General features: G+C 45.4%; 3 protein-coding genes and 1 long non-coding RNA gene across 4 annotated transcripts; 3 read left to right on the forward strand and 1 right to left on the reverse strand.

The window, feature by feature from the left end:
• The first annotated feature begins 19054 nt into the window (after positions 1-19054).
• Positions 19055-139137, forward strand: SCAF4 (SR-related CTD associated factor 4). The gene is given in 21 exon segments (XM_044284401.1): positions 19055-19360; positions 50503-50586; positions 57289-57333; positions 62248-62409; positions 62724-62859; positions 64755-64900; positions 67463-67609; positions 67688-67785; positions 68014-68146; positions 68235-68402; positions 70543-70622; positions 73311-73501; positions 80079-80179; positions 80318-80431; positions 88801-88957; positions 89039-89184; positions 90056-90374; positions 97188-97274; positions 101358-101528; positions 137308-137481; positions 137484-139137. Coding segments are annotated over 21 exon segments (4014 nt in total). The 5' UTR covers positions 19055-19330; the 3' UTR covers positions 138809-139137.
• Positions 139138-155419: 16282 nt separating this feature from the next.
• SOD1 (superoxide dismutase 1) lies at positions 155420-169915 on the reverse strand. The gene is made up of 5 exons (XM_044284402.1): positions 169765-169915; positions 162222-162315; positions 160371-160440; positions 158003-158117; positions 155420-155695 (listed from the first exon to the last, which is right to left on the reverse strand). The coding sequence occupies exons 1-5, from the start codon at positions 169828-169830 to the stop codon at positions 155588-155590; spliced, it is 453 nt and encodes a 150-aa protein (XP_044140337.1). The 5' UTR covers positions 169831-169915; the 3' UTR covers positions 155420-155587.
• A 4372-nt stretch (positions 169916-174287) lies between these two features.
• On the forward strand, positions 174288-176837 carry LOC122931861. The gene is made up of 7 exons (XM_044285916.1): positions 174288-174294; positions 174374-174435; positions 174511-174588; positions 174675-174755; positions 175254-175473; positions 175684-175843; positions 175988-176837. The coding sequence occupies exons 1-7, from the start codon at positions 174288-174290 to the stop codon at positions 176703-176705; spliced, it is 1326 nt and encodes a 441-aa protein (XP_044141851.1). The 3' UTR covers positions 176706-176837.
• Positions 176838-233430: 56593 nt separating this feature from the next.
• Positions 233431-254439, forward strand: LOC122932999. Its single transcript, XR_006388366.1, has 3 exons — positions 233431-233468; positions 248148-248214; positions 253538-254439. It is a non-coding gene; the product is annotated as an uncharacterized LOC122932999 (long non-coding RNA).
• The last annotated feature ends 33919 nt before the right edge of the window (positions 254440-288358 follow it).

Here is a 288358-nt window from a genome sequence, read left to right on the forward strand (position 1 = left end):
GAGAGAGGGCCCTGCCCGTGAGGACTTACAATCTACATGGTATGGGAGAAGGACACAGTAGGTGAGGGTGAAGCTGATCATGGCGGTATAGAGGCAGCAGGGTCACTGGTTGTAGGCTTGTCTGAAGAGGTGGGTTCATAGGTTTCTTTTGAAGGATTCCACTGTAGGTTAGAGCGTGATATGTTAGGGTAGAGAGTTCCAGAGGGTGGGGGATGCACGGGAGAAATCTTGAAGGCGATTGTGGGAAGAGGTGATAAGAGGAGAGGAGAGAAGGAGGTCTTGTTAAGATCAGAGACTGCGTGTGGTGATGTATCGGGAAAGTAGCTCAGAGATGTAGGGAGGGGAAAGGTTGTGGACGGTCTTGTATGTATTTGTTAGTATTTTTAACTGAATTCGCTGGGCAATAGGGAGCCAGTGAAGGTATTGGCAGAGGAGTAACAGGGTGAGAGGTGGATTAGTCGGGCAGCAGAGTTGAGGATAGATTAGAGGGGTGCGAGAGTGCTAGATGGAAGGCCACAGAGGAGAATGTTGCAGTAGTCTAGGCGGGAGATGATGAGGGCAAGTACAAGCATTTTTGCAGATTCAAAATTAAGGAAAGCGCGGATGCGGGAGATGTTTTTAAGTTGGAGGCGGCAGGTGGTGGAAAGGGCTTGGATGTGCGGTCGGAAGGAGAGGGCAGAATCCAAGGTCACTCCAAGGCAGCGGACTTGGTTGACCGGGGAGAGTGTGCATCCATTGATCGTGGGGGGTTGAGCAAGATGGGGGAAAGATGATGAATTCTGTTTTATCCATGTTAAGTTTTAGAAAGCAAGAGGAGAAGAAGGATGATATAAAAGATAGACATTGTGGGATTCTGGATAATAAGGTGGTGATGTCTGGACCAGAGAGGTAGATTTGTGTGTCGTCAGCATAAGAGTGATACTGAAAGCCATAGGACTCTATGAGATGTTCCAGGCCAAAAGTGTAAATAGAGAAGAGCAGGGGTCCTAGGACAGATCCTTGCGGGACACCAACAGAGAGGTAATGAGACAAGGAGGTGGTGTGAGAGTGGGAGACGGTAAACGTCCGGTCTGTGAGGTATGATGTCATCCAGGAGAGGGCCAGGTCAGTGATGTCAAGAGATGAGAGAGTTTGCAACAGAAGGGAGTGGTTGACAGTGTAAAAGGCAGAGGACAGGTCAAAGAGAAGGAGGACAGAGTAATGTTTTTTGGTTTTGGCTGTTAGTAGATCATTGGTGACTTTGGTAAGGGCAGTCTCAGTCGAGTGGTGGGGTCGGAAGCCAGATTGTAGCCTGTCAAAGAGGGAGCAGGAGGAGAGGTGAGAGGACAGTTCAGAATGGACATGCTGTTCAAGTAGCTTTGAGGCATATGGAAGAAGTGATATGGGGCAATAACTGCACAAAGAAGATGGGTCAAGTGAAGGCTTTTTGAGGATGGGTGTAATGGTAGCATGTTTAAAAGCAGAGGGGAAGATACCAGAGGTTAGTGATAGGTTGAAAATATGAGTTAGGGCTGGGATAAACACTGTGGTGAGGTTAGCGATGAGGTGGGATGGGATTGGGTCAAGTGCACAGGTGGTGAGATGTGATCTGGAGAGTAGAGTGGAGAGTTTTTTTTTCTGTAATGGTGGAGAAGTGGGATTTGGGAGAAGAGGACCGAGCAGTTGTGTAGAGGGTCTGTGGAGACTGTGTACTGAAGCTTTCTTTGATGTTGACTATCTTTTGTTTGAAGTATGTGGCAAAGTCCTCAGCTGAGATGAGAGGGTGGGGGCGCTGGGGGACAGAGAAGGGAGTTAAAAGTGTTAAAAAGTTGTTTAGGGCTGTGCGCCAGGGAAGATATGAGAGATGAGAAGTAGGCCTGTTTTGCATCAGCGAGTGAGGATTTGAATAAGAGGAGGGATTGCTTGTATGCGGTAAAGTGATCTTTACAATGGGATTTCTTCCATCGGTGCTCAGCAGCCCTGGAAGCTTGTCTGAGTTTATTTGGTCAGGTTGGTGTGCCAGGGATGTCTGTTGATTTTTTGGGTTTTGTTGTGTGTGAGGGGTGCAACAGTGTCCAGAGCTGTACTTGTTGTGGTGTTGTACAGGGTGGTGGCAGCATCTGGGTCTTGGAGGGAACAGATGGTAGAGAGTGGCAGAAGAGAGTCAGAAAGCAAGAGAAAGTAGAGATGTTTAAGGTTCCTGTGGGGGTATGCTAGTGTCTGGACCGGGGGAGCAGCAGAAGAGACTAATGAAGAGAAGGTGGTTGTGGTCGGATCGGGGGAGAGGCGAATTAGAAAGGTTAGATAGGGAGCAGAGGCGGGTAAAGATAAGATCCAGAGTGTGACCATCTCTGTGGGTGGGAGCTGAAGACCACTGTGAGAGGCCGAAGGAGGAAGAGAGTGATAGGAGTTTAGAGGCGGCTGAGTGGCAGCTGTCAATAGGGATGTTGAAGTCACCCATGATGATAATGGGGATGTCGGCAGAAAAAAAAAGTGCAGTAGCCAGGTGTTAAAGTGGTCAAGAAAGATGGTGGCTGGGCCTGGGGGGCGGTTAATGACAGCTACTAGAAGGATGGAGGGAGAGTAGATGCGAACAGAGTGTACTTCAAATGAAGTGAGCGTAATGGAGGGTGGCAGTGGAGATGGTCTGTAGGAGCAGGGGTCTGATAGGAGAAGGCCAACTCCTCCACCATGTTTGCACCCGAGGCGGGGGTGTGTGAGTGAAATGAAAACCACTATATGAGAGGGTAGCAGGGGAGGAAGTGTCAGCCATGTTTCTGTGAGACCCAGAAAGGAAAGTTTTTGAGAGATGAAAAGATCATGAATGTAGGACAGTTTGTTACAGACAGAGCGTGCATTCCATAATGCTCCTTCAAGAGGAATCAAAGGAGCAGGGTTCAGAGGAATGGTTATTAGGTTTAAGGGGTTGCAGAAATTTGTAGAAGACTTGTACTAGGATGTGGAGGTGATAGTGGGGATTTGCTGAGGGGGACCTGGATTTGGAGAGATATCACCATTAGTAAGGAGAAGCAGAGAAAGTGTTAATAGATGAGAATAAGAGAGGGCATGAGGTATCTGTGTGTGTGTTTGGGAAGGAAGTGTTTTAGGATGCCAAACAGGTTTGTGCAAGCGGTCATATGAGATGCTAAGATGGCGGGAGAGATGAATAGGTCCTTGCTGGGTGAATGGATGTGGGGGTGTTTCAGGAGGTCTTAGAAAAGTAGGAAGAGTAAGAGTACAGACAAATAACTATGTCTGTAATTACATGTGGTTCACTTCTGGTAGAATTCAGTATGTGCACTTAAAGAGTTGCACTTGAAAGATGTTGCATTTGGAAAAACCAAGTTCTGGAAGACCTAGGAACTTAGATTTATATCACTCAGTGTTCAGTCAGGTGTGACCAGGAGGGGAGGGGGCTACATATGGCCTAATTAAGGGAGGACCAGATACAGGGGTGAAATTGTCAATGTAAACAAATACTCAATAAATCCAGCAGGGAAAGAAACATTAAAGTTCAGTGGAGACATACCAGGGAATGAGAAGGAAAGATGAGGGGTGTGGAAAATATCAGACTGTGGAAAAGCTGGGTGCAGCAGTTAGCTTCAGTGGAGACATACCTGGAGAGGAGAGAATCGGGTGATGGTTAGTAGGCAGTGATGACAAAGTGGATTCCATATCCATAATATTACATTCTGGTATAATTCAGTATGTGCACTTAAAGAGTTGAACTTGAAAGATGTTGCATTTGGAATTATTATAGTCCGATAGGACCCATTCAGTTTGGTGACTAAAAAGAACGTGGAATAAAAACACTTTCCTATCTCTTCTGTTGGAACTGGGACTAGTACTGATTTGTCCATGAGGTTTCTTATTTCGCCTAATAACTCCGTTTGTTTTGGAGAGTGCTGACTTAATGTCATAAGTAGGGATGAGCGAACCCGAACTGTATAGTTCGGGTTCGTACCGAATTTTGGGGTGTCCGTGACACGGACCCGAACCCGGACATTTTCGTAAAAGTCCGGGTTCGGGTTCGGTGTTCGTCGCTTTCTTCGCGCTTTTGTGACGCTTTCTTGGCGCTTTTTGAAAGGCTGCAAAGCAGCCAATCAACAAGCGTCATACTACTTGCCCCAAGAGGCCATCACAGCCATGCCTACTATTGGCATGGCTGTGATTGGCCAGAGCACCATGTGACCCAGCCTCTATTTAAGCTGGAGTCACATAGCGCCGCCCGTCACTCTGCTCTGATTAGCGTAGGGAGAGGTTGCGGCTGCGACAGTAGGGCGAGATTAGGCAGATTAACTCCTCCAAAGGACTTGATTAACTGATCGATCTGCAGCTGTGGATCATTGAGCTGCTGATCCTCAATTGCTCACTGTTTTTAGGCTGCACAGACCGTTTGTCAGTCTCATTTTTCTGGGGTGATCGGCGGCCATTTTGTGTCTTGTGGTGCGCCAGCACAAGCTGCGACCAAGTGCATTTAACCCTCAATGGTGTGGTTGTTTTTTGGCTAAAGCCTACATCAGGGTGAAGCTGTGACACCAAGTGCATTTAACCAGCAATAGTCTGTTCATTTTTTGGCCATATACAAAATCAGGGGCAAGCTGCGCCTGTCACCAAGTGCATTTAACCCTCAATGGTGTGGTTGTTTTTTGGCTAAAGCCTACATCAGGGTGAAGCTGTCACACCAAGTGCATTTAACCAGCAATAGTCTGTTCATTTTTTGGCCATATACAAAATCAGGGGCAAGCTGCGCCTGTCACCAAGTGCATTTAACCCTCAATGGTGTGGTTGTTTTTTGGCTAAAGCCTACATCAGGGTGAAGCTGTCACACCAAGTGCATTTAACCAGCAATAGTCTGTTCATTTTTTGGCCATATACAAAATCAGGGGCAAGCTGCGCCTGTCACCAAGTGCATTTAACCCTCAATGGTGTGGTTGTTTTTTGGCTAAAGCCTACATCAGGGTGAAGCTGTCACACCAAGTGCATTTAACCAGCAATAGTCTGTTCATTTTTTGGCCATATCCCAGTCTAATTCTGTCACTAAATCCATACCGGTCACCCAGCGCCTAAATACTAGGCCTCAAATTTATATCCAGCTAAATCTGTCCCTAGTGCTGTAGCTGGGCGAGTTATTTAGTGTCCGTTCAAGCACATTTCTTGTTCTGGGTTGAAATACAATTCCCAATTTAGCAATTTCATAATTTAGTGGTTCCTGCTATATCAGAGCTCTTTGAAATCTATCCCAAAAAGGGTATATAATATTGAAGGTGCACATAGGGTCATTCAGAGTAACTTCACACACACCCGCTACTGTGTATTTCCAAGTCTAATTCTGTCACTAAATCCATACCGGTGACCCAGCGCCTAAATACTAGGCCTCAAATTTAATTCCCTCTAAATCTCTCGTTACCCACCGCTGTACTGTTGTTGCTGGGCAAGATATTTAGTGTCCGTCAAAGCACATTTTTTGTTCTGGGTTGAAGTACAATTCCCAATTTAGCAATTTCATAATTTAGTGGTTTCTGCTATATCAGAGCTATTTGAAATCTATCCCAAAAAGGGTATATAATATTGAAGGTGCACATAGGGTCATTCAGAATAACTTCACACACACCCGCTACTGTGTATTTCCAAGTCTAATTCTGTCACTAAACCCATACCTGTCACCCAGCGCCTAAATACTAGGCCTCAAATTTAAATCCCTCTAAATCTCTCGTTACCGTTGTCCTGTTGTAGCTGGGAAAGTTATTTAGTGCCCGTCAAAGCACATTTTTTGTTCTGGGTTGAAGTACAATTCCCAATTTAGCAATTTCATAATTTAGTGGTTCCTGCTATATCAGAGCTATTTGAAATCTATCCCAAAAAGGGTATATAATATTGAAGGTGCACATAGGGTCATTCAGAATAACTTCACACACACCCGCTACTGTGTATTTCCAAGTCTAATTCTGTCACTAAATCCATACCGGTGACCCAGCGCCTAAATACTAGGCCTCAAATTTAATTCCCTCTAAATCTCTCGTTACCCACCGCTGTACTGTTGTTGCTGGGCAAGATATTTAGTGTCCGTCAAAGCACATTTTTTGTTCTGGGTTGAAGTACAATTCCCAATTTAGCAATTTCATAATTTAGTGGTTTCTGCTATATCAGAGCTATTTGAAATCTATCCCTAAAAGGGTATATAATATTGAAGGTGCACATAGGGTCATTCAGAATAACTTCACACACACCCGCTACTGTGTATTTCCAAGTCTAATTCTGTCACTAAACCCATACCTGTCACCCAGCGCCTAAATACTAGGCCTCAAATTTATATCCAGCTAAATCTGTCCCTAGTGCTGTAGCTGGGCGAGTTATTTAGTGTCCGTTCAAGCACATTTCTTGTTCTGGGTTGAAATACAATTCCCAATTTAGCAATTTCATAATTTAGTGGTTCCTGCTATATCAGAGCTCTTTGAAATCTATCCCAAAAAGGGTATATAATATTGAAGGTGCACATAGGGTCATTCAGAGTAACTTCACACACACCCGCTACTGTGTATTTCCAAGTCTAATTCTGTCACTAAATCCATACCGGTGACCCAGCGCCTAAATACTAGGCCTCAAATTTAATTCCCTCTAAATCTCTCGTTACCCACCGCTGTACTGTTGTTGCTGGGCAAGATATTTAGTGTCCGTCAAAGCACATTTTTTGTTCTGGGTTGAAGTACAATTCCCAATTTAGCAATTTCATAATTTAGTGGTTTCTGCTATATCAGAGCTATTTGAAATCTATCCCTAAAAGGGTATATAATATTGAAGGTGCACATAGGGTCATTCAGAATAACTTCACACACACCCGCTACTGTGTATTTCCAAGTCTAATTCTGTCACTAAACCCATACCTGTCACCCAGCGCCTAAATACTAGGCCTCAAATTTAAATCCCTCTAAATCTCTCGTTACCGTTGTCCTGTTGTAGCTGGGAAAGTTATTTAGTGCCCGTCAAAGCACATTTTTTGTTCTGGGTTGAAGTACAATTCCCAATTTAGCAATTTCATAATTTAGTGGTTCCTGCTATATCAGAGCTATTTGAAATCTATCCCAAAAAGGGTATATAATATTGAAGGTGCACATTGGGTCATTCAGAATAACTTCACACACACGCTTCTGTGCATTTCCAAGTCTAATTCTGTCACTAAATCCATACCGGTGACCCAGCGCCTAAATACTAGGCCTCAAATTTAATTCCCTCTAAATCTCTCGTTACCCACCGCTGTACTGTTGTTGCTGGGCAAGATATTTAGTGTCCGTCAAAGCACATTTTTTGTTCTGGGTTGAAGTACAATTCCCAATTTAGCAATTTCATAATTTAGTGGTTTCTGCTATATCAGAGCTATTTGAAATCTATCCCTAAAAGGGTATATAATATTGAAGGTGCACATAGGGTCATTCAGAATAACTTCACACACACCCGCTACTGTGTATTTCCAAGTCTAATTCTGTCACTAAATCCATACCGGTGACCCAGCGCCTAAATACTAGGCCTCAAATTTAATTCCCTCTAAATCTCTCGTTACCCACCGTTGTACTGTTGTTGCTGGGCAAGATATTTAGTGTCCGTCAAAGCACATTTTTTGTTCTGGGTTGAAGTACAATTCCCAATTTAGCAATTTCATAATTTAGTGGTTTCTGCTATATCAGAGCTATTTGAAATCTATCCCTAAAAGGGTATATAATATTGAAGGTGCACATAGGGTCATTCAGAATAACTTCACACACACCCGCTACTGTGTATTTCCAAGTCTAATTCTGTCACTAAATCCATACCGGTGACCCAGCGCCTAAATACTAGGCCTCAAATTTAATTCCCTTTAAATCTCTCGTTACCCACCGCTGTACTGTTGTTGCTGGGCAAGATATTTAGTGTCCGTCAAAGCACATTTTTTGTTCTGGGTTGAAGTACAATTCCCAATTTAGCAATTTCATAATTTAGTGGTTTCTGCTATATCAGAGCTATTTGAAATCTATCCCTAAAAGGGTATATAATATTGAAGGTGCACATAGGGTCATTCAGAATAACTTCACACACACCCGCTACTGTGTATTTCCAAGTCTAATTCTGTCACTAAATCCATACCGGTGACCCAGCGCCTAAATACTAGGCCTCAAATTTAATTCCCTCTAAATCTCTCGTTACCCACCGTTGTACTGTTGTTGCTGGGCAAGATATTTAGTGTCCGTCAAAGCACATTTTTTGTTCTGGGTTGAAGTACAATTCCCAATTTAGCAATTTCATAATTTAGTGGTTTCTGCTATATCAGAGCTATTTGAAATCTATCCCTAAAAGGGTATATAATATTCAAGGTGCACATTGGGTCATTCAGAATAACTTCACACACACACGCTTCTGTGCATTTCCAAGTCTAATTCTGTCACTAAATCCATACCGGTCACCCAGCGCCTAAATACTAGGCCTCAAATTTATATCCCGCTGAATTTGAATACAATACATTGGGCCAAATAATATATTTGTTGTTGTGGTGAACCATAACAATGAGAAAAACATCTAGTAAGGGACGCGGACGTGGACATGGTCGTGGTGGTGTTAGTGGACCCTCTGGTGCTGGGAGAGGACGTGGCCGTTCTGCCACATCCACACGTCCTAGTGTACCAACTACCTCAGGTCCCAGTAGCCGCCAGAATTTACAGCGATATATGGTGGGGCCCAATGCCGTTCTAAGGATGGTAAGGCCTGAGCAGGTACAGGCATTAGTCAATTGGGTGGCCGACAGTGGATCCAGCACGTTCACATTATCTCCCACCCAGTCTTCTGCAGAAAGCGCACAGATGGCGCCTGAAAACCAACCCCATCAGTCTGTCACATCACCCCCATGCATACCAGGGAAACTGTCTCAGCCTCAAGTTATGCAGCAGTCTCTTATGCTGTTTGAAGACTCCGCTGGCAGGGTTTCCCAAGGGCATCCACCTAGCCCTTCCCCAGCGGTGAAAGACATAGAATGCACTGACGCACAACCACTTATGTTTCCTGATGATGAGGACATGGGAATACCACCTCAGCATGTCTCTGATGATGACGAAACACAGGTGCCAACTGCTGCGTCTTTCTGCAGTGTGCAGACTGAACAGGAGGTCAGGGATCAAGACTGGGTGGAAGACGATGCAGGGGACGATGAGGTCCTAGACCCCACATGGAATGAAGGTCGTGCCACTGACTTTCACAGTTCGGAGGAAGAGGCAGTGGTGAGACCGAGCCAACAGCGTAGCAAAAGAGGGAGCAGTGGGCAAAAGCAGAACACCCGCCGCCAAGAGACTCCGCCTGCTACTGACCGCCGCCATCTGGGACCGAGCACCCCAAAGGCAGCTTCAAGGAGTTCCCTGGCATGGCACTTCTTCAAACAATGTGCTGACGACAAGACCCGAGTGGTTTGCACGCTGTGCCATCAGAGCCTGAAGCGAGGCATTAACGTTCTGAACCTGAGCACAACCTGCATGACCAGGCACCTGCATGCAAAGCATGAACTGCAGTGGAGTAAACACCTTAAAACCAAGGAAGTCACTCAGGCTCCCCCTGCTACCTCTTCTGCTGCTGCCGCCTCGGCCTATTCTGCTGCTGCCGCCTCGGCCTCTTCCTCCGCCTCTGGAGGAACGTTGGCACCTGCCGCCCAGCAAACAGGGGATGTACCACCAACACCACCACCACCACCTCCGTCACCAAGCGTCTCAACCATGTCACACGCCAGCGTTCAGCTCTCCATCTCACAAACATTTGATAGAAAGCGTAAATTCCCACCTAGCCACCCTCGATCCCTGGCCCTGAATGCCAGCATTTCTAAACTACTGGCCTATGAAATGCTGTCATTTAGGCTGGTGGACACAGACAGCTTCAAACAGCTCATGTCGCTTGCTGTCCCACAGTATGTTGTTCCCAGCCGGCACTACTTCTCCAAGAGAGCCGTGCCTTCCCTGCACAACCAAGTATCCGATAAAATCAAGTGTGCACTGCGCAACGCCATCTGTAGCAAGGTCCACCTAACCACAGATACGTGGACCAGTAAGCACGGCCAGGGACGCTATATCTCCCTAACTGCACACTGGGTAAATGTAGTGGCAGCTGGGCCCCAGGCGGAGAGCTGTTTGGCGCACGTCCTTCCGCCGCCAAGGATCGCAGGGCAACATTCTTTGCCTCCTGTTGCCACCTCCTCCTTCTCGGCTTCCTCCTCCTCTTCTTCCACCTGCTCATCCAGTCAGCCACACACCTTCACCACCAACTTCAGCACAGCCCGGGGTAAACGTCAGCAGGCCATTCTGAAACTCATATGTTTGGGGGACAGGCCCCACACCGCACAGGAGTTGTGGCGGGGTATAGAACAACAGACCGACGAGTGGTTGCTGCCGGTGAGCCTCAAGCCCGGCCTGGTGGTGTGTGATAATGGGCGAAATCTCGTTGCAGCTCTGGGACTAGCCAATTTGACGCACATCCCTTGCTTGGCGCATGTGCTGAATTTGGTGGTGCAGAAGTTCATTCACAACTACCCCGACATGTCAGAGCTGCTGCATAAAGTGCGGGCCGTCTGTTCGCGCTTCCGGCGTTCACATCCTGCTGCTGCTCGCCTGTCTGCGCTACAGCGTAACTTCGGCCTTCCCGCTCACCGCCTCATATGCGACGTGCCCACCAGGTGGAACTCCACCTTGCACATGCTGGACAGACTGTGCGAGCAGCAGCAGGCCATAGTGGAGTTTCAGCTGCAGCACGCACGGGTCAGTCGCACTACAGAACAGCACCACTTCACCACCAATGACTGGGCCTCCATGCGAGACCTGTGTGCCCTGTTGCGCTGTTTCGAGTACTCCACCAACATGGCCAGTGGCGATGACACCGTTATCAGCGTTACAATACCACTTCTATGTCTCCTTGAGAAAACACTTAGGGCGATGATGGAAGAGGAGGTGGCCCAGGAGGAGGAGGAGGAGGAGGAGGAAGAGGGGTCATTTTTAGCACTTTCAGGCCAGTCTCTTCGAAGTGACTCAGAGGGAGGTTTTTGGCAACAGCAGAGGCCAGGTACAAATGTGGCCAGCCAGGGCCCACTACTGGAGGACGAGGAGGACGAGGATGAGGAGGAGGTGGAGGAGGATGAGGATGAAGCATGGTCACAGCGGGGTGGCACCCAACGCAGCTCGGGTCCATCACTGGTGCGTGGCTGGGGGGAAAGGCAGGACGATGACGATACGCCTCCCACAGAGGACAGCTTGTCCTTATCCCTGGGCAGCCTGGCACACATGAGCGACTACATGCTGCAGTGCCTGCGCAACGACAGCAGAGTTGCCCACATTTTAACCTGTGCGGACTACTGGGTTGCCACCCTGCTGGATCCACGCTACAAAGACAATGTGCCCACCTTACTTCCTGCACTGGAGCGTGATAGGAAGATGCGCGAGTACAAGCGCACGTTGGTAGACACGCTACTGAGAGCATTCCCAAATGTCACAGGGGAACAAGTGGAAGCCCAAGGCCAAGGCAGAGGAGGAGCAAGAGGTCGCCAAGGCAGCTGTGTCACGGCCAGCTCCTCTGAGGGCAGGGTTAGCATGGCAGAGATGTGGAAAACTTTTGTCAACACGCCACAGCTAACTGCACCACCACCTGATACGCAACGTGTTAGCAGGAGGCAACATTTCACTAACATGGTGGAACAGTACGTGTGCACACCCCTCCACGTACTGACTGATGGTTCGGCCCCATTCAACTTCTGGGTCTCTAAATTGTCCACGTGGCCAGAGCTAGCCTTTTATGCCTTGGAGGTGCTGGCCTGCCCGGCAGCCAGCGTTTTGTCTGAACGTGTATTCAGCACGGCAGGGGGCGTCATTACAGACAAACGCAGCCGCCTGTCTACAGCCAATGTGGACAAGCTGACGTTCATAAAAATGAACCAGGCATGGATCCCACAGGACCTGTCCGTCCCTTGTCCAGATTAGACATTAACTACCTCCCCATAACCATATATTATTGGACTCCAGGGCACTTCCTCATTCAATCCTATTTTTATTTTCATTTTACCATTATATTGCGAGGCTACCCAAAGTTGAATGAACCTCTCCTCTGCCTGTGTGCTAGGCCTAAATATATGCCAATGGACTGTTGCAGTGGTGGGTGACGTGAAGCCTCATTCTCTGCTATGACATGCAGACTGATTCTCTGCTGACATGAAGCCAGATCCTCTGTTACGGGAGCTCTCTCCTCTGCCTGGGTGCTGGGCCTAAATTTATGACAATTGACTGTTGCAGTGGTGGGTGACGTGAAGCCTGATTCTCTGCTATGATATGAAGACTGATTCTCTGCTGACATGAAGCCAGATTCTCTGTTACGGGACCTCTCTCCTCTGCCTGGGTGCTGGGCCTAAATTTATGACAATGGACTGTTGCAGTGGTGGCTGACGTGAAGCCTGATTCTCTGCTATGACATGCAGACTGATTCTCTGCTGTCATGAAGCCAGATTGTCTGTTACGGGACCTCTCTGCTCTGCCTGTGTGCTAGGCCTAAATATATGCCAATGGACTGTTGCAGTGGTGGCTGACGTGAAGCCTCATTCTCTGCTATGACATGCAGACTGATTCTCTGCTGTCATGAAGCCAGATTGTCTGTTACGGGACCTCTCTGCTCTGCCTGTGTGCTAGGCCTAAATATATGCCAATGGACTGTTGCAGTGGTGGGTGACGTGAAGCCTCATTCTCTGCTATGACATGCAGACTGATTCTCTGCTGACATGAAGCCAGATTGTCTGTTACGGGACCTCTCTGCTCTGCCTGTGTGCTAGGCCTAAATATATGCCAATGGACTGTTGCAGTGGTGGGTGACGTGAAGCCTCATTCTCTGCTATGACATGCAGACTGATTCTCTGCTGACATGAAGCCAGATTGTCTGTTACGGGACCTCTCTGCTCTGCCTGTGTGCTAGGCCTAAATATATGCCAATGGACTGTTGCAGTGGTGGGTGACGTGAAGCCTCATTCTCTGCTATGACATGCAGACTGATTCTCTGCTGACATGAAGCCAGATTGTCTGTTACGGGACCTCTCTGCTCTGCCTGTGTGCTAGGCCTAAATATATGCCAATGGACTGTTGCAGTGGTGGGTGACGTGAAGCCTCATTCTCTGCTATGACATGCAGACTGATTCTCTGCTGACATGAAGCCAGATTGTCTGTTACGGGACCTCTCTGCTCTGCCTGTGTGCTAGGCCTAAATATATGCCAATGGACTGTTGCAGTGGTGGGTGACGTGAAGCCTCATTCTCTGCTATGACATGCAGACTGATTCTCTGCTGACATGAAGCCAGATCCTCTGTTACGGGAGCTCTCTCCTCTGCCTGGGTGCTGGGCCTAAATTTATGACAATTGACTGTTGCAGTGGTGGGTGACGTGAAGCCTGATTCTCTGCTATGATATGAAGACTGATTCTCTGCTGACATGAAGCCAGATTGTCTGTTACGGGACCTTTCTCCTCTGCCTGGGTTCTGGGCCTAAATTTATGAAAATTGACTCTTACAGTGGTGGGTGACGTGAAGCCTGATTCTCTGCTATGATATGAAGACTGATTCTCTGCTGACATGAAGCCAGATTCTCTGTTACGGGACCTCTCTCCTCTGCCTGGGTGCTGGGTAGTGTTGAGCGCGAATATTCGAAAAGCAAATTTTTTTCGCGAATATCGCAACTTCGCGATTTCGCGAATATTTCGAATATAGTGCTATATATTCGTAAAAACGAATATTCGTTTTTTGTTTCCCCCCCCCCCCACAAAATTACAGTACACATATAATTGATTGTTTCCCAAAGGTCCAACAGCTCAGATCTTACTCACATTGCCTAGAAAGTGATTGAGGCGCGAATCTTCGTAAGGCGATTTTATTAGCGCACATGCGAATATCGGCACGTCCCAGAACAGAGGCAAAGGGCTTTGCATTCATACATTAGTGAATTGAGTTGCGAATCTTCGTAAGGCGATTTTATTAGCGCACATGCGAATATCTACACTTGTCCCAGAACAGAGGCAAAGGGCTTTGCATTCATACATTAGTGATTGAATTGAGCTGCGAATCTTCGTAAGGCGATTTTATTAACGCAAATGCAAATATCTACACTTGTCCCCAGAACAGAGAGGCAAAGGCCTGTGCATTCATATAGTATAGCACCATATTCGCGAATACGTAGAACTTCGTAAAATTCGATTTACGAATATTCGTATTTTTTATTTTACTTTCCACCTTACAGATTACATTGATCTGTACTCTGTCAACTACTGTCATCACCCCCCACTGTATCTCGATTGATTCCCAAAAGTCTCACATTCCCTAGAAAGTGATTGAGGTGCGAATCTTCGTAAGGCGATTTTATTAGCGCACATGCGAATATCTACACTTGTCCCAGAACAGAGGCAAAGGGCATTGCATTCATACATTAGTGATTGAATTGAGTTGCGAATCTTCGTAAGGCGATTTCATTAGCGCACATGTGAATTTTGCATAGCATATGTATTATGCGATAATTCGAATTATCGCATATGCGAAATAATAACGAATTTGAATAATCGCGAATATTTTACGAATATTCTTTCGAATATTCACAAAATTTCGCGAATTCGAATATGGGACATGCCGCTCAACACTAGTGCTGGGCCTAAATTTATGACAATGGACTGTTGCAGTGGTGGGTGACGTGAAGCCTGATTCTCTGCTATGACATGCAGACTGATTCTCTGCTGACATGAAGCCAGATTGTCTGTTACGGGACCTCTCTCCTCTGCCTGGGTGCTGGGCCTAAATATATGCCAATGGACTGTTGCAGTGGTGGCTGACGTGAAGCCTCATTCTCTGCTATGACATGCAGACTAATTCTCTGCTGACATGAAGACAGATTCTCTGTTACGGGACCTCTCTCCTCTGCCTGGGTGCCGGGGCCTAAATATCTGAGAATGGACTGTTCCAGTGGTGGCTGACGTGAAGCCTCATTCTCTGCTATGACATGCAGACTAATTCTCTGCTGACATGAAGACAGATTCTCTGTTACGGGACCTCCCTCCTCTGCCTGGGTGCTGGGCCTAAATATATGCCAATGGACTGTTGCAGTGGTGGCTGACGTGAAGCCTCATTCTCTGCTATGACATGCAGACTAATTCTCTGCTGACATGAAGACAGATTCTCTGTTACGGGACCTCCCTCCTCTGCCTGGGTGCTGGGCCTAAATATATGCCAATGGACTGTTGCAGTGGTGGCTGACGTGAAGCCTCATTCTCTGCTATGACATGCAGACTGATTCTCTGCTGACATGAAGCCAGATTCTCTGTTACGGGACCTCTCTCCTCTGCCTGTGTGTGTGCTGGGCCTAAATATATGCCAATGGACTGTTGCAGTGGTGGCTGACGTGAAGCCTCATTCTCTGCTATGACATGCAGACTGATTCTCTGCTGACATGAAGCCAGATTCTCTGTTACGGGACCTCTCTCCTCTGCCTGTGTGTGTGCTGGGCCTAAATATATGCCAATGGACTGTTGCAGTGGTGGCTGACGTGAAGCCTCATTCTCTGCTATGACATGCAGACTAATTCTCTGCTGACATGAAGACAGATTCTCTGTTACGGGACCTCCCTCCTCTGCCTGGGTGCTGGGCCTAAATATATGCCAATGGACTGTTGCAGTGGTGGCTGACGTGAAGCCTCATTCTCTGCTATGACATGCAGACTGATTCTCTGCTGACATGAAGCCAGATTCTCTGTTACGGGACCTCTCTCCTCTGCCTGTGTGTGTGCTGGGCCTAAATATATGCCAATGGACTGTTGCAGTGGTGGCTGACGTGAAGCCTCATTCTCTGCTATGACATGCAGACTGATTCTCTGCTGACATGAAGCCAGATTCTCTGTTACGGGACCTCTCTCCTCTGCCTGTGTGTGTGCTGGGCCTAAATATATGCCAATGGACTGTTGCAGTGGTGGCTGACGTGAAGCCTCATTCTCTGCTATGACATGCAGACTAATTCTCTGCTGACATGAAGACAGATTCTCTGTTACGGGACCTCCCTCCTCTGCCTGGGTGCTGGGCCTAAATATATGCCAATGGACTGTTGCAGTGGTGGCTGACGTGAAGCCTCATTCTCTGCTATGACATGCAGACTAATTCTCTGCTGACATGAAGACAGATTCTCTGTTACGGGACCTCTCTCCTCTGCCTGGGTGCCGGGGCCTAAATATCTGAGAATGGACTGTTCCAGTGGTGGGTGACGGGAAGCCAGATTCTCTGCTATGGAACCTCTCTCCAATTGATTTTGGTTAATTTTTATTTATTTAATTTTTATTTTAATTCATTTCCCTATCCACATTTGTTTGCAGGGGATTTACCTACATGTTGCTGCCTTTTGCAGCCCTCTAGCTCTTTCCTGGGCTGTTTTACAGCCTTTTTAGTGCCGAAAAGTTCGGGTCCCCATTGACTTCAATGGGGTTCGGGTTCGGGACGAAGTTCGGATCGGGTTCGGATCCCGAACCCGAACATTTCCGGGATGTTCGGCCGAACTTCTCGAACCCGAACATCCAGGTGTTCGCTCAACTCTAGTCATAAGTGTTAGCCTTTTTGGTGGGAGTCTTTTGAATTCCAGCCGGTAGCCATCCTTTACCCATGTACTTGATGTTATACTTTGCCAGGCTTGAAAATAAGAAGACAGCTGACCCCCACCTAAGCCCTGGCATCATTGTTGGGGGAACGTTGGAGGACTGGGGTTTGGACCTGAATAAAAGGCCCTTTGATTTATCTCTCCTCCAGTCACTGCCTTTCTTTTGAAACCTATCCTCATTCTTCATCCTCATACATAGCCCACACAATTACTGCAGAATATTATAAAGAGATAATCTCCCCAAAGGGAGACTGTGGGGTACAACCCCTCTTACCCCTCCCAGGAGTGCCATGCTGGTTTCTGTGTGATGCTCCTGCTTCTCCATGCTGAGTATCCCCTTCCTCCTGCATGATGGTGATACACTGGAGGTGGACTAGAAGGAAAGTCTTGCTGTCCGCTACATCCACCTCTCCTTCCAATTTGGCTGGCTGGCGTCCTCTTTTTATGGGTCGCACATTGCCGGTCATGTTTTTGGCCCCTCCCCTGCTACGTGTGGAATGCACACGTCACTACTGGTGCACCTGTGGATGCGCGCCGGAACCAGGACCTGCATGAGCCCGCCAAGCCAGGGAGAGGACACCCTCCTCCTCCCTCCGGAACTTTGCCCGGACCTGCATGAGCCCGCCAAGCCAGGGAGAGGACACCCTCCTCCTCCCTCCGGAACTTTGCCCGGCCGCAAGTATGAAGGTACGAGGTGGCTGCCAGGCATCACCCCATGGCATAAAGGAAAAGAGGACCGTGCGTACCGGACTTTAACAGCGGCTCCTAGTGGAGACTTACGCCGTCAGGAACTTCTAAGAGGTATGGCATAAAAAAAAAAATAGAAGCCCTGCAGCCTCCTAAGTGATCCGGGAAAGATTCAACCCCTGTCCTAAGGGCAGGAAACAGGAAGAAACTGAGGATGGAATGGGATAAACACCGTAAAAAATAAACTGTGCTAAATAAACCATTTTTGTCACCTTACATCAGAAAAAGTACAACAGCAAGCGATCAAAAAGGCATTTGCCCACCAAAATAGTACCAATCTAACCGGCACCTCATACCGCAAAAAATGAGCCCCTACCTGAGACAATCGCCCAAAAAATAAAAAAAACTATGGCTCAGAATATGGAGACACTAAAACATCATTTTTTTTTAGTTTTAAAAAAGCTGTTATTGTGCAAAACCTACATAAATAAATAAAAAATATACATATTAGGTATTGGTGCGTCCATATCAACCGGCTCTATAAAAATATCACATGACCTAACCCCTCAGATGAACACCGTAAAAAATAAAAACTGTGCTAAATAAACCATTTTTTGTCACCTTACATCACAAAAAGTGTAATAGCAAGCGATCAACAAGTCAGACGCACCCCAAAATAGTGCCTATAAAACCGTCAACTCATCCCGCAAAAATCATACCCTACCCAAGGTATTCACCCAAAAACTGAAAAGATTATGGCTCTGCGACTATGGAAACACTAAAACATGATTTTTTTTTTTTCCATATAAATGGCCCACCCTGTAGAGAAATTAAAACTTGGAAATTAGCATTTTTTTATTTTTTGGTAAATTTGGTATTTTTTTATAAATAAAAATTATTTTTTTTTACTTCATTTTACCAGTGTCATGAAGTACAATATGTGACGAAAAAACTATCTCAGAATGGCCTGGATAACCCAAAGCGTTTTAAAGTTATCACCACTTAAAGTGACACTGGTCAGATTTGCAAAAAATGGCCTGGTCCTTAAGGTGAAATAAGGCTGTGTCCCAAAGGGGTTAAAATAATATTTACACTATTTAGGCAAAAAAAAAATATACATATGTGGTATTGTTATAATCTTACTAACAGCAAAAAACACACCCGGATAAGGCTACATAGCCAGGAAAATAAAGTTATAGCTGTTGGAAGACGACGAAAGAAGTTGCTTTGCCATAAATGCCCAAAACAGGCTGGCCTCTAAGAGGGTTAAACCAGGGATCCAAAACTGATGATGGACATCAAACAGGGATTATAAAGTAATAATTCGCCTGAAGAAAACATTTCTACTTCTAATATAAACGAGTAAAAGTGCTGATAACAGAAACAATAGCTCTTCCTAGGGGCTGCCACATTCTGTCCTGTCAAGCAACCACAAACACTTTTTGACCATCAATATGGTCGAATGTATAAAATAAATTGGTAGAGCTTCCCAAAGACCGGCCATTAATAAAGCTTTATGCCACCAGGGAAGCTCTGGACACAAAGGTGACCGCACAACACGCCATTAACGCGACCTGAGGACAAATGTCGCCTCAGAAAACAGACAAAAAAAAAGAGGCGGGAAGCGGCTTGGAGATCACGTGACCTCTCCAGTTCGCTCTCCCAAACTCTGGAAGGCGGGAAGTCAGTCAAGTCAGTTACGTCACGAGGAGGAGGCGGCGACCTCGCGGTCTGACTGTGCGTTCCCGGCGTGCCTTGGGCGGCCTGAGGTCGGCCATCTTGTTCCGGCGGTGAGGCGGCGAGCTAGTCTCCGCGGTCTCCTTTTATCCTTTCCCTCAAACCTTGGCTGTCTGGTTGTCCCACCCCTTCCTCCGTCGCTTCCCTCAGTGCACGGGACATGTCGGAACAACGGTAGTGGGTTCTGCCGGAGCAGGAGAGACCGAGGCGAAGAAGAAGACGTCGCCTGACCCCACCTCTTCTGCGGCCTGTTCCCCCTCACACGGTCGCGCAGACAGCATGGACGCCGTGAACGCATTCAACCAGGAGGTGAGGGTGCGCTGCAGTGTTGGCTGGGGTGGTGTCCTCTGTGAGGAGGAAGGACGGCGCCACAAGGCTCCGGCCTGTTGTGCTGGGGAGGGGGTGTAGTCCAATGCGAAATGGACAGGTCAATGACATGCACTCTGGTGCTGAGCACATCCTGGAACGTGGACGCAGACTTGTGATATTCCCTGTGCTCGGCCCCAGCTGGTGGCTGCTTTTAGCAGGCCTATTGAAGGGCATCTGTCAGCAGTTTTGTGCCTATGAAACCGGCTGACCTGTTACATGTGCTCTTGGCAGCTGAAGGCATCTGTGTTGGTCTCATGTTCATATGCGCCTGCATTGTTAAGAAAAATTGTTTTAATAAATGCACGTAACTCTCTACACCAGAAGCCTCTGCTCTCTCTGCAGGTGCTGTGTCCTCTGCACTTTGACAGGGCCGGGCACAATGTTTTCACTGCCTGGCCCTTGTCAAAGTGCAGAGGGTGCAGCAGTTGCGGAGAGAGCAGAGTCTCTGGGTGTAATGGCCACGCCCCCTTTGCACCTAGAGGCTCGTGTGCATGTATTAAAACATTTTTTTCGCCAATGTGGGCACATATGAACATGGGGCCAACACACATGCCTTCTACATAGGGGATAATGTAAAAATAAAACTGCTTGAATTTATTTTATTTTTTTTCAGCTCCACAATAATAGTAAATGGAGCTATTAAGTAGTATAACTTGTCCTGCAAAAAACAAGCCCTAATATAGCTATGAGAACAAGAAAATAAAAAAACTGTCTCTGGGAAGGTAGGGAGGTAAAACTCAAGATATTTTTAAGAGTTAAATACGCAAAAGAGCGTGCTATGGTGGATTTACACCTTGCAGTGATCGGGAACGAGCGTTCCTGGGCAGCAGATTGTGCCGTCTAAACAGTGATCTGCTGCCCAGAAACAATGCAGCTGTCCTCCTACTGTGGAGGTGATCTCTGCATGTAAATGCGGCGGTCTCCTCCAATGAACGAGCAGCCAACTTTCAGGAAGGAACGCTTCCGTCCTGGAAATCTGCTGCTCATCTGCACTAAGCAGACTTGGACATCAGGAGAAGAGGCGTGGATGCTTCTGTGGTGGCCGGAGTCATGTGAGAACGCATACGTTCCTGTCTCTGCCACCTTGGTTCTCAAGTATCTGAAACAGCTCTGTCACAGCCAGCTGGCAGCAAAGCATGTAGCAGTGCGATGATGTCATCAAAGTGCTTCTTGCTGTACACAGGTAACCGCCGCCAGAAGAAACAGTAAGTTCAGGGCTGTGGATCAGCAGCAACCCCGGTGGGACAACCCCTTAAAGGCAGAGTTCACACTTAACCCCGGTGGGACAACCCCTTAAAGGCAGAGTTCACACTTCAGTTATTTGTTCAGTTATTTCTATCAGTTATTGTCAGCTAAAAACAAACTGCAGTTTTCAATTCGTCATATAACAACCACCGGTGACCCCTGTTTGTTTCCATTAGTCTGTTTTTGTGTATGAAAAAAATATGACTGTGTGCTAAGCCCTCAATACATATGTAAACATAGCCTTAAAGGGGTTGTGCAGGCTCTTAAATGTAATTTTAGTTGTGTAAACCTAATCTAGTCTCCTACACCGTATGTTACTGTACTACTTTTACTGGGTCTTCACTTCAATCTTTATGCTCCTACTGCGCTTTTTTTGTTTACAACCTGAACTTCTGGATTGTGGGTGAGCAGCAGCCACAACGCTTCCCATAGTGCCATGTGCTGCAGGATCTCACAGAAATGTAAACGCCCACTACACCTTTCCCCGAGCTGAGAACGCCACCCACTGCACTCTCCATCACGTGGACTCCAGGATCACATGGGGCTGATGAAGGGCTTCATGGCAGGCCTGGTCGTGATGTCGGAATAAATCCAGTCTCTGCAGAGGGTGCAGTTATGTGACCACTCTCCTGATCTCTGGAGTGGGACAGAAAAAGTAGCCAGAGTACATTAGTAAGTTGCAGGGCCTGGCAGTAGAAGCACATAGAAAATAGGGCAGACACACATGAGCGAGTTCAGGGTGAGAAACTCACTGCGTGTGTCAGTCAGTTCCCATTCAGAACTCTACTCCTCTGACAGAATTGCGCAGCCTAAAGTCTGTCCCTTTGAGACCTGGAATCTATATCTATTGAATTACACTGACTGCTTTACCATTTGCTAAAGTCGGTAGATAACCATTTACACACCTGTCAATATGGTAATGTTATCTTTTGTAATAGCACGCAGCAATCGAAAAACAAGCGATGATTTGTAAATTTTCCAGCTTGGATCTTTGAATCTGATTGAAAGATTATTGTTGCCACTACATCCCCTTGTCTAATCCGAAATCTTCCAGTCGTTAGCAGTGTATTAGCTCTCGAGATGACAGCAGTGATTGCAATAATGGGCAAGCCAAAAAATATTCAGTGAATCTCATCTAGCTGCACATCTTTCAAACGCATACATTTTGAAAATATCTGCCCGTCTAATAGGACTCTAATTTGCATATGTATCAAACCGTTTTTTTTTACACAATAAAAGCACACAGAGCTATGGGGACTGGGTATTGCGAATGTGCTAGCGTCCATCTAGTAACCCATGTCCTCAGCAATATACACAAAATCCCGGTGACAGGTTCCCTTTAATGAGACCAGTAAATGCAAGCGGCCTGCAAAGGGAAGCTTACTTAGGCTTGTAGCATACTTGCCACTACGCCGCAACAGCCTGCTGGCAGTGTGAAACAGGTCTTACCTGGCTCCCAGCGCTGGCTCCACGCTCTCTCTTCTGTCACCACAAATTGCAATACAATATGAAGGCAGTGCATTATAGAACAGGATAAGTTGAGCAGATTGATATACATTTATGTGGGAAAAGATTCACTAAAACTTGTAATTTTATATATCAAGTCAGCAATAGCAGATTGGCGTGGGTCCTCGGAAGTTGAACCCCCACCAATCAGCTGTTTGAAGAGCTTCTGTGGCCTATTCCGTGTACGAAGCACAGCGATGTACATTGTATAGCAGCTGTGCTTGGTATTGCAGCTCAGCACTATTCACTCGAATGGGAATGATCTACGCCTAGGCCGCCTGACTGATGTGACATCACTGGCCTAGGAATAGCCCGAGCGTTCAGAGCGCTGCAGCCTCTTCAAACAGCTGATCAGCAGGGTTCCTGGGAGGTGGACCCATGCAGATCTTAGGCTACTTTTACACTAGCGTTAATATTTTCCGCTATTAAGATCAGTCATAGGGTCTCAATACCGGAAAAAAGCTTGTTTTGTCCCCATTCATTGTCAATGGGGACAAAACGTAACTGAAAACGTTCTCATACCAGAGAGCATGCTGTGGTTTGCTTTCCATCCTGGGATGCAGAGCAAGACTGATCCGTTTTCTCTGACCCAATAGAAAACAGATCCGTTCCCTATTGACTTTCATGACGGATGCGTCTTGGCTATGTTAAAGATAATACAACCGGATCCATGCATAACGGATGCAGATAGTAGTATTATCAGTAACGGGAGCGTTTTTGCTGAACCCTGCCGGATCCAGCAAAAACGCTAGTGTGAAAGTAGCCTTAAGGTCCATTCACACGTCCGTTGTGTATTGCGAATCCGCAATACACCGGGCCGACACCCTTATAGAAATGCCTATTCTTGTCCACTATTGTGGACAAGAATAGGACATGTTGTATTTTTTTTGGGAGCAGCGGATTGGAACATCGGGGCCGTGCACCGGAAATGCGGATGCGGACAGCACACTGTGTGCTGTCCGCATCTCTTCCGGACCCAATCTACGGCCGTGTGAATGGACCCTTATATTGATGACGTATCCTGAGGATACATCCTCAATATATAATTCCCATATAGCCCCTTTCTTCTTTCCAACTTCATTGTTCGTGTGGGAGGTGTTTTCAGTGATTGATGGCTTTCTTTGTGTAAAGGCTCATTTACACTGTGCCGATGAGCAATTTTTGAAAAGGAAGCGTTCCTTCCCAATAACTGCCTGCTCGTCAGTGGAAGTGTAGCACTGAATTTACCTGCAGAGATCACCTCCACTGTATGAGGACGAGCAATGGCAACTGTCACGGTTTCTGGCAGCAGAGTGCTGTTTAGACAGCACAATCTGCTGTGTAGAGACGATGACTGTGGTGTCTGCAAGATCATTTCACCTGATAAATGAGCGTTTGGCTTGTTCATCAACTTCTTAGGCACCTTTAGGCCCCTTGCAGACAAGCGTTTGTCATGGTGCAAGTTGGCAGCTCAGCTCCTGGCCTGACCTCCCAGCACTGACTGGGTCACATAGCATTATGTTAATTTGTGCTGCTATGTAACCCTTACAGTTCTGGAATGTATTGGATAACACTGGAAGCATTACGTCAGTGTTATCCAATACATTTCAGAACTGTAAGGGTTACATAGCAGCATAAATCAATATAATGTGAAACTGCAAGGGGCCTTATACAGGCAAATTATTGGAAACAAATGTTCATTCTGACAATTGGGAAGCCTAAATGGGCCTTAAGTGTGTATAGCGAGAGCTGATAATACCTCCCCCCGTGATCAATGAAATCAGAAATAGCAGAGATTTTAAATGTATAAATTACAGAATATTTTCCCACAAAACTTTGGCAATTATAACATGCTGCCTGCAAATTGCATTCTGTTTTGGAGTGATGGGTACTCTTAGAGTTTAGAGGGGGGTGACTAAGCCAGTTCTAGGTGGCTGGGCTTATGGATACAATTAGTGATGCTACATCTTTAAAGGGGTTCTGCAGTTTCTTTAAACTGATGATCTATTCTCTGGATAGATCATCAGCATCTGATTGGCGTGGGCTTGACACCCATGACCCCTGGCGATCAGCTTTGAGAAGGCACTGGCAGTAGCGCCGCAGCCTGCTCGCTGTTTACCGCCGGCCCAGTGACGTCACGACTAGTATCAGTGGCCTAGGTGGGGCTAAGCTCCATTCAGCTGATCGGCAGGGGTCCCGGGTGTCGCACCCCCGCCAATCAGATGCTGATGATCTATCCAGAGGATAGATCATCAGTTTAAAATAACTGCAGAACCCCTTTAATTTTATTGACCTTTAACATATATGTATGTGTATACAGTTGCAAGAAAAAGTATGATGTGAACCCTTTGGAATGATATCGATTTCTGCACAAATTGGTAATAAAATGTGATCTGATTTTCATCTAAGTCACAACAATAGACAATCACAGTCTGCTTAAACTAATAACACACACAGAATTAAATGTTACCATGTTTTTATTGAACACACCAGGTGGAAAAAGTATGTGAACCCTTGGATTTAATAACCGGTTGAACCTCCTTTTGGCAGCAATAACTTCAACCAAACGTTTCCTGTAGTTGCAGATCAGACGTGCACAACGGTCAGGAGTAATTCTTAACCATTCCTCTTTACAGAACTGTTTCAGTTCAGCAATATTCTTGGGATGTCTGCTGTGAATCACTTTCTTGAGGTCATGCCACAGCATCTCAATCGGGTTGAGGTCAGGACTCTGACTGGGCCAATCCAGAAGGTGTATTTTCTTCTGTTTAAGCCATTCTATTGTTGATTTACTTCTATGCTTTGGGTCGTTGTCCTGTTGCAATCAGCCGTCTTCTGTTGAGCTTCAGCTGGTGGACAGATGACCTTAAAGGGGTTTTCCCATCATATTGATCACTGTTAAATCTGTTAATGATTTGACGGTGATCATTTTTGTAAATATACTTGATAGGGATCGACCGATATTGTGTTTTTTTTTTTTTTTTTTTAATAGGGCCGATAATTTAGCCCTAAAATAGCCGATAATTTATACCGATATTCTGTGAATTTTCATTTTTGAAAAAAATAAATCCTACACAAATCTGCTGAAAATGAATGTTTATTGTTAACATGGTGTTTTTTTTTTTTTTTTTAATCTTTTTCATTAAGGGTACTTTCACACTTGCGGCAGGACGAGTCCGACAGGCTGTTCACAATGTCGGATCCGTCCTGCGGCTATTTCGCCGGACCGCTGCTCCGTCCCCATTGACTATAATGGGGACGGGGGCGTAGCTCCGGCGCAGCACGGCAAAAGCCGCTGGACTAAAAAGCCTGACATGCAGTAATTTTAGTAAGGCGGCCTTTCGCCATGCACCGCCGTGCTGCGAAGGTGCTCCGCCCCCGTCCCCATTATAGTCAATAGGGACGGAGCGGCGGCACGGCGAAATAGCCGCAGGACGGATCCGACATGGTGAACAGCCTGTCGGATCCGTCCTGCCGCAAGTGTGAAAGTACCCTTATACTTAATATTTTGGGGTTTGTGATATATATATATATATATATATATATATATATATATATATATATATATATATATATACACATATATTATTTTTTTATTATTTTTTTAATTAACTTTTAGCCCCCTTAGGGACTAGAACCCTTGTCCTATTCACCCTGATAGAGATCTATCAGGGTGAATAGGATCTCACACTGTCCCTGCTGCTCTGTGCTTTGTGCACACAGCAGCAAGGGAGCTATGGCAGCCAGGGCTTCAATAGCGTCCTGGCTGCCGTGGTAACCGATCGGAGCCCCAGGCTTACACTGCTGGGGCTCCGATCGGAGGGGAGAGGGGACCCTGTGAATAATACTGGGGGAGCTTGGGTGGGGGGGTGCGCACTGCGCCACCAATGTTCTTAATGTGGGGGTGGGGGGCGCACTGCGCCACCAATGAAGATAAATCTCTCATTTTGAGAGATTTATCTTCATTGGTGGCGCAGTAGCCACAGCCCCGCCCCTCCTCTTCCCATCTGTCTCTTCATTGGCGGCAGCAGCAGCACAGGGGGAGGGAGACACTACTTCCTTCTCCCCTGTGCTGCTGAGGGAACACGGAGAGCGCTATCAGCAGCGCGATCTGTGTTCCCCATACGTTATCGGAATATCTGCAAAATAGATACCGATAACGGTCGAAATCCTGAATATCGGCCGATAATATCGGTAAAACCGATAATCGGTCGATCCCTAATACTTGATTAACAAATTCCCACTGTTTAGAATAAAATTCATCCCCACTTACCTCATTGTTGTGATTCGGTCTCCCCTGGTTACGGCCACAGCTCTTCTCCAGACTCCCGGTGGCTGCACTTGCGCAGAACACCTTTTCTCCCGGCCGGGCCGCTCGCTGTCCTGAACGCTGCCGCGCATGCGCGATGGTGACTTCTTCCTGGCCAGAATAGTACAGAGCTGCGAATGCGCACGACGGCTCTGTACTATACTGGCCAGGAATAAGTCACCATGGCGCGTGCGCGTTCAGTCCAGCGAGCGGCCCGGCCGGGAGAAGACTTCAATCAAGATGAAACCCGCCACCAGCCAGAATCCAGGAAGTTAACGGCGCGCTGGCAGCAGGTAAGTATAAAAAGGCGAAGTGGGAATTCCCCTTTAAGTTCTCCTGCAAAATGTCTTGATAAACTTGGGAATTAATTTTTCCTTCGATGAGAGCAATCCGTCCAGGCCCTGACGCAGCAAAGCAGCCCTAAACCATGATGCCCCCACCACCATACTTCACAGTTGGGATGAGGTTTTGATGTTGGTGTGCTGTGCCTCTTTTTCTCCACACATAATGTACGTTTCTTCCAAACAACTCAACTTTGGTTTCATCTGTCCACAGAATATTTTGCCAGTACTGCTGTGGAACATCCAGGTGCTCTTGTGCAAACTGTAAACGTGCAGCAATGGGTTTTTTTTTTTTTTTTGGACAGCAGTGGATTCCTCTGTGAAATCCATTTTTATTTAGTGTTTTACATATCGTAGATTCGCTAACAGGGATGTTAGCATATGCCAGAGACTTTTGTAAGTCTTTAGCTGACACTCTAGGATTCTTCTTCACCTCATTGAGCAGCCAGCGCTGTGCTCTTGCAGTCATCTTTACAGGATGGCCACTCCTAGGGAGAGTAGCAGCAGTGCTGAACTTTCTCCATTTATAGACAATTTGTCTTACCGTGGACTGATGAACAGCAAGGCTTTTAGAGATACTTTTATAACCCTTTCCAGCTTTATGCAAGTCAACAATTCCTAATTGTAGGTCTTCTGAGAGCTCTTTTGTGCGAGGCATCATTCACATCAGGCAATGCTTCTTGTGAAAAGCAAACCCAGAACTGGTGTGTTTTTTTTTTTTGTTTGTTTGTTTTTTAGGGCAGGACAGCTGTAACCAACACCTCCCATCTCATTGATTGGACTCAAGTTGGCTGACACCTCACTCCAATTAGCTCTTGGACATCTTATTAGTCTAGGGCAGTGATGGTGAACCTTTTAGAAACAGAGTGCCCAAACTGCAACCAAATACCCACTTATTTATCGCAAAGTGCCAACACGGCAATTTAACCTGAATACCAATATAGTATATCTTCCATGAACTTTATCATTTAGCTATAATGGCTTAATATCCTACATTCAGTGTGCTGCCTGTGCTGTTCATAGTGCGTCCTGTGCTGATGAATGGCAGGAAAAGTCTAAAGCATATTGGTACGCCATAGACTTTTTCCAAGGCGCGGGTGCCCACAGAGAGGGCTCTGAGTGCCGCCTCTGGCACCTGTGCCATAGGTTCGCCATCACTGGTCTAGGGGTTCACATACTTTTTCAACCTGCACTGTGAATGTTTACACGGTGTGTTCAATAAAAACATGGTAACATTTTATTCTTTGTGTGTTATTAGTTTAAGCAGACTGTGATTGTCTATTGTTGTGACTTAGATGATCAGATCACATTTTATGACCATTTTGTGCAGAAATCCATATCATTCCAAAGGGTTCACATACTTTTTATTGCAACTGTATATATTTCAATCACTAGGGGGCATGGCTTTTATAAATGCAGTGGTATACCTGTATCACTGTTACATTGACAGTCTATTAGTCTGTGGCACAATGTAATAGACTTACACGTGGCAGGCCCCTTGCTGCCATGGTAGTGCATCAGCGTCCCATGATTATGTTCACAGGGGCACGATGGTTACAGGAAGCCTAGTTCCTCTGACTGCCTATTGACCACGGCATCTAGGGAGTTAAGCTGCCAGCATTGAAGTTATCTCCAGTTCAGCCGTTACAGCGTGAGCCTGGCTAGAGTGGGTGTCCGGTGGTGATCTAGAGGTATGCTAAAACTTCAGTCCCTACAGCCCACACCAGGATTATGTGGCCACCTATCGGCCAGTGTAATACAGGCCTAACTGCTTTCCCTCACAGCAGCTGTAAACTGATAATGGATCACTTATCTGAGATGTAATAAGTTGTGTTGACTGCTACAGAACAGCGTAATGGCATAGTACTGCTGAGATAAAACAAACAAATTCCGCTCAAACTTTTTTTATTTTATCATGAGGGTAACTTTGAAAGTTTTATCTACGTTGGTGTACTTTGCACCAAGTTTATCAAATCTTGAATGTTTATTTGTCACTTTTGATAACTAGCGCTCCTTCCCCCGTCAAATTCAGGGAAAGGCCAGTTAGGCTGTAGCTGCCACATATTTAAAGAAGCACGCCCATTTTATTTATTTTTATTCTATAAAACTAAAGGTATATTTACAAGTAAGGCTACTTTCACACTCGCGTTTAGTGCGGATCCGTTAAATATCTGTACAAGCGCATCCGTTCAGAACGGATCAGTTTGTATTATCTTTAACATAGCCAAAACGGATCTGCTTGAACACCATTGAGTCAACGAAGGATGGATCAGTTTTCTATTGTGCCATTTTGTGTCAGTAAAAACGGATCCGTCCCCATTGACTTACATTGTGTATTAGGACGGATCCTTTTGGCTCAGTTTTGTCAGACGGACACCAAAACATTTCAAGCAGCGTTTTGGTGACCACCTCCAAAGCGGAATGGAGAGGGAACGGAGGCAAACTGATGCATTCTGAGCGTATCCTTTTCCATTCAGAATGCATTAGGGCAAAACTAATCCGTTTTGGACAGCTTGTGAGAGCTCTGAACGGATCTCATAAATGGAAACCAAAACACCAGTGTGAAAGTAGCTTAAAGGGAACCTGTCATGTGGATATTTGATTATAATCTAACAAATTATATACAATCATGAACTACTAAAAAGTACCTTAGATGTATTCACTTACTGGTGTGACAGATGGTTACCTCATAATATACACACAAATATGCCACATGCCAATGAGCTGATTTGAGTCCAGTGTGATGTCATTGAGTCCAGCGTATTTTTAATTCAGAGCTATAGCCACTCCCCTGCCCACTTGCTGCTGATTCATATTGAAAATAACTGTCAATCAGCAGCAGGTAGGCGAGAAGAGTCAGGAGCTCATGAATATTCAGGACTCATCATTATGAGCTGGAGCTTTTCAATACAAGATGTTGGCAGATTGACTGGGTCATTTTAAAGAAAGTGACCCAGCATTTTGCTGAGAGAATCAGTCACTTATTTATGTTGCCCTTAGTTAGGACACCATAAAACTGGTGACAGGTTCCCTTTAAGTCAGTTCTTACTGTTGTGAGGGTGGGCGTTTCCTGCATAATGTTGTTTCCACGCACTGATCCTACTCCTGGGTGTCTGTATCCTCATCGTCTTGACAGAACCTTATGTCATTCGGTTATGTGACCAGTTTTCAAACTTCCAAACATCAAAACACTTTGGTTCCATCAGGCTCCATTCACACGTCCGCAACGTGTTTTGCGGAGCCGCGGATCCGCAAAACACAGAAAGCGACAGTGTGTTCCGCACATTGCCGGCACTATAGAATATGCCTATTCTTGTCGGCAATTGCGGACAAGAATAGGACATGTTCTATTTTTTTTTTTTTCAGGAACGGAATTGCGGACCCGAAAGTGCGGGCCCGCAATTCTGTGTCCGGGCAGCATATCGTGCTGCCCCATAGAAATGAATGGGTCCGCAAATTGCGGACGTCTGAATGGAGCCTTATTGTGTTTAATTTCCTGAAATAAAGGGTATTATAGAATAGCGAATAGATCTATGCATTTGCTGGTTGTTTCATTTATCTGCTACGTGGAACCCATGTGACTTGATCTGGCCACATGACCATGTGATGTCAAAAGTTGATTTCAGATAAGTGATTCTAAGCATTCTATGCTGGGGTGGAGGGGGGGGGGTGTAGTGGGAGGAATAAAGAGCTGCTGAGGGACAGAGATGCAGCAGATGACAATCTTCCTTCAGTCTCAGTCTCTGCTTGTAGTTTCCATCTGCACAGGTAGGAGAAAAACTGGCTTTCTGGGGAAGGCATAAGTAGGACACAATGGTAAGTTCCGTATAAGTCACATGATGCAGTAACTGAAAATAAAGATGTGAATTTCTGTATAAACTAAGAATCTAAAAATGTTACTTTATTAGTAAAAGAGGTTTACTAACCTCTGCGCTGGGGGCTCCAAGATGGCGCTCGGTCCGGATGTCTAGAAGTTAAAGTTCTTGCGAATCTTGCGAGAACTTGAGCTCCTTCTCCCTGGCTAAGAGCGGGGTGCTGCGATTGGATGCGCTCGCTGCCAGGGAGAGCATAACCGCGCCCACCAGAACTTGGAGAACAACGCCTACTATGACTTCCTCGCCTCATTTGCATATGAGGCAACAAAACTAACGGAGAGTGTAGCGGCCGAACTAGGATATCAGGATATCAGTGAGAGAAGCCCCATAAGGTCGTATAAGAATTTAACACACTCTTTTCTGATGAAAGGTCCTATCTATTTAAAGTGTAAGTCTAGCATTTTAAGACCACACTGTATAGGCGATCTGAATTCTTAAAGGGGTTGTCCGGGTTCAGAGCTGAACCCAGACATACCTCCATTCATCAGAGCAGTTCATGCTCCGATGCTCTCCCTTGCCCTGCGCTAAATCATGCAGGGCAAAGGCATTTTTTGGAGATCCAGTGACGTACCGGGCTCTCCATGGGGCTGACAGGAAGCCCGCCCATCAGAGCCGGTGACGTCACCGAACACACTGCTTCCGCCCGGCAGTGTGTGATTGTAAACAAGAGCCCTTGCCCTGCTCCGATACTCAAGTCGGGGGGGCTGCCAGGGTGAAATTATGGGTATGTCCGGGTTCATCTCTGAACCCAGACAACCCCTTTAATGGCTGCTCAGCACCTTCAATACTGTGTGGGCATTTGGAAATATCTCTCGATGTTTGGGAATGGGTGCTACAACAAACTAAGTATCCATCAGTCCTGCACTTTGTGTATCTCAACAGTTTTTACTCCATAGTGTGTACCGTGCCCCATAGTTTTTTTTACGCAAAATTTGGGTACTTGACACGTCCCAATATGCACGATGTGCAGGAAACCTGACGGATTGATTAGGCTACTTTCACACCAGCGTTTTTGCTGGTTCTGTCATGGATCAGCAAAAACGCTTCCGTCAAGATAATACAACTGTCTGCATCCATTATCTGGTTGGATTATCTTTATTAGCAATAACGGATCAGTCATGAACACCATTGAAAGTCAATGGGGGATGGATCCATTTTCTATTGTCCCCATTGACTTACATTGTGTGTCAGGACAGATCTGTCTTGCTCCGCACCACATTGTGGACAGAAAAATGCTGCTTGCAGTGTATTTCTGTCCACGATGGGGATGCAACCGAACGGAATGCATTCAGTTTTGTCCCCATTGACAATGAATATGGACAAAATGGAAACTTTTCCCCCGCTATTGAGATCCTATGACTGATCTCAATAGCGGAAAGGGAAAGCGCAGATGTGAATGTAGCATTGCATGTTTTTTTGAGCTGTCTAAAGCTGTTAGTCTTTTGGTCCGCATGTCCTGTGCGGGAATCACAATCAATGTGTTAGCGTGTTTTCCTTTTCTCAGGCGTGTATCTCTGCATGACCTTACTTCCTCAGAATCATACTGAAATAATGCTGTCAGTATGATTCTGTATAAGTAACGTCATGCAGAGACACATAGTCATAAATTAGTGTAATGTAATGCACTCCTGCGAAACCACTAGTGTTCATAACGGGGAATCACGGCCACATATGGAGTGTCATACCCGCACAGGACGCTGGCGTTAAATATAGACCTAAATATCCCTTCAGATGGAATGACAGAGCAGCAGATTCAGGAAGGAAGCGTTCCTTCCTGACAATCTGCTGCTCACTGGTGGAGGAGACTGTTGAATTTTACATGCAGTGATCTCCAGAGTATGGGGAAGAGCGATTGCTAATGCCATTGCAGCAGATTGTGTTTACACAGCACAATCTGCGGTCGGCAGATGTGCGCAGAAATGATTGGATTGAATGAGCTTTTTTACTTGTTCATCACATAATTGGCAGTACATTTGCACTGCTAGATAATCACTAATGAGCGTTCCTATGAATGCTTGTTAGCGATTCTCGGCCATGAAAAGAGCCCTTAAGCGATAAATCTGGAGTAAAACTCGTCAACATACATAACTACACACACTCTCCCACCCACTTTTTAAAACTTGTATGTTAGGGTTCAGGCGTTGCCATTTCCTGCGTCCTTGCAGAGTAGAAAGGTACTCCATCTACCAACATTTCTAGTAGCAGTTGGTGAGGTGTTGTACTCTCTTCCACTGGTCACAGCAAAGATTTCCTGCTTTAAAGTTTCCAGGTGGAAAAGGAACTGGACCCAAGCTTCTGGGTAAGCAGAGTAGCTGGGGGTAAGGATAGTTAGGGTCTCTGGATCTTTGTCAGGTTCTAGAAGACTGAAGACATCAGCTGTGGTTTCTTCTGGATGATCCAGCAGGAATTCAAGACCTGTTAACCAAGAAGAATTTGCAACGGCACTTGCAGACACTGGCCTGGTGGCACGTTCATTCCCAGATTTAAGTCTTTAAACCCTGTGGCATGATCGTCAGTTTGAAAGGCTTTCATAACAGCAACACTATTTGAGGCAATCTTGTGTAGTCTGAGGTTAGCCTCAGAAAGCATACCTTGTGTCCTTTGGAGCAGGTCTATGGCTTCTTCGTCTGTAGGTAAAGACTTAAGTCCATCGTCAACATAAGTCTCTCTCAACGAAGTGTCGAGCATCCACACCGTACTCCATACGTATATTGCAACAGCGGGTGAGGGACTATTTCCGAAAACGTGTACCTTCATGCGGTATTCAATAATCTTATTGTTTATGTTGTTGTTACGGTGCCACAGAAACCTTAGGAAGTTCCTATGGTCTTTGCGTACAATGAAGCAGTGAAACTTTTGGTTAATATCAGCAGTTATGGCAACTGGTTCTCTTCTAAACCTACAAGGTTGTTTGTTAGATTCGGGCTAGTGAGAAGAACATTGTTTAGGGGATACGCCATGATGCTTGGCACTGGAGTCAAATTTTATTCTGATTTTGTTTTGGCTTACGTGGATGATACACTCCGAAGAAAGGCAGGTACCAGCATTCATCGTGTCTTAAGTGGTGGCACTGGTTCGGCGTGATAATTGTAAAGGGTCCTTTTCATAAAGATGATTAAATGGACCTTCATTTCAGGCCTGTTCTTTAGTGTTCGTTGAAGTGAGTTGAATCTGGATAGAGCCTGTTCACGATTGGTTGGGAGCTTGACCTTTGCAGCACAAAGAGTTAATGGTGCAACCCAGCTGTTAGACTCATCCTGGAAGAATTATTTGTCCATTATTTTGATGAACTTTGTCTTCAACTGACAAGGCTATTTTGTTGTCCTCACTTGTAGTACCAAACACTGTGGTACCTAGGTTGTCATCACAAAGGACAGGAGTAACATCAGGTACTTGGATGATGTCAAGAGGCTTCTCCTTTACTTAATAATGGTGAGGGCACTGTTTGAAGTGGGATGCATGTCCATTTCCCAACACGTACATTTTGAAGGAGTGGATCTCAGATCAAGTACGCATCCTGGCCAAGCATGCATTGTGTATAAGGTGCATCGTCAGGTTTATCGCACTGTTCGCGTACTTTATGTACTCTGAGAATGTCCCTTCCTAGCAGGACTAAGATTTCAGCACCCAAGTTCATTGCAGGAATCTAATCAACAAGGTGCCTTAAGTGAGGATGTTGATGTGCAGTTTCTGGAGTAGGAGAATCTCTTCCCTTTCGTCTGGTATCTGGTCATACTCAACTAATGTTGGTAGGTGTATGCCCTCTCTCCCCCGTTGATATGAGACCATGAACCCATCGACCCTTCTGACGAAGGTCTCTACATGACCAGAACAGATTCTGAGAGTATATGGTGTGGCGTGACCCTCTATGCTAAAGATCTCAAAGAACTTAGGCTTAACCAGTGATCTGTTGCTCTGTTCATCTATTATGGCATGCATCCTAGCAGCTTTCTCAGGATGACCTTTTGGGTATATCTGGACTAGGCATATCTTGGCACAGCATTTGTGAACCATGCCTTTTCCACAGACTTCTGTGCATGAAGAAGAAACATTCTTTGGCTGGGCCATGACTTTGTTTTTTCCACGCTATGATTTGAGACACGGGTGGAGGTAGGTAGTTGCTGTGGGTTGTCTGGATGTGGAGTAGGATGCATAGCTGTTACATGTCTGTCGCTACTGCATTCTGTGCACTTTGACAACTTTACAGTCTTTCGCAAAATGGCTATAAGAAGCGCAGCACTTGTAGCATATTCCAAGATTCTGGAGAATCTCCCTGCGCTCTTGTAAAGTCTTTACCCTAAGCCCACGACATTTATTAAGAGGATAAATAGGACACTGACGATTAGGGTCTTTATCTCTGTCATCCACAACGTCCTGATCAGTAGGTGAGGTTCTGAGGGGTGAGATGTTGTATGGTAGCTTAGACACCCCTGGGTTGACACCATGAGTGGTGTCCAGGTAGACGTGGGTCTGTCTTTGCCAACTCTGACATGAGAAGGTCACTTAGATCTTGGAGCTTGTGATAGTCTTTGTTCCCTATTTTTGGTAAATTTTGCAGTCTCTTGAACAGCGTGCTTTATATGGCTTCAGAGCTTCCATAGGCTTGCTGAAGTCTTGCCCATTCAGCAACAAGACCTGCATCTGGGTGGTCAACATGGACTGTTCTCAGTCTTTTAACATGATCTGCAGATTCTAGTCCCAGCCACCTTTTTATGAGCAAATCAAGTTCCTCAGCAGTAAGGTTGAGATCAGCAATAGCAGCCTTGAAGGTTGATCTCCGGGCCCTGTAACTCTCTGGACAGTCGTGAAACCTTGAGAGGCTGGTGTTAATGAGCTTACGACGTACCATATATCTGGCAAAGTCATTCAAGTCTGATCTCTCACTTGTGCCAAAGTAACTTGTGGAACCCCCTGGGTGTGAAAGTTCTCTGGTGATGTAGGGTGAGGTTTACCAGGGTAAAATGATGTTGCATGAGCGTTTTTAGCTGTGGTGTAGTCTAAGGCTTGTGCTGACTGTGGCTTGAACTGCGGCTTATCACTGGAAGTCACCTTGTTGGCATGAGTTGATGTGGTTTGAGGCGTAGATATACTTGTGTAGACTTGAAGAGGCTTAGGCATATACAGTGACGAACAGAAATATTTGAACACCCTGCGATTTTGCAAGTTCTCCCACATAGAAATCATGGAGGGGTGTGACATTCACATTGTAGGTGCATTCCCACTCGGACAGAAAAAAAATCTAAAAAAATCTGGAAATCACTGTATGATTTTTAAAGAATTTATTTGTCTTGCACTGCTGAACACAGTATTTGAACACCTGAGAAACAGCAAGAATTCTGTCTCTCAAAGACCTGTTATTGTGCCTTTTAAAAAGTCCACTTCTATTCCACTTATTAATCTAACTTAGTAGCACCTGTCTGAGCTCTTTAAAGACCCCTGTCCACCCCACAGTCAGTCAGACGCCAACTACTACCATGGGCAAGACCAAAGAGCTGTCAAGACACCAGAGACAAAGTTGTAGACCTCCACAAGGCTCGAAAGGGCTATCGGACAATTGATAAGCAGCTTGGTGAAAATAAACTGTTGGAGCAATTGTTAGAAAATGGAAGAAGCTAAAGACTCAGTCTCCCTCGGACTGGGGCTCCGTGCAAGATCTCACCTCATGGGGTATCGCTGATAAGAAAGGTGAGGAATCGGCCCAGAACTACAAGGGAGGAGCTGGTCACTGACATGAAGAGAGCTGGGACCACAGTTTCAAAGGTCACTGTCGGTAGAACACTACGCCGTCATGGCTTCAAATCATGCATTGCATGGAAGGTTCCCCTGCTCAAGTCATCACATGTCCAGGCCCGTCTGAAGTTTTCCAATGACCATCTGGATGATTCAGAGAATGCATGGGAGAAAGTCATGTGGTCAGATGAGACCAAAGTAGAACTTTTTGGTCTAAACTTTACTCGTCGTGTTTGGAGGAAAAAGGACGAGTTGCATCCCAAGAACACCATCCCTACTGTGAAGCATGGGGGTGGTAACATTATGCTTTTAGGGTGCTTTTCTGCGAAGGGGACATGACAACTGCACTGTATTAAGGAGAGGATGAATAGGGCCAGTTATTGTGAGATTTTGAGCAACAACCTTCTTCCCTCAGTCGTGGCTGGGTCTTCTAACATTTTGTTAGACCAACCGATAAGAAAAACTCTAAAGTGTATTACAATACACTGGGGTCTAGCATAAATTACTATAACCAAAAAGAACCAAACCAATAACCCTACAAAAAATGAGGAAAACACTCATAAAATGTTTATTAAGACAAAAAAGTAAACATACAATGACAAAGGGACAAGGCAATGTGGGGGGGGGGGGGGGACGCCCCGTGTATCGGAGCCGTAAACCCCCACCCTCACATATACCGTACTGACAAAGGGACGTGCCAGAAACACAAGGTGCTGGGCCGCATTGTAGTGGGTGAGATGTAGATTCACTCAAAATAACATGTAGATAAATGCATACCCCAGGTGTACATGGAATCGCCTAATCACACATACCATGGTTGCCCACCACAGTAAGTGGCGGCCATGGCCTGCCTATATGGTAGAGCAAAAAAAACGGTCACAATGGAGGATGACATCATAGCAGAGCAACAATGGCATGTGTAAGAAGTAACCAAATAGAGGCACAAAGCATGAACTACAGAATGCATAAGTTACCCATAATGTTTGGAGGTACTAAGTGTCTGACCAGAGCTGCACCTCGACGCGCGTTTCGCCAGGAAAAGGCTTTGTCAGGAGGTGGGGAACAAACATGGGTGTCCATCTTAAATAGTGAGGTCCACATCCGGCATTATAGTTGCGCATACGCCTAGTGAATGAGGATGTGACGTCATAGGAGCGCACCAGCGGTCGCCTGGAAACCACGCGCAGCACGACCAAGCCAGAAGGCGGGAGCCACGCTAAAACAATGCGCAGCCACACCCCCTCCATCCCGATCGCACGGCTACGGAGCGCCCATGAGACCAGCTATAGGGGCGCCCCCACAATGTCGCACCACAGCGCACCAGTGCGATGCGCAAATGCCTAGTGGAGACAATGTATGGAGAACACAAATGAGGCAAATATCATATTGTCTGGGCAATGGAACAAATACAAATAGATAATACTATTCTATACAGACAGCGTAACATATCATTAGTGCAATCAAATACAATACATATTGAAACAACCTACAGAATATGTTACCAAAAAAATAATACATAAAAGCGATATTGACAGATTTTTCTCAATGCGCTTCACATGATGCATTACTAAAAATATTACCCTGTGATTTAAAGTGCTAAGTAGATGTAAAGACCATATTTCATAAACCTATAGCAGTGAATCAACATATGATAAATAGTATTAAAAATATGTATAGTGAATAATACAAAATTCATATAATAGTGATACGGTACTGACACGTAAGACGCATGTCAATAGGCTAACACGTTGATACAATCAAAACATTAATAATATAATGTACAAAATATTGTGCTAGAAAAATATGATTTTTATTTTTTCTAGCACAATATTTTGTATATTATGTAATGTTTTGTATCACTATTGGCCTATTGTCTTGCATGTCAGTACTGTATCACTTTATTATATGAATTTTGTATTCACTATACATTTTTAATACTAATTTTTTTTTATGATCGGTTGATTCACTGCTATAGATTTATGAAATATGGTCTTTACATCTACTTAGCACTTTAAATCACAGGGTAATATTTTTAGGAGTGCATTTAGAAAAATCTGTCAATATTGCTTTTATTTTTTTGGTAACTTTTATATTCTGTAGGTTTCAATATGTATTGGATTTGATTGCACTAATGATATGTTACGCTGTCTGTATAGAATAGTATTATCTAGGGCTGCAACGATTAATCAACGTTATCGATAATATTCGATAACTGGATTCGTTGTCAACGAATCTAGTTATCGAATAATCGGCCGATTCGTTGCTATGCCTGCGGGTCCTTGAACTTTAGATCACCGCATCTTTATTACCTTACAATGAAGCTCCAGTAACTGGCAGAGCGGCGGCGTAACGTCACTTACTCACGTGACGCGCATGCTCCGCTTGCTTAATTTATAAAGTAGGCGGAGCAGGCGCCTCACGTGAGTAAGTGACGTTACGCCGCCGCCTGCTCTGTCTGTTACTGGAGCTTCATTGTAAGGTAAAAGATGCAGTGATTTTAAAGTAAAAGTTACTGCCGGTTAAGGAATACTTCTGTGAGCGGCCGGGCCAGGGCTGTTATGGGGAGGGGGCATCTGTGTATGGCACTGTTATGGGGAGGGGGAATCTGTGTATGGCACTGTTATGGGGAGGGGGGATCTGTGGATGGCACACATAGCGTAAGATGCTATATAGTGTCACCCACAGATCCTCCTCCCCATAATGGTGTCATCCATAGATCCCCCCCCCCCCCCCCCCTCCATAAGTGCCATCGACAATTTGTTTTAATATGGCCTTTGAACATCATTTTTCAAGTAAAATTATATGAACCCCCTCTTGTCATTTTGGTGTTTTTTCCCGATTAATCGATGAAATTATAGACAACTAATCGATTATTCAAATAATCGTTAGCTGCAGCCCTAGTATTTATTAGTTCCATTGCCCAGACAATATTGTATTTGCCCCATTTGTGTTCTCCATACATTGTCTCCACCAGGCATTTGCGCATCGCACTGGTGTGCTGTGGTGCGACATTGTGGGGGCGCCCCTATAGCTGGTCTCCATGGGAGCTGGGCGACGCGCGCTCCGTAGCCCTGCGATCGGGCTAGAGGGTGTGTGGCTGCGCATTGTTTTAGCGTGGCTCCCGGCCTCCTGGCTTGGGCGTGCTGTGCGTGGTTTCCAGGCGACCGCTGGCGCGCTCCTATGACGTTGCATCCCCATTCACTGGGCGCATGCGCAATGATAATGCCGGATGTGGACCTCACTATTTAAGATGGGCACCTGTTTGTTCCCTACCTCCTGACGAAGCCTTTTCCTGGCGAAACGCGTGTCGAGGTGCAGCTCTGGTCAGACACTTGGTCCCTCCACACATTATGGGTAACTTATGCATTCTGTAGTTCATGCTTTGTGCCTCTATTTGGTTGTTACTTCTTACACATGCCATTGTTGCTCTGCTATGATTTCATCATCCATTGTGACCTGTTTTTTTGCTCTACCATATAGGCAGGCCACGGCCGCCACTTACTGTGGTTGGCAACCATGGTATGTGTGATTAGGTGATTCCATGTACACCTGCGGTATGCATTTATCTACTGTTATTTATGGTGAATCTACATCTCACCCACTACAGGTCGGCCCAGCACCTTGCGTTTCTGGCACGTCCCCTTGTCAGTACAGTATATGTGAGGGTGGGGGTTTACGGCTCTGATACATGGGGCGTCCCATCCCCCATTGCCTTGTCCCTTTGTCATTGTATGTTTACTTTTTGTCTTAATAAACTTTGAGTGATTTTCCTCATTTTTTTTTGTGGGGTTATTGGTTTGTTTTTTTTGGTTATATTGGTCTTCTAACATGACAACGACCCGAAGCACACAGCCAGGATAACCAAGGAGTGGCTCTGTAAGAAGCATATCAAGGTTTTGGAGTGGCCTAGCCACTCTCCAGACCTAAATCCAATAGAACATCTTTGGAGGGAGCTGAAACTGTGTTGCTTGGCAACAGCCCTGAAACCTGACAGATCTAGAGGACATTTGTGTGGAGGAGTGGGACAAAATCCCTGTTAGTGTGTGATAACCTGGTCAAGAACTACAGGAAATGTTTGACCTCTGTAATTGCAAACAAAGGCTTCTGTACCAAATATTAACACTGATTTTTCTCAGGTGTTAAAATACTTATTCGAAAAACGGAAATGGCTCACCTCCTCACAATCGCAGAAAGGTGCTCAGATCTATATTGATACACCCTTCAAAAATGCATATATCTAGTACTAGTAGACTGGCGCACTAAACATATGGGACATATGGACAAGTCCGAATCACAAGAAAATGTATTATACACACGAAAAAAATATATAATAAAGATAAAATGTTGATAAAATAAATAAAAAATGCCTGGAAATACAAAATGTTGTACATTGTTGCAGTAAGTATCCAACAGCTAGCTCAGTGAAATTCGCATCATAAAATATAATACACCATTAATGCCATATGACCAGTAACTAGCTCCTGTTAAAGCTATTGATCACTGGTCCTCTAAATCTTAGAACCGGTAATGATAACCCACTGTTGTGGACTTAACTTTCCTTGTCCTGGCTGCTCGATAGTATCGTAATGTTTTTCAGGACCCGCTTGACACCGGCGTCCCGGCTGTTTCTCAGTCAGCGTCCCATGTGTATTCGGAAGATGGTTAGTACTTCCGGAAATGACGTAGCTGGCAGACAGGACTGGGACTTTCAATTTTTCTTAGTCTGGATCCTCGATCCAACGCTTGATGATGTCAAAGTGATGATCGCATACAAGCTTACAGTGCATTGCTAATCCTCACGATAAAGTCCATTCTTTTAGGAAAAGGGTCCTATCTCGATTTTATGCCAAACACGTTTCGGGACGACTCTTCCCTTCAGTGGTGAAGAATGCACTTTATCGTGAGGATTAACAGTGCACTGTAAGCTTGTATGCGATCATCACTTTGACATAATCAAGCGTTGGGATTTTGGGTATAGAGCTGAGGACTTGGTTTGCTAGTTTGTCGCTAGAACATCCGCAATACCCAGTCCCCATAGCTCTGTGTGCTTTTTTTTTTTTTTTTTTTTTTTTTTTTTTTTTTCTCTACACAATAAAAGATTTTATAGATATGTAAATTACCTGATGAGTCCTGTCCCTGACTCATTTCAGGGACAGGACTAGTCTCAGGGTAATTTGCATATGTATGAAATAGTTTTTTTTTTTTTTTTTTTTTTTTTTTTTTTTTACTCAATAAAAGCACACAGAGCTATGGGGACTGGGTATTGCGGATGTGCTAGTGGCCATCTAGCAACCTATGTCCTCAGCTCTATACACAAAATTTCGGTGACAGGTTACCTTGAAGTTACTTTACCGGAATACCCCTTTAATAATGTTGGTACAATGCCTTGCAATCTGGACCTATAGGGGAGAGTAATAATATAATACAACATTTTTATATAGCACCACCATATTCTGCGGCGCTTTACAAATTCATAGAGTTCATGTACAAAACAAATATGGCTAATATGCAACTGAAACACTAGGAGTCGGGCCCTGCTCGCAATAGATTACAATCTATGAGGAATTGGGGGTGACACATAAGGTAGTTGATTGTGATGAGTAGGCTTTGAGCCATTATTGAACTGACAGGAGTGGTGCCGGCTAATCTGCTTCGGGTTTGGGACCAAGAGGATAGAGTTCAGGCCAGAAGAGTTGGTGGGGGAGAGTTTTAGTCGGGGACTAGTCCGTTTTAGGTATCTTGATAAGCCTGCCTGAAAAGATGTGTTTTTAAGGCACGTTTGAAGGTGAAGTTGTGAATTGACCTAGTATTCCGGGGCAGAGTATTCCGGAGAGTAGGTGCAGCTCGAGAAGTCTTGAAGACGGGAGTGAAAGGTACGAATTATGGAGGTTATTAATCTTAGGTCGCTAACAGAACGGAGAGCACGAGTAGCCTGGTACAGTACAGACCAAAAGTTTGGACACCTTATTCAAAGTTTTCTTTATTTTCAGGACTATGAAAATTGTAGATTCACACTGAAGGCATGAAAACTATGAATTAACACATGTGGAATTATATACATAACAAAAAAGTGTGAAACTGAAAATGTCATATTCTAGGTTCTTCAAAGTAGCCACCTTTTGCTTTGATTACTGCTTTGCACACTCTTGGCATTCTCTTGATGAGCTTCAAGAGGTAGTCACCTGAAATGGTCTCCCAACATTCTTGAAGGAGTTCCCAGAGATCCAACTAAACGCAAACCGGATGGAATAGCATGCCGCTGCAAGATGCTGTGGTAGTCGTGCTGGTTCAGCATGCCTTCAATTTTGAATAAATACCCAACAGTGTCACCAGCAAAGCACCCCCACACATCACACCTCCTCCTCCATGCTTCACGGTGGGAACCAGGCATGTAGAGTCCATCCGTTCAACTTTTCTGCGTCGCATAAAGACACGGTTGGAACCAAAGATCTCAAATTTGGACTCATCAGACCAAAGCACAGATTTCCACTGGTCTAATGTCCATTCCTTGTGTTCTTTAGCCCAAACAAGTCTCTTCTGCTTGTTGCCTGTCCTTAGCAGTGGTTTCCTAGCAGATATTCTACCATGAAGGCCTGATTCACAGTCTCCTCTTAACAGTTGTTCTAGAGATGTGTCTGCTGCTAGAACTCTGTGGCATTGACCTGGTCTCTAATCTGAGCTGCTGTTAACCTGCGATTTCTGAGGCTGGTGACTCGGATGAACTTATCCTCCGCAGCAGAGGTGACTCTTGGTCTTCCTTTCCTGGAGCGGTCCGCATGTGAGCCAGTTTCTTTGTAGCGCTTGATGGTTTTTGTGACTGCACTTGGGGACACTTTCAAAGTTTTCCCAATTTTTCGGACTGACTGACCTTAAAGTAATGATGGCCACTTGTTTTTCTTTACTTGGCTGCTTTTTTCTTGCCATAATACAAATTCTAACAGTCTATTCAGTAGGACTATCAGCTGTGTATCCACCTGACTTCTCCACAACGCAATGATGGTCCCAACCCCATTTATAAGGCAAGAAATCCCACTTATTAAGCCTGACAGGGCACACCTGTGAAGTGAAAACCATTTCAGGTGACTACCTCTTGAAGCTCATCAAGAGAATGCCAAGAGTGTGCAAAGCAGTAATCAAAGCAAAAGGTGGCTACTTTGAAGAACCTAGAATATGACATATTTTCAGTTGTTTCTCACTTTTTTGTTATGTATATAATTCCACATGTGTTAATTCTTAGTTTTGATGCCTTCAGTGTGAATCTACAATTTTCATAGTCATGAAAATAAAAACTCTTTTTGAATGAGAAGGTGTGTCCAAACTTTTGGTCTGTACTGTAGATGGAGATGAGGGAGGAGGTGTATGGAGGTGCAGCACTGTGGAGAGCCTTGTGGGTGAGGGTGAGAAGTTTGAACTGTATTCTGTGGTGAATGGGAAACCAGTGAAGTGACTGGCACAGACATGTTGCATCAGTGTAGTGATTGGATGGATAATGAGCCTGGCTGCAGCATTTAGGACAGACTGAAGGAGGGGGAGAGTTTAGTGAGAGGGGGGCCGATTAGTAATGCGTTGCAGTAGTTAAGACGTGAATGAATCAGGGCAACAAGAGTTTTTGCCGTTTCCACCGTGAGAAAAGGGCAGATTCTGACGATTATTTTTGAGGTGCAGACTAACAGGCTCGTTTAAGTGATTGAATATGGGGAACAAAGGAAAGATCAGAGTCAAATGTGGCCCCAAGACAGCGGGCATGTTGCACAGGAGTTATGATAGTGCTGCAGACCGAAGAGTACACAACACCTTTTAGCAAGATTCAAATTAGCAACCTTCTGCTAACAAAGTAGAGGTAAAAAGGTTTCCTGGACTGGACACTAGAGCCACATGGTAATGCCTGACACGTCAGATTTATTGTCAGTTTGTGTCAAAGAAAACAGATCTATTCCCCATTGACTTTCAATGGAGTTCTTGACGTATCCGTCTTGGCTATGTTAAAGATAATGCAACCGGATCCGGTTTGCTCTCCGGTATGGGAAGGCAACTAAAGGGAACGGAATGCATTTAAAGGGGTATTGCCAACTGAAATATTGTATTTATGGCATATTGAACATACAGTATATATCATACATGCCTTGTTACACTTCCAGGACTCCCATCTAAGCAGGAATATATGTGAGCTTGTCTGTTGCTAGATGATTGGGGGCAGCACAGAATGGTATTGAGGGGTGCATGTGGCCCCTGGCCTGCAGGTTGTGCATCCCTGCCTTACAGCATACCTTTGGTAGCTTTACTTGCCTTGCTGATCGCAACAAATTAAGTTTGTACTTTATGCAAATGAGGCACAAAGTACCCACCACTGCATTTCTAATCTTTTAAAAGAGCCCAAGCCCACCTCCTTTCTTGGTCCACTTACCTCCCCTGTGCACTCCGAACTCTTTGCGACTGTTACCCTCTCCCTCTGCCTGTGATGTCACCTCTCAATTGTGTCAACATCTTACACAGACTGGCAGTCTTCCTGGCCTATGCACCACATGGTCTCACTATATGTGCTGTGTATGCACAGTGCTCCCAACCTTACTGTGGGACTAAAGAGATGGCTGTCATTCCACTTTTTGTACTGTGGTGCCCAGGATGTGGACACAACACAGACGGTGCGGAGGACATTAGTGGTGGTGTATTTCTTCTCAGTGGGAGAGAAAATTTCCCACTGACAAATAAGGGCCCACTATTGGGTACTGTGAATTAAAACTATTCCTTTATTTTATATTTACTTTTAAATGAGGTAATAGTCTTAATATTTTACTGTACCCCATAGGACGGGTTCACATCTGCACTGTGAACAGACTACCGGAATTCACTGTATCCGGCATACATGCCGGCTTTCAGCCGGACAAAAACTTCTGCACAGAGCATTTTTTTTATCCAGCAGTATATATTCCGTAAAGCGGTCAGATCCCATTACAGTGAATGGGGATCCAGCAGTGCACAATGTTATTCGGCTATGTGACTGTTGGAGGATAGTGATCCAAGATTATGCAGCTCCAGCTAGCAGTCAGTGATTTGGAAGTGTTAGGGGCTGCATGAGGCTATCTACAGCAACTTTTGGTTATCCATACAAGTCTACAGGAGGTAATGTTGATGAGGATGCTACAAATAGGTTAAAGGGATTCGGTCATGAGATTTTACCCCTATAACCTAAACATATGCCCATGTCTGTACTAATAACATGAATCCTAAGCTGGCCTTATTAAACCTGCTTGTGGCTCTATTGGCCCAAAAAAGTTTTTTTATAACCGGTCAATCACCTACCTAAGGTGCCCAAGGGGACGTCCGTTAATACAGGGTGCCTGGCCGCACCCATCGCCGTCTGGTGCCGCAATGCTCCCGCCCCTCTGCCAGATCCCTAGGCTCAACCTGATGCGCCCGTGCAGACTCCTGGCAGCGGCTTCGTTGAGCGAAGTGCGCATGCGTATCAGGCCGGCGCATGCGCACTTCGCTCAACGAAGCCGCTGCCAGGAGTCCGCATGGGCACACGCGCTGGATCTGGCAGAGGGACGGGAAGATTGCGGAGGCAGCGCTGAGGTTAAGAAGGCGGCACTGCAGACGGGGAGGGCGGCGCTGGGTGCGGCCGGGCACCCTGTATTAACGGGCGTCCCCCTGGGCACCTTAGGTAGGTGATTTGACAGGTTATAAAAAAACAATTGGGCTAATAGAGCCACAAGCAGGTTTAATAAGGCCAGCTTAGGATTCATGTGATTAGTACGGACATATGCATATGTTTAGGTTATAGGTGTAAAATCTCATGACAGAATCCCTTTAAGGAATAGTGTCTGCATTGTTGGTGAGATCACTCCTTTGGAGTAAAGCGGGTATTGACATCCAACTGCTCTGCAGACCATTACTACCAAGGTAGAGACTCTTTAACTTAAACGAACAGTGGTGGTCTGGGATTTTTAGGTTCATCTGTTGTGCTCCGGGTCCTTACTTGGTTTCTGGTTATTCATGTTCTGTTTGCAGAGGATTGAGGCCTTTTGAACATGTTTGGACTCTGTTTTAACTATATCTGTTTTACATGTGGTCAGGGTGGATTTGATTTAAATCAAACAGATTTAAATCACTAGTCAGTAAGGCTTGATTTAAATCATTAGTTTTTCACAGATTCATATTTGGACAATTTTTCTGTTGTACTTAGGAAGGAGAAAAATAATCATTACCTTAATAATAACAATTTAAATAGGATTTATTCAACTGAAACAATGACATTACAGCATGTTATTTGCTTAAACATCCATGTTTAACTAATTTGGCTAAAGAAAATATATATATTTTAAGAAACTTAGACTGTCAGCCCAGCCTACACAAGAACGTGATATTTTGAAGTGAAAGTGAAGAAGAAATATTTATATTCTTTTCACTGAACTTTAAACTTGGCACTGAAGGGGTTGATTCTGTATTTATAGGTTTGTAGAAGTTAGGATTAAGATCTTTTTCTCAACTCTTTATGTTATAAATTCAGTTTTCAATTTTCCTCAAAAAGCATTTTATATAAAAAAAATCTGATTTAAATAAAAAAAATCAGATTTTTTTTAATTTTTTTATTTATTTAAAATCATAGATTTTTATCCACCCTGCATGTGGTACAGACTAAATTTTTTTTGCGAGATACACAGATACCAAAGGTATGCTTTAAATGATGTTTGAATGCTGAACAGCACCTAAGCATTAGTTATATAGGCGAAATATTGGGGACCTGTAACCACTACTGACATGTCTGTTTTTAGTATTTATTTTTGGTCCACACAGCAAATACTGTGTGAATTGGTAGGTCTGTGTGGCGATCGCCTACAGTGCTCCAGACTGGAAAAAAATATCAAGGGGCCATTGGCTCCTAACCTGAAAATTTTTAGTCGCCAAATTTAAAATACATATAATTACGGTATAAGTAAAAAAAAATAAAAATAAGACGTGTTACCTTGTGTAGTTGCCTATTTGTCTCTCCTTTTGATTCGTTCTTCTAACCCCATCAATCTTGAGGCTCACCGTCCTTCGTTACACCCCCTCACTGTTCCTCCCTTAAAACCCCCACCTACTCTCACCCCCATGGCTACTGTAGTGTTCCAATAAAAAAAAAACGGGGATGCTTAGAAGCATGAGGTTTCCTAGGCTGCAGCCCACACTGTTATAGGTGCTGGGCCTTGGCACATTCGGTTCCAGGCCTCCGCTGCTGGTCTTGGGCTTCTCCATGAAAACTTTTATCTTGATGCCGCTGCAGCCAATCACTGGCCACAGTGGAGATCTGCTCCCCTTGCATCACAAGACAATTTAACATAATGCAAGGGAAGCAGTGGTCCGTTATTGGCTGTAACAGCGTCAAACAGGACGTTTTCATGAAGGGACTCGACAAGCAACGGAAGCTGGAGAGCAAACGAGCCTGGGCCCAGTACTGGGGATCAGGTAAGTATGATCACCAACAAAGGTCCTTCCAGGAGTTAATTTTGTAAGGGGGTTTCAAACCAGTATTCTTCTATATGTGACACAGAATGGGTTAAAATAAACTATCCCCACTGCAATCCTTAAAAGGCCAATTACTTAAAGGGGTTGTCTCATTACAGACAATGGGAGGCTTATCGCTAGGATGTGCCTCCATGGTCTTATAGGTGTGGGTCCGACCGCTGGGACCCGCACCTAGATCGATAACCGAGCCTTGAAAGTGAAGGAGGGCGCACTGCACATGCGCAGCTGCCCTCCATTGATTTTCTATGGGGCTGGCAAAAATAGCCGAGCGCTGGCTCAGCTATTTGTCGAGCCTATAGAAGTGAATAGGAGCGGTGGCCGGTCATGCATGGTGCACTTCAATTCACAATTTTTTTTATTTTTTTTGTAATTTTTATATATATTTTTTTTAATGCAGAATGCTAAGGCCTCTTTCACACGGGCGTGAGGTGAATGAATTGCACCCGCACTGAATCCGGACCCATTCATTTCTATGGGTCTGTGTACATGAGCGGTGATTTTCACGCATCACTTGTGCGTTGCGTGAAAATCGCAGCATGCTCTATATTGTGCGTTTTTCATGCAACGCAGGCCCCATAGAAGTGATGGGGCTGCGTGAAAATCGCAAGCAAGTGCGGATGCGGTGCGATTTTCACGCATGGTTGCTAAGATGAAAGTCTATTCACTGTATTTTCCTTTATAACATAGTTATAAGGGAAAATAATACCATTCTTTAATACAGAATGCTTAGTAGGTCAATTGAGGTTTTAAAAAAAAAAAATTAACTCCCCTCCTCCAATTGATCGCGTAGCTGCCGGTCTCCTGTTCTTTTTTCAGGACCTGTCAAAGGACCTGTGGTGACATCACTGTGCTCATCACATGATACATCACATGATTCATCACCATGGTAATGGACCATGTGATGAGCTCAGTGACGTCACCACAGGTCCTAAAGAAAGAACAGGAGACTGGCAGCTATGCGATCAATTGGAGGAGGTGAGTTAATTATTTTTTTAACCCTCAATTGACCTTCTAAGCATTCTGTACTAAAGAATGCTATTTTCCCTTATAAGCATGCTATAAGGGAAAATAATAAAATTTACAGAACACCGAATCCAAACCTGAACTTCTGTGAAGAAGTCTGGGTACCAAATATTAGGGATCGACCGATTATCGGATTTACCGATATCGGCCGATATTCAGGATTTTGAACGCTATCGGTATCGGCATTTATTTTGCCGATATTCCGATACCGTATGGGGAACACAGATTGCGCTGCTGATAGGCGCTCTCCGTGTTCCTCTGCAGCACAGGGGAGAAGGAGCAGTGTCTCCTCCCCCTGTGCTGCTCCTGCCGCTGCCGCCAATGTAAGGAGAGGGGACAGGAGGAGGGGAGGAGCTATGGCCACTGCTCCACCAATGAAGATTAATCTATCATTCATTCATATACAGGAGGCGGGAGCTGCAGAATCACATAGCCGGCTCCCGGCCTCTATGAGCTGTAGCTGCGATCTGCGGTAGTTAACTCCTCAGGTGCCGCAGATCGCAGCTACTGGTCATAGAGGTCGGGAGCCGGCTATGTGATCCTGCAGCCAGCTCCCGCCTCCTGTATATGAATAAATTAGAGATTAAGCTTCATTGGTGGCGCAGTGCGCCCCCCAGTATCAGACATTGGTGGCGCAGTGCGCCCCCCCCCCCAGTATTAAGCATTGGTGGCGCAGTGCGCCTCCCCCCCCCCAAGCCCCCCCAGTATTAAGCATTGGTGGCGCAGTGCGCCCCCCCTCCCCCCCAGTATTAAGCAGTGGTGGCGCATAGGGCCCCCCCCCCCCCCCCTGCTCCTCCGATCGGAACCCCAGCAGTGTAATGCTGGGGCTCCGATCGGTTACCATGACAGCCAGGACGCTATTGAATCCCTGGCTGCCATGATAAGCTCCATGCTGCTGTGTGCACAGAGCACAGAGCAGCAGGGACAGTGTGAGCTCCTATTCACCCTGATAGATCTCTATCAGGGTGAATAGGACAAGGGTTCTAGTCCCTAAGGGGGCTAAAAGTTAGTTAAATAAAAAAAAAGGTACAAACAAATAATAAAAACACCAAAATATTAAATATAAATGAAAAAAAGATTTACAAAAAAAAAACACATTAACATTAATTTTCAGCAGATTTGTGGGAATTTATTTTATTTTTTTTTTAAAAATGAAAATTCCCAGAATATCGGTATAAATTATCGGCTATCGGCCTGAAAGTTCACAAATTATCGGTATCGGCCCTAAAAAATCAATATCGGTCGATCCCACACGCGAGCAAAACGCGTTTACACTTTGCACTCGCCTGGAAAAATCGTGCATGTTTCCGGCAACGCACCCGCCTAAAGCTCTTGCAAGTTTTTTTTCTGCCATTTTGACATTTCTATAGGGAAGAATGTGGAAGGAAAAACATTGTTCACAGTTTAACAATTAAAAAACATAGCACTTAGAAGATAAAAGATCTTGTTTGAGCAAAAATTGCTGGAGAAAATTTGTGTGAAGGAGTCTTAAAGGAATTGGCCTAAATGAATAAAGCTAATAACATCATTGAGGACTTTTTGAGATAACTTTAATGTTTTTCTTCCCAGCTTTTTGCGCTCATGGATATGAAGCCTCCAATTTCTCGAGCAAAAATGATTCTTATAACTAAAGCAGCAATTAAAGCCATCAAGGTAAGTAGAGTAATACCTGTAGATGGATTATTTCTTAAAGGAGGTCACGCAGCCTTTCGAACAGGGTCAGTTTCCATAGTAGCTTGTACAACCCTGAATAGTTGTCAAGCTTTTTTTTATTTTTATTTTTTATAAAAAGTTCAGAGTGGCATAAACACAAGGTACTTGCTTACATTCACAGATTTCCCCACAAATCACTGGGTCTTCTCTGGTCTCTGTCAATTACTGGCCATAGCAGTAACCATGGAAAGTGGGGATTTTGCTTGTATCAAGAGGGACCAGAAAGCAAGGTGGCCACAGGGGATCTGTGGAGATGAGTGACAAAATAAATCAACAGGATGGCCACTTCAGTCTTTGGGTTTGACTGTTGGTTTGGTACCCTTAGTTTTAATACAATTGGAACACTTGGGAAAGGGGGAAAATGCATCAAATTACTATTTACTTTTGATGTGTCTGCACATGTGTATCATTATCCCAGCAGTCAGAATCCAGGCCTGAAACGTTGGCAGTGATCAGTGTGTCCCGTGGTTTACATTCATTCTTGTAGCTATCGGAGTTCTGCCGTGCACAACCACAGCGATGAACACTTTAGAGTTGGGCTTCATTCACACATCCGTGAGATACCTGACTGGCATTCTGCTTAGTGCAGGAGACTAGATAAACTGTGATAATCACCCATTTTGAATTGAGGATCCTGTCTTATCTATACACAGAAGTGATACAATTACAGGCAGGATTAGAATGACAGATGAGCAGGTTTAGCTTGTGACATGGAAAAAAAAAAAAAAAAAATTCTTTAAAAATGTTAAACATAAAAACATGATTTAAACAAGTTATTTCTCGTGCTTTTTTCCATTGGGGGACACAGACCATGACCATGGGTATAGCTTAGAGGTATTAGTAGGAGGGACACTATGCAAATGAAAGAGCTCCTCCTCCTCGGGCTATACCCCCAGACTCCACCAGGAGGAACTCAGTCTTTGCTTAGTGTCTGGTGAAGGAGGTTGACACTCTCTGATTCTACTCCTTTTTGTTATTTTTATTCTAGATGGGGACACAGGTCGGCATGGCGCCTTCCTGGTCCCCCGTGGAGTGCCCGCCGCCGTCTTTGGGACGTTGCCTGGCTGCCTCCATTTCCCCCCAAGAAGATAAGTGGATCCGGGCTCGACCTGTTAGCTCCGGCATCCCACCAGCTGCTGGGACGCCTGCTGCCTACCCTCCTCCAGAGCACTGTTCTCCTGGATTGGAGTCAGAAGTCTGAAGAGGCGCATCCCTGCTGGTCTGGACATCGAGGGAGCATGCTGAGCAGATAAGTGTTGCACAATCCCTCCCCCTCCCTCTGTGTCTATTTGTCTGTGGCTGCCTGGGTGAGCTTGAAGAAGGATCCTGATGGGGCACTTTCTTCATTTTGGCACTGGAGTACTGGCATCTCTTCCCCTTAAACTGTGGGCTTCAGCGCTTCTCTCGTCGGGCCTTGGCTGCTGCGCTCCCTCAGCGCCCGCCGGCAGGCCGCTCCTCCACGTGGTGCGCTTATTTTCGCGCATATTTTCGCGCTCGCGCATATTTTCGCGCTCGCGCAAATTTTCGCGCGCCATATTTTCGCGCGCGCGCTTATTTCCGCGCGCTTTTTTTCGCGCCATAATGACGCGTTAGGGGAGGCGGAGCCTCGGCATGCCGCTCTGACTCTCCTTACACCGGAGACTCTGTTTGCTCATGGCCGTGCAGCTCCTCATCACTCTACTCCGTTTTGTGCCAGGCAAGCTGGTAGCTCAGTGGTACTGCTGCTGTTGCCCCATGTCCAGGCTTTCTGAGTTCAAAGCCCCTTTCAGCCTTCAAAAATTGTTTATATTATTCTAGATGGGGACACAGGTCGGCATGGCGCCTTCCTGGTCCCCCGTGGAATGCCCGCTGCCGTCCTTGGACGCTGCCTGGCTGCCTCCATTGCCCCCCAAAGAAGACAAGTGGATCCGGGCTCGACCTGCAGCTCCGGTATCCCACCAGCTACTGGGTCTCCTGCTGCCACCCTCCACCAGAACACTGCACTCCTGGACAAGGAGTCAGACGCCTGAAGAGGTGCATCCCTGCTGGTCCTGGAGTCGAGGGAGAAGTTCTGCAGGAGCAGATAAGTATTACCTGCATCCCTGCCTTACCCCCCCTCCTCCACGTCCCTGGGGGCCTGCGGTCCCCGCTTGGGCATCTGCCATGTCCAGCGCGGCCGCTAAATTGGTCTTAGTCACCAAGGCAACCATGTCCTTTAATCCTGTGGCGCTAACGACTCCATCTCTCTCAGTGGTCCCCACAGTGGGTGACTGACTACGAAGAGGCAGCGTGAGCGGCAGCATCCCACCTCGGATGTCTCTGTCTCTCCACCCCCCTCACCTCGCCGGTGGCGCTTGCGGACTGCTCTTCCCCCTCCCTAGGGAGAGTACTCCGAAGGAGAATTATCCGGCTCGGACGAGCCACGTCCTTTTTGGACTATAGGGCATTTTCAAATCCTGTGACGCCAACCACCTCTCTAAGTGGTTTTCCACAGAAGACGCCCGAATACTAACAGGGAGCGTGAGCAGCAGCATCCCTCCTCGGATGGCTCTGGCTCTCCCCCACTCCCCCCTCGTCTAGAGGCGCGTTCGGGCGACTCTCCCCTCCCTTAGGGAGCGCAAGTCTGAAGGAGAATTTCCGGCTCTGATTAGGTCATGGAGCGGGACCCCTCGCCTAAGCTCTCCACCAGGGTGGCTGACTTAGTGGTGACTGTCCGAGACACCTTTATTCTCCAAGGGGATTCTCCTCCTTCCACTGGTCAGGAGTTCCCCCTTTTTCCGTCCAGGCAGTCGGAGACTACCATGTTCCCGGTCCATGAGGGATTTTTCCGCGGTCATGTCCAGGGCCTGGGGTGGTCTTAATAAGGTTCTCGACCACCCAGCGCATGAATATACTTTCCTTTCCCTGCTGACGGCGAGGAGAGGTGTCTCCTCCCCCTAAGGTGGATCCTCCGGTGGCCGGATTAGCCAATTATGTGGCCCTTCCTGTCTTAGTCAGTTCCTCTTTCCAGGATGCTGTAGACAGACGCATAGACTCTCTTCCAGGTCCTTTTTTCGCTGGCAGCGCGTCCCTGTGACCTACCTTTCACTCAGCAGGGGTAGCCAGTGCTCTCTCGGTGTGGTTACAACACCACCACCAGGAACTGGCGGTACGAGATGCGGCTACTAACACACTGGAGTTGGTTCTCCAGATGTCTCAGGCTTCTAACATTCTTTGCGAAGCTTCTAGGGACATTGTTTCCCTCTTTGCCCGCAGGTTGGCCATCTCTGTCACTCAGCGCGAAGAGATCTGATTGAAGGTGTGGGACGCTGACACACCAAGCGTTCCCTTGCTAATCTCCCCTTTGGGGTTTCCAGGCCTTGTGGGGATCAGCTGGACGAGTTCGTCTCTGCATGCCTTTTGCCGTTTCTCATCTGGTAGGCCGTCGCCTGCTTCCTCCGCCGGGGGTCTCAGGTCGCCCGCAAAGAGGCCTTCCTTTGCACCAGCCTTCCCGGCACTAGAGGGCCCAGTCAGCCCGCCCTGCTGCTCCTAGGCCTATCACATGTCCCGATTGCGGAATCCCACCATCGATTCCTGCGCTTCGCCATTATGGGTCGACACTGTCAGTTTGTCGCCCTTCCTTCGGGTTGGCGACCACCCCGCGGGTCCTTGCCACGGTCCTGGACCGCTCATGGCGCTTCTTCGTACCAGGGGCATTCCTTTGCTGCCCTGTCGGGACGATATCCGGATAGAGGCCCCCCTCTCTACCGCAGACCACGGACAGCGTCCGGATCACTGTTCAGTCCCTGGAACGGTTCGGCTGCCTGGTAACTTTCCCAAACTCCTGCCTCTTCCCGTCCCAGAGGCTCTCCTTCCGGAGGGTGATTTTGGACACCTCGGCTGCCAAAGTATTCTACCAGCCTTCAAGTCCTCCCAGGTCCAGGGGGCAGTGTCGCATCTGCTGCGCTCCCCGTGCCTCTCCATTCGGGAATACTTGCAGGTCCTGGGTCTTATGTAGCCTCTTTCGAGGCCTTTCCATATGCCCAGTTTCACACTCGCCTGGCGCAACAGGAGATCCTTTACCTTTCAGCGGGTTCGGGCAGTTCTCCCTTGGTGGCTGTTCCCAAAGAACCTGAGGTCGGGGAGTTCCTTTCTCGCATTCTCCTGGGCGATCGCCGCCACCGATGCCAGCATCCTGGGTTGGGGGGGCGTTTTCCAGTCTCGCACGGTTCAAGGAATTTGGCCGGCGGCAGAGTCTCGCCTTCCAATCAACTTTCTGGAATTGAGGGCGATTTTTTCCGCTCTCTCTCTCCTATTGGACCTCTCTCCTTGCGGGCCTCCCAGTGCGGGTTCAAACGGGCAATGCCGCGGCCGTGGCCTATATCGACCATCAGGACGGGACCCGCAGCCGGATGGTGATGCAGGAGGTGAAGTGAATTCTGACGTGGGCGGAGACTCACGTTCCGGTGTTGTCAGCAGTTTGCATTCCAGGAATGGACAACTGGACAGCGGACTTTCTAAGCCACAACACGGTGGATCCAAGCGAGTGGTCTCTGCATCCAGAAGGGTTCGAAGAAATCTGCCACAGATGGGACCGTCCGGATGTGGACTTAATGGCGTCCGGGTTCAACAACAAGATCCCAGTGGTCCTGGCTCGCGCCCGAGATCCGGAGGCGTACGGATGGATGCGCAGGTGTCTCCGTGGCAGGACTTCAGCCTCCTCTGTTTTCCTCTCCTACCAAAGGGTCTACGCCAGTTCGAGGCGGAAGGGACTCCGACCGTTCTCATCACCCCAGAGTGGCCTCGCCGCGCGTGGTTTTTCGGACGTGGCTCGGTTGCTGGCGGACGCCCCATGGCCTCTTCCCGACGGACAGGACTTACTGTCTCAGGGCCCGTTCTTCCACCGGAATTTGCGGTCTCTTCGTTTACCGGCGTGACTGTTGAAACCGCCATCCTGATAAAGATGGGGTTCTCGGATTCAGTGGTTAGGACCATGATCAGTCCGGGGAAGTCTTCTTCCTCCCGGATTTACTATCGTACCTGGATGGCCTTCCTATCCTTTTTTGAGGGTTCGGGGTTCCCTCCCCTTCGGTTTTCCATCTTGATGGTACTGTCTTTTCTTCAGTCTGGGCTTGTGCAGGGACTGTCGCTTAGTTCCCTGTAAGGTCAGGTTTCGGCGCGGGCCGTCAGAGGTCCCTTGCTCTTAAGGGTCCGGTGGTGACCTTTCTTCGGGGGTGGCGCATTCGGTTCCCCGTATGTTCCCCCTTTGTCTCCTTGGGATCTCAATTTGGTTCTGCGCGCTCTGCAGTCGGCTCCCTTCGAGCCTTTGAGGAGGGTCTCTCTGACTGTTCTCATCTGGACTTCCTTGTGACTATAGCTTCTGATACAGCTACATAGCGTAGTGATTAAAGTTCTGGGCTATTATGCAGTGGCGGTGAGTTCACGTCCCATCACGAGCTTTTAGGTCAGACTGGTGTCGAAGCTGGCCGCTCTTTCCTGTCAGGAGCCTTAATGGTTTTCCTCCAGGATTAAGTTGTGCTCCGTCCAGTCCCCTTCTTTTTGCCCAGGGTGGTCTCTCCCTTCCGCCTTGATGAGGATCTTGTCCTGCCTTCCTTTTGTCCTTCTCCGGCTAACCCCGAGGAACGCACTCTGCATTCCCTGGATGTTGTACGGGTCCTGAAGGTGTGTCTCGCGGCTACTGCTTCCGTCCGCCGTTCTTGGCGCTCTGGATCTGCTTGGCTATTTCCGCGGCTTGTCACGCTTGTGGTGGAGTTCCCCCGGCTAGAATTGCCGCTCACTCCATTGGGGCGGAGGGGGCTTCCTGGGCAAGACGCAGTCGTGCCTCTGCGTCTCAGCTGTGTACGGCGGCCACCTGGTCGTCCTTGCATACCTTTGCAAATTTTTGTCAGTTGCATTCACTGGCTTCGGCTGATGCGGCTTTGGCCGCAGGGTTTTGCAGGCTGTGGTTCCTGTTTGACCGTTGGGGCGTTCCTCCTGGCGGTGCTGATATTTTTTTCCCACCCCATGGACTGCTTTTGGACGTCCCATGGTCTGTGTCCCCCAATGGAAAAAAGCACGAGAAAAGGAGATTTTTGTGAAACTCACCTGTAAAATCTTTTTCTCGTCTTTTCCATTGGGGGACACAGCTCCCACCCATTATTCCTGTTGCAGGAGGGGTCTTTAGTTCAGTTTTTTGTTTCTGGTTGGACCTTATGGCTTGGTCCGATGGTTTCCATGATTTTTTCTTGCTCCTTCTCCTACTGCTTGTGCAACGCCTGAGTTCCTCCTGGTGGAGTCTGGGGGTATAGCCCGAGGAGGAGGAGCTCTTTCATTTGCATAGTGTCCCTCCTACTAATACCTCTAAGCTATACCCATGGTCATGGTCTGTGTCCCCCAATGGAAAAGACGAGAAAAAGATTTTACAGGTGAGTTTCACAAAAATCTCCTTTTTCCAACATATTCCCTTTAAAACATCTGATTGGCAGAGGTTCCAGGAGTCAGACCCCTGCCCATCTGATATTGATGACCTGCCCTGTGGGTAGGACCATCACTGAGAAAACCAGACAACCATTTTGATATATGCCCGAGGTCTTGTGACACATTTCTGTGCTGCAGCAGTATGTATACTCTCTAAAATACAGTACTCTTGAATATGTTCTTATTTTGCAATTTTTTTCTCAACAGCTTTACAAACACGTGGTCCAGATTGTAGAAAAGTTCATTAAAAAGGTGAAAGATTTTATTTACTTATTTATTGTGTGACATTGCCTTAAGCTTTTTACTCTGAAAAAGTTTGTTTTAGGCTAGGGCAGTGCTTCTCAAATAGTGGGGCGCGCCCCCCAGGGGTGGCGCCAGGCTCCGTAAAGGGGGGCTTGTTCAGGGCCGGCCTTTGGGGTGTGTGCGGCAGGGAGATGAGCGCTTCCATTGTGGAAGCGCTCATCTCCCTTCCTCTGATCAGAGGCCGGCGCAGTACGGAGCGGGGGCCGGGGGAGGGACTGGGAGGAGGAGCTGGGGGCCGGCAATAGCGGTGGGGCGGTGCGGTCACTGTACTATAGCCCCGTCCCACCGCTCCCTCCGGTATAATAGTACCGGGTATATCCGAATTTCTTCTGTATAATGCCTGCAGGCGGGCCGGGCGACCGGCGCGTCCCTCAGTGATGTCACGTGCCTGCGCCGCCTGCTTTATGAATGAAGCATTATACAGAAGGAATTCGGATATACGGTACTATTAGGAGTGAGGGGGGCATGTTTAATAACTTTAAACTGCGGCGGCGGGCACACGGAATCTGTGGATGGCACAGTTAAGTGGTGGGGGTCTGTGGATGGCACTGTTATGGGGTGGGGGGTCTGTGGATGGCACATATATAAGTGCCAGCCACAGATCCCCCTGTAACAGTGCCAGCCACAGATCCCCCTGTAACAGTGCCAGCCACAGATCCCCCTGTAACAGTGCCAGCCACAGATCCCCCTGTAACAGTGCCAGCCACAGATCCCCCTGTAACAGTGCCAGCCACAGATCCCCCTGTAACAGTGCCAGCCACAGATCCCCCTGTAACAGTGCCAGCCACAGATCCCCCTGTAACAGTGCCAGCCACAGATCCCCCTGTAACAGTGCCAGCCACAGATCCCCCTGTAACAGTGCCAGCCACAGATCCCCCTGTAACAGTGCCAGCCACAGATCCCCCTGTAACAGTGCCAGCCACAGATCCCCCTGTAACAGTGCCAGCCACAGATCCCCCTGTAACAGTGCCAGCCACAGATCCCCCTGTAACAGTGCCAGCCACAGATCCCCCTGTAACAGTGCCAGCCACAGATCCCCCTGTAACAGTGCCAGCCACAGATCCCCCTGTAACAGTGCCAGCCACAGATCCCCCTGTAACAGTGCCAGCCACAGATCCCCCTGTAACGGTGCCAGCCACAGATCCCCCTGTAACGGTGCCAGCCACAGATCCCCCTGTAACGGTGCCAGCCACAGATCCCCCTGTAACGGTGCCAGCCACAGATCCCCCTGTAACGGTGCCAGCCACAGATGATCCCCCTGTAACGGTGCCAGCCACAGATGATCCCCCTGTAACGGTGCCAGCCACAGATGATCCCCCTGTAACGGTGCCAGCCACAGATGATCCCCCTGTAACGGTGCCAGCCACAGATGATCCCCCTGTAACGGTGCCAGCCACAGATGATCCCCCTGTAACGGTGCCAGCCACAGATGATCCCCCTGTAACGGTGCCAGCCACAGATGATCCCCCTGTAACGGTGCCAGCCACAGATGATCCCCCTGTAACGGTGCCAGCCACAGATGATCCCCCTGTAACGGTGCCAGCCACAGATGATCCCCCTGTAACGGTGCCAGCCACAGATGATCCCCTGTAACGGTGCCAGCCACAGATGATCCCCCTGTAACGGTGCCAGCCACAGATGATCCCCCTGTAACGGTGCCAGCCACAGATGATCCCCCTGTAACGGTGCCAGCCACAGATGATCCCCCTGTAACGGTGCCAGCCACAGATGATCCCCCTGTAACGGTGCCAGCCACAGATGATCCCCCTGTAACGGTGCCAGCCACAGATGATCCCCCTGTAACGGTGCCAGCCACAGATGATCCCCCTGTAACGGTGCCAGCCACAGATGATCCCCCTGTAACGGTGCCAGCCACAGATGATCCCCCTGTAACGGTGCCAGCCACAGATGATCCCCCTGTAACGGTGCCAGCCACAGATGATCCCCCTGTAACGGTGCCAGCCACAGATGATCCCCCTGTAACGGTGCCAGCCACAGATGATCCCCCTGTAACGGTGCCAGCCACAGATGATCCCCCTGTAACGGTGCCAGCCACAGATGATCCCCCTGTAACGGTGCCAGCCACAGATGATCCCCCTGTAACGGTGCCAGCCACAGATGATCCCCCTGTAACGGTGCCAGCCACAGATGATCCCCCTGTAACGGTGCCAGCCACAGATGATCCCCCTGTAACGGTGCCAGCCACAGATGATCCCCCTGTAACGGTGCCAGCCACAGATGATCCCCCTGTAACGGTGCCAGCCACAGATGATCCCCCTGTAACGGTGCCAGCCACAGATGATCCCCCTGTAACGGTGCCAGCCACAGATGATCCCCCTGTAACGGTGCCAGCCACAGATGATCCCCCTGTAACGGTGCCAGCCACAGATGATCCCCCTGTAACGGTGCCAGCCACAGATGATCCCCCTGTAACGGTGCCAGCCACAGATGATCCCCCTGTAACGGTGCCAGCCACAGATGATCCCCCTGTAACGGTGCCAGCCACAGATGATCCCCCTGTAACGGTGCCAGCCACAGATGATCCCCCTGTAACGGTGCCAGCCACAGATGATCCCCCTGTAACGGTGCCAGCCACAGATGATCCCCTGTAACGGTGCCAGCCACAGATGATCCCCCTGTAACGGTGCCAGCCACAGATGATCCCCCTGTAACGGTGCCAGCCACAGATGATCCCCCTGTAACGGTGCCAGCCACAGATGATCCCCCTGTAACGGTGCCAGCCACAGATGATCCCCCTGTAACGGTGCCAGCCACAGATGATCCCCCTGTAACGGTGCCAGCCACAGATGATCCCCCTGTAACGGTGCCAGCCACAGATGATCCCCCTGTAACGGTGCCAGCCACAGATGATCCCCCTGTAACGGTGCCAGCCACAGATGATCCCCCTGTAACGGTGCCAGCCACAGATGATCCCCCTGTAACGGTGCAGCCACAGATGATCCCCCTGTAACGGTGCCAGCCACAGATGATCCCCCTGTAACGGTGCCAGCCACAGATGATCCCCCTGTAACGGTGCCAGCCACAGATGATCCCCCTGTAACGGTGCCAGCCACAGATGATCCCCCTGTAACGGTGCCAGCCACAGATGATCCCCCTGTAACGGTGCCAGCCACAGATGATCCCCTGTAACGGTGCCAGCCACAGATGATCCCCCTGTAACGGTGCCAGCCACAGATGATCCCCCTGTAACGGTGCCAGCCACAGATGATCCCCCTGTAACGGTGCCAGCCACAGATGATCCCCCTGTAACGGTGCCAGCCACAGATGATCCCCCTGTAACGGTGCCAGCCACAGATGATCCCCCTGTAACGGTGCCAGCCACAGATGATCCCCCTCCCCCCCGTAACAGTGCCAGCCAGCCACAGATGATCCCCCCCCCCCCCGTAACAGTGCCAGCCAGCCACAGATGATCCCCCCCCCCCCCCGTAACAGTGCCAGCCAGCCACAGATGATCCCCCCCCCCCCCCCGTAACAGTGCCAGCCAGCCACAGATGATCCCCCCCCCCCCCCCCGTAACAGTGCCAGCCAGCCACAGATGATCCCCACCCCCCCCCCCCCCGTAACAGTGCCAGCCAGCCACAGATGATTCCCCCCCCCCCCCCGTAACAGTGCCAGCCAGCCACAGATGATCCCCCTGTAACGGTGCCAGCCACAGATCCCGATCTCCCCCCCCCCCGTAACAGTGCCAGCCAGCCACAGATCCCCCCCATAACATTACTGGCAAAGGGTGGGGGCGGCTGTTATTACTGGCACAGAGGGGATCTACTTATAACAATTTTATAGACAAATGATACTATTTACAGTTGCACGGGGGGCGCGAAATGTTTTCTTCTTCCTGGGGGGGGCATGACAGAAAATAATTGAGAAGCACTGGGCTAGGGTGACATGTGTCGTGCGACAAAAAGGGTACAACTGCACGGTGACGTATTGTGCAATAAAAAGGGTGCAACTACATGCCGACAGTAATAGTATAATTGTGTACATATTAAATAAAGTACTACTCTACTACTGATTAGCTCACTTGTAACCAGTGTTTTAGTTGCAGTCTTTCTTTTGTAGCCAGAAGTGAATCCAGTGAGAAATAGAAGTCCTTTATTTCCCGTTCCTTGTGATTCTGCCCCTGGCTTTGGGTTAAACTGCATAAAAAAACCTTCTCATGTGGATGTGTCCCTCCCAGAAATACTTCTCCCACCGTAAACTGCTTTATGTATAGTTTAGTCCCCATTTTCTTTACCTATTCTCCAGTCTTTAATCTGCCAAGTACGACCTCGTCCCCCGTCTTGTTTCTTTAACACGGAGAAGGGAGAGCAAAAAAAATAAATGTATGCCAGATTCAGCCGCAGCACCACCATTGAGGTGAATGGCTTGGGATAAACGCACACAAGAGGGTATATACTGTGGAAAATATGCAAAAAAAAGCAACTACTTAATAGTCATCACAAAAATTAACATTGAGTGGGGATTTTAAATCAACTGAACATCATCTTATACTGTGGATTTCTCAAAACGTTTCACCCTTTGTGATGCACAGCATAAAATCCACAGCAAATCCACATGTGTTTTGCTTCTATCAAATCGCTATAAAAATTGAGCCAGAACAAACTGATACGTAATATAGGCCTGGGTGTATTGCAGGACTAGGGTGCACTCTTGTACTCTTGAATCTGTGTCGCGTGCCCCTACTACACCCAAGCATTGCACTAGGAGTAACATTTATCTATCTGATCTCAGTGCTTCCTACCTTAAAGGGGGAAATGCATGCTCTTAATTGTGGTGACAGGTGTTTATGATTTTTGTGTGTATGTGATATTGATTATATTTATTTTTTTACTTTTTCTCCAGTGTAAACCGGAATATAAAGTGCCAGGGTTATATGTCATTGACTCAATTGTTCGGCAGTCTCGCCATCAGTTTGGATTTGACAAAGATGTATTTGGTCCGAGATTCATCAAGAACCTAACAGCAACTTTCCAGTGTTTGTATCTCTGTCCAACAGAAGATAAGGTAGTGCACAAACATCTTAACGTCTCTGGAAAATCCAGAGATGGTTTGGTATTGGCTTTCATGTAGACTGTCATTTGTTAAGGAGCCTCTTAAATGTTCTATACCTTTTCTTCCTTTTTTGTAATTGGAAATGTTCAATGCTTTTACATTGAGGCATTCTGGACTTTTCATCTAGGTTTAGATAGAAGTCTGTAATTGCCCCATAAGATTTTTTTTTATCCCTAGATTCTGTCCTAGTTAAAGATTGGCTTGACATGTTGTTACCTGTATTTCTTTTAGAAACTTACATTTTTCTTTTCCATTTTTTTTTTTAGAGTAAGATTGTTCGGGTATTAAACTTGTGGCAAAAAAATGGAGTATTTAAAATTGAGATCATTCAACCATTACTGGATATGGCAGCGGATGCTGCACCTGCAGAATTATTGGCTGATAGTTCTGCTAATGAAGAAGGTAGGATCTCTGTGCCATGTTAAGAGTATTTAGTAAGTCACAGGCTTTAGGGTACTTTCACCATTGCGTTGTTTTATTCCGGTAGGCAGCCTGAACTGCCTGCCTGATCAGGAAAACTGTATGCAAACGCATGTCATTTGCAGACTGATCAGGATCCTGCAATGCATTGCAATACCGGATCTGTTTTTCCAGTGTCAAAAAACGGATCTGGTATTTATTATTTTTCACAATTTTAAAGGTCTGCGCATGTGCAGACCTTGAAACCAGATCCGTTTTACCGGAACACTTGATACTGGATCCGGCATTGATGCATTTCAATGTAAACTAATGCTGGATCAGGCATTCAGGCAAGTGTTCTGGAATTTTGGCCAGAGAAAATACCGCAGCATGCTGCAGTATTTTCTCAGTCCAAAAACCACACCGTGACTGAACTGAAGACATCCTGATGCACCCTGAACGGATTGCTTTCCATTCAGAATGCATTAGGATAAAACCGATCAGTTTTTTTCCGGTATTGAGCCCGTAAGACGGAACTTAATACCGGAAAAGTTTAACGCAAGTGTGAAAGTACCCTTAGACTGCACGTACACGACCGCAGCATTAAAACCAAGTGCTCTACCTGTCCAATACAGGCAGTTCACCATAAACAGTGTGCCCTTCTCGTGTGCAGGCAGAAATATGGAACTGAAGTGACTTTTATTGTTTGTAATTAATAAGTACTATGTTTAGTTTAACCCTTTCACTACCGGAAATGTGGGTAGTGTTTGCTCAGGTGGATGAGCAATTATTGAGAAAACGAAAAAGGATGTTAAAGGATAACTCATATTTTCATCAAAAAAATCTATTTTAGCATATGTTACTGCTGCAGCCGCATTATGCATAAAGCAATCTTTAGTTTCTTCCCTTACCACTGTTTTCCTTGGGTTTTCCCCTTAGTTACAGCTGTTTTGAATCCTACATTAGGAGGATCTTCTCAAGATGGCTCCTCTGCCAGTTTCTGAGGCCAAAACTGCATTCCCTCAGGTCACATACAAACTGCTGTAACCAGCAGCTTCCTGCCAGCCAATCAGATTGGATTACTGAGAGACACGCCTCCTCACTCTGAAGCCTAATGCAGGCATGCAGTGTGAAGGACCGCCCCTCAGTCTTCCTAGCCGGAGACAGATGAGCCATAGCAACGGTCTTTTAAGGGAGCAGTGGAAATGGTCAGGAGACATTAATGAAAGCTCTTATTATAAGATATTATAAGATAATTACAGATCTTTTGGCTATAATTGACAGACTAACTCAGGTATACATGACTAGCCGTAATCTAGCAAATAAATAAAAAATATGAAAAAAACCTAATGGTACTGCCCCTAAGGCTACATTCACATGACAATATGACAAAATGGGTGTGTGACGGCAGTTTTTTTTTTCCTAATTGTAGTCTTTTGGGTTATTTACACTTTTTTTTTTTTTTTATGGCCCATGAACAGACATAAAAAAAAATTGAACGTGTTCTATTTTGTCCGTTTTCACGGACTGACAGCCTCAGTACAATTGAGCAGGAACGTTTTTAACATCAGTTTCTAAAAATGGCATCCGTAAAAAAAAAAAAATTTCCACAGCAGCCAATCACTGGCCTCAGACGTATACAGGACATACTGCTGAGGCTAGTAATTGGACTGCAGTGACCTTTGTGTATGGAACATCAATGGTACAGCCAGGAAAAAAACTGTGGGGAGCACAGCGCAGCAGAAACCTGGAAGAAAATGGGCAAGTATTGATGGTTTTGTCATTTTACAATCACATGTACAGGGGTTGCCCGAGTTTTTATTTACCTCTGGAACATACTTTTTAATCGCCCAATGCTGTATGATGCAGACTAAACAAAGGTTTATCATTTTTTGCAGGTGCTTCTCCCCCTCCTCCAACATTGCCTTTGGATCCTCCAGAAGAGGCCCCTAGCTCTGTACCTGCCGTGTCTGTTCCTCAGTTACCCAATCCAGATGCATTTGCTGCTGTAGCTCAGTTGTTTCAAAGCAGCCAAGGGCAACAGGTAACCCTCTCATTCACAGCTCTTTTGTATGATGACCTTTTTTTTTTCTCCTTTTTATTAGCAGGATGATACTAGGCCACATAACTTATTATCTAGCTGGCAAAAGGTTTCAAAGATCCTTCTTGTTTAAATTAGCTCAACTGCCTGAAATAAGAATCTAAAAAACGTAATCACATTTTAAATGCATTGCTGCTCTGGTTATATGAATGATGGACATGTCATCGCTACAGGTTAAGGGCTCATGCACACGACTGTATGCCCTCCAAGACATACAGTCCATGAGTGGGCCATTTGTCCCGGAGCGGCATTGATCGTGCACACAGGAGTACACTGCATCATAAATTACAATGATGCTGTGCACATCGGGCCGCCCGCAGGCTATTGTCCCGCACTCATATGATCTTTTTTTATTTATTTTTTATTATTATCTTGAAAAACCCCTTTAACCCCTTCACTTCCAGCACCGTACATGTGTGGCACTGCTCAAACATGGCGCCTGCTCATGGGGCTTATGGAGGTCAGAATATGGTGATATAAAAAATAAAAAACTTTTCTCGGTTTAAATTTATTTTTACACTATTTAGACATAAATAACCTATACATATGTGGTATCGTTGTAATAGCCACTTGTGCATTTTCTGCCACTGTTTTGCAGTGTATCCACCCTCAGATTTACGCCTCATTCACACAGCCATTACTTGGCCGTTCTGTGCACTGGGGACTGCAATTTGCGGTCTCCAATGCACAGGCAGCATCCATGCAGATTCTGCAGACGGATCCAGACTCAATTCAACTTGAATGAGTCCGTGATCCGGCCGCACTGCAAAGAAATAAATAAAATGTTCTATTATTTTGCTGTTAGGAGGCATGGAGAGGAACCCCACGGAAGCATTCTGTAGTGTTTCTGTGGGGTTCCGTGCCTCCGTTCGGCACTGCACCTTTTGGATTGTGGACCCATTTAAGTGAATGGATCCGCATCCGTGATGCGGTGCACAAGTGGCCAGCGCCCGTATATTGCGGACCCGCTGTTTGCTGTCCACGATACGAGCATGGATGGGCAACACCTGTGTGCATAAGGTCTTGGGCTCATCAATTGGTGCTAATCTGCATGTAGACACCAGCGCAGTTTCTGTGCTAAAATCACACCAAGATTGTGCCATGTCACTGGGTAACATGATTGGCTAATCTTCACCGAAATAAATGGTGGGGCAGATTCCCATTACAATAGTGGGAGACTGATTCCACAGAAATCTGCACACAAAATACAGCATGTGAAAAAGCTCTAAGGCTGTGTTATACATTTACTCCATTTAAGGCTACTTTCACACTAGCGTTCGTCGGTCCGCTCGTGAGCTCCGTTTGAAGGTGCTCGCGAGCGGACCCGAACGCCTCCGTCCAGCCCTGATGCAGTCTGAATGGAGCGGATCCGCTCAGACTGCATCAGTCTGGCGGCGTTCAGCCTCCGCTCGCCTCCGCACGGCCAAGCAGCGTTCAGCTGTCCGCCTGGCCGTGCGGAGGCGAGCGGATCCGTTCAGACTTACAATGTAAGTCAATGGGAACGGATCCGCTTGAAGATGACACCATATGGCTCAATCTTCAAGCGGATCCGTCCTCCATTGACTTTACATTGAAGGTCTGAACGGATCCGCTCAGGCATCTTGCGCACTGTTATTAATGCAGACGGATCCGTACTGAACGGAGCCTCCGTCTGCATTAATATGATCAGATCCGTTCAGAACGGATCCGATCAAGCGCTAGTGTGAAAGTAGCCTAAGGCTAAATGCACACGATCAGGATTGTGTGCGGAAAATCCGCACCATAGGTCATATACATTGTATTCTATGAGAATTTGAAACTCGCAATGCACACGATGCAGATTTTTTCCCACGCAGATTTTGACTTGCGGTGCTGATTTTAAAATTGGCAGCATGTCAATTTATTTTATTTTTCCTGACTGGATTTTCTTCATTCACTTAGTAAAATCCGCACACAAATCCGTACCAATTAATGCGGATTGACCGCACAGATTTGCCTACGAACACCTGCAGATTTCAGTGCGGATTATCCACACATGAATCCTTAACGTGTGCATGTACCCTTAAGGGGTGGTACCATCACATACAATGGGGGCATATCAATACGATATGCCCCCATTGTAAGATAGATGCGGGTCCCAGAGGTGGCACCTACGAGAACGGAGCAGGGAAATGAATGGAGGGCACACTGCGCATGCGCAGCTGCCCTCCATTCATTTCAATGGGGCCGCCGAAAATAGCTGAGCGCTGCCTTGGCTATTTCAGTCTCCCCCATAGAAATGAATGGAAGCAGGGGCCGCGCGTGCGCTAGAATTCATTTGTTTGGGAGCAGTGTTTGGTGGTGGACGGACCCCGGGAAACCTGGGGTGCTCAAGCCACAGCTCTTCCCGCTCTGTTCTCCTTGTAGGTGCGGGTCCCAGTGATATGCCCCCATTGTATGTGGTGGGAATACCCCTTTAATTGGTTATGCCATTTTAGACATTTTTTTTCTCTGTGTTCAAACTTTTACTGACTTGCTTCTCCATAGCTTCAGCAGATTCTACAGACTTTCCAGCAGCCCCCAAAACCACAGTCTCCAGTTATAGATGAAAATGTTTATGCTCAGGTACCAACTACTGCTCCTCAAATGAATCCAATGTCACATCAGTCTGAGAGGAAAACTGCTTTTGACAAGGTGACTCTTCTTTAAAGTATCTTTACACCAGAACTGACATTCTGCTGCAATATATATTCATAAAAGTTTCCTTTGTAGTTACTTGACAGATTTGATTATGATGATGAGCCTGAAGCAGCTGATGAGACAAAGAAAGAGGCTTCAAGCCCCTCTGCTTCCCCTCCTCAGCCGCCTTTGTGAGTACATTTATGAAATATGACCTATATCTACTGAATGACTAAAGGGAAACAATTGTCAGTGTAAAGTGTATTTCTTAACTTTAGAAACTGAATTGTCTTCAGGTCATGCGCTCCTGAATAATGTGGTTACTTGCCCGTATTATCCTGGGACTGGGGTGAAGGTATAAATTGCAGTTTTTTAAAAAAAAAAGTTTTTTTTAAATATTTATTTTTATTGCATTGCAGCCAGTTCCCCGGAGAGGCTATGCAGCCCCATCCATCATTTTCGCAAATCCCAGGGCAAATGCCAAACATGGATCAGTTTCAAGCAATTCAGCCACGGATGATTGGTATGCCCCAGGAGCCTCTACTTAGTCAAGTATGTTTATATAAACCTAATAACTGTCCTTTAACTATGGGGCTGATTGTCTTTCACTTCAACTTGGCTTATTTTATTTTGCTTTTAGAATCCAGTCCCACCAACTGGACAAATGCTTGGATTTGGAATGCTTGCACCTCAGACTTACCCTACCATGGTTCCACCTGTAGTTTCCCAGGCATCACCTCAGCCATTTCTCCCAGCTTCTTTTTCAGCACAACAGAATGATGTACAGATGGCGAAAGAGTCTCAACAGGTACATTTAATCACTAGTATTGTTTCAATGCAATTATGTTAAATCCTTGTTTTTTTGGACTACAAGACACTAAAAAGTGCCTGCATCTTACAGCCTGCAGTCAGGGTGGTCCAGCAGTGCTAGGACCCCTCTGACTGCTACCTTTATGATCCAGCAGAGCAATCGTACAGTGCCAGATCAACGAGAGAGGTGTGTGTGTGTGTGTATATATATGTGTATATATATTGCAGGTGGTAGAGGAGGCTGAATGATCTTTCAACTCATGAGAGAAACACAGCCCAGAGGAGAAGAAATCTCAGACTAACTGCAGCTTGAGGACCTTTGATGTCCCGCCTGGGAGGAGTCAGATTAGGTAGAAAAGAAAAAGAATATTCAGTAGCTACTGTACACTGTAGCTTTTGATTTTTATTAAAGATAGTATATAGGAGGCATGTGGATCTACTGTGCGCGTGGCAGGGCTGTCTGGATCTACTGTGCGCGTGGCAGGGCTGTCTGGATCTACTGTGCGCGTGGCAGGGCTGTCTGGATCTACTGTGCGCGTGGCAGGGCTGTCTGGATCTACTGTGCGCGTGGCAGGGCTGTCTGGATCTACTGTGCGCGTGGCAGGGCTGTCTGGATCTACTGTGCGCGTGGCAGGGCTGTCTGGATCTACTGTGCGCGTGGCAGGGCTGTCTGGATCTACTGTGCGCGTGGCAGGGCTGTCTGGATCTACTGTGCGCGTGGCAGGGCTGTCTGGATCTACTGTGCGCGTGGCAGGGCTGTCTGGATCTACTGTGCGCGTGGCAGGGCTGTCTGGATCTACTGTGCGCGTGGCAGGGCTGTCTGGATCTACTGTGCGCGTGGCAGGGCTGTCTGGATCTACTGTGCGCGTGGCAGGGCTGTCTGGATCTACTGTGCGCGTGGCAGGGCTGTCTGGGTGCTGCAGAGCTGCTTTATGTATTTGTATAATGCCATGGCCATTGAAAAGAGCGAATACTTGAAATAAATAATATAGCAGAGCAGGCATGGTAAAACAGTGCAGAGCAATACCGGAGACAAACATAAGAAGACACATAATCATGTGACCACATGTTCCATTGTTTGTTCCAGTGGTCAGAAGGGTTAACAGGAGCTGATTGTAAACTATTAACCCCCTTTACTCAACACTATTAAATTTAGTAACACTGACGCCTCCACTTCATTAAACTGCTAAAATTAAGTGGAAAATATTTATTTTCTAGTTCTGCAAACGGGCCTTATTCTCCATTCTTTTTTCGCCCAAAACAGCAAAAACCTAATGGTGCTGGGCCCTAAGGCTACATTCACATGACAATATGAAAAAAACAGGTCTCCACTGACTAAACTGAGTCTTAATCTGAAAAATATGGCAACTACTAAAGTCTTTTCCAGTTTTTGTTTTGGTGCACCAGCATCTCATTCCCAGACTTTGGTCTCTGCATGCAGAAGCCAGTGTTCACTCTGCTGCTCTATGATTTAGCTGTGGGAAGATGTATGTGGTCTGTTGGTGGCCACCTTTCAGTCGCATGCTAATATTTTGTTGAAAAAACTGGTGCAGAGATGCTGCTGCGAGCACTCTGCCTCCTTTTGCTTTCATCTCCTCTGCTCAGCTTTTCAAGTGTTTTGAGTACAAATCTCATATAGTAAAGGTACCTAAACTGATATTTTTGAAATAAAATTTAGTTTGGTTTGGTTTTTAACTGAGAGAATATGCATTTAAGAGCTCATGCACACAAACATGTGCTGGCCTTGTCCATAGGGTGGCCCGCAATACTTGAATGTGTCCACAACCCGGAAGATATGGAGCGGAAGGCCACGGAAGCACTACAAAGCGCTTCTCTGGCATTTCGGCCCGTGCCTCTGCACAGAAAAAATAAGAACCTGCTCTATATTTTTGCGGTGAGGTTCAAGTTGAATCAGTCTGTCTGTCAACGCAGGCTAAACGGTCGGTGCCCGTGCATTGGGAGCAATTTGTTGTCCGCAATGCTCGGCACACGTTCGTGTGCATGAGCCTTAAGTCTACCTGATAATATTTGCCTAGAAGTTTTGTTAACTTGAAGTCAGATGTCAATGTAAAGCCAAGTTGTAATTTGAAAAATTACATTTTTAGTTCTCAAGATTTTTTTTTTTCCACTCTCCTTAGGATGTTCCTATGGATGTAGAAGAACAGAGTGTCCAAGAATCCAAACGACAGATGACAGATCGTCAGAAGTCTGCATCAAGGTATACTTGATTAGAATTTAATATATATATATATTACAAACCAAAAGTTTGGACACGCCTTCTCATTCAAAGAGTTGTCTTTATTTTCATGACTATGAAAATTGTAGATTCACACTGAAGGCATCAAAACTATGAATTAACACATGTGGAATTATATACATAACAAAAAAGTGTGAAACAACTGAAAATGTCATTCTAGGTTCTTCAAAGTAGCCACCTTTTGCTTTGATTACTGCTTTGCACACTCTTGGCATTCTCTTGATGAGCTTCAAGAGGTAGTCACCTGAAATGGTTTTCACTTCACAGGTGTGCCCGGTCAGGTTTAATAAGTGGGATTTCTTGCCTTATAAATGGGGTTGGGACCATCAGTTGCGTTGTGGAGAAGTCGGGTGGATACACAGCTGATAGTCCTACTGAATAGACTGTTAGAATTTGTATTATGGCAAGAAAAAAGCAGCTAAGTAAAGAAAAACGAGTGGCCATAATTACTTTAAGAAATGAAGGTCAGTCAGTCCGAAAAATTGGGAAAACTTTGAAAGTGTCCCCAAGTGCAGTCACAAAAACCATCAAGCGCTACAAAGAAACAGGCTCACATGCGGACCGCCCCAGGAAAGGAAGACCAAGAGTCACCTCTGCTGCGGAGGATAAGTTCATCGGAGTCGCCAGCCTCAGAAATCGCAGGTTAACAGCAGCTCAGATTAGAGACCAGGTCAATGCCACACAGAGTTCTAGCAGCAGACACATCTCTAGAACAACTGTTAAGAGGAGACTGTGTGAATCAGGCCTTCATGGTAGAATATCTGCTAGGAAACCACTGCTAAGGACAGACAACAAGCAGAAGAGACTTGTTTGGGCTAAAGAACACAAGGAATGGACATTAGACCAGTGGAAATCTGTGCTTTGGTCTGATGAGTCCAAATTTGAGATCTTTGGTTCCAACCACCGTGTCTTTGTGCGACGCAGAAAAAGTGAACGGATGGACTCTACATGCCTGGTTCCCACAGTGAAGCATGGAGGAGGAGCTGTGATGGTGTGGGGGTGCTTTGCTGGTGACACTGTTGGGGATTTATTCAAAATTGAAGGCATACTGAACCAGCATGGCTACCACAGCATCTTGCAGCGGCATGCTATTCCATCCGGTTTGCGTTTAGTTGAAAAATAAATGATGGTCCAACAGGACAATGACCCCAAACACACCTCCAGGCTGTGTAAGGACTATTTGACCATGAAGGAGAGTGATGGGGTGCTGCGCCAGATGACCTAGCCTCCACAGTCACCGGACCTGAACCCAATCGAGATGGTTTGGGGTGAGCTGGACCGCAGAGTGAAGGCAAAAGGGCCAACAAGTGCTAAGCATCTCTGGGAACTCCTTCAAGACTGTTGGAATACCATTTCAGGTGACTACCTCTTGAAGCTCATTAAGAGAATGCAAAGAGTGTGCAAAGCAGTAATCAAAGCAAAAGTTGGCTACTTTGAAGAACCTAGAATGACATATTTTCAGTAGTTTCACACTTTTTTTTGTTATGTATATAATTTCACGTGTTAATTCATAGTTTTGATGCCTTCAGTGTGAATCTACAATTTTCATAGTCATGAAAATAAAGACAACTCTTTGAATGAGAAGGTGTCCAAACTTTTGGTCTGTACTGTATATAGATTTGAGAGATTTGAGTCCTTCAATTACTCCAGTAAAATGAGCCAATCTACTTCGGATGAAACAACCGAAGTCGATTCGCATAAAACTTCATTCCAATACTGTACGGAGCAGGAGCTCCATATAGTATTAGAATGTATTGGCTCTGATGAGCCGAAGTTATTGCTTCTCGAAGTCTCACGGGTGATAACTTCATAAATTAATTTGTACTGTAAAAAAAAACATTTCCCGAACTCTAATTCGGTATTTGCGTGAAGCAATGAAAAAATGGCAAATCGGCCTTTTTTAGCCTTTTTTCAGTTACGCCATTCGCTAATATATAATTTTTTTTTTTTTTTTTTTTTTTTTATATTATACACATACATACATATACTTTTAATAGTATGGGCGTTTTCGGTCACAGTGATACCCATGATGTTTATATTTATTGTTATTTAGTTGTTTTTTTAATTATATGGAAAGCTGAGTGGTTTAAACTTTTTTTTAAATATATTTTTAAAAAATTTTGTGATTATTTTGAAGCTTATATATGAGCCTATAAATTGTTTTTTAATTTTGTACTATCAGGGATTTTTAAAATGGGCTTTGAACTGAAAACTTCTCATTTCTTATCCTGGCCTGCCATCTGGTGGCCAAAATAAGAATTGCAGCATGAACACTATCAGCCTCGTTAGCGAGGCTCATATTCAGCGCAACCAACAATGCCCTCATTGGCTGCAGGGGGTGTCGGGTTTTGCGCATTTAGATCCCGTGATCTCACTTGTTCACAACATCTAAATCCTTTAATTACTGCGATCAGCATTATTGCCGGTCATGGTAATTAGCTGCAGGTCTCTGCTGTTTGAAACAGCAGACACTTTCCGGCCATGATGCCCTCTACACGTGCAAGTGGGCTCCATGTTCCCACATTGCTCTAGCGCCGTACATGTAAATTTTTGTTGACTTTCAGTGCTATAGAATTGTTGGAGTAGTGTCCAAACTGTAATAATAATAAGCATATGTATTTTTTTTTTATTCTCTCTCTCGCTCTCTAGATCACCAAAAAGGAGGCGATCCAGGTCCGGTTCACGTTCACGCCGTTCTAGACATAGACGCTCGCGTTCTCGATCTCGTGACAGACGCCGCCACTCCCCAAAATCGCGTTCCCAAGAAAAGCGTGACCGTGAAAAGGAACGGGAGCGTAGAATGAAGGGACTTCCCTCTATTAAATCTGAGGCCGTTAGTGGTGAGTTTCTGATTTGTGTAGTAAAATCCCTTTAACCCCTTAGTGACCAGCCTGTTTTAGGCCTTACTGACCAAGCGTTTTTCTTCCATTATTTATAGTCCCCTCCCAAGAGCTATAACATTTTTTTTTTTTTTTTTTTTTTTTTTTTGCGGGGCAAGTTTTAGTTTTTAATTCTGCCGTTTTGGGGAACACAACTTTGTGATTAGCTTTTATTAACTCTTTCTAGGTGGGAGATGTTAATAAAAGGCAATACAGCCACTGTACATATCCATTTTGCGGCTTTCATTTTTCGGCATAAATAACAGCCTGTTTATTCACACAGTCTGCTCCGTCTGTCACCGCTTACACGCAGCAAGCATTTGTCAAAAATGGCTTTGTCCTTTTAAGGGGTTCTGCAGTTTTTTAAACTGATGATCTATCCTCTGGACCCCCGCCGATCAGATGCTTATGATCTAGCCAGAGGATAGAGCATCAGTTTAAAAAAACTGCAGAACCTCTTCAAGGTAAAAACTGGCCTGGGGTAGAAGGGGTTAAGGGAATGTTAGTTTCTTGCAGTACAGTCAGTACTACTGTTTAAATTATCTACAGCTATTTGTGGTTATCTTGTCCTAGTTGTTTGAGGTATCGGTATTTCTCGCCCATTTTCCTTGGGGGACACAGACCTTGGGTATAGCTCAGCTCCCTAGGAGGCGTGACACTAAGTAAAACTGTTAAGCCCCTCCTCCATCAGCTATACCCTCAGCCTGGAGATAGAGGCTACCAGTTTTAGCTTAGTGTCCAAGGAGGCAAGACACTCCCTGCTACTGCAGGGCTGTTTTCTCCTTGTTATTTTTACTTTTTCTTCTAATTTTGTTATTTTATTTTTTCCTAGGGATACCAGAGACGCATTAGACCTCTCTGCTCTCCCGGGGTTGAGCTGCGCCAGTGCCAACTTATCTGCACTGCTGCCTCCCCCACAGAAGCAATAGGAGGATCTGGGCAGCAATGGCTCCCCTACATCCCGCCAGCTAGGGGGTCGCCCGCACGCCAAGCCCCTCTTCCAGCTTCCTGCCACTGCGGTGCCAGTGGCTGAAGGGGCGACCCTGCTGGAAAGGACTGAGGGTGAAGACGTCGGACGGTGAGATGGCTATTCCAGCCCATACCCCGTCCCTATCTGCAGCATCTACCCCTCTGGGTAAGGGGGGCACCCGTGGTCGCTCATTCTGAGCGCTCATCTGCAGGACAATGCAGCACAGCAGCATCCTCAGCACCCCCACGCCGTTCCCCCCCACGCTGCTATCTTTCTCCAGGGGCGGAGCTCCCCCCTCCCCCTCATTCGGGGCTGACTCCATTTTTCTCTTCTCTCTCCCCCTTCCCGCCGAGAACGGGGGGCAGGGCTTAGCGGTCCCGGCAGGGGGCGGGGCTTACGCGCGCGTCATTTTGGGGGCGGAGCTACGTTCTCCTTCACAGGAGACATTTCAAGCGCTGGAGGGGGCGGAGCTTGTTCCCCGTGCTTTCTGCTGAGGTTTCCCGCGCTTCCTCACTCCTGACAGGAAGCTGGGACACGGTGGGGGACTCTAACCTCCTGTGTACATCGCTCGGCTTCTGTGGGCGCTCTCTGCTGCTCACTGCTGTTCACTGCTTCTCTGCTGCTGCTGATCTGGGCCATCTCCTGACGTTCTTCTGAGGCACTGGTAGGACAGTTAACCCTCTCCTAACCCTCCTGGTCATAGCTGCTATAACCCTTTGTGGTCTCTATATTAGAGTACAACCACACTTCAGCATGTCAGATCCCACAGGTGCCCCCAAACCCTGGTACCATGCCTGTACCGCCTGTAAGGAACTTTTTCCGCGGGGGCAATCTGAGCCGCATTGCCTTGCATGTCAGGCCCCGGTGCAGGGCCCGCTTCCCGCTGCGCCCCCCGGTGCCTCTGAACCCCCTGACTGGGCTAGGTCTCTGTCTCTGTCTCAGGCGGTGGAAAGCCTTACACACGTAGTGGGCCGTCTCGTGGATAGACCGCCTCTCCCGCAGGCTGCCACAATCCCTGTCGCACCCGCTGGGACTACCGTTTCTGCCGCCCCCACTGGTTCCCTGCCTCCCAGCGAATCTTCCAGGGCCCGGCATACTCAGAAACGTTCAAGGGTTGAGCGCACATCTTCTCCAGATGCTTCGCTCTCTCCGCCATGCGTGCGAGCTCAGTCAAGTCTATCCTCTCAAAGGGATACGCTTTCTGAGGGAGAACTGGCGGATTCGGACGTGGACATGGACTCAGAGCTTCCGTCCAAATTGGCGTCCGCGGTGGGGCATCTTGTCACTAGCATCCGTGATACCTTTCAGCTACACGATGACCCCCCCAGCTCTGAACAGGCCGGCGTGTCCTTTCTCCGCCCCAAACAGGCCTCCAAGGTTTTTCCCATACACGCTGATTTTTCTTCTGTGGTATCCAAGGCTTGGACTCGGCCTAACGTCCGCTTTATTACACCCAAAAAGCTGGACATTTGTTATCCCTTTCCAGCGGATTCTGTGACCACGTGGACATCCCCGCCTAAGGTTGATCCTCCCGTGGCTCGCCTGTCCAAAAGCACTACTATTCCTGTACAGGACGGATCTTCCCTCCAGTCTGTTGAGGACCGTCGTACGGAATCCCTCTCCAAGGCCATATTTACTGCCTCTGGTTCGGCCCTTAGACCGGTCTTTGCCTCCGCCTGGGTTGGCAAAGCGGTCTCTGAATGGGGTTTGCAACTGGAACGGGAGTTAGGGTCGGACGTCCCTGTTCAGGACCTCCGTTCCTTAGCCCAACTAATTGTTCAGGCCGGAAAATTCGTCTGTGAGGCCTCCCTTGATGCGGGTGCCCTCATTGCCCGTTCCTCTGCCCTGGCAGTTTCTGTCAGGAGGGAACTCTGGCTGAAGGTTTGGGCGGCGGACGCCGCTTCCAAACGCTCTTTGGCCGGCCTACCATTCACGGGTTCCCGCCTGTTCGGAACCCGTCTGGACGAACTTATATCAGAGGCCACGGGTGGGAAGAGTACTCACCTCCCCCAGTCCAGGCCAATGGGCGCCCCCCGTGGTCGCGCTGGTTCGTCCCATTTTCGGTCCTTTCGCAAGCCCACCGGGTCTAGACCCGCGGCCAGTTCTTCTTCCTCTGGCCCAGCCCAGGATAGACGCAAGAAGCCGTTTTTTCGGACGCAACCTACCTGGCGCAAGTCCCAGCCTGCACGGGCTCCCACAGGCCAGCAGCCCTCTGCCTGAAGGTGCGCCCCCACCCACCCGGGTGGGGGGCCGCCTTCTCCTATTCAGGAACGTATGGCGGGCCCACATCTCAGACGCATGGGCGCTCGAGATTGTATCTTGCGGATACAAAATCGAATTTGCGTCCATTCCGCCAGACCGTTTCTTCCGATCCCGTCCTCCGCGAGATCCTGTACGAGTGGCCGCCTTCTTCGCGGCCATTCACTCTCTAATGGACAAGGGTGTCGTCGCCCCCGTGCCTCCGACGGAAAGGTTCAGGGGGTTCTACTCGAACCTCTTTGTGGTTCCCAAGAAGGAAGGCTCAGTGCGTCCGATCTTGGACCTAAAACGCCTGAACCGTTTTCTCCGACTGCAGAGATTCCGGATGGAGTCTCTCAGGTCCGCAGTGGCCTCCCTGGAAAGAGGGGATTTCATGGCCTCAATCGACATTCAGGATGCATACCTCCACGTTCCGGTTGCTCCATGTCATCACCGCTTCCTGCGCTTCGCGGTGGGGGACGATCACTTCCAATTCGTCGCCCTTCCCTTTGGTCTGGCGACGGCTCCTCGAGTGTTCACCAAGGTCCTGGCCCCTGTCTTGGCCCTTCTACGTTCAAGAAGTGTTTTTCTTCTCCCATACTTGGACGACATCCTGGTCAAGGCACCCTCCTTCTCTCAGACATCCCGCAGTGTGGAACTCACTCTGGAGACCCTGACGCGGTTCGGTTGGATTATCAACCACCCCAAATCTTCCCTTACCCCCTCCAGACGGCTGATCTTCCTGGGGATGCTCCTGGATACAGAGTTGGCGGAGGTCCGCCTTCCGTCGGACAAGCGTCTGGCCTTCGCGGGTCGGTTCGCAGTCTCCTCCGTCATCACCGCCCTTCCCTCAGATCCAGCATGCGGTTGTTGGGAAAGATGGTTGCCTGTTTCGAAGCGGTGCCGTTCGCACAATTCCGATCCCGCACCTTTCAGAGGGCAATTCTGTCGGCCTGGGACAAATCACCGAGGAGTCTGGACAGGACCTTTCTTCTGCCTCCCCTGGCTCGGGCTTCCCTCGGCTGGTGGTTGCATATCCCTCTAAGGGGGAAGTCCTTCAGTCCACTGAACTGGCTGGTGATTACCACAGATGCCAGCTTACGGGGGTGGGGGGGGTTTTCCCTCCCCGGTCCGTCCAGGGCGTTTGGTCTCTATCGGAGTCCAGACTTCCAATCAATATTCTGGAACTGAGGGCGATTCTTCTGTCCCTCAGACACTGGACCCATCTGCTGAGGGGCCACCCTGTTTGGATCCAATCGGACAATGCCACGGCTGTGGCATACATAAACCATCAGGGAGGCACTCGCAACGATGCAAGAGGTGACCCTCATTCTCCTCTGGGCGGAGACGCACGTGCCGGCCTTATCTGCGATTTACATCCCGGGGGTGGACAACTGGGCGGCGGATTTCCTCAGCCGGTCCACCATCGACCCGGGAGAATGGTCCCTGCACCCAGAGGTGTTCGAAGCCCTTTGTCTTCGCTGGGGTCGCCCCGACGTGGACCTCATGGCCTCCAAATTCAACCACAAGGTCCCCCTATACCTGGCCAGGGCACGGGACCCGAAGGCATACGGCGCCGACGCGCTCGTCCTTCCGTGGCGCGAATTCTCCCTTCTGTACGTCTTTCCTCCTTTTCCCCTCCTGCCACGGGTTCTTCGGAGGATCGCGGCAGAGGGCGTCCCCACGATTCTAATCGCCCCGGATTGGCCCCGCCGATCTTGGTACGCCGACCTAATGTTGCTGTTGGCAGACGCACCGTGGCCACTGCCCTCCAGGGAAGACCTTCTCTCTCAGGGACCGATCTTCCACGAGCATTTAGGCTCGCTACGTTTGACGGCGTGGCTATTGAGACCGCCGTCTTAACGCGACGGGGTTTCTCCGTGGACGTAGTCCGCACCATGATCCGGGCTCGTAAGCCCGTATCCTCTAGGATCTACTATCGGGTTTGGAGGTCCTATCTGGGGTTCTGTGAGTCCCGGAGCATCCCACCTCTCCGGTTTTCTCTTCCCACAATCCTGTCCTTCCTCCAGTCGGGTCTGGACCTGGGGCTGTGCCTCAGTTCTCTGAAGGGTCAGATTTCGGCGCTGTCTATTCTTCTCCAGCGTCCCCTGGCCCCTCTAGGGCCAATTAAGACCTTTTTACAAGGGGTGGCTCACTCTGTTCCGCCGTACCGCCCTCCAGTTCCTTCCTGGGACCTGAATGTGGTGCTCTCGGCGCTCCAATCAGCCCCCTTCGAGCCTTTACGGGAGGTCTCCCTTCTGTCCTGCAAGGTCATCTTTCTTGTGGCCGTCACGTCTCTCCGACGGGTGTCGGAGTTAGCGGCTCTTTCTTGCTCCGAACCTTTCCTGATCTTCCACCAGGATAAGGTTGTGCTTCGGCCTGTCCCGACTTTCCTGCCAAAGGTGGTCTCCGCCTTTCACATCAATGAGGACATCGTCCTTCCGTCGCTCTGTCCCTCTCCTTCCCACCCCAGAGAACGGGAACTGCACCGTCTGGATGTGGTCAGGGCGTTGAGGATTTACTTGGAGGTCACCGGGTCCTTTCGGCGCACGGACTCCCTGTTTGTGGTTCCGGAGGGTTCGCGCAAAGGGTTGGCGGTCTCCAAGGTGGCTATTGCCCGTTTCATTAAACTGGCGGTGTCTGAGGCTTATCGAGCCAAGGGCAGACCTCCGCCTTTCGGCGTCACTGCTCATTCCACCAGAGCAGTCGGAGCTTCCTGGGCGCAGAGGCATCGGGCCTCGGCTGAACAGTTGTGCAAAGCAGCCACTTGGTCCTCTCTGCACACTTTCACAAAGTTCTATAGGGTGCATACGCATGCATCAGCGGATGCTGCTTTGGGCCGCCTGGTTTTGCAGGCAGCGGTTTCCTGATGCTCTGGTGGTGTTCCGCCTTGGGTTTGTGGTCCCTCCCTTCTTGGACTGCTCTTGAACGTCCCAAGGTCTGTGTCCCCCAAGGAAAATGGGCGAGAAAAGGAGATTTTTGTATAACTTACCAGTTAAATCTCTTTCTCGCTCTTCCTTGGGGGACACAGCACCCACCCTTCTGTGTTTGGTTACAGGGTTATGGTCTGGCGCCCCGTTGGGTTGCTGGCTGGTTGTTTCCGTTATTGGTTGTTATCCTTTCACTACTTGGACACGCAACTGGTAGCCTCTATCTCCAGGCTGAGGGTATAGCTGATGGAGGAGGGGCTTAACAGTTTTACTTAGTGTCACGCCTCCTAGGGAGCTGAGCTATACCCAAGGTCTGTGTCCCCCAAGGAAGAGCGAGAAAGAGATTTAACTGGTAAGTTATACAAAAATCTCCTTTTTTCTCATTTTCTGTCCTCTTTAGTTTGCAGTACTACACTATGGGTTGGACAGCTGGACAAAAGAACTACTCAGCAAGATGTTGGTAGCCTCTTGGAAGAATTCGGACCTATTGAATCAATCAATGTAAGCACAGATATGTTTTATTTCATTTTCCATACATTAAGCTAATTCGCTTTACTTGATGCCCAGAAAGACTATTCCAGTCTTGAGGTGGGGTTTTGAACACTATCATCAATAACAGAATTTTTATTTTCTCTGCAGATGATCCCACCACGAGGCTGCGCTTACATTGTTATGGTAAACAGGTTGGATGCATATCGTGCTTTACAGAAACTGAGCAGAGGAAGTTTCAAAGTTAACCAAAAGGCGATTAAGGTACGCAGCTACTTTCATGTCGGTGCAAAGAAAAAATTATCTGTTTTTATATACACACAAATAATATGGCTATGTATAAAATAATTGGCACTGTCATTTCATAAAACTTAGATGTTTTCTCATACTTAAATGTTTGAAGAAATTTAAACTGCGGTGGTCTGGCTATGAAGACTTCCACAGGTCTCCAGTTAAAGTGGTCATCTACACATTGTTCCCCTTTTCTGCATATTAGGGTCGGGTGCCAATGCTCCCACTGATACCCAGATGGGAAAAGGATCAGCTGCTTTTTGTTCCCCGTTTCTGCCTCTCAATGTGTTGACTATCCTTAGAGCTGCATATAAATTGTAGCAAATTTGGAGAAAGTATAGAACACGTCCAAGGTCATGGTTGCATCCATTAGCATATATGTATTGCCCCTTTGTTTTTACGATCCGTGTGGGACTCCGTGCCTGGATTCCCACTAATCAATGTCTTAAACGGTATAAAGTTTATTATGTGATAAACTAAATAATATAATTCATGGAATTAAAGGGGTTGTCCCATCTTGCTATGGAAATAAGATGGGACAACCCCTTTAACCACCTCAGCCCCCCTAGCTGAAACACCCTTAATGACCAGGCCACTTTTTACACTTCTGCACTATACTACTTTCACCGTTTATTGCTCGGTCATACAACTTACCACCCAAATGAATTTTACCTCCTTTTCTTCTCACTAATAGAGCTTTCATTTGGTGGTATTTCATTGCTGCTGACATTTTTACTTTTTTTTGTTATTAATCGAAATTTAACGATTTTTTTATTTTTTTTGCAAAAAAATGACTTTTCACTTTCAGTTGTAAAATTTTGCAAAAAAAACGACATCCATATATAAATTTTTCGCTAAATTTATTGTTCTACATGTCTTTGATAAAAAAAAATGGTTTGGGTAAAAGTTATAGTTTGTAAACGCTATGGTACAAAAAAAAACATTTTCCGCTAACTTGTGACAAAAAATAAAAAGTTCTATGAACTCACTATGCCCATCAGCGAACACCTTAGGGTGTCTACTTTCCGAAATGCGGTAATTTGTGGGGTTTTTCTACTGTCTGGGCATTGTAGAACCTCAGGAAACATGACCGTTGCTCAGAAAGTCAGAGCCGTTTCAAAGAGTGGAAATTCACATTTTTTTTTTCTTACAAACTCTCATATTCCACTAACTTGTGACAAAAAATAAAAACTTCCATGAACTCACTATGCCCATCATGAAATTCCTTGGGGTGTCTTCTTTCCAAAATGGGGTCACTTGTGGGGTAGTTATACTGCCCTGGCATTTTAGGGGCCCAGATGCGTGAGAAGTAGTTTGAAATCAAAATCTGTAAAAAATGCCCTGTGAAATCCAAAAGGTGCTCTTTGGAATGTGTGCCCCTTTGCGCCCCATGGCTGCAAAAAAGTGTCACACATGTGGTATCGCCGTACTCAGGAGAAGTTGGGGGATGTGTTTTGGGGTGTCATTTTACATATACCCATGCTGGGTGAGATAAATATCTCAGCAAAAGTCAACGTTTCCCATTTTTTTTTATACAAAGTTGGCATTTGACCAAGATATTTCTCTCACCCAGCATGGGTCTATGTAAAATGACACCCCAAAACACATTCCCCAACTTCTCCTGAGTACGGCGATACCACATGTGTGACACTTTTTTGCAGCCTAGGGGCGCAAAGGGGCCCAAATTGCTTTTAGGAGGGCATTTTTAGACGTTTGGATCCCAGACTTCTTCTCACGCTTCCGGGCCCCTAAAAAGCCAGGGCAGTATAAATACCCCACATGTGACCCCATTTTGGAAAGAAGACACCCCAGGGTATTTAATGAGAGGCATGCCGAGTTCATAGGAAAAATAAAATTTGGGCACAAGTTAGCGGAAATTTATTATTTTTTGTTTTTTCTCACAAAATCTCCCTTTCCGCTAACTTGAGACCAAAATTTCAATCTTTCATGGACTCAATATGCCCCTCAGCAAATACCTTGGGGTGTCTTCTTTCCAAAATTGCGTTATTTATGGGGTGTTTGTACTGCCCTGGCATTTGAGGGTCTCCGCAATCATTACATGTATGGCCAGCATTAGGAGTTTCTGCTATTCTCCTTATATTGAGCATACGGGTAATGAGATTTTTTGACACAACATGGCGCTCCGCCAGAAAGACAGTGGAGAAGGCGAGAGGGAGAAGGAGGGAGGGATTCCCTCCCTCCTATGACGCTGCCACCGCTGAGCCCAATGGAGTAAGCGGGCTCTGAAGATGCCTGCACCACTGCCACCAATGACTGTGCGTTTAATTAAAGGAGGAGGAGGGATGGGGGAGGTAATAAACTGCTGCGCCCCGCCGTCTGACTCCGCCTGAGACGAGTGAGCGCTGAGCTCAGCGAACGGCACCAGCGGCAGCAGAGCAGCCTCCTCCTCCGTCCTGACTCCTAACTGAGTCACTCACGCTTGTCATGTGTACTCCTTTGAGTCCTCCCAGCGTCAGCCCGAGCCCCAGAGTCAGTGAGTCAGTGAGACTGAGCACTGAAAAGCAGCCAGCCCAGCATAGCAGGTACCTAGCCTAGCCCACAGCCAGACCCAGTGCAGGAGTGATGATTAGCCTGCCTCAAAATAAAGGCAGGCAAAAAACATATCTATAAGAAAGACAGCCAGCAAGATTTGGGGTTAATGAGACTCATTAACCCCAATCTTGCCACTACCCATGTTTTAAACATGATGGGGGGTCACTTATTTTTAATGTCAGGCTGGGCACATGCTTTTGAAGTCTTTGGAATGGACCCCATGTGCCTCACATTAATAGTAAGTGACCCCCAAAGTACCATCTAACATAATAGGCAACATAGGGTTAATGTGAGTTGCAGAATACAGGTCATTATTAATATGAGGCACATAGATTGAATTCATAAGACTGTGCTGCCAAATAGCAAGTGACTGTTGTAGCTCATACATTAACCCCATGTTGACCATTATGCAAGAATATGGATATACTTGATAGGGTTATTTCGTTATTATGAGGCACATGGGGGGGTTTGTCACCAGAAACGGTTGTACCTGTGCAATTGTGCATCACAATCACAATTACCCTATGATGTAACGTGGCCCCAGCACCACAATGTATATCATGTAGCAGCTGACCTCACAGCCTCTTACAACCCCAATCTGTGTCGATTTTTGTGAAGCCCATTCCCCCTCCCCAACCACCACCACCCCACCTAGTGAATGAGGTGTGGTTTAAACGGGTTCTGCACTTTCATTGAACTGATCTATCCTCTGGATAGATCATCAGCTTCTGATCGGCGGGGGTCCGACACCCAGGACCCCCGCCGATCAGCTGTTTGAGAAGGCAGCGGCGCTCCAGCAGCGCCACGGCTTTATCACTGTTTACTGCCGGCCCAGTGACATCACAACTAGCGTGGGCGGGGCTAAGCTCTTCACTTGAATGGAGCTTAGCCCCGCCCACGCTAGTTGATACTAGTCGTGAGGTGACGTCAGTGGGCCGGCGGTAAACAGTCAAACAGTGATAAGGCCGTGGCGCTGCTGGAGTGCCGCTGCCTTCTCAAACAGCTGATCGGTGGGTGTCCCGGGTGTCCGACCCCCACCAATCAGAAGCTGATGATCTATCCAGAGGATAGTTAAATAAAAGTGCAGAATCCCTGTAAGCCATTAGAACCACACTGACCGACCTTAAATCATGTGGCCATTGTGCCACAAGCAAATCACTATGAAGTTGAGAGACACTGTAAACAATGCACTGTAATCAAAAGGCTTTTTTGTGTTTTTATTTTATTTTCGCGTGGTATCGAGTATCGCAATACTTTTTCATGGTATCGAAATCGAATAAAAATTTTGGTATCGCAACAACTCTAACACACACACACATTCAAAGTGTTTGCCAAAGCATATGAACACCGCCTCCTCCTCAGCTCATATGCCTCGGCAAACGTATCTTTTACTGCAGAGGAGAAATCTCGTCTTGCAGCGCCGCATACACCGACTTGTGTGTAATCTGACAGCAGCGCAATGCACATCAGTGCTGCAGCTAGTCGATCGGTTGGTCCACCTGGAAGGTAAAAAAAAAAAAAAAAAAAAAAAAAAAAAAAACCAGGCCGCAACGCAATAAATTTTATTAACTTTATAATAACTTTAGAACAGAACATATAAACTTTATTTAACTTTTGAAACTGAACGTTAACTTTTTTGCTTAGTTTTTTATTTTTTTCTTCAGTTTTTTTTTTATTTTTTTACCTTTTTATAGGACAAACCTCTCCTTCCCCATGGGACAATGTGCAAAGTGCAAATCGCCCAAAGATGTGGCGAAGTACATTATGCACTTTGTCCCAGGTGAAAGGAGAGGTTTGCAGCAGCTCTGTATGAATAGGCCCTAATAGCCCTGTGTGCCTGTCCTGGTGAGATGTGATCCATATGCTAAGTGTACCTGTGTGTGGTACTTCCGGAAACACTCTCCAAAGCATAGGGCAGGGTGGTCAGGGCAGTCAGGACAGAAATAGCGGGTGTCACGCCTTATTCCACTCCTGCTACAGACACAACATCTTTTTCGGGGTGACGGTTGGGTTGAGGTACCAGGAACGACACTGGGGAAATGTCGCTCGTGTAGACGGCTAACTACACTGGTGGATGGGGCCACGGAACCTCCTGGGTACAGGAGGTTCTCTATGATCTCTTCCTGAAATTTGAGGAAGGATCCTGTTCTCCCAGCCTTACTGTAGAGAACAAAACTATTATACAGAGCCAATTGAATTAAATATACAGACACTTTCTTATACCAGCGTCTGGTTCTGCGGGAAACTAAATACGGAGACAACATCTGGTCATTGAAGTCCACCCCTCCCATGAGCAAATTATAGTCGTGGACCGAGAGGGGCTTTTCAATGACTCTGGTTGCTCGCTCAATTTGTATTGTCGTGTCTGCGTGAATGGAGGAGAGCATGTAAACGTCACGCTTGTCTCTCCATTTCACCGCGAGCAGTTCTTCATTAAACAAGGCAGCCCTCTCCCCCCCTTGCAAGACTGGTGGTAACGGGCCGTTGGGGGAAGCCCGCGCGACTAGTTCGCACGGTGCCACAGCAGCCAATCTGTTCTAGAAACAAGTGCCTGAAGAGGGCCACACTTGTGTAGAAATTGTCCACATAAAGATGGTACCCCTTGCCGAATAAGGGTGACACCAAGTCCCAGACTGTCTTCCCACTGCTCCCCAGGTAGTCAGGGCAACTGACCGGCTCCAGGGTCCGATCTTTTCCCTCATAGATCCGAAATTTGTGGGTATAGCCTGTGACCCTTTCACAGAGCTTATACAATTTGACCCCATACGCGCTTGCTTGGGATGTATTGTTTGAAGCCAAGGCGCCCGGTAAAATGTATAAGGGACTCGTCTGCGCAGATGTTTTGCTCTGGGGTATACAAATCTGCAAATTTCTGGTTGAAGTGGTCTATGAGGGGCCGAATTTTGTAGAGGCGGTCAAAAGCTGGGTGGCCTCTGGCACGAGAGGTGGTGTTGTCGCTAAAGTGCAGATAACGCAGGATGGCCTCAAATCGTGCCCTGGACATAGCAGCAGAGAACATGGGCATGTGATGAATTGGGTTCGTGGACCAATATGACCGCAATTCATTCTTTTTGGTTAGACCCATGTTGAGGAGAAGGCCCAGAATTTATTTTAATTCGGAAACTTGGACTAGTTTCTAGAGATGAGCGAACTTGCGTCTAAAGTTCGGCGTCTAAAGTTCGGCTTCCGGTTAGCGGAGAATCCCGATCTGGATCCGGATATGGATTCCGACTTCCGTTGTGGTCCGTGGTAGCGGAATCAATAATGGCCGATTATTGATTCCGCTACCACGGACCACAACGGAAGTCGGAATCCATATCCGGATCCAGATCGGGATTCTCCGCTAACCGGAAGCCGAACTTTAGACGCCGAACTTAAAACAGAAGTTCGCTCATCACTACTAGTTTCCACCGGAAAGGCTGGGCATAAAAGCTTCCCGGGTTGGCGGATATAAATTGTGTGGCATACCGGTTTGTTTCTGCCACAACTAAGTCCAAGAGCTCCGCAGTCGAGAACAGCTCAAAAAATCCCAGGGCCGAACCGATCTGAGCTGTCTCAACCCGAACTCCAGACTGAGCGGTGAAAGGGGGAACTAATGGTGCGGCTGAAGTTGGGGGCTGCCAATCAGCATTTGCCAGCACCTCAGGGATTCTAGGGGGTCTACGGGCCTGTCTTTGCGGTGGCTGCGACGGGGTAACTAATGCATGTGCCACCGTACCAGCTTCAACTGCCCTTCTGGTGCTCGCTACTTCACCAGGTTGTACGGCAGTGCTGTTACTAGGTCCAGGATGGGCTGCGCTGCTGGTGTATGCCTCACCACGTAATCCGACAGCGCCAGCCCCACTCTGCTGCTCTTGAAGCGGATCCTGCGCAACCTACAGTCTAGCAACACTGGGCCGGGTACGCCTGGTGGTATCAGGGACCTCAACCTCCTCGTCCGAACTTTGGGTCAGACTGCCACTGCTTTCTACAGGTTCATATTCTGACCCGCTAGATTCATCAGATGAGGGTTCCCATTCCTCATCCGACTATCCGAAGAATACCCCCTGTTTGACATTTGGGCAACTAAATTTAGGGGTATTCCCTGAGACTACCCAAGAAAAAAAAAGCAAGCCTGTCTTACAAATGGGAGGCTAGCGAAGTACCGGAGGCTGCTGCGGTTGATAAAAAAATATAAAAACTGATTTTTTTTAATATCACCGCAGCGCTTGTAAAGCGAATGTGCAGTGATCAAAAAAAATAATAATTTTGTCACTGCGGCGGGGCGCACGTGTGGGTGACCGATCAGGCCTGATCGGGCAAACACTGCGTTTTGGGTGGAGGGCGAACTAAGGTGACACTAATATTGATCACTTACAGATACTATAAAAGTACAAATGCTGATTAGCGATACGCTAATCAGCGAATAAGTGACTGCGGTGCGGTGGGCTGGGCGCTAACCGATCGCTAAAGTTACCTCACCAAGGGGCCTAAACTATCCCTAAAACCTAACAGTCAATACCAGTGAAAAAAAAAGTGATAGTTTACACTGATCACTTTTTTCACTTTCACTAGTGATTGACAGTGGCAAGAAGGGGTGATCAAGGGGTTAATTGGGGTGCAGGGGGGGTTATCTGGGGCTAAGTGTGCTGTTTGGTGCTACTCACTGTGAAGCCTGCTCCTCTGCTGAGACCAACCGAGGAAAAGGACCAGCAGAGGAGCAGGGAAGCCATATAACACATCATATTTACTAATATAATGTGTTAACTGGCTTCTGATTTGATATTTTAAAAATCGCCAGCCTGCCAGCAACGATCATTGGCTGGCAGGCTGGTGACGTGACCCCCCTCGAACTTTTGCCGGCCCGGCTAAGCGCGTCGTCTCGCGTCTCGTGAGATGACGCGTATATGCGTGACTGTGCGCAGCGCTGCTGCCTCCGGAAAGCGATCCTGCGTTAGGCGGTCCGGAGGCAGGTAAAGGGATTCTGCAGTTTGTTTAAACTGATGATCTATCCTCTGGATAGATCATCACCATCTGGCATCTGATTGGCGGGGGTCCGACACAGAGGACCCCCGCCGATCAGCTGCTTGAGAAGGCAGCAGCGCTCCAGGAGCGCTGTGGCCTTCTCACTGTTTACCGCTGGCCCAGTGACATCACAACTAGTATTAACTTGCCTGGGCGCGGCTAAGCGCTGTTCACTTGAATGGAGCTTAGCCCTACCCAGGCCAGTGATGCTAGTCGTGATGTCACTGCCGCGGCCTTCTAAAACAGCTGATCGTCGGGGGTCCCAGGTGTCGGACCCCTGACGATCAGAGGATAGATCATCAGTTTAAACAAACTGCAGAACCCCTTTTAATATTTTTGAGTTGTGAACGTGTTGCAGTAGTTAGTGTTCTGCAGTAACGGCTCATGCGCACAGCCATAAGTGTCTTGCAGTCAGCAAAACGTGTATCCTGGGCAAGTGCATGCTGCTATTTATTTTTAATTTTTTTTATATATATTTCTGCAGAAATGTCCTATTCTTGACCTCAAATCGGACAAGTATAGGACATGTTCTATTTTTTTTTTTTCCGCTGCCGTGAAATGGACATATGGATGCAGACAATACAGTGTCTGCATCTTTTGCTGCCTCGTTGAGATGAATGGGTCCGCATCAGATACGCCAAAAACGCAGATCTGATACGCACTGAAATTACAGCTGTGTACATGAGCCTTCAAATGTGTTTCTTGCTTCAAGGATATGATTATTTGTTAGTTGCATTAGTACATACATGTTTTAACTTAACGGTTTGCTGAATTTGTGTTTTTAGATTGCATGGGCATTGAACAAAGGAATTAAAGCAGAGTTTAAGCAGTATTGGGATGTTGAAATAGGGGTCACGTACATACCATGGAGTAAAGTCAAACCTGAGGATCTTGAGGCACTTTGTGAAGGAGGAATGTTAGACAATGATACTCTTTGTCCAGGTAATTGTCATATTTGTCGCTAAATGTATGTGATTGTATTTCTAATTTTTAGCTAATTTTTATTTATTTTTTGGTCTTAAGACTGGAAACCCATTATTAAAAAGGCAGAGAGTAAAGAGGCATCTCAAAATGGGGCAACTGACAGTGCACAGGCTGAAAATATCCCATCTGTACCTCCACCTGTCCCTATGCTGTCTGTACCGATTCGGCAACCAATGCCAGCAGTGGTAAGTGTTTCAAAGAAAGTTGTGCTTTAGAAAGAATCTGATTGCAGCAGTTGTATGTAAATGTAACACAGGCGTAGGCCCGTTTACTGTAGGGAAAATAGTCTAAGGCTTATTTTCACACAGTTGATGTTTCCATCCAGGTGTGGTCTGTTTTTACAATGGACAGCAATCTGGGCTGAGCACTCAGCCATTCAGTTCAGTGGGTATATGCACATGAGTATTGCTTTTCACTGACCATTTGTCCATTAAGGAAAAAAACTCAGCACATTCTGTCATCCGATTTTCATGTTCGACTGGTCCATTCAAGTCAGTGTGTTGGTGAAAACAAAAGTGACCAACACATGTATGTGCAGTTCATTGCAGTTTTCACTGGTGGTTACTAGGACATGCTGCGGTCTATGTCCAGCCGCCTCTCAGCTTGTTTGCCGCACTGCCGGACCTTCGGCCAGCCCCCATTATAGTGGGCTAGCATTAGCACAGATCCAGCAGGCCCGGAACAGCCGGCTGGACCATGCTACTACAAGTGTGAAAGTAGCCTTACACTTGCATGAAAAACTGATGATAGATGGAATTTGCAAAGAAAAATCGACACGCCCAATTCAGTCACAGAGAAAACGGATTCAACTTGCATGCAAAATGATCTGTTTTTCGCTGAATGACACATTCCATATTGCTGGTGTGAAAGAGGCCTAAATATCTATGGAGGTTAGCAAATGGGACGTCTGTATTATAACTTCCTATAATGACTTTAATTTTTACTGATTGGTTAATGGCTTGCATGTTTATATTTTTTTGTTGCACAACTAATATAATCACCAATGTTTCTATTTGTTGTACTTATGCATCTTTATTTTCAATCTTGTATCATCAGCCAGGTCTTCAGCCATTGCCATCTGTTCCACCCCTTTCAGCATTACCTACAGTTCAAGGTCTTCAACCTAGTGTGACTTTAACTTCTATTCAAGGTTTACCACCTCCACAAGGTTTGCCTCCACCCCAAGGGGTTCCTCCCCTGCAAGGGTTACCTATTCCACCATCATTGCCACCATTACAAGGAATGCCTATGCCTCAAGGAATGCATGTCCCAGGATTCCCAGGGCCTATAAACATACCTCCCCCTGGGTTTGCTCCAGGTGTCCCCCCACCACCATTTATGAGGCCAGGATTTAATCCAATGCAGATGCCACCAGGTAAGGATTGAAATGTGCTTTTGTCTGACTAATGCTCTAATTCTAGGTCCTTATAAGTATTTGGCAGGTACTATACACAAAAGATGTGGCTTATTTACTGCACATACTTCTATGTTTGCATTTGTTTTACTTGTCTTTTAGGTTACTTTTGCGCTACCCTGTTGAGAGGGTCAGATATTACAGGGGAAAATTATGTGTCGTCTTGAAGGGAAAATGTCAGTAAGGGTTTTCAGTGATAACAGTAATAAGTGAGCAGGGACTACCCTCGATTAGTGAGAGTGTCTTGACTGAAATATGGTATGGATATCTGAAATATTTTTACGTATGTTAGTGGTTACTGTGCTCCTAATGTCACTTATGTCTTGTGAACATTCCCCTTCTAGTAATGCATGCTGGTAGTGAGATCTGTCTAGGATGCTGGTGTCTTCACTAGCTCTCGTGTATCAGCAGTGTTATTCTGTACTAATTTTACTTTCTACAGCTTACACAGGATCTCTTCCCTCTTATTCTGACGGACACTGGTTCTGAGGAGCAAGTGATAACCCCACTCCACATGCATACCAGCAGTGAGCCGACTTCAGCACCCCAGACGATTAGCTGCACTGCCTTCTCTTCACTGTTTACTTGCTTGCCATTGACATTGCAGTGGCGAGCAGGTGTAATTACATCTCCATTGTAACCATTCACTTCAGTGGGTCAGCTCTTTCCTACTCGAAATTAAATGAAAATTACAGCAGAGCTGTAATTATACCTGCGAGCATGTAAACAGTGAAGATAAGGCTGTGCTCGTACGAGTCAGCACCTCACCGTTCTGATATTGATGACGTATCCTGAGGATAGGTCATAAATATAAAAAATAAAAAAAAACCCTTTTTAAAGCCATGGTTTGGCTATGACACATCCAAGAATACATCCTGCACACAGATGAGCAAATCCGTTCTATTACTGAGAAGGGGAAGTGCAGGGAAAGGAACATAGCCAGGAACTGGGCTGTCGGGTATGTTGGCTTCCAGGATACCAGGTGGCTGAAGGTGGTACACAGAATTAACAGCATACCCTCTTTTTGATATTTTAACGTGATTTATGCCAGTTGAAAACTCAGCTTTTTATATTTTTTTTCATAAATAAGATTAGAAGATCACTCGGTAGAGGAGCGCGAGCAGCTAGAGACCAAACCATCAGACTGCTAGTCTAGTCTGTGATAAATTAGTCATTCTGCAACTGCTATGTAGAAATTGTATATACATGCTGGCTGCAAACGCCAAGCAAAGCAAACATTTGAACACCAGTTAGATTTTGTTTTTGCCCAATATTTATGCAATTTAATGAAAGTTATACAAAGGCATACATGGCCTTCAGATTAATATCAAATGTACGGAATAGACATCTGACAAGTGAATGCTTTGTATATGTCCTTAACTGATTTGTGAAGAATAAAGGGTTACATGCACACGTTCAGGATTCATGTGCGGAGAATCCGCACTGAAATCCACAGGTGTTCGCAGGCAAATCTGTGCGGTCAATCCACATCAAATGGTGCGGATTTTCCGCATGCAGATTTTACTAAGTGTATGAAGAAAATCCGGTCTGGAAAAAATAAGATAAATTGACATGCTGCGGATTTTGAAAACCGCACCGCAGGTCAAAATCCGTGCGGAAGAAATCTGCATGGTGTGCATTGAGAATTTCAAATTCTCATAGAATACAATGTACATGACCTATGGTGCGGATTTTCCACACGCAAATCTGCGCTGAAAATCCGCACGCAATTCTGATCGTGTGCATTTAGCCTAAGCTCAAAAAAACTGAAGCCATCTGTCAGAGCATACGTGGTATGTGGCTGAGACCTGGCTTTTGAATGGCCTTCTATGTACATGAGCATACATGACAGTGGTTTTTAGCCTACTCAAGCAACATTACTGGATGCTCTACTGAACTTATGCAACCACTTTAAGCCAAATTGTTTGTGTTTAGCAGTATTATTAAAGGGGTTGTCTGGTTTCATGATATTGATGATCCTCCTGTACAGTGATCTGAGGGGAAATGTGGTCAGAGCAGTGTCTCAGGCTGTGTGCCAAAAGACATCCATGTACCTAATAGCAACCGCAGCTTCTACAGTAATATGGGCTATAAAGCGGGATTGGTTTGATACGGGAATTATTTTGCATACTTGCTGGGTTTTGGTGTACATAAAGCGGTTCTCTGGGAATTAATATATTACTACTTTATTGTAAGCATATTCTCAAATAAATGTTATTTATCATGGTTGGTTTTCTCCAGTGGACAAGTGTCAGGGGAAATAAAATGGCCGCTGCTCTATTAGCACACCCAAAACCCGTCCTAATAAAACAGCTGGACAGGTTACCTCAAAGCAGTGAGCTAAAGAGCCGCCTCTCCTCACTACTTTCTGTTGTGGATTACAATTTTACATACAGCTGATAAAATAACATCTGTAGTAATGGAGAGAAGTGAAAATACAGAAAGGATGGACAAGACAGACTGCTGTGTGGATGTGGTAATGTAGCAGAGGGTATACAAGCTACTTATCAGCCACATCCTCCACATGTCCTCTCTGTACTTTCATGTTGCTTTGTCAATGCACACATGATATCGGCTGTATGTAATATCGTAGTTCATGACAGCAAGAGTAGAGAGAAGAACTGAAGCAGCTCTTGAGCTGACTGCTTTGAAGTAACCTGTCCAGCTGTGGTGTAAGGACTTTATTGCCCCTGATGCTTGCCCCCCAGAAAAGAACATATGTTATTTGGGAATCTGTTCATAATAAAGTAATATTTAGGGATTTTTAGTAGCTTAATTTTATTATAGGGGTTGTGCCAAATTTGAATTATCCCCTATGTGTGGCATAGGTGATAACTAGCTGATTGTGATGGAGTGGTAGATCATGCATGTGCACTGCTGCTCTATTCATTCTCTCTGGGGGCTCCAGAGAACGCCACTGGTGTACTTTGCTGTCTCCGCATCTCCCAGAGAGAATGAGTGGAGCGGCAGTGCGCATGTACAAACTATTACTCCACCAGAATAGGGGAAAGGAACACCATTCAAGTAATTGGTGGGGGTCCCAGCAGTCAGGCCCCCAGTGATCAGCTAGTTATCCCCTATCTTGTGGATGGGGTATAACTTAAAAACTTGGCGCAACCTCTTTAAGCAAATCTCATCTACGGAGTGCTGTGGAAATTGACCTGCACTGTGACTGTTTAAATCCCAATTATGTAAAAAAAAAAAATATATATTTTGATTGTCGCAGGCGCTTGTGACCTGGCTATGTTTTCCTGCGTCACATTCCTCTCTGTGCACACATTCGCGCCTTCTATTTACTTTTTCTTTGTTCGCAATATTGTATTGTGCTGTCAGAAGGGAATATTGCATAGGTGATAGATATGTACTATGGGCTTCTGCCGCTAAGGTGCTTGTTGGATTTAGTTACTAAACTTTTTTGTTGACTTTTTGAATTGTGGCTATAAGACAATTGAGTTTGGCTGCTTTGGTTTTCAGATTGATTGGTGAAAAGCCTCCTGATTTAGCTTGGAGACGGCCATTTTACCTGCAAAATTGTATAGCCATTACAATTATTCATGCCGTTTTGCAGGTGAAGGTTCTGTTTTCCCAGCAAAATCATGTGACACTTAATCGGTTTGAAAACTGCACCAGCCCCATACTACAGTCTAACTGCCACACCGAGCTGAAACTACCACCGGCAGTGGCCAGTGCTCTGCACATCATTGTGTTGTCATTGGCCACCATTGGTGGTGGGAATTCAGCCATGTGCAGCAGTCATGCTGTGTGGTCTTTCCCCCGAGTGGGCTGTCTGCATCTGTTGCGACGGGTTCAGTGTTTTGCGATTCGCAATTTGCCTTCCGCAAAAAACAGAACTGTCATTTGCATAAGGCCTTAATCACGGAAAATTAAGTCAGAAGAATGACATTGAAAGTTACATGCAGAGCATAATTCTATACAATATATTGTAAAATGTTGGGACTAGCGACAGCTCCAGTCTCTTGCCACCATTAAAGGGGGTTTGTCACTTCAGCAAATGGCATCTATCATGTAGAAAAAGTTAATACAAGACACTAATGTATTGTGATTGTCCATATTGCCTCCTTTGCTGGTTAGATTAATTTTTTCCATCACACTATTTAAAAAAAAAAAAAAAAAAAGCAGCTCTGTCCTATACACCCTCCCGCAGTCCCAGCCACCACAGAGGCTGGTGCTTTTTCCTAGAGTATGCATGCACGACCACCCCTGCTGGATTGTTGGGTGGTCACAAGCAGTATATAATGTGATGGAAAAAATGAATCCAGCCAGCAAAGGAAGCAGTATGGGTAATAATACATTTAGTAAGTGCCTGGTATTAACTTTCTCTACATAATTGCTATTTGCTGAAGTGAGACTACCATTTTAAATACACTGCATCCTTTCAGCAAAATATGCCTGAACAGTAGGCAGTGTATTGAGGTCTGTGTCATGTGAATTGGGATTGGCCTCAGATGTTGGTGCAAGATTATATAAGGGAGATGAACAAAGTGTATATACCGGGAAACCCTACTACATGTCTTTTGGGTATTGGTTTGGATATGGTTGTAACAGAGAAAAAAACAAAATGTGCTTTTTCAGAAAAAAGTTTGCCAGTTAAAACCAGATTATGAAATATTTCCTTTTTTTTTTCTAATCTGTTCTCTGATTGCAGATTTTTTTTTTTAATTCTATTTACTGAATTTGGCTATGCCATCTTGCCTGTTCTGTTCACAGCATTTTATAGAGATGCTTTACAGCAGCCACCATGGGCCACAGACACTGTAGACAGGAGGGGGCCTAATTGACTTCTATAGGAGAGTTTTCTAGACCTGCTCTGTGACCTGTGCAGAGGACAGGAGGGAGTAGATTAGCTGCAGTCACCTACTGTGAATGGTGGAACCTGTGCTATCTATACAAAGGTGATACCTGTCATTCTAATCCTGACTGTATGATAAGCACATAACTGCAGTGAACTGAACTTTTCTGTACAGACCAAGGAGTGGCACCTATTAGGTTTAGCGTCCAGAAACGGCAAGATTATTTTTAATTGATATGGACATAGAAAATGAAAAATTAATCACAAAAAATTATTTAAAATGTTTAACATAATGTTAACAATAAATATTTTTTTTGCTGACACATTCCCTTTAGGGTCCATTCACACACCTGTGTGTTTTGCGGATCCGTAAAACACGGACACCGGCAATGTGCGTTCCGCATTTTGCGGACCACACATCGCCGGCGCAATTGTGGACAAGAATAGGACATTTCGGGAAGGGGATTGTGGACCCGGAATTGCGGACGTGTGAATGGAGCCTTAAAGAAGTTGTGCTGGGGTATAGGTCGTCTATCTGTTTGAGGTCTGACACCCACCACCCCTACTAGTCAGCTGTTTAAGGTCTCCTGCACACGACTGTATGGCTTTTTCAGTGTTTTGCGGTCCGTTTTTCACTGATCCGGTTTTTGTTTCTGTTCCGTTTTTCCTAGGGGTGCACCGAAATTTCGGCGACCGAAAATATCGGCCGAAAATGCACCTAATCCATTTCTGCCGATATTTGTACATATCGACCGAAAATAGCGGGGAGGGACTGGGAGGAGGAGCTGGGGGCCGGTGCGTTCACTGTGCTCCAGCTCCAGTAGTTATAAAATGTGTGCAATTAATAAGGATTCTATTCATGAGGCCCCCTCTGCAGTAGAACATTCAATATAGCCACATCCTACTCACAGGGCTGTTATCTTAATGCTGGCCGGCCGTGCACCCGAGCGGCAGCGGGGGGGGGGGGGGGGGGGGGGGTGGTGGTGTCTGAGGATGGCACTGTTATGGGGTGGGTGGGGTTCTGAGGATGGCACTGTTATGGGGTGGGTGGGGGTCTGTGGATGGCATTGTTATGAGGTGGGGGGGGTCTGTGGATGGCACTGTTATGAGGTGGGGGGGTCTGTGGATGGCACTGTTATGGGGTGGATGGCACTGTTATGGGGTGGGTGGGTAATATGATTTATTAAATTCATGAAAAAGAATTATTAATAAAATCATAAAAAAAAGTATTTTAAAAGTATTTGGGCAAAAAGGCAGTTTCGGTCAAGGGGTATCCTGAATTTTCGGTTTCGGACCAGAATTTTCATTTCGGTGCACCCCTAGTTTTTCCGTATAGCGTATACAGTAATTACATAGATAAAATTGGGCTGGGCATAACATTTTCAATAGATGGTTCAGCAAAAAACGGAACGGAAACGGAAGACATACGGATGCATTTCCGTATGTGTTCAGTTTTTTTGCGGACCCATTGACTTGAATAGAGCCACGGAATGTGATTTGCGGGCAATAATAGGACATCTTCTATCTTGAAACGGAAAGCATACGTATGCAATACATTCCTTTTTTTTTTTTGCGTAACCATTGAAATGAATGGTTCCGTATACGGAACGCAAAAAACGGGCAGTAAATGGGGGGGGGGGGAGAGAAACGGTCGTGTGCAGGAGGCCTAAGGAGGAGGCGGCTCTCCCTTGCAGTGGCGGTGTAGTGTAATTACAAGTGCTTCAAGTGAATGGAGCAAGGAATTACTCGGCACTTTCGAGACAATGGGCAGTGTAATGAAGAGGAAACGGTGCTAGCACTGCTGATCAGAGGTGGGATTGGGTATGTTTTAGAGATGTATTATATATTGTGTAGTGCTGTTGTATTTTGTATGTAGGAAAATAAAATCGCAGACAAGGATTGTTATATGAACAACCATTTTTATCTCTTAAGCCATTTTTCTAATGTTGTATTCTGCCCTTTAGGGTTTTTACCTCCTCCGGGGATGCCCCCTCCCATGACTCCTCCTGTATCTCTTCCTCCACCCATGTCTGGATTAGGCATACCAACTTGTAAGTGACTTCCTTTTTGGAACATCGGGGTTTATATTTTTTCTAATGTTCATAGAATTTGTTGGGTGATTTGATTATAAATTAACCATAAGTGTCCCCCTAGAAAGAAGGGTTTAGAAATGTATTTTATAAATTGCTTTATAGAGGAGACCAGAGCAGCACCTGCTGCCAGTGCAAACTGTTTATAGGAGCCTCCTGCGTTCTAGTGATTGTGGCAGACAGCGTTTAAAGAGGACCCAGACCTTATGAATAGAGATGAGTGAATGTCTCCCTGGCTGTGACTCTCTTCTGTGATTGGACTGAGCTACATCCAGGGAGAAAGACTCCTATCGAGAAACGGGGCAGTCTCCTTCCTGTACCAATTATATTCATTAGTATAACAGGCAGGTGAAGTGAATGGGGGCCCCAGCTAAGCGGCGCCCAGACACACTAGTAAGCAATATTTTACATCCATGAATTAATGCCCTACCTATTTCATAATGTCTGGACCCATGAAAGGTCCTCTTTAAACCAGTCACATACAGTACAGACCAAAAGTTTGGACACACCTTCTCATTCAAAGAGTTTTCTTAATTTTCATGACTATTAAAATTGTAGATTCACACTGAAGGCATCAAAACTATGAATTAACACGTGTGGAATTATATATGTAACAAAGTGTGAAACAACTGAAAATGTCATATTCTAGGGTCTTCAAAGTAGCCATCTTTTGCTTTGATTACTGCTTTGCACACTCTTGGCATTCTCTTGATGAGCTTCAAGAGGTAGTCACCTGAAATGGTTTTCACTTCACAGGTGTGCCCTGTCAGGTTTAATAAGTGGGATTTCTTGCCTTATAAATGGGGTTGGGACCATCAGTTGCGTTGTGAAGTCAGGTGGATACACAGAGCCACACAGAGTTCTAGCAGCAGACACATCTCTAGAACAACTGTTCAGAGGAGACTGTGTGAATCAGGCCTTCATGGGAGAATATCTGCTAGGAAACCACTGCTAAGGACAGGCAACAAGCAGAAGAGACTTGTTTGGGCTAAAGAACACAAGGAATGGACATTAGACCAGTGGAAATCTGTGCTTTGGTCTGTTGAGTCCAAATTTGAGATCTTTGGTTCCAACCACCTTGTCTTTGTGCGACGCAGAAAAGGTGAACGGATGGACTCTACATGCCTGGTTCCCACCGTGAAGCATGGAGGAGGAGGTGTGATGGTGTGGGGGTGCTTTGCTGGTGACACTGTTGGGGATTTATTCAAAATTGAAGGCATACTGAACCAGCATGGCTACCACAGCATCTTGCAGCGGCATGCTATTCCATCCGGTTTGCGTTTAGTTGGACCATCATTTATTTTTCAACAGGACAATGACCCCAAACAGACCTCCAGGCTGTGTAAGGGCTATTTGACCATGAAGGAGAGTGATGGGGTGCTGCGCCAGATGACCTGGCCTCCAGTCACCGGACCTGAACCCAATCGAGATGGTTTGGGGTGAGCTGGACCGCAGAGTGAAGGCAAAAGGGCCAACAAGTGCTAAGCATCTCTGGGAACTCCTTCAAGACTTTTGGAAGACCATTTTAGGTGACTACCTCTTGAAGCTTATCAAGAGTGTGCAAAGCAGTAATCAAAGCAAAAGGTGGCTACTTTGAAGAACCTAGAATATGACATATTTTCAGTTGTTTCACACTTTTTTGTTATGTATATAATTCCACATGTGTTAATTCATAGTTTTGATGCCTTCAGTGTGAATCTATGATTTTCATAGTCATGAAAATAAAGAAAACTCTTTGAATGAGAAGGTGTGTCCAAACTTTTGGTCTGTACTGTAAGTCATGTTTCTTATTTGTATTTGATAAGAATGGCAGATGAACAGTTATAGGTGCAATTCTGATAAATTTGATAGCATTCAGGCACTGATCTGCTGTATAAAATGAATACAGACTCTAGCATGGAAAGCATGATTCTTTAGTCCAAAGCGTTGACAAGCTGCAGATCAAGGGGCTTGTTGAAATCCAACATGTGAAATCCTCCTTTCTTCGGATACATGTCAGGAGGCTCCAATATACATTACACCGACGGCAGATTTTATTTGTCAGAAGGCTCCACCAACATTAATCTGAATATGGTCAGCCTTTACATCTTAAAGGGAACCTGTCACCAGGATTTTGTGTATAGAGCTGAGGACATGGGTTGCTAGATTGCCGCTAGCACATCCACAATACCCAGTCCCCATAGCTCTGTGTGCTTTTATTGTGTAAAAAAAACGATTTGATACATATGCAAATGATCCTGAGAGGAGTCCTGTCCCTGACTCATCTCAGGTTTATTTGCATATGTATCAAATAGGTTTTTTTTTTACACAATAAAAGCACACAGAGCTATGGGGACTGAATATTGCGGATGTGCTAGCTGCCATCTAGCAACCCATGTCCTCAGCTCTATACACAAAATCCTGGTGACAGGTTCCCTTTAGGCTGAGTTCACACGGGCGAGATTTCCGCGCGGGTGCAATGCAGTAGGTGAACGCATTGCACCTGCACTGAATCCTGACCCATTCATTTCAATGGGGCTGTGCACATGAGCGTTTTTTTTCATGCATCACTTCTGCAATGCTTTAAAATCGCAGCATGTTCTATATTCTGCGTTTTTCACGCAGCCCTGGCTCCATAGAAGTGAATGGGGCTGCGTTAATAACGCATTGCATCTGCAAGCAAGTGCGGATGCAATGCGTTTTTCACTGATGGTTGCTAGGAGATGTTGTTTGTAAACCTTCAGTTTTTTATCACGCGCGTGAAAAAAGCATCAAAACGCATTGCACCCGCGCGGAAAAAACTGAACAACTAAACGCAATTGCAGCCAAAACTGACTGAACTTGCTTGCAAAATGGTGCGAGTTTAACTGAACGCATCCGGACCAAATCTGTCACGCTCGTGTGAACTCAGCCTTAAAGGGTGACTAAATCTTTTTTTGAGAAAACAAAGCAGCAGAAGCACTGCTCAGAGCACTCTTGACTACTCTGAAAGTATATGGTATCTGTACGCCACACATTTGAAAAGCAGAGCTGATGAAAGCCAAAAGGGGAGTGTTCTGAGCAGCTCTTTTGCCAGTTATTTTCCTTTTCCAACAAATATTTAGTTACCCTGTATTCTGGGCGTGGGTGATCTTTAAACCTTAGGCTACTTTCACACTTGCGGCAGTGTGATCCGGCGGGTAGTTCCGTCGTCGGAACTGCCCGCCGGATCCGCCGATCTGCCGCTGACTGAAAGCATTTGTGAGACGGATCCGGATGCGGATCCGTCTCACAAATGCATTTCAAGGATGGATCCGTCTCTCCGCTTGTCATGCGGACCGACGGATCCTTCTTGTAAATTTTTCTCATTTTTACCGATCTGCGCATGCCGGAACGACGGATCCGGTATTCTGAATGCTGGATGCGGCGCTAATACATTCCTATGGGAAAAAATGCCGGATCCGGCGTTCAGGCAAGTCTTCAGTTTTTTTCGCAGGAGAGAAAACCGTAGCATGCTGCGGTTTTCTCTTTTGCCTGATCAGTCAAAACGACTGAACTGAAGACATCCTGATGCAAACTGAACGGATTACTCTCCATTCAGAATGCATGGGGATAAAACTGATCAGTTCTTTTCCGGTATAGAGCCCCTGTGACGGAACTCTATGCCGGAATAGAAAAACGCAAGTGTGAAAGTACCCTTAGTTGTTTGGCCAAGAGAGATTCCACCTGACCCCATGCCTTTGCACACTAAGTTAAGAATGCATATGTTCGCAGTGAGTGTCCAGACACATCTAGAAACGGCTTTAGGCATTATGCACACCATATTTTCGATCCATGTCCGATATGTATTTTTTGCAGATGCCACGCGGATGTCATCCATGTTCTGTCTGCATCCGTGCGGCTGTTTTGCAAATTATAGATCATGTCCTATTCTTGTCTGTTTTTTGGTACAAACCCCTCGGCGAAGCTAGAATAAGTGACTTGGTACGGGCTTAAACTGAATTAGTTGGTGATTTTATACAGTTGCTCTCCTTTTGAGGGTTACATTTATACTTGGAGCTTTGTGGATAACATTTGGTTTCTTAGCTGCAGCAGGTGCTTGTGCTTCATCAAATGACCCCGATGTGTCACAAGGAAATACTTTGTCTCTTGGTTCTGGAAGAGAAAATATTGACTCTGATGATGATGGAAAAGGATTTGGGCCACCTCCACAAGGAGGGCCAAATAATGTTCCTGGGCCAATGAACCCACATCATGGTAAGTCTTTCTTAAAATGCTTTGTCTATTGCTGTTATAAGTGGTCATTTGTTTTAGAAGTGCTTTACATAAGAATGATTTGTATCAGGTTGATAGCCACCTCCCCTCAGCATGTAGATTGTATGTTCATGCAGTTCTTCTCTTCATATAGTGTGTTTAAGGATTTTTCCATTTACATTTGGAGCTGACGTGAGCTCCATAGTGACATACTTTTGATAAACGTAGTGGTACTGAGCAAATACTGTGTGAGCAGAATGTGTATTAGATGTTAGATGGTGTAACCGTTTCATATTTAGTAAGGTTCATTATGTTCAAGTTCTGTCTTAGGAAGATTTGTTTTGCTGAATTGATATGTACTTGCTAGCAGAAGGATATACTTTCTCGGGGGTTGGGGCGTGAGACACTTCATAAATTTGTCTATGCTGAACACTGGGATTGGGGTCTTTTTGGATTGGCTTAAGAATGCACCACTCCTCCAAAAGGTTATCCACTTCCAGAGAGAAACGGATACATAGACCTGGGAAGCACAGTTCCTCCTGTGGGGGACATATTGCAGCAGTCTGCCATAGAGCTGCTGTGAGCGAAAGCCATTGCAATTTTTGGTGCTTGACACGATAAGTAAAGGGTGGCCCGCCAAAAAGTAGCCCCTCTCCAATATCTCCAAATCAAACTGCCTAATAGTAAATCTCTTGTTCATAGCAACCAAACAGAGCTCAGTTTTCATTTTTTCAGAGCATAGTACGAACTGAAAGCTGATCTCTGGTTGCTATGAGCAGCTAAGACAGATTTGTCATTAAGCAGTTTGATTTGGAGATATTGGGGGTGGCTACTTTTTCATGGGATCCTATATTAGCCTTCCATTAAGTGCAGTAACCATTTGGTGAGCAGTATTCTGCCTGTATTTCGCCAAAAAACCTTCCAACAAAAAGCATCATGCACTGTTTCCTTAGTGTTTAAACATGAAGCTTTAGTGCTAGCTGTTACGTCATTTATGTCAAAATATACCAAAGTCTGTGAGCCTGTAGATGAGACGAGCTACTTTTTGTATTATATTTTTTATTTTTTTATTTTTTTTGTTCAAAATTAAGCAGCAACTTTCTAAACCTCCTAAGTGTACTTAACCCATATGAGCCATGACCATTTTATATGATGAACAACTTGTGTGTTAAATATATGCCTCGATTTAAGGGGGTGAACATATTTATTGCACATATTTATTGCAGACGTCATGAAAAATTTAAATATTTACCATTTACATATTCATTTACATAGTACTTTACATTTACATAGTACTTTACATTTACATAGTACTTTACATTTACATAGTACTTTACATTTACATAGTACTTTACATTTACATAGTACTTTACATTTACATAGTACTTTACATTTACATAGTACGGTACTGCCTGGTTTTCAAATGTTTATTTAATGTCCATGTCCACCTACTGAGCTGATGGTGGACCCACATGCTCTTTCACACTCCCGACTGCCGGATCATGATTCCTATTCTCAGCGTAGGGATCCTTTTTGTCCACTGAACAGCAACCTATACAACTTGCGTTTACCCTGCTTGTCAGGGAAGGGGTAGAGCTTTGCGGTAGCACAGCAATATGCAGCAAAACTGAGAAGAAAACCTCTGAGGATTAACTCGTGCGCAAGCAGGTACTATGTTTTTATTTATTTTACTGCTGCAAACTCCATCATCCAATAATTACCTATTAGCAGGAAAACTTACTGGGGACTATATGGCTGCCAGAGGTGGAAGGAGACTGGTAGTGATGTGGCCCAGGAGGCAAAGTGCATGCAAGGGGTTTAGGGTTTAGTAGACATAAACAGAGATGGGTTTTACAACATTGCCCAGCATTCTGCTAATAGCACAGATTAGCATTTGTATGTGAGCACACAGAAGAAAATATAAAAAAATTGTGTTTATGGGGGGGAAACAGTTAATAGCCTTTAGAGATTTTTTTATTTCCGCTTGATTACTGACATAACCCCTTTGAAGGGGTATTCCAGTTACATTTAGCTATCCCCTATCCACAGGATAGGGGAGAACTATTAGATTGGTGGGGGTTCCTACCCCTGGGCCCCCACGATCACAAGAACAGTTGCCCCATAGCCACTGCAGCCCCCTGAAATGAACGGAGCGACAGGTCAGGCCTTCATTTCTATGGTAATTCTGGACATAGCTGAGCACCAACTCTGGTACTAGAAATGAATGGAGCAGCCATGTGCATGTGAGACTGGCCCCCTATCCTGTGAAGGACATAACGTAATGTAATTGAAATACCCCTTTAAGGATGTCTGAATGGGTAGGCACATTTCTCTGTGAACATCACAATTGGCAGATTATGGGTGAGTGTGTACTTAAAGGGAGTCTGTCATCTAATCTGAGCGTTTTAGACCGCTCAGATCAGGTTATAGACTCCTTTGCCCTCATTCCAATGTTGCCTTTATTGGTTATGTCCCTCGCCGAGATCTTCCAAAAAAGACTTTTATAACTTATGCTAATAAGGTTTGGCAATTGCCCAGGGGCTGTGTTACTGCAGTAAGTACCCATGCCCCTTGGAGATGTGTCCAGAAAACCACATCTTTCACCCCTCTGGCCCTCTCTCGTTTCCTATTACCTCCTCTCTCTCACAAATCTCGTGCCTGTTCCGCTCCACACTTGCCCTGCACCTGCGCACTGCTGTGCCTGTTATGGGCAGAGGAATAGGGAGTTGCACTGTCCATGCGCCGGTCCGTACCTCAAAATCCAGCCGGCGTAAGTAACCAGCTGCAGCAGAGGGCTGTAGTGAAGCCAAATTAGTGGCGGATCGGCTCATGCACAGTGCAACTCCCTGCTCCGTCGCCCATAATGGCCACAGCATTGCGCGGGGCAAGTGTGGAGCAGCGCAGGTGCGAGATTTCTGAGGGAGAGGAGGAGGTAATGGAAAACGAGGGCGGGCCAGGGGGATGAAAGAGGTGTGGTTTTCTGGACACATTGCCAAGGGTCATGGGCACTTGCTGCAGTAATGCCCCACCTGGGCATTTGCCGAACCTCATTAGCATAGGTTTTAAGTCTTTTTTGGAAGATCTCGGCAAGGGACAACAAATAAAAGCAACATTGGAATGAGGGCAAAGGAGTCTATAACCTGATCTGAGCGGTCTAAAACGCTCAGATTAGGCGGCAGACTCCCTTTAAAACTGTGTTCTTATTTCCATATAATTTTTATTACACACATACATAAATGTGGATTGAGTTTTAATATTAAGACACCTTTTAAACTTTACTCTGGAAGATTTAGCTTTATTTTTTAATTAATGATTGCCTGCATGCATCAAGTAGATGGTAAATGTTTAGTCTTAGTCTATACACCATCATTGGAAGTTCATGGCAAAGCTTATATAGAAGGTGCATTTATAGTAGGGCTGGGGACAGACTGTTATGTCTTGCAACTGCTTACATGTGAATGTCTACACTACATACCCCAATACGAGGACTACCTGAACACCGTACACTCTGCAAGCCATTGCATTAACAGAGCTTTAGCATGCAGGTTTACCTGTGACTGTTACTGGATTACATATAGGACTGTACTTAATATACTTTTATAATCAGAATCTCTCACTTTATTAGCTGGAGTGAGCACTAAGCCCATAAGGAAATAAGATTCCCTGCAGCCCAGAGTCCGCCGCTTCATAATCGGCATACAGGGCTATGTAAATGATAGCCTGCTTTCAGCTGATTCCCAGGTAATACCGCTCTCCAACAACTGATGGAAATGCTGTAAGTTTATTACCTAATGAAGATGCACATAAATGCAGGTGGCAGGTCTCTCCAGCTTTACAGAGACGCACTATAGCACAAGTATGTTCTGAAAAATCATGTGTTGACAAAACTGTGATTTCCACTTAATTTATAAATTGTACACCAAAGTCATTGGGAGGTAAACCTTTTTATCCATAGCAGATTTGGAGAGCATTTAAAGGGGTTGGCCCATGTGAGACTTTGGTGGCATATTGCTAGGATATGCCATCAATGTCAGATAAGTGCAGGTCCCACCTCTGGGACCCACCCCCATCTAGAGAAAGGGTCCCCCAAAGTCAAGGAGAGCACAAAGTTCATGCGTGGCATGTTCTCTATTCATCACCATGGAAGCTCTGAAAATTGCAGAGTGAGCGCACTCAGCAGTCTTCAGAAGGCCCACAGAGCCACCTCTCCATTCTGTACTCGGCTATTTTCAGAACACCCATAGCCGTGAATGGACGGTGGCTGCTCTCTTTTCACTCCAGGGGCCCTTTCTGGAGATAAGTGCAGGTCCCACGTCTGGGACCCGTTTCCTAATTTTAGCGATATGCCATCAATGTCCCAGATGGAAATAACCTTTAAGCTTTCAATAACCATTTTCTGTTGCTGGTCATGATTGTAGAGCTCATTGAAGCTCAGACTACTTCAAAAAAGATGAGCCATTATCAGTCCTGTCATCCAATTCTATGATTTTGCAACTTTTATTTTTCACATACACAAAAAAGTACAGATTTTTACAATCTTTTAATGAGACAATTTGTTCAATGCGTATGAGTCATAGCCATCACACACAAACACGTTCAGTTTTTGTGGAACACCTCAAATGTACATCTGTGCAGTGAACTACATCCTCCCGAGATAACAACTCGAAAGCTTGTGAGGTAATGTCAAGGAAACGGTGTACACCATTCCTATCTGTCTCAGAAGAGGATGCATGAGCTCCATAGCAGTGGTCCTGCTCCTACTGAATCATGCTGGACCAGGGGGTACTTGAGGGGCCAGCAATAATCAACAATATATGAACTTCTGAGACCTTGGTCTCTTCAGGTATCAACTATTAAACAGTATTGTACATTGTTGAGCACATAGGCCGTATTCTTCTGAGTGAAAAGGTAAGATTCGGTCACTGCAGAATTCATTGCATTTTTCAGGCGTCAGTCCATTCTTCGGAGATGCTGGCTAACCATTCTTGTTGGCTTCACTAGACACAATTAGTTTAAAACCTAGGCTTTACTCCTTTATCGTCCTTTCAATCTTTACATACAGGCTTCATATTGCACTGGTAATTTCCTTTTCCAGGAGGTGCTATATTAAGGCTTTTCTTATAGTGCTACTAGATGTCCTAGGAGCGCCTTCACCAGTAATTCAGATGTATTCTGTTTTCCCATTATTACTTCACACTGGTCTTACTAGGCACAGCTGCCATTAGCACATCTTTACAGTGTACCCATACATTGCGGCACAGCCACAGCACCATTTCATTTTGGATGCTGTACAGTAATATGTTGCATGTATTCTTCTAAAGTTTTGTACAGTTGGCCAGTAAATAGAAGATACATTTTTTTGTGAATCTTCAGATAGTCTTAAAAGATGCCTGAAGAAGAGGCCCAAATGGCCCTGAAATCTTGCAATTGTCATCTTTTCAGTTAGCCATTAGCCACTAAGGAATCTTAAAACATTTTTTCTAGTAAGGTTCAGGGTTTGAAATCATTAGGGCCTTGTCCACACCATAACTAAGCAACTGACTATATTGCCTTTTTTCCTTAATTTTCCTATATTTATTTGTAAATGAAACAACAATTTTATCTGCCATAGCTTGGGACAATTGCACTTTATTACTCCTAAGGATGTCATTTTGCACTATGTAATGTCTTGTTTTTAAATAAAAGTTGGTTCTAAATCTGTGCGTTGTGTAATGATTTTTAGTTGTGACCGATTGGAAACAAAAATCTCATTCCGTACACATAATAGGTGACTTTAATAAAATAAGTTTTGACCAGTTTTAAACGGCCATAAATCAGTATATTTCATCCACTATCTTTAAAGGGGTTCCCATCTTTTAATATTGATGACCTGTCCTCATATCATTGGTCAGCTGTTTTTTTGCTTGAGGCAGAAGAGTGGCTCAAGGTTACATTCAGATGAATTGGAGCTGGGCTGCAGTACCCTGGCATGGCCACTACACAATAGCTGGAACCTTCCTGCTCAGTCCACTTCTTCTTTGTTTCCAGGTCTGGTGGCTGAAAAAAAAAATAAGTGATTGGTTTTGATGACCTATCAGGGGGCACAGGTCATCAGTATCTGGAGTGGGAAACCACTTTAAAGGTCAGCTCAGAAACACCACCCCCAAACTAGAATAATGGTGAATAGTGTAAGTGATGTCAAATCTAGTTATGTAATTTTTATATTCATTCTCACTTTCATTCCGACGCTGTTCTCCGACAAACCAGCAGTAAAATGCATTGAGAGGACTCCTGAGCTCCCACACACAATAGAAAGGACTGAAGGAGGCGTCCTCTCAATGCGTTTTACTGCTGGTTTGTTGGAGCACAGTTTCGACTTGCAAGTGAGTATGAAGATGAAAAAAAATTACATAACCGGACTCTGCGTCACTAAAATCTAATTTAGTTTGAGGGTATTTTGGAGCTGACAGATTCCTTTTAAGCAGCCTAACAAATTACATGCATTAGGTCAAGTTATTATACAGGATACTGCCTCCCCTGTCTTCGTCTTCTCTGCACAGATAGATTTATTGGTTCTATGTACTATTTTCTGTTGGACACCCATAGGTGGGTGAGCACTATGTAACTGCTTTGTATATCAAACTTAATCTGCAAAGCAGACTTGTATCTGAATCAAGATTTCAAAAGCTGAATGACAATCACTCATGGTCACCAATACACCACTCATAGGGGATAACGTACTTAAAGGGATTCTGTCATCAGAATTTAGGCCTATAACCTAAACATATGGCGAGGTCCCTACTAATACACAGAATCCTAAAGTGACCTTATCAAATGCGCCTGTGGCTCTATAATCATATAAAACAGGTTTTATAACCTGTCACTCGCGTCAGAAATGTGTCCAAGGGGACGTCTCATGATGCAGGGTGCCCGGCTGCAGCCATCTCCTTTCGGTGCCCAGCACCGCCTTCTGAATTGAAATCGCCGCCCTCCCTTTCATTAGAGCCGCCTACCCCAGTTCATCGCCGCCTCTCTAACGTCAGCGCCGCCTCTGAAATCGTCCGCTCTCCTCAGGTTATACCTAGTGCGCACGCGCGGGTTCTGGCTGAGGAGAGCGGACGTTATAGAGGCGGCGATGACGTGAGGTAGGCGGCTCTAATGAAAGGGAGGGAATTCAATTCAGAAGGCGGCGCTGGGCACCGAAAGGAGATGGCTGCAGCCGGGCACCCTGCATCATGAGACGTCCCCTTGGACACATTTCTGACGTGAGTGGCAGGTTATAAAACCTGTTTTATATGATTATAGAGCCACAGGCGCATTTGATAAGGTCACTTTAGGATTCTGTGTATTAGTAGGGACCTCGCCATATGTTTAGGTTATAGGCCTAAATTCTGATGACAGAATCCATTTAAGTACAGAATATTAAGTATTTACATAAGAGAACAATTCTCTTCGATTTCCAAGCTAATTTACACGGCTCACGTGCCGCATTCTCTTCTACATTTCAAATGTAAATAACCCCTAAGTAAAAAATGAGAACTGACATGGCAGATGTCTTAGAAATACCTAACATTCAAAGTGGCAGATATATTCTAATATTGATGGCCTATCCTAACAGTAAGCAATTAATTTGGAAGAACCTGTTTTAACCCTCTTTAAATAGCCTTGCAGATTGACATTTACAAATTTGGTTCACAAACGTGTCGGGCACAAATTCCACATTGGCAGCAATTGTTGCACTCCATAAAGTATCTTCTGTACACCTTATTGTACTTGGTTCATCCAGAGAAGCAAATACTGCACCTGTTCCTGAGATTTTATTTTTAGGGGCTGAATTTTTAAATGGAGTGGATAGCAAACATGTTTTGTTAACTTTAAATGTTAAAACTAGGGATGAGTGAATCGACTTCGGATGAAATATCCTAAGTCGATTCGCATAAAACTTTGTTCTAATACTGTACGGAGCAGGTGCTCCATACAGTATTAGAATGTATTGGCTCAGATGAGCCAAAGTTATTGCTTCACGCAGTAACTTCATAAATTTGTACTGTAAAAACGAATTTCCCAAACTCTGGTTCGGTTCCAAGTGGTACCTTGGAACCGAACCCAATTTCGGGAAATGTTTTTTTTACAGTACAAATTAATTTATGAATTTATTGTGCGAAGCCCCTGCTCTGTACAGTATTAGAACAAAGTTTTATGCGAATAGACTTCGGGGGTTTCATCCGAAGTCGATTCGCTCATCCCTAGTCAAAACCATGGAACAACTTTAGCTTACGGGTGAAATCCATCCAAAACCGAGCCTGTTGCACCACTGCTGATTTAGTAAACTTTAGACTACCCAAGACTATCCTTTGTCACTACATGGAGAACTTACTCTGTGCTTTTTAATGTTGTAAGATTACTAATATCTTAGATGTTTTCTTGTACTACAAAACTGATGGCCTATTTTATGGATAGGTGGAGTACAGTATCCCCTTCAGGCTGCTCACTAGAAGAGGGTGAAAGAATAGGTAATTAATTTTGCAGTCCTGGAAAACCTCTGTATTCTGAAAGAGACTGCTCATTAAAGGGTTTGTCAGTGTTATATAAAAACTCAGGCAACATCTGTAAATGGTTTAAATTAACAAATAAATGGGCACTAAGTTATTTTCTTCCCTGTTTCTTCAATCACTGGGCTTCAGTCCTTCTGCTGTCGACATCAGTGTTCTTGGCTGTAGCGGTGTTCTTTCGTGCACAGGTCACCACTGCAGCAAATCTCTGGCCTCAGTTGTGCATGGGGCTTGTCTGCTGCAGCCAGAAAGAGCAATGGCAAGGGCTCAAGCGCAGGGTAGGATGTATCTGAGGGGAAAATGGCTAAGTATACATTCATTTGTTTTTTAGGCTATTGCAAGTGTTTTCCGAGTTTTTATAACTTGGACAACCTCTTTAATATGCATTCTCCTGTGTTATGAAAACTTGCTATTGCCTCAGTGCAAACTGCGATGGACACGCCAGAAACATTACAACATTGGAATCATGTCTTCTAGAAGATTTTCCTACCCCGGTGGTGCAATCCACTGCATTCACATGAACATTTGTGCACCTTCTATTCATAAATAACTAATTTATACCAAGAAAGTTTAGATCTTGATTTCAGTTACCAGATCTGCACAACGGTTTAATTTCAGGCTGTCACACAGGTCTCAAAAGCCAAACCAGTGTAAAGATTTAAAATGGACATTTGAGACCAAAATGTATCTTCTACTTAACCAGTTGGTAGCAAAGCATTTTTGGCCGATACTTAAAGGAGTTATGCCTTGATGTAAAAAATGAAAATCGGACATCCTATAGTACATGGCAATCTATTCAACAAAGCTAGGACCAGATCTGTACCTACAAAGGATCCAGAGATCTCCCCATTCATTGCTGCAATTGTTCTGCTAGATTCTATTCAGACTGGCTGCTCAGGGGTTGTCCTTTCCCTGTAACTGCCGCAGCTTCTTACAAAACAAATGGTGGCAGTTGAAGGAAGGAACTGAGTATGTGTGACCACCTCCGTGAGATGGACATCAAAATGAGGAAAGCCTTAGAAGTTTTTTTTTTTTTTCTGTCTTCTGTAAGATGGAAACCACCTAAGACTGTCTTTTGTTGCCTGCCTTGTTTGATGTCCCAGCAAAAGAAAGTTTCTCAATTTTATCAGATGGACTTAAAGGAACACAAGGTAGAAAATGCACAACACACATTTCCCAGCACTTTCCTTGATATGACACTATTATGGTTCATATTAGTTAAAATTTATATATGTGGTGCTACATCCTCTAGTATTAGCTGATTGGCAGGGGTCCGATTTAATAATAACCACGTGACCTAAGGATAAGGTCATCAATATTAAAGTCATGGAAGACCCTTTAATCCTTGTGTTCTCTGCAGGTTTTTTTTACAAGACTGTTTGTTTTTGCGACATGCTGGAAATCCTACAAACACTAGGGACCAATGTATCCCCTGTTTACTTGTATTTATAAGTTATTTTTAATTCTGACCTCAGAATCTGTTCAATTATGAATGGTTGACTCCATAAAATATGGCTAAGCCAGAACTTTGTGTGGTGATTAACTTCTCAATAGTGGGCCCAGGAAGTAAAACACTTGAACATTCAAAAGTGATGAGTAGTGGATTAAATCTTGCCGTAATTGGTACTTTTGTTAGCAGCGTATTAATGGAGGGGGTGCAGTGATTTAGCAATTTTGACATAAAATCTGCCTACAGTTGGACTCTCCTGCACACACCGCACAGGAGAATGGTATGCTGGTTGAGTAATATAATTACACAGACAAGGCCGCACTGTATAGCGAAAGACTAATCAGATCATGAAAATGGGGAGTAGTAGTAGCAGCAAGTTTAGCCATGATAAAACCATGGTTACTTTTACTGTTGGTCAGAGGATTGTCAAGTTTACTTGAAGAAACAGAAGTAAGTGCACATTTGAAATTCGCTGTTGGATTTGCACAAGGGGAGTGTGGTGTCAAGTGATGCACTCTGCTTACCGCAGATGGGGAACACCTCCCCTGGTAAGTAGCAATGATGTACTTTTCAAAACTGCCTCAAGATTTTGGCAGTAATTACTAAATGAGTTTAAATGCCCCCTAAATTAGTTTTATATGTGACCAACGTTTGTGTAGTAGGATGCTGTCTAATAGGGATAATACAAGGAGTAAGATGTCTCTATTGGTATTAAAATCTAATAATGGACCAGGAGTAATATGTGAATTTTTTTTTTAAACAATTTGCTGTCTTAGGCTAGTTTGACACTAGCACTTGTCAGATCTCTGTGTTCAGCATTGCCGGAGGCTAAATGGATGCCGTCCAGCTCCATCCTCTATAATGAGGACCGGGCGGAGATCCGGCTGCAAGCAGCGGTATTTGTCCTGCCGATTCTCAGCAGATTTGCCACCTTGTGGCCAGGTCTCCACTAGTCCAATTATAGTTAATGGGGGCGGATGGCATTCCTGTAGTTTCTGGCAATGCTGGATACAGATAGCGTGCAGAATGTTCCCGCTGAAACAGCCTATCGGATCTGACTAGTGCTTGTGTGAAACTAGCCTTACCATGGCCAGAGACACATGAGTGAGTTCAATCTCATCCACATGCTGTGTAAAAATAAAAAAAAACGAGTTGTCCCAGAGTTTTCAAGTCATGCTCTATCCTCCGCATAGACTGTCACTATCTGATCAGCAGGTGACCAAAATACCACGCCTCATCTAATCAGCTGTTCTGCAGTTGTGTTGGTGCTACACTGCTCACTCCAGTACTCAGTGAATGGAGCTGTGTAGTTGCAGATAGTCTGCAACAGCTAATTGGTGGGATGCCTTACCCCATTGATCCAATAGTGATGACTTATCCTGTGGATAGGCCACCCCTTTAAATTGAATTGCAGCATGCTAATTTACACTGTGGCGATCTACTGTAGATTTCACCCTTTACGATGCATAAGGTAAAATGAAACTCACAATCCACAGGTAAACATCTGCCGTTTAGGCTACTTTCACACTAGCGTTTATATTTTCCGGTATTGAGATCCGTCATAGGGTCTCAATATTGGGGGAAAAACGCTTCCGTTTTGTCCCCATTCATTGTCAATGGGGAAAAAATTTAACTGAACAGAATGCTCCAAAATGCTTTATGTTCTACTACCGGAGATCAAACCGCAGCATGCTGCAGTTTGCTTTCCGTCCTGGAATGCGGAGCACAATAGAAAACGGATCCATCCCCCAGTGACTTTCAATGGAGTTTATGACTGATCCGTCTTTGGCAATGTTAAAGATAATACAACCGGATCCGTTCATAACAGATGCAGATTGTTGTATTATCAGTAACTGAAGTGTTTTTGTTGAACCCTGTCGGATCCAGCAAAAACGCTAGTGTGAGAGTAGCCTTAGTCGCAAATTTCAATGCAGGAATGTATCATAATCCACAGCATAAATTCCACATTATGTAGATGTAATCTTAATCCACCATAAACACCCATGTGGGTTAACCATATTTATCACATTGGTTCAGTTTCAGCGATAAATTTGGTGCCAGTAGACACTTTAGTCTAACGTTATACTATCACTTGCTTTACGACAGAATTTTTACACCACCATTATGGAGCAATTTGATCGCGAAGTGGTGCATCTTATGCCACACCACTTTCAGGCAAGCCATACTCCCTTGGTGAGCTAATCATTGTGGATTTTTCTTAAACCAGATGTGCCTAATTTGCACCAAATTTTTCCATAATTTGACATCTAGGTACACTCAGATTAGTAGTTGAAGACTATAGTTTCTATAGTGACAGTAAGGAAAAGAACACCGACTTATTTCTCCATATAGGTATGTGATATTTTTTTCTGTACATGCTTTGTAAATGTAAAATTGTAAAGTTTAGATAGTTCCAAATCACTTCATTGGTATCTACTGCAGAACTCTACAGTCCCATCTCACTGTGGAAATGTGAAAGCATACCTAACCTTTCATTAATCAATAGAACGCCGTGTGTACATGAGGAATAACTTTCCGGACATTATTGCTTGTGGCTGGTATATTTTTTAGCAGTCTTCTCCCCTGTATACTAGATCTTTAGGTTGTAGTTCTGCCTGACCCCCAGCCACTGCACACAGAAAGTAGAGGAGAACATACTTCCTAACTTTCTCACACACTCAGAAGCAGCCTCATGGTCATGGAGGACATTACAGAGAAGTACTGACCTGTTAAGATTTGATTAATGGACTTGGGCTGATATATAAGCTGCAGCACTCTGTGGTGTCTCTAATAGTCAGATCTTGATCACTCATCCTATCTGCATAGGCTTGTATGGGATGATGAAATCTTATTCAGTGAGGTGGTCTGTCCTGTATAGTTTGAGGAGGAATTTCACAGCGCAAAGCTTTTAGCAAGGGAGGTTCTCTTAGGCTGAGTTCACATCAGCGTTCAGCCTTTCCGTTATGGGAGCAGGGAAACGGAAAGGACGGATTCGGCATATAACTGAGCCGAACGGAGCCTACAGACCCCTTGGACTATAATGGGGTCTGTTAGGTTTACGCTCAGAAGATGATTTTGGAGCAGAGACAAAAGTATTTCATGCAGGATTTTTATCTCTACTTCAAAAATCTTCCTCTGGGCGGAAACCTAACGGACCCAATTATAGTCTGTGGCCTCTGTTCGGCTCCGTTTTGTGCCGAATCCGTCCTTTCCATTTTCCTGTGCCTATAGCTGAGTAGGAGAACGGAAAGGCTGAACGCTGATGTGAACTCAGCCTTATAACAAGAGAACTACATATGTATCTCTGATAAGATATTACAAAGTTTTTTTTATGGTCGCTTTTGCTGCTGATTTATTTAAAGTTCAGTGAAACATTAACTTGTCTCCACAAAGATATGTCCTTCCATCTGTTTTTCATCTTAAACATAAGTAATGCTTCCCTTTTCACATGTTCTGGGATCCATTACCATACTTGAAAGGATATACTAACATTGATCCACCCATGTCGCGTTTATGTCATACTTTTAGGCTAGGCTGAGACCTAGTGCTGCTGTATGGCAGAGTGATTACATTAGTCGACTGCTTTAGCTGTGCAAGCAGAACTTGCAGGGATTGGACTCTGTAGCTCAAAAAACTGCTATTTTGTTCATCAAGGAACATGTCGCAGGAGCAGGTAAAGCAAGACTTTGAGACTTTTTGTACAAGGAATCCACTAGGGTTAAACTGATGCACTGTGAGCCTGACATGGGGGGATATAGAGTGAACTGTAGTGAAACCTGATAAATTTTAGGTTTTGAATGAAAGATGAGTTTTTATGACCCTCAGGATCTCTCTAAACTTGTCATGCTATGTTTATTAGTCTGTTTATTCAGATTTAAAGGAGATCTGCCTCGATGATTGAAGTTACAGGTCATAAGCATTAGTTTGTTTTTATCATGTAGTGTTATCAGGGAGACCTTACGTGGGTTCACCAAATACAAAAGGATCTACTGACCAGTTTTGTATAGCAGCAGTAAAATATTTTAGTAATTTTTTTTTAGCACCAGGGCTTCTTGACTTCTCTGCACCATACAGAAATACAAAATCATCAGTATCTAAATTGGGCTAAACTCATGTTGAGGTCACATCTGTGTTCGGAATACCATCATAGAAGCAGAAATCCGGAATTCAAGATGTGATGGATCTGTCACTTGATGGACACACAAGGAGCATGATGAACCCAATTAATTTACAATCTGTTAGATTGTCGTTCTGGTACATATAATGGAATCCATAGATGAGGCTGCAACACACATGTGAACATAGCCCAAGAAGTGGACATAAAATCTTTTTTTCAATGTATATTAGATTAGTTTTTTGTAGGCATGGGTGTGCACACGGTAGAGACAGACCATTTCTAGGGAAAAGGTTTAATCCTTGTAGGTCCCGTCCTCTTTGATACTGGAGCAAACACAATGTTCTTCTGTGGAGTGAAACACCTGCACCATAATAGAGGCAGTTTTTTAAGTTTGCCATGGGCCTTCGTCTCCTATGTATGCCTCTGCTGGTAGGTAGTCTTTAAATCTGTGTAATCTAGCACCTTCTTGTGTGTCAGGTATTCATGTACCCTGCACATAATTCAAACTTTCAGCCTAATTTTTAAAGAAACCATAGTGGGATCATTCAGGTGAATGCCTTTGAATTCTAGGAGTATTTGAGAATTTGCTACCACAATACACACTATCTGACCAACTACTGGCTTATTACATGTAAGTGATGTTAGTTTATTGCAATCTGTCAAAATAAGCTGGAGAACAGAAAAATCAAGTCACGCAGAAGATGAAGTGGAACAGTGAAGTGGTCAATATCAATGGGTAACTTATGTTTTCATAGCGGACACTGGTCATAAACACTGCTTTTCTCCGGGTTTAAGGTTTTTAAACATGTTTTTAAAATTTCTTCCGTATATTTAACTTGCTTCCCTTGCAATCCAACATCTTTTGAGACCACACCGTATCTGCCGTTAGGCTCTGATTATTCTTCTGTCGTTTTCTTTTTTAAACTCGTTTTATTGAAGTTTAACAAGAAAGGCATGTTGCATCAGAATGATTCAGGGGTAAATCCCACGCAGGGGATACATTAATAAAACAATACTGTTCGGTAGTCTTGCAATAGGTCTGGAAAGAGCTCTCTTCTCAGTCAGCATCAGAAGACCGTATGAGCAATGAGACAACAGTTCAGGACTTAAGGTCCTCATATTAACATACATCGGACACAGAGTGCAAACAAGCATTATGCAATGTCAAAGGAGATGCACACCACTCTACTGTCATTGTTCTCCTAAATTATTTAATTTGAAGTAGGGAGACCGGTTGTCTAAAGTGGGATTTTCCTTATAAATGTAATTTAAGGGCTTATGCACACTGTTTTGATCTCTGCAAATCACTGATCCCAGTTGTGTGCATGCTGCCATTTTTTGGCCATCATCTGCCATCCTTGTCTGCAAAATGGACATGAATGGGACATATTTGATTCATTTTGTGGGGCTGTGGAACAGATGTGCAAATGTGGACAGCACACATTCTGCTGTCCACATCTCTTGTGTTCCCATTGAAATGAATGGGTCCGCATCCAATTCATATAAAATGCGGATCGGTTGCGCACCAAAAGTACGGTCGTAAGCCCTTATCTGCAGTAAAGGTGGCAATACATATTACATGGACATTGGCTGAACTTTCTGATTCTGGCAGGATGGAAAACCATTTACCGTAATGTGTATGGAGGCATCCCAGTTTCCATACAACAGCAGATTTCAGAGGTAAGGAAGAAGCCATTGCTTATTCCTCTTTTTCCCCATTGAGAACCCATAACCTCTCAACATAGTGTGTATGGAGAGGGAACTTGAGGAACAGTTGTTGATGAGCATTCTTTTGGCCCAAGGCTATGTAAGTTTTATGACTGCAGCTTAGTTTTTGGAACATAATTTTTTCTCTGTAAAAAAATAGCAAAGGAAAAGTGTGTGCAAATGTATGCCCTTCTTGAAAATGGTCGCATTACATCAATACCTTTTTGTTTGCATATTTACATTTTAAGAAGAATTATCCGATTTTCAAGCAAGTCCAAAAAGTCTTGCTGCGTGATCCAGTGGACTCATGAACATTAAGTTTGGCTAGTGTTGAGGAAGGCCTTTAGTTGCTTAAAGTTTACCTTGGGTTCCTTTGTGACCTTGCGTACTATTACACATCTTACTCCTGGTGTGATCTTTGTTGGTAATAATGGCCTTACATTTTCTCCATTTATACACAATCTGCCTAAATCAGGATTAGTGGAGGACTTGTTTCAGAATTTGGTGCCCCCTAAAGGCACAAACAAGATTTAAGGTGTCCCGTGAAAAATGTCAAATGCGTGTAGGCTGGCTCAGAAATTAATTTACAGTTAGGCCCCATGCCAAAACGGAAAAACTGGCCTGGTAAGGAAGTGGGTGAACATTCCGGTAATGACTCACTTAATGTCGTAGCTATTAGAGATGAGCAGTTTGATTCTAAACAGATTCAATTCTACTTGAATTTTGTAACAAAAAAAAAAAAAATTCCAGTTGCATCCAAATTTTGGGTTATTCGATTCAGGCAAATTTTGCAGATAGGAATTGTAGAAAAAAATAAATTCTGGAGGCGCACACTTTTTCGACTTGTCTGTATAGACAGTGTATCGCACTGGGTGTACATGAATGGAAATCAGATGTCAGAAAATAAAATAGCCTTACCCATGTGTACAGTGTAAGGCCTCTTGCATGCGGCCCGCATACGACGTTTCCGCAATACACGGGCACTGGCCCGTGTGCACTCTGCATCACGGATGTGGACCCATTCACTTGAATGGGTCCGCAATCACGGAGATGCGGATCGGAAGCACTACGGAGGGCTTCTGCGTTTCTGTCCATGCCTCCACACTCCAAAAAAATAGAACTTGAATGGGTCTGGATCTGTCCCTGCCGCAGCACGGATGTTACCCATGCATTGGGGACTTCGAATTGCAGTCCCCAATGCATGGAATGGACCCACAACGGCCATGTGCAAGAAGCCTAACGACCCTGACTAATCTAAGCCTCCAGATAGAGCAGTCATTGAATCACCTACCATCTAATCACAATGAGAGGTCTCTGCTGACCTTGTCCTAGTTTATACAGCAAAACTGAAAAGTGGGCTACGGGGAAAAAGGAAGTGTTAGCCTTGCTCTGTTGCAGTGTTATAAGAACTTTTTGTTTTGAATACGCAGAAAAAAAATATTTTAAGGTTAATCATAAAACCCATATCTAAATAATGTGTAATTTAGTAATGATGCAGTCTATTTAAAGGGGCTATCCCACAAATAATATGTCTGGAGTAATGCACTGTGCGCATTGTAGTCAGCTCGCTATGCCCTTCCTTGCATCAAAAAATAGTCCCTCGCATACAGCCCTACCGATTCTGCTAATAGCACTATGGCATGTATTCCCCCCCCCCCCCCCCCCCCCCCCCAATTTCATTCTACAATGTCTAGAGAGAGGTAGCTATATACCTCTATAAATTTAGAAGTAGGAATGAATGAATAAGATGTGTCTCGGTTGCTTCGCTATGAGATCACTTTGGGGGGAGGGAGCAGGGAGGCTACAAAGCATGTCGGTCCACCACTGAATAAAGTGAATGTGAAACAGAATTTTGGCCATGGCAGAAAGTTGTAATGGACATAAAAAAATAACTCGTTTTATTGCAATGATGCTTCATTCGATATGCCTTTTTATAGTAATACTTTTTCTGGGGTAACACCTATAATTGGTTTGGCATCTGCCAAAACAACTTCATTAATAGCATATGGGACGTCTATGAGTTTGCTGTGCCATTGTAAGTTTTGAATTTTGTATTATCTTGCATGAATGTTTTTTGTTTTGCAAAAATTTGATTTTTCGTATCGTGTTATTCTCAGCTTTTTATTTGAAAGCCTTTATAAAAAGTTAAGGGTTCACTGGGATTTATACATTGATGGCTTATTCTCAGGATAAGATAATCGAAATGAGATCAGCTTGAGTCTAACTCCTGGTACCCCTGCTAATCAGCTGTTTGAGGAGGCCGCTGCTTTGGTGAGCTTCACGGCTTACTAAGCACAGCGCCGTACATTATATAGTGGCTGTGCTTGGTACTGCAGCTTAGCCCCATTCACTTAAATGGGGCTGAGCTGCGCCGAGGCCAGGTGACTGATGAATGTGATGTTACATGGCCTCAGAAGAGGCTCAAATGGTCTTGGAGTACCGTGGCCACCTGATCAGTGGAGGTCCTGGGAGCTGGACCCCTGCCGATCTGATATTGATGACCTATCCTGAGGATAAGCCATCAATATGTAAATACCCGAACACTTCTTTAAATTCAGACAAAAAGTTATTCTGGTTTAAAGGCAGATGACACAAGGAAGTGGTTTCCAAAGAGGCAATGTGAGTGTTACTAGGTCATATATTTAGATTTGCTAGTTTTTTATTTATTTTAATTTTTGCTTCCTGGATCTGTGGATTTCCTGCTTAAGATCTGTTGAATAGGAGTCAGTCTAACTGACCAGAGAGGTGCTGCAGTGACAACAGGTGAATGTGGCAAAATGGTTTTACATTGCCATGAATGCGCAAATATAGTCAACTGTCCCCTGTAGCTTACTTGGGCATGATGGTATTAGCATTGTGCTACTTACAGTTTCAGTTGACTAAGTAAAAATACTGAAAGCATGGTTAAAACAACTTGCTAAGTTTTGAAGACGTGTAAAGACTTAAAATAGGATATGACTGTTAAATGCCAGAGCTCTAAATATCAGAATCACAATTATTTTTTGATCCAAAAAGTCATACGTTTATCATTACCATTTGATGTAGAAGAGTCGTCATACGATGTTGAGGTCTTGTGATACATGAACAGAGTAAATATTGTTTGTGTGGGACAATTTACAATGGACTACATTGACTATAACAAGAAAACACCATGATGTGTGATCCTGCGTTAATTTAGTTTTTTTCTTCACTATTGTTTTGCTCAAGGACCTACGGGCTGTTCATTTCTGTAGACTGTAGCTTCACTAAGGCCTGTATTACACTGCCCAATTGCTTACCAGCGATTATCTGGCAGTGTAATTCTGCCGCTAATGAACGAGCAAACGCTTGTTCTTCGGGCAATACAAATCTTTTGACATGTAAAAAAAATTATCGTTTGCAGGCGGTAGATTGTGGTTTTTAATAACGATCTGCCGCTGCCACTATACAGCATGGGGGGCGAGTGATGGCATAGCGATTGCTCCTCCCCTTGCTGCGGAGATCATCGCTGCATGTAATAGCAGTGGGCTCCTCCTATAGGGAGCAGGTGATTGCCGGGAGGGAACGCTTCCCTCACAACAATCATTTGCCACATTGGGCTGTTTAATACAGCCTTAGAACTCTTCAGGTGCCTTTCGGTTTTGACAACCAGAGGTAACTATGGGTGGGTGGGGGGAGATGGGGTAACAGAGACCATTCCAAGGAGCCTAAAGGACCAAGTAATATGAAAAATATGGTTTCCATATTGTAAAGGGGCGGGGGGGGGCAAGAGATTTGTGTAGCATGTTGCTGAGTCTTGAAAATAAATACTTTGTGCAGTAACTGCACTTGGGGGATTCATAAGTGCTCGGAGGTGCTGGTGTGGTTGGATTTTTAAAGCTAGCCATGCATTTGAGATAAGTTAACCTGAGTAGTCGATTCTAGCCAACTGTCTTATGAAAAACTAGCAGGAACAGATGGCCTACGGCAGACTCCTGACTGCCGTGTTTGGCTGAATTCAGCTGTTCATTTGTCATTGTGCTCAAGGACCATAGACTCAGGGTGTTTTTTTATTTATTTATTTTTTGTTTTTTAAGCTGACTCCCTTGTGGGCCAATGTAGTCTTTGTTGCTTTGTTGTGGGATAGTACGTACAAATGATCCCATGGATGACTGACTGGCTGCAGTGCAGCCGTTCATTGTCTTAAGTGCATGGGCATCTTTAGATATCTGACAGCTATTTCCAAACAGGTCTGCGTTCTTGTGTTCTCTCTAGGCAGAGTGTAGTAAGCTAACGCCGTACATCTCTAGCAGTAGCTGATCTGTCAAGGATTGGGACTGTTGAAACCAAATGTGGCTGACATTTGTCATTGGGAGAACCCCACCACCACCCATACACATTAGATGATTGTCCAGTCCTCCTGAAATTGGCAAGTTCGTTCGACATGTGTGATGCCAGCCTAAATATTTTAGTAAACGTGTTCTAGTGGTTTTGTCATAATGAAATTAGGTGCTTTCATAAATCTTGGATAGACAAAAGAAAAATCTTCAGGTGGAAAATAAACATTAAATATCTCCTGTTAGCCTATCCCCTTTTTAATATGCTACATCAGCTATCAATATGTGATCGGCAAACAGCTCTCTGTCCCCCGTCTCCCTCATACGCATAAGTGATCTGTTGAGCCAGAAATGTATTTTTATTCATTGGGGACAGAGGAGAAAGCCGCTGGCAGACTTTTGGTGGCATCCCTGCAAGAACAAAATAATCTGGCAAACATTCATTTAAAAACCCTCCTTTTACCACCTTACACTGTCAGCCGAACCCAGCGTTCTCGGTAGATTTGGCCAACACTACATGGTGTATGGGGGGCCTGAATATGAAACCCCTTGCTCTGCTGATCTGAAGGCTCTCCACAATCGGACATTAGGGAATTAGCTGATAATCCCATTAAAGGTTTGTCCAGCTGTTAAACATTTTTGATAAAGACACTGCATGGTGTAAAAAAAAAATTGTACATTTATTGGCTGAACCTGTTTCCTGAATATTGAAAGGGACCAGGATGTGACTAATGGTGCACTGGGAAACATTGGTAAGGGAGTGAGACTGGTAATGTGAGTTTAAATTTATTTCATCCTGTGTTGAGCCGTTAAAAAAAAAAAAAAAAAAAAGCAACGTTTAATTTGATTGGTCTCCAAAGTGAGTAATATAATCCACAGATCACATTGCCACTGCCTGGCCCTGTCACTCAAAGCTGGGGATGCGTGGTGGGCAATAAGGAGTGTGGTTTTCAGTGCAGCGGCGATGCCTTTATTGCACCAAGCAGCTAATTTTGCATATCACAAAAACAAGAATTTCTCAGGAATGCTGGCACCAATCGAGATGGTAGAAACTAAGGGTTGAACCCGACTTATTAATCTGGTTCATACATCAAAACTGCTACGCATTTGTAACTGTTGGCCATGTTCTTGTGAATCAGTGCAGCCCTAACGTCCTACAGAACACAGTGCCCTTAGAATTCACTTCTGTACAGAAGAAACCCAAAAGGAAAAATACATTCTCATGCCTAGTCATGTTAAGATGTCGATGAGCCTAAGCATAATGTGCCAACATCGCGAAGAGTTAACAACTAGGTCAAAGTCCCTTTCACATGCGTTGTACTGAACTACAATTCGTATATGCACATAAAATCTACCATAGAACATTACGTGCCTACAGTATGGCTGTAGACTTGCTGTGTAATCTTTTCCTGATGCATTTTTTTTAATTTTATTTTTTATACTCCTGGGCATCTAGGAACAATTTTTTTATTTTCTGATGTTTTTGCAGGATAATATTGCATACTTTGTAGTGGGAAGCTTGAAAAAAATTCTGATTGGGATGTATTAGAAAAAAAAAATACATCATTTTATGGGTTGTTTTTATGGTGTAAAATTGACATATTAGCTAAATTCTCTGGGTCAGTACAATTACACTTTTATAGTATGTGTTTTGATGCAAGAAAATAGAATTTTTCTTTGCATCGCCACTCTGATCCCCCAGAACTTGATTATATTATATCATATTACTGTTTAAGAGCTTTTTTTTTTTTTTTTGCAATCTGTATTTTCTGTTGATACCATTTTGGGGTGTATATTACTCTTTGATCACATCTTATTTGAAGCAGCCAAAAAATGCCCAATAAGCCATTTTATATATATTTTTTTTTACACCGTTCACCGTACTGGATAAATACTTTTATATATTCATAGTTTTGGCATTTTGGATTGCAGCAACACCAATGATTTTATTTTACATTTTATTTTGAAAGGGGTGTTTTTAAATTTTTATTTTTTTTAAAAAGGTTTTCACTTTTTTTTTTTTTTAATACACTTTTTAGGGACTTTAACATTTAATCATCTCATCACTTATCGCATAGACTGCAATGATTTACCATTGCAGCTTATGGGAGATTCACTACTTTCCTTTCACAGGAACTTCGCTGTGACGAGCCTAAGAGTCCTTAGAAGGCCCAAGGCTGCCATAGCAAGTGAACAGTTCCCGCAACCTGCCATGAGGGAGCTGTTTGTGGATCAGGAGCTCAGTGCTCTTGGTAATTGAATGCTCAAATGCTGTTTTCTCAATTGACCTCTCAATCTGAGGGGTTGAAAGTCCATGATTAGTGTTATGGCCAATCATGGACTATCAGGTGTCTGCTGTGTATAACGGCATGCGTCCGGTGGCTGTCGTGTACTCATGTACGGCAGATGTTGGGGGAGCGGTTAGCATCTTACAGTGAATATTCCCCTTTGCCTTAGTTGTGGACATAATGAAGTGTAGTTATAGTGTCCCTTAATGCAGATTTACAGTTTCTTGTTAAAGCTGAGTTTACAGTAAAAGGACAATTTTAAAGGTAATGCGTCCATCAGAAAGTTATCAATTTGTAAAGACGTACTGTTCTGTACAGATCACTTTTCAGTTGTCAAGCTTATTACCGTCACATGCAGGATTATACTGACTGGTAACACCTATATATACAGGATCCATCATTCCGAGTAGATGACGTCACAGCCTGTCTACTCCCCCTCACTGCACAATGACCTGCACAGGGTAGGGAGCGTGCCTACAAAACTCTCCTGTAGAAGTCAATGAGTTGGTTCCTGTCCACTGTGCCTATGGCAGCTCAGGAAGATGGCTGCCTCCCATAATCTTGCATAGAAGATAGATTTAAAAAGAATCTACAATCCGAAAATAAAAATGGATTAGAAAAAGGAATCTGTTTCACAATCTACTTTTAAATCGGTGGGGAAAAAAAATATATATAGGTGACACTCCCATTAAATCTGCCTGTAGTGTGGATTTTCAATGCAAATGCTGTACAAGGATTTGACATTACCTTTACCTTACATCAATAAATCCCACTGATGGTTTACTTAGTTATAGTTTAAATCTTTCTCTGCTGTCATGGAAATTGTTTCAAGGTGCACTGACTCCCGGGGAGCTGAGCCTATACCTGATACAAGCATAGTCATGTCTGTAGGCTGAGTTTGACATCGAATACGATAGAACCAGCAGGTTTGTTTCTCCAATAAATAGACCACTAGGTCTGTCCTAATGGAGCAAAGCTTAGATGCAGCCAAGACCATCCTGAAGAAATTGGAAAACAGGTAAGCACTTTTAGGAGTAGACCACAGCTATATTTCCTTATCCATACGTTCACTTTTTTGGATGTTGCATTATGCAAGACCTGAATATTGAAAACCTTATAAAAGCCTTATTATAATGACTATTCAATTTTGTCATGAGAATGGTTGGGGCCAAATTATTGCTATTGTGGAAGACCTTATTTGGAGACTTAGTAATTGTCTTTGAGAGATCACACTGGTTTGTTCCACTTGTATTCAGTACCCAGTCTATAAAAACATTGGGGGGGGGGGGGACATTGAGGTTAGTTTTTTAGACTGGAGTTATGAAAATGGCACATAGTAATGATACATTTTGTGCAAGTGCAACATAGTTGCGTCTGTTTCAGTAAAAGTAGACCTGAAGCATCCCTAGTGCGGAGTGACAACTTATTTTTTTTTTTTTAAAGCCGTACGTCATAAGTGTGGCACAAAAGTGATCTACTCTGACATTTTCACTCCAATTCTGTATGTGGCACTGGAAGGCGCAGTGCTCGGAAAGTAGCAAAAACCCCTACTTGTGACTTTTTGAAGCCAGAATTCTGGAGTGCAGGGTTTGATAAATTCCCCCAGTCAATGTCAGACTGGGGTGCCTAGGGCTGGTTGAGGTGCTATACATGTATGTAGTGCAGGAGGTCTACTGTGTGAAGTGCCACTTGTGCAAGGGGGTGGGAGACTAGGGGCCCATCAGGGGATTCACCTGTACCCCTGTGGGCCAGTCCGAGCCTGCCCCTATTGATCTTTTCACAGAATTGCATTTTAGAGTTGCCCTCATGTCACTGGATTAGATGTTATCCATCTGTCTTCACTTGTTCCCTTTCTGTATTAAACTAGTTTGTATTGAACTAACCATATTGTGCAATCAATACAGTATGTTTTTTATTTACTTTTAGCTTTATTGTTTATAGTGTAGATTCAGAGGTTTGTTCCATCTATGACCATGATGAGCAATAGACATTTACAACCTAGGTTTATTAAGAGTTTTGGTGGCTCTTTTCAAACACTGATGGCATGTAGTTACTAAGGTCTTCACCAAACTTTCAAAGCTGATTTAACTCTTCTCTAGTTTTCAGAATGCGCACAACTCACTTTAATAATTTTGAATGTCGTTGAAATGGTGGTAGGTTTATTTGTTCTAATACAGCTGTAATTTATAGGAAGATGCATTAGACATTTTCACACAGTATGTGATTTGCCATCTTATAGTAATTCAAGATTTCCATCTCTAAACCTGAAAATGGTTGTTACGGAAACTGCGAGCTGTACGGTTTCTGTAACTTGTGATGTTCATAAATGGCGCAGTTCGCTATGCTGTGCTATGCTGCTTCTGCTTCAATAACTTTTTTTTTTTTTTGACGGAACCAGGTGCGATGACTATGCAGGAACCTGGCCCTGCAAAAAGGAGAGGGGGAGGAGCAAGAGTGCACAGGTGGCTTGGGCCCGCCCTCTGTGCACTTAACTGCTCATTTGAGTATGGATTAAAGTACCTTTTTTTCAGAATGAAGCAAGATTACTAAGTGTAAGGCATCATTACATTCAGCTGAGCTAGTCCTACAGGGCATTGTACCTGTACTTCTTTTAAACAACTAGTCAACCACCATAATTTTGCAACTTAGTTGTCATTATTATAAAAACTTAATGTCTGTTTTCAGACAAATTATCCAATTTTGAGGGAAAATAACTAGTCTAAAAAAAAAAAACTTCCAATTTCCGCATCCTTGACCACGAGGGATATCGTGGAACAGCCTACATCACATATATATTTTGTACATGAATGTCTGAAACGATCTGACAGTTTTCTCATAAATCCTATGCAACAAATTCAAGTGTCTTGTTTATTTGGTTGGAAACATTTCCCATCTCTTCCATAAGAGGGGAAGATGTAGCTGCAATATGTACAGAGCGTATATATAGAATCCACTGTTGATGACAGTCTTTGCACACATTGCACAGGCTAACACAAAAAAGTTCCCAGATGTTCTTTCTAATGCAAAACATATATGTGGCTCTGGTTCAGCTTTTCCCAGTCACTGATCGATCTGTTGAAGGAGCAGCCCTCGTATCCTTTTTTCAGTTGGGATCTCGGGAATTATTGCGAAAATGCATCTACATGTAAGGGTGACACCACACTCCCCTTGTGTCCCATAAACATAATTGGAGCATTAACCAACCGGATCAGCTGCCTGGTATTCTCTTGGATCATCATTGAGAGACTCTTGTCCCATGAAAGCTCTACTTTTGGACTGAGCAGCTTTTTTTTGTGTTTTGTATTTTTTTCTTGATTTTCATTTACAGGTTGAAGTATTTGGATATTTCTGTATAAGAAAGCTAACCATCTGAATTATACTGTACATTGGCTAGACAAAGGGTAGATATTAAAAAATAAAAAATTGCACAACACATGGCAACACTTCATGTGTACAAATCGTAGAGCAATACAATGTGTTGGACAATGTTCCTGACTCAGTGGTAAAAAGGTAATTACTCAAGTGAGAGTAATTTTTGTTTTTGGTTGATTAACACTAAAAAACAGGGAAAGCATTGACTTCAGTTGGCTTCAATGAATGCGTATTCTCACTCTGCACTAACACAAATATGCACCTCTTGCCTTCATTCCCAAAGGTCAACTTTTTGTGATTTGATTGCTAAGCTTTATTATTACCTTCAGTGCTTTGTTTTGTACAGCCATTAGATAAGATCTTTGCAGAATTAAAGCTACTTTTACATCAGCGTTTTTGCTGGATCAGCAAAATGCTTCCGTCACGATAATACAACCGTCTGCATACGTTATGAACAGATCTGGCTGTATTAGGTCTAAAATAACCAAGAAAACCGTCCCCCATTGACTTACAATGGTTTTAGAGACAAATCCGTTTTCGTTTGTCAGAGAAAACGAATCGGTCTCTATTGACTTACATTGTGAGTCATGACTGATCTGTCTTGCTTCGCATCCCAGGATGCACTCAAAAACGTTTGTGTGCGTCATAGGAACGCAATGAAACGGAATGGAATGCATTTTGGTGCATTCCGTTTAATTTTGTCCCCATTGACAATGAATGGGGATAAAACGAAAGCATTTTCCTCCGCTATTACTTCATGTGTACAGATGATTTAATATAAAATGTGAATTCTTAATCGCCAAATGTAAGTATACAATTGATTAGACCTACAAAAACAGTGCTGGAGAAATCCTAGGAGCCAGATGGACAATGCACCCATGTTTTTTTTTTTTTTTTTTTATATATACAGTATTTGATGTCAATGGGAGTGCTTATTTGATGGCATCTACTGTGAACCATCTTTTTCTAATTTTTCTTTCCCTATACTTGAAAGATGAAGTACACTATTTTGACTCTAGATACTGGAACAGACTCATGGCTGTTGTTCAGATTAGCATCACACATTTTTCTTTGCCAATCTTAATTTAACATAAGATTTTACAATAGAGATATGACTGTGCAATGCTATCATTAGATAGATACAACCGGCATGCGGATACAGTCTCAAAGCAGAAGTATATTACCAAGAAAGCAGAATACGCAAGTAAAACATGTACAATATGGGTACACAGCCTTGAATGGTGTAAATGATTTACATTGAATTGGTTAAACTGAAGTTATATGTAAGTGGTCCACAGTGATACCACAGCGATCTAAAAACTTGTGAGACTCTGAAAACGTGGACATAGGACTAAGGTCTCGAAGCCTCTGCGTTAATCATAAACCGTGTGAGTTTCCAAACTAGAAAGCGCCTCACTACAGCACACCTTATCTATCCATTCTTCAACAGTGGTGGGTGTTGTCTGAAGCCAATGAAGAAGAATCCAATGCTTAGCCACCACTAATAGTGTGGTGGTTAAATTATTTTTGGAAGGTTTTATGAGAACTTCCTCTACCGACACTAAACTTAAGAACGCCCATCTGTCGTAGGGACGACTATCCCTTGCCAGAAATGGTTAAGGGCTGTACAGTACCACCAGTTGTGGGACAGGGAGCCAATTTGAGTACCACAGTGCCAGCGGAGAGCGGAGTCTGTTAAGTCAAAGCGTTGCAAGAGCTCTTGTCCTATTTAGCGCTTTTTTCCCAAGAAAAGGTATGAAGGTTTGCTACCCATGGGAGGGGATATAACAATGTTGTAAAAGGAAGATGCCATTTGCAAAGGTGGTTTTGATGCGATCAACATATTCTCAAAGGGGGTTGGAGAATGTTTGTTAAATTTGATTAGTAAATTGCTTACATTTATGCGAAATGTGTGCGTGATGTAGAAAAGAACCCCGGTCACCCTAGGAGCATCATCAAACCGTTTAAAAAAATATAATAATAATTCTACCATATTAAAATTTGAGGCTGTACAAGACTGTTGTGAAATCCAAACCTCATTGGAATAGCCATAAAGTGGTCGTATCATACCGTCTGTGTTGGGTTGAATTAATACATATATTACATTTCTGTGGAAGAGCTTTTTCTTACAAGGTAATAGGGTGGTTTCTGCAGTATCTACATGATTTTCTGCCACGTTCTGATGCATGGGACAGTCTTATAATTTAGATATTTGCATCTCTTCTGTTCTTGGACACAAGAAACAAATGTGTGAACATACCCTAAGAAGTGTACTTCGGAGAATATTTTACAGGAGTTATCCGCTATAGACAACACCTCCTTCCCTAGTTGGTAACCGATAAACAGGAACTTCTGAAGATCATGGACCTGCATGAAAAGCTGGATGTTTCTCGTATCGTCTATCTGTATTGGGAGCTGTACTTTTTGCACTTACACAATGGGAATACCAAATATGTAGTCTTATGGGACACTATAGAAAATATTAAGGCTAATCTATTTAGAATAACATTTTCAAATTACATTGACTACACATAAAGCAGGAGTGATCTGAATGTGGAAGTATACATAAACCCCCAGACTTTCATGTCTGTCTTTGTAACAATATTAAATTGCAGTTTATATGACTCAAAAGAAAATAAAGTAGAGCATAGCTCTAGGTAATAGAGACTCCTTTCAGTCCCCTGGTGGCTGAAAGGGTCCAGAGGCCTCTTTTCCACATAAGAAGCCAGTATTTTACATAGCCTGTGCTATGTTGGACCCTAGTTACAAGCCTCTACAAAATTATCTACATTTATGAAGTTGATTCAGCACAAATTTTGTGCCAAACTTCCAGCAGAGCAAAAGGATAGGGTGAAAAAAAAAATCCTCCTCCGTAAGGTAGAGTTGGGAGCTACCCCTGTATATTTTGTCAATTGCTTTCTTTAAAGGGAGTTTGTCAGCAGTTTTTACCTTGCTAAACTGCTGACAACACTAGGTAGAGGCTGGGGAAAGAAACATATTGCTAGAGTCTTTTCCTCAGGTAACCAGGAAGGGAGCTTCACTAGGAACTGCTCGCTGCATTGCAACCCCTTTCTTCATTGAGTGCTTCTGGTTGGATGCTTCATCCATGATGCAGAAGGAAAGGGCTTTGCACAGTAAGGCTCCACCTCCTACTTGCAGGAGCAGATTCCAGCAGAATAAATTGTAATATTCGTACTAATCCTGATTATAAAAACTTAACAAAAGGTGTCTGTAATGCTTTCCCCAGTTCCTATCTAGTGCTGGCCGACTTTCTTTAAAACTCACCTATTTTGTTTGGTACTTAGTAGAGACACCTTTTGTCAGGAAGTTTAACCCTTAGTTTATGTGGATTAACTTTGCAATTTTTGACCAAGGCGGTTTTTGGGGGTCGTTGCTGTCCTATGAGTGATTGACCGCCTTCCCTCTATGACTGTGGTCAACCACTGATGGAACAGTTTCCTGGACTTCAAAGCCCAGAATCGGCAGGAATTTAAATGTATGTTTTACTGAATCTTTTCCCATAAAACTATATAGAAGTCTGCTCAGCTCCTCCTGCTCTAGAACATGCTGCCTGTACCTTACATTGCCTTTTCATGGCAAAGTTCAAGTCTTGCCTTGGGCATAAGACAGTGTATACATTTTTTCCAAGAGTTTTAAAAGAGGAGCTGTCTCCTCTCTTGATATGTATGTCTGTTGTAGAAACTACTTTCATTCCCCATGTAGTAACAATTCTAGAGCCTCTTTTCTTATAACTGTAGGTTGTTCCTTTTCTCTATTATTTTGGATAGAAGTTTATGTATAAAGGTACAACTGGCTCTGTCCCTGCACAGCCTGACACTGGTAGCGCTGTTTTGAGTGTCAAACCTTGCAGGGACCCACTCCCAACTGGTAACACCCAGTTGTACCTTATACTTAAACTTATAATAGGAATGATAGAGGAACGGCACAACATAGTCATAAGAATAAATGCTCCAGTGTTATCATTTCATGTGGAATACAGTTATTAAGTAGATCATGTCAGGAGTGGTGACGGATACTCTTTAAGTTCACTGTAGATCTACAGGTAGCTCTATACAAAGGAGAATTGTACTCATTACAGTGAATGCCCATCTCAAATTTGAGATGGAACAGTTTCATGTCGGTTAGCATTTACAATAGATTCAGATACATGCAGACCCATTCAACCTGGCATTATTGGCTAGAAAATCACGAGTATCTTTCTAATATTGGCATTTACGTTCTTTCCCATTGTTTAATATGAGTCTGCCATACAGTCTCATCTCCAATTCATATGGATATTTGAGAACGTTGTCTAGTCATGCTGTGTCACACGGATCAGACTGCCCAAGGCTGAGGAGTAAAATACACATTCCCAGTACTCATTGAAATCCTGTCAGCAATTTTAACATTGTTTGGGGGGATAATCTGCCTAAAGTGAATGATGGTTGGATGTGCCACCCCTATATCTGTCTAGACGCCACGTGCCCACGTAATAGCAGAAAGCTAAATGTAATTTTCAATACAAATCAGATGGGATGTTCTGGAAAACCTAATGCACTCAGATGAACAACTATCACAGCATTGGTATAATACACAGATATTGTATAATAGGGATAGTTTTCTAATGTCATCGCTATTTTGTTTGTCTTAAAACTTCTGGGGGTGGCCATATTTGAAGACACACTTCCTTCTCTTATTGTTTATATAAGGGGGCTTGGCTTTATGGCAACACAAAATAATGATCAGAAAAATGTCAGTAAGCAAATACAGTCTCCAAGATGAGCTGGAATACAGCCCTGCCCCCCGGAGAACAGGGATTTACAGGGCAGTTACATACGAGAGGCTTACTAATATAGACGTTGTTAATAATATGTGCCGTTTGCTATATTTCATAAGCCATGTTCATTTCTACAGAAATTCTGTTGTGGTGTCCACAAAGAGGTCCTTTTCACAAGATGGCCGCTGATGGAGTGCCAGACACATCACACAGCCTCTTCCATTCAAACACACTGCACATGCACTAAACGCCCAACAGTGTAGACCTCATGGTGTGCATGTTTAATGAAGGCAGAGAAATTTTCTTGGTCACTTGACCCTCTATCAGAAGCCATGGACAGAACCTCTATGAAAGTGGTCAACCCCTTTAATAACAAATTGTTTTAGCAGATCAATGACAGACTACCATCATCTGTCCATGTTTGAAATTTTCATTTGCTAGTTGGATGAAAGATCTAGTTCAAATAAGGATCATTCATGGACGAAAGAAATGTCTTATAAAGAACATTCCCATAAAACTGATTTCCATGTTTGAAATTTTCATCTGCTAGTTGGATGAAAGATCTAGTTCAAATAAGGATCATTCATGGACGAAAGAAAGGTCTTATAAAGAACATTCCCATAAAACTAATTTCCCAGTGGCACCATTACACAGGACAGTTATCGGTATGAACGATCATTCCCAACAATTGTCCTTAACTTTGGCCTTTGTAAAAAGGGCCCTGAGGATGATAGCAATATCTGACCAATTTCTGTCCAAATTTGTTTGTGTTAATGACCAATTGATCTGCTTGTAATCTGCCTTAAAACTGATCTGTAATGCCTAAAAATTTCAGCAAATCACAATGATTGTAGTGTACAAGCAGCGTCTGAAAGACAACTCCATTATAGAAAGTTGGTCTCCCTGAGATCAGCTTTTGTTTTGTTTGAGTAGTCTCCTAGGCATTGCTCCCGGTTAGCCAGAGTCCTACTCCACACTGATGAGGGGCAACACCCCGAAACAGCTGTCTGTGGATGGATAACTGGCTTAGGTCTTCCCCTGTCACATTCTTAAGGCTTGTAAAAGAGTGGGATCTTGACATAGGGGCCACTTAATGGTTTTCCTTCTCTGGAGGGATATCTGGCTTTCACTGTGTTGTAGACCCATAACGGGCTCTACAGTTATTTTGCATATTACTCTATTATAGGCAGTAGAAAGGTTTTGTTTTAGGAAGATCTTAATGGGGTTATCGGACATAGCGTTACTATGAAATGTATAGAGTATTTCAGAATATTTATGCAATGAGAAATATTGTTAGGTGTTTTATGTACATTATGTTTTCCTCTTTTGTAGCGCCTTCTGCTTTTATCCTGCTGGTCCACCACCTCTTTCATTTATTGGAGGGCCAATATGCTCAGTAGTTTCTCCTCCCCTCTGTGCTAGCGTAGTGATCTCATGGAGAAGCAACTCAGACACTTTTCATTTGTTTGTCCCCCCACCTCTAAACTCAGACGTATATAGCAACATCTTACTATGTATAGTGGAGAATAAAATTGTGGGGCATTACATACTTTATGTACTGTATATATGAGGGACTACTTCCTCTGCAGGGCAGGGAGGTGTTAACAGGAGCTTATTGCATTGCGTCCTGGGAGATACAGGTGCTTGATTGTCCCATGTGAGCTGCTGCCCACCAACAGAAAGAAAAGGCCTCCAGATAAGTGAGTAAAAAAAAAAGGCGCTCCATCGCTCTGCTCTTTCCCGGCCAGGAGGTGGTCGGGACTGTCTCGCCTTAGTAGTGGCGAGGTGAGACGACCCCTTTAAAGATGGTCATATACATTACATGTGTGTCGACTAGACCCACCAATTTCTGTGGGACCTGCAAACTATCTGTTGTGTATAGGGCTTCTCAGATTTCACATTTTCATTTGTTTTCAGGGAGATAAACTACTTCCAGAGGATAGGCTACCGGGGGGAGGGTTGGCTAATGTCCCCTTTACAATACTCCATGAAGCAGACTATTGTCGCTCATCCACCATACAGCATGATTTTGTGGGCAGCAGAGTGCTGTTTAGACAGCACGATCTGCTGCTCACAAAAGATAATTTCGGTGTCTGCACTGAATGAATAACTGTTTCGCTCGTTAATCTGATAATTAGAGGCACCTAATAGCATCGCTTGTTAATCTATCCAAATATATGGCAGTGTATAGGAATGTTAAACAAGTGCATACAGCCAGCCTTAAAGTAGCACTCCCATAAAATTGGTATTTTCTGGCCTGTTAAAAAGGTGTAGTGAACACACACAATCTTCTCACCAGTGACTTTTTGTGAGTTATCCGATCCCTTCTGATCCTCAGCTATGTCATGTGACCAACTCTCTGATCTCCAACTGACACAGGACAGGAAGTTAGTTACTTCACTATTCATTCCTATGAGACTGACAGATGAATGCATAAAGAAACTGTCTTTCTTTCTACACATAAGATGATGTGTTATTTGAAACGTCTGAGTGCTAGTCACATGACAGTTGAGGATCAGAAGGGAGGAGGTAACTCACAAATGCAGAAACTGGAAAACAAAATTACCTTCACTACAGTTTACACCATGTACCTTTCTAACAGGTCAGAGAATATATATTTTTTTTTTTTGTGGGAATGCTTCTTTAAGCTACCCATACACATTCAATAACTGTCGTCCGACAGCTATCTCTCCTGTCTCCCCCATACTGAAATTACTACTTTCACTCCACAACTTTTGTTGTGGGCATTTACTTTTTCAAATATATTTACAAAGTCATCACTTTTAGGGACTACCCGTACACCAGCATCAGGTTAATTTTAATGTGCCATATAGACTACTTTTCTGATAGCACACTGTGCATGTGTTGAGCCAGGAAGGAACAAGTACAAGACAGGTAAAACAACCTGTTATATACCGTACTAGAGCAATATTTGAGGAAAGGTTCTGTCATACCTCCATCACTTTGTTGTGTAACCCACAGTCTGGCCAACTGAGCTGCTTGAAATGTTATCGAGCCAGCTGGCCATGCGCCATCTTTTAGTTGAGGGCTCATGCACATGGCAGTGTTTTGCAGTCTGCAAATTGCAGATCCAGAAAACTCGGGTCCTGGCCGAGTGCAACTTATGTAGAAATGTCCTATGCTTGTCCGTAAAACGGACAAGAATAGGACATGTTCTATATTTTATTTTATTTTTTTGCGGGGTTGTCCGCATCTTTTGCAGCCCCATGAATGAATGGGTTCACATCCGATTCATAAAAAATGCAGAACAAATATACAGTCATCCTGCATGGGCCCTAACGTTGTCTGACTTGGGAGCACCCATAGAGTGGTGCCATTTTTTTAAGGTGGAATGACGACACACAAGGTCGGACTGGGGTTCCTTGGGCCTAAAAGAGGAAATTATCCTTGGAGACCAGCCACCATATAATCAATAGATTTTAGTTCAAAGAAATAGACCATGTCTCCAAAGGCAGCTTCAAATGTTTTCTTTCTCCTCGACCTTTGGGGATCACTATCAGAATCTGGGCCCACAGGCGGATACTCTGGTGGGCCAGTCCGAACCTGACACATTGCTACCATATGCTATGCCCATTTGATTGATATGGCACATATTTCAATACCAAGTTCTGACGTTTGCATGTTTTTTGTAACATAATTGATAGGTAAATGATGTGCCTTCACTTTAACTGAGATTAGGCACAGTTGGAAAGCAAGTCACACAAAGGCCGAATGCACACGGCCGTGAGCGGTCCGTGGTATCCTGGCCTGGCATCCTGCTGAGAGCAGGAGTGCACGGCGTCATTGGTTGCTATGACGCCGCCGCTGCTCTTTAGTAATACACTCATATAGATCATGCGAGTGTATTACTGTAGTGCAGCGGCGGCATGAAGCGCATGGCGTCATAGCAACCAATGATGCCGTGCGCTCCTGCTCTCAGCAGGATGCCAGGCCGGGATACCACGGATCGCTCACGGCCGTGTGCATTCGGCCTAAGTCTGTAGAAGACAAAAAAAGTCTCCATATAGTGCATTCAGCCCTTTAACAAAAGGGAATATGGGAGGGAAAGCTACTGCCAGACACCACTGTCGGCAGCATATCTCTCACGAGAACAAAAACATTGAATGCAAAAAATTTGATTTGGTCAATCCTTCACTTCCCAGACATCTTACCCATGCACATTTGCAGGTTTGACCGATGATACACAAATGTGTGCGGGGGAGGGGAGGTGCGGCGGGTGGTGGCCTTATGGCAGTAATCCTGATTACATTTCTGTTAAATGAGTATTTGCCAGTTTTTAGGGGGGATTTTTTGGACTTTAAAAATTCTGTTGATAAACTAGGAGATATACACACTGCTGCTAATAGTGAATACTTCTCTATAAGCTTTGTCTTTATTATGCATATTATTCTATACATAAGTACACTAGACAGTACTTTCATGGGGCAAATCTCCTAAAATCAGCGTATTAGGCTATGAATTCCGGCAGGCTGGAATGCCTGTCCATTCAACTGGTAATCCTTCATGTGCTTGTACAGTGACCTATATGCAAACATTTCACAGTGAAAATAAAGCACACATGAGTCTAAAGAGGCCCATAGGTTTAAGAGATGAATTTGCTGAAGTTTCAGGACTGGGCAACTTTCAGAAGATGTGTCTGTAGAAAATATCTGCCATGTTGGATTCTTTTCAGTTCGCTTTTGTCTGTCTTTCTTGTGTTTTTGATCCTATGAGTTGAGTTATAACAATCATATACAATGATCCCTCAAGATACAACGGCCTCAGGATACAATATTTTCAACATACAATGTTCTCTTCTGACCCATCATAAGCTGAAACCAGACTGCACATACAATGTCTCAGACTCAGATCCAACCAATCAAGGCCACTTCTCTGGTAAAATAGCTGTATTAGTTGCTAGTTAGCAGCTATTCCTTACTGATATATGTAAGGACTTGTCTTATCTGTCTTTAGTTATCTGCTTATTTATCTTAAATCTTAATTTTCTCTGATCTTGGATGACATTTTGGGGCTTTGGAACCGATTTCTCAACTTACAATGGTTTCAACATACAATAGTCATCCTGGAACCAAATAATATTGTATCTTGAGGGACCACTGTATAGCCAATGTAATGCATTTTTGGACTGACAGTCTTAGTTTTATAGGTAGTGCATTTTTGTACGTATAGTCTTATACATTGTTTATACACAGAATCTTTGAATAATGTTTTATTTTTATTGCAGGTGCTTCGCAGGGCGGAGCTCCCCAGGTACCTCAGACAGGTGCTACACCAGGCTCATCCCAGGGTCCTCCTGGCCCACCTCAAGGTCCTCCTGGCCCACCTCAAGGTCCTCCTGGCCCACCTCAAGGGCCTCCTGGCCCACCTCAAGGGCCTCCTGGCCCACATCAAGGGCCTCCTGGCCACATCAAGGGCCTCCTGGCGCACATCAAGGGCCTCCTGGCGCACATCAAGGGCCTCCTGGCCCACATCAAGGGCCTCCTGGCCCACATCAAGGGCCTCCTGGCGCACATCAAGGGCCTCCTGGCGCACATCAAGGGCCTCCTGGCGCACATCAAGGGCCTCCAAACTCATCCCATGGTCCACCTCAAGGCCCTCCACAAACTACTTCAGGTTCATCACATGGACTATCCCACGGTCCTCCAATTCAGTCTGGTCCATCCCAAGGTCCCTCAACAGGAACACCACCAGGGCCTTTAATTGGATTGCAGAGTCCATCTACTGGTCTTCTAGGAGCAAGACCAGGGCTTATACCCCTGCAAAGACCACCTGGAGTACCCACCCCTCACATGCAAAGATTTCCTGGAATGCCACATAGACCAATGCTGCCTCACTTGGCACACAGAGGTCCTCCTCCTGGGCCAGGTGGTTATGGAATGCCGCCACCACATGGCATGAGAGGTCCTTATCCACCTCAGGGCCACTTTGGAAGGCAGGGAGGACATGGGGGACCAGAAGAAGGCAGGCCATTTAGGAATGAGAGGCGTGGATTTAATCCTGACAGACATGGGTTTAATAGTGATAGAGGTGATAGGCATGGATTTAATCCTGATAGAAATGAAAGAATGAGGTTTAATCCAGAGGCAGATGATGAATTTAATCCTGAGATGGATGAGGGGCCTGAGTTTAATCCAGAGATGGATGAGGGCGAAGCATTCACCATGGACGAGGAAGAGGAGCAAGGATTCAAGCCAGACAGACCAGGGTTCAACCCCGATAGGCAGAATTTCCGCCCTGACAGGCCAGGTTTTCATCCTGAACGACAGGGCTTTAATTCAGAAAGACCAGGCTTCCATCCAGAGAGAAATGATCGTCAAGGATTTGTTCCTGATAGAGAGAGGTTTGGTAGGAGGTCATTTGGGAACCGCAATGAGGATGAGCGGGAACACTTTGGTAGCAGATTTGATGATCGGGATCACGAGCGACCAGGGCGTGGTAGAAGACCCTGGGGCAGGGGAAGTCCTGACCATGATAGACAGAGGGAGACTGAGGAGAGAAATAGGTGGCCAGTAGGACGAGAAAGGGAGCCCAGAAGAGTACTTCTGGATTTCCCTGACAGTGGTAGAAAGCAAATTTTGAATGAAAACCATGATCCTCCAAAGGGTAAAGCTGAAAATCCAGATAAAGAGAAAGCTGAATCTAAAGAGCAAAAACCTGCTGAGGAGAAGGCCTCTAAAATGTCACCATCTTCTGACCCAGCAAAAAAGGAATCTGGATCTACATAAGAATCTGCACACTAGGACTTAAATAGGGGTGGGGGTTAAAGCTTGATGTTTAGAGCTTCAGAGTTGTACAATATGCTGTAAAATATTCGCTTCTGCTGTATGCCATCCTGTTAGTTTTCTCGAGAATTGTAAAGTAATTGGCTTTCCTTCTACTTAAATGGTTACGAAAAGCTCCAACATGTTATTAAAAAAAAAATCAAACCTCCTATGTTTTGCTGTAGCTTTTTAAATCTCATCTTTAAAAAGTTTACAGAATTTTTTTTTTTAATAGGGGAAGCCCTTGAAAACATTAGGGGTGTGTTTTTAATAAACTCTATTTTCGTAACAAATTTTGTGTGATTATTAGATTTGGGAAAAGAAAGACAAATACAAAAATATTGGGCCAGTATATCTATCAAAACTGTCCAACAGGAATTTTATGGCCTTGTTGCCCAAACAACTATTAAGAGCTCAGCTTAATAAAAGGGCATACTTGTTTAAAATATATATTTTAAAGATAAATAATTCGTTTTAACACTGGACACTAGGTCTCACAGAAGGCCCGGTGCTGTACAGATTATTTTCAGCAGTCCGCTCATTAAAATTAATTGCGGGATTACAATGACAGGTAGTGCTTCTTAATAGAAAAAAAAGGATGGAAGCAGGTAATGCACTGTTCCCCATAAGTGATGGGTAAAGCTCAGTTTCTCTCCCTACCAGGACAGTGAATTCTGGACAGGTTACAACATGCCCACAACTCTCCATAGAAGTTAGTGGGGTAGATTTATTAATCCTGTAAATGGCAAAAATTTAGACAGGCTGTCTATACATGCACAAAAATTATCACAGCAACTCAGGCTGCATGATAAATTTGAAGCATGTCTAGACACTTTTGTCTAACTTTATAACTATAGGGATGAGCGAACTTCTGCGTACAAGGTTCGGGTTATCTAAGAATTCCGTTATGGATTCTGTTACCAGGGACCATAACATCATTTTGGTGGAATTTACAACAACACTTAGGTGGATTCACTTCAGTAACTGTGTGCCAGTGACTCGTGGTTCGGCCTTGTCGTAAAAATTTGGCTGACTTCTAAGTCTACTTTCACACTCGCGTCTTGGCTTTCCGTTTGTGAGATCCGTTCAGGGCTCTCACAAGCGGTCCAAAACGGATCAGTTTGCATTCTGAATGTAAAAGGATCCGCTCAGAATGCATCAGTTCAGTCTCCATTCCGCTTTGGAGACAGACACTAAAACGCTGCTTGCAGCGTTTTTGTGTCCGTCTGATGAAACTGAGCCGAACGGATCCGTCCTGGCACACAATGTAAGGGCTTGTTCACATAAACGTGTGATGCCCGTTGCCGTATTGCGGACCACATTTGCGGATCCGCAATACACAGGCACCGTTCCGTGGCCATTCCACATCACTGATGCGGACCTATTCATTTCAATGGGTCCGCAAATCCGGAGATGCGGAACGGAATACTACAGAAGCACTACTAAGTGCTTTCTGGGGTTCCGTTCCGTGCTTCCGCACCGCAAAAAGATAGAGCAAGTTTTATCTTTTTGAGGAACGGAAGGATCGCTGACCCATTCAAGTGAATGCGATTCCCATGCGCCTGCCCCACGGACGGTGCCTGTGCATTGCGGACCGCAATGGGGACTGATCTGTTTTCACTGGCACAATAGAAAACTGATCCGTCCCCCATTGACTTTCAATGGTGTTCAAGACCGATCCGTCTTGGCTATGTTAAAGATAATACAAACGGAGCCGTTCAGAACGGATGCAGACGGTTGTATTTTCTAAACGGGTCTGTTCATGACGGATCCACACAAGTATGAAAGTAGCCTAAGTTTACACTATGCGTGTAGCTTTTATTAGAAAAATAATAATAAAAAAATAATCTAGTGGGCCTTTAAACTGATCACAAAGTGTTCATCTGCTGATCTTTTGTAATCTGTGAGGAGGTTTTGAGGCAGAATTTTGCGCAGGTTTTTCAGCCAAAGCCAGAAATGGATTTGAAAGGGATTGAAAATATAAAGGAAGGATTTATTTATACTTCTCCTCCATGTTGAATCCACTTCTGGCTTTCCTGCAGGAAAATCTGCCTCACAACCTAAGTGTTCCGTTTTCCTGCAGCGCCACCATAGGAGAGATTAGGCATTACACAGTGTCCATTCAAATAAACAGTGTCTGAAAACAAGTTTTTGAGAGTGATATACTTTCCTCTCTGGCCAAGAGATAAGGGTGTTAAGTGAACAACCCCCTATTTTAAATTTTTATCAAACAATAAAAGCTGATTTGCTACAGCAACAAAACTAATTCAACAGTTTGGATAAAGAGTCCCATTGTGTTCAGTCATATCGGATCTTGGTAATAATTAGGGGTGAGCGAATCGTGTTTCGGATCCAAGATCCAAAGTCGATTAGTTCCTCAACTTCGTTTTAATGCTGTACGGAGACCTCTCTCCGCATAAAATGTATGCGTTGCGCAGAAGCAAAATTCATTAAGAACTTCGGGCTTCGATTCTACAACTTTAAAAACATTTTAAAACGGCAATCCAAAGTCTGCTTCGGTACCGAGGTACCACTCTGTACCGAAGCCGACTTCAGATTGCTATTGTAAAATGTTGTAGAATCAAAGCCTGAAATTCTTCACCGAAGTCTCGTGAGACTTCTGACTTAACTAATCGACTTCAGATCCTAGATCCGAAGCATGATTCGCTCACCCCTAATGATAATAAATGTCATGAATATATTTTACTTTTGCCCAGTAATTCTGATGTCTAAGGCTACCTTCAAACTGGCGTTATGCTTTTCCGGCACTCTGTTCCGACGGGAACAGCCTGCCAGATATGCACCACCGTTTGCACGCGTGTGCTGCCGGCCCCGTTCACTATAATAGAGATCCAGCCGCAGCACGGCAAACATGCCGAGAGGGAGGACGGATCTCCGGCTAGTCTTCATTATAGTGAATGGGTCCGGGCGGACTTCAAACGGTAGTACAGGTGCGGCAGGGGAACAGCCTGCTGAAAAAGCCGAACGCCAGTGTGAAGGTAGCCATAAAATGTATTCCTATAAGCCATGCTACTGGCACCCAGTTATGTCAGTGGGATTACTTTGAATTAGAGGTAATGCACACAACCGTATGTATTTTGTGGGCCGCAAAACACAGATTCACAAAAAAGACGGATTATGTCAGTGTGCATTTCGTATTTTGTGGAAGGGAAAAGCTGGTCCCTAATAGAACAGTCCTATCCTTGTCCTTAATGCGGACAGTAACACCGCGCAACAAAGATTTTGCTACTGAGAGAAAAACATGTGATTTATACTAAAATGGCTGCGCTGATTCCAAATATGAACTTGGAATATGCCTGACACGTCTAGATTTTAAGTACATGCAAAGCCTATTCAGTTATAATGTTAATGCATTATATTGGAGATATTCCATTGGACATGTCCAGATCTGTTCGGACGCACTCAGGCAGATGTCAGCAGTAAGTATATAAGGCAAGCTGGACAGATTTTGATAAAGTGATCTGTTATAGAGCTATCAGTTTTGAAACTTAAAGGGGTTGTCCGAAATTAAACTATTGTTGAAAAAATTATTTTGCTCACTATTACTAGCAGAGTCCAGGTTCCCCCGATGTTTTCAGGTATTTTTTACACTGCTGCATGGCTCCTATGGTCCCCCATAGATTGTTGACATTGATGGCGTTAGGCTTATTGGGCAGACTAGATGGGCCAAATGGTTCTCATCTGCTGACACATTCTATGTTTATTTGTGTGATGACTTCCTGCCGCACTGCACTGTCGGTCCCAGCGCACCATCTCCTGGTTTCTACTGTCTTTCAAGTCGTCCCTACACGCGCCCCCCTCATACATATCTGCCTCCTGTCGCATGTTGTCCACGCCTCCATCTATCCGCCCTCCTCATACGTATCTTGCCTCCAGCAGCACATATTTCTCCCCCATATTTACACCCATAAATTCCTCCTAGCTTTGTCTCCATTCTGCCTCAAATTTATTAGAAAGATCCATGCCCGGTGCCGTCACCAGAACGGAGGGGCGTGGCTTAGCACAATATCTGCAAGCCTAGTTACCGCCCCTCTGCATAATGAGTTAGTCTGACGGTGATGTCACCGGGCTCCCTGTGAAGCCGGAAGAAGAGGCTTCGCTCGCCTGCAAGAGACCCGGTGCGTCACAGATTTTTTTAAAATAGTCACTTCCGGCCAATAATTTGCAGTATCAAAACAGTGCTTCAGAAATGTGCCGTAGGTAGGACATGCATGTGTGACATATGTATGTTACTCTAGTACTATTACAACAATGTCCCCAATCCCAGACAGCCCCTTTTAAGATGGATAAACACAAATGTGTTAAGGATCCAGACAATTTTTGCTACATACAGTGGCGGAAATAATTATTTGACCCCTCACTGATTTTGTAAGTTTGTCCAATGACAAAGAAATGAAAAGTCTCAGAACAGTATCATTTCAATGGTAGGTTTATTGTAACAGTGGCAGATAGCACATCAAAAGGAAAATCTAAAAAATAACTTTAAATAAAAGATAGCAACTGATTTGCATTTCATTGAGTGAAATAAGTATTTGAACCCCTACCAACCATTAAGAGTTCTGGCTCCCACAGAGTGGTTAGACACTTCTACTCAATTAGTCACCCTCATTAAGGACACCTGTCTTAACTAGTCACCTGTATAAAAGACACCTGTCCACAGAATCAATCAATCAAGCAGACTCCAAACTCTCCAACATGGGAAAGACCAAAGAGCTGTCCAAGGATGTCAGAGACAAAATTGTAGACCTGCACAAGGCTGGAATGGGCTACAAAACCATTAGCAAGAAGCTGGGAGAGAAGGTGACAACTGTTGGTGCGATTGTTCGAAAATGGAAGGAGCACAAAATGACCATCAATCGACCTCGCTCTGGGGCTCCACGCAAGATCTCACCTCGTGGGGTGTCAATGGTTCTGAGAAAGGTGAAAAAGCATCCTAGAACTACACGGGAGGAGTTAGTTAATGACCTCAAATTAGCAGGGACCACAGTCACCAAGAAAACCATTGGAAACACATTACACCGCAATGGATTAAAATCCTGCAGGGCTCGCAAGGTCCCCCTGCTCAGGAAGGCACATGTGCAGGCCCGTCTGAAGTTTGCCAATGAACACCTGAATGATTCAGAGAGTGACTGGGAGAAGGTGCTGTGGTCTGATGAGACCAAAATAGAGCTCTTTGGCATTAACTCAACTCGCTGTGTTTGGAGGAAGAAAAATGCTGCCTATGACCCCCAAAACACCGTCCCCACCGTCAAGCATGGGGGTGGAAACATTTTGCCTTGGGGGTGTTTTTCTGCTAAGGGCACAGGACAACTTATTCGCATAAACGGGAAAATGGACGGAGCCATGTATCGTGAAATCCTGAGCGACAACCTCCTTCCCTCTGCCAGGAAACTGAAAATGGGTCGTGGATGGGTGTTCCAGCACGACAATGACCCAAAACATACAGCAAAGGCAACAAAGGAGTGGCTCAAGAAGAAGCACATTAAGGTCATGGAGTGGCCTAGTCAGTCTCCGGACCTTAATCCAATCGAAAACCTATGGAGGGAGCTCAAGCTCAGAGTTGCACAGAGACAGCCTCGAAACCTTAGGGATTTAGAGATGATCTGCAAAGAGGAGTGGACCAACATTCCTCCTAAAATGTGCGCAAACTTGGTCATCAATTACAAGAAACGTTTGACCTCTGTGCTTGCAAACAAGGGTTTTTCCACCAAGTATTAAGTCTTTTTTTGTTAGAGGGTTCAAATACTTATTTCACTCAATGAAATGCAAATCAGTTGCTATCTTTTATTTAAAGTTATTTTTTCGATTTTCCTTTTGATGTGCTATCTGCCACTGTTACAATAAACCTACCATTGAAATGATACTGTTCTGAGACTTTTCATTTCTTTGTCATTGGACAAACTTACAAAATCAGTGAGGGGTCAAATAATTATTTCCGCCACTGTATGTGGCAAATACACTACTTATGATCAGCGCAAGAATCTGACAAAGCGAGTGCGTCTTGCAGCTTGGGATGCATTTGTGCTCGTAGTGCAGAACGTCCTTGGGAACAGACGAGCTGCAAACTATGCTGAATTGGTAGACAACAAGCCTACAGCATATGAACAACTTGGCTGCGAATGTCATTGAAAGTGCATTTCTTACATTCCCATCTTGACTTTTTCCTACCCAATTTGGGGCACGTACGTGACTAACATGGAGAGCGGTTCCATAAAGATATTTCTACAATGGAGAACAGGTATCAAGACCGCTGGAATCCCAACATGATGGGGGACTACTGCTGGTTTTTGCAACGGGAAAATGTGACCGTTCACAAATGCAAAAGCAGATGCCTGAAGCACTTTTAACAGTATTGGGCCTTGCTCAAGTAAGACTTTTAAACTTGAAAACAAGAAATGTTATTCCATTACATTTTCATACACTGTTTACTATACAAACTTTTGACGTTGATCAGGTATTTGTTGGAGTAAAATTCGTTCTGTTTAAAATTATTCAATGCTTTCCAAGTGCTTAATTCATTTAGGCAAACTTATGCATAGCTATTTTGTGACGTGTTACAACAATTCTGACTTCGGATTTGTAATCTGCACACTCGATTTAGTATAGGACGAATGGTTTTTGCCCAGTAGCAGTTTTTTTGTTGTTGCGTGGTGTAATAGGACATGTTGCGAAACTGAAATATGGACATACGGAATGCACACGGAGTAACTTCCGTTTTATTTTGTAGACCCATTGAAATGAATGGTTCCGCATACGGTCTGCAAAAAAAACAGAAGGGAAAAGGAGCATGAGCCCTTAGAATCAGTTTCAAAACATCCATAATAATGATCAGGTCTCTGTTAAAGGGAATCGGTCACCCTGATTTTTTTTTTACCATTATCTACAGTAATACCTGGTTAGTACTGCAGATATGGAGTCCAGATAACTATAACAGCCCCTGTTCTCCTGCTGTCAGCTCTTAGAGCTGCATTGAAATGCATTGTAAGGCACTGTGTATTTCAAGGCAGCTTTGAACACTGACAGCGGGGGAACCAGGGCCAGTAGGAAAATAAAAAATTGTGATCTGGACTCCTTATCTGCAGTACTACTCATGTATTACTGTAGATAATAGTCAAAAATCGGGGTGATATTCTCTTTAATAAATAATAGAAGCTATGGCGCAGATGGGAACAGAGCACTGGAATGACTTTGCAATTTATAGAATTGCTGATCTGACCAGGCGAGGGCCTGCTGCCGTATTGTTGACTCTAGATAACCTCTGGGCGATTGCACGTCCCCGTAACGGCAACGATCCATTCAGATGTCTGCCCTATCACCTTTCAATGTTCTTTTCTGCGCCTACCATGGTGATCATGGGTAACAGGGAATCGGGGTTTAATTCCGGAGAGGGAGCTTGAGAAAGGAATACCACATCCAAGGCAGTTCAATGGCTGAAATCTGATTGGCTGTTGTTGCCTTGCCACTTTTTTTTCATAATTGTTAACCACCCAGAGAGTGTGGGTCAAGTTATTAAAGCACAAAATTGCAAGGAAGGCAGCTGGCGCGCGGCAATTACACACTTCCGACTCAGGGAGATAGTGACGATAAATAACAATACAGGACTCTTAAGATGCCTTGTTATTGGAATGAGTAATAAAACATTACAGGGAATATCACTGCAGTATTTTGGATGAGGAAATGAGGAGAAGCCCTACTGCCGCTTTGTTGACTCTAGAACACTTCTGCCTGATTGCACGTCTCCGTGACATCCACGTTCCATTTGGATATCTTCCCTATTAACTTTCGATGTTCTTTTAATGCGCCTAACATGGTCACCACCGGTAACGGGGAATCATTGTCTGATTTCAGAGAGGGAGCTTAATAAACGGCTACTACTTGAAAGCAAGGCAGCATGAGTTGCGGGCCTGCAGATGAGCTGACCCATAAAAAGATTCGAGTTGCGGGCCTGCAGGTGAGCTGAACCAGTAAAAGATTTTAGGTGCGGGCCTGCTGGTGAGCTGAGTTTGAACCGACAAACCCAACTTTAATTTGATGGCTGGATTAATCTGCAGGTGACCATGATACAGCTCCACAGATTTATTAAGGTTTTGTAATTGATAAACCCAACTTGCTTTTGTGGTCTGCATCAGTGGCGTAGCTAGAATTGACTGGGCCCCACAGCATATTTTTGAATGGGGCTCAATCCCACAGTAATTTTTTAGCGACCCCTTTCTTTCACGCCACCCCTATTCCTGTGGCTAGTAAAGATCGCTCTCTCAGACCAGGACCGGCACCTGTTCCATCCGTTTTATACACTGTCTATACTGTCACTGTATCTCATTTCATTGTGTAATACTGTTGAGGGGGCCCTGACCAAATCCTTTAGTCCTCCTCCTCCTGGATGGGCCCCTTCTGGGTCAGGGTCCCAAAGCTGCAGCTTCCCCTATAGCTATGGCCCTGGTCTGCATTAATCTGCAGGTGACCGTGATACAGCTCCACAGATGGTTTCCATCTGCATCTTTCTAAATAATCTGTGGCCTTAGTCTTTTATCCAGACTCAGTCATTGTGCCACTATGTGGCCTCCTCATGCTGCTATCTCCACACCATGTCACCTTGCCACTTATTTTTACTACCATGCTGCTGCTTGTGCAGCTTAAAAAGGGCTTAAAGTGATCACCAGGCCCACAATCTAATTAAGGTTTTACGCACAAAACCAAAGTAAAAAATCAATTTTTTTAGGACAAATTGATTGAAAACATTCTTTCCTGTATATTTACTTCTATATAAAGTGCATGTGCTGCCCAAAATTACAAGGAAGAGGCACTTCAATACAACCTGTATAATCACATAAAGGAGGGCCTCATTCACATTGAGTTGCAGGCCTGCAGGTGAGCTGACCAAGTAAAAGATTTTAGGTGTGGGCCTGCTGGTGAGCTGACCCTGTAAAACATTCTATGCGAGGGCCTGCTGGTGAGCTGACCCTGTAAAACATTCTATGCGAGGGCCTGCTGGTGAGCTGACGCTCTAAAACATTATATGCGAGGGCCTGCTCGTGAGATGACCCTCTAAAACATTACGGGCGAGGGCCTGCAGTTGAGCTGACCCTATTAAAAAAAAAAATTCGAGTGGAGGGAATATAGACAATCTGGATGAGGAGAAAACAAGAGTTGAGAAGTCAGGGGCAATCCAGGCCTTGTTCATTTTTATCTGAGTCAACCTGTCAGCATTGCCAGTGGACAAGCGGATACGCTTCTCTGTTCTAATGCCACCAGCAGCACTAAATACACGCTCAGACAAAATGCGGGCAGCAGGGCAGGCCAGCAACCTCCAAGGCGTAGAGCGCAAGTTCGTGCCACGTGTCCAGCCTGGACATCCAGTAGTTGTAAGGCACTGAGGGATCATTTAGGATGCTGACACAGTCTGCTCTGTATTCCTTCACCATCTTCCAAAACTTTTCCCTCCTTGTACCACTAGGCTGCGCTTCAGGGTGAGGTTGCTGGCAGGGTGTCATGAAAGTGTCCCATGCCTTGGAGAGTGTTTCCCTTGTCTCCCTTCCTCGGTTGCCTAAGGAAGTACGGACTCTGCCGCCACCTTTGTCGGATGGAAAATTTTGGAGCAATTTTCCAACAAGGATCTTCTGGTATTGCACCATTTTGCTCGTCCTCTCCACCAGAGGAATGAGAGATGAGATGTTCTCTTTGTAGCGGGGGTTGAGAAGGGTGAACACCTAGTAATCCGTGTTATCTAAAATGTGTATAACGCGAGGGTCGCTGGAAAGGCAGCCTAAAGTCAGCCATGTGTGCCAGAGTACCAACAGGCAAGATGTCGATATCAGGATGACTCCTCTGCCCATCCATGCTGAACAGATGGAATTAAAGTTCCATGGGTACTACCCGCTGTAGCAGAGGCAACTGTCTCCAGCTCCTCCTCTTCATGGTCCAATTAGCGCTGAGATGACGAACTGAGGGTGGGCTGGCTATCACCCTGTGTAATGTCCTCCCCCATTACCTCGTCTGCCACATTCAGAGTGTCGTCCTTAATTATGAGCAGCGATCGTTTGAGTAGACACAGCAGTGGGATGAATTGAAATTAGATAACAGGAATAGCTCACTCCTCAGCAAATTAGGACCAGGTGCTCTAGGCCAGAAAACTGTATCACCCGTACAGGAGAAAATATAAAAAAATGAATAAATAAACTGGACTGGCACTCTGTATGTATGAAACAATGGATAGAATGTACGATAAAATGGTGTAAAATACAATGTAAAGTGATCACGCAATTTATTCAAATAATAATAATAAAATCAGATATTGTGACAAGAATGGATAAAAATAAACGCTGCGCAGCAGGATAAGATAGAATTCACAATCATAAAACTGCTAAATCCTTAAAACCAATGTAGCTGCGTATATAAGCCTGGATGGTAACACAAATGAATAGATGCTGTGTCTTTTCTTTTGAGAAAAGAGAAAAAGTCACATTAGAGGGGCAATGGTGAGTAATGTCTGTACTCAGAAGGGGCTTTGAGGAAAGCAGGTTTCCAAAAATAGCTTTTCGTTGGGTATAAAATACTGTGTGCTATAAGGTTAGCAGTTCGTCTTACCTTAGCCCCAGATATTCAAGGTAAGGATAGGTATCATATACCTGATGGTGTGCGGTCCTTTCCCATATGTCTCGGCAGACGCCGAGGTAGCGTGGTCGGTGATGTGCTTCTGGTTGGATCCACAGCAGGGTATCGTAGAGGCTGATGGCCAGACTGTTAGTATCCCAGAACGCCGCGTCTCACGTGGTATGTGACGTATCAGCAGTGGGATGGTTACGCTGATAATAGCCTAATCGCCACTAACCATCTGTGTGGATTCATCAACGTTTTTTAAAACCTCACAGAGGTATGACATCAATGCCCACTCCTCACTGACTAGAAAGGCGACGACCATGTTGCAGCTGGTATTCCACAACTGCCTTATGCTGCTCACAAAGCCTGGCCAACATGTGGAACGTAGAGTTCCAGCACGTGCTCACATCGCCCAACAGTCAGTGAGCTGGAAGCTGCAAGCGCTGCTGCAGCGTTGACAGACCAGCTGAAGCTGTGGACGACTTGCGGAAATGGGCACACAAGCTGCACACCTTCACTAATAGCTCTGGCAAATTGGGGTAGGTTTTGAGAAACCGCTGAACCACTAAGTTTAAAACGTGGGCTAGGCATAGGATGTGTGTCAGGTTGCCGAGCTCCAAAGCCGCCACCAAGTTACGGGCATTGTCAGACACAATCATTCCTGGTTGCAGGTTGAGTGGCGAGAGCCACAGCTCGGTTTGGTCCCTTATACCCTGCCACAGTGTGCTGCTTGTCCCTGGATCAACTTCAGCATGGCCTGTTGATGCTTACCCACAGCAGTGCAACACTGCTTCCAGCTAGCGACTGATGGCTGACTGCTGCTGGAGGCTGCGAAGGAGGAGAAGTGGGGGTTGGAGCCAGTAATATAGCTGCTGGCGGAGACCCTGATGGGTCCCACAATCCTGAGCGTGTGTAGCAGCTGTGCCATCCCAGGGTACGACTCACTCCCAGCCTCCACAACATTCACCCAGTGTGCGGTCAGGGAAATGTAGCGTCCCTGGCCACCAGCACTTGTCCATGTGTCTGTGGTTAAGTGGACCTTCCCAGTAACTGCGTTGGTCAGGGCACGGGTGATGTTCTGGGACACATGCCGATGTAAGGCGGGCATGGCCCACCATGCAAAATAGTGGCGGCCGCCGACATCAGGCTGCGGAAGGTCTGTGTCCACAAGCCTAAATGGCAACATTTCAAGGGCCAGTAATTTCGAAAGTTGCGCATTTAGTGCTATGGCCTGTGGGTGGATATTTGCACTTGCGTTCGAATAACTGTGTTATGGACATTTGGACGCTGCGCTGGGACAGGGAAGTGGATGTTGTTGCTGATGGTTCGTGCGAAGGTACAGGGCGAGGGGCGCCTGGGCCTTTGACAGGGGATTGGCCAGCAGTGCGTAACACAGGGGAAAAGGAGGCAGTGGTGTGACCCGCAGACCCAGATTGTGGACCATGCGTTTGGCCCACTTGTTAGGGTGCTTGGATGCCATGTGGCGGATCATGCTGGTGGTGGTGAGGTTGCTAGTGTTCACGCCCTGGCTCATTTTGGAATGGCTCAGGTTGCAAACTACCACTCTTTAGTTGTCTGCACTTTCATCCAAAAAAGCACCATACTGTGGAACACCTACCCCTTGGCAAGGTAGATTTACACATGGGGGTGCTCGGTGTAACGGTTGCAGGCCTGTTTGGTGTGGGCCAACTTCTCCCCTTTGCCTCTTCGAGCCTGTTGCTGATCCCTCCCCCTCTGTACTGCTGTCCTCGCTCAGCTTTTCACCTTCTCATGTTGGGTCAGTGACCTCATCGTCAACCACCTCCTTTTCCACTGCTCATCTTCCGGACTTGACCTAACCACAACCTCAGTGATTGGTAACTGTGTCTCATAATTTTCTTGACTATAAAGGCTCAAGAGGTTGGGAATCAGGGCACAATATCTCAGGTGTCTCTTCAACCGTGCTGGCCGTGAGGGCCAAAAGTAATAGTGGAACTTGATAGAGCTCCTCGGCATATCTAAGTGTGGGATCACTCGTTTGGCAAGCTTCTCCATGGTGGGAGGAAGGATGATCAGAGAGAGGATTCGATTGACCAGACTCTTGGCTACAGAGACTAGACTTGGTGGAAGAGAGGGTGGTGCTTAACCAACTGGAAGCATTATCTTCAGCAATCCAACCGACCAACAGTTCACACTGGTCCAACTTGGACAGTGTTGTCCTGGGCCGCCCAGCTAAGTTGGACATGAAGCTGGGTACGGTGGATGTTTTTTTTTTCTGGTGCACTGGCAGCAGGCAGTTTCATTGCTCCCAGGACCACAGCCTCTGCATGCACCATCAGCATCACACCCACTTCCCCATCCCTTAGTACTCACCTTCATAATAATGGTTTTGTCACTAGATGTGGCAGATTGTTTTACAGTCGGCTAAAGACACTGTTTTCTGATGCAGGACAGTATAGGTCACAGAAACACATAATATTAACACTATATTAGGCCCAGATTATTGGACTCTGTGGTACAGACACTTTACTGATGTAGTTTATATATATATTTTTTTTTCCTTATATCTAGGCCTGACAACCACACAATGTATTGAAGTGCAGATCACACAATTCACAGATTGCACTGTTGACAGCAAAAATGTGGATTATTTTGGGGGGGGGGATATTTTCACTAATTCTCTGCCCCTGACGCACAGATGTCACTGCAGACACCTATATAGCAAAATAAGCTATTTTGAAAAGTATAAAAAAAAAAAAAAAAAAATTGAGTACAACTTTGAACAATTACATTTCTGCCACCACACACAATAGTCCTGAAGGACTTTTGGGTCTTTGAAACGTTTTAAAATTGAATAAATTGCGATCACAAACTCCCTACACTATCTGTCCCTTCCTAAGCACAGCTCTCCCTGACTCGCAATGAGCCGCACCTGATAAAGTGTTCTGGCCAGCCAATCACTCATGCCAGCAGCCAACATGGTTAATGGCATTACAGTGATGGCAGTACTTACCTGCACGTTTGACTGCACATGTGGTACTTGACCGAGTGCCGAGTATAGCGATGCTCAAGCCGAACACGTATTCAGCCGAGCATGCTTGCTCATCACTAGTCTCTGCCCTATAATCCAAAATATTTTTTCTAAAAGGTAAGGGCCCCTTAACACATGTAAAGCAGGTCTTAATGTCTTGTCACCTTCAATATGTGTTAGCATGTTGAGTAATGAGGTTATAAAAATTCTGCCAGTTCATTGCTTCACAGAAATTGTATTCACTTTGCAACAACATTGAGCACATAATTATTTCATGGTTTAAAACTTGGTAATTCCTATTGGCCATTATTCGGTAATTTGATCAGAAATAATCCTTTTTCCCATGGTTTATTTTTCTCTATTAGAATATCAATAGTTCACTATAAGGAGTTACAGCTCTCACATGTAGGTGTTTAACATTACAGTACATATGCCGAATTGTAATAAAACAATTCATTACAATAATGGTGTAGCAATGTGTCATTTTTAACATCAGCTATATCAAGAAATACAAACTTAGAAAATTAGATGGAATTTTTTTTTACCATGTATTGTGAAATGTGATGTTGTTCATGTTCTCTCAATCTCATGGGTGTAAACCTAGATCAACAGTAATAAATATTCCCATAGAGAATTCACACCATTGCCCAGGTGCACCCAAAATCCATCTGTTTTCACACATGGCAGCTAATAGCAGTTTCATTGTTAATGGCTGCACCGTAAACTCCTATGTAGCCACATGTTCATCAACGACACTGCACTTAGCTATGGTCACCAAGAAAAGCTGTAGCTCAGTTTTGGTTGCAGGGAATCCAGTTTTTCCCCTTCTTTCTGGGGGGAGGGTTTACAGCCTTAGGCCTCATGCACACGACAGTATTTTTTGCAGTCCGCAAAAAGGGGTTCCGTGATCCGTGTCAATTTTTTCTTCCGTGGGTCTGCCTTGATTTTTGGAGGAGCCATGGACATGGAAAAAAAAAAATCTAAGTCAAGTTTGCCTTTGAAATGATGGGAAAAAACAGACACGGGTGACAATCTTGTGTGCAGCTGTGAATTTTTTATGAACCCATTGACTTGAATGGGTCTGTGAAAAAAAAAAAAAGGCAGGGTCATATTTTTTTCACAGACTGGAAACACTGATGCCAAATGGTGTAGTTTGATTTTTCCCCGGACCCATTGAAAGTCAATGGGTCCGTGGAAAAATGGAACGGCCGCAGATGCACACAACGGTCGTGTGCATGAGGCCTCAAAGGAGTTCAGTTATTTTTTTGTTCTTTCTATGTTCCTAACTAAGCAAATGTAACAGCTTTCCAATTCACTCACTTTATCTCCAGTTGCTGGTTTCTCAGATTTCACTGAGGGTCACATGACCTGTGATGTCAGCTTCTCTCCCTGCTCTGATAATGTTAGTTTACAAGCCTGTAAACGAGATGTCACTGTCCTGGCCACGCTGCCCCCCCCCTTCACTGCAGTCTACTCTCTGCTAGGATTCTTAACCCCTTCAGCTGCACAGCTCTGCAGGCAGTGAGGAGACAATGCTGGGCACTGGAGCTGACATACTAGAGAGCATTGCACAAGGTAGGGGGAAGATCTTGTGTATTAGTGTCAGTATACAGCTGGGACATGTAGTTCTACACTTACAAGTTGCTGTTTTCTCCCAGCACTCAGGGCAGCTCTTGTATCCACTCCCTTAGCAGTGTCATACAGCTTGGACTTGTAGTCCTACACATACAACATGCTGCAGAGTCTCCCAGCAGGCAGACATGTCATGTATTTTCACAACATCTGGAGTGCCAAAGGTTGCTGACCCCTGTTCTATGCAATACCATGACTAGTTACGCACTAATAATGCATAAACAGTGGCTGCAATGCCCATAAGCCCCATTCATGATGTGCGTGGATTCAGTGCCAAAATCCACACCCAATGCATGTCAATTTTGTAGCTGTTCACCAGCAAAAAATAAAATTAAAGTAGGGTGCCACCAAGGCTCTCCCCAGAATGGTCAGTGCAGAAGACACTATACAGGAGCACAATTTCCTGCTATGGACACTTCTGGTTTCACAGCATCACACTGCCTTATGATGCATCTCTGCATGACCTTGCTTCTACAGAATTAGGACCCATTCACACAACCTAACAGTTCTGTGTCCGTATTGTTGGTCCACAAAATACAGCGAAATATAGGACATACCCCATCTTCTGCAGAGTCACATGGAAACACTACAAAGTGCTTCCATGGGCTTTTGGACCTCTGCACCACAAAAGCGATTTCTCACTATATTTTGCGAATCATGGGACCCATTCAAGTCAATGGGTCCACAGCACACTATGGGATCCAGACAGCTGGTGCCGTGTGGTCCACAGCACAGAGCTCTTAAGGTTATATGAATGAGCCCTCCTACTTAAAGCATTATGTAAATGCAAGGTCAGACAGTATTCTAAATCATACCACTGAGATTTTGTGAAACCAGCACCCATAAACAGAAGTCACCTTCCACACTGGACACTCATCTGAAAGAAAGCCCTGTACACAACCCTGCAGTTTAGCTCCACATGGATTGGCCCCACTGAATCTGGCCAAGTCTCATGAATCCACAGCACTCAAAACTCCATTAGAAATCTAGTGAATGAGCTGAGTTTGCCATAGGCAAATCTAATATATGTCAATGCAGCCTGATCATCAGTGCATGAAATAGGCAGAGTTCACATGAGCTTTAGTGCTAGGAAAGCTTTCCACATTACCTTTGGATCCACCAGAGGGCGGAAGGCTGTACGTTCAGACCCCATTCAATACCTCCATAAAGGTTCAGTCTGAAGGAGAGCGTTCCCTTTTCATTCACCAAGATATCTATTTACTAAAGTATTATGCTGATATCACAGGTAACCCTTCCTCCACATTCTGGAAATACACTATTCCATTTATTTAAATGATCAGCCAAAAAAATGAGAACATTATTGATAGTGTTTTATATAAAACATGATATCACAGCCACTGACAGCACTGGAGAATGCTGCCAACTAAACTGACAGAACTATGATGCATATAAGGACAGAAGGCTTGTTTCCCCCGATATCCCGCAGTGGTGCTGAACAATGCAGATCTTTGATCCTTGTGCGTTTACTGACAGATTCCGATGACTCCACAAGCCAGGCGACCACCGGCGTTGCCAGTCACCTTGCTCTCATTGTCACCACCTTTTCCCAAGTCATCTGCTTTCTCATGGACCTGAAAAAATTGAAAGAAAGAAAGCAGGGCTTTATATTTACAGTGCTCACTTAAACAGGAACACAATACACCTATCTGAAAGGTAGCCTTAAAGGGAACCGGTCACCAGTTTTATGGTGTCCGAACTAAGGCCAAAATAAATAAGTGACTGATTCGCTTAGCAAAATGCTAGGTCACTTTCTTTAATTGATCCACACAGAAGGTATTGCTGCACAGTCAATCTGCCAACATCTTGTATTGAAAAGCTCCAGCTCCTAATGAATATTCATGAGCTCCTGACTCTCCCCACCCACCTGCTGCTGAATGACAGTTTTTTTCCATATGAATCAGCAGGTGGGCAGGAGAGTTGCTATAGCTCTGAATTAAGTCACGCTGGACTCAAATCAGCTCATTAGCATGCAGCATATTTGTGTGTATATTATGAGGTAACCATCTGTCACACCAGTAAGTAAATACATCTAAGGCACTTTAGTAGTTAATGATTATAATCTAACCAATTATATACAATCAAATATCCACATGACAGGTTCCCTTTAAAGGGGTTTGTCACCAGAATTAACCCCATTAAACTAGCTGACATTAGCGATGTGCTAGTGTCAGCTGAACCTAAACTAGTCTATTCCTACTTTTATCTATGCCCGCATTACTCCAGAACTTTAATATGCTAATTAGCTGCTAGGAGCAGGGGGGAGTGTTACCCCTACTCCTAGAGGCTCTGTTCCCCCATCTCTGGCCACGTCCTGCAAATCTCACGCTTGCGCTGAATACTGAATGGTATGGTGCAGGTGCAATGAGTGAAGGGTGCTCGTCGGCTTCGTCGCTGTGCCGAATACTGAAGGCGTGAGAATACCCCAGACAGGGCCGGCAGTTGGAGGTGAACGCTGCCTGGCCCTGTCAATCTAGTGTAGCAGGGCATGGCCAGAGGTGGGAGAATGGAGCCTCTAAACACACACCCTGCTCCTAGAGGCCAATTAGAATATTAGAAAAGTTATATTTTGGGAGTAACGGGGGCATAGATAAAAGTAGGACTAGACTAGTTAGGTTCAGCTGACATTAGCACATCACTAATGTCAGCTAGTTCAAAAGGGTAAATTCTGGTGACAAACCCTTTAAAGGGGGTTATCCAGGACTTTGAATGATTACTTCAAGGATTAGGTCCGCAATATCCAGACTGAACACACACTATTTACCTGTTTCAAAGTGCTGCAGCATCTCCCTAGACCTGAGGGTGCAGCCATCACTCCTATGGTCCTTGTGCAGCCCTGTCCTATTCAACACCAAGCACTACACAATGTGCAGAGTTCGGTATACTATGAGTACGCCACAGGGATTGTCCCCTTCAAACAGCTGAGGCCCTGGGAGTCAGACTCCTACCAGTCCAATATTGATGACCTATGAGGATAGCTCATGAATATATATTTTTTCTTGAAAACCCCTTTAAGTGCACCTAGGCAAGTACATATTTTCCTGAACTCCCAGGAAGGGCCAAGATTGCCCTGCCAGATTTCTGGTGGAGCAGTCCTTAGAGGAAATTGGTAACCAAAAATTTTATCGGCCAGTTAAAATCAGTATCAAAATTGTTAATGTGTTTATTTTCGGATTGTAGATTTTTTTTATTCCATTTCCTGAACATGATTAGGGGTGGCCATCTTGCCTGAACTGTTCTTCACAACATTTACAAAGCATTACAGCAGCCCCATGGGCCATAGACACTGTCAGGAGGGGACCTCTGACTGCTATGAGACAGTTTTCTAGACATGCTCTGTGCAGAGGTTATTGTACAAGGAAAGACTAGATAAGCTCTGACAACCACCTATTGTGAATGGAGGATCCTGTGTTATCTATACACAGAAATGGCATCATTACAGGCAGGATAAGAATGACAGATAAGCAGGTAACTATAGTAAAGTGATCTGTACAAGCCAAAAAGTGGTGCCAATTATAACAGTGACCAGTGGAAAAAACTGCAGGAGTTATTGGTTTAAACGTATAGGAGACATGAAAAATTTAAATAAACATTTTAAAAAAATGTTGAAAAAAGCCATTTAAACATCAGGTCTTTTTTTTATTACAATCCCTTTAACAAAGTTTTAGTAATGTGGCACCCAGACCCCATGCCTTGCCAGATTGTTGCAACTGTCCTGATCACTTTACTGCTTAGTTAACAGGGCTTCTCTACGGCATGGATGAACCATACTGTTGTAGATCACACAAGTGTCCTAAGCGGATTTCATGAGCACTTGATCACTATTTGCGGTTTTAACTTTGAACTGTGGGGCAATACCTTCTGCCTCCAGTAACACTTACCACCGCTGTGCGACCAATGATGTTGTGTTCTCCTTCCAGTGAAATTATCTTATCCTTGAACTCAAATTCTGCAACACCATCTTTGGAGGTTATGTTTCCAAGATCTCCAACATGCCTGAGGGAAACAATTTAAGGGTAAACAGGGCTAGCCAACAGATTCCATTCATAATATCCGAGCTACACAATTGATTTCTCCAAGCACAGGATCAGATTGATGGTCTGATTCTTGGGATCCCCACTAGTTTCAAACTATACTTTTGACAGGGGCTGGCACTATCCCTTTTATATTCCCTTGAAATATAATATAAAATACCGTGCACAACCACGTGTGATAGACCATGAAGAGGGCACAGTATCTGCTGAACAGACCCCTAATCTGATATTTATGGCTTATCCAAAGTATAGGCCAATAATATCAGTCACAGTTGGCCTATCCTTTGGATAAGCCATAAATATCAGATTAGGGGTCTGTTCAGCAGATACTGTGCCCTCTTCACATAATGGCAGCAGCCAAGGAACTCAAACCATGTTCCGTTTCATGTAAAGTGAAATGCCTTTTGCCTGGCATAAAAAAAAAAAAAGTGTCATTTGGCTATATTCTACCAAAAAACAAACAAAGCCTTTGTCTGCGTTGAGCCTAGATGTACTACTTGAGCTCCATATTTAAAACAGCATTGCATTTAAAGAGTTATTCAGCACAAAATGCAAACCTGCAAATGGTTAAATGATGATCGTGCAATCCCTTCACTGCCACCATTTCAGTGGTGCCCAGGTCCTTGCTGCACTCCACGATCGACAAGGCAGGAAATGGCTGAGAATGCCAATCACTGGCAGAGGTCGATCAACGCTGCATCCTGCGATTGGCAAAGTGGCATTCTGAGCCATTTCCTTCAGCATGGCCTAGGCCCTTTTTTTTACCATTTGCAGGCCTTGGAACAGCATTTTCATTGTGTTGGAATAGAGTCTGATCCTTTTTCTGTGGGTTGCACATGGACCTTAAGCAGGTGAGCTAAGCTTTTTTTCCTCTTTTATAAGCCTGTCTGCTCCACTGAAGATAAAAAAAAAATTCAAGACCACCACTGTGCCCTAACAGTAGGCTTAGTGATCAGACAGCCATGGGGACTTTTCTAAGTCTCCAGGACTGACCACATAACTGCCTACTATTGTGTTACTAACTTGCTGTACATCACCATAAAAACCCCACTGTAGAATAAAGGTGGATTTACACAGGCAGATTATCAGGAATGTACATTCCTGCAAACGCTCTTTCCCAACAATCTGCCTGAGTAAGTGTGCCTCCGATCACCTTATGAACGAGCATCCCGTCATTCATGCAGGCACCTAAATAATAGTCTCTGGGCAGCAGATTGTGCCATCTAAGCAGTAACCTGCTGCCCTGAAGATAAGCGATCACAATAGCCATTGCTCACCCTCATGGTGGAGGCGATTGCTACATGTAAGGCTACTTTCACACTTGCGTTCGGGGCTCCGCTTGTGAGTTCCGTTTGAAGGCTCACAAGCGTCCCCGAACTGATCCGTCCAGCCCTAATGCATTCTGAGTGGATGTGGATCCGCTCAGAATGCATCAGTCTGGCAGTTTGTCCTCCGCTCAGCAGGCGGACACCCAAACGCTGCTTGCAGCGTTCGGATGTCCGCCTGGCCGTGCGGAGGCAAACGGATCCGTCCAGACTTACAATGTAAGTCAATGGGGACGGATCCGTTTGAAGTTGACACGGTATGGCTCAATTTTCAAACGGATCCGTCCCCCATTGACTTTCAATGTAAAGTCAAAACGGATCCGTTTGCACTATCATGAACAAAAAAAATAAAAATAAAATTTTGTTCATGGTAATGCAAACGGATCCGTTCTGAACAGATCTAAGCGTTTGCATTATAGGTGCGGATCAGTCTGTGCAGATACCAGACGGATCCGCTCTGAACACAAGTGTGAAAGTAGCCTAAATGATGTTCTTCACTGAACGAACAGCTGACTGTTGGGAAGGAACGCTTTCTTCCTGAGAAATGGCTGTACATTGTAGCGATTGAAAACCTGCCTTAAGGCCCTTTAAAAGGGATGTACCATGAATATTCTACAGTTTTCAAACCAGCACCTCAATCTGAATACTTGTGTAATTGCATGTAATGAAACATTTAACAGCCACCAAGTTATTTAATAAAATGTATTGGGCTGCTGTCTGCATCCGTATGTCTGTCCTGTATGTTATAGAATATGTCCCATCGTTTGTTTTCCAGACAATATCCATTGGGGACTGAAAAATTCAGAGTGCACACAGACGGTAGCCATTTCTTTCAAAGGCTGCAATCATTAGTCAGTGATAACATACAGTACACAGCAGTCACCAGTTACCTCTCCTCGTCTTCTGGAGCTCCGTGGCTCTTGCCATGTGGGTTGAAGTGTGGCCCTGCACTCATACAGCCTGTAGAGACAGCATATATTCTGTATCAGATGAATCACATGGTTTCTGAGAAAGGGCCCATTCACACAATTGTATATTTGTGTCTGCAGTCATTTCAAAGAGGCTGCAAAAGATGGACAGTATACAGTGCTGTCCACATCTGTACTTCCGTGGCCCAAAAAAAAAAAAAATATATATATTCCCGTCTCCACATTGCCAAGTTACACCCTGTAACTAAATACCCAGCTATTTCCATTGTTGCGGTCAGTGAAGGTGCAGATCTGCTAATATGTCCCAATTAGGTCCAACACTTCAAACTTACTGGACTCAAATTCTGTTTGTTCTGCAAATATAAGGCCTCTTGCACACGACTGTTTGGCTTTTTCAGCTTTGTGGTCCGCAAAAAGTACAGATGTCCGTGTGCATTCTGTTTTTTGCGGAACGGCTGGCCTCTGATAGAACAGTCCTATCCTTGTCCGTTATGTGGGCAATAGGACATGTTCTATCTTTGAACGGAAATGGAAAACATACAGAGGAGTACCTTCCTTTTTGTGTGGATCCTTTGAAATGAACGCAAATGAAAAAAATAAAATAGAAACATTTTTGCGCAAGGGGACTAAGCCCGTAGATCTCGTTAACCATTGAAGACCCAAACAGGTCTGATTAAGGGTCCATTCACACGTCCGTTTTTTCTTTCCTGATCTGTTCCGTTTTTTGCGGAACAGATCAGGACCCATTCATTTTCAATAGGTCCTGGAAAAATAAAAAAAATAAAAAATAAAAAAATCGGACAGCACAATGTGTGCTGTCAGTTTCCGTTGTTCCGTTCCGCATGTCCGTTTAAATATAAAACATGTCCTATTATGTTCCGCAAAAATCGGATCCTGGTCCAATGCAAAGTCAATGGATCCGCAAAAAATGGAAGACATTCGGATGTCATTCCGTATGTCATCTGTTTTTTGCGAATTCCGTTCCTGGAAACACAATTTTTTTTTTCAATGAATTCCAAACAACTTTATTTGATTGAAAAAAAAACGGATGACATACGGAAACATTTTCAGGAACAACGGATCTGCAAAAAACAGACCGAAAATCGGGATATAGGAAAATACTGACGTGTGAATATAGCCTAAGAGTACTGTCACTTGCGTTGTGAAGATCCAGTAGGCTGTTCAGTCGCCAGAACTGCCTGCCGGATCTGGAAATCAGTGTACAAACGGATAGCATTTGTAGACTAATCCGAATCTGTCTAACAAATGCATTGAAACACCAGATCAGTCTCTCCGGTGTCATCTGGATAAACAGATCAGTTTTGCCAGAACACTTGGTGCCGGAAGCATTTCAGTGGAAAAATAATGCCGATTCGGCATTCTGGCAAGTGTTCTAAAATTTTGGACTGAGAAAATACAGCAGCATGCTGTGGTATTTTCTAAATACCGCAAGAGTGACTGAACTGAAGACATCCTGATGCATATTGAACAGTGTTCTCCATTTAGAATGCATTAGGATATTGAGCCCCTGTGACGGAACTCAATAGCAGAAAACTTAAACACTAGTGTGAAAGTATCCTAAAGTAGTTGTCTGGGAATACATCATTTCCAACAGATGCTGCCAGACCTGATCAACATAGTGTCCCTCGACACCCATCCATGACTTATTCTACAGCACCATAAAAACCCTGCTGTAGAATAAGGCCCCTAATGAGAAAAGTAAATAGATGGTGGTCATTAAGAGATTACATTGCTACTAGAACATGCTCCGGAGGGACTAATGCTTTTAAGTCACAGATTTCTTTCACTTACCATTAGTGTTATCTCCATAAACATGGATATGGAAGCCATGGAGCCCATCTGTCAGCCCGTTGATAGTGCCCTTCACAGTTACTTCACCACCATCCTGTAAGCAAAAAACCAAGACTCAGTCACCATCTTATTGTATATTTAGGAAATCTAGAAATGGGAATCCTATAAAGGTCCTGAAGGCAGCTGGAGTGTGGGGAATGAGTAGCTAGAAGTTTAGTTTACCGACCAGAGCCCTGCTTAAAAAAAGGGGTTGTTGGGTCCTCAGGATAGGTCATCAATATCAGATCAGTGACCAGCTGTTTGAAGAGAATGCAGCACTCATACAAGCGCTGCCTTTTCTGCTCCGTTTACCTCCTTGCTGCAGCAATTGCAGTGGTGAGCAGGTGTAATTACAAGTATGGCAGTCCCCTATTCACTTCTATGGGAAGGCTCTGTAGTATTCACCTGAACAGGAAGGAGCCGTCCATCCCATAGAGTGAATGGGGCACCATTGCTCAACACTGCATATGCTGAAGTGGGGAGGTAAACAGCAGAAAAGGCAGTGCTGGTATGAGTGCTGCCTTTTCTTCAAACAGCTGATTGGTGGGTGTGCCAGGAGTCAGACTCCCACCAATCTGATATTGATGACCTATCCTGAGGATAGATCTGACAAACACAAGGTGCAACAGCACTCTACAAACCAAAAGTAGAGTACAAAAGTATATTACATTGCAAATGCTATGCTAATAACTTAGAGATGCATTTTGTACAAAATCATTTGAGTCCGTCTGCCGAACGCCAAGGTGACCTCTATAAGGTTACAGGACCTGCACTTCCTGGATTCATGGTCGCAGTTATGGCACCCAACAGGTGAGTTTTAGTGTTAGGACCCGTCTTATAGAGGTCGCCTTGGCGTTCGGCAGACGGGCTCAAATGATTTTGTACAAAATGTATTTGCTAAGCATCTCTAAGTTATTAGCGTAGCATTTGCAATGTAATATACTTTTGTACTCTACTTTTGGTTTGTAGAGTGCTGTTGCACCTTGTGTTTGTCAGATGTATATTTGCAGCCACAAGCAACGTGCACCTGCGTATTGGGATGAGCTGACCCCCCCCCCCCTTTTTGTGTTTCTATCCTGAGGATAGGTCATCAGTAGTAGATGCAGGCAATCCCTTAGCCTCTTAGTGACCACGCACTTTATAAAATTGCATTCCAAGAGCTATAACTTGTGTTTTTCATCACTACTTGTATGAGGTCTTATTTTTTGCAGGACACGTTCTAGTTTGGGTATATTTAATGATTGATTAAAGCCAGTAGTTTAGCTAAAACACCCAATGTTTATGTCAGTCAAAAGGCATACAAGTGGTCACTAAGGGGTTAAGGTGATGGTCAGGAAGGAAGCGTTCCTTCCAGACAACTGCCTGCTCATCAGTGGAGGAGAATGCTGCATTTACACAGCAATCTCCTCTACTGTATGAGGATGAGTGATTGTATGAGGAGCGATGGTGTTAACAGTCAGATTCACTCTGCTGCCCACAAGATGGTTGAGGTATTTGCATGAACAGTTTTCACCTGATGAATAGACATCTCACTTGTTCCTTGGGGAGATTGGTGGCACCTTTACACAGGCAGATTCAGAGACCAGCATTCACCCCTAATCTGCCAGTATAAAAGGGCCTTCCTCTCCCAGGCAGTGGTTCAGCACGTTAGATTAGAGCCGCCACGCACTTCCTCCAGCGACATGTGGATAACATGGTACTTTACATTGAGGCTACCGCCCAGTTCAAGCCCAAGTTGCAGCAAGCTATGGGAACCACAGGCAGAACAATTGTCTTCTCAACCTTCCAAACATTAAATAGCAATAGAGAAGGTGCAGCTGAAGAACTGCAGCGTCACCATTACAGAGCAAAGCTGCAGCCCTCATCCTGCTTCAGCAGCCGGTAAATAGTGTTCCCTGCCAAGTCAGTGTTTGCATGTACAACAGGCGGTATACTGACTACCAGCATGTGACCATACTTGCTGTGCTTGCTTATTGAAGGGGTTGTCTGATGATGGGTATTAAGTGATCAAAAGGGGGTCCAACCACTGGGGACCCCTGACGATCACAAGAAAGGGGGCCCATGGACCAATCAGTCAAACCCTTGTCGATCAGACACTTATCCCTTTTAAGTTGATACAGTAGTTCACAGCACACATCACATGTGGACATACCCTGTCAGAGGTCAGAACGGGACCTCACATTGAACTCCCTTGTGTGTCTGGCCTAAAGCCTTCTGCAAGGAGTCCATTTATAGCAGATGGAGCATTGTCGTCATGGCCGTTTTGTAACGGATCCTATGAAATGTCTGGCTTAGAGTACCTCTGAGGTGGCGATTTCCTTTGGAACAGCAAGAATACCATCAAATACCAGCAATCCTGGTAGAAAGCTGCACGACTAGTGGGCAGAGCCAAACACTATGCCAAGTGGGTAGATCCTGCCTTCACCAACACTGTAGCAAACCAGACATGTATACTGATGGAAAAATCACTATGTACTTCTGTTCACAATTACCTCCTCATGACACCGATATCCACATCACGCTGCCATGTGCTTAGGCCAGGGATCAGCACCTTCGGCACTCCAGCTGCTGTGAAACTACAACTCACAGCATGCAATATGCTCAGCTGTTCCAACTCCCACAGACATGAAAGGAGGATTCTGGGAGTTGTAGTTTCAGAACAGCAGATGTGCCGGAGGCTGCTGATCGCTGTGGTTGATCGGAGTGGAGCCATCACTGCCTCTTATCAAGGGAGGAGACAAATGGTTCTAGACATTTTATCTTTCTAGCGATCTGCCAGACTGCTGCCCTGCCTAGAGTCAGCTTAGTATAAGGACAGGCGGCTAACAAGAGCAGACCTGTCCCCATGTTAAGCCGCCCTACAGGACAGCACAGTCTAAAAGATTTACACAAGACTTTGTTCACATCCCAATCAAGATCCAGCTGCCTGATCCCACAAATGCCACATGGGAAAAAAAAAAAAAAAAAAAAAAAACACGTTAAATGCAACATTCTCTGGCCAAAACCCAGCATTTATGCCAGAATGCAGCTTGACTGCCGCCAGACCTCATTACACTCAATGGGGACCTGGCAATGGCTGTTGTCTGCCAAAACAGCCTGCCAGAACTGCTTGATGGAGATGCCTTTCAAGCCCAGCCTGAGGTACCTGTTGGGTGAGGGAACGCATGCTCCAAGTGCCTTCATTCCAGCTCCCTGGACTTTCTGGTTCCTGACCTGTAAACATGGACTGATGAGGTTGCGTGTGCCACAGCAGTCAACTGGCTTTAGCATGTTACTGCTGGATCATGTGGCACTTAGAAACTCAGCAACACCGAGACCAGTCACTGGTGCACATAACACATACCAGAAGTTTGTGGAAGAGAGCAAGGGGCCCCAAGGAGGTAAAACAGTGGAGCGTAGCAGGGGTGTATGTGTCTTTCAACAGGAAAAGCAGGCTGGGCTTCAAGATCCCTTTAAGGCTAGTCTGCAAAAAAATGCAGATGCGGATCTGAAATTTGTAGACTACAAGATACATACGGTCCTGTGCATTGGGCCTTAAAGGGGGGAGGGGGGGTTCTGACTTCAGCGAGTGACATTTATGTAGAGAAAGTCAATACCAGGCACTTACTAATGTATTTTGATTAGGGTTGTTGCAGGTATCAAAATAGCGATACTTTTGTCCCGGTATCTGTTTGGCACCAGGATTTGCCTTTTATTGATACTAGGCTGTGATACTGCGCAGTCCAGTATAAGAGCAGTTCCCTCATCAGCACAGGGGAGAAAGTCACTCTCCCTCCCCCTGTGCCGCCAGCCAATGAGGGGAGAGGGCAGGCGCACTGCGCCACCAATGATAGTTACCATCTAAGGCTACTTTCACACTTGCGTTCAGGGCGGATCCGTCTGGTGTCTGCACAGACGGATCCGCACCTATAATGCAAACGCTTAGATCCGTTCAGAACGGATCCGTTTGCATTACCATGAACAAAAAAAAAATTTTTTTTTTTGTTCATGATAGTGCAAACGGATCCGTTTTGACTTTACATTGAAAGTCAATGGGGGACGGATCCGTTTGAAAATTGAGCCATACTGTGTCAACTTCAAACGGATCCATCCCCATTGACTTACATTGCAAGTCTGGACGGATCAGTTTGCCTCCGCACGGCCAGGCTGCAAGCAGCGTTCAGGTGTCCGCCTGCTGAGCGGAGGACAGACGGAGCCATACTGATGCATTCTGAGCGGATCCGCATCCACTCAGAATGCAATAGGGCTGGACGGATCCGTTCGGGGCCGCTTGTGAGAGCCTTCAAACGGAACTCACAAGCGGAGCCCCGAACGCAAGTGTGAAAGTAGCCTAATACAGATACAGGAGGCGGGTGCAGCAGCAGAATCACATAGCTGGCACCCAACCTCTGAGAGGGTGCCACACCTGAGGGGTAAACTGCCGCTGATTGCAGCTCCCCGCCAGCACCCGCCTCCTGGATTTGTATTAAACGTTTACTTTTTCATTGGTGGTGCAGTGCGCCCACCCCTTTCCCCTCATTAGTGGAAGTGGCACAGGAGGAGGGGGAGTGCTTCCCTCTCCCCCTGTGCTGCTGTTCTGATACTAGACTGTGCAATAGCGAAGCCTAGTATCGAAAAAGAGGCAAATACCGGTATCTAGGTAGATACCAGACAAAAGTATTGGTTGGGTATCGAAAATTCGATATCTGAAACAACCCCCCAGTATTAGAGTATTTGGTGGCGCAACCCCCCCCTCCAGTATTAAAATCATTAGTGGCAGTGGCCACAGGGTCCCCTCCCCTCCATTAGTGGCAGCTTGTGATCAGAGCCCCAGCAGTGTAATCCTGGGGCTCCGATTGGTTACCATGGCAGCCATTATGCTACTGAAGCCCTGGCTGCCATGGTAATCTCCCTGCTGCTGTGTGCACTATGCACAGGGCAGCAGGGAGAGTGAGGTCCTATTCACCCTAATAGAGCTCTATTAGGATGAATAGGACAAGGAAGCAAAATATCCCAGGTTCTAGCCCATAAGGTGGGGAAATGGTTAATAAAAAGGCCAAGTCCAAACTATTGAAATATTTTTAAAAATTCTCCTATGCGGTGAACCCGTAACAAAAAAATAAAGACTGCATGATGCCCCATTTTTGTAACCTTGTCTCCCCCCCCCCCCCCCCCCAAAAAAAAAATAGGATCGGACTATTTGATTATGGGCTGGACGTTCCATAAAATGCTGCATGCACGCGGCTTTTTTCCCCCGCATGGTATCAAGTATCGCAATACTTTTTATGGTATTAAAACCAAATCAAAAACTTTGGTATTGCAACAACCCTAATAGTGATTGTCCATATTGCTTCCTTTGCTGGCTACACTTCTCGTTTCCATGGTTACGACCACCCTGTAATCGAGTAGCAGTGGTCATGCTTGCACAATATAGGAAAAAGTCTCTGGTGGCTGGGATTACCCATAGTCCAGCACTTTATCCTGTAGCGTGCAAGCACTGCCATCGTGCTGATTGCAGGGTGGTCATAGTCATGTAACCGAGCAGTGTATAGTATGATTGAGAAATGAATCCAGCCAGCAAAGGAGGCAATATGGACAATCACAATACATTAGTAAGTAGGTTATATTAACCCTCTATACATAATGTTATTTGCTGAAGTGAGACAACCCCTTTAAGTGGTTTTCTCCGATCTGTGAGTAAAAGGTGTTCTTACAGTCAGGTAAGCTAGTCCTACAAGGCACTGCCTGGTTTGAATGAATTTCCTGGTGGCAGACTTCCTTTAAAGCCCCCTTCCACCCTCTTGTAACGCATTGTACAGTATAATGTAAGCAAAATGTTATTTTAAGAGGGTCACAGCTCCAGAAATTTCAGTGAATGGAACGCGGTTATATGCAGAGGTTAGATCAGGACATACCAGCAGAGCAAGTCAGTGGCGGGGGGGGCATGCATGTACCCATTGGCCTGTACTTATGCCGTACTCGCCAGGATTCATTGCCTTTTGACCCCATTTGGAGAGTCTAAAGGGCAGCATGTGAGAGGTTACGACGTGCAAAGAGCTTCGAGGCCTGTCCGTGGTGCAGCTGAAGGGATTCACCGCAGTCCGTGAGTGCAGGGGCCACAACAGCAGTCTGAATGGCAGACAGCAGATACCGGTTACTGGATCCCAGAATATTATATATGCACCAGCTGTACACTGACAGGGACTGCCCGACTCCGAGAGGTTCCCCTCCAGTGCATTCTGCAGCCACACTTCTACAAATCCTCCTTACATTATTCCAATACGCATAGATTCCAGTCACTTCAAATATCTCTGCTTGCTGTTAATCTAGTGAAGTTTCCTCTTGTGTAACAGCAAGCCAAGTACCTGTGCAGCCATCACACCTTAACATTTGGCAGACGGGCCCAAATAATTTCATACAAAATTTGCCTAGAATCTCAAATTTACACAATAAGCATAGCATTAGCTCCAGAATATTTTCTATTACTATGGCATTATTGTACTTTATTGGGTTTGCAGAGCGCTGCTGCATTGCATTTTTTTTCTTTGTGTTTCTAGCCACGGCAGCGCGCACCTGCGCATCGGGATGTGCTGACTGACCCCCTTGTTCTTTGCACTGTGCGACCATCACAAGCCTTGGCCAGACTTCTGTCCACTGGAAGGAACACGTTAAGGCAGGGATCAGCGACCTTCAGCTGCTATGAAACTACAACTCCCAGCATGCACACTTATTAGGCTGTGTAAGGTAGTTTCAGAACAGCTGGAGGCTGCTGATCCCCACATTAAGGGGTTCACCGCATTGCTACATCCAGTCATTTTTCTTCCGTGGTCAAGGGAGACCGGAGAACTTCAGCATCCGAGGTGAAGCAGTGGAGACAAAATTCAGGTATGTAGAATTCCCCGCCATGTTCACCGCCCACAGCAAGCAGAGATGCTAAAAACATCTTGTAGATTATACTTTTTCTATTAGGCAATAAAAAGCACTTCTAACCAACAGGTTCTGTAGTCCATCGTCCTACAGCGACAGCACCGTCCCAAACAGGAGGTTGCCAAGTCTGGGAATACTGGCGCATCACACTACCCTTTGAGACCAGCACTCTGCAAAACACTGCCACACACCTGCCCATGGTGTACCAGCAGGGTACTCCCTAATGCCACAGGTGGAAGTTATGCAACCAGTGGATAGGGAGGAGAAGAAAAAGGTTTATGTAACTGCGCCATGGAGAATCACACAGCTCTCTGGTTACAGGGGTGAAATGTGAGCTGCAACTACAACTTCCAGCATGGTGTGAAAGTATGTTGGGAGTTGCAGCTTCTCACTTACTGTAGCTGCAACCTATAGGTCCAGAACACAACCTGGGGCATAACTGCTCCCTATACCACAGCACTGGAGCGCGCACACTACTAGGCCCTCCAGCCCAACGTGCCTATGACTCAGCAAAACGACTCCAGGCTGAGACCCGCAAAGACGGTCCGTGGTACTACAGAGACTGCAGAGGAGGAGGGGAGCGGGAGGCGCTACTTGCCTGGTGGAAGCCGACGATGCCGTGCACCGGCCCGTTACCTTTCAGTACACAGATTGCCTTCACCATGTCTGCAGACTGCGCGCACTACGCTGTCACCGACGTACGCAGGGTCTTATATAGATTGGAAGAGGAGAGCCCCTGCCCCATGACCAATGGAAGAGGCGTTTCGGTTCGCGCCTCTTTATGGCCGACCAATCACAGGCTGCGTAAGGCGCTCGTGACGTGTGACGGTTGTTTCTGTCAGAGTGTTTAGGACGGAGAGAGTTGCCGGAGCCTGTCTCCTCATGTCGTATAGGTTTCTCTAGCTGTGGCATGCGGTGCCGTTATGGCCCAGGTTGTGTCCTGGTTCTGGTTAGAAGCACTAGTAGCTACGTAAAACCGCAGTCTTAATTCAGGCGCAATTCAGCTAATGCCGACTGCGGTTCTAATGACATGAGCTGTCAGCATTAGTACTTTCACATTTGTGTCAAAGTTTTCCAGTATTGAGATCCGACCTAGGGGCTCAATACTGGAAAATAACGGATCAGTTTTATCCTAATGCATTCTGAATAGAGAGCAATCCGTTCAGGATGCATCAGGATAGGGTACTTTCACACTTGCGTTTTTCTTTTCCGGCATAGAGTTCCGTCACAGGGGCTCTATACCGGAAAAGAACTGATCAGGCATATCCCCATGCATTCTGAATGGAGAGTAATCCGTTCAGGATGCATCAGGATGTCTTCAGTTCAGTCGTTTTGACTGATCAGGCAAAAGATAAAACCGCAGCATGCTACGGTTTTATCTCCGGCGAAAAAAACTGAAGATTTGCCTGAATGCCGAATCCAGCATTTTTTCCCATAGGAATGTATTAGTGCCGGATCTGGCATTCAAAATACCGGAATGCACCCGCACTAAATCCGGACCCATTCACTTCTATGGGGCTGTGCACATGAGGGGTGATTTTCACACATCACTTGTGCGTTGCGTGAAAATCGCAGCATGCTCTATGTTGTGCGTTTTTCACGCAACGCAGGCCCCATAGAAGTGAATGGGGCTGCGTGAAAATCGCAAGCAAGTACGGATGCGGTGCGATTTTCACTCATGGTTGCTAGGATGAGTCTATTCACTGTATTATTTTTCCTTATACCATGGTTATAAGGGAAAATAATAGCATTCTTTAATACAGAATGCATAGTAGAAGGTCAATATAATAAACATTGGTGGCGCAGTGTGCCCCCCCTCAACACCCCAGTATAATAAACATTGGTGGCGCAGTGTGCCCCCCCTCAACACCCCAGTATAATAAACATTGGTGGCGCAGTGTGCCCCCCCTCAACACCCCAGTATAATAAACATTGGTGGCGCAGTGTGCCCCCCTCAATATAATAAACATTGGTGGCGCAGTGTGCCTTCCTAATATAATAAACATTGGTGGCGCAGTGTGCCTTCCTAATATAATAAACATTGGTGGCGCAGTGTGCCTTCCTAATATAATAAACATTGGTGGCGCAGTGTGCCCCCCTCAATATAATAAACATTGGTGGCGCAGTGCGCACCCCCCAACACCCTAGTATAGTAAACATTGGTGGCGCAGTGTGCCCCCCTCAATATAATAAACATTACCCCCCCAACACCCCAGTATAATAAACATTGGGGGGGCGCAGTGTGCCCCCCCTCAATATAATAAACATTGGTGGCGCAGTGTGCACCCCCCCCCCCCAACACCCCAGTATAATAAACATTGGTGGCGCAGTGTGCCCCCCCCCCCCTCAATATAATGAACATTGGTGGTGCAGTGGGGAGTGCCAATGAGGGTTAAAAAATAAAAATTAACTCACCTCCTCCAATTGATCATCTCCTGTTCTTTCTTCAGGACCTGTCAAAGGACCTGTGGTGACATCACTGTGCTCATCACATGATACATCACATGATTCATCACCATGGTAATCATCACCACAGGTCCTGAAGACAGAACAGGAGGCCGACAGCTACGCGATCAACTGGAGGAGGTGAGTTAATTTTTTTAAATTATTTTTTAACCCTCATTGGCACTTCCCACTGAGCCACCAATGTTTCTTATACTGGGGGGGCACACTGTGCCACCAATGTTTCTTATACTGGGGTGTTGGGGGGCACACTGTGCCACCAATGTTTCTTATACTGGGGGGGGGTGCACACTGTGCCACCAATGTTTCTTATACTGGGGTGTTGGGGGGGGCACACTGTGCCACCAATGTTTCTTATACTGGGGTGTTGGGGGGGGCACACTGTGCCACCAATGTTTCTTATACTGGGGTGTTGGGGGGGCACACTGTGCCACCAATGTTTCTTATACTGGGGTGTTGGGAGGGGGCACACTGCCACCAATGTTTCTTATACTGGGGTGTTGGGGGGGCACACTGTGCCACCAATGTTTCTTATACTGGGGTGTTGGGGGGGCACACTGCCACCAATGTTTCTTATACTGGGGTGTTGGGGGGGCACACTGTGCCACCAATGTTTCTTATACTGGGGTGTTGGGGGGGGCACACTGTGCCACCAATGTTTCTTATACTGGGGTGTTGGGGGGGCACACTGTGCCACCAATGTTTCTTATACTGGGGTGTTGGGGGGGCACACTGTGCCACCAATGTTTCTTATACTGGGGTGTTGGGGGGGGCACACTGTGCCACCAATGTTTCTTATACTGGGGTGTTGGGGGGGGGGCACACTGTACAGGGAGTCTAAGAAAGAATCGAATGAGTCACAAGTCGGATCTTTAGTTCTTTTCACCTGTGACTCATTCGATTCTTTCTCCCTGTACTTGTCAGTGACTCAGAGCTGCTAGTGCTCGCCTTGCCTTGCCTCAGCTCTGATTGGTTGGTGGGCGGGGAAGGGAGGGGCTGGCAGAAGCAGCTTCCACTCTAGGATCAGATTACACTCCCCTGAGCCCCTCCCCTCCCTGCTGCCAGCGGCTCTACTGTTGTGTGCTGTGACTCACTGACTGAGGAGAACATCGGCGGCGGCGGCGGCGGCGGGGCAGAGAACTATCAGCTCCTGTGCCCGCCGCTGTTCTACTGCAGAGCTGCCGCGGAGGGTCTAGTCGCAAATGGCGACAAGACTAAAAAGTCTTGTCGCCATTTGTAAATTCTAAGTCGCATTGGCGACCATTTTGGTCGCCATCTGGAGCCCTGCCATGCATTCTGAATGGAGAGTAATCCGTTCAGTTTGCATCAGGATGTCTTCAGTTCAGTCGTTTTGACTGATCAGGCAAAAGAGAAAACCGTAGCATGCTACGGTTTTTTCTCTGGCGAAAAATACTGAAGACATGACGGATCCGGCGTTTTACTCCATAGGAATGCATTAGAGCCGGATCCGTCGCAAAGATTTCAGTTGTTTGCCTGATCAACAGATCCGGTTCTTCTTTCTGCGCCTGCACAAACGAATAGGAGGAGCTGTGGGCGCCATCAACTTCCTGTCACTCTTCGATCCTGCCTGCGAGGGAGAAGGGAGGACGCCATTGTAGGTGAGTAGAAAGTTGTTGTTTTTTGGTTCGTTTTCGATTTTGCAAAGAAAATAAATATAAGCAGCTCCTATGTAGTTATACACAGGAGCTGTAGTAAATAGATCATGCTAGGAGTAGTAGTCTTGTTGATTACTACTCCTAGCATACACTATGTACTTGCAGCACATGCAATGCCTATGTAGTTTTGCATAGGCAATGCATGTGGTGCAAGTACATAGTGGATGCTAGGGGTAGTAGTCCTTTTGACTACCACCCCTAGCATCCACTATGTACTTGCACCACATGCAGTGCCTATGTAGTTTTGCATGGGCACTGCATGTGGTTCAAGCAAATAGGGGATGTTAGGAGTAGTAGTCCTGTTGACTACCACCCCTAGCATCCACTATGTACTTGCAGCACATGCAATGCCTATGTAGTTTTGCATAGGCAATGCATGTGGTGCAAGTACATAGTGGATGCTAGGGGTAGTAGTCCTTTTGACTACCACCCCTAGCATCCACTATGTACTTGCACCACATGCAGTGCCTATGTAGTTTTGCATGGGCACTGCATGTGGTTCAAGTAAATAGGGGATGTTAGGGGTAGTAGTCCTGTTGACTACCACCCCTAGCATCCACTATGTACTTGCAGCACATGCAATGCCTATGTAGTTTTGCATAGGCAATGCATGTGGTGCAAGTACATAGTGGATGCTAGGGGTAGTAGTCCTTTTGACTACCACCCCTAGCATCCACTATGTACTTGCACCACATGCAGTTCCTATGTAGTTTTGCATAGGCAATGCATGTGGTGCAAGTACTTAGTGGATGCTAGGGGTAGTAGTCCTTTTGACTACCACCCCTAGCATCCACTATGTACTTGCACCACATGCAGTGCCTATGTAGTTTTGCATGGGCACTGCATGTGGTGCAAGTAAATAGGGGATGCTAGGGGTAGTAGTCCTACAAATTGTTAAATCACTTTATTTTTTTTCTCATATAGTCCAAAATCTATTATTTGGCCAAAGAAAAACGAAATTTGAAGAACACTTTCAAATAGAATGTCAAGTAAGTATTATTTGTCTGGGTTTTTTGTACTAATAATATTTAATAATAATAATCAGATTAATATCTTTTTTTTCTACAGGCTCAACATCTTCTACTGAGGCCGGGACCTCTCCTCCAAGACGTAGGCGGAGACATGATGCGGTAAAAATTTTTTTTTAAGCATTCTGCATTTACATTATGAACGCATTTTTAATTTTTATTTTTTTTAATTCACAGTCATCATCTGTGGAGGAGAGGCCTCGCGGCCCAGAGACCGCTGGAGAGGAGGAAGTTGGTGGTGGAGGACATGAAGCAGTAAATTTTTTTATTTTTATTTTTTTTAGCTCAATATTATGATTTGTATATTAAATTTTTTTTTATTATTGTTATGTCTATTACAGGTCGCTCGTCCCGTTGACTCCAACAGAGGTCGTCAATCTAAAGCCAGAGGAAGTCGGGGAGCCCACGGTGGTCGTGTTCGTGTGAGTATTTCCTAGAGGAGTATTTTTAATTTCAAATCTGTTAAAAGGATTTCTGTCACCAGGTTTGGGCCTATAGAGATACGGACATGCACGGCTAGATCGCCGCTAGCATGTTCGCAATATATGTGTCCTATAGGGCTGTGTGGTTTTAATTTATTTAAAAAAGAATTTTATAGATATGCAAATGAGTGTTGAATGTGTCCAAGGGGCTGCACTAACCTTCCTTGTGCGCAGTGCCGGTATAGTGTTCCTTCCCTGTCCTGACATCAGCTTCATGCCGAGAACAGCGCATGAGCGACACATTCAACACTCATTTACATATCTATAAAATCATTTCTTTTTTTTAATCAAAACCACACAGGCCTATAGGACACATATATTGCGGACATGCTAGCGGCGATCTAGCCGTGCATGTCCGTATCTTTATAGCCCCAAACCTGGTGTTAGAATCCCTTTAAACATGAGATTATAATTATTATTTTTTATATATATTTTTAGGGTTCAAGACGCTCCACCAGAACGGATGAGGAGGAATTTGGCAGTTGTATAATTGACAATGAACTCCTCATCCAGATGGTGGAGGACAGACCACCACTGTGGGACCACACGGACCGCCGCCATGCTGACCATCATGCTACCCGGCTCCTCTGGCTTGAGATATGCGAAGTTTTAGTGCCTAATTGGGACGACCTCAATGAGAGTCAACGGGAGGAGTGCTGTAAGTATACTCTAGTATAATGCACATGTGTACTTTTCATTAAAAATTGGTTTTGTGTCTGGTTGAAGTTGGTCACTCAATGCTACCTATAGTGAACATCAATAATTTTTTTATTGTTGTTGTAGCAGGTTCAAACAAATACTAAACCATTTCTGATGTCTGAAATAAATTATTATAATATTAATTTATTTTTATTTTTCTTGCGGACAGGGACTACAATCCTGGTGCGGTGGCGGTCAATGAGGGATCGCTATAAGAAGGACTACAACGAGGAGGTCAAGCGCCCGAGCGGTTCAAGAGCAAGCCAAAAGCGTCCGTACCAGTATGCGGCCTTATTAGGTTTTCTTCGTAGAACCCTACAGCTGCGAAGGTAAGCTGTAATGTTTATAATAATTAGGAATACTAATCTCCAATCTATGTGTGTGGTCTAGGCAGACTGTCATTTGACACTCTGTCTGGGACATTCACATACAGTTCCCTATTTGTCCATTAATTTATTTTTTTCCTTTTACAGCACATCTAGCAGTACTCGGGCGCACCAAGCTCCTCGTGAAGTCCTTCCAGAGGCCGGAGCTCAAGAGGCGGTCCCCGAAGAGCCGCCCACCGCGGGTCCCTCACGTCCTACTCCAACAGCTGGTCGGGACCTCAATGTTCCCCTACCTGTGCCCTCTGGCGACTCAACAATGGCCAAAATGACACCACTTTTTGAGGCATTGATGCGTCGCCAGAGGACCGGTAGGAGCCGTCAGGCGGACTACGAGGATCTCACAAGGCTCGTTTACGAGTCCTTGATGGGATATACCAATAGAATTGCCGCTTTGGAGGAACAAGTGCGATGTCTGCAGGAGGTGGCGGTCCATACGTTGCAATTGGGTCCTGTGCATCACTATTGGTATTCGTTGCTCCCCGTGATGGAACGATTTCCGCCCGACCAGTTGTTTGAGGCCCGAAGACAGGTGGACAGTGTCTTGTGGCAAGTTCAGCACCACCCCACATCCTATCCCCCATCCATGCCCTATCCCCCATCCATGCCCTATCCCCCATCACAACCTCAACAACCCCCTACCCACCTTTCCTACCTCCTCAGCCCCCATCCCAGCCTCCACATTCCACCAAGCACTTTTCTCACCACTTTTCTCCTTCTCCTCCTCAATATTTTCCTGCTCCTAGTTTCAACACTCCTTCTACTCTTGCTAGGTCAACTCCTTCTCCCGCTCCCCCATCCAGATTGAATACTCCCTCTGTTGTGCTTGCCACAACACACACTTTTATGTCCACAGGGGCACAGGAACGAGGGGGACCAACCAGTGTTGAAACCTCCACCACCCAACCTTCTACTCCCACCACTCCCACCGGTCCTACTTACAGGCATTTGTAGCCTTTTTTTTACTTTCTTTTTATTCTAAAAAGTTATTTATATTATTAAAAAATATATATTTTTAGAAATAAAAATGTTATTGTTTATAAATTTTATTTGTTTTGTATTTATTGAATTTTTTATTAAATGAAAGCGAACATCTCACATAGCTTTTGAAGTGAACTATACTTGATTTGCTCCACCAGCGATGGGAGATTACTTTAGTGTATGTAGGAAAGGTCTTTAAAATTGTCCGATCGCCAGCGGAGCGACACAAGTATGTGGCGCTCCTCTGGAGTTGGTCAGATTACTACACCATAACAGGCCTGATAAAATCTAACTGCGCCAGAGGAGCGACACAAGTATGTGTCGCTCCTCTGGCGTTGGTCAGATTACTACACCATAACAGGCCTGATAAAATCTAACTGCGCCAGAGGAGCGACACAAGTATGTGTCGCTCCGCTGGCGTTGGTCAGATTACTACACCATAACAGGCCTGATAAAATCTACCTTCGCCAGTGGAGCGACACAAGTATGTGTCGCTCCTCTGGCGTTGGTCAGATTACTACACCATAACAGGCCTGATAAAATCTAACTGCGCCAGAGGAGCGACACAAGTATGTGTCGCTCCGCTGGCGTTGGTCAGATTACTACACCATAACAGGCCTGATAAAATCTACCTGCGCCAGCGGAGCAACACAAGTATGTGTCGCTCCTCTGGCGTTGGTCAGATTACTACACCATAACAGGCCTGATAAAATCTACCTGCGCCAGCAGAGCAACACAAGTATGTGTCGCTCCTCTGGCGTTGGTCAGATTACTACACAATAACATTCCTGATGAAATCTACCTGCGCCAGCGAAGCTACACAAAGATGTGTTGCTCCTCAGCGATTTAGAAGATTGAAAATGAGTATCAACACAATAATATATCTGCAGTGTAGCAAAGCAAGAATGTATTTCTCTTCTATCGTGGTAAAAATAATATATAATTAAAATTTCAAATACTTTGAAAAACAATATTTATTGAACCACAAATCCAATTGAAAACTAATACAAAAATCTGTAAACCACCAAATAAACAGAAATTAACAGTAATTCAAAAATAAATGCAAAATGTTTATACAAATCGGTCCTGCAAGTCCACCCTTCCTGCCTCCGAGCAAAAATAATCCGCAAAACAGTCTCTCATCCGTGATACCGCAACACTTGACCGTAGTCCAAAACTTTCAATGTTTGGCATCTCGCTGTCCTCCGGTATCTGTTCCAAATTGAGTGGTTCCTTTTTAAGGAGGTAGTTGTGTAACACAACAGCACACTTTACAACCTCGTCCACCGATTCCACCTTCATATGAATTGGTTTGGTAAAAATCCGCCATTTTGCAACCAAAATTCCAAATGTACATTCAACCATTCTTTGAGCCCTGGTCAAGCGGTAGTTGTATGTCCGTTTTGTTAAATTTAATCCGCGGCTTGAATAAGGTTTCAGAAGATTTCCACACATTTGGAAGGCCTCATCACCAACCAATACAAACGGCATGGGTGGGGCATCAGTACCTGGCAGTGGTTAAGGCTGAGGGAAATCAAATTCTCTATTATATAGACTACGGCCCATATAAGAATTTTTAAAAACCATGGAATCGTTGGTGCGTCCATAGGCCCCCACGTCGACGGCAACAAAACGGTATTCTGCATCAGCGATAGCCATTAGATTTATTGAAAAATATTTCTTATAGTTGTAAAACTCAGATCCGGTTCCTTGGGGCTTGATTATTCTTATATATTTCCCGTCTACTGCACCTATGCAGTTGGGAAACTGACAAATGTCCCAATATTTTTCAGCAATTTCTGTCCAATGCTGTCTAGTTGGATGTGGAATAAATTCATCATGAAGTTGATCCCACAAAACACGGCATGTCTCCTTCACAATAATGGAAACAGTCGATATGCCAAGGCGAAATTGGAAATGGAGTGAGCTAAAACTTTCTCCACTTGCAAGAAACCTATAAAAAAAATAATAATTTTATTGAATTTTTTTTATAATATACAAGGTATATCAATCAAGACACAATTCTATGGAACGTTTTATTAATATTTATCAAGATTTTTTATGTAGACAATAATAATGTAAAAAAAAAAAGGATAAGGCTGGTTTCACACGGGCGTTGCGGAAAAATGTGCGGGTGCGTTGCGGAAACACCCGCGATTTTTCCGCGCGAGTGCAAAACATTGTCATGCGTTTTGCACTCGCGTGAGAAAAATCGCGCATGTTTGGTACCCAAACCCGAACTTCTTCACAGCAGTTCGGGCTTGGGATTGATGTTCTGAAGATTCTATTATTTTCCCTTATAACATGGTTATAAGGGAAAATAATAGCATTCTGAATACAGAATGCTTAGTATAATAGTGCTGGAAGGGTTAAAAAAAAATAAAAACGTTAACTCACCTTATCCCCAAGATCGTGTAGTTCCCGGTCGGTCTCTTCTCTAGCTGTGGGCTTGGGCTGAATGACCTTTGGTGATGTCAGATCACATGCTCCAATCACATGGTCCATCACCATGGTGATGGAGCATGTGATCTGACATCACCAAAGGTCCTTTAGCCACAGCTAAAGAAGAGACCGACCGGGAACTAGGCGATCATGGGGATAAGGTGAGTTAACTTTTTTATTTTTTTTAACCCTCCCAGCACCATTCTACTAAGCATTCAGTAGTCGGAATGCTATTATTTTCCCTTATAACCATGTTATAAGGGAAAATAATACAGTGAATAGACTGTCACCTAGAACCCATGCGTGAAAATCGCACCGCATCCGCACTTGCTTGCGGATGCTTGCGATTTTCACGCAACCCCATTCATTTCTATGGGGCCTGCGTTACGTGAAAAACGCAGAATATAGAACATGCTGCGATTTTCACGCAACGCATAAGTGATGCGTGAAAATCACCGCTCATGTGAACAGCCCCATAGAAATGAATGGGTCAGGATTCAGTGCGGGTGTAGTGCGTTCAACTCACGCATCGCACCCGCACGGAAATCTCGCCCGTGTGAAAGGGGCCTTAAGGTTTCTTCTCCATGGTGACCGATATTGATCACAGTTCATTTGACATCGTTTGACCATTATTTGGATTTAAGCATAATTAAAAATAATAATGCTGATCATCACTTGTGGCCTTTGCACTTTGTACAATGATCACAGGAAATAAAAAAAAATTTTTTATATAGTTTTACACTACCAAAGAGCAGCTTTAAAAAATTTAGACAGAATTGGTACTATATATAATATTTATCTACTTTACCTTATGGTCAACAACAGGCGTTCTGCTGGGGAAACACAGCGGCGGAAAGTGGTGTCTTGTCTTTGAATGTGAGGTGACACCCGTTGTAAGAGATCATCAAAACTTTCTACCGTCATCCGTAAGTAATTAAAAAATTTGTCAGGATAATTCCTCAATTCGGGAAACAAAGTTTCAAAAACTCCCCTTCTTATTCTTGCAGAGGTTATTGGATGCACCCAATAGCGACGCTTTCTACGCTGTCTGTCTCGAAGACGTCTTCTCCAGCGCGAAACCAGAATTAGAGCCTGAAATCCAAAACTAATATGGTCTGGAATCATCTTTACACTCTGCAGAAGGAACTTCTGAGTGGTAAGTGACCTTCGGTTTTCTTTTATAGCCACTTGTAGTATTTGCTTTAACAGATTGCATCTTTTTATCTCTGAAATTTGAATAACGGATCCGTCCTTCCGTTTACAAACGGAAGGAAACGGAACAGACGGATCCGCTATTACGACGGATCCGGCAGACGGATCAGTCGAAAAGTGTATGTCGGATGCAACGGAATGACGGAACCGGCATGAATTACTATTGCCGGAACGACGGATCCGTTGCATGAAAAATATCCGGTAATGTTGACTTTGACGGATCCAGCAGGCAATTCCGGCGACGGAACTGCTTGCCGGATCACTCTGCCGCAAGTGTGAAAGTAGCCGGTACTTTCACATTTGCGTTGTTTGATTCCGGCAGGCAGTTCAGTTGCCTGAACTGACTGCCTGATCAGGCAAACTGTATGCAAACGCATGTCATTTTTTCTGACTGATCAGGCATTTTTCAGGCTGATCAGGATCCTGATCAGTCTGAAAAATGCCTGGTCAGTCAGAAAAATGCATTGCAATACCGGATCCATCAGGCAAAACGGATCCGGTATTTATTTTTTATTTTCATTTTTAGGCCTCATGCACACGACAGTTTTTTTTCACGGTCCGCAAAAACGGGGTCCGTAGGTCCGTGATCCGTGTCCGTTTTTTCGTCCGTGGGTCTTCCTTGATTTTTGGAGGATCCACGGACATGAAAAAAAAGTCGTTTTGGTGTCCGCCTGGCTGTGCGGAGCCAAACGGATCCGTCCTGAATTACAATGCAAGTCAATGGGGACGGATCCGTTTGACGTTGACACAATATGGTGCCATTTCAAACGGATCCGTCCCCATTGACTTTCAATGTAAAGTCTGGAGTTCTTTTATACCATCGGATTGGAGTTTTCTCCAATCCGATGGTATATTTTAACTTGAAGCGTCCCCATCACCATGGGAACGCCTCTATGTTAGAATATACTGTCGGATATGAGCTACATCGTGAAACTCAGATCCGACAGTATATTCTAACACAGAGGCGTTCCCATGGTGATGGGGATGCTTCAGGTTAGAATATACTGAAAAACTGTGTACATGACTGCCCCCTGCTGCCTGGCAGGTGCTGCCAGGCAGCAGGGGGGCAGACCCCCCCCCCCCCCTGTTTTTAACTCATTGGTGGCCAGTGCGGCCGCCCCCCCTCCCTCCTCTGTAGTTAACTCATTGGTGGCCAGTGCGGCCGCCCCCCCCCTCCCTCCCCTGTAGTTAACTCATTGGGGGCCAGTGCGGCCGCACCCCCCTCCCTCCCCTGTAGTTAACTCATTGGTGTCCAGTGGGCCCCCCCTCCCTCCCCTGTAGTTAACTCATTGGTGTCCAGTGGGCCCTCTCCCCTCCCTCCCCCTCCTAATTAAAATCGCCCCCCCTATTATTGGTGGCAGTGGAGAGTACCGATCGGAGTCCCAGTGTAATCGCTGGGGCTCCGATCGGTAACCATGGCAACCGGGACGCTACTGCAGTCCCGGTTGCCATGTTTGCTTAGCAATTTATAGAAGCTTCATACTTACCTGAAGAGCTGCGATGTCTGTGTCCGGCCGGGAGCTCCTCCTACTGGTAAGTGAAAGGTCTGTGCGGCGCATTGCCTATGGCACAGACCTGTCACTTACCAGTAGGAGGAGCTCCCGGCCAGTCACAGACATCGCTCCTCGCAGGTAAGTATGAAGCTTCTACAAATTGCTAAGCTACCATGGCAACCGGGACTGCAGTAGCGTTTACACTGGGACTTCGATCAGTACTCACCACTGCCACCAATGATGGGGGGGCGATTTTAATTAGGAGGGGGAGGGAGGGGAGAGCGCCCACTGGCCACCAACGAATTATCTACAGCGGAGGGAGGGGGGCCCACTGGACACCAATGAGTTAACTACAGGGGAGGGAGGGGGGGCTGGCTACCAGCAAGTTAACTACAGGGGAGGGAGGGGGGGCCCACTGGCCACCAATGAGTTAACTACAGGGGAGAGGGGGGGGCCCACTGGCTACCAACAAGTTAACTACAGGGGAGGGAGGGGGGGCCCACTGGCCACCAATGAGTTAACTACAGGGGGGGGGGGTCTGCCCCCTGCTGCCTGGCAGCACCTGCCAGGCAGCAGGGGGCAGTCATGTACACAGTTTTTCAGTATATTCTAACCTGAAGCGTCCCCATCACCATGGGAACGCCTCTGTGTTAGAATATACTGTTGGATCTGAGTTTTCACGAAAACTCACCTCTGAAAAAGCTTTTATGCAGACGGATCTTAGGATCCGTCTGTATGAAAGTAACCTACGGACACGGATGCCAATCTTGTGTGCATCCGTGTTCTTTCACGGACCCATTGACTTGAATGGGTCCGTGAACCGTTGTCCATCAAAAAAATAGGACAGGTCCTATTTTTTTGACGGACAGGAAACACGGATCACGGTCTCGGCTGCAAAACGGTGCATTTTCCGATTTTTCCACGGACCCATTGAAAGTCAATGGGTCCGCGAAAAAAAACGGAAAACGGCACAACGGCCACGGATGCACACAACGGTCATGTGCATGAGGCCTTAAAGGTCTGCGCAGACCGGAAGGACGGATCCGGCATTCCGGTATTTTGAACCTATTGAAAAAAATGCCGGATTCGGCATTCAGGCAAGTCTTCAGTTTTTTTCGCCGGAGATAAAACCGTAGCGTGCTACGGTTTTCTCTTTTGCCTGATCAGTCAAAATGACTGAACTGAAGACATCCTGATGCAAACTGAACGGATCACTCTCCATTCAGAATGCATGGGGATATGACTGATCAGTTATTTTCCGGTATAGAGCCCCTGTGACGGAACTCTATGCCGGAAAAGAAAAACGCAAGTGTGAAAGTACCCTTAGTGTTGAGCGAACTTGTGTTTAAAGTTCGGCGTCTAAAGTTCGGGTTTGGGTTATCGAAGAATCGCATTATGGATTCTAAATTCCGTTATGGTCCGTGGTAGCGGAATCCATAACTCGATTCTTCGATAACCCGAACTTTAGACGCCGAACTTAAAACACAAGTTCGCTCAACATTAATCAGGATGTCTTCAGTTCAGTCCTTTTTACGGTATTTGGCCGGAGAAAATACCGCAGCATGCTGCATTTTTCTCTCCGGCCAAAAATCCTGAACACTTGCCAGAATTTATTAGTGCCGGATCCAGCATTAAAATTGTTGCATATATCTTAAGAGGCAATGCCTGGAAAAGTTTAACAAAATCTGGGACAAATGGGTGGAATATAGGACTGATGCAATATAACTAAACCTCTCACTATGGAATAGACATATACGAAGGTAGTATAGTGTTATGTGTACACGTGCTCATGCATGTAACTGTAAAGCCTCATGCACACGTCCGTGAAACACGGACCGTGTGATAATGGCCTGGATTTCTTCTGAGTGCAGGAGCGCACTGCGTCATTGGTTGCTATGACGCTGTGCGCTTTCTGCTGCTGCCGCAGTACAGTAATACACGGGTATAGATCATATCAGTGTATTACTGTACTGCGGCGGCAGCAAGAAGCGCGCGGCGTCATAGCAACCAGTGACGCCGTGCGCTCCTGCACTCAGAAGAAATCCAGGCCGGTATCACACGGTCCGTGCTTCACGGACGTGTGCATGAGGCTTAAGTTAACATAGGAGGGGTGACATGTTGAGTAAACTGGTTTGACACTCAAGGAGTGATGGTTTTCCTATGGATATCAAATATATGGTTGATGTCGTGCCCGCCTCATCGCCGGGGGGGGGGGGGGGGAGGTGTTGACAGGGGTTTAGGGTTATGAGAGTAAATTGGTGATGATAAGCATCATCCTTCATTGATAGAAATATTATTTATATCTTGCACTGCTGTCAGATGATATGATCTGTTCTTCCGGTCCGTGCAGGCGCAGACCTTAAAAAATGTAAAATAAATAAATACCAGATCCGTTTTTCCGGATGACACCGGAGAGACGGATCCGGTATTGCAATGCATTTGTGAGATGGATCCGGATCAGTCTACAAATAGTTTCCGTTTGCATACAGATTGCCGGATCGGGCAGGCAGTTCCGGTGACGGAATCCAGCAACGCAAGTGTGAAAGTACCCTAAGTAGATCGGTACATGATGCTGGTCGCCGGACATTAGGGACCGCCAGAGCTTGTGCAGCAGTAATAAACGGTTAAGTTCTCATGCACACGACCGTTGTGTGTTTTGCGGTCCGCAAATTGCGGATCCGCAAAACATGGATGGCGTCTATGTGCGTTGCGCAATTTGCAGAACGGCACGGACAGCCATTAATATAACTGCCTATTCTTGTCCGCAAAACGGACCACAGAACGGAGCAACGGATGCGGACAGCACACAGCCTCATTGAAGTGAATGGGTCAGCATCCAAGCCGTAAAAACTGCGGCTCGGATGCGGACCAAAACAACGGTCGTGTGCATGAGGCCTAATGCAGGAATGTGTCTGAATAAAGCCTTAGGGTACTTTCACACTAGCGTTATTCTTTTCCGGTATTGAAATCCGGTCTCAATACCGGAAAAAAACGCATCAGTTTTGTCCTAATGCATCATTCTGAATGGAAACCAATCCATTCAGGATGCCTTCCGTTCCGTCCCTTGTACGGGATTTGACCGGACAAAATGCTGCAGCATGCTGCGATATTTTTTCCGGACAAAATTCCGGAACACTACCGCACTTGCAGGAACCGGCATTAGAGATGGCCTTGCCGTTCGCCTGACGGTTGTTTCGCAGCGAACTTTGCTCGTTCGCTGTTCGCCGAACAGGTGAACATATGGCGATGTCCGCCGGCGCCATATTCTTTGCATTGTGCAGAACTTTGACCCATGACACATCCAGCAGGTGGGACAGGACAGCCAATTGAGATGTTTCAGCACATGGACACACCCTCACCCTATAAAAGAACCCGATCTGGCAGCCATTTTACATTCTATGTTTTGCCAGTGTAGGGAGAGGTTGCTGTGTGGAGCAGGGACAGACTGTTAGGGACACCAAACGCTAGCTAATAGGGCCACAAAAGTCCTTTTAAGGACTGGTATAGGTGTGCTATCGATAGGTGTGACTTACTGAGGGGTGTAATATACTTATAACATACACTGCCTGTCCAAAAAAAAAGTCGCCACCTGGATTTAACTAAGCAAATAGTTATAAGCCTCCTATTGGATAATTACTGCATGGGCGATTATCTTTCAGCTGGCAACAAGTTATTTAACCCCGACTGGTGCAATGAGTTGCTTCTCATTTATTAAACAACCATGTGGAAAGACACATCTCGTGGTCGTGGAAAAGATGTTAGTCTGTTTGAGAAGGGTCAAATCATTGGCATGCATCAAGCAGAGAAAACATCTAAGGAGATTGCAGAAACGACTAAAATTGGGTTAAGAACTGTCCAACGCATTATTAAAAACTTGAAGGATAGTGGGGACCCATCGTATTCGAGGAAGAAAAAAATCCTGAATGATGGTGATCACTTAAACGTTTGGTGAAATCAAATCGAAGAAAAACAGTAGAACTCAGGGCTATGTTTAAGGCCTCATTCACACGACCGTTGTTGTGTTCCGTTCTGCAAAATGGGGTTCCGTGATCCGTTTTTGTTTCCGTTGGGTTTCCGCGTTTCTTCAGTTTTTTTTTTTGCAGACTGCTAACCGCGATCCGCATTTTTTAAAGAAAGGAAAAAAAAATTAATTTTCATATCCCCACCCAGGATACAGGTATATAATGCTATTCACCTGAGTGCTTTGCGGACATTTTCTGTAGTCTTCACAGGGTACAGAGTATTGTTGGCTTTGCTGATCTTTGCTTCTCAGTTTGCGTATTGGGTTTACCATGGCGGATGACTCTGAGGAAGAGGTCGTACTGCATTGGCTTATTTCTCGTTGATGGGGACAGCGCTCCCTTTTGTTGGACGAGGAACCGATTAGAAGGTGGCGATTTTGGGTGCATCCCATTGTTTTCCAACGCTACTGTAAAGGACACTTTCATACCCTCTACCAAGATCTTCGCCAGCATCCAGGGAAGTTATTTGCGTTCTGTCGGATGTCAGTGGGTACCTTTGATCGCTTGCTGTCGTCTCTATGTACTGTCCTTATCTTTATGGACACCAATATGAGGCGCAGCAATTCTCCGGAGGAAAGGCTCATCGTCACCTTGAGGTAAGCAGTATAGTAAGTTTATAGTTCAAATAGTAATGTGCAGTGCTTCTGGCATGAGGACCATGTTAGCAAAATAGCCTGGTCTTACACATGTGCTAATGTTTTTTGGCGTTACCTTTCTTAGTCCATAATATGTAGGTATCAGTGATGTTTTAATTTTTAATGTGATAAATCTAAGATGCCAAGATCAAAGGTGGTTGTGTATTTTTAACCGGATTTTCTTTTGGATTTGCTTAAAGGATAACTGTCACATTTAGACATTAATTTAAATTTTCATATATGTAGTTACTAATAACACGATATTCCAGAATCAGTTACTTTTAGACTGACTTACCCCATATTTAATAAGATTCAGCTTACCAGGTGGAGAACACAATTATGTCAATAAATGTCCATTTGCAAAGTTCTGCAAGAAAAAGCTAGAAGAATAGGCCGGCTACGCAATCAACTGAAAGTGTTGGTTTTTAAACATATAGTTACATAAAACTGCAATACTCATTACATTAAAAAAGTTTAATATTTCAAAAGCTCAGAGTTTCTACGCTAACCATTTTAAGAGGGATATTTTTTTCAAAAATTGATTAGCTCCCTTGCAAAGGAGCATTCCTGACGCAGCAAATCCACAACTCTGCTTCCGCCATGACCTACCAGCACTGCCGTGGTGACATATCATTCTATAGATTTATGATGGTAGGTAACCCTTAACAGTTCTTTAATCTATGGGATTAGACTCGCAGCATTATTATGCCAGGGTTCTACTAGAAATGACAAAAGTGCAAAGGGTTAACAGAGCATCATAAATGTATAAAAATGAATGTGACCCTGGAAGGTCAGCGCAGAAGCTCAATACAGGTCCTTCTAAAAAAATTAGCATATTGTGATAAAGTTCATTATTTTCTGTAATGTACTGATAAACATTAGACTTTCATATATTTTAGATTCATTACACACAACTGAAGTAGTTCAAGCCGTTTATTGTTTTAATATTGATGATTTTGGCATACAGCTCATGAAAACCCCAAATTCCTATCTAAAAAAATTAGCATATCATGAAAAGGTTTTCTAATCGAGCTATTAACCTAATCATCTGAATCAACTAATTAACTCTAAACACCTGCAAAAGATTCCTGAGGCTTTTAAAAAACTCCCAGCCTGGTTCATTACTCGAAACCGCAATCATGGGTAAGACTGCCGACCTGACTGCTGTCCAGAAGGCCATCATTGACACCCTCAAGCAAGAGGGTAAGACACAGAAAGAAATTTCTGAACGAATAGGCTGTTCCCAGAGTGCTGTATCAAGGCACCTCAGTGGGAAGTCTGTGGGAAGGAAAAAGTGTGGCAGAAAACGCTGCACAACGAGAAGAGGTGACCGGACCCTGAGGAAGATTGTGGAGAAGGACCAATTCCAGACCTTGGGGGACCTGCGGAAGCAGTGGACTGAGTCTGGAGTAGAAACATCCAGAGCCACCGTGTACAGGCGTGTGCAGGAAATGGGCTACAGGTGCCGCATTCCCCAGGTCAAGCCACTTTTGAACCAGAAACAGCGGCAGAAGTGCCTTCATTCGGAAATCAAGGTGCCAGAGTCTGGAGGAAGACTGGGGAGAGGGAAATGCCAAAATGCCTGAAGTCCAGTGTCAAGTACCCACAGTCGGTGATGGTCTGGGGTGCCATGTCAGCTGCTGGTGTTGGTCCACTGTGTTTTATCAAGGGCAGGGTCAATGCAGCTAGCTATCAGGAGATTTTGGAGCACTTCATGCTTCCATCTGCTGAAAAGCTTTATGGAGATGAAGATTTCATTTTTCAGCACGACCTGGCGCCTGCTCACAGTGCCAAAACCACTGGTAAATGGTTTACTGACCATGGTATTACTGTGCTCAATTGGCCTGCCAACTCTCCTGACCTGAACCCCATAGAGAATCTGTGGGATATTGGGAAGAGAAAGTTGAGAGACGCAAGACCCAACACTCTGGATGAGCTTAAGGCCGCTATCGAAGCCTCCTGGGCCTCCATAACACCTCAGCAGTGCCACAGGCTGATTGCCTCCATGCCACGCCGCATTGAAGCAAAAGGATTCCCGACCAAGTATTGAGTGCATAACTGAACATAATTATTTGAAGGTTGACTTCTTTTGTATTAAAAACACTTTTCTTTTATTGGTCGGATGAAATATGCTAATTTTTTTAGATAGGAAATTTGGGTTTTCATGAGCTGTATGCCAAAATCATCAATATTAAAACAATAAAAGGCTTGAACTACTTCAGTTGTGTGTAATGAATCTAAAATATATGAAAGTCTAATGTTTATCAGTACATTACAGAAAATAATGAACTTTATCACAATATGCTAATTTTTTGAGAAGGACCTGTGTATATATATATATATATATATATATATATATAGCAGAGCAGAGTATACTATATATATATCTATACACTACAGAGGACAGTATACTGTGTGTGTATGTGTATATATATATATATATAGCAGAGGACAGTATACTGTATATATACTACAGAGGACAGTATACTATATATACTACAGAGGACAGTATACGTGTGTGTGTGTGTATGTATATATATATATATATATATATATAGAAGGAAGGCGCAAGGGGCCGTCATTGATGGAAGGTATGTATCACAGAGGTTTCTGGCCTCGGTGAGGTAAGTAGTGAGCCGGTAGTTTTAAGTGTCAGCGGCAGCTAGTGCTGATTGACACTGTTTGTTGTTAGAAAATGTATAAGATATCTGTGGATCACTACAGCTAGACAATATGGAACAGGTGCTCTAGGTCTATGTGGCCCACCCAGCCACAGAAAGATAATGAAAAAGCAAAAGAAAGACCTGGCACTCTAAATATGCAGCCAACTCGAGATATATTATTTAAAATATATTGAATTATTTATTAAAATATATTTAAAACAACAGCATAAATAAATGGCAGCACTCAACTTTACAATATAATAATAGTAAAATAATATTAAATAGCAGCAATGATGTATAATAATAAAATTCGACCATGAAGGATTCACACTCTGTAGGTCAAATATTACAAAATGTTCCTGTTAAACCGCATTGGAGGATCCAAAATATATTCAAATAGCAGCGACAGTAATCCGCAGGTTTCAGACTATGTGCAAAACTTCGCATACAAAGTCATTATTCCTCGTTAACTGGAATAGGTAGCTTATGCTACTCACACTCCACAATTGCTACTGACTTGCTGTATTACTGGATCAGCATGCGCACAGATCACCAGTCTTTCAAATAACACGCACAAGGCCAGCAGGTACGGTACGGTAACTACTCAAGGTGGCACCCCACTCTGGTATAGTTGGCTGCATATTTAGAATGCCAGGTCTTTCTTTTGCTTTTTCATTATCTTTCTGTGGCTGGGTGGGCCATATAAACCTAGAGCACCTGTTCCATATTGTCTAGCTGTAGTGATCCACAGATATCTTATACATTTTCTAAACCTTTTCCACCGTTTCTGATGAGCTCCTCAGCTGACAATATGGATATATGGAGTTATATCGAGATTAAATAAACATACAGTAGAAACGTTCGATTTTGATGATACACAAAATCAAGTGGATTCTGTGTCCGGAGTTTTTGGAGAGTTGGAGACCTTGTTACAGAAACAACTAAAACAAAGGTGGGAGATAAAATCTCTCACACAACATATTAAAAAAGGGAACATTCCCAAAGGCTTACAGCTCTCCAAGACTCCGGCTCAGGATCTGTGTGATGACAGATTTAATACAGAATGGGATCAACTTTTAAAAAACCAATCCATTGCACTAATAGAGCTAATTATTAGAAGACGGACACAAATACTGGATGATTTGTCTAATAAAATTCTAAAAATGAAGAATTTAATGTCTGGCAACAAAAGATATGCAAAAGTATGGATAAAGTAGAACAAGAGATTATAGATAAAAAAAATGAAAAAACATGGCAAACACCTAAGAGTAAATAATCGGGAACATGTAGATATCTTGATACCAGGAGAAGAAGAAAAAACTTAGGAAAGACTAAACACAAAGAGGTGAAAGACAAGAGTAAAGATAAAGATAAGGATAAAAATGACACAAATTTGGATATGAATATTCAAACTTTTAATAAATATGACGTTTTGGGTAGGGAGCCTTTTTTAGATTATACTCCCCCACACCACCGGACACAGAACACGCGACACCGAGTCCAACACTCCCCCAAAAGAACATCACGTTCAGATCACTTAAACCCCCCAGCCCAACACACATACAATTTGAGGAACAAATTAGTAACACAGGACTGGGACTATGGAGAAACAATACACAACCCAACACCCAATCACAACCCCCACTGGAGACACAACAGGACACCAGAGAGATCACACAGAACACCGGAGAGAGACCGTACAATTGGTCACAAAATTATCAAGAAGCAAGAGGAAAACAAGGAGGGCAAAAAGAAAGAAGACACCCACACAGATATTAGACACAGAATCACTATGACAAAATTCAATAATTAATTTAAGTAAAATGAATTTGACATTATCCCAAGTGTCATTATTGAATAAGGGTCTCAAATTTGCTCCAAGCTCAAGGCTGAGCAGGTTTGATACCTATGTGGGAATTGAAAAATTCGTAAGGGAAATTTGTCTTAAAAAGTATTTCCTGAAAAACCCGATTAGTTCTAATACTCAGGTAACATCTGGTTTTATCCACACTGAATTGAGAGCTAAAGCCACTAAATATCCCAGAAACGAAATTAGTCCGGAAATAGAAACTTTTAGAAAGAATGTTGAACGGGATATTAGATCTATGAATGATGGGAATAGGAAAAGGTCGAATCTCTCTAATCAGGAGATTACAGCTATCAAGTTGCTCCAGAAGAATGACGCGATTACTATTCGCCCCGCGGACAAATGCGGAGCAATAGTGATCCTCAATACGGAGGACTATAATAGAGAGTGTCATAGACAACTGATAGATGCAGAGATTTATACTAGATTGACTAAGGATCCAACTAATGAGTTCTTTCCACAATTAGTTAAACTATGTGAGAAGGGGGCTGGGGCGAACATCCTATTGGAGAGTGAGGCTAGATTCATATTAAATACACAATGTAGACTTCCGGTATTTTATTATCTACCGAAAGTACACAAATGTCTCACAACACCTCCTGGCCGTCCCATAATTTCGGGTATCAATTCCCTGACGGCCAACCTCTCGCAATACGTTGATCGCCAGTTGCAGCCAATAGTAAAAGACACACAGTGTTACTTAAAGGACACTACACAAATAATCAGAATTTTGGAAAATCTCACACTCAATTATGATTGCACACTTGGTACTCTGGATGTTCAATCTCTGTACACATCCATAAGACACGAGCAAGGATTAAAAGCATTGTCATCTCAAATGCATAAAAGTGGCAGTTTTAAATCTATGCAGATAGATTTTATATTGGAGGCAGTGAATTTTATATTGAAACACAATTATTTTGTGTTTAACACAGTATTTTTTTTACAGAAGTCTGGTACCGCGATGGGCACCAGATTCGCTCCCAGTTATGCAAATTTATTTATGTCGGATTGGGAGGATGAAGTTATCCTGCCAAAACTGGGGGCGGATCTGGTGCTCTGGAAACGGTATATAGACGATATTGTTTTTATTTGGAGGGGGTCAGATACAGCATTGAACTTATTTCTAGCTGAGATCAATTGTAACAACTTAAACCTCCATTTTACATCCAATATCAGCAAAACTTATATTGAATTTTTAGATTTAAAGATTGACATTAATGTGGACAAATTAATCTGCAGTACGTACCACAAACCAACAGCCAAAAATAATTTTATACTGCACTCTAGCTGCCACCTCCCTAGGTGGCTGTTAAATGTTCCAATGAGTCAATTCAGACGCCTTAAAAGGAATTGTACGAATAATGACACTTTTATTAAGGAGGCTGAAATTTTAAAACAGCAGTTCATAGATAAGAATTATCCGAATGATTGTATTGAAGGAGCCCTTAATAAAGTTAAAAATCTTGACCGTAAGGAATTTTTTGCAGAGAAAGGTAAAGAACCCCAAAATAATCAGACACCATATGAAGAGGTGCAGATTGTCCTACCCTTCAACATTCAATATATAAAAAAGTTGAGGAGAGCATCAGAAAAAACTGGCCATTCCTATTAAAAGACAAAGTTATAGGACCCATGTTGTCTGCTAAACCAAAAATAGTATATACACGTGCGGACAACCTAGGTTTAAAGGTAGCCCCTACAATAAAAAAGTAAAACCAATCTAAAGAAAAACATTGGCTCTGTTTTGAGGGTTTCTACCGTTGTAACTCCTGCCCGAATTGTAAGATAACAAATTTCCCTAAAAAAACGGTTAATGCTATTTCAAATAGCAATGGCTACTCATACAAAATAAGCACTTTCCTGACATGCAATAGTAAAAGTGTTATTTATTTATTAACATGCCCCTGCAAAAAACAGTATGTTGGCCGCACCAAGAGATTCCTAAAAACAAGGATCTCTGAACATGTGGCTGTCATGGTCTTACCTCCTTGCTGTTCCCTTCGTTTGACATGTGCTGGCGGCCATCTTGGTTTCTGGGTTTTCTTGCAGCCTCCCACCCTGCGGCTCCTCCTTCCCACTGGGAGCCTACTCGGTGGTCTTGGGGTACCCCTGGCTCCAGAAGCATAATCCGACTTTCGATTGGAGATCGGTCGAGGTCCTCTCGTGGTCACCGCAGTGTGGGGCTAGTTGCATCCATGGGCCTGTCAAGTTGCTGTGTACTTCCTCGGACTCTCTGTTGCCTCCTGAATACGAAGAGTACCGGGATGTATTCGATAAGGTGCGCGCGGTTGCCCTACCTCCGCACCGCCCATACGATTGTGCCATAGAGTTACAATCCGGTGCCGTTCCTCCTCGTGGCAAAGTCTATCCACTGTCGGTAGCGGAGAATGAGGCCATGGAGGAGTACGTGAGGGAGGCGCTTTCACGCGGACACATTCGCAAATCCTCGTCCCCGGCAGGGGCTGGATTTTTCTTTGTGAAAAAGAAGGGCGGCGAGTTGAGGCCTTGCATCGATTACAGGGGTCTCAATCGCATCACGATCAAGAACGCTTACCCGATACCCTTGATTTCCGAGCTGTTCGATCGCCTCAAAGGGGCCACGGTCTTTACCAAACTCGACCTGAGGGCGGCATATAACCTGGTAAGGATCAAGGCGGGCGATGAGTGGAAGACCGCGTTTAACACCAGGACCGGTCATTATGAATCCTTGGTTATGCCCTTTGGGTTGTGCAATGCGCCCGCAGTCTTCCAGGAATTCATCAACGATGTTTTCCGTGACCTGTTGCAGCAGTGTGTGGTGGTCTATTTGGATGACATCTTGGTATATTCTGCATCCATGGAGGCCCACATTCTGGATGTCAGACGAGTGTTGCAACGCTTACGAGAGAACAAGCTGTTCGGTAAGCTTGAGAAATGCGAATTTCACCGATCCCAGGTAACCTTCTTAGGTTACATCATTTCCGCTGAGGGGTTCTCCATGGATCCTGAGAAGGTTTCGGCTGTCTTACAGTGGCCCCAGCCCAGTGGGCTTCGTGCCCTGCAGCGCTTTTTGGGCTTCGCCAATTATTATCGGAAGTTCATCAGGGACTTTTCCATGCTAGCCAAGCCTCTCACGGATCTGACCAGGAAGGGCAGTAATCCTCAGGTCTGGCCGCTCGAGGCCATCCGAGCTTTTGAGGCTCTAAAGTCCGCCTTTGTGTCGGCTCCGATTCTGTCGCATCCCAACCCTGGGTTGCCTTTTGTCCTCGAGGTGGACGCGTCTGAGACGGGAGTAGGCGCCCTCCTGTCTCAGCGTAGAACACCAGAGGGTCCTCTGCTTCCTTGTGGGTTTTACTCCCGGAAACTGTCTTCCGCGGAGTGCAACTATCAGATTGGTGACAGGGAGTTATTGGCCATCGTGCAGGCCCTTAAAGAATGGAGGCACTTGCTCGAGGGCTCGGTGGTTCCGGTTCTCATCCTGACGGACCACAAGAATCTGACCTACCTCTCTGAGGCCAAGAGATTGACACCACGTCAGGCCAGATGGGCTCTGTTCTTGTCACGTTTTAATTACGTGGTCTCCTACCTACCCGGCTCCAAGAACATCAGAGCGGATGCCTTATCACGGCAGTACTCCGAGCTGTCCGGGGAGGAGTCGATTCCGACTACGGTCATACCCCCGAATCAGATCCTGGCCGCTATTCGCACCAGCCTGACTTCTCCTCTGGGTGAGCAGATTTTGGCGGCTCAATCTGGTGCTCCCTCTGGGAGACCTAACGGCAGATGTTTTGTGCCTGAGGAGTTGCGCACTCGGTTGTTGCGAACCTACCATAACTCCAAGGCCGCGGGGCACCCTGGAAAGAATCAGCTGTCCTGGGCGGTTTCACGTCTGTTCTGGTGGCCTTCTCTACGTTCCGACATCGCCGCATATGTAGCGGCATGCTCCGTTTGTGCCCAGAGTAAGTCCCCTCGGCACCTTCCGTTGGGCTTTTTGCAACCCATAGCCACCGGGGAGCGTCCATGGTCACACCTGGGGATGGATTTCATTGTGGACCTCCCTGCATCCCGAGGCCATACGGTCATTCTCATGATTGTGGATCGGTTTTCCAAAATGTGCCACTGTGTTCCTCTCAAGAAGTTACCCTCTGCACAAGAGTTGGCCTCGATTTTTGCCAGGGAGGTCTTCCGGTTGCACGGTTTGCCCAAGGAGATTGTGTCGGATCGGGGGAGTCAGTTTGTGTCCAGGTTCTGGCGCGCCTTTTGCTCCCAGTTGGGGATTCATCTCTCTTTCTCCTCGGCCTACCACCCTCAGTCCAATGGGGCCGCAGAACGATCCAATCAGGCCTTGGAGCAATTCCTTCGTTGCTATGTCTCCGATCACCAAGACAATTGGGTTGACCTCCTGCCTTGGGCTGAGTTTGCCAGGAACACGGCGGTGAACTCTTCCTCTGGGACGTCTCCCTTCATGGCCAATTATGGGTTCCAACCTGCCGTGTTACCGGAGGTATTCTCTCCCCAGGATATTCCGGCTGTGGAGGATCACCTTTCCGTCCTACGTGCTTCTTGGGTACAGATCCAGAGGTCCCTTGAGGTCTCTGCGCAGCGCCAGAAACTCCAGGCTGATCGCAGACGAGCGCCCGCTCCTTCCTACCAGGTCGGAGACCGCGTATGGTTGTCCACCCGCAACCTCAACCTTCGAGTGCCCACTCCCAAGCTGGCGCCTCGCTTTGTTGGTCCCTTCCGAGTGCTTCGCAGGGTAAACCCGGTAGCCTATGCCCTTGCGCTTCCTCCTGGCATGCGGATCTCCAACGTGTTTCATGTCTCCCTGTTGAAGCCACTGGTGTGTAATCGTTTCACTTCCTCGATTCCTCGGCCTCGTCCGGTCCAAGTGGGCAATCGTGAGGAGTATGAGGTGAGCAATATCCTGGACTCACGCCTGGTCCGCGGCCGGGTGCAGTTTTTGGTCCATTGGCGTGGTTATGGTCCAGAGGAGCGTTCCTGGGTTCCCTCCGCAGATGTCCATGCTCCTGTCTTGCTCCGAGCCTTCCACGCACGCTTCCCTCAGAAACCGTTCCTTACTCCGCGGAGGAGGGGCCCTTGAGGGGGAGGTACTGTCATGGTCTTACCTCCTTGCTGTTCCCTTCGTTTGACATGTGCTGGCGGCCATCTTGGTTTCTGGGTTTTCTTGCAGCCTCCCACCCTGCGGCTCCTCCTTCCCACTGGGAGGAGCTGGATGCCTAGCTCATATATAGGAGGTCTGTGGCTTCAGTTCCTTGCTTGGTCCTCCTGTGTTCACATGCTTCCAAGACTGCTGCTGCTTCTGGTTCCTGATCCTGGCCTCGTCTGACTACCCCGTTGGTTCCTGATTCCGGCTTCGTCTGACTACCCCGTTGGTTCCTGATTCCGGCTTCGTCTGACTACCCCGTTGGTTCCTGTTCCTGGCTTCGTCTGACTACCCTTCTGGTTCCTGACCTCTGTCTCCGCAAGACCCTGCTTCGGTTTAGCCATCCGTTCGGACTTTGCTTACGGCTTGCTCTTCAATAAAACCTTCTTATTTTCCACTTATCTCTTGTTGTACGTCTGGTTCATGGTTCCATGACAGTGGCCAACATACGGAAGGGGTATGAAAATCACACTGTATCCAGACACTTTAAAATGTGTCATAACAAAGACCCCACCGGTCTGACTTATGTGGCACTTGCTAAAGTGGAACCAGACTGGAGGGGTGGTGATTAAATAAAGAAGATGTCGAGACTGGAGTCTAAATTTATATTCGATTTTGGGTCATTGGTGCCTAATGGGCTGAATGCAGATTGGGAACTGTTTGGTTTCCTGTGAAGACATTGACCTTGGCACATTGGGAGATATGTAAAAACGTTCCCCATATGTGGCAATGGCCCCACAAGAGATATATATTAGGTAAACCATCAAACCAATCGTTTGTGGCTGTTATGTGGTATAAATAATGTTTTTAATGTTTTTATGCATTTTTATAGGAATTTGATATATTCTAAATTTATTTTTACGACTATTATGTTTTGCAACATGTTTAAGCAGTCATGACGTAAAAAACGCAATGTTGGAATAAAAACCGCATAATGGATATAGAAGAGAAAAAAAACGCAATATAGAAAAAACCGCAATATGGCAAATCCGGGTTTTGCATATTTCCTTGGGACTGTCTGACTCCGGTTCGGCTTTTGTCACTCACCTATATTAGAGTATATAAGGAAGAGGGGTAATACTGCGAGGTTATCCACTGATGAAGGGGTCACTGCTATATCCCCGAAACGCGTATGGGTCATACTTTGCACCGGCATGCTGGTAAAGAATCCCCCCTGGATATGAACTAAAGCCTCCGGAAGAACGACGAAAAAGCTCTGACGAAATACATCCTTATTAAGCGCACAGACCAGCCGTGTGAACGTAGCTTGGACAAGCGCAGCTGATATCCAGTTACTACGAATCATCAAGCCCACACGCACACATCGGCCAGACTAAGGTAACCAGGACACATAATAACTATACCAGAGTGGGACGCCACCTTGAGTAGTTACCGTACCGTACCTGCTGGCCTTGTGCGTGTTATTTGAAAGACTGGTGATCTGTGCGCATGCTGATCCAGTAATACAGCAAGTCAGTAGCAATTGTGGAGTGTGAGTAGCATAAGCTACCTATTCCAGTTAACGAGGAATAACGACTTTGTATGCGAAGTTTTGCACATAGTCTGAAACCTGCGGATTACTAACTGTCGCTGCTATTTGAATATATTTTGGATCCTCCAATGCGGTTTAACAGGAACATTTTGTAATATTTGACCTACAGAGTGTGAATCCTTCATGGTCGAATTTTATTATTATACATCATTGCTGATTTTTTCACTGCTGCTATTTAATATTATTTTACTATTATTATATTGTAAAGTTGAGTGCTGCCATTTATTTATGCTGTTGTTTTAAATATATTTTAATAAAAATTTCAATATATTTTAAATAATATATCTCGAGTTGGCTGCATATTTAGAGTGCCAGGTCTTTCTTTTACTGTTTGTTGTTAGTATAGCTGTAAAGCCGAGTCGGGCCGGCTCTTACTGGGAGTAGCTAAAGTGCTGGGTGGGTGGCATCTCACCACGCTCTAGGCCGGGTCTTTATGGCCTATATAAAAACCCAGCCAGCAGTCTCAGCTGGGGGTGGATGATCCTCCATCTGACAGGGAAGCTGTGGAGACTCTGTTTTGGGATCTGTGAATTGGTGCCATGCTAAAGGCTTGAAAGCCGCATGCTGGAAAACCGGCACCTAAAGCCTGCTGTGGATGGCTGGGGGAAAGACTGCTAACCAGGTAAAGATTTTGTTCTATGGATATTGCATGGTGTGAACAAACACCAAGACTTTGAACGGTCATTTTGTGTTTCCTTATGTGTGGACAAACACCGAACTGTTTAAGTTAAAGACTTTGTGATTGCCTCTATACTGCGTCCGCTAGCCTGTCTACAGAGCAAAACCCCACAATATATATATATATATATATATATATATAACAAAAAGAATCAGCAGCACTCTATAAGGTGACGGGTGCAATTCCACAAATGCTCCTGGACAGGGAACAATACAATAGAAATACCGAAAAATGGGCAGCACTCCAGTCTTGTGAGAATTCAGTGACGTTTATTCACACTTCAACGCAATGCAGCATTTCAGCTCTCTCAATGGAGCCTTTGTCAAGCTAGTGGACACAGTGCTCTCTACATATTTAAATAGGTGAATCTCATTAAGGTAACATGATTGCTCATTAAAATATATTTTGCAAATGCCAATATAAAACATGATTACAAGAGTCATTAAAGTGTATCAATATACATAGACCGTCATAGTGTTGACACAGTGTACAAATAATGTGAAAATAACTTTAGATCACATATAAAGATCAGTATTACATACATAAATACTACTAATTATCATATAAAGTGCAGCTGTGCTAAAGTGTATATCAATTAAAAACTTAAGAGAGGGACAAACCCACGTCATGAAATCCCATGTTGCGATCCAGCGTTGGCGTCCCCTGGCATATACTGCGCAGGCGCCAATGTATGTCAATAGAATGCGAGATCCTGCCGTGTCCCTCGCGCAGGCGCACAGACCGCCTGTACGCGAATCCCGACACGCACCCAGGTCTCGCGAGTTCTCTCCATTTCCCGCGCATGCGCACTGCGCGGCCGCATTCAACTCAGCTGCAATTACGCCACTGCGCATGTACGAAGGGTCGTAAACCAATGTAGTTGTCGCTATGTGACCAAGGTAACCATATTCATACGCGGTCTAAAGGGAACAGTAGCCGCCAGGGACCGGGTGATGTCTATGGAGACATGTACACAGGGGGTGAATCCAGTGCACAGTCCCCACCGTCACAGGAGACCAAGGGCTAGTTATGGCAATGGTTCTAGTTACTACACCCCCGCTCCCTGCGGTCATAGATGGGGACAGTGTGGAGCCGGGTGTTGAACACTGGCACAAGCCACCATCTCTGGGTGCATGCACCTGTGTGGAACGAAGGACCGGGCACTCTCGTGTCACATGTCCCTCGCTCCTGCACCCATCTACCACATCTGGCCTCCTCTGCCCCATTCAAAGTAACCGCAAAATTTCTAAAATGTATATCATTCAATCCATTGGTCTCGAGTCCTCAGTCATGAAAATTCACATATGGAGAGATCTACAAAAAAAAGAAAAATAGATACAAAAAACATATATAATGATCGCATGGAGATTTCATGTCGGGCGATGTCCTCTCAGTTAAGACAAAAGTTTCCATCAAGATAATCTGTAAGAGACAGAAGAAAAAAAGGGGATAAATGGAGAGCACAATCTTAACGTATACACTCTCAGACAGATCTCAAGCATCCCACTGGTACATGACTATGTCACCCTAAAGTCAACATTAAGTCCACAGGGTTTTAAGGTTTGCAATTGAAAAATCCAGTACAATTCCCGCTGCTTCAGCGTCACCGACCTGTCACCACCCCGTCGTGGCATTACGACCTGTTCTATGACCCTGAAGCGCAGGTCCTTCTCAGTGTGTCGTGCTTCGGTAAAGTGTTTAGACACTGGTAGATCTAACCTCTTTTTCCTAATGGTGTACCTATGATGATTTAATCTTGTTTTGACATCCCATGTAGTCTCCCCTACATAGAGGAGACGACAGGAACACTCCAACAAGTACACTACATAGGAGGAGTCACAAGTTAAATGATGTTTAATCATATATTCTTCACCTGTCTGTGGGTGCACAAAACAAGTCCCCCTTAACATAAGAGGGCAGTTCACACATCCATGGCAGGGAAGCAGCCTTTCTTGGATGCTCCAAAATACATGCTGAATGAGACCTTGCTGGTGCCAATATCAGCCCGCACAAGTTGATATTACGTGTGCGTCTGTATGACATCATTGGAGGATTGGCAAACTCGGGAATATTTTTGAAGTTACTGCCCAAAATAGGCCAATGTCCCTTCAAGATACCTCCGATTTTTTCACTCAAGGGTAAGAACCGCGTAATGAAGGTAATGCGTCTTTTATCCCTTACCTCATTCGTCCCTTTTTCCAAGAGGGTTTTCCTAGATTGTTGCATAGCCCTCACCTTATGCTGTTCTACCAATTTCTTTGGATATCCTCTTTTGATGAATTTTTGACCCATTGTAGTGAGTCTATTTATGGTCTCCTCATCCCCTTGCACTATTCTCCTAACCCTAAGTAGCTGGCTATAAGGTAATGACCTAACCATGCTCCTAGGGTGACAACTGTCGTACTGAAGTAAAGTGTTTTTGTCTGTTCTTTTCGTGAAAAAGGTCAGTGTATAAAGAATCCCCCCGTCTGCTCACTGTTACATCAAGAAACTCGATTTTGGTTTCGGAGGTAACCAATGTAAATTTAACCTCTGGGTAGATCCCATTAAGGAAGTCACTGAACTGGTGCAACTCCTCAATGGAGCCCGTCCACAATAGGAAGATGTCGTCTATGTAACGCCACCACCCCAGAACCTGTCTGAAGTGGTGGCTAACATAGACGTACATCTCCTCCAAGTGGGCCATGTAAATATTAGTGTAATTTGGCACTACGTTTGAGCCCATAGCGGTCCCGCGTAATTGGATAAAGTACTCATCCTGAAATAAAAAATAATTACAGGTGAGCACAATATCCAATAGCGTGATCAGAAACTCTCTACATTTCATGGAGTAAGGTGAGTCAGCCAGACAATTTCTGACTGCACCCACCCCCCTAAAATGTGAAATGGATGTGTACAAGCTAACCACGTCAAATGACGCCAAAATAACATGTGCCGGTAAATGCGTGGTGTCCCTTATGTATGATTTAGCTCTCAAAACATATGGTGACAGGATCCTATCTAGGAAAATGGCAATTTGAGAGAACCGTGAACCAATGCCCTATACTATAGGGCGGCCAGGTGGAGAAACAAGTGACTTGTGGATTTTCGGTAACATATATATTACTGGAGTTCTCGGCCGTTCCACATAGAGAAAGGAGTGCAACCTTTCATCGATTACACCCTCTCCTCTAGCGGAATCCAGGACCCCACGGATTTTCTTAAAAAACTCAAATTTAGGGTCACCTGGGAGCCTAAGATATACATTTTCGTCATTCAATTGACGATATACCTCATCCACATAGTCAGTTGTATTCATGACCACCACTGCTCCACCCTTGTCTGACGGTTTAATGGTCAGACAAGGGTTATTGGAGAGTTCCTTCAGGGCCTTGATTTCCTCTACTCTCATATTCCTTTTCGCACACATCCCCTCATCCCCTGATGTTTTTAAGGCCTCCAGATCAATTCTGACCGCATTAATAAAGGTATCAAGGGCAACATGGTTAACAACAGGTGTAAAATCACTTTTAAGGTAAAGCTGTACATTATTAAGCGTGAGTTCTGAACCGCTAGCAGACCCAACTACCGGAGTTTCAGTGGACTGCTTGTCAAACCAGATTTTAAGTTTAATCGCTCTAAAAAATCTATGCAGATCGAGCTCTAATTGAAACCAATCAATGTTCTTAAACGGACAAAAGGAGAGTCCTTTTTCTAAAACAGACAATTGTACAGGAGTTAATATAGTGGATGATATATTTACCACAGTTGTCTCTTCCGCTTGGTTCTTTGCGGTTTCATTTGTCCTGCTTTTGCGCCACCTCTGTTGTCTCCTTACCCCTCGTCTGGTCCGGTGGGATCTGGACCCAGACTTAAAAAAGGAGCAATTGCGGTGGAGGTACTAGTGCTGGGTGCTGTAACGGCATCTGAGGGATTGTCCATTCCTGGAACTATATGATTGTCCCTTTGGTTAGAGGATCCCATTCTTTTACTCCTGGGAGAGGGTCCTTCCATCCTCTTAAAGTCCTTTTTCCCAGTCCTCTGTCCCCCCTGCCAGCTGTATACAAATCCGGTGGTATAGTCCTCCATATCCCTTTGCCACTTCTTCCTCTTTGTGGACGCCACTTCTTCCTCTTTGTGGACTGTAGATCTTGTTTCAGTTTCTCCAGGTGTATGCTACAACCACTAAAATATTTATCTGCATCCTCTGGGGTTAATGCTGCTCTCAATTCCCCTGATATATATATATATATATATATATATATACACTACAGAGGACAGTATAATGTGTGTGTAGTGGGGATTTGCTCTGGTAGACAGGTTAGTGGACGCAGTATAGAGGCAAGGAAATGGGACGTAAATCAAACTTCAGTTGTAAATAACAGTCTTGGTGCTTGTTCACACACAGCAAAATAACAGTGTTCACCTGGAACCCTAGGTGTCAGTTCACACCCGGCTGAATGCTCTGCCACAGAAAAGTTTACTGTCCTCTTTCAGGTGGCCTGTTTGCAGTCTTCAGCCTTTAGCACAGATGCTTCACTGTCAGATGGAGGTAAAATCCACACAGCTGAGACTGCTGGCTGGGTTCTTATATCCTAGCCAAAACCCGGCCTGGAGCGTGGGGAGGAGCCACCCACCCTGCACTTTGGCTGCTCCCAGTAAGGGCCCGGATCGGCTTTACAGCCATACTAAATAACAAATAGTGTCAGTCAGCACTAACTTCCGCTGACACTTAAAATTACCAGCTCTTACCTCACTGAGGCCAGGAATCTCGGTGACGCGTACCTTCCGTCAATGACGGACCCTTGCACCTTCCTACTATATATATATATATATATATATATACACACACACTACAGAGGACAGTATACTGTATATATACTACAGGGCACAGTATACTGCTACAGTTGGATCTGGATAGATTGGAGGCTTGGGCAGAGAAGTAGAAAATTAGGTTTAACACCTTCCTGACCAGTGCTGTATTTGTACAGCGCTGTGTGGGACTCTAAAGATGGCACCTACTCCCGAGCACGGCGGGTTCCATAGCTGCTGAGTGTCTTCTGTTTTAAGTAGCAGATACCCAGAACTAATGTATGCAGTTGTCGATCACATACTTTTAACCCCTCAGATGCCATAGTCTAACGTGACCACAGTATCTGAAAGCGCAAAAACCTGGAAGTGCTCATTTCTAGGTGTGTACCAGCTCCCCCTAGTGAGGATCGGGGGAGTAATGGACTGAGCTACTTAACGGGAGCTTGCTGAAATCTATATGTTTAGCCGCTAACCATTCAGATGAATGGAACAGATTTTCAGTTGTAGAGTTTTCTGCAGCAAAATCTGCTACGTGGGAAGGTACCCTTAGGGTCTGTTCACATGGTGTTTTTTTCCTGCAGAATTTTGGCGCGGGCAAGCACAACTGAATTCCAGCAGCGGCCACATCCTTTTTACCTCCCATTCTTTTCAATGCGAGGCAACGTTGAAGATCTCAGAGTGGCGATTTGAAGCCGCGACCATGTGGAGAAGGGACATGTCCGATCTTGTTGCAACTGCTCCAAGATCTTCAGAACCGCCTCCGATTGAATAGAATGGGAGGCAGAAAGGACGCAGCCGCCAACAGAATTTTGGCGGGGGTGTCTGCACCAAAATTCTGTGGGGGAAAAAAAAACTGTGTATGGGCCATTAGAAGTAAAATTGCAGAGAGAATTTGTGACTATTTACTATGTTACTCACCTAGAACCAGCAGCCATCTACCGTATTTTTCACCCTATAAGACACACCGGCCCTTAAGACGCACCTATGTTTTTGAGGAGTAAAATAAGAAAAAAAATATTTTGAACCAAAAGGTGTGCTTTTGGTGGGTTTTGAACTAATGGTGGTCTGTGGATGACACTATTATGGGGGATCTGTGGATGACGCACTGTTATGGGGGTCTGTGGATGACGCACTGTTATGGGGGTCTGTGGATGACACTGTGTTATGGTGGAATCTGGGGATGGCACTATTATGGGGGCATCTGGGGATGGCTGTCACGACTGTGACTGATCCAGACAGGTCTGGGAGGAGAAGGTCGCAGCGACTTGCTACTCGCGATAGCTTGTGAGTTTGCTCTGTGGTTCAGGGTATGTCATCAGCGTTTTGCCTTGTGAACCTTTTTGTCCTGACTGGGAGTTTGTAGGCATCCTTCTCAGGTGAGTCCTGTCTGCCACTCCCAGCTACTATATTAGTTTCAGTTTCACTTGCAGTCATTGCCAGATATAGTCCTTACTTCCAGTGCTATTCTGACCTTTGAAGGAGATCGTTTGACAGTATATCTGGCCATTTAAAAAAAAAAAGTGACATTTCTTTTTTTTTTCTTTTTTTTTTGCTTGCTGTTTTGCTTTGTATTTTTCTGTTCCACTATGGATCCGGTTACGGTTTTGGCAAAAGAATTACAGGGGTTATTCCTGGAACTGGCAGGACACCCAGGTAGTAAGGCAACCTCTGAATTAGTGTCTCGTCAGTTCTGGTGGCCTAAGTGGCGCCAGGAGGTGTTTAATTTTGTGTCTGCATGTGCTACCTGTGCTCGTTCTAAGGTAGATCATACTCGTCCAGCAGGGCGTCTTTTTCCTCTGGCCATCCCCAACAGGCCTTGGACGCATCTATCAATGGATTTCATTACGGATCTACCAGTATCAGCTGGGAAGACTGTTATTCTTGTAGTGGTTGACAGATTCAGTAAAATGGTGCACTTTATTGCTCTTACCGCATTGCCTAATGCTAATACACTGGCTCAGGTTTTTATTGACCACATCGTGAAGCTTCACGGGGTCCCTTCCGATATTGTTTCGGATCGTGGTACCCAATTTGTTTCTAAATTTTGGAAAGCTTTTTGTTCTCGTTTAGGGGTTCATCTGTCGTTTTCTTCATCTTTCCATCCACAGTCCAACGGTCAGACTGAACGTACCAATCATAACCTAGAGACATATTTGAGATGCTTTGTTTCCGAAAATCAGGAGGAATGGTCATCTTATTTACCGTTAGCCGAGTTTGCCATTAATAATCGTCGTCAAGAATCCACAGATAAGTCACCATTTTTTGGTGCGTATGGTTTCCATCCTCAGTTTTGTACGTTTAGTGAGGGGGGGCCGTCTGGGATTCCCGAGGAGGAACGATTTGCATCTTCACTTTCATCAGTGTGGCAGAGTGTGCAAGAAAGTTTGAAGAGAATTGGTGGTAGATACAAACGTGCGGCTGATAAGAAGCGCTCTGAAGGTCCGGACCTTGGGGTGAATGACTTGGTGTGGTTGTCTACCAGAAATATCAAGTTGAAGGTTCCCTCGTGGAAATTAGGTCCGAGATTTATTGGTCCTTATAGGGTAATTAAGGTCATTAACCCGGTGGCTTTTCGTCTGGAGCTACCTCAGACTCTAAGGATCCATAATGTCTTCCACAGATCTCTGCTTAAGAGATATGTAGAACCTCCTGAACCATTGCCACTACCGCCTCCACCGGTGGTTGTTGATGGCAGTCTTGAGTTTCAGGTAGAAAAGATTGTTGATTCACGATATGTTCGCCGCTCTCTTCAGTACCTGGTGCACTGGAGAGGTTATGGTCCCGAAGAGAGAATGTGGGTGCCAGCATCAGAGATAAAGGCGGACAGACTTATTCGAGCTTTTCATAGGTCCCATCCGGAGAGGCCGGGTCTTGAGGGTCCGGTGGCCCCTCGTAGAAAGGGGGGTACTGTCACGACTGTGACTGATCCAGACAGGTCTGGGAGGAGAAGGTCGCAGCGACTTGCTACTCGCGATAGCTTGTGAGTTTGCTCTGTGGTTCAGGGTATGTCATCAGGGTTTTGCCTTGTGAACCTTTTTGTCCTGACTGGGAGTTTGTAGGCATCCTTCTCAGGTGAGTCCTGTCTGCCACTCCCAGCTACTATATTAGTTTCAGTTTCACTTGCAGTCATTGCCAGATATAGTCCTTACTTCCAGTGCTATTCTGACCTTTGAAGGAGATCGTTTGATGGTATTGCTGTGGAGCTCTCGTCTGGTGTGGACCGTCGTTACTGGGATCACCTTCTCTGCTCGTGACTGGATAAGTCTATCTATGTTTGATTGTTTGTTTGTTTGTTGCTGTCTTCCCCTGTTGTTCTCCTAGATGTGAGTGATGGTGACTAGTGCTCCCATCTGCCTTTCCCCAGTCTAGTCTTGTTAGGGTGACTGAGGGTTTAGGCATCCTGCTCGCCGCACGGGTTCACACCCCGTCTAGGGTATCAGGGCAGACAGGTGCCAGCTTAGGGTTAGTCAGGGGTGACCGTTCTATTTCCCATCCGTAGATAAGGGTCCCCCTTCCCCTCCGTCTGGTGCGACACGACTGCTGCTGGGATAGCGGTCGTGACAATGGCATGACACTGCTATTGGGGGGGGATCTGTGGATGACACATAGCATCTTATGCTATGTGTCATCCACAGATCCCCCCATGACCCCCAATACAGGGGGTGGGGGTCTGCATCTTGTTTTGTAATGGCAGCGGGGCCCGGTGCAGTCACTGTATTCTACTACACCAGGCCCCGCTCACTGTAGTAATCATATAGGCAATGTTAAACTGTAAATTCATTCATCCAGGCTGTACTACGGTACTTACTACTAACTTCCATAGCAGGCAGGAGGCTGGGCGAGCAGGCGGGAGCCGGCAGCGTAACTCACTACGTCACCGCCTGCTTCATTCATAAAGTGGGCGGAGAAGGCGTGTGACGTAGTGAGTTACGCTGCTGGCTCCTGCCTGCTATGGAAGTTAGTAGTAAGTACCGTAGTACAGCCTGGATGAATGAATTTACAGTTTAACATTGCCTATATGATTACTACAGTAAGCGGGGCCCGGTGTAGTAGAATACAGTGACTGCACCGGACCCCGCTGCCATTACAAAACAAGATGTCGGCCCCCAGTCCCTCCCGCTGATACACACGCAGTGCTGCAGCGATGTATCAGTGTAAAATTGCAGCATTCGCAACATAAGACGCAGTGCTATTTCCCCCCCCCCACACACTTTTGGGGGGAAAAAGTGCGTCTTATAGGGCGAAAAATACGGTATGTCCCCGATTTGATTTTCCTTGAAGTAAAAATGATTCACATTTATGGTATTTCCCTTTTTGTAACATTTTGAACATGCATTTTTTTTTCTGGAAGTACTATAGAGAAGCCTGTCAAACAGAAAACAAATTCTATGCCAGAGCATTTTGCGTTTAAAAAAAAAAATACCACTGACACAAAGTGTTTTAGTATGTGCCATTTTTTGTATGTAATATTTTCTGTATTTGATTATAGACTTTAAAGTAATATCTGACTGCAGCGTTTTGATCTGCTGAAAATTGCTGTTTTTAAGGATGAACAATGGTCTTTATACAGGACTTATAACCAAAGTTTCTGATAGATGGTTTTTAACACATTTGTTAACATCAGACATTAGTCATTCACTCCACAGTGGTGGTGGGAATAGTGCCCAGTGTCCTATTATAGCACTTCTCCCTTATGATCACTCTTTTTTGGTTTGCGAGGAAGTCGCATGCAAAAATTGCTAATGAGAGCTTGAGCACTGAAGTCTTCCCCAGGTTCTCTTCTCTGCACCAATATTTTTCAAATAATTTACCACTGATTCAGCATCAGGTACCTTTTTAACTTATTTTTTATTTTTAACTGCAGGCTTTTTATGCTGGTCTTTTACTCCCCTTTTGCTCTGGTTTTGATGGTGGAAAATGCACCTAATTTATAACTCTGTGTGTGCCTCGTCATAAATTAGGTGCCCCTTTACCAGTCTTTGCGTCTAGCGGAAAAACTAGATCACGCTCTGGCTGGAGTTTTTTTTTGCCAACATTTACACCTGGCATTCCATGTGAAATTTTTATAGAGCCGGTCATTATGGATGCGGCAATACCAAATACGTCAAATTTTTTTCTATTTTTAAATGGCTAATTAATTGGGGGAAAGGGTACTTTTTTACATGTAAAATGTTTTTATCTTTATAAAAATGCTTTTATATTTTAAATGTTTTTAATTTTACACTTTGTATCCCCCATAAGGTCATACAAGACCTCTGGGGGACATTTAACATCCCTTTTTTTTATTTTTATTATTGATTTCTCCTATAACTGGGGCTGACATAGTAGCCCCAGTTACAGGGGGAATACACTCCCCAGAAAGGCTGTACTGCAGTATACTATGCTGTACAGCCTCACTGCAGGGCTGATCAAAGTCTAAGGCCTCTTTCACACTTGCGTTGTCCGGATCCGGCGTGTACTCCACTTGCCGGAATTACACGTCGGATCCGGAAAAACGCAAGTGTATTGAAAGCATTTGAAGACGGATCCGTCTTCAAAATGCTTTCAGTGTTACTATGGCACCCAGGACGCTATTAAAGTCCTGGTTGCCATAGTAGGAGCAGGGAGCGGGGGAGCGGTATACTTACAGTCCGCGCGGCTCCCGGGGCGCTCCAGAGTGACGTCAGAGCGCCCCATGCGCATGGATGACGTGCCATGCGATCACGTTATCCATGCGCGTGGGGCGCCCTGACGTCACTCTGGAGCGCCCCGGGAGCCGCACGGACGGTAAGTATGCTGCTCCCCCGCTCCCCACTACATTTTACCATGGCCATGGTAACCATTCAGAAAAAGCTAAACGTCGGATCCGGCAATGCGCCGAAACAACGTTTAGCTTAAAGCCGGATCCGGATCAATGCCTTTCAATGGGCATTCATTCCGGATCAGGCCTTGCGGCAAGTCTTCAGAATTTTTGGCCGGAGCAAAAAGCGCAGCATGCTGCGGTATTTTCTCCGGCAAAAAAACGTTCCGTTCCGGAACTGAAGACATCCTGATGCATCCTGAATGGATTTCACTCCATTCAGAATGCATGGGGATAATCCTGATCAGGATTCTTCCGGCATAGAGCCCTGACGAAGGAAGTCTATACCGGAAGACAAGAACGCAGGTGTGAAAGAGCCCTAAAGAAGGTCCAGCAGCTCCTGCAATCTCCCGGCCCCAACGATCACATGACCGTCTGAACAGGAAGCCACATAGTCCTCCCTTCCAGATCCTGTGAGATGAGGATCCCATTTAGAGCCCATTATTAATCCAGACCGAGTTTCGTGTAGATGGTTCCATCTCTTCAAAGATAGATCATATCGGACAGGATATGCTGTCACTACCCAGACTGATGTTGTCAAACAAGAACCACTCTGTCCAGGAACGTCAACACAGGAGGCAGAACTGAAGGCATTCTCTAAGGTTTGTAAGATGGCTGAGGGTAAGACTCTTAACATTTATACAGATTCCAGGTATGCCTTCGGTATTGCCCATGATTATGGTCTAATTTGGAGGAGCAGATTTTGTTGGATCCATGGGTAAGTCTATCAAGAATGGTGAGAGTGTGAGAGAGTTGTTTGATACACTGATGCTACCTAAAGAAGCAGAGTGGGTAAAGTATAAGATCACCCTAAACTATTACCTGAAGCCTATGTGATACAGGCCAGTCTAGGTTCAGTGGACTTATGTTTTCCAGAGACAAGCTACAGACGCTTTAGAGAAACAATGGAAGGACAAAAGAGCAGCAATGTGTGAGAATGGATTCTGGAGGGTAGGTAAGAAACTCTGCCTTGTGATGGCACTCTACCCAAAGATGATGGATTTAATACATGGACCAATATATGTGTCAAGAGAAAATTTGTGATTTTTATTTAAAGGGGATTAAATAACGCCTCACCACTCTACAATACCCAGACCACGACACTGAGCATACTTACCTGGTCCCAAACGCCGATTTCCTCCGGGATTGTCTTAGTATCTCCCCTGCCTGCAGAAAACAATATCCTTCGATGGAGGGGGTGCAGCCAATAGCAGGCCACGGCGGAGACCTGCCCCCTTCCTTTACGTCAATGTTGGCACCAGATTTATCGAAGGCTGCCTGACCTATACCTGTAATAGTGCTGGGAGAACCATGAGAGTTTCAGGAAGGCATATGCCTAAGTCATCTTACTGATTTCAGAGACTGAAGATTGACTACATTCAGTTACCAAAGGTGGGGTAGTAAAAGTATGTCCTTCTCTGTGTTGATCTCTCTTCAGGGTCAACAAAGGCCTATGGCCTGTGGCAAAAGCAAAGGCTTCTGGAAACTGTGAAGAGCAATCAAGAAACCTATTTCATTGGGAAAATAATGCAAGGAATCATAGAAGTATTGGGATATAATGGAATAGTAGAATGACTCAGAGAGAAAAAGACCTTGGACAGAATTTGTCTCGTTAGTTTTGTATTTGGTAAGGACCACTTTTCAGAAGAACACCTCCTTATTCACCCCATGAGATACTGTTTTGCTAAGCTCCTAGAATAGGGCCATATTATTTCCATCAGACCCAGATACTGCATTTGGATCTTACTACCTATTGTTACGGTCTGTGGTTCCTGACCCACAAGAGAGACACCAAAGTGTCTCAAGAGGCACAAGGAAACAGGCTGTACTTGTAGTCAGGAAAAAGGCTGTGGTCTTAGGCAGAGTTTGCGCAGTCCAGAAGTCGGTATACAGCAGACAAACAGAAGCTCCTTTAGCAAGGTTTGGCAGATCTGGTTGATCAGGCAATGTGGTGGAACAAGGAGACAGAATATATAGGAGAGTAATGGGTTAATTAGTCAAGCAGCTACATCAGAGCAAAGGGAGATTGACTCCTGCAGTACTGGACCAGAGTGGGGTACAATGATATAGCTTCTGTTCACACTCAGGACAGACAGACACATGGTGAGTGGAGCAGGGGATACAGGCTGCCAGCGTAACATCTATATTGTAGTCCTACAAAAATCATGCTGGGAATTGTAGTTTTGCAACCGCTGGAGGGCCGTAGTTTGAGGATGCCTGTTTTAGAGGATAACTGGGACAGAACATATATGAATTGGATTTGACACCTTTTACTGAAGATCTATCATTTTAAATAGATCATCAGCATCTGATCGGCAGGGGTCTGACACCTGGGACCCCCACTGACCTTCAGCGCTCACAGTAACGCCGTGGCCTTCTCGCTGTTTCCCACAGGTGCCAGTCCTGGGTGTCGGACCCTTGCCGATCAGTAATAAAAAGGTATAGAACCTTTTTAATCCTCATATGGCGATTTATTTGTTTGAAATGTGCAAATTCTTCTAAAGTGTCTAACTTTATGCCTTATGTTAGCTAATGATACCAGATTGCTGGAATTTAAAGAGGTTATTTGCCTTTTTCTTACTGATAATCTATTCTTTGGATAGGTCATCATCTGATCGGCGGGGGTCCGACACTCAGGATCCTGCTGTTTAAGGCAGCTCGCATCTTCCCGCAGACTTGTGACATCACAACTATAGGTCATGTGGCCTGGACGCAGCTAAGCCCCATTGAAGTGAATAGGCCTTAGCTGCACCCAGGCCACGTGACCTATAGTTGTGGTGTCACTGGCCGGCAGGAAGCTGTAAGAAGGCCGCTGCTCTACTGCAAGGGCTGATGCATTCTCAAACAGCGAACCCTGATAGATCATCGGTAAAAAAAAGGCGGATAATCACTTTAACACTGGGTAAGAAGTGAATGTGGGTAGATACCAGTTTTTGTGCCAGTAGTAGACTGGATCAAAGCTTTTTGGTGGGTGATGAATGTCACATGAAGAAAGAATCTTATGGCAGATGAGAGGCCTGGGCAATGGAAACTTGAAAATGTTAGCTTCCTTAAAGTAGTGGATACTTGAGATCCAAATATTAACTTCTTGAAGGTACATGACAATAAAGATTATAGTCTCCATATTGTTTTGAAAGATACGAGAAGTGGATCATATTGTTTTGAAAGATACGAGAAGTGGACATCTAATTTTGCAGATAAGGATAATGAATCTCTACCAAAAATGAAGGTATTCCAGAACCTGGGGAAGATATGAACTATTCTAGTGACATTTGTAATGGTAAAGTGCAATAGCCCCATGAGGAATAAGTGGAATTATCAGTGATATTTGTATTGTATCAAGAAAATGTGTCAAATGTGGGTCTGTCTCACTTGCTGCTATGATATAGAATACGTAGAGTAGGAACAGGAGGGGTTTGGGAAAGATAACTCCAAGGAGGTTAAAAATTCTAAAAGCTTTAAGCTAGTTTCACACTAGCATTACAGCTCCATATGACCAACTAAAGCAAATATGCCAGCATTCAGCCGGACAAAAACTGTTTTTATGCGGCCAAATTGGTATTTCTCCACTATATCCCATTATAGTCAATGGGGTCGGCAGACACACGGTAGCATCTGGCTATGCTGGATCCAAAGAGCTCCTGCAGGCTGTTCTCTGCTTGAACAGCCAGCCGGGGAGCTGTAATGCTAATGTGAAAGAAGCCTTAAGATGGATTTAGGCAGGCAGATTATCTGGAATGAACGGTTCTGTGAACACTCATTCCTGACAATCTGCCCATGTAAAGGTGTCTTTTATACCTGATGAAGAAGAGAAACATTCATTCATTGGGTGATCCTGTGGTTCGTGCAGGCACCTAAATTGTCATTTCTGGGCAGCAGATTGCGTTATTGCGGTTGCAATAGTGACCACTCATCCTCATACTGTGGAGGTGATCATGCATGTAAATGCAGCAATTCAACCCCACTGAACGAGCAGCCGACTGTCCTGTGACATAGCAAGGGGTTTTGTTTTGGAAGGCAGGTATTTTCCTCCCAAAATGGGCGGCTGGGCTGATTTCCAGCCAGGTGAGATCAAATACCGGACCGGAGTTTGTGCTGAGTCTCTGTTTTGGGATCTGAAGCATGGTGCTGTTCTGGAAGGCTGAGAGTTGCATGAGGGCTGCACGCTGAGAAACAGGCCTCCTAAAGCCTGCTGTGAACTGCCAGGGAAAAAACGGCTAGAAAGGTTACGTCACTGTTCTATGGACTTTTCATTGTGTGAATTTAACACCAATACTGTATTAAGTCGTTTTCTTTTGCCTTTTGTGTGAAATAAACACTGACATTTTGATTTACAAACTTGTTTTGCCTCTGTACTGCGTCCGCTTACCCTGCCTACCAGAGCAAATCCTCACAATTGGTGGAGGATGCGGGCACACGCAGTGAGGCTGACGTAAACGCCAAAATATTTTTTCGGGTACGGTTGGATGTCCTGGATTAAACCAGGTACATTTAAACCTGTGTCACGTGATAAAATGGGAGGCTGTAATGAAAGCTCTCGTGTCCGGAAAGCGGTCCATGCGGCGATCCCCAAGATGACACCATCAGATGATGTAGAAACCTACCTGGTGATGTACGAGAAGGTGGCCACAAGGGAGAATCTACCCCGAGATCAGTGGGCTGAGGTCGTCGCTCCGTTCCTGACATCCGATTCCCAGCGGGTGTATTTCGACTTGCCGGACGATCATGCGGCAGACTAGCATAAAGTCAAGGATGAGGTTCTGCCAAGACTGGCGGTGAATGTGTTGGTCTGGGCCCAGCGGTTGCATCAGTGGGGTTTAAGCCAGCTGAGCCCGTGAGACCCCAGTATTATAACTTACTCAACCTCTTGCAAAAGTGGCTACAGCCTGACGTGCTGAGCCCCACTGCTATGCTGGACCGTCTGTTGGCTGATATGTTCTGGAGGGCTTTGCCACCCCCTGTCCAGCAATGGATCGGCCAGGTCTCTCCAGGTAATGCTCTCGAGATGGTTGACCTGGTGGAGCGCTATGAGGCTACCCGGAACTTACAGGGGGGTTCTTTTGGGAGGGGGTGTCACCGCCAGATATCTGAGAAGCTCTGACAGACGTTCTTCAGAACCTCCTGCTTGAGGTTCTTTTGTTTTGCTTTCGTTTTGTCATCTCATTTCCCTCTCTCAGCTGTCATCTAGTTGCACTGATTGCATCCCTTTAAATCCCCTCCCATACTGCATCACTTTGCGGTTTATACAACTTCCTGGAGTGTGCCCATGCTGGATGCTGCAACTGATGCTTCTAAGTCTGTTCCTTTGTTTCTGTTATCCTGTTGGCTTGATCCTAGGTGACCCTAACTCCCTCCGTATTAAGTGTAGGGAGTCAGTGGTCGTGTCCCCTCACTATTATAGGGTGTTCAGGTGTCATACAGTCGAGGCACGAGGGCATGCAATTATCTATCATAGAGATCTTTGCATGGGCTGAGAAGTCAGGGAGAGCTCTAGGGCTTTTACAGGGCTCACCCTTATGTTCCTTAGTTTGGGATCAAGTCAGTCGGATCTTCATTTGTTGTCTTCTAGTTTTCTGCAACACCATCCGTGACATTATAAACCGTCAAAACCGTCTTAAGCATGGATCTGGTTTCACTCTTGACTGAACGTATGCAGGGTCTTTCACTGGAAGTAGCAGATCTCCGTAAAACTGTTTCTCAGTTTCAGGTGACCGGTTCAGCTTGCGTTCATGGAGTTTGTTCTGAGCCTAAGATCTCGCTTCCAGATACGTTCTCCGGGGGTAGTGCGAATTTTGTTCGTTTTAGAGAGGCTTGCAAACTCAATTTTCGCCTACTTCCCCATTCCTCTGGTGATGAGGAGCAGAGGGTGGGGATCATCATCTCGCTGCTCAGGGCTAACGCTCAGTCTTGGGCCGTTTCACTACCGGTGGGGCCACAGCCCCTCCGATCCGTGGATGAATTTTTAGTAGCCCTGGGTCAGATACAGATGTATCATCGTTACCGCTCCCTTTTTTCGCAATTCGTTTATACCAAAACGTGATTTTATGTCCGTCAGTGTAGCAATACACAGCAAAGCCACTAGATGGCGGTGTTTAGTTAAAGTATTCAAATCATCGTAGTTATTGGCCAGAGCAGCTTCCCGGCTCCCGTCATCCCTCCCCGCTCTGCCTATCATCCTTAATGTTTGTTCTCCCCTAAACTTAGTGTCCCCCCCCCCCTGTATGTGAAACACCGAGGTGGCGGAGATTACAGTAACCTGCGTGGCATTGACAATATACGGTAATGTACATTATACTGTCCCCTGCATCACGCACGCGGCCAAAAAGCTGAAATCGGCTGTCAGGGCTGGCGGGGTGGGGGGAAGTTCACCAGACAGCTACTGTACACTGTACCGCAATGCGATTTATAGAACTTGAATTAATCGCATTGTGATTTCAACTTTCACCATGGAAACGGCTCCATGCTAGAATGTACTGTCGGATTTGAGAAAGTTGAAATTGCAATGCAATTAATTCAAGTTCTATAAATCGCATTGCGATTTCAACTTAGAGCTTCTGCTGACTTCCGTGCTCATGGAGCGTCCCCATCACCATGGGAACGGCTCCATGCTAGAATGTACTGTCGGATTTGAGAAAGTTGAAATCGCAATGCGATTAATTCAAGTTCTATAAATCGCATTGCGGTACAGTGTACAGTAGCTGTCTGGTGAACTTCCCCCCACCCCGCCAGCCCCGACACCCGATTTCTGCTTTTTGGCCGCGTGCGTGATGAAGGGGGGGGGGGGGGGCTGCAGTTTACAGCCTACTCTCCAATGTACTGTAGTTCCAAGCGGGTCCCGGGTAGTTACAAGCGCCATCTGGTGTTCACTCAGCTAAATTGCATTACCAAGCGCTTCGGGTTCACAAATTAAATTCGCTATCGTTACGCGCTGATGCGAGTCTGCAGGGAATGCTAACGATGATACAACTGTATATGATGATCCGGATCGTATTGCTCTGGCTGAATCTAGACTGCGTCTTTTATGCCAGGGTAAACAGTCCGCAGAGTTATACTGTTCAGAATTTCGGAGATGGGCAGCTGATTCTGGTTGGAATGATGCTGCACTCCGAAGTCAATTTTGCCATGGTCTTTCAGAGGGATTGAAGGATGCATTTGCCTTTCATGAGAGACCTGCCTCCTTGGAGTCTGACATGTCTCAGGCTGTTCGTATTGACAGGCGTCTTAGAGAGAGAGGAGAGATCACGCCTTCCTGTGATATTCAGTCCAAGGACAGTGGGTCTGTCTCATTCAGTGCACAGGGGTCTCAGTCTCTCTCAATCCCCTTTGAGGAGGAGCTCATGCAGCTGGGTTTGCTAGCCTCTAATAATAGAGGATTCAGCTCTCCAAAGAGGGTTTGTTTCTGTTGTGGAGGTATAAATCATTTGGCAAATGTTTGCCCCTCTAGAAGATCCAGGGAGAGTTTTGAGGGTAATAAAGAAACAAAAAGAGAGAAATCCTCTAAAAAATTTCCATCTGTTACCATTGGCAAAGTTGATCCGGAAATTGAAGCTTTTCCGTTTGCTTGTAGTTCTCGTTTTGTCCTTCCTGCCAGGGTGGCGCTAGAGGAGCAAGAACATTGTTTGTGAGATTTTTGTAGATAGTGGAGAAGCTGTCAATCTCATTGATAGTCAATTTGCGGTGACACATGGTTTCCAGGTATGCACTTTGGGAAAGGACATACCTGTTTTTGCTATTGATTCCGCTCCACTTTCTCAAAAATCATTAAAGGGCATAGTTCACAATATCCGTTTGACTGTAAGTGATGCTCATGTTGAGGATGTGTCATGTTTCGTCCTAAGCGGGTTACCTACTCCTCTAGTATTGGGGCTACCCTGGCTCACTAAACATAACCCCACCATTGATTGGCAAGCGAGGAAAATAAATGGTTGGGGTGACTTTTGCAGAGAGAATTGCCTCTCGACGTCTCTTTAAGAGGTTTCTACTAAGACTGTACCATCTTTTCTCTCAGAATTTTCGGATGTGTTTTCTGAGAGTGGTGTTCAGGAGCTGCCCCCTCATCGGGAGTACGATTGCCCTATTAATCTCATCCCAGGCTCCAAGCTGCCTAAATCTTGTTTATACAATCTCTCCCAACCTGAAAGGGTCGCTATGCATACTTATATCTCTGAGACCCTGAGAAAGGGACACATACGACCCTCGAAGTCACCTGTTGCCGCTGGGTTTTTTTTGTTAAGAAAAAAGATGCTTCTTTAAGACCATGTCTGGATTTCAGGGAGCTGAACAGTATCGCAATTCGTGACCCTTATCTGCTTCCTCTGATCCCGGACCTGTTTAACCAGATTGTTGGGGCTAAAGTTTTTCCAAGTTGGATTTAAGAGGGGCTTACAACCTGGTCAGGGTCAGAGAAGGGGACGAATGGAAGACGGCCTTCAATACCCCTGAGGGCCATTTTGAGAATTTGGTTATGCCTTTTGGTTTGATGAATGCTCCAGCCGTCTTCCAACATTTTGTGAACAGCATTTTTTATCATTTAATGGGGAAATTTGTACTAGTGTATCTAGATGACATTTAGATTTTTTTCTCCGGATTTCAAGACCCATAGGGACCACCTACGTCAGGTCTTGCTCATTCTGCGGGAGAATAAATTGTACGCTAAACTGGAAAAATGTGTGTTTGCCGTTCCAGAAATTAAATTTCTGGGGTTTCTTCTCTCCGATTCTCGTTTTCGCATGGACCCCTGAGAAGGGCCGGGCTGTGCTTGATTGGGAGCTTCCTGAGAATCAGAAGGCGCTGATGCGCTTTTTGGGTTTTGCCAATTATTACAGGAAGTTAATTTTGAATTATTCCTCTGTTGTTAGCCACTCACTGATATGACTAGAAAGGGGGTAGATTTTTCCTCCTGGTCGGTAGAGGCGCGTAAGTCCTTTTTCTAGTATCAAGGAGAGTTTTGCTTCCGCTCCCATCTTGGTACAACCTGATGTCTCTCTGCCCTTCATTGTTGAGGTTGATGCTTCTGAGGTGGGTGTGGGTGCGGTCTTGTCTCAGGGTCCCTCTCCTGCCAAATGGCGCCCGTGTGCCTTTTTCTCGAAGAAACTCTCCTCCGCAGAGAGAAATTACGATGTGGGAGATAGGGAGTTGTTGGCCATCAAGTTAGCTTTTGAGGAATGGCGCCATTGACTAGAGGGAGCCAGACACCCTATTACCGTGTTTACCAACCATAAGAATCTGGCCTACTTGGAGTCAGCCAAGCGTCTGAACCCGAGACAGGCCAGATGGTCTTTGTTCTTTTTAAGGTTTAATTTTGTTGTCACGTTCCGCCCTGGGGTTAAGAATCTGAAGGTGGATGCCCTGTCATGTTGTTTTCCAGGAGGGGGGAACTTTGAAGACCCGGGTCCCATTTTGGCTGAAGGGGTGGTGGTCTCTGCTCTTTATACTGAATTAGAGGCAGAGGTTCAGGCAGCCCAGGCAGAGGCTCCTGATCTTTGTCCTTCTGGGAGGTTGTTTGTGCCTCTCGGTTTAAGACACAAGGTTTTTAAAGAGCACCACGATACTGTCCTTGCTGGGCACCCGGGGGGTAGAGCCACAGTGGATCTCATCGCTCGGAGATTATGGTGGCCGGCGCTTCGTAAGTCGGTTGAGGGTTTTGTGGCAGCCTGCGAGACCTGCGCTCGTGCCAAAGTCCCTCATTCATGGCCATCAGGTCCTCTACTTCCGTTACCCATTCCTTCCCGTCCTTGGACACATCTGTCCATGGACTTCATTACGGACCTGCCTCGTTCCTCGGGGAAGACTGTGTTTCTGGTGGTGGTCGACCGTTTTAGCAAAATGGCGCATTTCATTCCTTTTCCTGGGTTGCCCAATGCTACAACGCTGGCGCAGGCATTTATTGATCACATTGTCAAATTGCATGGTATTCCTTCAGACATAGTCTCTGATAGGGGCACGCAGTTTGTTTCCAGATTCTGGAAGGCTTTCTGTTCTCGCTTGGGGGTTCGGTTGTCATTCTCTTCTGCTTTCCACCCGCAGTCGAATGGCCAGACAGAGCGCGTCAATCAGAATCTGGAGACATATCTGCGCTGTTTTTGGGCGGAGAATCAGGAGGATTGGTGTTCTTTTTTGTCCCTTGCTGAGTTTGCTTTAAATAACCGTCGTCAGGAGTCCTCTGATAAGTCACCGTTTTTTGGTGCATATGGGTTTCATCTGCAGTTTGGGACATTCTCTGGAGAGGGGTCTTCTGGTTTACCTGATGAGGAGAGATTCTCCTCGTCTTTGTCATCTATTTGGCAAAAGATTCAGGATAATCTAAAGAGCATGAGTGAGAGATATAAGCGTGTGGCGGATAAGAGACGTGTGCCTGGTCCGGACCTGAATGTTGGTGATCTGTTGTGGTTGTCTACTAAGAATATCAAATTGAAGGTTCCCTCCTGGAAGTTGGGTCCTAAATTTTTTGGGCCTTACAAAATCTTGTCCGTCATCAATCCTGTTGCCTACTGTCTGGATCTTCCTCAGACTTGGAAGATCCATAATGTTTTTCATAAGTCCCTATTAAAGCCTTATGTCCAACCCACTGTACCCTCCTCTTTGCCTCCTCCTCCGATTGTGGTTGATGGTAATCTTGAATTTCAGGTCTCTAGGATTGTGGATTCTCGTATTGTCCGCTGTTCTCTCCAGTACCTCGTCCATTGGGAGGGTTATGGTCCTGAGGAGAGGATGTGGGTCCCAGTGACGGACATTAAGGCCACTCGTCCCATCAGGGCTTTCCATAGGTCCCATCCTGAGAAGGTGGGCTCTGAGTGTCCGGAGTCCACTCGTAGAAGGAGGGGTACTGTCACCGCCAGATATCTGAGAAGCTCTGACAGATGTTCTTCAGAACCTCCTGCTTGAGGTTCTTTTGTTTTGCTTTCGTTTTGTCATCTCGTTTCCCTCTCTCAGCTGTCATCTAGTTGCACTGATTGCATTCCTTTAAATCCCCTCCCATACTGCATCACTTTGCGGTTTATACAACTTCCTGGAGTGTGCCCATGCTGGATGCTGCAACTGATGCTTCTACAGATAAGTCTGTTCCTTTGTTTCAGTTTTTCTGTTGGCTTGATCCTAGGTGACCCTGACTCCCTCCGTATTAAGTATAGGGAGCCAGTGGTCGTGTCCCCTCACTATTATAGGGTGTTCAGGTGTCATACAGTCGAGGCACGAGGGCATGCAATTATCTATCATAGAGATCTTTGCATGGGCTGAGAAGTCAGGGAGAGCTCTAGGGCTTTTCCGGGGCTCACCCTTATGTTCCTTAGTTTGGGATCAAGTCAGTCGGATCTTCATTTGTTGTCTTCTAGTTTTCTGCAACACCATCCGTGACAGGGGGGTAGTCAAATCCTGTAACTCTCCACCCTAGACCCGGCGGTTTGTGCCCACCAAACCTGCCCGGGATGTACTTCCTGTGGACCCAGTTCCGATAGTCGGGAGCCTGGCCATGTACGAGCTGACTGTCCGTCAGGTGGAACCCATGGACACTGGCTTCCGTCAGTTATATGCTAGGAAGCTGTGTGCAGCGGGTGCCCTAGAGACTCTGAATCACCTGTGGCAGGTAGAGGTGGGAGACACTCCAGCGGAGACTCTCTTGCACTCAGGGAGTCTGGTGACCCTGGTAAGGGCTCCCCTGGTACAGTCCACTGAGTATACAGACCGGAAAGTCGGGGTCATGTGTATACATGGAGACTTAAAAGACTACCCCACTGCTTTGGTGTCTCTATCCACGGTTGCCAGCAGGTGGACCCACAAGGTGGCTGTTGCCACCAATCTACACTACGAACTTATAATAGGGAGAAACTTCCCGGGCTTCCCGGCACTGTGGCCTGCTACGATAGTGACTGATACCCATAAGACAGGGGTAACCCTAGCAGAGTGGCCCGGCTCAGGGGGGATACCAGAACCCAGGGAACCTGAGACCGAAGGGCCAGTGGTAGGGGTGCCCGCCACTTAAGTGGAAGAGGGGGAGACAACCCCGCTAAGTGTGATAGTGGGAGACATGGAGGACTTGCTGCTGGGTCCTGAGCTGGCAGACCTCAATGTCACCGGGGATAATTTTGGTGCCGCCCAACACCGGGACCCAACCCAAATGTATTAATAGTATATGGTGAACCACAATAACCAGGGGCAGAGTCGGTGTTCCCCCGTTTTGTGGTTAATCAGGAGATGTTGTACTGGGTAAACCAGCTGCGAGGTGAATCCATTGAACAGTTGGTGGTGCCTCAGGCTTATCGCAAACTTGTGTTAGAGTTAGCCCACCAACATGTTCTCGGGGGTCATCTGGGAATGCAGAAGACACAGGATCGGATAGTACAACGGTTTTACTGGCCCAGTGTGTTTAGGGAGGTGGAAGAATTCTGTAAGTCTTGCCCGACCTGCCAGGCAACTAGCCCCCAGCACCTTTTTCGCAGTCCCTTGATACCTCTCCCGATCATCGAGGTGCCATTTGAGAGAATCGCTATGGACCTCCTAGGCCCAGTACCGAAGTCCGCTAGAGGACACCAACACATCTTGGTCATCCGGGACTACGCCACTCGTTACCCGGAGGCGGTGCCACTGCGACATACATTGATGAAGCTTATAGCTAAGGAGCTAATGGAGATGTTCTCCCAAGTGGGGCTACTTAAAGAGGTTCTGACTGACCAGGGATCCCCTTTTATGTCCAAAATCTGGGAATTGTGGACTATTATATGAGGTTTGTTCCCCATTTTGCTACTTTAACAGCTCGATTGACAGGGCTCTTGAAGGGACGGAAGTCCATAATGGTCATCAAATACAGCAGGTGGACCGCATCGGGGGCAGGGGGCACAGATGGGGGCAGGATACATGGATGGGGGGACTGCATCAGGGGCACACTTGGGAGCAGGATACATGGATGGGGGGGACCGCATCAGGGGCAGGCGGGGACAGATGGCGGAATGGGAGAGCGCCTGCCCGGCAAAGAGGCAGGGCTCACAGGGGGGGGTTGGAGGCCCATAGGGGGCACAGATGGGTCCCACAGATTGGGGGGCACGAGGACACATTACCTAATCTCAGGCTCTGATCTGCAGAGTGCAGATCAGAGCCTGGAACAGGCACTTTTACACTGCCGCGATCCGATTAGTTAGTCTGCGCAGACTTACCAATCGGATCGATTGCCGGTAAGGGACCACTCTGATTGGTCCCTTGCCGGCATTACTGGACTGTATGCTGTCCGTGACAGCAGCAGGGCAGGGGCAGAAGTTTTAATTCAAGCATTTGGAAGCACTAGGATTAAAGAGCTGCTATGACGTCTATACACGTGCTAGCTGCACGGGGTATGTGCAGATAGGACGTATATAGCCGTATGGCAGTCGGGAAGGGGTTAAAGAGTGATGTCATGGTGATAGCTACCATGATGCAAAAAAAAGAACCATAGTGTCCCAAGGATTTTTTTCAATCTGAACAGAAGAGGCTTTTTTTTTTCTTTTTTTTTTTATACTTTTCTCAAAAGCCTTTTATCAACCATTCTTCATCCAAAAAATGTAACTAAGGAAGCTGTGGAACTTCAAACATTCCAAACACTTTTCAACCTTGGCAAATAGCTTTAGTTTCCTCAAGAGCTGAAGTGCAGTCTTTACCTGGAAACAGTGTGACTGACTAGAAGTTTGGAGAAAATAATTATTTTGAGCTCCATCAGTCAGCTTAATCGGGAGGGATACTGAAATTCATAATACCCCCCCACTGATATTGATGGCCTATGTTTAGTTATTGTTCACAATCATTTTAATCAAACCATGACCAGTGAGTGAGCCATCCTTCTTTGAACAATAATGTAGTAACATACCAGCTGAAAAAAGACACACGTCCATCCAATTCAGCCTGTTATGGTGCAAAGTTGATCCAGAGGAAGGTTAAAAAAAAAAGGCTCATGAGGTACTAGCCAATTTTCCTAATTTTAATGGAAAAAATGTATTCCCAACAATCGTTCTCCAGAATTCTAGTTATTATAACCTAAAATATTATTACAGTCCAGGAATGCATGCAGGCTCCTCTTGGACTCTTTTAGTGAACTCACCATCACCACCTCCTCAGGCAGAGAGTTCCATAGTCTCACTGCTCTTACCGTAAAGAATCCTCTTCTATGTTGATGTTGAAACCTTCTTTCCTCTAGACATACAGTATAGGATGGCTTCTTGTCATGGTCACAGTCCTGGGTATAAATAGATGATGGGAGTGATCTTTGTACTGAATATTAATATATTTATACATTTGTCTTTTTCTAAATTAAATACCATAACCCTAATTTTGATCATCTCTTTGGGACCTGTAGTCCACCCATTCGAGTTATTACTTTAGTTGCCCTCCTCTGAACCCTCTCTAGCTCTGCTATGTCTGCCTTGTTCACAGGAGCCCAGAACTGTACACAGTACTCCATGTGTGGTCTGACTACTGATTTGTGAAGTGGCAGGACTGGGTTCTCATCACGGGCATCTATGCCCCTTTTGATGCAACCCATACTCTTACTGGCCTTGGCAGCAGCTGCCTGACACTGGTTTCTACAGTTTACTGTCAACTAAAATTCCTAAGTCCTTTTCCATGTCAGTGTTACCAAGTGTTTTTCCATTTAATATGTACGGGTGACTTGTATTTCCCTTCCCATGTGCATAATTTTTTTTTTATCAGTGTAAGGCCTCATGCACACGGCCGTTGGGCGGCCGTAGTCGTATTGCGGCCCGCAAACGGCGGGTCGGCAATCCACGGCCACTGGCCGCGTGCACCAGGCATCACGGTCCACAATTTCGGAGATGCGGAACGGAGTCACGGAACACCGGAAGCACTACGGAGTGCTTCCGTGGTGTTTCTTTCCGTTGTTCCGCACCGCAAATAAATATGACATGTCATATTTTTTGCGGTGCGGACAGACCACGGACCCATTCAAGTTGAATGGGTCCGGCCTGCTGCACGGAATGGCTGCACAACGGCTGTGTGCATGAGGCCTTAACCACTTCAGCCCCGCTAGCTAAAACCCCCTTCATGACCAGGCCACTTTTTACACTTCGGCACTACACTACTTTCACCGTTTATTGCTCGGTCATGCAACTTACCACCCAAATGAATTTTACCTCCTTTTCTTCTCACTAATAGAGCTTTCATTTGGTGGTATTTCATTGCTGCTGACATTTTTACTTTTTTTGTTATTAATCGAAATTTAACGATTTTTTTACAAAAAAATGACATTTTTCACTTTCAGCGGTAAAATTTTGCAAAAAAAACCGACATCCATATATACATTTTTCGCTAAATTTATTGTTCTACATGTCTTTGATTAAAAAAAAATGTTTGGGCAAAAAAAAAATGGTTTGGGTAAAAGTTATAGCGTTTACAAACTATGGTACAAAAATGTGAATTTCCGCTTTTTGAAGCAGCTCTGACTTTCTGAGCACCTGTCATGTTTCCTGAGGTTCTACAATGCCCAGACAGTAGAAAACCCCCACAAATGACCCCATTTCGGAAAGTAGACACCCTAAGGTATTCGCTGATGGGCATAGTGAGTTCATAGAACTTTATATTTTTTGTCACAAGTTAGCGGAAAATGATGATTTTATTTTAATTTATTTTTTTTCTTACAAAGTCTCATATTCCACTAACTTGCGACAAAAAATAAAAGATTCTAGGAACTCGCCATGCCCCTCATGGAATACCTTGGGGTGTCTTCTTTCCAAAATGGGGTCACTTGTGGGGTAGTTATACTGCCCTGGCAATTTAGGGGCCCAAATGTGTGAGAAGTACTTTGCAATCAAAATGTGTAAAAAATGGCCTGCGAAATCCGAAAGGTGCACTTTGGAATATGTGCCCCTTTGCCCACCTTGGCTGCAAAAAAGTGTCACACATCTGGTATCGCCGTACTCAGGAGAAGTTGGGGAATGTGTTTTGGGGTGTCATTTTACATATACCCATGCTGGGTGAGAGAAATATCTTGGCAAAAGACAACTTTTCCCATTTTTTTATACAAAGTTTGGCATCAGACACTCCCTGATCACCCCCCTGTCATTGATCACCCCCCTGTCATTGATCACCCCCCTGTAAGGCTCCATTCAGACGTCCGCATGTGTTTTGCGGATCCGATCCATGGATCCATGGATCCGTAAAAATCATACGGACGTCTGAATGGAGCCTTACAGGGGGGTGATCAATGACAGGGGGGTGATCAATGACAGGGGGGTGATCAGGGAGTGTATATGGGTGATCACCCCCCTGTCATTGATCACCCCCCTGTAAGGCTCCATTCAGACGTCCGTATGATTTTTACGGATCCATGGATACATGGATCGGATCCGCAAAACACATGCGGACGTCTGAATGGAGCCTTACAGGGGGGTGATCAATGACAGGGGGGTGTTCAATGACAGGGGGTGATCAGGGAGTGTATATGGGTGATCACCCGCCTGTCATTGATCACCCCCCTGTAAGGCTCCATTCAGACGTCCGCATGTGTTTTGCGGATCCGATCCATGTATCCGTGGATCCGTAAAAATCATACGGACGTCTGAACGGAGCCTGACAGGGGGGTGATCAATGACAGGGGGGTGATCAATGACAGGGGGGTGATCAGGAAGTTTATATGGGGTGATCAGGGGTTCATAAGGGGTTAATAAGGGGTTAATAAGTGACGGGGGGGGGGGTGTAGTGTAGTGTGGTGTTTGGTGCGACTTTTCTGACCTACCTGTGTCCTCTGGTGGTCGATCCTAACAAAAGGGACCACCAGAGGACCAGGTAGCAGGTATATTAGACGCTGTTATCAAAACAGCGTCTAATATACCTGTTAGGGGTTAAAAAAATCTGATCTCCAGCCTGCCAGCGAACGATCGCCGCTGGCAGGCTGGAGATCCACTCGCTTACCTTCCGTTCCTGTGAGCGCGTGCGCCTGTGTGCGCGCGTTCACAGGAAATCCCGGCCCTCGCGAGATGACGCGTATATGCGTCGTTGTGCGCAGGGCTGCCGCCTCTGGACCGCACATCTGCGTTAGGCGGTCCGGAGGCGGTTAAAGGGGTTCTCTGGCCCCAAGTTAAAAAAATCTTTCTTCGACTTGACCTTTGGAAGGAAGAACAATCTGTCTGTGCAGACATTGGCCTGTGTGCACCGCTTGCTGTCATTCCAGTTCATCCTAAGGCCTCATGCACACGACCGTTGTTTTTTTCTGTGTCCATTGTTCCGTTTTTCGTGATTTTCTGCGGACCCATTGACTTTCAATGGGTCCGTTGAAAACTCTGCTAGTGCACCATTTGCCATCCGCGTCCGTGATCCGTGGTTCCAGTCCGTCCAAAAAATATAACCTGTCCTATTATTTTCGCGGAAAACGATTTGCGGACCCATTAAAGTCAATGGGACCGCTAAAAAACACGGAGGCACACAAGATTGTCATCCGCGTCCGCACGTCCGCGTCCGTTTTTTTCCTATCATTTGCATGGCAAAATTGACTTAGACTTTTTTTAAACTTTCCTTTATGTCTGGTGGTCCTCCAAAAATAAAGGAAGACACACGGAAACGGATCACATAACAACGGAACCCCATTTTGCATAACAGAACACAACGGTCGTGTGCATGAGGCCTTATTCTCCTAACCTCTGGGACACACAACGTTGATCAGTGCTGACATCTCGGCCTACATGTGTAGCAATCTGCCGCAGTGATAAACCAAGGTCTCTCAGTTCAAGGATTCTGTCCCTCTTAGTTTAGGACAAGTGGTGGTAATTGGCACATCGCAGGAGGCATTGCACAATCATTGCAGCTTTGATTTTTGAGGTTTCTCAAGGCTTAAAATCTTTGCTGCCCCTCCCACAGACTGGAGCTAACTGCAGTGCCTTCAGTATATATTATGCCCCCCACAGTGCCCTCAGTGTATAAAATGCCCCTCTGTAGTGCCCCCTGCACATATAATGGCCTGCTTTGTCCCCCCACTATCTATATTAGCCCCCTGTATATATGTCCTCATATAGCCCCCTGTATACATGTCCTCATAGTGACCATATTCATTTACAAAAATACCCCCACACTCCAGTTAGCGCAAAAAAAAAAAAAAAAAAAAAAAAAAGAAACACTTGCATGTGCAGGGACACTCGCTCTTCACTGGAAGCAGCAGGGACTGAAGCTCCTAGCTCTTGACATCACTGGATACACCGTGTGCATCAAGTCCTGCTGTCTCCAGTGAGGAGCGAGTGTCCCCTGCGTGTACAAGAGGATGAGGTTTTTATTTATTATTTATTTTAACCCTTAGATTGCCCTTTTTTTACACAGTATACCCAAAGCCTACATTTCTGTTTATACAGCTATTAAAAACGGGCCCATTGATATCCATGTGGCATGTCTGGAAAACGTACATGTCAATAGCCCCATAGATTTTAATTGGTTCTAAAAATTCTATCACTTAGGCCTAATGCACACGACAGTATTTTTTCACGGTCCGCAAAACGGGGTTCTGTTGTTCCGTGATCAGTGTCCGTTTTTTCTTCCGTGTGTCTTCCGTGATTTTTGGAGGATCACCAGACATGAAGGAAAGTTAAAAAAAAAAGTAATTTTGGTGTCCGCCTGGCCGTGCGGAGCCAAACTGATCCGTCCTGACTTACAATGCAAGTAAATGGGGACGGATCCGTTTGACGTTGACACAATATGGTGCAATTGCAAACGGATCCGTCCCTCATTGACTTTCAATGTAAAGTCAGGAGTCCCTATCGGAGTTTTCTCCAATTCGATGGTATATTTTAACTTGAAGCGTCCCCATCACCATGGGAACGCCTCTATGTTAGAATATACCATCGGATTTGAGTTACATCGTGAAAACTCAGATCTGACAGTATATTCTAACACAGAGGCGTTATCATAGTGATGGGGATGCTTCAAGTTAGAATATACTAAGAACTGTGTACATGACTGCCCCCTGCTGCCTGGCTGCACCCGATCTCTTACAGGGGGCTGTGATCCGAACAACCCCTCAGGTGCCGCACCTGAGGGGTTAATTGTGCGTATCATAGCCCCCTGTAAGAGATCAGGTGCTGCCAGGCAGCAGGGGCAGACCCCCCTCCCTCCCCAGTTTTAAATTCATTGGTGGCCAGTGCAGCCGCCCCTCCCTCCCTCCCCTGTATTAAATTCATTGGTGGCCAGTGCGGCCCCCCTCCCTCCCTCCCTCCCCTGTATTAAATTCATTGGTGGCCAGTGCGGCCCCCCTCCCTCCCTCCCCTGTATTAAATTCATTGGTGGCCAGTGCGGCCCCCCCTCCCTCCCTCCCTCCCCTGTATTAAATTCATTGGTGGCCGATCGGAGTGCCAGTTTAATCGCTGGGGCTCCGATCGGTAACCATTGCTTATAGCACAGACCTGTCACTTACCAGTAGGAGGAGCGCCCGGCCGGTCACAGACAGCGCAGGTAAGTATGATGCTTCTAAAATTGCTAAGTAACCATGGCAGCCTGGACTGCAGTAGCGTCCTGGTTGCCATGGTTACCGATCGGAGCCCCAGCGATTAAACTGGGACTCCGATCGGAACTCTCCGCTGCCACCAATGATGGGGGGGGGGAGATTTTAATTAGGGGGGGGGAGAGGGGAGGCTGCACTGGCCACCAATGAATTTAATACAGGGGAGGGAGGGGCCACACTGGCCACCAATGAATTTAATACAGGGAAGGGAGGGGGGGGGCCGCACTGGCCACCAATGAATTTAATACAGGGGAGGGAGGGGGGGGTCCGCACTGGCCACCAATGAATTTAATACAGGGGAAGGAGGGAGGGGGAGCCGTGGGAGGCCGCACTGGCCACCAATGAATGTAATACAGGGGAGGGAGGGAGGGGGGGCCGCACTGGCCACCAATGAATGTAATACAGGGGAGGGAGGGGGGTCTGCCCCCTCCTGCCTGGCAGCACCTGATCTCTTACAGGGGGCTATGATACGCACAATTAACCCCTCAGGTGCGGAACCTGAGGGGTTAATTGTGCGGATCACAGCCCCCTGTAAGAGATCGGGTGCTGCCAGGCAGCAGGGGGCAGTCATGTACACAGTTCGTAGTATATTCTAACTTGAAGCGTCCCCATCACTATGGTAACACCTCTGTGTTAGAATATACTGTCGGATCTGAGTTTTCTGAAAAATCTTTTATGCAGACGGATCTGCGGATCCGTCTGTGTGAAAGTAGCCTACGAACACGGATCATGGACGCGGATGACAATCTTGTGTGCATCCGTGTTTTTTCACGGACCCATTGACTTGAATGGGTCTGCGAACCGTTGTCTGTCAAAAAAAAATAGGACAGGTCTTATTTTTTTGACGAACAGGAAACACGGATCACGGACGCGGATGAACAACGGTGCATTTTCAGAGTTTTCAACGGACCCATTGAAAGTCAATGGGTCCGCAGAAAGTCACGGAAAATGGAACAACGGACACGGATGTACACAACGGTCGTGTGCATGAGGCCTAACCTTGTAACTTATACTAATATATTCTTGAATGTCATATTACTGTATTTCGCTCATAATGCAATTTATATTTTCTAACACTAGAGGTCACCCTGTACAAAGAAAAATATAGGTATTAGAATAAAAACAAAGCATTTTCATGACAATCTGAAAAGTGTACTAAGTTTGATGTATTGAATACAGTAATGAATAATTTAATCGTTGAGTCTTGGAAAAATCAAAATCTAATGGACTATTGTATATTACAAACGTCCAAAGCCATTTTCCAAACTCACTTTGGGTAAGGGTACTTTCACACTAGCGTTTTTCTTTTCCGGTATTGAGTTCCGTCCTAGGGGCTCAATACCGGAAAAGAACTAATCAGTTTTATCCTAATGCATTCTGAATGGAGAGCAATCCGTTCAGGATGCATCAGGATGTCTTCAGTTCAGTCGCTGTACAGTTTTTGGACGGAGAAAATACCGCAGCATGCTGTGGTATTTTCTCTGTCCAAAATTCCGGAACACTTGCCGGAATGCCTTGAAATGCATTAATGCCGGATCCAGCCCTAAGTGTTCCGTAAAAAACGGATCCGGTTTTGCGGTCTGCTCATGCGCAGACCTTTAAAAATGTGAAAAAGATATATACCGTATCCGTTTTTCCGGATGATAACAGGTGAGACGGATCCGGTATTGCAATACACTTGTGAGACGGATCCGCATCCGGATCCGTCTACAAATGGTATCCGTTTGCATACAGATTGCCGGATCCGGCAGGCAGTTCCGGCGACATAATTGCCTCCTGGAATCCAGCGACGCTAGTGTGAAAGTACCCTTAGTCTACTTTCACACTCGTGTTTTGGCTTTCCGTTTGTGAGATCCGTTCAGAGCTCTCACAATCGGTCCAAAACGGACCCGTTTGCATTCTAATACATTCTGAATGGAAAAGGATCCACTCAGAATGCATCAGTTTGCCTCCATTCCGTTTTGGTGTTCGTCTGATGAAACTGAGCCAAACGGATCCGTCCTGGCACACAATGTAAGTCGATGGGGACGGATCCGTTTTCACTGACACAATCTGGCACAATAGAAAAAGGATCCGTCCTACATTGACTTTCAATAGTGTTCAAGACGGATCTGTCTTGGCTATGTTAAAGATAATACAAATGGATCTGTTCTGAACAGATGCAGACGTTTGTATTATCTGAACGGATCCTTCCATGATGGATCCGCACAAAACGCGAGTGTGAAAGTAGCCATAGCCTCATCTGAGACATTGGTTGCATATTGCTAGGATATGCCACCAATGTGAGATGGAACAGGGCCTCTAAACTGCGCAAGCGCAGCCACCCTCCATTAACTTCTAATTGACTTTGGAAAATAGCCGACCGCGCTAACTCAGCTATTTTCGGAAGATCCATGAAAGTGAATGGAGAGCATGCCATGCAAGAGCAGTGCACACTTGTTTAATTTGGGGACCCCGTTCTAGAGCTAGATGCGGGTCCCAGAGGAGGAACCTGCAATTATATGACATTGGTGGCATAGCCTAGCGTTATGCCTCCAACGTCCCAGATGACACAACCACTTTAAAGGGATATTCCTATCACAAGATATTACTGCACATATGTGGGATATGGCAGAACTTTCTAATTGGTGGGGGTCCAATTCACCTCCCATTTTCTTCTGTACACTTGGGCTTCTATCTGCTAATAATTTTCCCAGTGATGGTTTGTTTTTGTCACTTGTAATTTATATCCTTCGATCCCTTCTGCAATTAAAAAGCCCTTTCCGCACTGACTACCTGGTGTACTTGTACTTATACACTGGAAAGATTTTTATAGAAACTATTTTGGGGGTACATATAATGATTTCATTAATGTTAATAATTTTTTGGGAGAGGGAATAAAAAAAAATTCTGTTTCCTGTGTTCTGTATTATGTACCAATGTGCAGGTGTTGTGACTTTAACAGCCTTTTTCCAGTTATGTGATACACATCTTTTCCGGTGGACACAGATGCTGCACTGTTTCTAGTTACGGGTTCAGGCGCTCAATGAGCTCGGAGTCAGATATACTGTATATGGGCCGGTTTATGCTTCCCATAGTTGGTGTGTATTGAGAGATGGAGCAGTACAATCTGTCAGGTATAGTGTGCATCAAATGAATAGAACTGATTTTCAGTCGCAGAAATTTCTGCAACAAAATCAGCAACATGTGTAGGTACATTAAACCACCTAACATAGCCGAACAGACCAAGGATGTAATGCTGCAACAAATAGGAAAGGCAGCAAGTCCTTATTATGGGGGATTTTAACTATCCTGACATTAATTGGGACATTAAGTCTACTGCTAGAAGCTGTAAGGCTGTGTTCACATCTCCATTTTGCAGATCCGGCTCCAAGTCTGGCTGTCGGCTAAACAAAAAACCATTGCATGCAGCGTTTTTTGTCCAGGTGAAATCTGTCATTTATGCTGGAAAACGTGTGGATCACCGCCGGACCCCACTTCAGTCAATGGGGATCTGGCCGTGAATTAGAAGATCTGGCAGGCTGCTCTGTGCCTGAACAGCCTGCTGGATCTGCAAACGGAAATGTGAACAAGGCCTATGTATCTACAATTCAAGACAATTACTTCTTGCAGCTGGTCCAGGAGCCGATCTGAGAAGATGATTTACTGGATACAATATCGGATCTGCAGGGTATGGGAGGGAGCACTTGGGCAACATTGACCGTTATATGGTGAGTTTCAGTATAATACTCAATATATTCTTACAAAAGGGAACTCCAAAAACCTGGAAGCTAAATTCAGTCAAAGAGCTCAGTCTTCGGTTACATGCACACAAACATGCTGTATTTTTCGGTCCGCAAATTGCGGATCTACAAAACACGGATGTCGCCCGTGTGTGTTCCGCAATGAATGGAACGGGCAGCCCATAATAGTAATGCCTATTCTTGTCCGCGGGGCCACACGGTGTGCTGTCTGCATCTTTTGCGGCCTAATTGAAGTGAAATGGGTCCACATCCGAGCCGCAAAAATTTGGCTCGGATGCGGACCAAAACAACGGTCGTGTGCATGAGGCCTTTCAGGCTGGGATCATGTTATGGTAATTAGGAATAATAAAGCTAAAAGGGGAGTCTTTAAAGAAATATTACATTAATCCTGTAGTAAGTTTATATGGGTAACAAAGTGTTCGGGATACCAATTTGGCTAAAAAGGGATATGCTTATAATAATAAGACAGAGCATTTAAAACACTGAAGGACATGAGTTCTAAAAAAACTGAACATTCTTACAAAGTGATCAATAAGAAACGTAAAAATGAAATAAAGTTGGCTAAATTAGCCAAAGAAAAATGAATTAATAATGATATTAAAATGAATCCCCAAAAACTTTTAGAAATATTGTATATAAATGCCAAAAAAAGAAAAATGAAACAATAATGGCCCTGTAAAAAAAAAAATGGGAATATAATTGTAAAGGACAAAGGGAAGGCAAAGATATTAAACTCTTCCAGTTCATGTGTGTTCACCAGTGAGCTGCCAGTACCATATCTCATTCAGGGGTGACAGTAACCACAGTTCTCTGTCAAATATCACTATCTTAACACAAGAAGAAGTACAGCTGCGTCTGAGCAAATTAAATATTGATAATACCCCTGGCCCAGATGGCATTCATCCACGAGAACTGAAGGAACTGAGCTCAGTAATTGATACTGTTATATCTCATCTTCTTAGACTCTCTTATAACAGAGTTGGTGCCACAAGACTGGATGACGGCTGATGTGGTACCAACATTGAAGAAAGGTAAAAAGAACTGTAACTACCAGTAAGTTTGTCTTTTGTGGTATGTAAAATATTTAAAAAAACGAATCTAAAGAAATCATATAGACCAATTCAGGGCCGTCTTTACCAAGGGGCAAAAGGGGCAGCTGCCCCAGGCCCAGTTGCTCCTGGGGGGCCCAAGGCAGCTGCCTCTTGAGCCCTGCTAGCCACTGCCCCAGGTGTCAGGCTGTCAGCTACACAGGGGGTGCTGCCATGCCATGCCTGCCGGCACTGAGTCCAGGCATCGTACTGTGTTAGAGCTGTGAATGTGATCTAGGACCTTAATGACATCATCACCATGTGACCAGTAACCTAGCAATATTACTGGTCACATGGCTATGAGGTCATCACAGGTCCTAGCAGGAGTGTTGCAGGAGAAGTTTGCCTTATCTGTGGAGCTTTTTTTGTGTGAAGATTACATCAGAAAAAGGTGACAGGGGCTGTTATGCTAATATACTGTAAACTACTGTACAGTGGGGTGCTGTATACTGTGTGGGGGACTGTATACTGTGTGGGGGACTGTATACTGTGTGGGGGCTGTATACTGTGTGGGGCCTGTATACTGTGGGGGGCTCTATACTGTGTGGGGGGCCTGTATAGTGTGGGGGGGGCTGTATAGTGTGGGGGGGCCTGTATAGTGTGGGGGGCTGTATACTGTATACTGTGGGTGCTGTATATTGTGGAGTGCTATACTGCTGTACTGTATACTGTGGGGGTCTGTATACTGTGGGTGCTATATAGTGTGGAGTGTTATACTGCTGTACTGTATAGTGTGGGGGCTGTATTGTGTATAGTTTGGGGTGCTGTATGGTGAGGTGCTATACTGCTCTACTGTATACTGTGAGGTGTTGTATACTGTGGGGTGCTGTATACTGTGGGCTGCTATACTGCTGTACTACATACTGTGGGGTACTGTATAATGTGGGGTGCTATACTGCATGCTGTGTGGTGCTGTATACTATAGGGTGCTATACTGCATACTGTGGGGTGCTGGGGTGCACTGTAACACTAGGCTGAGCCGAGCCCTGGTCTCCTTCCTGCAGAGCGGTGCCCCCTTCCAGCCTGAGCCCAGAGCACTGATCCTGAGCCGCTGGAGTCTTCAGAACTGGAAGTATTTGCAGTCATTCACTGGACCAGATGTGTGGATTTTTTGTGTGTGTGTTGTGGTGGAGGGTGTGATTGCCTGCTAAGGTGTGGGAAGGCGGGATCCAGGGGGCCCAAGTAAATTTTTGCCCAGGGTCCAATCAATATTAAAGACGGCCCCGGACCAATTATAAATAAAAAATCCACCCCCAGACGAAGCAACAGTGAAATGCGTTGGAGGTGGGACACTACTGGTGGCCAGCGCCAACTTTAATTTGGTATCTTTTTTTTATCTTTTTTTGCATTCTGTGATGTGGTATTGCTCCTTAGCCTATTTATCTTTAGGGGTGTTCAACTAGTTTATTCGGTTATAAGGTTCTATGGGGCAGTTGCGCATTATTTAATTAATGTTACTTACATCGTTTTTTCACCTTGAGGCGGACGCTGTAAAATTTTTCGTCCACTAGGTGTCCCTGTTGTTTCCAAATTTCTATCTTTTTGTGTGGGACCTTTTTATTGTGTTTTTATAATTCAATAAAGACTTTGTGAATTTTTATTTATAATTAAACTATGTGATTTCTTTGGATGCTTATAGGCATGTAGCCAAATATTCTAGGTCGGTAGTTTTTGAAAGGTATTCTAAGAGATAAGCCACAAAGGTATATAGTGGTGAACAGAGGTTGCAATAATGCTTGTACAAGCGTCATAGATACCTATACAGGCAATTTTACTATTACAAAGTCTCATGTGTATTTCTACGTTTGAGGCTTTTTTTGGTCTGGAGTGCTGCTTAGTCTGTTCCGTCCCTTCCGCCTGCATCATTAATCCTGGCCTGAGTGTCAGGAGCTAAACAGATCTCACACAGGCTGCATGGATACAGTGCTCCAGACCATTTTCAGAGTCTGGTATCAAAAATAACTCTGATCCTGGCCACTTAACTCTCTAGTTGCCACTGTCAATAGCTACTGCAGCATCTAGGAAATCAGTGGGAGAGAGCTCTCTCTGCCATCATCAGCTCCCGAGAACGTAATTGTAGGGAGCAGATACATTGCCATGGCAGGCAGGGGCCTAACAAAGTCCTACAGAACTGACATGACTGTATGTCTGTGCCACAGGCTCAGCTTAGTAGGCATCTTGTTACTGTTACAGTAATAGGCTGTAATGCACTGGTAAACAAGATAATTGTAAAAAGTCATGTTTCCTAGTGGGTCTAAAAAAGAATAACGTTAATAAATAGATTACCCCCCTTCTGCTGTAATAGAACAGTGGATGTTGGGTCTATAAAGATAGCACCTGCTCCAGAGTGGAGCGACCGCCATAGCCACTAGGTGCCTGCTGTATCACACACATGGCGCTCTCACAGTCCCCAATCTGAACATCATTGAAAATCTGTGAACGGACCTCAAAAGAACAGTGCATGCAAAAGGGCCCAAGAATCTCAGACTTTTGCAAGAAGGAATGGATGAAAATCCCTCAAACAGAAATTGAAAGACTCTTGGCTGGCTACAAAAATCATTTACAAGCTGTGATACTTGCTGAAGAGGGTGCTACTAGGTACTAACCATGCAGGGTGCCCAAACTTTAGCTTTTTTGTTATTTGAAAATGTAAAAGATGAAAATAAAAAATAAAATCTTGCTTAAAATATAAAGGGAATGTGTCATCTCGCTTTACGCCTTTTGGAAATCATTTCATTTCTAACTTGTTTCACAGTAACAGTAATTTGATCAGGGGTGCCTAAACTTTGCATGCCAATTTATATACCGGTAGTCAACATCAGCAAGTGGTGCACCTGCCAGACACACATGTCATTGGCTTCATCACTGTGTAAACAAAATATTCAAAAAGAATATTAGGAAATTTATTGAGATAGTAAACATATTATTTTTTTATACCAGTGCTTTTCATTTGATGGGAAAGACGCAGCTACAGGAAATTTTCTATTTCAAACTAACAAAATAGAGGCTGTAAAGGGTCAAAAATCTTTTGGAAATACAGTTACAGGTTTCCTCCACATGACACATGAGGTAGATTAACACAACAGCTCATTGTGTAAATCCACCAAATAACTCATATTTCTCATCTTCCGGATCCCTGTAATTAGAGAATCAAAAATTTAGGTTTTCAGAGGAGGCAAGCGGGGGTGGTATGGTGAGGTGAGGGGAGAATTTTACTTTAGGTGGCACCTAGTGTTGAGAGAAGCGAGCTTCGGATGCTTCATCTGAAGTCGCTTCGTTCAATACTTCGGAAAAATACTGTACGGAGATCCATCTCCGTACAGTATTAGAATGTATGGGCTCCGATGAGCCGAAGGAAGTTACTGTATTTTTCGCCTTATAAGACGCACCGGCCCATAAGACATATGGCACCCGGTAGCCTTGAAGAGAGGTATACCAGTAGGACAATACTTAAGAGCTAAGAGAAACTGTACAACGGAGGACTCTTTTAAAAAGGAGGCTGGTGACCTCTACAAAAGATTCAGGAATAGAGGCTACCCTGGGAAATGCCTAAAAAGGGCCTATAATCGTGTCAAGAGGGAAGAACTTTTATCGCATGAGCATAAAAAGAAAAATGAAGAAAAGAAGATAAGATGTATTGGTACATATGACTGCAATAACCAACAAATAATGAACATTTTGAAAAAGCACTGGAGGATACTTACCAGCGATGATGAACTGAGATCTGTTCTGTCATCATATCCCAGTGTGACGTACAGGAGGGGACAAAATTTGAAGGATAAATTGGTTCATAGCTTCTTGCCTACAAATGAAACAATAAACAAAACTTGGTTAAAATCCAGTATTGTTGGCTCCTTCCCATGTGGGAACTGTACTTTTTGTAAGTACCTACCCAAGGTTAAAAAATTCAGAAACCCCTCAGACGGACGTGAATATACAATAAGAGAATATTTCAATTGCCGCAGCAGCGGAATCATCTATATTGCATCATGTAATTGCCCAAAACTGTATGTGGGTAAAACCACACAGGAATTAAGGCGGAGAATATCCGGACATATCAGTGCAATAAATACAGGGAAAGACACCTCTCTATACAGGCACATTACATATGCCCATGGGGGAAATATTGAAGTCCTAAAATTTTGGGGTCTGACAAAAAAGACGTTGGGACCTAGGAGTGGAAATCTGGACACCAAACTTTTACAAGAAGAAGCCAGATGGATTCAAAGGTTACAAACCCTAAGTCCAGTAGGTCTAAATGAAGGCTTTTCATATACAGCCTTCATTTAATGTCATAGCGCATTGAATACTAATAATAAACTTATTTTGTTAATGACAAATTAAAATAACATAAAGGAGAAGAAATGAAGATTAGTGACCCCCTTAAAATTCCCAGAAATTTACCCACCAACCCTTATTTTTATATAATAAATCCTACCCATTATTTTTTGGCTCAAGTATTAATGATACAATATATAAACAAAAATAATAACAATGATAATAATAAAAATAAAAAAACTAATGGAATCAATCAAGATCAAATATTATTATTAGGTATAAAACCAATATAATATATAAATGGAAGAAAAAATAAATAAAAAATAAATAAATACATTTTTTTTGGGGAGGATGAAACTATCAGGGAGGTGATGATAGATCCCTAAAAGAGGGACCACATATAATAAGAATTCACTCAATAAAACCATAGACTATATATATATATATATATATATATATCAAAAATAAATAAAAAACAAAAAATATGAATAATTAAACAAATATAAAAAATAAGAAATATATAAATATATAAAAAAATAAGCTTGATTATTAAAATTGAAATTGAAAGCTATAGGAGGATTGTATATTTATTCTCCATATCATCCCCCCCCCCCCCTCTTCCCCATCTCTCAAAAAATACTCATTCACCCTGAATCCAATATGGTAGACCTATTTAATTATAGCCATTTAAAAATTTAAAAATAAAAATCGGGTAATAACTACTATCTGTATACTGAGTAATGAGCGCTTACATAAAAAATTAAGTATTGTAAAAATCTAATGGTCCATGTGGTGAATCTTGTATGATTGTCTATTATACCAGATATCTATCGCACACATGTAAACATTACCTGACGTCGTCAAGAGGAGACCGGACGTCATCACTTGGAGACCGCAAAGGAGAAGCGCCCAGTTTACACGTCATGCAGCTGACACCTGACCCGGGCCACACGTGTAGACGGGATTGGCTGCATGGTTCCGGGGGGTGGGACTCTGGAAGGCATAAAGGGAGGCCACAGTGAGCGCGCGCACACATATACCCCGCATCCCCTGACGAAGCCGCAACAGCGGCAAAACATGTCGGGAGGGGTGTAGTTATGTGATGTCGGTTTTAGGCAGCTTGTGAGGAAATAAGAGGAGTCATTCACGCTGAGATACAGACTTTATAGAAAAGCATATAGTGGCAGATTGTGACTGATTAGATACGGTGTGTGAAGCCGACCCCTAGTGTCAGATAGCCAGAATAGCAAGTCAGGAAATAGAAGTTTGGCAGCTGTATGGACAGAGAGATACGGCTACATTGACCTCTATGGCATAAATAGAGGCAACATTGTAAGCCAATCTGTATCCAATTGTTGTGCAGACACAAAAGTATCATAAGCAGGGGACTGGAAACAATCTGTGAGCCCCAGTACAATAGGAACTGAATACAGGAGGCCTCAAATAAAGGTTTTCTACTTGCACTCCAAATAAATAAAGCATATAGTCCCAGTGCTAAACCCATAATTAGATATCCAAGTGATCCTTATTCAAAAGGTGAGGCTCTCACACACCTACAGTCACCATACCATGTGATAATTGTCAATATACTGTATCTAGCAAGATATTGCCAGCAAAGGTTGCAAAACTAGGCAACCAGGCTTAGTTATTGTTTTTTTCTCCTAACTCCTCACAACTGAGATTTTTAAAGAACTTTTCTTTATATTTTCTCTAATTTATGTTTATGTCTTGTGAGTAAATATTATAAACAATAGAGTAAAGCTTTTTAACTGTTAAAAAGAGATCCCTAAAGGGATTATTTGGTCCCACAGACCAACATAGTATTATGAATTATATCCCGAGGATCTCTAAAGGGACTGTGTAGATTCGGCCCATAAGACACACCTAGGTTTTAAAAAAGGATAATAATAAAAAAAAATCCATTACACCTTAGGTCAGACCAGCAATCAGACCCCCAATGTTAATCAGACCTCAGCTCACAGCCCCAATCAGACCCCCAATGTTAATCAGACCTCAGATCAGACCGCCAATGCCTCAGATCATGTCCCCCATGTCAGCCATCATGCTCCCCATGTCAGCCATCATGCTCCCCAAGTCAGCCATCATGCCCCCCATGTCAGCCATCATGCCCCCCATGTCAGTCATCAGTACAAATTAAATTTAAAAAAAATAACTAGCCTCTCCTGCTCCTGGACGCCGCCGTTCCTCACCACCAGCGCCCTCTCACTTCTTCCTGGTTCTCGGCTGTTAGCTGTGAAGGCTGCGCACAGTGAGGTCACATGGTGCGCAGCCCTGCACAGCAGACAGCCGAACGGAGGACCAGGAAGCAGTGAGTACAGATCCTTCACCGCTTCCCGGTACTAATGAAGCGCTTCCAAAATTTAAGTGCTTCATTAGTATTCGCCCCATAAGTCGCAGGGGCATTTTCCCCCCACTTTGGGGGGGGGGGGGGAAACAGCGTCTTATGGGGTGAAAAATATGGTATTCGCGAAGTCGTGCGTGACTTCATTGAATAACTTCCGTAGTTGATTTTTTAAGTGAAAAACACTTTAAGACTTGAAACCGAACTCTGCTTTGGTTCCGAGGTTCCGTACAGTATTATTCCGACGTTTTGAATGAAGCAACTTCGGATGAAGCATCTAAAGCTCACTTTGCTCAACACTAGTGGCACCCTAACTGACTGAATGAACCTAAGTTTTTTTTTATTTTATGTAGGCAAAATAGTGAAAAATTAAAAATCCCAAGTTAATCAATAACTTACTATTCCTAACTCAGACCACTAAAACAAGCTACCAACATGGGGTGGACAATCTGTTTTTGTTAGAAAGGTCCCATCTGCTGGGACCTACAGCAATTAGTTGTACTTTGTGTGGAAACTGCAGATTTTTTTTTTTTATTGCTTGCAGCACCACCAAAGGTGTCCATGTAATGTAGAGAGAGGTGTTTTTTTAACACAGTCTGTGCTCCGGCTACTCCATAAGGTTCTTAAACAGAACCTGTCACATTATGCATGGTGTGATCTACAGCATATTATAGAGCAGAACGAAAGGAGCAAATTGGAATGTAGTTTATAGGAAAAGATTCAGTATAACTTGCAATTTATTCATTTAAATCCTTATTTTTTCAATTCTTTGGAATCCAGTGGGTAGTCCTAATGTAAGAGGCAGCCCTGATCATCCAGCAACATTTCCAACACATATATATATAGCAGACTGTCATGTTTCCCTCCAGCCACCAGAGGCCACTGTGGCTGAGTAGGACAGTGAGAGGAGTTGTTTCCAGAGGACAAGGAGTTAAGTGTTTTTCCCGGGCTGAGCAGAGAGCCTGGGCTGAAGGTGTCTGAGTACACAGGAAGAAGGACGCTGTGCACTGAGAGGGAGATCCACAGGGAAGATTAGAGCGATTTCTCCCTGCCTGCTGTGACACAGTATCTGTGTGCTGTCTGCTGTAGTGTGAGGCACTTACCAGAGGAACTGTGAGTGAATTCCAGGCCCTGCCTGATTACACGTCCAGAGCTGCTGATTATCTCTAACCAGAGTTACAGAGACTACAAAGAGAGGCCAGAGCTGAGCCACGCTGAAGCAAGCAAGCAAGCAAGCAACCAGATTGGGACCCAGACTGTATCTGCCTGCATGTGCCGGACACCGAACTGTGAGTGCACTGATGCTAACCTGAGCTAGGACATAGTGGAATAGGATTTAGTTTAGTGCACCGTAGAGGTGCACCCCGGGTAGCGGGGACAGATAGGACTACCTAGAAGAGAGTAGCCTGCTATTGTCTGTACTTGTGTTTGTGATTCATTTGTGTTCTTTATGCAAATTTCCATTATCTTTATTGTGAATTCTCAAGCTGTTCATATTGTAAATCTGCTTCTCCGGCAGTTAGAGTTCTCTTTTAATAAAGCCGGTTTCTACTTCAGCCTCCTTGTCTGCTGCACTGTACTTGAGTCCTGCTCTACGGTCTCTTCCTCTGCTGACCGTTACAAGTGACGCTGCGAGCAGGGTACAGTCACAGAGATGGAGGCGGCTGAAGGCAATGTGCATGATGTTAATGTGAGTACCTCAGGCAATGGTGGAACCCTTGCAAGGGCCCTTCCTATTGGCACGTTGTTCAACTTGCTACCCAAATTTGATGGCCAGAACATGACACTGTCAGACTGGGTGACAAGGTTACAGAGTGCTGTTAGGATTTACAATGTCAGCCCAGAACTACAAGTAGAAATTGCTTTGGCCGCTCTCGAGGGTGAGGCCCGAAGAAATGTTCTCCTACAACCAGAAGCCACGCGCTATACATTGCAAGAGATGGTGAGATTCCTGGAAGAAATATATGGGGAAACAGCCAGTGCAGGGCACCTCCGGGCGAAGTTTTTTTACCGGATTCAACGGGAAGACGAAGGTGTCTCTCAGTACGCTACAGCCCTACAGGAAGTGTTGGCCGAGGTACAAAAAAAAGAGGCAGATGGGGTTACTGGCATGGGACCCATAGACCGGATACTGCGGGAACAATTTATTCTGGGGCTCTACAGCAATCCCCTGAAACAGGCTCTGCGGGAACGAGTCAGAGTAGACCCTACCCTAACCTTTAGTCAAATTTTGGCAGAGGCCGTGACGCGAAACAAAGAAGACGGCTATGCTTCTGGAGTAATACGGACCCAGACCGTTACACCCCCCGGGGTTACAAGAAATGAGGAAGCCCTGGTCAGAGTGGTACAAGACTTGCAGAGCTCCCTGAGTGCCATGCACGAAAAGTTGACACACCTGGAGAAACGGATAGAGTCGCGCCATACTACTGAGGCTGCCTATCCAGCCCGACAACAAACCTATCAGGCGACTCCGTGGGTTCCTACACCCGAATGCCCTTATGCTAGTTTACCATACCATCAAGCCCCTCATTACCCTTCAGTGGGGCCATCCAGCCAAGCTCTGAGGGCACCTCCCACTCGCAGGCTAAAAGTGGGCCGTCAAGGGGCACAGTGTTGGCGGTGTGGAGATCTAGGACATTTCGCCAGAGAGTGTCGGAATAATCCAGCTGGACGCCAAGAGCCGCCGTTAAACTACCGACCCCTGCAGTAGTGGGGCGTACTGCAGGGGAGGTGGAGAGCCAAGTTACCCAGCAAAGCTCCGAACACCTGGTCGCAGGGTGCCCCACTATACGAGCTGAGTTCGAAGGTGTTCCTGTCGACTGCTTAGTGGATACTGGGTCTCAGGTGACAACTATGCCCTGAGTCATTCTTCTACCGTTACTTTCAAGCGCTGGCCAAGCCAGAACGAGAGACACTGGTCCGGGTTACAGCGGCTAACCAACAACAGATTCCTGTCACAGGGGTCGTGTGGATGAATGTACGGCTGTGTGGACAGGAAGTGGGGCGGAAAGGTATCTTGTTGGTCCCCGAAACGTTCAAAGAAGATGTGCCGGTGATAATGGGCATGAATATCCTGCGAGAATTGGATCAGATCATGTTCACCAAACGGGGGCCGGGTTACTGGAAACAAGCCACCCCGCACAAACCTACCCAGAAAGCATTTCAACGGCTAATCCGTTTTTGTGGAACACAGAAAAGTGTACCAGCACACCAGGCGGTGGGAACGATCCGAGCGCCAGGAAAGGCTACCTTCACCCTTCCCCCTGGTCGGGAGACCGTGCTGACGTTACCCGTGGGAACTTTCCGTAATCTTGAAGGCATGGAGGTGTTCGTTGAACCAACAGGCCTAGGAGAGCTGGGTCAGGACGTCCTGGTGGCCCGGACACTGGGAGTGTTCCAGAATGGACGAGTACCCATAAGAGCTGTGAATGTGGGATATCTAGAAGTTCCCTTGACGCCAGGGGTGGAACTGGCTCGTGTGTACCTACATCAGGGAGAAATCCTGAGTCAGAGAGAAGTGACTCTAGCTCCGGTAGGGGATGCTGGTTGGACCCTGGCAGTTACTGCCAGTGCAGAAGAGGCGCCGACCCCAGAATGGAATGGGGGAACCATCTTGGATCAAATGGAGATAGATGTTAAGGCTCTCAGTTTAGACCAACAGCGAGCAGTTGAAACCATGCTGTGGGAGAATCAGGCTGCGTTTGCCCGCCACGCCGATGACTTTGGCTGCACGAATGCTATCACACATGAGATACCGACGGGGGACACTGCACCAATTCGGGAGAGATATCGACAGATTCCGCCCAAGTTGTACCAGGAAGTGAAGACGCTATTGAAACAGATGATAGATTCCGGAGTGGTGCGGGGAAGCCAGAGCCCTTGGGCAGCCCCAGTGGTGCTTGTCAAGAAGAAGGACGGCACTATTCGATTTTGTGTGGATTACCGGCGGTTGAATGCTTGCACTGCGCGAGACTCATATCCTCTGCCACGCATCGAGGAGTCTCTGACGGCTCTAGGACGAGCCAAATACTTCTCCACCCTGGATCTAGCAAGTGGGTACTGGCAAGTACCAGTGGCTGAGCAGGACAAGGCAAAGACAGCATTCATACTCCCCATGGGGTTATTTGAATTCAACAGGATGCCATTCGGACTGACTAATGCCCCTGGAACCTTCCAGCGGCTGATGGAGAGATGCCTGGGAGACCTGAATTTTGAAGCCACTCTGATATACCTAGACGATATCATCGTATACTCTGCTACTTTTCAAGAACACTTGAATCGGCTAGGGCAGGTACTCGAGTGACTGCGATCCCATGGCCTGAAGGTAAAGCCAAAGAAGTGTCATCTCTTCAAGAGGGAGATCGAGTACCTGGGCCATAGGGTGTCCCAAGACGGAGTGCTACCGTCCCAAGACAAAGTGGCTGCAATACGACAATGGCTAGTGCCGAGAACACTGCGTGAGTTGAAGGCCTTCCTGGGACTGACTGGGTACTACTGGCGGTTCATCAAAGACTACGCAAAAATAGCGGGCCCTCTGAATGAGTTGTTGAGAGGAACGGCTGGGCAACCCAAGGGCCAAAGTATCCCCTGGGGACAGAAACAGGAAGAGGCCTTCCAGGCCCTGAAAGAAGCCCTGACATCGGCCCCCATCTTGGCTTATGCCGATTTTGATAAACCATTCATCTTAGCTACTGATGGCAGCCTCTATGGACTTGGGGCAGTCCTGTCGCAGGTACAGGATGGACATGAGAGAGTGATCGCTTATGCCAGTAGATCCTTGCGAGATACGGAGCGAAACCCCCATAACTACAGTTCCTTCCGGCTGGAACTCCTTGCCCTGGTGTGGGCTATGACGGAGAAATTTGCAGGATATCTGACAGGAGCTAAGATCTTCGTACGGACGGATAACAATCTCCTGGCCCATCTGGGTACGGCCAAGTTGGGAGCCCTGGAGCAACGCTGGGCGGCTCGCCTCGCAAAGTATGACTTCTCAATTCGCTACCGCTCCGCTACAGAGAACACTAATGCTGATGGTCTCTCGAGGGTTACTTTTGAAACTCCAGTAGGGGATATGGATGAACAAAAGGAAGAAGATGAAACTCCTGACTTCCGCAAGTTCGCTCCCCCAACAGTCGCGGCCCAGACAAGTGGGGAGGCCCGTAAGCTACCCAAAGCATTGGGGAGAACTAATGAAGAATGGGGCAGATTGCAAGATGAAGACATTGGACTGCAGCAAATGAAAAGCTGGGTAACCCAGTGCAGGAAACCCAACAAAGAAGAAAGGACTGATCTGGATGCCGAGATGAAGTCCGTTCTACATCAATGGGACAGACTGGAAGTGCATGGAGCTGTTTTGTTCCGCAAGTGGCAACAGCCTGCCGACCTAGAGGCGAGGTGGCAGGTAGTGATACCCAGAAGAATGGCACGGGAGATAGCCAAAGAGGCTCATGAGTTTGGAGCTCACTTCGGGCCAGTCAAGACATACCAGTGGCTGCAGCGTTATGTGTATTGTCCGCGACTGGAGGCCACAGTTGAAGAAGTTTGCCGACAGTGTCGAGTGTGTGAACTCACGAAGAGTACAGAACAGAGAGCACCCCTACAGGCCATCCAGACCACAGAACCGCTGGAAGTGTTGATGATAGACTATCTTCTTGTGGGACAATCGTCAAGAGGTCCACAGTATTGCCTGGTCATGATCGACCACTTCTCCAAGTTTGCAGTAGTCACCCCAACTCGGGACCAGACGGCCGAGTCCGCTGCACGAGCCATTTGTCAAGACTTCATTCGGGTCTATGGGTGTCCAAAGCGGATCCATTCAGATCAAGGGGCGTGCTTTCAAGGAAAAGTGATGGAAGAGCTACATCGACTGTACGGCATTGAAAAATCCAGGACAACTCCTTATCATCCCCAAGGAAACGGAGCCTGTGAGCGCTTTAACCGCACATTGCTGCAAATGCTGAGGACGCTAGAGGAAGACAAGAGGGCACACTGGCCTGACTACCTGCCAGAATTAGTCTGGGCTTACAATAATCGTGTCCACACCACCACCGGTTACACCCCATACATGTTACTGTTCGGTAGGGCTGGTCGAGAGATCGTGGAATTAAACCTAGATCAGCCAGAAGACCTAATAGAGCGATCAACCACCTCATGGGTGAAAGAACACCGTCGGCGTCTCCAGACCATTCGCCGGTTGGCAGGTCAGCGGTTACAGGAGAGAGCTCATACAGACCGTCCTCCAGTTCAGGAGGTTCCATTGCAGCCTGGGGATCGGGTACTGGTACGAGAGAAACGTCCCAGAGGCAAGTTGAGTGAGCGTTGGGAAGTACAGCCGTGTAAAGTGATCAAGAGAGTGTACCCTAATGGTCCGGTCTACGAAGTGCAGGTTGAGAATGAGGAATTTGCTTCACGGACTCTACATAGGAATATGTTACGGCCATGCCGGTCCAAAGATCCCGCACCTGTTCAGAGGACACCTCCTCCTGCCCCATACTCAGAACTTGTTATCTCTGATGGAGATTATGGTGAAGACTGGTGGACTGCTCCCAACACTGAAGAAGCCTCCCAGGTTACAGGTGATGAAGGCACTGTCACAGAACCATTGCCAGCCCGTAATGGAGAGGGGCCCTCGGACACACCCGAACCTCCTATTGTGGTGGATGAATCCAGACTGGCAGTTCCTAGTGGAGAGAGTCAGGTCGTAACAGATAGCCAGGACCTCCGGAGATCCAGTAGGCTTACTGCAGGGGTTCCACCAAACAGGTACGCTGCTGATGAGTTCATTTGGTCCACCTGTATGTATTGTGGACAATGTTGTACTGCTGTATAAAAAGTTACATTAACCATTATTTCTATGGACTATATAGCAAGGCCGAGGACGGCCACCTTTAAGTGGGGAGGCATGTAAGAGGCAGCCCTGATCATCCAGCAACATTTCCAACACATATATATATAGCAGACTGTCATGTTTCCCTCCAGCCACCAGAGGCCACTGTGGCTGAGTAGGACAGTGAGAGGAGTTGTTTCCAGAGGACAAGGAGTTAAGTGTTTTTCCTGAGCAGAGAGCCTGGGCTGAAGGTGTCTGAGTACACAGGAAGAAGGACGCTGTGCACTGAGAGGGAGATCCACAGGGAAGATTAGAGCGATTTCTCCCTGCCTGCTGTGACACAGTATCTGTGTGCTGTCTGCTGTAGTGTGAGGCACTTACCAGAGGAACTGTGAGTGAATTCCAGGCCCTGCCTGATTACACGTCCAGAGCTGCTGATTATCTCTAACCAGAGTTACAGAGACTACAAAGAGAGGCCAGAGCTGAGCCACGCTGAAGCAAGCAAGCAACCAAGCAACCAGATCGGGACCCAGACTGTATCTGCCTGCATGTGCCGGACACCGAACTGTGAGTGCACTGATGCTAACCTGAGCTAGGACATAGTGGAATAGGATTTAGTTTAGTGCACCGTAGAGGTGCACCCCGGGTAGCGGGGACAGATAGGACTACCTAGAAGAGAGTAGCCTGCTATTGTCTGTACTTGTGTTTGTGATTCATTTGTGTTCTTTATGCAAATGTCCATTATCTTTATTGTGAATTCTCAAGCTGTTCATATTGTAAATCTGCTTCTCCGGCAGTTAGAGTTCTCTTTTAATAAAGCCGGTTTCTACTTCAGCCTCCTTGTCTGCTGCACTGTACTTGAGTCCTGCTCTACGGTCTCTTCCTCTGCTGACCGTTACACTAATCAGAGTGCATACAGTGACAGATGTCAGTCACTGAGTAGGACGACCCACTGGACTCCTAATCAGAAAAGATTAGATTTAAATAAATAAATTATGAAACTATATATCAACCTGTTCAGTCCCTCCTGCAGATAACATGCTGTGCACAGATAGGACTGTGTCTACAATGTGACAGGTTCCCTAGAGAAATTGTGTCACCAAAAAATGTATCTGCCAGTTAAAAACAGATAGCGACACATATCCTTTTTTCTAACCTGCTTTTTCTTCTGTTTACAGATTGATTTATTCTATTTCCTGAACATGATTATGGGGGCGGCCATCTTGTTCTTGACAGCATTTAATGGTAAGGAGGAGACCTCACTAACTTCTATGGGAGAGTTTTCTAGGCATACTCAGTATAAAGAAAGAATAGATGCACTTTGACAATCACCTATTGTGAATGGTGGATCCGGTCTTATCTATACACAGAGGTGATATCATTACTGGCAGTATTAGAATGAAAGATAAGCAGATAACTGCAATGAAGTGATCGGAAGAGACCAAGAAGTGGTGCCTATTATTAGGCTTAGTGGCCAATGTGAAAACTGAAGGATTTTATGGTGTTTGTTTAAATATGGAAATTGACATGGAAAATTAAAAACAATATCATCAAAAATTCTTAAAAAAATGTTAAACATAAAAACGTGATTTAAATAATAGGTCAATTTCTGATGACACATTCCCTTTAAAAGGGAGTTATAACAGTGCCCATAAAATATACCACTAAATATAGTACCAACCATAGTTCCTGTAAAACTGAAGTATAGTGGAAATAGATTAGTGCCATCTATCTTGCTTCCTGTATTGAGCAGTAAATGTACAGTACAGACCAAAAGTTTGGACACACCTTCTCATTCAAAGAGTTTTCTTTATTTTCATAAATATCAAAATTGTAGATTCACACTGAAGGCATCAAAACTATGAATTAACACATGTGGAATTATATACATAACAAAAAAGTGTGAAACAACTGAAAATATGTCATATTCTAGGTTCTTCAAAGTAGCCACCTTTTGCTTTGATTACTGCTTTGCACACTCTTGGCATTCTCTTGATGAGCTTTAAGAGGTAATCACCTGAAATGGTCTTCCAACAGTCTTGAAGGAGTTCCCAGAGATGCTTAGCACTTGTTGGCCTTTTGCCTTCACTCTGCGGTCCAGCTCACCCCAAACCATCTCGATTGGGTTCAGGTACGGTGACTGTGGAGGCCAGGTCATCTGGCGCAGCACCCATCACTCTCCTTCATGTTCAAATAGCCCTTACACAGCCTGGAGGTGTGTTTGGGGTCATTGTCCTGTCGAAAAATAAATGATGGTCCAACTAAACGCAAACCGGATGGAATAGCATGCCGCTGCAAGATGCTGTGGTAGCCATGCTGGTTCAGTATGCCTTCAATTTTGAATAAATCCCCAACAGTGTCACCAGCAAAGCACCCCCATACCATCACACCTCCTCCTCCATGCTTCACGGTGGGAACCAGGCATGTAGAGTCCATCCGTTCACCTTTTCTGCGTCGCACAAAGACACGGTGGTTGGAACCAAAGATCTCAAATTTGGACTCATCAGACCAAAGCACAGATTTCCACTGGTCTAATGTCCATTCCTTGTGTTCTTTAGCCCAAACAAGTCACTTCTGCTTGTTGCCTGTCCTTAGCAGTGGTTTCCTAGCAGATATTCTACCATGAAGGCCTGATTCACACAGTCTCCTCTTAACAGTTGTTCTAGAGATGTGTCTGCTGCTAGAACTCTGTGTGGCATTGACCTGGTCTCTAATCTGAGCTGCTGTTAACCTGCGATTTTTGAGGCTGGTGACTAGGATGAACTTATCCTCCGCAGCAGAGGTGACTTTTGGTCTTCCTTTCCTGGGTCGGTCCGCATGTGAGCCAGTTTCTTTGTAGTGCTTGATGGTTTTTGTGACTGCACTTGGGGACACTTTCAAAGTTTTCCCAATTTTTTGGACTGACTGACCTTCATTTCTTAAAGTAATGATGGCCACTCGTTTTTCTTTACTTAGCTGCTTTTTTCTTGCCATAATACAAATTCTAACAGTCTATTCAGTAGGACTATCAGCTGTGTATCCACCTGACTTCTCCACAACGCAACTGATGGTCCCAACCCCATTTATAAGGCAAGAAATCCCACTTATTAAACCTGACAGGGCACACCTGTGAAGTGAAAACCATTTCAGGTGACTACCTCTTGAAGCTCATCAAGAGAATGCCAAGAGTGTGCAAAGCAGTAATCAAAGCAAAAGGTGGCTACTTTGAAGAACCTAGAATATGACATATTTTCAGTTGTTTCACACTTTTTTGTTATGTATATAATTCCACATGTGTTAATTCATAGTTTTGATGCCTTCGGTGTGAATCTACAATTTTCATAGTCATGATAAAAAAAATTGTCAAATAAAACACTAAAAAAAGCCACGTGCATTCCGCATTTTAAAAAATGGCGAATCGCGCAGTTTTTATTTTATTTTTTCTGTTCCGGCGTTCACCACATAAATTTTTTTTAGATTTTAATAGTTTGGACTTTTCGGACGTGGCGATGTAAAATATGTAAAATTGGGAAAGGGGTTGATTTATACTTTGTGTGTTTTATTTATTTTTTTACTTTTTTTTTTACTGTTTATTTATTAACTATTTCCCCCCTTAGGAGCTACAACCTGGGATCTTTTGATCCCTTGTCCTATTCACCCTAATAGATCTCTATCAGGGTGAATAGGACTTCACACTCTCCCTGCTGCCCTGTGCATAGTGCACACAGCAGCAGGGAGATGACTAGGGCAACCAGGGCTTCAGTTGCGTCCTGGCTGCCATGGTAACCGATCAGAGCCCCAGGATTACACTGCTGGGGTTCTGATCAGAAGCTGCCACTGCCACCAATGAGGAAGAGGTGATCCTGTGGCCACTGCCACCAATGAGAAGGGGAGGGGACCCTGTGGCCACTGCCACCAATGATTTTAATACTGGGGGGGTTGAGGGGGGCGGGTGCACTGCGCCACCAATGATAATTAACCTTTAATACAGGAAGCAGGTACTGGCAGCAGATCAGCGGCAGTTAACCCCTCAGGTGCCGCACCTGAGGGGTTAACTGCCGCTGATCACAGCTCCCTGTCAGAGGCAGGGTGCAGGCTATGCAATTCTGCTGCCGGCACCTGCCTCCTGTATTAAAAGTTAAAGAGGACCTTTCCGTATGCTAATTACTACTATCGGAGCAATGGGCAGGAGACATCAGCTTCTCTCCTGGGCGTTCCTTCTCCCTGGCTGTGACGCTCTGCGCTGCGATTGGACAGCGCTACAGCCAGGGGGAAGGAACGCCCAGGAGAGAATCTGATGTCTCCTCCCCATTGCTCTGATAGTAGTAATTAGCATACGGAGCAGGAGACAGTAATAGGGGCACAGCGGGCAAACGGAGCGGCACTCAGGAATAATAGTAAGTGCAGGGATATCCCTGGGTGCTGCTCTATGTAGCCTGGTAACTTAAAGTCCGGGCCCATTTAAAATCCTCCTATCATTCGTGGTGCAGTGTGCCCGCCCCTCTCTCCTCATTGGTGGCAGCGGCACAGGGGGGAGGGAGAGACTGCTTCCTTCTCCCCTGTGCTGCTGAGGGAACATGAGCGCACTAACAGCAGAGAGCACATGTTCTGTGTTACTAGACTGCTCAGCCCAGTATTGAAAAAATGGAAATCCCAGTATCGTATCGATACCGGAACAAAAGTATCGATTGGGTATCAAAATTTCGATACCCGCAACAATCCTAATTGAGATTTTAATGTAATTGTTTATAATACATGGAACAATGCCATAAATCAGTGAAAAACATGTCAGGAAAGACAGAAAAGAGTTAAAGGGGTTATTTGAGATGTGGTTGCGATCCCGTACTGCCATCCTTTCCGACTTGCGATCCCGTACTGCCATCACTTGCTGGGATTACAACTGTAGTGCATGCATGAGTCTCAATCTCTCACTGGCGTTCTAGCGAGAGATTCAGACTCATGCATGCGTTGCTGGTTGTAACCCCAGGCTGGGATCACATGCCGAATGTAAGGAAAGCGATCCGGGAAGTGGCGGCCACACGGGATCGCAGCTGCATCTTGGATAACCCTTTTAACATGTTGGAAACACACAGTAAATGATATATGGTACAGAAATTCCACTGATGCCACCTAATCCACGTACAACTGCAGGTCATTTGTCATACTATATACTATATCTCCTGGTGCAGGTGTATGAGGTCATATTACACACAAGTACATGCTCCAGGGCCTAAGGTCATTTGTAAATTACAACCACATGCGGTATGCAGAGATATACAAGAAGAAGAATCCAGCAATGACACTCATCATACATCACCTAAAGGGCACAACACAGGATGATTCTGAGGTTCATCCTCCATCCTTACAGAACACGTACACATTCACTTATAATCACATTGTAATCTTTGTTCTTATTGTATACACTGGACATATCACCAATAAGGTCTAATAGGTTATTTGTGAATTATCCCATAAGAACCAGACCTTAGAGGTAAGTGATTGGCTTCAAAGTCAGTTGTTTTCTGCTGGATCTTTGGGATCTGTTATAACGTCAAAGCTCTGAGACCACTGGAGGATCCTTTGGTTTTATAGTTGGTTAGACACATCCAATACAGAGCTGTTTTGTAAAGTAGCACTCCCACAAGAAATGTATTCTCTGACCTGTTAGGAAGGTACACAATGTAAACTGTAGTGAAGGTAATCTTCTTACCAGTGACTTATAAGAATGAGTTATAACCTCCCTTCTGATCCTCAGCTGTGTTATGTAACCAACACTCTGCTATTCAACTGACACAGGACATAAAGTCAGTTACTTCTCTATCTATTCCTATGAGACTGACATTGAGGAATACATAGAGAAACTGCCTTCCTGTCCACACATACTGTACGATGCTGTGATAAACCTTATTCACACGTCAGTGTTTGGCCAGTGAATTCTATCAGTGATTGTGAGTCAAAGCCAGGATAAGATATAAGGGAAAGATCTGCACCTGTTCTGTGTTTAGAGCTGCACCTTGTTGTGGCTCAAAGTTATTGAGATTTCTGACCTAACACTGACTGTGTGAATAAGGCATTATTTGGAAAGTCAAAGTGTTGGTTACATGACACAGCTGAGGATCAGAAGGGAGGTTATAAGAAGATTACTTTCACTACAGTTTACATCAGGTACCTTTTAACAGGTCAGAGGATAATTTTTTTTGTGGAAGTGCTTCTTTAAGGTCCTTGAAAAACTGTCTAAAAATGGATACAACAAAAAGCAAGAAACCGTTCATTACATCTTGCAGTAGTTTATGCAACATGAAAGTAAAAGTTCTGTGTACTGGATGGTTTCTCTCAGTGTATGTGTGGTGAGAGCGAGTCCAGGCATCCTGCCAGAGAAACAATGGAATTGTAACAAGAACTTCCGCTCCACCACCGGCCAAACAGCTGTATTCCCTTGACTATGACATAATAACGCACTAACATGTGTCAGGCCGGGCGGTAACAGCAAACATTCATATTCTATGTTCCTAAAATGCAGTTTAGTGACACTGATACTTGAGATGGATTTTACTTGGAAAATGTTATTTTCATTATTATTTTATTGCAGTTTATTTTTAAGAGCGAAGAAAGAAAAGCAGAACAAGAGCCATCCACATTGGGCACCTGCTTTGAGTTTGGAGAAATGGAGTTCTTGCATCTTTGTACTACAGAGCCAAAGGAACTAGAGATGAGCAAATCAATTCTAAGCAAACCGAGTTCCGAAACTTCCTAAAACTTCGGATTCCAGCTAATCTGTTACAGTTGCCCGTGTAATCCAGGCTTGGATATTGATGTGATAGGATGTCTGACAGGGAAAGATAGAAAAAAAATCTTATTTTAAAGGGAATCTGCCAGCTCCAAAATACCCCCCAAGCTGGAGGGAGCAGAGTATAGTGTAATTAATGCCGAGTCTGGTTATGTAACTTTTATCTTCATACTCACTCACATCCTGATACTGTGCCCGACAATGCATTGAGAGGTCTCCCATGCTCACGCACATAATGGAGAGGACTCGAAGAAGAGTCCGCTCAATGCATTTTACTGCTGGTTTGTTGGAGTACAAGTGAGTATGAAGATACTAATTCCATAATCGGATTCTGCTTCACTTACAGTATACAACGCTTACTCTAGTTTGGAGGGGTGTTTTGCAGATGACAGATTCCCTTTAAAACCAGAATACAGCTGGCTTGGTGTCAGGGAGAATTTACTGTTGGAAAACAATAGCTGGTAAGCTAGATTTAATTAACTGACAGAGAAACAGGTTTTAGCTACGAACTGGACAGGATCAGTGTAATGAGTATGTCAATGAACTCAGTCAGGCTGCCAGCCATTTGCAGTGCTACAGCAATATTCAAAGCTATAGTACTCAATTTTTTTTATCAACGTATATCAGTCCAATCTACATCACATAATTCATAATCACAGACGGAAATGTTCTACAATATTAATCCTAGTGCTGATAGTGTACTGCTTGATTTTTTTTTTTTTGTGTTACATTTGCCATATACTTTACTGGAATAATTCCCCCCCCCCCCCCCCCCCCCCCCGGAAAACAAAGTTTCTTAAAGGGGTTCTCTGGGAATTAAGAAAATAAAATGACTGCAAATAGTTAAATATTTCTTTATTATAATTATTATAGATGAATGAAGTTTAGAAAAATTTGATTCGGCCAATTCGCCAAACTTTGACAAGAAATGTGATTTGTTACGAATTAATTTGTCACAAATTGCGAAGAATCGGGTATACCTGTATGTCACTGTGGCTGAGGGAATGTATGGAGCGGGCTGCTGCAGTGAGCCCGCTCCATACACGGTAGGTGCCAACTGTATCATACAGCAAACACCAGGCTGCAATGAAAGGGAATGGCGATCCCGCCGAACACCATCAATTAACCCCTCAGATGCCGCGATCAACACTAATCCCGGCATCTGTGAGGTAAGGCAGAGTGATGCAGCTCCCTCTGCCTTCCGATCGTAGCCCAGACAGTAAAACCACAGCAGCCTGGATGCTTTTGAAGCTCCCCATGGCTGCCATGGTAACCTCCCTGCTGCGCTGTGGATGAGGCACAGCTCAGCAAGGAACACATCAAAAGATCCCAGGTTTTAGCTCCCTAAGGGGGTTAAAAAAACGTATTACGTATTGCTTTGTCCGAAAATGTCTGAACTATATAAATATTAATATAAATTTCCTGTGCACTGATCGCCACAATAGGAAAAAAATTAAAAACAAGCAATTCGCCATTTTTTGGACACCTTTTCTCCCCCCAAAAATTGAATACCTCTGATCAAAAAGTCCTACATACCACAAAAATGGTGCCAATAAAATAAAATTTTGTCCCGCAAAAAACAAGCCTATCGTACAGTTCTGTAGACCAAAATATAAAAACGTTATGGCTGAAAATACATACAAGTTTGGTGTTGCCATATTTGTATTGAGCCACAGAATAGGAGTGTTATGTCAGAACAGTACTTTTTTTACTAAATTTAACCCAACAAAGATTTTTTTCCCCATTTTCCAATTACAGACATGGTACATTGAATGGCGCTCTTAATAAATAGTACAACTTATCCCCCCAAAATTAAGCCCTCATAAGGCTATATAAATGGAAAATTTAAAAAGGTATGGCTATTGGAACTTTGGGAGGAAAAAACTAAATTGCAAAACCAAAAATGGGACCTGTAATATACTCTGAAAAAAATACAAACCATGAAAATCTTTCAAAAACGGACCTTTTAACCCTTGCATGTTGAAACTACATATGAAGAGTACTTTGTGGCGCAGCAGGTGACTGGCAGTTGGATCTAACAAACTAATAAAAGAGGAGAGAAAAACGTTCATGGTGCATTCCCGGGGTGACGCAAGAAGAAAGCCCCCACCCCCTAGTTGCAAACCCACTTCTCCAATCCCAATCGCTCCCCTGCCCTACAGGCAGAAGAACTCTTCTTCTGCCATCTGCTTTTCCTCCTTTTCCACGTCATCTAATACCAATGGTATGTCATCAGGAATATCCAGCAACTCCTGTCTGCATCTTGCTGACTTTTCTCAAACATGGAGACTGGAAAGAATCATTTGGAAGAAGTAAAGCCAGCAAAGGATGAGGATGGTCATCACTGAGACCTGGCATCTCTAAGGGGGGCAGAAAAAAAGAATGATTTCACTATTCCAAGTGTAAAATAAAAAGGTATACAAATATATACTATGAACTGAATGGTATTTCGCTTTAAACATGTATCACGGTTAATTCCAGATGGACCGGATAGATCACAAATGGCTGCTGGATTATTGCCATAATGGACAGGAACCTAAATACTAGCTGCCATATAATATAGTACCAAGCAGAGGCTGTTGCTGGTATGGGGTTTGGCTGGTTAAGTGCGTGGCACAATATGCAAATTATTGCTGTTGTGGCCTGGAATCTCCTGGCAAAGCCCCTTTTGTATGAGAATTATTTAAATGGGCCACAGTTGACCACTATATATACATTTTACCTAATAGTTGAAGTTATAATTACCTTTAACCCTTGCATCCTGAAACTACATAGTAAGAGTACCTCGTGGTGCAGCAGATGACCGGCAGATGGATCCAACAAAATGATAAGAGGAGAGAAAAATGCTCATGGGCTATTCCCAGAGTGACAAAAGAAGAAAGCCCCCCCACCCCCTAGTTGTAGCCCTATAGGAGAAGAATTATTTTTTATATTCTACTACATACTACCTCCATAGTTAACTACATGGAAAGGGAAGGACTGTAGTACTAGTAACTTGGCCAGCTACACGTTCAGCTTCTGTGCGGTTGGATGAGTGCACACATACTGTTGTCTTTTTGCAATCACCTCAGTGATAGATTGCTGTCGAAACAAGTGACGAGCAGGAGGAGAAGCATGAGGAGCAATAGACGACATTGAAGTCAATGGGAAGGAATGACAGCTTCTTCCGCTGACGTTGATGAGCCCTGACTGCTGGAGAGGGGGTGCAGGCTGGTGGGAAATGCAGTGGTTGCTGCATCAGGCTGCAACACTAAATGAGTGGCACAGTTTTCTCACGCCACTTTATGGTGATGATCCATGTGTTGACGGAGGGTCATCATGCCAACATTAGCACCCTAACCACGCCTCAACTTCTGCCCACACATCCTGCATACCACCATGCTAACGTCCCCCAGGGACTTTGTGAAAAACTCCCACACTGGCGAGTATGACATTTTCCCTCCACCACTGTGTGATGGCTGCCTGCTGCTGCTTTTATGAACCCATGTACCACTAGTGTGTTCCTCACAGGTAGTCTCCCAAGTAGCTGATGGTATACCCCTCCCGCGTTTGGCTGTAGATTTCCCACGTTTCCACCCTGCTGCCCCACAGGTATGCTGCCACCCTCACACCCTGATGATGATGATGCCCCCTCTTCACCCGGCTCCCACGTGCGATCGGCTACATCATCATCTATATCTGTTTGGTCCTCACTTGTGTCACCCTCACCTGTCTATTGCGCACGTTCCTGACCTCTCGCAACATGTGCTCCCACCAGACTGTCATCATTGTTAGTTGCACGCCTAGGAGTCCTCAGCAGACCTCTCCTCCATGTCTGTGCTGACCTGTAACTGCTGACTGTCCTAACAAAGCTCATCCTTGCTGAAATGCGGAGCAGGCCAGTGGCATATATTACTTGGCTAGCAGAAGGAGCAGCAAAAGCAAGAGGCAGGTTCAGCACAGGTGAGGGCCCCCAGCAGTTCCTGGGCCATGCCAACTAAGAGAAACCCACCAATTCCTGGCTGTGTGTATCTGTTGTCACTTATGATGATGTTGAAGAGTGAGTTACCCATTCCAGAAAAGCTGGATTCTTGGTCAAAACACGACCGCTGGATGACAGTGACTCTAGGCGTGCAAAAAAAAATATATATTTTTCATTATACCTCGGGTCAGACCACCAATCGGACCCCCAATGTGAATCAGACCTCAGCTAACAGCCACAATAAGATCCCCAATGTTAATAAAACCTCAGATCAGATCCCCAATCAGACCTCAGCTCAGACCCCAATATGAATGACCCCCAATCAGACCTCAAATAAGAGTCCCATGCCTCTCATCATCCCCCAGCAGCCTCATATCAGCTCCCAGTTGCTTCTCAGCCCCCAGCAGCCTCTCCATCAGCCCCCAGTTACTCTCATCTGCCCCAGTGCCTCTCATCAGCCCCCAGCAGCCTCTCCATCAGTCCCCAGTAGCTTCTCAGTCCCCAGCAGCCTCTCCATCAGCCCCCAATGCCTCTCATCAGCCCCCAGTGCCTCCCCATCAGTCCCCAGCAGCCTCTCCATCAGTCCCCAGTAGCTTCTCAGCCCCCAGCAGCCTCTCCATCAGCCCCCAGCAGCCTCTCCATCAGGCCCCAGTAGCTTCTCAGCCCCCAGTTCCTCTCATCAGCCCCAACAGCCTCTCCATCAGCCCCCAGTAGCTTTTCAGCCCCCAGCAGCCTCTCCATTAGCCCCCAGTAGCTTCTTAGTCCCCAGGAGCCTCTCCATCAGCCCACAGCAGCCTCTCCATCAGTACCCAGTAGATTCTCAGCCCCCAGCAGCCTCTCCATCAGCCCCCAGCAGCCTCTCCATCAGCCCCCAGTGCCTCTCATCAGCCCCCAGCAGCCTCTTCATCAGCCCCCAGTGCCTCTCACCAGCCCCAAAAGCCTCTCCATCAGCCCCCAGCAGGCTCTCCATTAACCCCCAGTAGCTTCTCAGTCCCCAGGAGCCTCTCCATCAGCCCCCAGTGCCTCTTATCAGCCCCCAGCAGCCTCTCCATCAGTCTCCAGTAGCTTCTCAGCTCCCAGCAGCCTCTTCATCAGCTCCCAGTGCCTCTCATCAGCCCCCAGCAGCCTCTCCATCAGGCCCCAGTAGCTTTTCAACCCCCAGCAAACTCTCCATTACCCCCCAGTAGCTTCTCAGTCCCCAGGAGCCTCTCCATCAGCCCCCAGTGCCTCTCATCATCCCCCAGTAGCTTTTCAGCCCCCAGCAAACTCTCCATTAACCCCCAGTAGCTTCTCAGCCCCCAGCAACCTCTCCATCAGCCCCCAGTGCCCTCACCAGCCCCCAGAAGTGTCCATCAGCCTCATAAATATAAAATAACTTACCCTTCCTGCTCCTGGACGCCGCCGCTCCTCTACTCCAACACGATCTGCATCCTCCTGCTGTCGGCTGTGCTGTGAAGGCTGCACACAGCGTGACGTCACAGAGCACCTTACGCCTGTGCGCAGCCCTGCACAGCTAACAGCCAGGGCTGATGAAAGGATTTTTGCCAACACAAGCAAAGCTACATTTTGGTGCTGCTCTCATCAGCCCCCAGTGCCTCTCAACAGCCCCCAGGAGCCTCTCCATCAATCCCCAGTAGCTTCTCAGTCCCCAGCAGCCTCTCCATCAGCCCCCAGTGCCTCTCATCAGCCCCAAAAGCCTCTCCATCAGCCCCCAGTAGCTTCTCAGTCCCCAGGAGCCTCTCCATCAGCCCCAGTGCCTCTCATCAGAAGATAGATACTGTAACGGATCTCCTAGCACCCGGACCGGGTACCTCCGTCGAATGATGCTCCTAGTGCTTTCCGTGGACTCCAAGCACTCCACTTGACACCGTACGCACTGCAGACCCCATGAACTGCCGAAACTTGGTTGAGGTCTCACCGTCTCCTACCCAACCTGGACCTACGACAAGGCTCCAGGCTCCAGTGGGTGAACCTCTCCTAAAACCAGACAGCAGGAACAGCTCTTACAAGAGCTAGTAGTTATGCCAGGAGAGTATAGCAAATCTTCAGCGCATAGCAATCCCCAGTGTCGATCAGTTACCCAAACACCAGCCTCAACTTGGTAAAGGGTAAAAACAAGAACTCTTTAATTGGACACACAAGCATTGATTTATACACATTTTCCAACAAGGTTACCACCCACAGAGTTTTGTAAAAACAGCCAATAACCACGTACAATACACTCAGACACTCCCACACAAAATCCTCCCCTCTGCCTGTGATACAATTACCTCACACTGGGTTGATGTAATCATCACAGGCAGGAGAATACACAATTATCTCTCAGGACAAAGGGACATTGCCAATACACACAGAGAGACAATGGAACAGACCTCACTACTCAACGTATACAATGTCCCACCCTTTACAATACACATAGACATTTAACATCCCAAAATGGCACGAATTAGACCAGGGGTTCAAGTTAGTACAAGTCCTTTGTGAACAAAGGAGGCCTGGCTGATGAGAGGGCCCATAATCCTGGGGCAAGAGGCTGGTAAACATACCCCTCTAAAACCCAGTGACGAGGTTGGTTTCGCCACAGATACCTGTCATATTCTCCAGACATATGATCGGAAGCAGAAGAGATATTGATCCCTGCCACATATTGCCAAAACCTGCTGGGGCCTAAGACTAATGCTGTAACTCATATGGATTTATGCTGAATTAAGTAAAGACAAGTTGGATTATATCACCAGTCTGGATCACATTTACTGTTACCGAGTTCCTCAATTATTCCTACTAGCAACACTCAATTTATTGCAAGTGAGCCAGGATCCAGGAGTCCAGCCGTACCAAGGTAGGAGACACCGTTGACACTACCATATCTGCTACACAGAGACACTATCCCCACTCTGGCATTCCTCACCTGGTACGTGAGTTATTACATCTTAAAGGGCCCTGCAACAGTACCCTGCACTATTAACTATACCTACACCTTACCCAGTCAGCACTTAGTATTGCACCAGTGTGCATTGGTCCCAATCCAGCTTACTGCAAGAGCAGGACAGAAGGGGGCGTGGTGAGAGCAAAACAGGAGGGGGCGTGGTGAGAGCAGGACAGGAGGGGGCGTGGTGAGAGCAGGACAGAAGGGGGCGTGGTGAGAGCAGGACAGGAGGGGGCGTGGTGAGAGCAGGACAGGAGGGGGCGTGGTGAGAGCAGGACAGGAGGGGGCGTGGTGAGAGCAGGACAGGAGGGGGCGCGGTAAGAGCAGGACAGGAGGGGGCGCAGTGAGAGAAGGACAGCAGGGGGCGCGGTGAGAGAAGGGCAGGAGGGGGCGTGGTGAGAGCAGGACAGGAGGGGGCGTGGTGAGAGCAGGACAGGAGGGGGGGTGGTGAGAGCAGGACAGGAGGGGGCGTGGTGAGAGAAGGACAGGAGGGGGTGTGGCTGCCAATAGCAGGAAAACCAGGCAGATCTTCTTAAGAAAATATATTAGTAAGTGTAATATCTCACTACTTTCTTTATAGTTTTAATAAGTGCTAATAGAGTGGCCAACCCCTTTAAGTATTTTAATTTTTTTAATTCCTGGAGAACCCCTTTAAAATAATTAGGTAGATCACAGAGTAGTGTGTCAGACGTTATGTATTTTTCCGTGTCACAGTTTGCGTATATACTAGTGTACACTGTCCAATTGACAATTTGTTTAAAAAAAAAACTGTTGCAAAGTTTCTTTAAAAAATTCTGTTTGTCGCAGACTACTGTACCTTATCTGATGTATTTGCCTGCGTTACAGTTTGTGTATATAGTGGAAGACTTCATTTCAGGCTATTTAACATTTCATAACAAACCACTGCTTCTTCTGATGCCATTCCAGCTCTAATCTGCTGACTTCATAAAACAAGTCTTGATTTTTCGAAAGCTGAAGCCATCACGATGTGCCAGCTGTTGTGTGGAACAATTGCACCCACTGCCTACATAATGCAGTGCCGTACATATCGCCATCAGCGGACATAAAATCCATGTTGCATCTCTCCGGTAGCGACATATGTAAGTAGTAATTGCATTATTTCTGTGCTGGCACTTGTTAATATGATTCCAGATGGGAGGGGTCATTCACTATGTCGGTGAGCAGTCTGAAGCAATTAACAAGTTTGAATTTTCCATTTAATGAGTAATTACTCTTCCGTCGGGCCCGCACAGGATTCATCTTTGCTGTTTTGTGAAACAGTTGGACTAATGTGACAGGAACAATTAAAACCCAAACTACTGATCATCTGCTGCGCATTAATGAATTTTATCAACCATACAGGCTCTTCTCCACCAATCTGGAGTCTCAGTACATATATATGTTCCTCCTTCATGGATAGGGTAGGATAGGATAACGTTCAGATCGGTGGGGGTCCGACTCCTGGCGTCCCCATCGATCAGATGGTAGAAGGGGCTATGCTTCTTCATTGTTTACCAGGCACAGTGCTGTACATATTGTGGTGACTGTACTTCATTCAGTCCCCGAAAATACGGAAGGTAGCACTACCAATGAACTATGCCGAAGTTTACAAAGGTATTGCTGACCTGAGTGTAAAGCATCAGCGCATGAGCAGTAGAATAGTTCTTGGCCTGCAGGGGTGCACCTAGCCTTTCTGCTGCCTGAGGTGAAAGCGCTAATTGCCCATTGCCCTTCCGCTGCCCCCCTGTTGGCCCTAACTGGTGCTGCCTGAGGCAGTTGATCGCCTCAACTGGCCTCATTGGTGGTGCACCACTGTTGGCCTAGCTCTACTGCGCATGCGCTGATGCCTTATTGCACAGTGCCTGCGTGAAAGGACAGGGCCAGGCAAGATGGCATAGCTAATGCTTGTCTCCGTCCGTCAAACTGCAAAGGGAGAGGTTGGGGAGCAGAAGTGGAGGGAATCTTTTGTGCACTGATGGCAGCAGCAACGACCTCGGAGCAGGGAACTCATTTACATATAAACTCAAAATGTTAAAGGTGGAAAACTGAACTTTTGAACTAAAAACTGTGTTGTGCTCAGGTGAGTTAACTATGTAATTCTATTTATCCAAGGGAAAGGTGATAAATGCTAGATCAGGATAAAAAAATAGGTCTGTTTTCTTCGAGAAATGGCGCCACTCCTGTCCATGGGTTGTGCCTGGTATTTGTGGATAAACTTTATTGGTGTGAATTGGGCTGAGCTGCAATGCACAACTTCTGGGCAGGTGTAGCATCTGTTTTTGGAACAAAGCTGACATTTTCTTCTAAGGGCTCATGCACACGGTGGTCCGCAAATTGCAGATCCCCAAAACGCATATACCGGCTGTGTGCGTTCTCCATTTTGTAATATGGACAAGGATGGGACATGGTCTATATTTTTTCCGGGGCCGCGGAATGGACATACGGATGCGGACAGCACACCCTAAATCTGCCCCATAGACAGATAGATATGCAGCGTTGTACAACAGAGGCATAGTGGTGCGTAGAGCGTCTGCATCAGAACCCACGTATGCGGTGTGGATGTTAAGGATACATGCATCTTAAAACGTCAGTTAAAAACAGATAAACTGTAAATTTTTCTGAGAAACGGACGTTAGAAACTGACCCGTTAAATTGTATGGGGTCGGTCAGTCAGTAAAAACGGACAAGATAGAACATGTTCTATTTTTTTATGTCAGTTTTTCACTGACCGTCAAAAAAACTGCAGTGTGAAAATCCCCATAGACTATTATTGGTCTTAAAACAGATGTGTGGTGGCCGATAAAAAAACGTCCATCACATGTCCGTTTTTGACAGTCATGCATGCATGTCGCCTTAGTCTACAGCATATTGGTTTGCAGATATCTGCTGTGTCTTTCACCCTTTGCTACGCAAAATGCGAAATCTTCTGCGTTTACTTAATGAAATCCACAGCAAAATCTGCACAATTTGGTTCATCCGCGGACTCCCCGTGTGAGGACATACCGTTCCCGAATCTACTCCTGCCTACAAATATCCATAGGGTAACACTTCTTAATTTTTTCTCATTTTAATTTAATATCAGGTTCGTGAATTCATCGGCGGTATCGTCCATCACATCCAAGCGATTCCGATGTCATTACAGATTCCCGGTTATAATAATAACAATTATAATTTGTATTCTGTGGATGGGGAAGATAAACCCAGTATGATGAATGTCCCGACCAGCAGCTCCTGTCACCTACAATGGCGGCCGCTGATGAAATATAAGCAGCAGTTTAATGTCATTACTGTAATGAGCAGCCGGAGAGAAATGATCCCAACCAAAATAATGTATCGCATATCAATCACTTGCGGTATTAATTAGACTCCTTAGCCGACGCTGTTTGTACGACCTGTATAATACATCATCACATGTCCATCGTGGCCAATAAAAAAAAGGCCAGTCATTTCCCTCATCTGCTGAGTGTATATTAAACCACGGCAGAAAACGGTATTATTATTGTGTATTTTACAGATGGGGGGTATCGCGCCCTGCGAGAGGAGATTAAATTAGCCTGTCTCCTTGCTCACACCTGCGTCCTTCTTGGATACGCTTAACTTAATCAGACAGCCGGAGCCTGATTCAGACACCTTCATAAACTCTATCATCCACAGAACAGGGTCGTCCTCCACAGCTTTTATGGAAGCAGACAGCTCAGGTCGTCTTTGATTTAAATCAGGACATGTACTCAAAATTGACTTTTTATCTGCCAGTCTGGACAGATGTAGCAGTGCAGACGTTGTGCTGTAATTTGACATTTATCAAATACTAGCAGAAGGACCCGGCTTCGCACGGGTATATTTCATCTATTTCATTTAATGTTTCTGTGTGTTGTTAAAAGATATCGACAGTATCCACTATAACAGTGACCTCTACAGCACCCCGCTCCCTTTACCAGTGACCTCTACAGCACCCCGCTCCCTTTACCAGTGAACTCCACAGCCCCCCACCCCTTAACACTGACCCCCCCCCCCCCACAGTGCCCCGCCTCCTGAAAATGGGACCTCCACAGCAGCCCATCCCCTTAACTTTGACCTTCACAGCAGCCCGCCACTTTAACAATGAGTTTCACAGCACCCCACTCTCTTGACATTGACCTCCTCAGGAGCCTGTCCCCTTAACAGTGACCTATACAGGACCCCGCCCCTGAACACTGACCTCCATAGGGGACCGTCCCCTTATCTCTGACCTCCACTGTTCCCTGCCCCCTTAACAGAGACCTCCACAGCACCCGTCCCTTTCACAGTGACTGCCACATGTACTCCGTTCCCTTAACAGTGACCTCCACAGTACACCGCTCCCTTAAAGGGGTTCTACAGTTTGTTTTAACTGATGATCTATCTTCTGGATAGATTATCAGCATCTGACCGGCGGGGGTCCGACACCCAGGACCTCCGCCGATCAGCTGTTTGAGAAGGCAGCGGCGCTCCAGTGACGGAGTTTAGCCGCACCCAGGCCAGTTGATACTAGTCGTGACGTCACTGGGCCAGCGGTAAACAGTGAGAAGGCTACGGAGCTACTGGAGTGCCGCTGCCTTCTCAAACAGCTGATCGGTGGGGGTCCCGGGTGTCAGGACCCCCGCCGGTCAGATGCTGATAATCTATCCAGAGGATAGATCATCAGTTAAAACAAACTGTAGAACCCCTTTAACAGTGACCTCACAGTACCCTGCTGACTTAACAGTGACCTCCACAGCAGCTGCCACTTTAATAGTGGCCCCTGCCCATTTAACAGTTATCTTCACAGTGCCCGCCCCTTTAACTGTGACCTCCACAGCGGCCTGTCCTCTTAACAGTAACATCCACAGTGCCCGCCCCTTTAACAGTGACCTCCACAGCAGCTGCCCCTTTAATAGTGGCCCCTGCCCCCTTAACAGTGACCTCCACAGTGCCCTGCCCCTTTGAGGCTAGGGATACATGATGACATGTGTTGCATGACAGTTTGTTGCACCAATATCACGCAACAATTTTTATAATAATAGGCTATAGTGTCGCACTGCGACATGCTGCGACACGATAAATTTTTCTGTGACTGTCGCATCACAGTCGCAGCTTGTCGCAGTGCAACACTATAGACTATTATTATAAAAATTGTTGTGCGACATCAATGTTGCAGTGTAGTTGTGCCCTATGTGTCGTGAGACTTGTCGTCGTGTAGTCCTAGCCTAAAGCTGACCTACAGCAGTGAAGAAAAATGGCCGGGTTGCTATGGAAACCTGGTGTAAAAACTGTGTGTATGTGGAGACTAAGGGCCTGTGAGCTTCTATTGGCTGATAAGGGACATGTGACCGTGTGTATGGCAGTTGTGATATAAAGAGAGAAAGAGTTGCAGGCTTCTATTTGCTAATGCAGGTAATTTTTTGGGAATATCTCAGGAACGGTACAGTCGTAGAGAGCATAGACCAGGTCTAAAACCTTCCTGGACACCTAATGTACCTGTGTGCCAAATTGGGAGAAGATCAGGTCCAGTCGTTTGGTTGCGCATAAAGAACAGACAGACAGACAGATGTCAGGACAGACAGAGAGAAACTCATTTTTATAATATAAGAGATAAGAGATATAGGTTCACACTGCCCTTGCATTCATTATATAGGCATACATTTGCAGCATGCATTTGGCGAAACCCTTCAAGTTGTCTATTCAAAGGCCTTTAGAAAAACTATACATTTTTTTGCACACAGTTGTATTGAAAAAACATAGTCAACTGTACTGACGAATACTTGCTAAAGACGTGCCGAAAAGATACTTTTTTGTCATAATTTCAACCGATAGCTAGTCTATGGGTAAGGCCTCATGCACACGCCGCATGGAAGTTGCCTGTGCATTGGGGACCGCAAATTGCCAGGATCAAGGTATCCTTGATCCTGGCAAGGGCTGATACCTCCTGCTGGGAGGTTTTCCTGCAGGATTTAGCTTGCCTCCAAACTGGCTGATTGAGGTGTGACATTCTCCACCTCGGGCCTCCTTGAAGACTGGACCCCTGGGGCTTTCTTCCTTGCTAGCTGACAATCAGATGGCTGGGGGGTAGGAACTTATTTTACATGTACACTGATGTACATGCCAAAAGGTGAATCAAATGACAATCAGGGCTGCCAGTAAACAATAATCCATTTTCCTCACACCTCCCCCTTTGAGAGGGTACCAGGGGGCAGCATATCCCTGTGTTCTCCCATGCGCCCATCCGCACCCTCTCCTTGCTGGGATAGCCCATCGGCCTTCCCGTGGTCACGGCCCTTTTTTTTCTGGTGAATGGCAAAGTGGTACGGCTGAAGCGCCAGGCTCCCGCATACCCACCTCCCATTCGTTCCTGACCCATGGAGTCACCCGGACTGAGCCTGACCTTGAGGCCACAATGGCTGGCATCAGTCGGTACTCTAAACGGCTGCTTGTAGTACCGGGAAGCTGGAAAGGGCATCCGGAATCTCATGAGCAGCCCACAGAAATTCCGCCCTGAACGGATAGGATACCACAAATTGTCGGTTCCTAGGCCACACCTCTGGTGAGCCCTGTTGGACCGTTTCCTGGCACAACCGTCCTTGGTCCTAGAGCGCCCTCTGGAGGTCTGAATCCAAGGGAGGCTGTGCCACATGCTCTGTGAGAGCTTTTAAGCTGGTGCTAGCCCCTAACGCCACCTGAAACCCCTGGTGGGACGTGGTCAGAATAAATGAGACTGCCACGTCCCCTGTCAGTTCTACTAACTGCCAGTCCCTCCTCCGGTGAGCCCTGCTGGACCATGACCCAGCACAGCCATCCTTGGTCCCAGACCACCTGCTCGAGGTCGGAGTCCGAGGGAGGCAGTGCCGCTTGCTCCCTGAGAGCGTTCAGGCTGGCGTCAGCCACTAACGGCACCTGAAACCCCTGACTGGATGTGGTCAGAATAGATGAGACTGCCACTTCCTCTGTCAGGTCCCTTGGACCTGTCTCCGGGCCTCCATCTGACTCGGTAGCCACTTGGTCGGAAGGGGGAAAGCCATCAGACCCCTGAGGGGCCCCGAAGGCCCCAGCACTCCCACTGCGCGAGACAGCCGCTGCCACCGTTGGTAGTGCCTGCTTTCCCTCAGCTCCCGACCAAGTCGCCAGTCCAGACGGACTAACCTGGCCCTCAGACATCCCAGTTGTGGAGGAACCCTGCACTGAGGCTTTACCTGGGAGCCCTACTTCTCCTGGGACAGCTGTCTGCTTGTCCCCTCAGTCACCACACTGGAGGACAACAGGTTCCAGCAGGCTTGCTGGCCACACCCTGGGGCTTCAGCACAGCTGGCAGGAATGACCCCCTCCCCACTGAGGGGAGAGGCACACATTACATCCTCCACCCCCACATCCCCATCAACAGGCCTGTTAGGTACATTCACAGTATCATCAGGGGGGGGTGATTACATCACATTCTGGGGAATCGGAACTCGGGGTGTCAGCGGCCACGTACTTAGACACAAGCTGCCCCAGGTCCGTCCCCAGCAAAACACTGGCGGGGATATTTGCGGATACCCCCACCTCCCTTACCCCTCAATGGCGCCCCAGTCCAAATAGACCTTGGCGACGGGCAGCGCCGGTTCTACTCCTCCAATCCCCGAGACAGTAAGGGATCTCCCCGGCAGTAAATCATGGGGTGCCACCAGTTCAGGCCGTACCAGAGTCATCTCAGCGCCGGTCTGCTCTCTAAGTCCCATGGCCAAGGCCTGGCCCATGGTGACCGGTTGAACATTGTCAAGGGACCTCCCACCTCCCCCACCCACACACAACACAGTGGACGGTTTCCGGGTTGATGACTGGGGTGGATCCCTCGGGCGCTGGAGACACATGGCTTTGAAGTGTCCTGGCTGCTTACACAGGTGGCACAGTCGGGATTCCCCCACTGACGTGGAAAGTGTAGCAGGCGCTGGTGCCCACTTGGGAGTAGAGGCAGGGATAGCAGGTGCAGCGTGTGTCTTACCCCCTCTCCAGCCGACAGGTTTCCGGGCCTCTGAAGTCCTGTTGGTGTATTCATCGGCCAGGGCTACTGTTGCGGATGCCCCCTTTGGCTTCCGGCCTCGGAGGTACTGCTGTAGGTCCTCCGGGCAGTTCCACAAGAACTGTTCTGTGGCGATGAGCTCCTTCAGCTGCTGGACGGTGGTGAGCTCCAATCCGGTGGTCCATTGGTCGATTGTTCTCAGCAAGGCCCGCATGTGATCGGCCCAGCTCTGGGTAGAACCCCGGTGCAAATTCCTGAGCTTTTTCCGGTACGACTCAGGGGTTAAGTTATACTGCCTGACCAGAGCCTGTTTGATGTCCTCATAACTCATGATGGTCTCACTGGCAGGTGCCCGAAGATTCCAAGGGCTTTTCCCCTGAGCCATGGTGTGAGGAATCTGACCCACTGGTCCTCTGGCAGCTGGTACTGATGGCAGGCCGTCTCAAATGCCAATAAAAAGGTGTCCAGGTCCCCATCTTTGTCCAGTAGGGGAAAGTCCTCTGCCCGCAGTTTGGGAATCCGGACCTCTGGAGACTCACATCGGGCTGGGGAGGGCTGCTGGAATTGGAGCTTCAGCTGGAGCATTTGTAGCTGGTGCTCCCGCTCAGCCTGCTCAGGATGTTCTGCCGCCTATGCTAGCTCGCGACGTTCTGCAGCCTCTGTTCGCTTGCGACGCTCTGCAGCCTCTGCTTGCTCGCGACGCTCTGCAGCCGCCAGGAGGAGCTCAGAGGTTGCCTGGTCTCCGGCCTGGAGACGGTCCATGGCAGCTTGTAGGAGAGCAGCTGAGCTGGTTTGGCAGGTGGAGTGAGGCCCACCGCGGACCTCACCTTCGGCAACTGGCTCCTTGGGGAGCTTTTGCTGTGCTCCCCCTCGCCTGGAAGAAAATCGCCTTCCACCTCCTCTCTGCCCCCTATCTGTACTACGTCCTCCCCGCCATCATTCATAGCCTCGGCCATCTCCTTAGCCTTGCTTCTTGGCCATCATTGCCACAGATGGTCACTGACACAGACTGCAACCTGATGCCCACACACCTTATTGTATTTGCACTCAGACTGTCTAGTGTTGAGCTGATCTTAAGACTCCAGCTGCAAAAGCTACTGCTGGTCGTCTTTAATGTCTGGGAGTATGGGATTCACACTCACACACACTAGTATCTCGATCCCACTTTGCTGCCACCAATATGTGACGAATACCACACCTCGTGCCCGCTTGACATCGCCTACATCGAGCTGATGCAATGAGCAGGACACTAGTACAATGCAGTGGGTCAGGATAGATATGTGTATAAGTCTGTAGTAGTTTGTGACGCCAATTGCAGCTTGCGCAGGTACTGTAGCAGGGCCCTTTAAGATGTTATAACTCACGTACCAGGTGATAAATGCCAGAGGGGGATAATGTCTCTGTGTAGCAGATATGGTAGTGTCAACGGTGTCTCCTACCTTGGTACGGCTGGACTCCTGGATCCTGGCTCACTTGCAATAAATTGAGTGTGGTCAGTAGGAGTTATAGTGGAATGATTGAGATCCAGACAGGAGATATAATCCAACTTGTCTTTACTTAATGGCAACAGATATCCATACAAGTTACAGCAATAGTCTTTTTGGGTCCCAGCAGGTATTGACAATATGTGGCAGGAATTTATATCTATTCTGCTTCTGATCATATGCCTAGTGAATCTGGCAGGTATTTATCTTCTGCTCTGTCTGTCTTCTGCTTGTAGTGGGCCTGACTAGCTGAGGAGGAATTTGGCTTCTACTGGACTCTGGATATGCACTCACAGCACTGCTCGCAGGGAATGATGTCATCCTGGAGATCTGAAGTTCTGGAGGTTGTTGCTTGCTTGTCACCAGCTGAGGTAGATGACTCAGGCTGGGAAGATGGATCCTTGCCTCAGCCGAGGCGGGATCCAGGGTTGGGATCCCTGGTTCTGGGAGCTCCTACCAACACAGCCTTCCCCTGGCAGGGGTGGCTGGTACACTGCCTAACTTCCTTCTCCTCCTCATGAGACAGGACATGGGAACATCCCACTTCTGCTCACACAGGGGAGGCTAGACTGGAATGGACTATTCTAGACTAGATATACTAACCTAGCTATGGTCTGCTACATATTGCTGCCACCTGCTGGCGGACATGGGAAATTACAGCAAATACATAATACAAGCCTGAAAAGTACATATGATGAAAAGGCACAGTTAAATTACACAAGATGACAATATATTTGCACCTGACATGTTGTAGCAGGGAGACAGAGTTTTTAGTGACATACTCTGGGATGTTACACTCACGAGACGTGTTATGGTCACGGGTTACCAAAAACGTGATGTTACGCCCTCCAGAGGAGCAGGTAAGGTCAGCTTGGTACAGTTTACACATACACCTCCTGTCCATGCTGGCACAGAGAGGCAACAAGCTGAGAGAGCCTTTTCACGACCGCAGTGAAAACAGCGCTGTCTCAGCTCGGATAATCTGCCACCAGCTTCTCGTTTGCTATAAGCCCGGTCCACTAACGGGATTATATAGGGTGAGAAACCAACCCACGGTAGCTTATAACTAGGCCAAAACACGGACATGGGGATTCGTGATCGAGATACAAGACAGCACAAGATAAAATTATATATTTAATCACCGTAAGGGCACACTAGATATAACACAATATATGCAGTGGTCTGAGGTTACAGATACAGGTTATATGGGTACAACAGGGTTAAGCAGAAAAAAAGTCAGTTACCGGGTAGTTGAAAGTTCTATGATGGTGGATAGCTGCAGTCACGTGGGGGGCGGTGATGTCAGCGGTTTCCAGGTCTCTCCAAACATAATTGCACGATGTGACCCCCTTTCAGAGAAAGACACCGCCTGCTGGCTTGCACGGGCTTATGACCTGTAGCCGGCCGCGCCCCTCCCCGCCTATGGGTAGGGTCCACCCCTCCTTCTCTAGTGCTGGGAGCAGATGACCCATAAAACCCCTTAGGGCTCATAGCCCCAGACCACAATGTCGCAGGAAGATAGTTCCGGGCCCAATTGATCTGCCTGGGTTCTGGCTACAACTAGAGTCCAAACATGGTACCTGTATTTGGTTTCTGTGGGGAGATATGGATATCTCCCTTCCCAGACATATCCCCATCAAACAAAGACCATTGGCACCTGCTGGGGGGTTTTCCTGCAGGATTTAGCTTGCCTCCAAACTGGCTGATTGAGGTGTGACATTCTCCACCTCGGGCCTCCTGAAGCCTGGACCCCTGGGGCTTTCTTCCTTGCTAGCTGACAATCAGATGGCTGGGGGGTGGGAACTTATTTTGCATGTACACTGATGTACATGCCAAAAGGTGAATCAAATGACAATCAGGGCTGCCAGTAAATAATAATCAATTTTTCTCACACTACTCCTAATAATAAAGGATCCACAGAAAGCATGTTTGTACAGTGCTGTCTGCAGCTTTGCATGGTTCATGATGACAGATTTCCTTTAACCCGTAGAGGACCCGTGCCATACATGTACGGCGCTACCGGACGTGACTTAAGGACTCTTTTCTCTATATTTCAAATTTATAACAAGCCTCATCAAGTGTGAGAACACTACATACACACCCCATACAAAATAAAGTTTTACACATTTCACACAAAACACCCCAATAAAATAAAAATGGCCCATCCGTCCCACCGAGTTTACTCCGCTGAAGAGGCATATGCCTATCTTGCCTCTGATACTGAGTCGGCCAGTGAGGGAGAAGAGGATGCCACTTTCCTCTACTCCTCTACCCCCTCATCATCATCCCCTGATGAGGGACCCTCTAGAAGGCGCCCAGGTTAGCAGCGGAGGCAGCCCCCCAGAGTGACCCCATATGGACCCCACCCCCTGACGATTATCAGCACCAAATTCCGGATTTTGTGGGCAACTCCGAAATACAGATTCACAGAACAAGATTTTTTTCATTTTGTAAATTTAATGGTGGCCCAAACCAATTTGTATGTCCAGCAATTTAGAGCTCAGAACCCTACTTTGCCAGATGCTAGACCCCTAGGTTGGACCCCAGTAAGTGCAGCATAGATGATGACATTTTGGGGACTCGTGCTGCATATGGGCGTAGTAAAGAAGCCAAACATCAGACAATATTGGAGTTCAGACATTTTCTGCCAGACTCCACGTTACAGTAACACCATGACCCGGAAGCGTTTTGAGTCAATTTGGAAATTCCTACACTACAACGACAATACACAGTGCCCACCCCAAAATGACCCGACATTTGACCGTCTGTTCAAGGTTAGGCCTGTCCTTGACCACTTTAACACCAAGTTTACTAAGGTGTACACTCCTGATAAAAATATATGTGTAGATGAGTCCCTGTTACTTTTCAAAGGGAGGATTGCAGTCCTCCAGTACCTGGCTAGCAAACGGGCAAGGTATGGCATACAAATTCACAAACTTTGTGAGAGTAGCTCCAGGTACACCCACAAGTTCCACGTTTATAAAGGGAAAGATTCCCGCATAGAACCCCCAGAATGCCCCCCATTCTAGGAGTTAGTGGAAAGATTGTGTGGGACTTGCTGCACCCACTGCTGGATAAGGGTTACCACCTCTATGTTGATAACTATTATTGTGACACAGCGCGCAAAAATCTGAGAGGCCTCCGTAGATCTCTGGTAGGGCAACCACTGAGAAAGGGTGAAAGCAGGGCTTTCCTCCATGAGAACATGCTGGCGGTTAAGTACAAGGACAAGAGGGATTTCCTTTTACTGACCATCGTTCACACAAATACCAGCTGGCCATACACATTGTACAGGTGGTAATGTACAATGCATACGTGCTATTTCAATCTGCAGGCAACACAGGAACTTTCCTCCAGTTCCAAGAGGTGGTTATCAAGGCCCTAATTTTTCAAAGCGAGGCCGGGGAGGGTCCCAGTACTTCAGGAAGTCATGGTGCCCGTGTTGTACCAGGGCAACATTTTCCAGGTCAAGTCCCCCAGACAGCAAGGAAAGGAAGGACCCAATAAAGATGTAGGGTGTGTTCCAAAAGGGGGATAAGGAAAGACACCATTTACCACTGCGAAACCTGGCCTGTGCATGCAGGAGAGTTTTAGAATCTACCACAAATCCATGGAGTATTAATTTCATCCTTGATGTACCCTGTAATTTTACCACCTTATACCACTGATTTAGTCCGCATAGCTTACATATCCACTTTTCACCAACCACTACATATTCATTTCTATGAAACACCTGTTAGGTCAAAAGTACCCTTTCCACCCCTTAAAATGTTTGTATGGGGGTCCACTTTCCAAAATGGGGTCACTTCTTGGGGTTTTTAATTTCTGGGGACCTCAGGAATATTTTATTCAGGCATGCAAAATCCATATTTATCTGTTTGCCTGCTGTGCGCCCATACAGCAGGTTACAAGCACATATGGAGTGTTTCCTGAATAGGGAGAAAATGGAGAACGTATACTGGGGGTGCATTTTCTCCTTTAACCCCTTATGAAAGTGAAAAATTGGGGTCTGCTAGTAATTTTTCATTTTTACAAATGTGTGCTTTGAAATGCTTCTCTCAAGTAATTCTGCCTTATGTGAGACACCTGTTTGTTAAAAAGTACCCTTTCAACCACTTAAATTGTTCGTACGGCGGTGCTCTTTCCGAAATGAGGTCACTTATTGTTTTTTTTTTCTGGGGTCCTCAGGATTTTTTTTTATGTGAAATGGCAGCTAAAATCCATGTCTGCCAATTCAGGCCTGCAAAAAACATATTTTGCACTTTGCCTCTAGAGGCCTGCTGTGCGCCAATACAGCAGGCTACGAGCACATATTGGGTGTTCGCAAAATGGGGAACATATACTGGGGTGCATTTTCTCCTTTAACCCCTTGTGAAATTTTTCATTTTTACAAATGTGTGCTTTGAAATGCTTCTCTCAAGTAATTCTGCCTTCTGTGAGACATCTGTTTGCTAAAAAGTACAATTTCCACCACTTAAAATGTTTGTACGGGGGTCCTCTTTCCGAAATCAGGTAACTTCTTGGGGTTTTTCATTTCTGGGGACCTCAGGAAATTTTTTAAATGCAATAAATGCGACATGGCAGCTAAAATCCATGTCTGCTAATTCAGGTCAGCAAAATCCATATTTAGCTTTTTGACTCTAGAGGCCTGCTGTGCGCCCATACATCATTTTTTGAGCACATATGGGGAGTTGGCATATTTGGGGGGTAATGGGGAACAAAATTTGGTGTGCATTTTGTCCTGTTACCCCTTGTGAAAGTGAAAAAACTTTTTTTTTTCACAGCCAAGCGTTTCCTAATTCTGTGAAACGCCCGATGGGCAAAGTGCTCACTACACACCTTGAAATATTCCTTGAGGGGTGTAGTTTCCGGAATGTGGTCACTTTTTGGGGGTTTCCACGCTAGGGCCACCTCAGGGTGTCTTCATATGCGACATAGCTCCCAATTACCATTCCAGCTAAATCCTCTTTCCTAAACGCCATATGGTGCTCATTCCACTCTGAAGCCTGCCGTGCGGCTATACATCATTTTTTTACCACATATGTGGTGTTGGCGTATTCGGGGGAAAATGGGGAACAAAATGTGTGGTGTATTCACTTCAATGGGTCCGCAAATCCGGAGATGCGGAACAGAACACTACGGTAGCACTAGTCACAGGAGTGTCGGGGTTGCATGGGAGGAGGGTTAAGACTTTGACAGGGACCCCACAACAGTATTATGGCATCGTCAGACAGCATGGTTGCTGCTTTGACTCCTGGGTCCCGCCGCCTACCAGGATATCGCCGCTTTGTCATCGCACCGTGCTGCGCCCTTTTGTCAGAGTAGGTCCCACTCAATAGAGGCTTCCTTGACGTGGTGAGTGGGCTTATGCCTTTTGATCAAAATGTACACTAATGCCTCTTGTACAGCATGCAATACGGGGGGCTGTACACTTTTTAGGTCAAAGCCAAGCACTGTGGATGTGCGACCCAGTTCTTTTTTCTCCCCCATATAATTGTTATTGAATCTTTCTTCTTTATTACTGGTGTCAGCACTCCTCCCATTCGGCACAGGTGGTTTTAATCACACAGGATTGCATATAGTGGTCATTGACCTGTAGCTTCTGATAGTAATGGACATGCTGTGTTAGACAGCTGTTCACATGGTGCAGTACTGTGCGGTGGCCTTTGTTTTTGTGGTGCTGTTCTGGTGGGTTGGTGGGACCCAGTGCCATGGGTGGCATCGTCAGACAGCATGGTTGCTGCTTTGACTCCTGGGTCCCGCCGCCTACCAGGATATCGCCGCTTTGTCATCGCACCGTGCTGCGCCCTTTTGTCAGAGTAGGTCCCACTCAATAGAGGCTTCCTTGACGTGGTGAGTGGGCTTATGCCTTTTGATCAAAATGTACACTAATGCCTCTTGTACAGCATGCAATACGGGGGGCTGTACACTTTTTAGGTCAAAGCCAAGCACTGTGGATGTGCGACCCAGTTCTTTTTTCTCCCCCATATAAGTATTATACAATGACACTAAATGACAGACAGTGTGTGTATATATATATATATATATATATATATATATATACAGGTCCTTCTCAAAAAATTAGCATATTGTGATAAAGTTCATTATTTTCTGTAATGTACTGATAAACATTAGACTTTCATATATTTTAGATTCATTACACACCAACTGAAGTAGTTCAAGCCTTTTATTGTTTTAATATTGATGATTTTGGCATACAGCTCATGAAAACCCAAATTTCCCTATCTCAAAAAATTAGCATATTTCATCCGACCAATAAAAGAAAAGTGTTTTTAATACAAAAAAAGTCAACCTTCAAATAATTATGTTCAGTTATGCACTCAATACTTGGTCGGGAATCCTTTTGCAGAAATGACTGCTTCAATGCGGCGTGGCATGGAGGCAATCAGCCTGTGGCACTGCTGAGGTGTTATGGAGGCCCAGGATGCTTCGATAGCGGCCTTAAGCTCATCCAGAGTGTTGGGTCTTGCGTCTCTCAACTTTCTCTTCCCAATATCCCACAGATTCTCTATGGGGTTCAGGTCAGGAGAGTTGGCAAGCCAATTGAGCCCAGTAATACCATGGTCAGTAAACCATTTACCAGTTGTTTTGGCACTGTGAGCAGGTGCCAGGTCGTGCTGAAAAATGACATCTTCATCTCCATAAAGCCTTTCAGCAGATGGAAGCATGAAGTGCTCCAAAATCTCCTGATAGCTAGCTGCATTGACCCTGCCCTTGATAAAACACAGTGGACCAACACCAGCAGCTGACATGGCACCCCAGACCATCACTGACTGTGGGTACTTGACACTGGACTTCAGGCATTTTGGCATTTCCCTCTCCCCAGTCTTCCTCCAGACTCTGGCACCTTGATTTCCGAATGACATGCAACAGTCCAGTGCTGCTTCTCTGTAGCCCAGGTCAGGCGCTTCTGCCGCTGTTTCTGGTTCAAAAGTGGCTTGACCTGGGGAATGCGGCACCTGTAGCCCATTTCCTGCACACGCCTGTACACAGTGGCTCTGGATGTTTCTACTCCAGACTCAGTCCACTGCTTCCGCAGGTCCCCCAAGGTCTGGAATCGGTCCTTCTCCACAATCTTCCTCAGGGTCCGGTCACCTCTTCTCGTTGTGCAGCGTTTTCTGCCACACTTTTTCCTTCCCACAGACTTCCCACTGAGGTGCCTTGATACAGCACTCTGGGAACAGCCTATTCGTTCAGAAATTTCTTTCTGTGTCTTACCCTCTTGCTTGAGGGTGTCAATGATGGCCTTCTGGACAGCAGTCAGGTCGGCAGTCTTACCCATGATTGCGGTTTTGAGTAATGAACCAGGCTGGGAAGTTTTTAAAAGCCTCAGGAATCTTTTGCAGGTGTTTAGAGTTAATTAGTTGATTCAGATGATTAGGTTAATAGCTCGTTTAGAGAACCTTTTCATGATATGCTAATTTTTTGAGATAGGAATTTTGGGTTTTCATGAGCTGTATGCCAAAATCATCAATATTAAAACAATAAAAGGCTTGAACTACTTCAGTTGGTGTGTAATGAATCTAAAATATATGAAAGTCTAATGTTTATCAGTACATTACAGAAAATAATGAACTTTATCACAATATGCTTATTTTTTGAGAAGGACCTGTATATATATATTGCAAAAAAAAATTGAAAAAAAAACCTTCAGGATCACTTTGTATATATAATGGTGTGCAGCCATTTTGTTTTTTGTCATTATGTTTGCTTCATGGATATGCACCTGTGATCCTGAAGGTTTTAGTCTAAATTTTCTTGCAATATATTGGGGGTGGCACCCCTTTTAGACTGGACACGCCCATCTACCTGGGACTTCTGAGCAGAATATGTTTGTAGCTGGTTCCTACACTGCCCTGAATATTGTAGGCTTAAATAAGTCCAAAGAGAGGCAGTTTCTTTAGTGATAGGGACCCATCTGCGGAAGCCACCTTGAAGCCTGGTAGGTGGGCCCGACACGTATGTGCGCTAAGAGCTTCTATTATTCATGTATACTCATTTATAGTCGGTATTGTACCACTTTTATCTAGAATGACCCAAATTTCTTAGCTCTATTGTTTGTATATATAATAGTGTGCAGCCATTTTGTTCTTTGTAATTATATATATATATATATATATATATATTATTATATAGGAAAAGGATTGCGTGGCAGCCTGGTCTGGTCTAGATCGTGACTAGCCAAAGAAGTGGGGTTTACACAGGAGGAGGGAGTTGCGAAGTGCGCCGGGGGGTGGGGTCCCATACAAAAATTTGCTGTGGGGCCCAGTCACTTCTAGTTATGCCCCTGCTTCTGACCCCTGTGGTACGCCCATATAGCAGTCTACAAGCAGATATGGGGTATTGCTGTAATCAGGAGAAAATGGGTAATAAATTAGCGGGTGCATTTTCTCCAGTTCCCCCTTGTGAAAGTGAAAAATTTGGGCCTAAAGTAAATTTTTCTGGAAAAAGATTAAATTTTTCATTTTCACAGCCAATTCCATGAATCACCTTTGAGGACAAAGTTCTTACTACACATCTTGAAATGTTCCTTGAGGGGTGTAGTTTCCAGAATGGGGTCACTTTTGGGGAGTTTCCACTCTAGGGGTACCTCAAGTCTTCATATGCGACATAGCTCCCAAAAGCCAATCCTGCAAAATCTGTCCTCCAAAAGCCCTATGGCGCTACTTCCCTTTTAAACCCTGCCATGCACCCATACATCATTTTTTGAGCACATACGTATTCGGGGGGAAATGGGGAGCAAAATGTGGGGTGCATTTTGTCCTGTTTTCCCTTGCGAAAGTGTAAAATGTGGGTGTAAAGCAACTTTTTCTGCCAAAAAAATAGAATTTTTCATTTTTACAGCCAAGCTTTTCCTAATTCTGTGAAACGTCCGATGGGTCAAAGTGCTCACTACACACCTTAAAAATATTCCTTGAGAGGTTTAGTTTCCGGAATGGGGTAACTTTTTGGGGATTTCCACTCTAGGGCCACCTCAGAGTGTCTTCTTATGCGACATAGCTCCCAATTTACATTCCAGCTAAATCCACTCTCCAAAAGCCATATGGTGCTCATTCCACTATGCGCCCATATATCAGTTTTTAAAAACACATATGGGGTGTTTCTGTAAACTCCAGATTGAGGGTAATAGATTTTGAGTTTTGTTTGGCTATTAGTATTAACCCTTGATGTGTTGCAGAAAAAATAGATTAAAATGTAAAATCTGCAACAAAAAAAAAGTGAAATTTTTAAATTTCATTCTCATTTTCATTTAATTCTCATGGGGCACCTAAAGGGTTAACAAAGTTTGTAAAATCAATTGTGAATAGCTTGAGGGGTGTAGTTTCTAAAATAGGGTGATTAATGGGTGGTTTATAATATGTAAGCCACAAAAAGTGACATCATAACTGACCTGGTCATGAAAAAATTTGGGTTTGGAAATGTTCTTAAAAATTTTAAGATTTCCTTCTAAACTTCTAAGCCTTCTAACGTCCCCAAAAAATAAAATTTCATTTTCAAAATGATCCAAACATGAAGTAGACATATGGGGAATGTAAAGTAATAACTATTTTATTATAAAAGTAGAGAAATTGAAATTTGGAAATTTTCAGTTTTTGGGGTAAATTTGGTATTTTTTTTATAAATAAAAATGAATATTTTTGACTACATTTTACCACAGTCTTGAAGTACAATTTGTGACGAGAAAACAATCTCTAAATGGCCTGGATATGTAAAAGCATTTTAAAGTTATTACCACATAAAGTGACTAATGTCAGATTTTCTAAAAATGGCCTGGTCCTTAAGGTGAAAAATGGCAGGGTCCTGGTGGGGTTACTTAGTAAAAAAGTAAATAGATAATGAATTTCACTTAAATGAAGAAGGGGATTGTATTGTAGTCTCTAGGACCATTGTCTTGGTTATAAGAGTGTGTTATTAATCTGAATCATCAGGCACACAGGGTCGAGGAAAGCGCAATATATTTCTGCTCATTACATTCCATACAAGTGGATTATATTACATTAAGAATTGATATCTCTATGTTTATTATACAACCTAATGAAATAGAAATCCACCCTTTTATGTGCAGGAATTTGCCCAGAAGGTTTCTGCATCTCAGGACAGGCTGGTGGAAGAGCGAAAATGTGAATGTAACTCACCTGAAAGTGACACATTTATAGTGGCGTTGTTCCCCCTTGTTCATACATAGCAACAGTAGTGGACAGGGAGGCGGTGTGGTAAAACTAATTGGTAAAAACCCATTTTGTGCTGTTTCTTGTGAAATATATCTACACATTTGCAAAAAATATTTTTTTATTGATCCAGTGCACCTAAAATAAAAAATATATAACATTTTGCAGAGTCTCAATAACAAATCTAACATTTTGTGAATGTAACTGCTATGCAGACCTATGGGTGTCCATGGATACAGACTACAAACAAACCCTGTGTAGTCCTGAAGTTATGTCCCTTACAAACTAAAAGGACATATGGCTGCAGGATCTGACGACAAAGGCTTGTAAATATAGACACCTATACACTACTCACAAAAAGTTAGGGATATTTGGCTTTCGGGTGAAATTTATGGAAAATGTAAAAAGCTCCCGCTCCACTGATATTATATCATGAAAGTAGGGCATTTAAGTAGAAGCAGCAATGGTGGTTTCCTCATCTCAAACAATTTATTGAAACAAAAGCCAACACCAGTGGTGGGTATACTGTCACGATAGGTAGGTAAGCGGGGAAATAACCAAACACAGGAAAACAAACAGAACAAATGACTAGGCTCAAAAGCTAGGTAGAAAAGGGTCACCTCCTAGCGATCCCTAAAAGTTTTCCCTAAACTGCTGTGCCCATGTGCATACCCTAATGGTCGATATGCACATGCCCTCGTGCCTAAACCAATACACCCAGGGCAAACCCTAAGCTGTAGTGGAAAGGGAAGAGGCAACCTGCTTCTTCAAACCCGGAGGAAGCAAGCTTCTCCCTAGAGGCCTAGATAAAAGACACAATGGGAAATAACGGAGAGGACTTATCTAGAGCAGAGCTGGAGCAGACAATCCACCACACATCCAGAGCTCACAGGAAAGAACTATAACCCACATAGACCACTGGGGGGAAGGAGGGATAAATAGCCTCACTAACTATGAAACCCAGTACACCTGAGGGAAGGTGGATCCAGCTCGAACCCAAACCAAAACAAACAGAGAAGACATGTGCAGCCAGTCTGACAGACCGCAGCCATTCCCTAATAATGCGACCTCGATGAGCTGGCGAATTGTCGTCCATGAAGATTAAATTAGGCCTGTGTTGTTCATGCAGAGGCACAATGACTGGATTAATGATGTTATTCAAGTAGTATGGGCTAGTCACTGTACCATTCACAATGGGTAGGGCAGTTCTGTATTGACTACACCAGGTATCAGAAACCTTTGGCACTGCAGCTGCTGTGAAACTACAATTCCCAGAATGCAAACATGCTAAGCTGGTCTTCTAACTCCCACGGAAGTGAATGAAGCATTCTGGGAGTTGTAGTTTATGAACAGCTGGAGTGACGAAGGTTGCTGATTCCTGGACTAGACACATCTGCCCACACTGTATCACCACCACCAAAGGCTCATCTGGTGACAACAGTGGCTGATGCATAGCGCTCTCCTTGACATCTCCAACATCATTGGTGGCCTTCATTTCTGCTCAGCATGAATCAGCTTTCATCAGTGAACAGCAGTGAGGCCCACTGGTCCCTCGTCCAGAGTAGCTGCTCCCTGTTCCATGCAAGACGATGACGCCTGTGGTCAGGTACCCTTGCGGGTCGTCTAGTATGCAGACCACACTGATGTAAATAGTTTCAAATGGACTGAAATGACACTTGGGTGTCTCTCACCTCCCTTAAATGTGCCTGGAGTTCTGTGGCATTCATCATCCGGTTCTGCAGGGCATCGTTCACTATGAAGCGGTCATCAGTGTGGGATGTGGCCAAAGGATGTCCACTTCTATGCCTTTCTGTGACTCTTCCAGTCTCTTTGTGTAACACCCCAGAGTTGTGTTACTACACGCCTTTACCCCGCTACTATCTTCTAAGAGCCTTTATACTGTCATCAGATGTGATTTTTGCTTATGTCCTCCAGAAATGTGCATATAAAACTATGTTAAAGGGGTTCTGCACTTTGTTTTAACTGATGATCTATCCTCTGGATAGATCATCAGCATCTGATCAGCGAGGGTCTGACACCCGAGACACCATCGCCGATCAGCTTTTTGAGAAGGCAGCGGAGCTATAGCAGCGCTGGAGCCTTTTCACTGTTTACCGCTGGCCCAGTGACGTCACGACTAGTATCAACTAGCGTGGGCGGGGCTAAGCTCCATTCAAGTGAACAGAGCTTAGTCGTGACGTCACTGGGCCAGCAGTAAACAGTGAGAAGGCCGCAGCACTGCTATAGTGCCGCTGCCTTCTCAAACAGCTGATCGGCAGGAGTCCTGGGTGTCGGACCCCCGCCGATCAGATGCTGATGATCGAGGATAGATCATCAGTTAAAGCAAAGTGCAGAACCCCTTTAAATGTAATGGTTCATGTAATTATCCTGGTTACCAGCGGGTGGCAGCATCATTGGTAGAGATAGTCTTAAAGGGGTTGTCCGGGTTCAGAGTTGAACCCGGACATCCCTCCATTTTCACCCCGGCAGCCGCCCTGACATGAGCATCGGAGCAGTTCATGCTCCGATGCTCTCCTTTGCCCCACGCTAAATTGCGCTGGGCAAAGGCATTTTTAGGAGATCCGGTGACGTACCGGGGCTCTCAATGGGGCTGCCAGGAACCCCGGTGACGCCAGTAAAACAGCTAGGGCAGAGCTAAAGCCCGCCTCTCAGAGCCGGTGACGTCACCGAACACACTGCCGGGCGAAAGTTACCGCTCGGCAGTGTGTTATTGAAAACAAAAAAGCCTGTGCCCTGGACTATTCTGCCCCCCTTCTGGAGAGAGGTGGGCGAGTCCTTCTTCCTGCAGCAAGGGAGGGAAAAAAACTGTTAGAGCCAGTGATAGTTTACCCCCTGTTGGGGAAAGGAGGGTTTTGAGTGGTACTCCCTCCTTAGGGAAGAAAGTAGGGGCACGTCTCCGCAAGAGACGTGGCCAAATACCCAGTCTGAGTACCTTTAGCTCTGCTGGATGAAGAAACAGAAACTACAGACCAATTCCAGAGTTCCAGCAAGAAAGCATCCCCTGAGAATCCATCTGTGAGATAAGTCCAGAGTCCTAGGAGAAGCCTATTCCTCCTCAGCTAGTCTGTCCCCACACAGCAGAAAATAAAGATAAGTGCAGAAGCTAACCCTGCCACAGGTACAGAGCTGCCAAGCAGACGTTTATCCTGCAAGCTCCACATTTGAAGCAGAAGTACTCATTCCTGCCAAACATTGCCAAAACCTGCTGGGACCAAGAGACCAAAGCTGTATACTGTTTAGATGTAAGTTATTTCAAGTAAAGGAACGTTTGAACTTCATCTAAAGGTCAGGACATCCTTTATGCTGCAAAGTTCCTCTATAATTCCTACTATCACTACACTCAAATTTATTGCAAGTGAGCCAGGAGTCCGGCCATACCCAGGTAGGAGACACCGTGACACAACTACCACAACACTACAGAGACATTATAAGCCATTACCCCACTCTGGCATTCCTAATCTGGGACGTGCGTTATAACACCTTAGAAGGGCCCTGGGATAGTACCCTGCGCACGCTGCAGTTGGCATCATGACAAATACAGAATATTATCTTATCCACCGTACCTGGCCACTGCCTTTGTATCTCTGATACAACCTGCTGATGACACTCTGTGATACTCTAAGCTCAGTGGCCACCTCCATCTGAGAACATCCTACTTAAAGCCTCGCAATGGCGAGGTACTGTTGATCAATTGTTTGGTGTCGTCTTGGTCTCATGATGTCAAAATTTGAACAGCATGATGAGGAGGACTGTTTAAATACCAATTCTAATTGAACCAGGAAATGTATTGCTTGACCAACGTTCCATTTAACAGGTGACATGGGTCACCTGTTATTGTGATTAGTGGGGGTCTTTGTGGATCTAATAGTTGTCTCCAATTTAGTGGATAGGGGATAACTTGTTGTAACCAGAATACCTGTTTAAACATACAGGTCCTTCTAAAAAAATTAGCATATTGTGATAAAGTTCATTATTTTCTGTAATGTACTGATAAACATTAGACTTTCATATATTTTAGATTCATTACACACCAACTGAAGTAGTTCAAGCCTTTTATTGTTTTAATATTGATGATTTTGGCATACAGCTCATGAAAACCCAAAATTCCTATCAAAAAAAATTTGCATATCATGAAAAGGTTCTCTAAACGAGCTATTAACCTAATCATCTGAATCAACTAATTAACTCTAAACACTTGCAAAAGATTCCTGAGGCTTTTAAAAACTCCCAGCCTGGTTCATTACTCAAAACCGCAATCATGGGTAAGACTGCCGACCTGACTGCTGTCCAGAAGGCCATCATTGACACCCTCAAGCAAGAGGGTAAGACACAGAAAGAAATTTCTGAACGAATAGGCTGTTCCCAGAGTGCTGTATCAAGGCACCTCAGTGGGAAGTCTGTGGGAAGGAAAAAGTGTGGCAGAAAACGCTGCACAATGAGAAGAGGTGACCGGACCCTGAAGAAGATTGTGGAGAAGGACCGATTCCAGACCTTGGGGGACCTGCGGAAGCAGTGGACTGAGTCTGGAGTAGAAACATCCAGAGCACCCGTGTACAGGCGTGTGCAGGAAATGGGCTACAGGTGCCGCATTCCCCAGGTCAAGCCACTTTTGAACCAGAAACAGCAGCAGAAGCGCCTGACCTGGGCTACAGAGAAGCAGCACTGGACTGTTGCTGCAACACGCCAGACCTGCAGGGTATGACGAAGTGAGGTCACAGTTATGGGCAATCGAGGGTACTCACTATATTTGAAGAACCCTGGGCAGGCGCGTGGCAGTGAAGGAGAGGTAGACACAGTTCCTCTGGGGCACGCTCTGTAGATAGGGACCAGGCCTGATGGTAGTTGAGGTGCCCTGGATGTTACAGGTATTTTGTGTGCCTGGGGCAAGGTCCCTGTGGTATTCGTGACGCCAGTGCCTTTGGACGGTGGCACGCCGGTTGGTGGTTGGAATGATGAAGGTACACAAGTATATAGTGAACCAAAACGTAACTTTACTGAACAATCCAACTTTGTACAGCAGGTGTAGCACAGTCTTCAGATTACAGTTCCACAAAGGGGCTTATTCACAATATGGCAGGCAATAGTCATGCAAGACACACTGAGGGTAAATTCCACAAGCACTCAGCAGCAGGTTGTACTTTTCCCAGAATCACTGTACAGTGTCCTTTATAGAACTCCTGCTCTGGCTTTATATCTCCCAAGGCCCGGATGCCTAAAAGGGTGGCTTATATCCTTGGTTACTTTCTTCCTCAGGTAATATACTACTTGCTATGGTTCCTAAGTTCCTCTGCCTATCAGGGTCACTTTGCTTACCCTGGGTCGCCTCCTCCTATCAGGTGGATAACTGTAGGGTTCTCCCAGGAGGTTGGTTCCTGCAACTGGGGTATCTTCAGAGCTAACTTAGGCTCTCTTGTTCTCAGGCAGGCTGGAGCTTCTCAACAGCCTCCTGGACATCTTTAGCAGCCAGGGCTATCCAGCTGCATGTCAGGAGCAGGCTTCTTAACCTCTGTCTTCTCAGACTCCTGACTCTGCACTCCCTCTCCCTGTCTGGGCCTGGACATTTATACTAGGGGCTCCCTATCTCCCTCTAGTGTCTGGGATGTCTAACTACACCCAACTAGGCCTGCTGCTGCATTAGACAGGGGTACATTGCATATAACAACACATTAAAACATACATTAAATGCAGAATTAAATATGACATTTCTGTTCCTTGTGAGTAGGAGTAACGTGCACACCAATTGACCCTTGTGTAGTGCCCACCCATACCTAGTGGGACACTACATACCCCCACGCTATAACGTTGCCCGTCCTCGGCGCAACATGGAGGGTCCCTGCACAGCTGGATACTGCACCTGTAATGAGGACAATAAAGCAAAGCAGGAAAACACATCTACATTTGCAAGATATACATTATATTAGGCAGTTCCACTGGAATAGGAGCAAGTAATGGTGAAAAGGGGCGTTGTTCTCTTCTCTCAGGATAAAACAATGGGAACAGGGGCGCTGACCTGGCACAGCGTAACAATAAATACCAGGATAGTCCATATAATACTCTTAAGTGCAAATTGTCCATGATAGAACAGTTGTAGTCCATGGAAAATATAAAAACAATTAAATAACAATTCTTGGAGGCTCAAAGCATATCAAATGGGTCCGTACCCAGGTTCTTTTCTTTTCTTGTTTAATCCACAGTTAAGCAAAGATATGGAACCTTGAGAAATCATAGCAAGAATCACAGAGGCTCGCACGAGGTGGAGTCCATCTCTGGGCACAATACTTTAAAATAGTAGCAAAATCTCAGAGGCTCATGTGCATTTGAGTCTATCCCTGGGCCCAATTCTTGAAATTCCAGTTGCATAATAAAATAGCAGCACATAAAATAGTCCACATTATTCAAATGGCATACTTATAGAAATAAGTGCTGTAATACCCTTAATCAACCTGAAAAGGGGGTTAAAGGGTTAAGAGTGCAACTTATGAAAACAGGCACAACTGGGTTTTCACTCTGAGAAAGCAGGCAGGAGGTCCTGTAAACAAGATGGCCTTGCTGCACGTGGTACTTCAGTGGCTTGCCGCTTCCACTGAGCCGTGTGTAACTGGCAGCAGCAAACAGAGGGCCAAAACAACGAAGGACTCCTGTCCTGAAAGGGTTAAATCTTCTTTAGGATCCCTTGGTAAATAAAGCAAACATCAAGGGCCTAGCAGGCCAATTCACAGGGGCATGTCATATTCACTTTGCATTTCAGTGGTGCTCCCTGGCTCCATTTGTATATTGGGCCTGTATTGCGATTCAACAGATGGATGTGCCCACAACACAGTATTGGGGGGCAACTGTAACATAAACGGACCCCTAATAGGTATAGGCCCCATAGGCCTAGGGGTAATCAAAGTCGCTGACCTCACCGGAGCAGGCATAACAAACGTGGGCTGCTGCACTGGCCTGGGTACCGCTGCTGCAAGCGGTCCGGTGGGTTCTGGAACGACTGGCTCTGTGCGCCGGTGCACAGCGTAAGAGGGCCTCACCGCAGGTGCCGATACAAAGGAGGGACGGCTGGAAGGTACAGGTACTCTCACCTTAGACCCGGAGACGTCCGAGTCCTTACGTCCTCTTTCTTGTAGGTCAGGTGGAGTCCGGATCCTGGCGGAGGCAGTCTGACGTAGCTCCCGTAGCTTTAACTCCAGCCGCACGATCTGGTCGTCCAGGCTTTCAGAGTCGGGGTCGCTGGTCTCCGCTGTCGCCGTTGGCACTTGGAAGGTGGGTGATTCGTCCTGCGCAGCCGCTGCAGGCTCAGGCGAGGCGTCCGCTTTCCTCCCTCTGCGGATATTCTCCAGGGCAGCTCTGAATCTCTCTGCATCCTGAAGTTCACGTACGCTTTTCTCCCTGCGAGGCAACTCAGATGAGGGCCATGGGCTAACCCTCTTCTCTACCACTGTCGGCTGCCAGAACACATTTGGGCCAATGAAAGAGCCCCGTTCTTGGAAGGCGTGATGGGCCGGTCCTGGAGAGCATTCAGACTCACGCTCGCAGCCAGGGTTGTCCTCCGGAGAGCGCACAGACTCACGCTCGCAGCCAGAGTAGTCCTCATCAAAGTCCCAGTCCTCCGATTTCTTTTTCGGACGGGACACGGCAGTGGCGTAGGGGCCTCGCAGGCCCTCAGCAGGGGTAAATTCAACCTCCTCTCCCTCGCGGAGGTTGTGTAGACGTTCTGGGAGGTAACTCCGCTTGACGGACCTCCTGTTGACATATAAGTCTCGTCCAGTCAGGTAGTCTTTTATAAAACCGAAGCCTCGGTCCTTGTCAAAGGCCACAACCAACCCCCTTCTCCTTTCCAGGCGGGGTTGTGTGTCGGTGTGGCACTCGTGAACGGTCTTTGCCAGTTCTTCGTAGTAAATTTTGGTTTTAGTCGTCTTCTTTATTGCGGCCTCCCGGATCTCTGCCATTAGAGCTGACCACTTGAACGAGGGCTGGAAGAAGTCTCTCCAGGAGCCATAGTAGGTCTCCGGTTGCGTCCTCGGTGGCGGGCAGGCGGGTCTCTCCGGTCCCGGAGAGTA

This window comes from Bufo gargarizans, chromosome 3, assembly GCF_014858855.1.
Source record: "Bufo gargarizans isolate SCDJY-AF-19 chromosome 3, ASM1485885v1, whole genome shotgun sequence".
NCBI lineage: Eukaryota > Metazoa > Chordata > Amphibia > Anura > Bufonidae > Bufo > Bufo gargarizans.

Bases quoted from the DNA above. Each gene is read 5' to 3' on its own strand.
- SOD1 (XM_044284402.1), bottom strand. From the start codon at position 169,830: ATGGTGAAGGCAATCTGTGTACTGAAAGGTAACGGGCCGGTGCACGGC. The intron at 160,441-162,221 runs GTAAGTGAAAGA...CTGTCTCTACAG, and splicing joins TTATGGAGATAACACTAATG to GCTGTATGAGTGCAGGGCCA. The intron at 158,118-160,370 runs GTAACTGGTGAC...TGTTTCCCTCAG, and splicing joins GCTCCAGAAGACGAGGAGAG to GCATGTTGGAGATCTTGGAA.
- LOC122931861 (XM_044285916.1), top strand. The intron at 174,436-174,510 runs GTAAAAATTTTT...TTTAATTCACAG, and splicing joins GTAGGCGGAGACATGATGCG to TCATCATCTGTGGAGGAGAG. The intron at 175,474-175,683 runs GTAAGTATACTC...TCTTGCGGACAG, and splicing joins GAGTCAACGGGAGGAGTGCT to GGACTACAATCCTGGTGCGG.